This window comes from Pelecanus crispus, chromosome 3, assembly GCF_030463565.1.
Source record: "Pelecanus crispus isolate bPelCri1 chromosome 3, bPelCri1.pri, whole genome shotgun sequence".
Lineage (NCBI taxonomy): Eukaryota > Metazoa > Chordata > Aves > Pelecaniformes > Pelecanidae > Pelecanus > Pelecanus crispus.
The window spans coordinates 47,150,999-47,364,733 of NC_134645.1; the positions used below are offsets into that span (position 1 = coordinate 47,150,999).

At 48.2% G+C, this 213,735-nt stretch overlaps 9 protein-coding genes across 14 annotated transcripts; 5 read left to right on the forward strand and 4 right to left on the reverse strand.

The window, feature by feature from the left end:
* Positions 1–56,857: 56,857 nt before the first annotated feature.
* MRPS18A (mitochondrial ribosomal protein S18A) lies at positions 56,858–80,748 on the forward strand. The gene is made up of 6 exons (XM_075707779.1): positions 56,858–56,957; positions 57,122–57,153; positions 61,215–61,319; positions 68,311–68,434; positions 69,251–69,317; positions 80,014–80,748. The coding sequence occupies exons 1-6, from the start codon at positions 56,858–56,860 to the stop codon at positions 80,156–80,158; spliced, it is 573 nt and encodes a 190-aa protein (XP_075563894.1). The 3' UTR covers positions 80,159–80,748.
* A 1,372-nt stretch (positions 80,749–82,120) lies between these two features.
* On the reverse strand, positions 82,121–101,095 carry RSPH9 (radial spoke head component 9). Of its 3 annotated transcripts, none has more exons than XM_075707778.1 (5): positions 100,869–101,095; positions 100,455–100,617; positions 99,752–99,836; positions 99,043–99,189; positions 82,121–82,281 (listed from the first exon to the last, which is right to left on the reverse strand). In XM_075707778.1, the coding sequence occupies exons 1-5, from the start codon at positions 101,093–101,095 to the stop codon at positions 82,121–82,123; spliced, it is 783 nt and encodes a 260-aa protein (XP_075563893.1). The 3 variants fall into 3 exon arrangements, with proteins under 3 accessions (XP_075563893.1, XP_075563892.1, XP_075563891.1); XM_075707777.1 differs by having other exon boundaries at positions 99,752–99,881; XM_075707776.1 differs by having other exon boundaries at positions 99,037–99,189; positions 99,752–99,881.
* A 26,725-nt stretch (positions 101,096–127,820) lies between these two features.
* LOC104024981 (epoxide hydrolase 1) lies at positions 127,821–138,575 on the forward strand. Its single transcript, XM_075708096.1, has 10 exons — positions 127,821–127,849; positions 129,191–129,214; positions 130,123–130,336; positions 131,143–131,323; positions 132,144–132,374; positions 132,751–132,880; positions 133,849–134,063; positions 136,833–136,941; positions 137,273–137,398; positions 138,374–138,575. The coding sequence occupies exons 1-10, from the start codon at positions 127,821–127,823 to the stop codon at positions 138,573–138,575; spliced, it is 1,461 nt and encodes a 486-aa protein (XP_075564211.1).
* A 2,055-nt stretch (positions 138,576–140,630) lies between these two features.
* On the reverse strand, positions 140,631–142,126 carry MAD2L1BP (MAD2L1 binding protein). Its single transcript, XM_075708291.1, has 2 exons — positions 141,779–142,126; positions 140,631–141,161 (listed from the first exon to the last, which is right to left on the reverse strand). The coding sequence occupies exons 1-2, from the start codon at positions 142,124–142,126 to the stop codon at positions 140,631–140,633; spliced, it is 879 nt and encodes a 292-aa protein (XP_075564406.1).
* Positions 142,127–143,621: 1,495 nt separating this feature from the next.
* Positions 143,622–152,490, forward strand: GTPBP2 (GTP binding protein 2). 2 transcript variants are annotated; one of them, XM_075708507.1, is made up of 12 exons: positions 143,622–143,807; positions 146,083–146,109; positions 146,754–146,938; positions 147,264–147,372; positions 147,927–148,124; positions 148,402–148,576; positions 149,217–149,436; positions 149,871–150,006; positions 150,410–150,468; positions 151,222–151,393; positions 151,672–151,836; positions 152,278–152,490. In XM_075708507.1, the coding sequence occupies exons 1-12, from the start codon at positions 143,622–143,624 to the stop codon at positions 152,473–152,475; spliced, it is 1,830 nt and encodes a 609-aa protein (XP_075564622.1). In that variant the 3' UTR covers positions 152,476–152,490. The 2 variants fall into 2 exon arrangements, with proteins under 2 accessions (XP_075564622.1, XP_075564623.1); XM_075708508.1 differs by lacking the exon at positions 143,622–143,807 and adding an exon at positions 145,628–145,678.
* Positions 152,491–156,818: 4,328 nt separating this feature from the next.
* On the reverse strand, positions 156,819–166,713 carry POLH (DNA polymerase eta). Its single transcript, XM_075708506.1, has 10 exons — positions 166,577–166,713; positions 166,337–166,471; positions 166,025–166,248; positions 165,435–165,604; positions 162,054–162,157; positions 160,891–161,010; positions 160,150–160,273; positions 159,418–159,483; positions 158,562–158,725; positions 156,819–157,683 (listed from the first exon to the last, which is right to left on the reverse strand). Exons 1-10 carry the CDS (start codon positions 166,711–166,713, stop codon positions 156,825–156,827), a joined length of 2,103 nt encoding a protein of 700 aa, XP_075564621.1. The 3' UTR covers positions 156,819–156,824.
* A 299-nt stretch (positions 166,714–167,012) lies between these two features.
* XPO5 (exportin 5) lies at positions 167,013–198,839 on the forward strand. 2 transcript variants are annotated; one of them, XM_075707372.1, is made up of 33 exons: positions 167,013–167,117; positions 167,479–167,600; positions 168,240–168,312; positions 168,730–168,867; positions 169,181–169,363; positions 171,271–171,297; positions 171,632–171,817; positions 172,480–172,556; positions 173,000–173,099; positions 174,553–174,636; positions 175,051–175,176; positions 175,407–175,497; positions 178,981–179,109; positions 180,000–180,003; positions 180,037–180,175; positions 181,124–181,279; positions 181,704–181,745; positions 182,367–182,456; positions 183,759–183,958; positions 184,557–184,656; positions 185,589–185,770; positions 190,651–190,751; positions 191,860–191,956; positions 192,488–192,624; positions 193,255–193,352; positions 193,851–193,897; positions 194,087–194,181; positions 195,041–195,103; positions 195,616–195,698; positions 196,403–196,510; positions 196,691–196,828; positions 196,989–197,153; positions 197,713–198,839. In XM_075707372.1, exons 1-33 carry the CDS (start codon positions 167,013–167,015, stop codon positions 197,851–197,853), a joined length of 3,627 nt encoding a protein of 1,208 aa, XP_075563487.1. In that variant the 3' UTR covers positions 197,854–198,839. The 2 variants fall into 2 exon arrangements, with proteins under 2 accessions (XP_075563487.1, XP_075563486.1); XM_075707371.1 differs by lacking the exon at positions 180,000–180,003 and having other exon boundaries at positions 180,060–180,175; positions 182,349–182,456.
* Positions 198,840–201,367: 2,528 nt separating this feature from the next.
* On the reverse strand, positions 201,368–204,735 carry POLR1C (RNA polymerase I and III subunit C). Of its 2 annotated transcripts, XM_075707484.1 has the most exons (9): positions 204,667–204,735; positions 204,509–204,580; positions 204,283–204,390; positions 203,615–203,747; positions 203,376–203,495; positions 203,017–203,169; positions 202,689–202,838; positions 202,016–202,132; positions 201,368–201,672 (listed from the first exon to the last, which is right to left on the reverse strand). In XM_075707484.1, the coding sequence occupies exons 1-9, from the start codon at positions 204,733–204,735 to the stop codon at positions 201,554–201,556; spliced, it is 1,041 nt and encodes a 346-aa protein (XP_075563599.1). In that variant the 3' UTR covers positions 201,368–201,553. The 2 variants fall into 2 exon arrangements, with proteins under 2 accessions (XP_075563599.1, XP_075563601.1); XM_075707486.1 differs by lacking the exon at positions 203,376–203,495.
* A 377-nt stretch (positions 204,736–205,112) lies between these two features.
* Positions 205,113–210,495, forward strand: YIPF3 (Yip1 domain family member 3). The gene is made up of 9 exons (XM_075707483.1): positions 205,113–205,190; positions 205,275–205,484; positions 205,568–205,674; positions 206,314–206,359; positions 206,745–206,837; positions 207,324–207,455; positions 207,983–208,096; positions 208,566–208,689; positions 210,006–210,495. The coding sequence occupies exons 1-9, from the start codon at positions 205,113–205,115 to the stop codon at positions 210,125–210,127; spliced, it is 1,026 nt and encodes a 341-aa protein (XP_075563598.1). The 3' UTR covers positions 210,128–210,495.
* The last annotated feature ends 3,240 nt before the right edge of the window (positions 210,496–213,735 follow it).

A 213,735-nucleotide genomic window follows, 5' to 3' on the forward strand; every position in this document is an offset into this window, starting at 1 on the left:
CTTGTGTCCATTATTCACAGGGTACTTTTTGTCATTAGCCAGCATCCCCCTCTGGCTGATAGTTTTTGCTTAGTCAAACCTAGGCAAACGATACCTGTCTTTGTTCACGGCAACCGGGTAACCACCACAGAATGGAAAGACCCCTCTTTCCTCCTTGCTGGCACCACATGCTCCCTCAGTAACCCCAGAGAGCATTCCAGGTCCTGCACATGTAGTCGCCCTGTCCCTACACAGGCTGTCCCACCGATGGGTCCTCACCAGCACAGTGGAATTAAATACGTTTCTCCTTCAAGCAAAGCTTTCTCTCGTGAAAGTTTTCAGTTCCAATATTCTCCTGAAAGACTTTCACCCCAAAGGGCTGACTGTCCTCCAAAGGGGGAACAATAAAATTTTTGTTTCAGGCTGTTTGATGCTGTTGCAACTCCCTATCTTCTAGAGTAGCTGTATCCTTTGACACAGCAGTTCCTAGAGCACGTTTTAAGGGCAAATCACCCTCAGTTAATAACCGTTTTTGTATTGCTTCATTTTACATACCACACACTAACCGCTCCCTTGACACAGCATTTAAACTCTCTCCAAACTGGCAATACACTAGTAATTTCCTTAACCCCCCCCAAACATATTTAGAAAATGTTTCATTTTCCTTTTTTTTTGCCCTTGCATTTCTCAGGAGCTCAAATGCATTACTATCGCAAGTGTCTTTATGGAGAGAGAATTTGGGAAAACTTCCACCATGTCGGCAAGCATTTCACCCCCTGGTTTAACTGAAGCCACTAGTCTGTGGTCTCCTCTTTAGTTTTTTAGCAGTCACTGTATTCCTGGATTATAATCCCACTCTGGTCACCATCTCTTGTTTTTCTTTCCTTCTTAGACATAACACAAAGACCCACACAGTCACGGATGAACGCTTACTGATTATACACAGCAGCCTCTCCCCCTACAACTTGGCCATGAGCGTGGAGCAAATACTGCTTTCTCCTTCAGCACTCCAGCCTGTCTTCTTAACCATTTATTTGCTCCCTGGAGGCTGTTTAGCTTAGGGATGTAAAGAGCTGGTTTGATTATAGATCCTCCCAGAATATCTGTGAACTGATCTCAGGCACCTGGTGATCTCCACATCAGGTGCTGCTCTCATGCCAGTGAATCCTCACGGGGTAGAGTTCAGACACCCAGGTTGTTGTATGTACATGGTTGGTGGTGTCAAGGCCTCACCGCAGCACACAAATAGCTCACACCACTGCCGGCACGCGTCTCTGCTCGCAGCTCTGGGCCTTCGACCTCCTTTCTTCTCTCTTCTCCATGAGGAACAATGGAGAAGAGAGAAGAAGAGAAGGCCTTTGCTTCCCGGTTCAGGGTCCTGTGCGGCACAGGCTGGCTCACACCTCCCCTGCCCTGTTCCAGGAGCATCTGTCCTAGCCCTGGCCCACCTCGGCTCGGGGTCAGCCCCCACCTTCCTCCAGCGCAGCATCAGTGCAGTGACCACCTGGTGAAACTGGATACTGTCTCCCAGCTTCAACCATTGCATTATTTCCTTGCTCTTCCCTCGCTACCACTCCCCTAAATATCCCTAGTGCCAAAACCACTGGAGCCCTGCTTGCAGCCCACCTTGCTGCCACCATCTTCTGGTGCATCTCACATCAGGCTGCACCATCTCCCCGGACCACCACCATGCTCACTGCCCCTGCCACTGCCTCTGGCAGGGCACCGGCCACAGAGCCCACCGGCTCCATCTGAGGCAGCTCGGCTGCAGGGGTGCAGTGTGACCCCTGCCCAGAGCCTGCAATGATGGGTACCTCTCTCCCCACATCCCCACTTTGCTGATAGGGAAACCAGAGTGAGGAGACGGGCACCACACAGCAGTCGGGGGGGACTCAGCCTTCTTGTGGGCCACTGCAAATGCAGCAGCCAGCTGCCAGGGCAGGTATGAGTGAGTGCCCTATAATCCCTGTGCCATGGGGGATCTCTCCTGGCACCACAGGAGAGCCACAGAGGTGCCTCATGATGCTTGCTTACTCTGCGGGCACTGTCTCTGCTCATGGTCAAGCAAGAAAATGTCTTATGTGCATCACTTCTGGAGGGCACGATAGGGAGCAGAGAAAGAGGGCCCGTGTATCTTAGTGGAGGGAGGGAGAGAGATGGAGGGATAGTCCATCCATATGCAGGTACAATCCAAGCACCCGAGTGGGGAAAGGCATTTTTCACATCTCCCTTCTGGCACCGCAGTATATTCTGGCAGAGCTGTGGAAATTCACCTGCAGTGTTACATCATTGGGGCCTGGCATAAGAAGCTGAAAAGGAAGAGGCTTCACCGGGCACCCAAGTGCTGGCTGCAGGCACAACAGCATGTTTGGAAAGGTACTGAGACAGCAGTGAGTCACAGGTACAGAGTCACGTCAGAAAGAGGATACCAGCTTGTCCCCTCCCAGTCGGGTTTCAGAAGGAGTTGCTGCCTGGCTCCTGCTAGTGGCATTTTCCATGCAAACTTGGCAGCGCTGGTGATGCCCAGGATTAGCTTCCCCTGAGGGGGGAAGGGAAAGCCAGGTGATACCTGGGGTCCTGCCAGCCTGATCCTCACGCAAAAAGAAGGCCTTGCTCTTTTGGAGAGCAGAGAGAGAGACAGAAAAGCCCGAGGAAGCTACTGCTTTTGGCAGATATGCTACCTAGACTGGCCCGATGCTACAGTAGTGAGGGGCATTGCAGGATCCCCCCGCTGCAGAGACAGAAGTGGGCACCGTGACCGGTTATTTTCTGGGGCTCGACCTTCCTCCCTGACATGCTCCTGCTCCCCCTGCCTTCCTTGGGCACCGTGCACATGCCAAACCTCACAACAGCTGCAAACTTTCACTGCTTGTATGGAAAACAACAGGCCAGCAACCCCGCTCTGTTTTCTTTTAGCTTAAATATGATAAATGTCAAATAAAAGATGAGGAATTACTTTGGCCTGAAGTTCAGGATGGACAACAGTGAAAGTCAGGCCATGGGCAGTTTTAAGGCAATTATCTTACATTTTTACTGTCTTGCAGAGCATCGGTGTCCTGCCCCAGGAAAGGGGTATTGCCACCTTTCCAAAGGCACCAGGCTAAGCATCAGCTCTACAGAGTCCAAGGCAGCCTGTCTAACACAGCATGGAGCTCAAAGTCATGTTTTCACATGAAAGGAGGAAGCTATTCAGGAGCATTTTGGGGAGAGGGGCTGCAAATGAGGACTGAGCTATCACAGGCATCGAGGAGATGCAGGACAGGGGCAGAGCTGGGGCTCAGGGCTGGGCCAGCCGGGGCTGAGGGGCAGGAGTGCAGAAAGAAGCTTTGGGCTGGATGAACTGCAGGTAGGAATGAAGGGCACGAGCTGAGCTGCACGGATGACATTTCCACAGTCACCGTCTGCAATACACCTGGCTCTTGCCTCTGCCCTTGGTCTATTCACCCTTAACGAGCCATAGTTGGTTGGCTGTTTGCAGCAATTTCAAACCTAAGAGTAAATCTGGAGTTGCCTGGAGCAGTGCTACTGTCCACACACTGGCTGACCTCACACATGTATACACCGGGGAGGTATATACACCACACAGTAATGACCTGGGACCTGCAGCTTTAAACTCCAGCTATAGGTGTTGCGTCAGGTTATGTAAAGTTCAGTTGCATCATGCACTGTTGCACAATGCAGCTTGTGCCTGACGGCAGCATGCCAAACCCCACTTCATTCATCGATCAGGTCTCGTCAGCCGCAGCAAGCTGGTCAGGAGAGAGGTGTCTGCTCCTCGGGGTACCCCAGTGTGGGAACAACCTCTCCCAGCTTGCCACACCCTCCCGAAACGTGCAGGAGGAGCTGCCACCCAAGTCTCTGTTGTATTTGGCACAACAGCAGCACAAGAGCCTAGCGACTGAACAAGGTGCGAGCCACCCAAGTGGCCACCTCTTGACCAGAGCTGAGCCCATGTCTCCTTGGAGAGACCCTCTGCTGGCACCACTCCACAGGGAGCTCTGCCAGGCAAAATGTGCCATTTCAGAGCCTGGCACCCACCTCACTGATGGCATCCCCGTGCAGCACCTCTTGCAGGTGGTCTTGGCCAGCTCAGCCCAGCACTGAACCCAGCTGATGTAGCCCCCGCACTGCACATATCCCCCCAGGACCTGCAGAAGGCATCTGCAGATCAGTCAGGGATAGGGCACTGCACCCTGCTCGAGCAATTCAAGCCATGGGCTAATAGAAAAGACAGCGAGTGGCCCTCCAAGGGCCAAAAGTGATGAGATCGGCCTGTCCAAAGCAGTTGGAAATCAGAGACCATCAGAAGCACACCTGAAGCCCAAAGGGGGTTCGCATCCCTCTCCAGAGACCCCCTGGCTCCCACCCCTGCCAGGCTCCTGTGCAACACCCCTCTCTGGACACACTGGGCCACCCATGGTGGCCAGCTCAGCAGCATTCAGTGGATTTGCCACTACTGTGTGAAATGCTGCCTTCTTGCCAAACGGCTCCCCTCCTCTGCTAAAAGCGCAATCCCACGATGACCCACTCCAGGGCGCGGCATTGCAAGCAGTGGCCCATCCACCAGGCTGAACTGGGTGAAAGCCCTACGGCATGGGAGGGTCTCCTCTGGGAGGGGTGTGGGGGACCTACCTGTGCAGCAAGGTGCTCTGTCCCCCTCCAGTGGCAGAGACCTTCAGGAACCAGCTACCAGGCTTCACGTGCCCAGCTCACGCAGCCACAGACATCTCACACTTTCCACAGCAGAGTGTGGGCATTTCGGGGCCACCAGGCAGTGCCACATGTCATAGCCATGGTGGGCTCCAAAGCCACCAAGTCATGGTGCCAAGAAAGTCCTCGCAAAGGAAGGTGCCCTGGCAAAAGGTCCAGTAGCCTGTGGGAGACCTCAGCCAACCACAGCCTGATCCTGTGCAGACCTTGCCTTCAGCACAGGCATACAGAGCTTCATGGCTCCTATATTCACTTGAGAAAAATAGAGTTTTTGACTTCCATTTCTTCCTGCCCAAGATGCCATTGCTAGAAATGGAGGAAGAAAATCCCCAGTATCTCTGTATACAGAACTACAAATTTGGTGTTGCATTTGCTATGCCTGCAATTTCCTCATGGAGCTGTAGTTGAGCAGGGACATGGACTGGTTGACTGCAAGCCTGCCTGCCTCTACAGTACATGCCCCTTCACAGGGAAACATCCCAGCTCTTGTGGAAGACCCTAAGAGAGCCCAGGACAACAGGGATCCACCCAGATTATGGCATGGAGATGCTCAGGTGGTTTTCCTAGAGCGGTTGCTGGTATGGGGATGCAGCACAAGCATGAACTCAAGTTGCCTACAGACCCGATCACCTTCAGGCAGCAGGAACGTCCTCCAGGCTGGGCATAAACTTGGCACGGGGAGGATGAAGGTGAGAGGTCTAGGAAGATAAGAGAGCCCAACAGGCTGGCACGTCTAGTGTTTTCCCTCTGTGCAATGACAGGAAGAAAACACGTCCACACCCTCATGATTGATTTTACCACCAAGATATTGTACATTAGCTGCAGCAGGAGCACACGCTAGGGAAGAGAGTTGCAACCAAGCTACGGCCCAACTCTCCAGCAGCTAATTGGTCCCTCCAGCAAGGCACCTAGCAGCCACAAGCTGGCTTTGTTGGGCTTGCTCAGGCTGTTGAATAGGAGGAGGGTTTAATACCAGTCAGTCAGTGGTGATCTGTTTAAGATGTGAGGGCAGGCTGGGCTGGACGAGGGCATGGGGAGTTTGTTGGACCTACTGTGACCTCTACTGGCTTCGTCTGAAATTGGTGTGCTAGTTGGCCTGACCTCGCCAGAGCGTGGTGGGAGCTGGTCCCCCCTTGCTGCAGGGCTCCCAGGAGCTCCCACACTGCAGTCCCTGGGGATTACTGCCTCCAGTACACTCACACCTGTACCTGTGCCATATTGATGACAATTTTTCCTCAGCAGCAAAGCTGGTTATGAAGCTTCCACCCCAGCCTCGTGTTCCTGACCCTGCACAGGAGTTTGTCCTTCCTCCTGCCCCTCACCCCCAGTGGTGCCACTACATCACCACATACATGACCACAGAGAGAGCTCACTCACTGAAATGGTTTGGGTTAAAAAAAAAATCCTTCTAAAATTAAGGCAAGTCTTGCACCCCTTTGTAACCCACTCTGTGGTCCAGCTTGTAGAGGACAGCAGTAGCAAAACTGAAGGCACAGTAAACCTCAGTGCAGGGGCGGGAGCAAATGTTTTGGGACAGAAGCCTCTGCCCATCTTTGCTGCCAGGTGAACTGAAGCACTGAACCGCGCCCTTGGGGTTTTGGGACCCCAGAAGAACCTGTTGCATCACTTCTCTTTAGCTCAGGGTTTTGATCTTTTCTATGCAGGCAGAGAGCAGGAAGCTTTCTTTTTTAAAGGAAATCTGAGCTTTCAGTTTAATCCTGTGTTTTTAGGAATGCCCGGATCTTAATCCAAGCCTGGAGTTTGGACTGTTTTAAATAGATGTTGTGTGACATTTCAGAGCTAGTTGCATTTAATTGGTGACCTAGAGTCTGTTCCCACTGTTTTGTATGAAGTTTTAGGTTATAGTTTGATGAAAAACACTAAAACACACTCACCCACATACCACTCCCCAGCCTCTACATATAAATAGAAATACGGAGGGGGAGAGAGAGAGGCAAAATCATTAGCAAACCAGTAGGGTGCTGAACTTCACTTTGAAAATCAAAACCAGAGACTCATTGGTGGTGACACATTAAAGTGTCACAAACTGCTCCTATAAAAGACACTGCAGAACTAGTTTTGATCAAGTGTTTGTGCTTTTTCCTATGCAAGCTACTACCTCTACAGCAACACAAATGTTTCTTGTAGCAAAAGAACTTTTCCAGTAGTTTCATGTTTTAAACACAATTCTTCCTGCAGCACTGAACAAGACTGAATGCTCATACAGCTTCAACGGGGTTTGCACTCATCTGACCTCTCTTGTAATCCAAATACTCTTCATCACAGCGAGCACACCTTCTTCTGGGCTGTTTGTTCCTGCTAAACATAGGACAGATTCTCACCAATGCTGCAATATGTACTGAACAAACATTGTGTCGTGATTTAAAAATAAAATCTGGTGAAATGAAAAACTGAGACATTTCAAACCTCCTAGAAGACATTCCTCAGTTATGGGAATGTCTTTGGGAAAGCCAAGACACACAGACAAATGACACAACACATCCTTATCAGCCAACCTTTGTCCCAACCCATCAGACTCCTTCTCTCCCATATGATGTATAGTATGGACTTGTGGACTTGACCTTATGATGCTTTAGTAAGAGCCTAGCCTTTCTTTAGCAAAGGGGATTGTCCGCATAGACAAGGGGAAGTGGTTGGTACACCTCCAGATAGCTGACAGTGCCACAGCAGAAAGTATTGACAGCAGTGAATAAATGGTGGTGAAAACCACAACGCAGGAGGCTATGTTATTACCCTTACTATTGCATTTTTATTGCAAAAACACCTAGAAGAGTCAAACTCCCATTTTTAGGCCTACTGTGCAATGCTGACATATGTATGTCAAAAGCTGAAGTCTGCCCCAAGCAGCGCATGAACTGAGGCAGGCAGACAAATGAAGACCAGAGAGAGGGGCAAGAAAATTATTGATAGAGTTCCCAAATATGCGCTGTGCCCCATCCCAGGGGCAGCTGAATTCTTTGAGTTAAGCCAATGTTGGTCTGAAAGAAAACTTGTACAGTCAAGAGTTATGATGATTGTGACTGTGAGAAAAAATATCCTACGATATTGGTCTTGACCTCTCTGAAGCAAAACCCTCTGAGTCCATGAGGCAGGGTGGAGTGAAGCAAGATAACTTAAGGAAAAAGAGACTCAAACACTCCCAAAACAAGAGACTCAGTAACAAGTGAAGAGTGACTGCACAGGAAGGCAGTTGTGGGCTCTGCCGTGGGCTGTAGGCTGAATCCCCAAAGCTGGAAAGTTCCTTTCCGTGTCCATATAAATATTTCTGTAAGTTATTTTTAAGTGTGTGTTTTGAAACTGAAATATATTTAGACTAGTTAAATGAAAATGTGGTTTACAGAAGGCTGCTTCTTCAGAAATTTCCCACGCTGGGGAGTCTGCTCAGCCATGCTCGGTCTGTGCCAGGGCTGCCCGGTCCTGTGGGCAGCTTCACAGGCTGGCATCATGCAGGCAGCAGCAGCAGCACAGGGCAGAAGCAGGGGCACCTCTCTCACCAGGGAAGACAAGACAGCCGCGCACCATCCCTGGTTTTGGCATAGGAAGGCTGGCAGCCCGTGTGGTGTTTCCACGCTGCTTTCCGATCCTGGCATGTGAGAGCAGGGTAAGATGTGGTGCAGCACATGAGAGAGGGGAAGGGCCGAGGAGGAAATCCTGGATCTGGAGAAAGTGAGCTTTCTCCTTCCTGTGAGCCGCGGCTGAGTGACTTTCCCAGGGCGCAGCAGGGGTCACGACAATAGTCTCTTCCCGATGCAACACGAAGCTGGGGTACTCATCACATGTGGTCTGATCCCAGAGCACTTGCCACAGAATCAGGATGTTGTTTTGGCCAGGCTCCAGCCTGGCTTGAGCAGCCAGCACCCTTTTGCAGAAGCTAGGGATCAAAAAAGTTCATGAGATGGACAGCATAGTCCCTCTGCCTGGTCAGTGGAGACTGCTGCCTAGGACCACAGCATGCCATGTTCTGCCTCTCTGTTTCCTTGAAGGAGTTTCAAAGGGGTGCAGACTTGTTCTTCCTTGCACATTCTGAGCCATTCTGCAATCCTGGCTGTGTACACATGGACAGTTTTCTGTCCCATCCCAGAGAGAACTGCTTTGCAGTGTATGGTAAAGTCCTTTTACCTGTGTTTAAGGCTGAAGGAGAAGCATAATTATTTACGCACTGGTTCACAGAAAATAATGCTGGGAGTGACACCACATAGAAAAATGCTTTTTCTTCCATTTTGCTTGCTTGCATTATCTGTCCATCTCATGAGCAAAATTCTCATAAGCTTTCCCGTGGATTTCAGCCGGCTGGGTTGATTTAGGAAAAACTTTTTGAAGCTTCTGCACTCCAGCCTGCACAGTTGGACTGCTTTTCGGGGGAGTTCTGGGAAGTGCACATCCAACAAAACCTCCTTCCAGACTCTGATTTTCTTTTCCAGCTTTTATAGACACTCCAGCTGGAACAGCAGCATCATGTATGCTATAGTTTAGAAATCTGACCTAGTTCCTTTAATCCGCACTAGCCATGGGAGCTCTCAGAGGGCTCAGAAACAGTGCACAGCCTCGCCAGGTCACTTGCAACACAGGCTTTAAAGGAACAGTTTCATCCAAGGGTAAAAACATCCTTTGATGGATATTAAATTAATCAAAAATAGGGGCCGGGGGTGACTTCAAGCTTAAGCAACAGTAAACTTCAAATGAGTCTAGTTTCTTCTGCAGATGAATGAAAGCTGAATTCTCTGTGATGCAGCCTGCATCACCCATCAGAGCTCTTTGCAGGGGAATTCCAGAAAACAGAGCGAGATGTGTCTGGTAAATACAAATATAGTATTAACAGCAACTGACCCAATGGCAGGACCCCAATCAAGCTGCTGAAATGAAATATAAACCTTACAGTAAGTCCCAGATTCCCTGTTTGCTGCACTGCATATCCCCAGCGCTTGAGGGGCAACGTTCCCCAGTTGGTAGGCTGCCATCTGCAGAAAGGCTGCCGAGGGGGACGGCAAGACCACCAAAGTGTTATTAAATCCCAAACAAAAGCAATGTTGCTGCCTTCTGCCCCTCCCCCAGTGCTATCCTTCGAGGTCCAGAAGTCACCTCTCTGAACACCATTTCTCCTCCCAAAGTCATCAGCCAAGCATTTTGATGTTCCTTTTATTTTTCCCTAACACACACAAAGGCTTAATTTTTTTTCTTTTTTTTCCCAAGTGAGGGGTTACTCTTCATAATAAAGGAAGGCTGAGAAACGCACTTCTAGGCATCCTTTTCTCAGTATAAGCAGAGGGGTTTTATAAACCATATTCACGATCTGTTTGGAGTCTGGTCTCTTCCTACGACGATAGGTGCCGTTTAAAAAGTCAGAGGAGGAGCAGACCTGCTCTCCTTCTAGTCAAAGCCAATGACAACATTTCTTATCCTAAATCACCCTCATCTTTTCCCTCTCTCATTATAGAAGTGCTTTTCCCAGGCTCCCAGCCATTCTCAATAGCAGCGCCCCAGCCCCCTCTGTTTCTTTTTTACCAGAGCTGGAGACTGTATTCCCTTCCCATGAGAAAATGCCATTATAATATTTGCTGCTTTTTCTTTTTTTCCCCTTCCATCCCACTCCCATTTTTGTTTTCCTTTGACCCCAGTGGCACACTGGGAAGAGCTTTCCACCCAGCCATGCCCACTGATACCAAGCCTCCTGGCCAAGCAGCTACAGCTCATTTAAAACACGGTCCTGTGAATGAATGGTTTGACCGGTCCCTTGCCAGGCAGCTTCCCCCAGCTTGGTTTGCTTCTCTGGACCTCACAGTCCAGATGTTCCCACCGCCTTCCTCACGCCTCCTTCAGAGCAGAGATAACAGTGTCCCAGGGAGGAAACCTCTGGGCCTCGTTAGCAATGTTGAAAATGCATTTTGGATGCAGTCTTCATCTTGCAAAGTATCCTGACAGCAGCAACGTACTTGTCTCATTGCTTTGATCAGGCCAGTCAAGGAGAATATCGAGCTTACAAAAAGGACATTTGCTAAGATCAGCTATAAAAATTTAAGAGGTGGCCACTGCCTGCCCTGTGCCAAAATTCCTCTTCCTACTCTGTGCCGGGAAACATTTGCAGGATCACTGGAGTTTTGTTTTGCTTGTTTTTAGGCAATGGGAATTTCACTTTTGTTTCCCAGGATTCACATGCAGCTGAAGGGGTTTTTCCGAAACAAAACCCATCCTCCATTACAACCTGCAAAAAGATGGGCCCAAAGGGCATTCTGACTGCACAGAAGCAGAAATAGTATAATAATAGTAATAATTTGAATAACAAGAACATTCAGGGTGAGACAGGTAAACAGAAAGAAATAAAGGTGAGTTTTGGAAAGGCGTACAGACCCTGCTGCTGCAGAGCTGATTCTGCCTTTGGATCCCCAGTGTCAGGAGAAAACCACCCCTGGATACAAGTCACCACACGGCCTCACTGTAGGGGTTCATACACATGTACCTGAGGAACATCACCATTTGGCTGCAGTGAAGGGGAACCCCAAGACCCCTATGCACGGCCAGACCCCACAGAGGCGGTGAGCCTGTGGGGCCAGCCAGACGCCCAGCACGCAATTTTCCCCACCTCCCTCTTTTTCAAAGGGTCCTTTCTTATCATTCCCCTCCTGCCCCACCTCCCCATTTCCACACGTTGCTGGCATTCAAGGCAAATATTTCTCCCAGCCCCTTCGGTCTGGTCCTCCCCCCCTGCTTTTAGGAGGCCCCTTTATCAGGCAAGATCATGGCGAGCCGGGCAAACATTACCTCAGGGGCGCTGTGAATCGGGGCTGGGGGTGTGAATAGGCCCCACACATTCTCTCCAGCCTCTTCCCTTTCCTATAGCAACCAAGTTGAGAGCAGGCAGGTCACACAGCCCCTCCGTTGTGTGGAGAGCCCTGCTGGGGCCGGGGGGGCGGCCATTTGGCCGCCCCGTCTGGGAGCGGGTCGCAGGGGGACGGGGTTGGGAGCAAGGGGCCCGGGGGGCAGCACTCAGCCCTGTGCAAATATGGCGGGGGGTGCCCCGGCTCCCCGCTCAGGGCCTGGCCGGTGGCTGTGTCCCGCCAGCGCCTGGCTCTCTCTTCCCAATTAACCGAAGCCATCTTTTCTGGTGTGAAAGGGGTGCTGCTCGGCTCCATCCCCATCTTTTCTGCAAGTATCAGAGAGGGGAAAGGAAAGCAGCGTAACAGAAAAAACCCCTCTGTGTCAGCCACAGATCCCAAAGGAGAGCACCAGGCAGAGGGGGAGGAAGCAGCAGGAAGAGCCTGGCAGATCTTTCCACCAACAGAGGCTCCTTCAGGAGTCTTGGAAAGGGGTCCTCTGCCAGCCCACCCAAGCCCCCACACGCTGTGTGCAGGGCAGGAGCCACTGCTCGGGAGGGTCCCTCCAAGGCGGCATCACAAACCAAGGCGTTGCACCTGCCTCTCCTCGCCAAGCCCCTGCTCTCCCTGACGGACTCGTCTGGGGAAGCTCCTCATGAAGCCCTCAGCCTTGATGCACACAGCAGCACCAAGGTGGGAGATGCCTTCCCGTGACACCGGGATTTGACATGGCAGCACCTGGGGGCTGGCGTCAGCTGTGCCTCTCACCAAATCTCAGAGCATAATGTGGACCTTGTTTCAGTATTCCCCTCATCTTTCACCAGGCATGAATACCAGCTCCCTCACAGTACCCACAAGGCTTTCTGCAGCCCTGTGCATGGACTCTCCTGCTCCTTTCCCCATCACAGGGCTCTGTGCAGTTTCTTCCCAGGGGAATTTGCAGTGCACAAATCATGCAGTGTTTAGCTAAAGATGCCAAAAGGCCATCTGACCTCTCACTCTTGACCTCCCACAGGTCACCTCCCTCTTGGCACACTTCCGTCTGTGAGTGCAGATGTAGGGTTTAAACATGGTTGCACAAAAGAACCAGCTCTCACCTGGCCCCATGGGCCTCCAGGTCTGGGTGCCTGCAGGGACAGCAGACAAGGCGCACACCCTGGCACCAGCAGCATGAGCAGGGACAGCGCCTATCGACAGCCTGGGAATGGGAGGCGATCTGTGTTTTCACAGGGGAAAGGGGAGAGGATGCCATTTTGTCCCTGTGAAGCTTTCCCTTGCAAAATATTTATGATCCACTCTGACAGGGCTAGTCACGGGCAAGACTCTATGTGCAACAGCAGCCTCCCTGTGGCTCCACACGTAAGGAACAAGCAAAGCTGTGCTGGGTCAAAGCAAGCATCCATCTAGCCAAGCACTCTGTCTCCAATGCTGACTGATAGCAGATGCCTGAGGGAGAAGAGCAGCAGGCCAACAGTGATATTGCCTCTGCATACTCTCCCAGGCTGATTTGGGCTCAGGACTTCCTGGGCCAGAGATGGTCTTCATATCAAACAGTCCTTGAGGGACTTTTTCCTCCATGAGTCTGACTAGTCATCTTCAGAAGTCACAGATTTCTAGCACCCACCACATCCTGATGCTTACCCAAGTGTTGTGTGAAGGACTAACCTCCTTTGGTTTTGTACTCGACATGATACTGCCTACCCCTGGCATCTTAAATAAACCAAAAATAACATTCATTGGGTAATTTTCCTTCTTGAAAGCATGATGGTATCTGGGATGCCAGAGCAGATCCTTTGCCTCCAGGCTTCTGGTAAGACACTGGACACTCCCACCCAGGCATAGGCTGCACAGGCAGGTGAGCTCAGTCCAGTGTCCTTCCTGTCATGGCCAGGTGTGGTGAGGCTTGCTGCCTTTCCATGCCAGAGCTGCGGCTCCTGGGGTTGATATTGTGCTGATCTGTATGGGACAGCTCACACCTCTGCCAGGGAGCCCTTCCAGGAACTCCTGCAGCATACTACTGGCATCACAACTTCAGCCACATTTTTGTCACTTTTACTCTCCTCTTCTATTCTGCCTTCTGCAGCCCTCCCCCAGGAGCCATTTCAGTCATTGACATGGCAGACCTCTCGCAGAGGATGGCCATGGATGGGTGCAGTCCCTTCCATGGGCTCAGCTTAGCCCATCAGAGAGCTCCCAAGTCTAGAAACAGAGACATTGAACAGGACTTTGTTTTCCAGGATAGAAAGTAGGATGGATCATAGAGGTGTAGACATGAAAGGGACTCTGCTCAGGCATCACCAGCACTATCTGGGAGATATTAGTCTAAGCCCGTCTGCAAACACCACAGGAAGGATCTCCCATTGTGCTCTTAGGTTTCTTGCTCCAGCATTAACTAGCCTGACAGTTAGAAAGTTTTTCCTAATATCATACCTCAAATATTCATGGACACTTACGCGTGCTAAGCCTCATACCAGCTGGTACTTTTTCAGGACCTGTGGCTTTACTCCTAAGTATAGAGGGAAACTGTCAATTTGAATTCTCATCTGTTTCCAAAATGAGTGTGTTGTGGTTATTTTACTAACATTTTTTTAAGTCACAGTAGCAGCCACGAGGCACTATGAATTGTACAGATAGCGAGGGAAGCGTGGTCTTCCCAAAATCCTATGTGATTCATGGAGAATTAGGACTCTGACAAAAGGTGGGTAGCAGTGAGCAGCATGCCAGGAAAGCGATAGTGACAGTGACTAATATCCTGAAAGCCAGGAGCCGTTTTGGCTCTCCTACCCACGCCTGAGACCCTCCGTCACTCTTGTGGTTTCACAGTCATATATTCCACTTTCTAAAAAAGCTTTCGCTCTCCCCCAAAGGCTTGTGCAAGCCCACCCAAACAACGGAAGAAACTCATTGACCAGACGAAAATTGATTGCACCCAAAGTGCTGACACACTCACCGCACAACCCAGCCAGGAGCCAAGCATGAGTGTTTTCCTCCACTCTTGGGCTCTTGGAAATTTCACAGCTCAGCAACAGGATGGAAGTAACTATGCAACAGAAGTGCATTTTTAAGTGGATAGCGCCCCTTCAACAAGTTGCTATGTCGTCTGCTGACAGATAAGTGGGTCTATCCCAGGATCTTTTGGGATGAAGATAAAACATCTGCCGCCACCTGATGGTTCAGGGGTAAGGAAATCCCTCCTTGCCCTGGCCTCTCTCTTGCTCTGTGACAAGAAGTCAGCCTCCATCCCAACACCCATGGCCATTCCCACCACACAGCGAGGCTTGCACTCGCCAGGCAATGGAGAAAACCAGCCCTCTGGTCATGCACCAAAGACACTGTTGGCCATGTCACAAGGAAGAGGCTGGGGCACAGCAAAGAGCAGGCTGTCAGATGCAGGAACACTTTGCAGAGCCCACGACCTGCTCCTCACAGGCCTCCGAGGGCTTCAGGAAAGAGGGAACATAAGAAGGAGCAGGTCCTGTGCCAGACAATGTGGACTGCCAGACCCTGGGCTGGGGACCATCATCCCAGCTCCACAGGATGACATGATGGGGTACAGCAGCCCCACGTGCACAGTAAGCTACCAGATGTTACACCAAGTGAGACACAAGTTAGCACAGTAATACCCTCCAGCGTCACCTCGACCCATCCAGAGCTGGGCACTAGCCCAATCTGGGGTCATTGCCCCGTGCATCCAAGCCAGGACCACATGGCACCCCACAGAAGGGTTTGTGCTGGTTCCCAACCCCCAGCAAGGATGGCAATCAGTGCCTAGAGGGGCTGACCACCACCATGGCATCAATAGCCCCAGCACGCAGAGCCACCCACATTCCTTCCCCCTGGCTCCAGGGCAGAAATCCAGGCACTGCCTGGCAACTGGCTCTGTTATTTGGGGTTAGGATCCTGGCCAAGTTGGCGGGTTTGGTGTGTTGGCCATGCTGCAGGCAGGGCTGGCTGTGTTCGCAGCACAGCAGGGAGAATGTGCTGCTAACAGGTCCCCAGCCTCAGCCCCGGAGGGCTCTTGCCACTCTCTTTCCACCAAAAAAACCTATCCTTGAGAAAGGAGCCTGGTGGAGAAGGCATCTCCTGGCACTCGCCAAGAGGATCTGGTGGCGGGCTCTTTGCCTTCACAAAGCTCAAAGGCTTGGCGAGGGAAATTATAAGGAGTCCTGAATTGTCAGATGATGCTCCATCCTAACACAGAGGTGGTAGCAGTCACAACTTTTGCCCTGAGCCCCACAGAAACTTTGCACATCCCTGCATCATTCTCAGTCTTTGCCTCTTCACCAGGTATTGCCATGGAGGAGAAAACACGGACTTGTGATTAAAGCACTGGCCTCAAGACTCCCTCCTCTGCTCGCAGCAGGCAAGTCCCTCCTTGTCTCAGTCCCCCCCTGGGAGCCAAGGCTGACAGGTCACTGCCCCCTTCTTCCGGGGTGGTGGGAAAAGAAAGCTGCTGAAGGCTGTGTAGGCATCAGCCCCCATGCTTCCTGATGGGGAGCAGGTTAACACGTAGCTTATGCGTCATATTTGCAGTTTAATTAAAATCAAAGACAGGAAGGAGAATAGCAGGGATGTGTTCACTAAGGGCCACTTATCCTGCCACCCCCATGCATGCAAAGCCTCCATTTGAGGCATCTGTGCCTCTCCAGGGACACATCCTCTGCTCCTGGACTGTGGGCAGAGCCCTTGCATTCCAGCTACCTCCTGCCCCCAGCCCTGCAATTGCCTGTGAATTAAAACGAGCTATTCTTGCTACTTCTTTTGAAATCCAGAAGTTCCCACAAAAGGCACTTCTACAAACAAAAACAAAACAAAACAAAAAATCTATGCTAACAGGAGCCTTCGGCAAGGCACCCACCTTTGTCTTCCTGCCTCATTGCCACCCACTCAAATCAGCAAGAGCAGTGGGTGTCATTTACAGAATATCTCCCTGCTGAGAAGCAAAAGTACTAGGAAGGTGGCCCAGCTACCAGAGTGGGAAATGCAGTGGTCTGCAAGCACTTGGCCTCAAATCGAAGTGGTTTATTTCTGGTAACTCAGCCACAGCAGCTTCCAGTAACGCTCATAAAGCTCCTTTCCGCTCGGGAGACGGTGGCTTCCAAGGGCCATGGCAGCTAGCGTTCCAGTTTGGCTTCCTTTAAAGCATGCTGGTGGTAGGCTGAAGTCAATGAAGGAGCTGAAGCTGCCCAAGATCCCACACGGGGGACACCAGAGATTTCCTAATAGAATCCGCGAGGCACTTTTACACTATGAGTAGTGACGAGCCAACCTCATATGGTCTGGCCAGTATCCATGTGTTTGGAGAACAAGGGGACAGGATGGCTTATGAAGACTGCCTGTTCCTGTCATCCCTAAGATCTGCCTTATCCAGGCAGGGATTCCCAAAGACCTGCTCTGAACAGGTTGTTCACATCACCTCACTCCCACCAAGCCCAAGATGGGGCAGTCTTAGCTGGGAACAGCTGTGCCTTTGCCTTACGTCTGCTCTAGACCTAATGATGTCTTGCATCTGCACTGTCCCATGAGGAAGCTGGGATGTTGCCTGAAAGACATCTCATGGGGGAGTTGCAGGAACAAAACCACAGCACATCAAAGCCCAGCCTCGCCCAGAGCTGTTCTACAACCAGATCCAGTGACTCTATCCTGTTAAAATGCCACCAGAGCTGCACCAAGGTGGAGTGAAGTGAAGCTGAAGAGGGCATGGTCCAGCCACCTACCACAAACCCTTCTCTTGCTCTGCCAGACCCAATCACTGATTGCTAGCCTGCTTCTTGTCAAACAGAAGCAAGAGGTCTCATCTATCATGTTGTCCTGCCTCCCTGCCACACTGGAAAACTGTAGCAGGGTCACAATCAGAGCACCAGCTCCAGCAAGGCAGCTCTGTGCAAAGTGTCACCTCTGCTCCCCATGGCACCCCTTGCTCTGTGTGGGGTTTCTCCTGACTGAATGCATCCAGCTCTTCACCATTGCCACAGCTGGGCACTCAGCCCTGAGAACTTGACCCTGACCAAAGTCCCTGAAGATCCTGGCTCCAGTGGCTAAAGAGCACCACCTGGGGCACTGTACGAAGCAATTGGCTAACGCTGCTTGTTGGTCATTAAAAATACTGCGTGTGTTCTGCACTTTATTGTTCGGCTGGGTTTGAGGGTTGCACAACCACCCCTTTCATCTGCCTGGAGTTTGGCCCCTTTGCATTTCAGCCTGTGCTGAAACTGAAAGCTGCGACACACTGAAGCCTCTCTGGGTTCCTCTACACCATTCATTCCACTGCCACGTTGCCCCTATTTCCTCTTTGAGCTACCAACAAGGCCACAGTGCACCCTTGCTTGAGGCCATGCACTTTTCAAATTGCTCCTTGTTTTGCCTCCTGTCCTGTCATTTTGAGGCTCAGAGCTGGTCATAAGGCTCTGAACAGGGATGCAGCACCAAGATGGGGAAGGATGAAGCAGCAAAGAAAGACAAAACCTCTACCCATGGAGACCATACCTGATGGATACATGTTACTCTGCCTGAGCAGCACCCCTCTGTGTTAACAGGCATGCATATGCGTACCCAAGCACCACTGTTTAACACCAGCATGCTGGTTCCAGAGCCCAGGTTAAGGGCTCTGCCCCTGAACCTCCAGACACTGCTTCCTATTTATCACCCCTCCCAGGGACTCCCCAAAGCACTTGCTACCACCCATCTTCCAACACAAAAGTCATGGTGGGAGCATCAGGCAGGTTGTCCCAGCAGATCCCAACTCCCACTCGGGTAGGCAAGCGCTCCCAGTTTGCTGAGGCCAGCCATGGGCCGTCGCTAGCAAGGGGAGAAAGGATCTCATTCCCAGCTGATGTGGAAATGATGGGGATCAGCTGAGAGCCCATCCCCACGCCCTCTGCTGCTTCAGGCTGTGCTCTGGCCTTTCCTTGGGGTAGTCATTTTAATGACTGAGCATGTCTCTGCTTTTCCTGCCAAGTTTCAGTCACAGGGATGGAGAGAGAGAGATGCAATGAAGTGGAAAGGGGAGCGAGGCAAAGGGAGGGAGAGATATGTTATCTTCAGCATGTCAGCTGGGGAGAGAAGGCCCTGAGCAAATGAAGGCAAGCAAAGTAACATGTACTAGCAATGGGTGGCTTCTCCCCGAAGCCAGCCACAGGCCAAAGCTGGGCAGGTAGGTGAGGTCCTGCAGCAAGGGGGAAACACAGCCGAAGAGCAAAAAACCCCAATGGGGAAGGCAGAGGAAGAGAGGGAAAAGGTGAATAAGGGTGTCAGCATCTCTTTCCTCCCCACAGAATCCTAGTAAGCAGGAGTATCTAGGAGCCTTCAGGCTCTAGACATGAGAATTAGTGACAAACCCAAAGCCTCTTCTACTCATGCCTCTCCACCTCTCCAATTCACTCACGCCGCTGCCCCCACTCCACCTCGGTTTGGACTCTGGGCAAATGAGCCTTGAACTCATCCTGTCCTCCTGCAGAGACCAAATTCCCCCAGCATATGCTGGAAGTGCCTCCCCAGGTCAGCTATGTTTGTCACTGTGGCATTTTGCCAAGCCAGGACCCGAGCAGAACCCAGCATGGGCTCCTGCAACCCACCTGCCTCCCTGTGGGACTCCACATCGCTGGCCTCCAGCAGCCCCAGCACACCAAGGAGGGCAGGAGAAGCTTTTTCTTGGTTCTGGAGAGGGGGAAAAATGGAGAAGCTGATAAAAAGAGAAGAGCTGAGGGCATCTGCAGTGTTACCTCTCTATGCAGTCTTGGGTTCCTTCTGCCCTCAGTTCTGCAAATAGCAACAGATACAATGCATTGATAAAAATGCCAATGTTTTAATCATTGTTACTAATAACATAATTGATATTGATAAACAGTGCTATCTGAGGACTGGAGAAATGCTTCACAGCGGATCCAGAGGAGAATGAAGTCAAGGAGAAGAGAAACTCTCCCCCTCCCCATATTACATACAAGGATATTTATGCTTCCCCCTGTTCCCCTGGTTTTATTTAACCCACAGTGCAAGACACCTCTCAAAAAACTGCTGAAGCCCCTGAGTCTTAACTCACTGGGCCAAGGCTGCTCACACCCAGCTCTTGTGATGGACATCTTCCCCCTCCTGAGCACTGTGAGCTCTGCTTCACGGGTGGATACCCCATGCCTGCACTCCCTGCAGCACGCTCAGCCCCCACGCCACTGCTCCCCACCACCCTGCAGCCCCTCTGGCATATCTCAAGGAGACAGAGCTGGTGTCCTGGGCTTCCTCTCACCCTGCTGGGAGCTGCTGCGCTGAGTCCCCCCTCGCAGCAGTGCTGAGCTGGCCTGGAAACCACTGTGAGTGGCCAAGGAAAGAAAATTAATTCCCAGGCCCCTCCGCCACGAAGCCTGAGAAGCTTATCGTGGAACTTTATTAAAAAATAATAACGGTGATAAAAAGGCAGAAAAGCAAGCCGCCTTGGAAGCTGTTCAACCACGAGTACTGGGAGCACGGGAGTCCCTTTCAAATGCAAACGCGAGCGAGCCTCCTCCTCCGGGCCAAGCAGTTATCAGCTGTGCCGAGGTCCAGCACCAGATCACTTCTGATCAAAACCAGCCCCCGCTGGCTCTGCTGGGAATGAAACACATCCCCTCGCTGTCTTTTGCCAGGATCAGTTCCCGCCTGGACAGCAATGAATGAAAGCGTTTCACAGAAGCTGGCAGTGCCTCTTCCCAGCAGTTTTCCTCTCTGCAGCTGGGGATTCCCCAGCAGCATGCCTGAGGCTTACCCAGGTCCTGCTCTGCAGGCAGCCCAGATCTCTCCCAGCACCTGGCATTGGGGCAGGGCCAAGATCATCTCAAAAGCCTTTTTTTAAATGTTTTTTTTAATAGTGTTTACAAACAAAGCATCACTCAGAGGCTCAGGGTGCACACCTGGGGCTCCCCCAACATCACAGAAACCAGGTGGGGCAGGGTCTGATGTCCCTGGAGGTACTTGTACCTTGTAATTGTATTTACTAACCTCTCACTCCCCAGTAATCCCCTCACGACCACTGCTAGGAAGGGTGAGGAGATGGGAAATTCCCATTGATTTCCCTCTAGCGCATTCTCCAGCTGGGGAGCTGGAGTGTGACTGAGACCCATGAACAGTCTCATCAACTTCCACCCATGCAAACAGTGAGAAGCCAGCCCCTTCCTGGGGATAGGGTCTCATGAACTCAGAAATGCTCCCTGAAGTCCAGCCTGTTCATTTGTGCAGCACCTCCCCTCCCTGCAGCAGTCCTGCTTCACCGCTGGACATTATGGCTCTCCTGCACTACTTGCTAGCCTCCACCTGTCTCTGACTTGGGCTGCTCTCTGGCAGTTTCCTATCATCTTTTTGGCATCCTTCTGCTCAGGTGACCTTACTCAGTTTGAGGGAAGGGCTCCCCTGATTTGTCCTTCCGACTCCAGCAGGTACGCCCTGAGTCGCCATGGAAGGAGCGCTCCAGCACATCCCTTGCTTCTCTTCACACCGCAGTCCTTCATCCTTCCAATGCTCGCAGTTTGCAGCTATCACAGGAGATGCATTGTCTCAGCAAGTGTGATGCTCTGTTTTCCATCATACCTGACGTATATCACCCCATCAATGAAGTCCTCCAGGCAGCAAAAGGCAATTCAGCATTCCCCAGTGTTGGGACAGTACCTTTGGCATCAGCCCCTGGGATGATCCTGTCCTCATATGGACTCACCCTGCCCGTTTCCTCACTAGCAGCTAATGGACAAAATGGGCATTTCATGCAGGCAAAGCCCCTATGGCAGAAGAACATCTCCAGGCAGGATGATGTGCTCCTCCAAGGAGGATTTTTCTCATTCCAGGAATGAGGGAGACCCAGGCAAGAGGCAGGAGCTGAAGGGGGAGCTCAGGGACAGAAGAGGCAAAGTCACCACAGGGAGCAGAGCTACTCGAGAAAGGGACACCACCATGGGTGGCTGGGGCCTCCAGGGCTCAGCCTGCCACATGTCAGAGCCACGGCCACGGTTGGGCCATCACCATTGCACTGGGTTTGGCTGGGACATCCCAGATGAGGTGACACTGTGGCCACGGGAGATGGAAACCACTTTCCTGTGTTCAGTTATTGCACGTTGCCCTTCATGTTGATCCTGCCCATCCAGCCCCTTTCCTCTGCTCTTCTGCACACAGCTGTCCCCCCACTGTGCTCACCAGCAGCAGGGCCAGCCCAGCTCCCGGGAGCCAAAGGCACCTTCCAGAGAGGTCCTCCTGTGCCTGGCCGGGAGTGGGTTCGTCAGCCTGAGTCACTCCTGAGACAAACAGCCAGCAGCCCACCTCCCTGCAAACACAGCTGGTGCCAGGGCAGAGCGTGCTGGCTCAGCACTTCGGGTGTCTCACGTATGAACCCACCTGCAAGTAGAAAGAGGCAGGGAAACCATTAGATTAAAGAAACCACAAAGCCTGTCTCTGCATTTCCCCATCCCCACCACCTCTGGACGGGATTGATAGGAAACCAAACATCCTGTACACACACAGCGTACCACGCCGTGGGGACGGGAGCTTATCGCCCGCTTCCTCTGTGAGCCTGCCTGTACCTCCCAGGGCTCAGCCCCGCTCCCAACTCCACATAACAAGGAGAGCTGCAAACAAACTGCCAGCTCATGCCGACCTCTTCACTCCCCAGGCAGCCTCTGGAAAGCAGCTCTCCTCCCCTTCCCCTCCCCAGGGCACAGTGAAAGCAGGAGAAAATGCTGCTCCTCCACTCCAAGAAGGAAGGAAAGCTGCAGCCTGCACCGCTGCAAACCCAGGTGCCTTCCCGGGGGTTTGTTCCCCTCCAGGCAGCACCCGCCAGCCTCAGACCCCAGTGCCTTGCTTGTATGGCAAGGAATTGCTCCAGCCTCTGGGCTCACCCTTCTTCCCAGCTGCAGGGGTGTCCTGGAGCAGCCCATGGAGTTACACCAGAAGGAGACGGTGGCAAGCATTTAGGGCAAGGGGGTTAACAGCCACCAAAAGCCACAGACAAACACCTCAGCTAGGAGAAATTGGCACTGGGGTCTGTTCTGCATGTCTTGGCCAGTATCTATGAGGTTTTCCCTTGCAGTTTCTGTTTTCCTTTGGGCCAACCCTCGTATTTTTAAAGTCATAATCCCAGCAGAAATCCATTGCTACTTCTGTTATTTCCACTGTGCGGTCCATTACACAGCTGGATGTCTTGGAGGTAAAAAGCAGCTCTTGTGGCTGTGGCTAAATTGACCATATTGCTGCATGCTTCATCAGGGCTGGGAGTTTTCATCTTGAGGGAGAAGTGAAGTGACAGAGGTCACTGCGCTGCCTCTGTTAGGTTAAATGTGAATTTGTCTGGGGCTCCCCGGGAAAATCAGTCACCTGGGAGCTGTGAAGTGCCTCCAGGGAGGCATGGACAAGGTGGAGGAAGGCTGAGAGGGGAGCAGACTGCTCACCCACAGACTTGGAGTGCATCTTAAGCACTGAGATTGAATAAACCCCCTGAGCAAGTCCTCCTTTTGCCCAAGGACACCCTCCCAAGGGGCAACACATGCATCGCTATGTCCTGGAGGAGACGCTGCACCAAAAGCCACAGGCTAATCCTTTGCCTTCACCTGCAGGCAGAGGAGATATTTACACCTTTCACTGAAAGCCTCCCAGGTTTCCCCTTCCCTCTGCAGCCCACTCCGCCTGGAAGAAGGGGCCAAGGTAGGGATGCTGAAGTGGCTGCGCTGGTCCCCTCGGGCTCTTTGCGCCCCTCCACCCTGCTCCTGGGCTCCTGGAGATCATTATCAGCCACAGGTGACCCCCGGATTAGCTCTCACCACCCGCCAGGCTCCTGCCACCCCTCATCCATTACAAGCCTTCTCCCTCCTCAGGGGCAACCTGGCTTTCCGGACCCCCCTGCCAGTTTGTCACGGATGCCGGGACACACAAGGGGTGGTGGCAGCCCTAACCGATAGCCCGTGACACGCTAATCCTGGGATTAGTCGGAGTTCAGAGGTTAATTACAAAGGTGTGGAGAGGAAGAGGGAGAGAACAGGGACCACGAGAAAACCCAAAATTTCTCCTCTGCCTAAGCAGCAAGCCTGGACCCAGGCTGGCTGCAGTTTCTGCATGAAGGAGGCAATATTCTGGGAGGACATGATCCCCCACTTGGGGTTGGAGGGGCTGATCCCCCCCAATTCCTGACCCATCTCTGAGCCACCCAGCATCCCCCAGACCCCCCAGCACAGCCCTTCCCACAGAGGGGTGAGGAAACTAAACCCACTGGAGACTGTGCACAACTCTAATACAACCCAGGCCATGCAGGAACATAAAATGGGGATGTGCAGTGTACATATTTCAGGGGGAGGCAGCAGAATTTACAAATCTTCCCACCCAGACGGATTTCTCAGACATCTCTGCAGCAGAGAGAGGCACCACACAGGGAGACCTGAATGGGCTCCCAAGCAGGAAGCAGTGTAAACGCTTCAACCTCAGTTCATTATCAGAAAACATCACTAATTTGCTCCAGCACAACCCTACTAAGTGCGGTTTTCTGGCTTCCAGGCCATAAAGTAGCTATCTCTGCAGGACACCACTCTTGGAGTAAGTAGCTTTACCCACCCGCAGAGAGGTGCCTGGGTGCCCAGAGTGGCAGAGGCAGCCCTGTGCCATCCGCCAAGTCCTGCTGATCACAAGGGGAAGAGAGGGACTGCGCAGGGTCCCTCCCCAGCCAGGGTCTCCAGGCAGCAGCCCCCAGGGAGTCAGTGCTGTCAGCCCACCAACAGGTTCCTGGCATGCCCCTCGCCCGCCCCATCACTGCTGCATCCCCAGGGCTTTCCTTGGGGATGTCATTAGTCAGAAACTGCAGCATATGACTGCACATCTGGAAGTTGTTAGATGACGAGAGCCTCTGCCAGCTGTCTTCGTTTAGGTTTGTTCATACTTGGAAGCGCTCTGCAGCGTGATCTGTAAAATAAAAAGTTGCGCTGATTGACACTAGCCAAGGGTTTCCTCCAAGGCGCTCCCTGCCCCCATCGAGGCCTGCTGCTGCTTACGGGTGGAGGAGACTGTGTAAGAATAATGACGGCACAGCAGTTAACCATCACCTTTCTTCCTGCCAGCGCATGGCCAGCAATGTCCCCCCCGGCTGACACTGGGACAGCCCCAGTGACACCACCAAGCCTCATCACCCAAGGGTGACCCAGCGGGGCTTCGGCGCGACCCTGCTGGGAAGCCAGGGCCCGTCCCTCGGGGAGTCCACCCCATGCAGAGTGCTGCAGCGCAGGGGGGTCCCATGGGCTATGGGGCTGCCAGTTCTTCCCCCACCCCCATTTCTGTATGTGAGGCTCCTCCAGTCCCCTTCCCACGGCCCAGCAACCTCCTCAGCTCATGCATTTTGTTCTGATGGTGGAGGGAGAGGGAGGAGAGCCCCCCGCCACAGGGGTGAGGCAGGGTCTGGCCTCCCTCCAGCCCTTCCTTCAGACCTCCACATGCCAGAGACTGGGGTGGCTGGGCAGGTAGCCCTGCGCCCGCTCTAAGGAATGAGATGGGAAGAGGGACACCGGTGCTTCATGGCACAGGCTAACACTGCAGCAAGCATGCTGGCAGCAGTGTATCAGTGGGGATGTGCACCCTCTGTGACCACAGCTCAGGTCCCTGGTACCTGCAACACCACCGAGCTCAGGAAGGGCTACAGAGCTCACTGGAGAAGCAGATGGGAAGCTCAGGGACATCCCATTTCCACACCTCGCACCAGTTTCCCATCTGAAGCTGCTTCTTCAGCTTTGCCTCTGGGTACAGCAGAGATTAACAAGTCTGGAGTCAACCAAAGGAGACTATCACGAGAGCGGTGTCTAAGCTGCACCAAATCTTCATGGATTTGTCAACAGACTTAGGATCAGCTGTTCTCAATCTGATAATCCAAGTCCCACACACACAGCCAGGGACTGCTGGGAAAGCAGCTGATCTGTTTTAGGATCCCCCAGAGTTGGATCCTTCCCACAAAAGATGAAGCAGGACAGGAGTGGCCAACTGCTGAGAGAGTCCTTCCCAAGAAAAAGGATGCTGCTATGCAGGGAGGTGGGGAGGTGTGATGCTGGGAGAGTATGTACCCCTGCAAGAGTACCATGCATTCGCACAGCCATGCACAGCCTCCCTCATCTTCCACAGGGCACGTGTGACCTGCCCAAAAGCAGCACAGAAGGCTCGCAACAGATCCTGGGCAATTGTCTTGTCTGTGATACACAATCTCCCAGTGAGGCTGCCAATGCTGGGCCCCAGCCAAGGGATCGCATTCCTAAGGACATGTCTTCAATTAATGTCTTTTTTTCCCCATTTTGTTTACAATTGGGGTTGAGCTGCTTCTAAACAGATGTGTTAGGGCAAGCAAAATATTTGCCTTTCTGCTGGCTGCTTGTTTGGCATCCGTGCCTGGCCGATGCTAAAATATTCTTTCCTCCCACTCACAGCAAGCGAGAAGCAGCTCGGGAGGTGGGGCGGGCACCTCCATTCAAATACCCAGAGCGCCAAATTCAGTAAGTTCTCTCCTGCCCCCAAGTCTCATCCGCAACCCCAGCATCTCCCACATCGGTTACATGTTCTGTATGCAGTGCCTGGGTGGAAGTACGGGAAAAACGAAGGGAGTTTCTCCCCTGGGCAATGCATCTCCCGGGAAGGGTCCAACGCTGGGTGGAACAGACAGGAGGCTGAGAAAGGAGCAGTCATGGTGGGGACAGGGCAGCAAGCACAGCCCTCAGGCGGCACCATGCTGCTGCACACAGCAAGCACCGCTCACTCTGCTCATCCTGCAGCTCCTGCACCCAGCCCACACCGACAGCACCCAGAGAAGCAAATCATTCATCAGAGGGGTTGCAGTGGTCCCTGTGGGGTGTCACAGCCCCACACAGCCCCAGTCACCCAGGGGTTTTTTGTGCACGTGCTCAGCAGAGAAGCAGCACCAGGGCTTGTCCACCCCGTGGAGGGAGATGGCTTCAGAGACACCCTGAACTGCAGGAAGAAGTAAGGATGTACTTGGGTGAAATGCACCACACCAGGGGGTGCAGGAGAGCCAGCACCCTCTGACCCTGCGCTCACTGCGGGGACGGACCCCACAAAACACAGCAAGGCCCCTCAGGGACTTCCACCTGCTCAGGAACATTCTCAGCCCTGGCTTGTCCAGAAACATGCCCTTGGAGACAATTTCTAGCTGCTTGCAAAGAAGCTTCTCTGCATGCAAACCCTTGCGCTCAGTGCTGGGAAATCCCCCTGCTCGCAGCCAGGACCTGACCCTCTGTGATTCAGAGGCTGGGTGGCCAGAGGGACAGTTTACGTGCAAGTGCTGATGAAGGCATGCAGGCGCACTGCTAGATCTGCTGCGTGCCTTGGGAAGGAGCCGGGCTGCGCAGCGTGCAGACGCCCGCTGACTCAGAGCAGCCTCGCCAGTCCGGCGTCAGGCTTGGGCTACAGCTCGGGAGCACGCCAGCATCATGGACGTGGGGAAAACCTCTGCCTGTCTCGTCCTTTCCTTAAGAGGCGGAAGTAATAGCATCACACTGTCCTCTCCTTCCTCCCCATGCAGACACAGACCCATTCATGCTGGCAGAAAACCACAGTCAGTTTTGGGGTTGGAAATGGGGCTGTCTCCACAGATTTCAGCCTTGCAGCATGCTCTTGCCACCTGCAGGGTTAAACACAGCCTCCTGCCCTCACAAGTGCTCTCACCAAAGCTCCTAGAGCCTGACATGCCAGCTTGACTCTGCAACAAGCTAATAACCAGTGGAGAGAGCATTAAACCAACTGCTCCAGCTCAGCAGCCAGATTCACCCCTACTCAGTCATGCACCTGGACACCCATCCATGATGCAGACAACCATTTATGCCAAGGTTTTCAGGCTACAAACAGCCCTAACACATCCTCTGGCCCTGAGCCTGAGAGGCCACGGTGGGAGGAAGACATTTCAGCACTGCAAGCTCCTGTTGCTTTTGCTAAGTAATAACTCAGTGGGGAGAAATGCTGCTATCGGTTCACCCCAACCCCAGGCTGAGCCACCCCTGCCTCCTTCCACCTTTTTTTTCCCTCTCCCTTTCCCAGGCTCCTCTTTCCTCACTCATCACTGCCTGGGTCCAGATGCTTAGGATAGACCTGGATACCAAAGGACAAAACACACCAGACAGGTCAATCCCTGCATCCCATCAGCCGTTATTTGGGTCGCACTCAGGGGCTTATTCTTGCTGGAGGCTTATACAGCCACCAAACCCTCAGCCCTGTGACTGCAGCCCCACAAGATGAGATGTCATGATCCTGAGGAAGAGAGAGATTCTTACACTGGCCATGTGACAAATTGTTTGAGACTAAAGTAAAATTCACCTCTGAGCCAGCAGCCCACAGCTCAGCACCTCAGTGATGTGGCAAGCCATAGAAAGCCCTTACCCAAAACAGAAGGGTCAGGAGCTGACCTGGGAACATGTCTCTTGCTATGCTCTCACATAGTTTTTTTGAGTTTGGGTGTCAACATTTTGGACCCAGGTGTTTCTAAGCTTCCCTTGATCTCTGTAGGCTTCACTGTCTCTGCTACACTATTTTGTCTGCCACCATTTCCCTGAAACAGTACCCAGTCTCAGCTGGTCTTGTCCTCCAGCAGCATGGCTGAGCAGACCAGACACCCCGGTGCTCCACCTCAGAGACAAGTGAGTTAGTTTCAATAGCAGTTTAGATGCCAAACTCCCCTGTGGGTCTGGCTTGCAGTGCCCCCCAAGCTGGAGGTCTGCTTTAGACCTGATATTCAGGCTCTCAGCCACCCTGGTGTTTCTTGCAGCTCCCAAAGACTCAGCATATGGGGACCTGCCTCTGGCAGCAGATGAATCCAAACAATAAGAGATGGGAGTCAGAGGCAAGGAAGAAGCAGTGGGTGGTGGGACATGCTGGCTGAAGACAAACAATTGGCACCTGTTGTCAAGCTGGTCAGAAGTGCAGAGCCAGAGGGTTAGCGTGGTCCATCTCAGATGGGCACAGTGCAGCACCGAACTCCTCCTCACTGGTCCGACCACATGGCAGCCCAGTACCAACAAGGGTTTGAAATTCAGGTAGGCTGGTAGGCGAACATAAAGCAAAGCCTGGCAGCTGTATTGCAGATGTCTATGGTAGCTCTGGCTGCATAAACCCCACAGCAGATCAGGCTGGGGGTTTGTGCAAATAGTAGGGGGCACATTCACACAGCAGAGAGGAGATGTTGGTAACCTGGGATCACTTATGGACAGAAGCCCTTATGTGACAGCAAACATAGAATCATAGAATCCTAGAATCATTTAGGTTGGAAAAGACCTTTAAGATCATCCAGTCCAACCATTAACCTACACTACCAAGTCCACACTAAACCAATCAAGGGTAGACTAGGCTAAACCATGTCCCAAAAGTGCCACATCTACATGTTTTTTGAACACTTCCAGGGATGGTGACTCCACCACCTCTCTGGGCAGCCTGTTCCAATGCTTGACTACCCTGTCCGTGAAGAAATTTCTCCTAATTTCCAACCTAAACCTCCCCTGGCGCAGCTTGAGCCCATTTCCTCTTGTCCTATCGCTAGCTACGTGGGAGAAGAGACCAACACCCACCTCACTACAACCTCCTTTCAGGTAGCTGTAGAGAGCAACAAGGTCTCCCCTCAGCCTCCTCTTCTCTAGGCTAAACAACCCCAGTTCCCTCAGCCGCTCCTCATAAGGCCTGTGCTCCAGACCCTTCACCAGCTTCCTTGCCCTTCTCTGGACATGCTCCAGCACCTCAGTGTCTTTCTTGTATTGAGGGGCCCAAAACTGGACACAGGATTCCAGGTGCGGCCTCACCAGCGCCGAGTGCAGGGGGACAATCACCTCCCTGATGCTGCTGGCCACAGCATTCCTGATACAAGCCAGGATGCTGTTGGCCTTCTTGGCCACCTGGGCACACTGCTGGCTCATGTTCAGCCGGCTATCTACCAACACCCCCAGGTCCTTTTCGGCCAGGCAGCTTTCCAGCCACTCCTCCCCAAGCCTGTAGCGTTGCATGGGGTTGTTGTGACCCAAGTGCAGGACCCAGCGCTTGGCCTTGTTGAACCCCATACAGTTGGCCTCGGCCCATCGGTCCAGCCTGTCCAGGTCCCTCTGCAGGGCCATCCTACACTCCAGCAGATCGACACTCCCACCCAACTTGGTGTCATCTGCAAACTTACTGAGGGTGCACTCAATCCCCACATCCAGATCATTGATAAAGATATTAAACAAGGCTGGCCCCAAAACAGAGCCCTGGGGAACACCACTCGTGACCGGCTGCCAACTGGACTTAACTCCATTTACCACAACTCTCTGGGCTCAGCCACCCAACCAGTTTTTTACCCAGCGAAGACTGGGTAAAGCTCGTCCAAGCCATGAGCTGCCAGCTTCCCAAGGAGAATATTATGGGAGACGGTGTCAAAAGCTTTGCTAAAGTCCAGGTAAATGACATCCACAGCCCTTCCATCATCTACCAGGCAGGTCACCAGGTCATAAAAGGAGATCAGGTTGGTCAAGCAGGACCTGCCTTTCATGAACACGCCAGGCCCCAACACCATGAAGGAGAGGAGTCAGCACGGGGTTCATCCCTGTGTCACGATGCTGACATAGCTCCCTGCCCCTTCCCTTCACCAAGGTCTTGCCTCCACTCCTCTGCCCATGAAAGGCCAAGAGGAGAGGACAACGGTGTAGCAGCTTCAGTCACAGTACTATACCCCAGCAACACCCTGCAGCCTCCTAACTACTCCATCTAAACACCTCAGCCTATAAAACGTGTTTCCACCAGTGCCTGAGGGATTGTGACTGGGATCTACCCCTTCACCAATTAGAGGGTCTGCCTCTCCCAGTCCGACACATCAGGACCAGACATCTCCCCCTTGCTGTCCAGCCCTTAAGCCCTTCGGTGTGCAAGTGCCAAGGGGTGAGGTGTAAAGGCATAAAGGACACCCCTGCTGATGCCATGGCTGAGCCAGCACTGGCTCCTTTAATGGATGGACCTTTGAAGAAAGGGCCACAGAGCCCAGGAATATCCAGTTTCTTGCCTGTGCTTCGGATCATTGTGGGCTCTCTCCAGAACCCACCAGCAAAGACACAGGCATGTTGTGAGTGTGCCCCACAGCAGCACATCTGTGACCCAGCTGTGCACAGCTGGCAGCACTGGCAGCATCCAGAGCCTCCCAAAGGGAGAGGAATTGCCAGCACATGTGTGCAGCATGGGCTACCCTCTGACTCTGAGCGAGGACTGGGTGCCGCCCTCCCAGCCTTTGAGGTGGGAGCTGGCTGGTCCCCTGTGGAGGATCCCCCTCAGCAGGGCTTTCTGTCTTGATGCCACCACACAGGACTATCCAGTGAGGAGGGAGCATGGTTCCCCAGTCACCACCAGGTCACTCACTGCCTTGTCATGGTGCTCCAGTGAGTGCTCCCCCCAAAACACCCACCAGGATGAATTCCTTCCCTCTTAGCAGAAATGTCTCACGATGCAACAAATTTCCCTTGTTTCCTCAGTACCTGAGATTTAGGGCTTTGATTGCCCAACAGTCGTCTGATGGGCTTGAAGGGAGGGGGAGGGAGGTCTAGCCGGTATCCTCAGAACTGATAAATATCATTCCAAAACAGCCTTGAGCATGTCATGAAGGTCTGCCCCAAGTCATTCCCTGTTGAACTCAACATAGTCATGCAGTAAACATCCCAATCTTCAACCCCGCAAAGTCAGACACCGAATGTCCCGATTGGCTGCTCATGTATGCTACTCATGTACTACTAGAGAGCACTTACATCTTCATCACAGCATCAGAGTGGGATTGTATTTTTCCAGTCTGTTGTGAGTCAGTGGTGAGCAAGTGGGGACATGTGGACTGTGTCTGGTGATGGTGTGCCATGCGTACGCACATCTGGGGGAGTAATGATATGCATGGCCACACTCTAACCTCAGCCTTCCTCTGTGGTCCCACACGCAACCTGGAAGCCAGAAACCCAGGGCACAGTCTGGCCTCACTGACCCCAGGTGGGGGAGAGCTCTAGTTTGAGGACATCACTGGGCTGAGAGATACTCCAATGTTCACTTCAGCCCTCGCTGCCCACTGCCTTATAGGCAGGGCAAATGGCAGTGAGATGATGAGAGGGGAAGGATGCTGGCAAGGCTCTCAGTTCCCAAGGCCCAGCACCACACCCTGCAGTGTGTGTCCCCAGGGTGCTCCGTTCCCAGCCCCGACCGCCCCCGTCACTCCCCCCGGACCCTCAGCTCAGCGGCGTGTCAGGCAGGGCATCTCCCAGCGGGTGCAACCAGCGGGAAGCACAGGCATGCTCAGCTATGGGAAATGGGGCCCCATTCCGCAGGAGTTCCATGCCAGACAGGCAGAGATGACATCCACAAAAATTTGCTCTTTATTTGTAAAAGACCCTTTCTCTCTCCTTTACCTTTCCATAACCCCCATCTCTCTCTTGCCACCTCTGACAGCCTCCCTACCTGTACTCCCAAGGAGGAGGCTATGATAACAGCAGATCTGGATAATATCACTTCTCTGATGCCCAGAAAGCCTTTGGTATGTTTGCTAAGAGCTGTCTTGAGGTAGTCACAGCCCGGGCTCACGCAGGCTGAGACACGGGGGAGGTTTTCCGCTGCCCGGAGCTCCAAATGGGAGGACAGGGGTTCTCTAGACTGAGTGAAGTGTGAGCATTGCTACCCCAGGTCCCTGCAGACAAACTCCAGGGGTGAGACGGGGTGGAGCTGCTGGGAAGCAGGGGCACGGATGCCCAGCTTGGCAGGGGAGTCCTCCCAGACGAAGAATGGCCGTAGCTTAAGAAACACAAAGTTTTCCCATATTTCCCTACCAGTCCATTTTCTACACCACCTCACTTAACATCAGACCTCGGGGAACACGCAAGGAGCAGGACCACTGCAGGCAGCAGCAGGGTGAACCCACACACCCTCTAGCAGGGCCACCATCACCCTCTGGTTCACACCAGTGAATGCACCTCCCCAGGTGCCCCCAGTTTTCTGCAGGGAGGGCTGCTGCAGGGCCATGGGATGGATGCTGCCTCCTCCCCAGTTATGCCAACAGGAAGGCCAGGCAAACCCAAATCTGTAAACAGCCCACATCCATCTTGAAAAATCCCTTCATCAGCATAACAAATCCTTCCTAAGAACATATAGCAAGGATATCTGTGTTCCCATGCTCCGTATCAAAGCTAAGGCTTCTTGGCAAAGCCAGGCTGCACTGTCAAAACCTGCTTAGCTATTATGGCCTGGCACAGCCAGGGACCTTCAGTTTGGGGGTTTCACAGTATTGTCTTTCAGCGTCTCTTTAACATACAAAACATAAAAGCAGAGAGCTGCTCAACCTCTGCTCTCTGCAGAGGAAGTAGGAGTCGGTGTTTGCAGGCTGCTTTCAGAGAAGATGAGACTACTCCAGCCCAGCCCTCAGCCCTCCCCTTCACTCATTGCCAGGGAAAGGGCTCACCGGCCCCAGCTGTCTCCCCGCCCCAGCTACCTCACCAGATGTTGGCCATTAACAGGGACCAGCATGAAGCAGGGCTGGCCTCTGGGAGCAGCTTCCATGTGCTGGCAGTGGTACGTGTGTGTGAGCAAGAGCGTGCGTGTGCAAGCCAGCACGTGTGTTTGCAAGTGTGTCTCCAAGGGCTGCAGTAATGTAGCCGCTCCTTTGGCCCGCTGCCAGAGGTGAAACATCTTTCTCGCACACACATGCTCTTGGCTTTTTGCTCACCCTTGCCCCCTCGCTGTTTTGCAAAGCCCCAGACCCAGCTGACTCAACAGCTGAACTATCCAGAGGCCCGGAACTGGAAGTCTCCCTCCTCCTCAGCCACATTCACATCCAGCACACTCCGCTTTCCCGGTGCGTGGAGATACCAGCTTCTGATGCAGCTTCCGTCATCCCCATTCAGCTCACTTGCTCTTGTCAGCCCAGCTCAGCCTCACACACATGAAAAGTCCAGCTTTCTGATTCATCTCCCATGGTTCTGAGGAAAATGAATCCTCAGCTTTCATTTTCTGAGGATGGAGTGGGATCTGTTTATTCAGGGAGGCAATGAAGTCATTTTTTTCTCGTTTATGCCAATAGCGGAAAACCATTTCAAAGGGAAAGGAGTGGGTCCGGATCTGGCCTCAGACAAAAGTCGAATGAACACAGACCAGAATCAAAGGCAAACAAAGCTTCTGGGTGGCTTGTCCGTAATACTGATAAGCCCTGACCCACGTTCGCCGCCACCATGATCAGAAAAAGACTTTCCATTATGGATAGGGCTACAGCCTATGAATCCTGGCTCCTTGTCCCCTCTCCTGGCCACCCATCCTCACCCCCTCCCACTGCTGGGACATGATTTCAGCAGTCCTGCCTCCCAGAGGCCTGCTTCATCCATTAGGTCAATTCCTCTCCTAGAGCTGGAAGGGAAGCTCTGGAGTCCTGATCCAGTCATTTGGCACCAGTGTTTGAAAGAACTCTTGTTCCACCCACTGAACCCAGCAGGGGCTGTGGAGGTGCCTAGGGATAAAGCAAAAAGCAGGGCTGGCTTCATCCATACACACTGCCCCTTCAAAACATGGATGCAGGATCCTCAGCTCATGCCCAGCTCAATGCCAGGTGGATCTGAGGTCAGGTACATCTCAGAAGGATGGAGGAAAAGCCTTTGACCCAAACTGAATCTACAGTAACATTGTCTCTAATGTAAGGTTTTTTGTCCTCAAAGCTTTGGTCTGGTCCTAAAGTCTTCACCATTTGGCATTTACATGTTGCAGCACAGCTCCCCAGCAGATGCAGCCAGAGTGCATCAGATACTGGGTACTGCTTAGGAAGATGAGCAGAGGCTTGTTTGCCTTCCTTGCTGCAGGACTGACAGCTACCACTGCTCCCACTGTTCAGTTGTGAGGAGCAGCACCTGGGAGGTGGCTGGTAGAGCCCAGTGGCTGATAGCTTCAGCATTTCCACAATTTTCTTGGCCACAGTGAGTCAGTGGTCCTAGGGGTGGCCCCAGCTCCTACACAGGCCTCTACATGCAGAAAAAAAAACAGCAGAGAGCACAGAGTTATGGACAGTGTATTTATGAAAACCTGTGTTGCTAAGCAGACATGCAGCTGGGATTCACGCCAGTTGAAGTCTCCTTCATTCCCCCTTGGCTCAGTTCCCAGATATAATGAGTTGTACTCAAGGAACTGAAGGGTCCTGCTGCCAGATCTGCGTCCAACAGAATAGGCGTGGGGGCAATCCATGGTCGTGTAACCCCCCAGGACTGGAAATGTCATCACTGCCTTCACTGGGTGCATTTCACTGCTCTCCAGAACCCCACAGAGCAACTCACTGACATCATTCCTACGGCTGGGCTTGGCAGAGGTGGTGGGGATGAGGCCCGCAACAGCCAGCAGGCCAGGGATGGTCTGCATGGTTTCCATATGTTAGTTCTTTCTCGGGACTCTATCTTTGCTGCTCAAAAGCCTCAAGTGCCCTCTTTAGCTCACCGGTGCAACAACCATGACTGCTGCTGTGTATGTAATTTCAACAGATGCGCAGCAAGACACCCTGGCTAATGGGGCAACTGACTGGAAATCCTTTAGCTGCTTCTGCTATAGGCAAAGGGAAATTAAATGAGTCATCCACGCAGAGCCCTTCCTTTTTGTTGAGTTGGCTATGAAATGTAAGATTTTCCCCGCTGCTAGAACACTTTCAACAGGACACAGCAGGATTTTGGACTGTAGACACATTTGTGCTTCCCCAAAAGTACCTGGACAGTGGGAAAGTGGGACATACAGGCACATGCCAAGGGATGGGCAGAGGAGAAGGGGAGAGGAGATGGGACAGCTGGAGAAGCACAATAGCAGAGCACTGCTCCAAAGATGATCAGCAGAGAAAGAATAATGGTTGCCACAATTAATTAACAGGATTGCATCCCAACAGTTGAGGTCCACAGCATCCATAATGCAGACTGGGGGTCATAAGAAGCTTCCTCCCAGCAACACTTCTTTCCAAAAGGAAGTTAGAAGAGCACAGATTTGACTTCATCTGGAGCAAAATACACATACCAAACAATGGTGTTGTCCACAAATAGCCAATGAGAGTGGCTCTGCATCTCAGCACTTCAAAGACAGAGAAAAATAAAGGCTGTAAGTAACATAACAAAAAGGATAAACGTAACTTGCCCTAATGAGCGAGAGAAGTAGCTCCTCAAATAGACTGACAAATTAACGTATGTGCACACAATCACAGACCAAGACATGTTTGAAATGAGGAGAGATTTCACTGCAGTTTGGAAACTGAGATGGTGAAGACTTCCACGCACAGTCTTGGTCGGGATACTATGAACAGGGCTTTACTGTCTCATGAAAAATACCACTGGACTCCTCATTGATGAAGAGGAAGATCACAGGTCTGTTATCTATCTACAGCTGAGTTTCTCCTGGCACTAAGATATGCCATTGGGTTCAGCAAGGGAAAGTGCCAAATCTTGAATCATCAGGACTTCCTGCTCACTCCACAATGACTCAGAAGATATCTTTCTAACATCTATCCACTTCTTGTCTCCCTTTTCACTGTGCTGTTCATATTAGACGTGGGTAGTCAGGCAGACAATATTATACAGCCTGATTTCTGTTACCTGGTGTGTCAAACAAGCTCCTTTCTGGTTTTTTCACTTCAATAGACTAGTAGGCAAAAGGCTTACTGACAACTTTCCAGTGCATTTTTTTCTCTATGAGATTCAGCTATGGACCCTGGTTCATTACACTGCTGTGGTTCCTCTGAGAGGCTGAGGACTGTGCTCAAATCCCTCGCCTAATGGATACTGAATCTCTTACACAACATGAAACAGCTCTCTTGGGAAGAGGGAGAGCAACTCCACACAGACACTCACAGGATGGGGAAAATGTCTGGGATGCCAAAGACTGAGACCTCAGTCCCTGCTTCAAGCCAAGCAAATATTTACGCAGCTCTCACTTACAGCATCTCCAAAATACTGTGTGCCACATTGCCTACAGTGCTCTGGGTAGCCACTATGCTCACTGTTACCGCAGCGAGCCTCGCCTGGCAGATCTGACCTGAAGCACTGCTCATGTGTCCTTTCACTCAAGGGGGTCATCGAGGACAGCTGAGCTGCTCCCAAAGCACACACCCAGTCATTAAAAAGTTGAAGCAAAGCACTGAACCCCTGCAGAGATCAGCCAGGTCCCCACTACACAGGTAGTCAAAGGTGATCACAGGAGATGCTAACTGTTGGGGCAGCCAGTTGATGAGGCACCTCATTGCTGAGAGAAGAGTGGGACCTAAATCTCCTACAGAGCCAAAGTTTCTGCTGGCACCCCCAAAAAGCAGCTGGAATTTCAGGTGCTCCAGGCTGCCTGGCTGGAGACCCTTCTCCTCACAGGCCCTGGACAGTCCCTGTAGGCAGCACCCAAGCTGTGTCACCCAGTGGCCCCAGGCAAGTATTTTGCCTCATCCTTGCCCCAGACCCCATTGCCTAAGCAGGTCCCTAAGCTGGTAAGAAGCCGGCATCTCCAGGAAGACTGGAAAACAAGACAGACTGGAACAAATAAAAGCCACGCTGCACAACCACTCCTCTCCAGCAGAAAGCACACGGTATTGGTCCACAAGCCACATCCTGGTCGTTCAGCCCTCAGTGTCTCAGCCCTCCTTATCAGGAGCACAGCCCCCACCACAAACCATGCTCCACCACCACCAACAGCCAATAACCCTGATTCCCTGCCAGCCACAACAGACTGATGGGCCAAGAACTAAATAATAATCCCCTGGGTTTTCCCAAAGCACAAACCTTGTGTCCTTTTTCTCTACCAGCCAACACCTCACGGTGTAAGAGGCCACCTCTGGAGCTGGACACCAGCTGTGGGTTTGTTTTGCACAGGGAGACCTCACTCTCCTAGCTGCAGAACCCCAGAGCCTCTGCCTGCTTGCAGCAGCCCTGCGGTTGGGCACGCGTTTGCCATCCTGTGGGAAACTTGGCTATCAGGAGAGCTTTTCAGTCTAATCCCAGCTGCTCCTTGGCAAAACTACTTTCTGGAGGAAGGGATTCCCTACCACTAGCTGGTTGCCACAGGCTAAGGAAGGCTGTAACTTCCCAGTGCTCCTCCTCCTCTTCCTCCCTACTCCCGGGTGCTAGCCCTCACCCAGGCGGGGAGCAAGCCCTCACTGCCCTGCTTCGGGGGCAGTGGCTCCCGGGCTGCAGTACCAGCCCTCCAGCCTGCAGAAAGGCTCTGTGCAAGGCAGCTACCCCCAGCTCTGCCCTCCCCAGCCAGTCCCATCCCATTCCAAAAGCCCTGTTGGCAGAGTGCCTCCTGGCTCCTGAGAAAGCATCCCCTCAGGGGCTGCTCCTAATTGGTGGTTTCCTCCTCTTTCTCTTATGTCGCTGCATTTTGCTTGCTAGCTCATATTTTATAAGGTTGGTTTTTAATAGGCCATGCAGGCTGCCAGACCTGAGTCTACCTTCAAACTTCTTCTACTGGGAGAAAACATCCTGTCTGCAAACCAGATCTGCAAAAGCTGTGGCTTTGTGTCTGGATGCAGGCAGGGCCAGTGGGCCCATCCAGAGGCCAGTAAGAGCTCTAAGCTTTGAAGCTTCAGGCCTTCAACAATTTGGGTACTGTATCACAGTGATGGGCGCTGTACCCCAAAGAAGACAACTGGGGGGTGGTTTCCAACACGCACTCCTAAGATCTGCTAACCCACGGCATAGTGTATGTGATGGGCACGTGAGATCTTCATGGACTGTAAACAGCCTGAATATTACCTTCCCATCATTGCTACATCCTCCTTCTCCAGGGGATCACCAGCTAAGACAGGGAATAGATGAACCCCAAAACAGCACTGCCTGAAACACAGACAGATTTTATTGCTATATACCCCAACTGCTGAGGACAGAGTGACTGGACACAGATAATTTGCCAGGACATGACAAACAAACAGGAAGAACCTTCTTCCTACAGTGGGCCAGGCATAGAAGACAGAGGCTGGCAGATGCCACCCTCCCACTGCTTTAGTCATTTGTGTCCCCATCCTGCCCCTGAGAACCTGCCTGGCCTCCCCTGAAAGCCAGGACACTGTTGTCTCCAGGGCTCCTTTGGGCTCCCTTTCTTCCCATGCGGGGACTTGTGGGGTGGTCTGGGCAGCAGAGGTGATGTACTGAAGCTGAACACCCATTGCACAGCAGAGACAGTTGGGCCTGGCAGCATCTTTCTCCAGTTCTGCCTCTGGCAGGGCTGTCACAGCAGCACGACTTCTGTTCACCCCCCGGTGAGCCTCCACTTGTCTGAACAGATGAACTCCACACCCAGGGAGCAGGCAGGGATAGAGGCACATGCCTACGGTTGATCAAAGCCACAAGCTATTATCCAAGAGGAAGCCCAGGCTGAACTTTGTGGTGGCAGCTGCAGTCTCAGTCCCTGGAGGCAGACTGCGGTGAGGAGGAAGCCAAAAAAGCCCCACACAAGCACAGACAAAATCTCCCTCCCTCCTTCCAGCAGACCGGCTCCCTTGTCAGCTGCTCAGCTCCTCACCTCCAAATCCCCACCAGCTCCTGGACATGAGCAAATCCGCACGTTATCAAACCTCACCTGCCTCTGCTCAGAACCAAACTACGGAGCTGTCACCCCTCCCCGCTCCCACTTCTCACCCTCACCACAGTCCCATTGCTGCTTGGAAGGTTTCTCCTCCCTGAGGAGCCCACACACGGTGTGACTACTGAACCCCACACGTGGCTGGCAAGTCATGAGGGGCTGTTTGTGCTCCTGCTCCAATTTGCAGAACTGGCCAACATACCGTGAATTACGGGTGTCAGATATCACAGGCACATCTCCAGCTGGATTTTCCATTCAGAGGAGAGGTATTGATTCAACAAACGGCAGCAAGTGCCTCCCGAGTGTAAGAAAGAGGGGTGACTGTCAGAGAAGGGTCAGGGCTTGATCCCCAGCGTCCATCCCTCCTCCTCACTCACTCGTGAGCTGAGGATGGGTTGCTCTGAAGTGCATGGCCTGACACTGCCTGACACTGAATATTCAGGCAGTCTATCTCGCATCTCCGAGCCTTTGATCCTATTTGCATACAAATGTCCTCAGAGATAAGGGGCAAAGGAGGGAGAGAGAGGCAGGATTGTTTCTAGAGAGAATGGTGTGCCCTCTGCTTTCCCATGGAGAATCGGGAGTGCTGAGTCCCTTCCAAGCTGGTGCTCTGGAGATGAGTCCCACCACCAAGCCTGGGCGCCAGGGCACCAAGAAGGAGCTCTCAACTCAATCCAGTGAATGGCACAGCAGGGTTTATTTAAGCGTGAATAACTACTAATTGCTGCACGCATTACAGCAGAGCATAGGTTCCAGCTGAAATCACGGTTTGCAGGCACAAACATACATACACAGAAGCTCATCTCTGCCACAGAGCTTAAAGAAGAGCAGATGCTGATGCAAAAGGTCACAGCAGGGAACAGACCAGAGGCTGGCTCAGTCCAAGCTGAGTGCCTCAGCTATCAGGTAACACATGTAGGGAGGGAAAAATGCTGAGGGGAAGCGGGGTCTGTAAAAGAAAGCATGTAATGTACATGGGAGACTCGAGCAAAGAGATTCAGTGGCACAAATGCCCAGCGCCATGCATTCTTGCAACCAGAAGACATCCTGATGAAAGCATACAAAATACTCACAAAAAGAAAGACAACTGGGTGTTGCTGTTGTCCTTGGACACACAAGGGTGAACAGAGATTCAGTAAGATGAAGAAACAACCAGTCCAAACTTCATCAAAGTAAATAATTTCCTTCACAACATCTGTCATTGGACTAAGCCATCCCTAACCCAAGAAGATGGGGAGGTCAAGAATTTAGCAAACCTTACAAAAAGATTGGACAATGATGTGGATGAGAAGGGGAAAAAAAAGCATAATAATGCTACCTAACAATGCTTTTGGAAAAGATGCTAAAATTTGTACTCCTGGTCCCAATCCCATCTGTAATGGGTAGGAACCAGAAAGTGATGTTAAGGGTGGAACTGATTACGTTACATCTGCCTACTGCAAAGTTCTTGCACCTTCCCCTGGAGCATCTGGCAAAGGCATCAGAGAAAGCATCAGAGCATGAGAGAGAGGATCCTGGAATAAATGGATTTTGGGGCTCACCCAGTTTGGCCATTTCAAGGCTCCAGGTTTCCAGGGTCAAGATTGCAATCTCCATATTTGCGTTTACAAAGTCCTTGCAGACATCAGTGAAGTGAAGCTATTTGAAGTAGCACTGCCAGTGCTTGTGATGGGTTGTGGATCTCATTATACTGTTCCTGTTTTTCCTTAAAGCTCCAGATCCTGATGACAGATGATTAGGTGAGAAACACGTTTTCTACATAAGGCAAGTTTCTAGTCCTCTTGATTGTGGGGAGAACTGAAAATTGTGACCCCAATGCAACATGTTTTACACATGAGAAAAGTTTCTAGTCCTCTTCACTGCGGGGAAAACTACAAAATCCAATTCGAAGGCAACTCTAAGGCTCAGAAACCAAGAGGCAAAGAGAGAAATGCAGCATTTATTCTTTTACAAAAGCTCATTATTTTAAAGTTATCACAAATTTTTGTGGTCCAGCTTGAGATGACTGAAACCTTGGGGCTTAGATACTGAATTGAAGGCAATATGAACTGCTTTAAGCTCCCTCACATCTCAGTTCTTGATAGCTTCTCTCAGTCTCAGGGCTTCTGCTCGGCAGCTCTTCAGAAGCCCTCCTCTGCGGGGTCTGTCTCCCCCTGTGGTGCTGGCTTTCTAGATTTCACCAGACATCCCATTCAAGTCACTGTTTTTCTTAAAGCTCCAGCTCTCAGACTCGCTTGATTATGTAAAAACATACATCTTATAAGGGAAAGTTCCTACCCTTCATAGCTGCCAGGAAAAGTGAGCAATGGAGCCTGAATGTAACCTGAAAGCCCAATATTGCAGGCCTGAGAAAAACACCAGTATCTTCTTACACTACTGAGACATTCATGATTTGAGAGATTTGGGTCTTGGATCATGTATCCAAACTTCTTCTGCTGGCAGCGTTGCTCTCTCACCCCCCGATTTTGAATGGGTCTCTCTTGTCTCCAGCTTGCTGCTATGCCCTCCCAAATTTACACCACCACTTCCTAAAAAGACTAAAAGGCTAAAAAGGAATCCACAGTAGTATGGATTCTGGATGAAAAACGAGTTTGATGTTCGGTTCCTTCCCTCGAACACCAGAGCTGTGGCAGAGTTCAGTCCAGCTCAGGCACTAGTGGTATGTCCTTAGCATGGTCCTGGGCTTTCACCCAGCAAATGTCACCGTTGTGCCTGCCTCCCACCCTCCAGCTGAGCTCTGTGCCCTTCTCCGCCCTTGTCTCAAGGCACAGCATCCCCCGGTGCCAGGGAAAGAAAGCAGCTCTCCTCTTCTCTGTTCCATTCCTGGCTCCTCAGCCAGGTGAGTAGAGCTAACTAGGAGCTGGCAAAAGTTACGACCAGTTTCCCAGTGCTGTTGTAATTTGGCTCTTGTTTCTACAGCACAGCACCTGTCGAGCTGGGCTTTCAGAGCCCCAAAGGCTTTCCGACTGAAGTTGGAAGGACTTGGACCTGAGAGTTAGGGCGTTCACAATTTGCATGGGAAGCAGGTTAGTGCTCAAAACCAGGCTCTGACCCAGGCTTAGCATACAATGTGAACATACCGACGTACTACAGTCTTGTCCTGGGGCCAACGTCTTATGGTAGCATCTTGAAGGTGAATGTATGCATCTCGAAGGTGAATGTACGCATCTCCTAGCTTTGTGTAACCTGCTCAGTGAGGGGTTTCCAGTGTGTCCCTCACCCCGGCATGCAGGTGTGTGAGATATGCATCTGTGGCTGCTGCACACAGGCAGACCTTTCCAGGGAAGGTGTGTTTTCCAGCTCTTTTCTGTGCCAGTATTGCTGCCACCTGGAGATGAGAGGAATGAAGGGCTCCCAGACATTTCCCTACCTTCATCCCTCTGCCCTTTTTCAGCCACAAAGCACCCTCCTCTACTTCAGCTGGAGGGAGAGCTGGCAGCCTCCCAGCTCCTGTGGTTACGACGTCCCATGTGCACAGCCTGCTGCGAGCCCTGCTCTGAGAAGGACTGGGCCCTTATGCTCTTGGTAAAAACACAGCTCCTGGGCACTAGGGGAGGCTTTGGTGAAAGTAAGCAACCCCCCACTCAGCACACTCTCAGTACTGCACCTTCTGGGAGGAGGCAACTTGCCCTGGGCTTTCCTGTTCTTCTTAGTTCAGAATTTAAGTTGCAGATCTGCGCGAATGAATACACACTTGTGTGTTCGGCAGAGCTGTGCACGTAAAGGAGAAGGGGTTTTCTGCACGTATTTTATGGCACTGTTTGGGTACGGAGATGGGAAGGAGCTTATACATTGCATGTGCACGTGCACAGTTTCATGTCGTCTGCACGTGTGTGCATGCGTATGTGCATTTCCATATTGTGTCTAATAGGCTCTTTGTTTCTCCAGAGAAGAAGGAAAAGGAAATCCGCATGTAATGAATCCATTTATTTTATGGAGCTCCCCTGGAGATGGGCAGGGGAGCACGATTTATGCAAAAAAACCAGGCAGCTGCTGTTGGGAGGGGGACACCAATCTGGTTTTGATTTTCATTCATAAGTGGAGGTGGCCACACAAGCCAAGGCCTCATAAACTCCCTGTAGAGGAGAGTGGCCCATTGGTGTGAGGCTGTCAGAGCCTATCTGGCCATTAGTATCAAGCCACTCTCCTCTGCATCTGACTAATTCCCGCCCTGTTGTTCTGCCTTCCTAGGACGGTGTTTCCCTGTGCTGAGGCCTCCCGTTAGAAGACAGAGGCAGAGCTGTACTGAGGCACAGACTGAAATCTTTATATTGAAGGGCAAAAAGCCCTTACTGGACGAAGTTAATAAATTTTGTATTTTAGTTACTGTGTGTAACTCAGGTCCCTACAGAGGACACAGATTCTCTAGTTCTCAACACAGAATGATCTTTTTAGCTCCCTCAGATAAATGTTGTCCTAACAGACAACAGACAGCACTTGCCTGCTGACACTGAATTTTAAAAGATTTTTCCTTGGCAGAATTAAGGCCCAGTGGTGGGTCAGTGAGAAGAATTTGGAAGAAGAGGTGTGGTTCACTTACCACTCCCTAAAATGCCCAAACCACCTTGCAGGAGAAGGATTCATTTTGAGAGCTGCAAAAAGGAAGGTGGCTCATTCACATGTAACATCTTTGTTGATGTTCCAGGTAGTCTTTTCATGGCTTTCTAAGAACTTCCTTTGCTACCAGCTTATAAGACAAGCATGTTTATGCTATGCTGCCAGCAATAACACACTCTGGCATCACATTGCTCTTGCATTACCAGGCATTCTGAACCTCTCATTCCCTAGTATCTGAAAGGGGAAAAAAAAAGCTGCTTTGAAAGTATATAGGCCAAGTATGCACTCATGTGAAAAGCCGACTTTAGAGAAGCAGCCATAAGGAATGTTTGTTTCTGAAACCAGTGGGATCAGGGTGCCTTCCTGAAGCCAAAAGTGGTAGATCAACTGGGCCATCAGTCTTCAGGCCAAGAGAAGGAGCTACTTTTACAGGCCACGCTGGAAAAAGCTCCTATAACAGAGTATGATCTGTGGAGGAGTGGATCAGGTCACAGAGCTTCCACCAGCAAAAGCTTTCAAGGACAGAGTTGGATCCATTTCACAATTTTGTTTTGAAAGAGACCTAATTGCGCACTAAGTCTCAGAACTACTGGCCCTGTAGCAAAGACTAACAAAGATCAGCTGAAAGGCCTCAAATTTACAGTAAAGTGCCATTATCCACACTTGTCCCTTGAGAATCCCCAATTCAATTATTTTACTCTGTTTGAGAGACAAGACTGAGAACCAACAACCAAAACACTGTGCAGGCCAGGTGAGTAGCTAAAAGTAAACAGATCACCTTAATGGTCTCCTGTTTTATATTTTCCTTCCTTGTATATAAACATGGGTATCTTTAGTAGCATTGCAAAGGATATTTAGAATTAGGGAAATGTTGAACTGATCTACCTCTCCAGCTCATCCATGTTTTCACTTCCACTTATCAAATGCACATGTTTCAAGTCATCTTATGAACTGAACATCTTATAAAATCTTGGCTGATTGATACTGTATCTATCAAAGATTTTCAATGCTCCCTTCAGCTATAGCTTATGCAACTCTTAATTTTAATGTGTCCATCCAGAACTACAGGCAAGAGAGGCACAATTATGTCTCAGTTATGGTTATGTCCCTGAGGAACTCAAAAACTAAGGCTTGTCCCACACTGCAAAGCTCATCCAGCCAAAGAGGGCTGCTGATGTAATTGGGCCAACAAAAACCCTCACGGAGATGCATTTAAACTGATGCAACCCTATACTGTCCTCATTTTTGTCACTGGGTAAATAAGGGAATGGCCCTAGGCTGGGAAGAGAGGAGGCAGTAAACGATGCCCAGTCCAGCAGAAAGACTTCTAGACGTACAGACCATATTCCCACTAGGTGGCTCTGCCAATGTAGCTATGCTCTTGATCATTCAGTAATTACTCTAAGCTATTATTTCTCAAGCACAACCACATACACCACATGTAGGTACTCTGTACTTCGTGAATGGCCAGCATACAAAAGCTTATTCTTGTTTTTCTTGCTTATTCTTGCTATTCTCTTGGAGTTTGACTTTTGCTTCTAAAAATGAGTCATTTGATTGGTCACAAAAAAAAGGTGTTGGAAAAATCACTTCATGACTTGCCAAGGTCATACAGAAAGTCTGTGGCAAAGCACAGAATTGAACCCAGGTGGCCTGCATCCTCAGCTAGTCACCTAAGAACACAGATCAGATGCTGCATTAGAAGCAGGATAGCCTGGAAGCATCCCAAGAAAATTTATGCCATCATCAGGATGTAACAACCCAGAAAACAGGAAGCAAAATACTCCTGGGATAAAGGGTGAGCTGCCTTGACAGACAGACATATGGGTGTGCTCACATATGCTACTGCATGGCTAGAGACATGGCATGCCAAATATCCCGCAACATAGCACTACATACATTCGCATGTCATGCTATGATATGACACCTCTTCTCCAAATAGAGGGTGCTGAGGACAAGGAGAGGAAATAGTTTCCTGCAGCATCTCTGAAGATCAAGAGAAGCCTCCATACAACTGGGGTGAGGACTACACAGTGGAATTAGACAGCAGCTGTGAACAGAGAAGGTTCCAGCCTGGCCTCAGGGCACCCAGGAAGGGCATAGTAAATTCTGCTACTCCTTACGCAAAAGCTATAGGTCCATTGCTGCCTCTTTGGAAAGAGTCTTAGTATACAACAAGGAAAGTTGGGAAAAACTTAAAAGAGTCTAGTCTAATTCAGCTGGATGAGAACAAAGTCCCTTCTAGCAGCAAATAACTCAGCGTGGCCCTGACTTGTTCACCCAGGAGGTGACTTCCATCCAAGAGCTCCTCACCAGGAATTACACCTTTTCAGCCAGCTCTCCGCAGTTCCTACTGACTTGGCCTAATGCAAGTGACTCCTAATCAAGACTGGTTTAGTAAAGCTCCTACCAGATCAAAATGGACCTCAGCTGGCTCCTGTCATTTCCAAAAAGCTCATGCTGATTTGGCTGACTGTCCAAGATCCAGGAAAATTGCATGTAGGCCCTGCATTTGCAGAGGGTAAATTCTCCCTTTCTGGAACACAAAGGAGACAGGAGCAAAGCCAACAGGAACAAACAGAGTCAATTTGTCTGGATGGATATGTTTGCAGCAACCCCTGCTCTATGGCTTCTGACCCTGAGCAGCACACCAAGACATCCTAGGCAGACTGGCATCTCGGGCCTCAGTGACACAAGTTTCCCCAGCCCCCTCAGTCACTTTCTTCCAGCTTTTTTTGACTGCTCCAGGCCTGGACACCAGCACAACTTCACGCTGCAGCCACTTGCAGAGGGAACTATCCTTACAAAGAGTTATTTCATTTTGCAAGGGGCCAATAATTTAGCCCCAAAGAGGACACTCAGAGGCACCCTGTACTTTGGAGATGAGCCCAGCTTTCATGCACTTTCCTTACCCCTCTCAAGCCCTTGGCAGAACCAGGATTCAAAATGATCGCTTTGATTAGAGGCTTATGGCCACTTAAGCATCTGACTTCCATGCATGGCCCACCTGGCAAGGCAGGCACACCTCCCCCAAACCCACGCTGGGCCCATAACATTTGCAGGCTGTGTGGGCTGCTCTGCTTCAGGGCCGAGCAGCTTGCCGCGTTCTCCTCCAGCTGCGTCGTCAGCAGCGTCATGCTGACAGGTTCAAGCCGTGCAGAGAGGGTTGTTTTTATAACTCGCTCTCTTTTAACAAAACTTTCCCAAGCTTATTCCTCTACATTATAGTCAAGATCACCTGCTGCTCAGGGGGATTCAGATTCTTAAAGGAAAATTGCAAAAAAACAGGAAAGATTGACACATAGTGGCATCCAAGGAAGAAGAAAGCACCTTAGCACTAACCAGTTATTCCAAATACTGAGCTCTGCCAACATCCCTTGTTCCTGACTGGCAACTCCCCTTCTTTCTCTGTTGTTCCCTGGTGTCACCACAATAAACTCTGCAGATGCTCCTCATACTGACCTGCAGCTCTCCTACTATTCCAGCCCTGGGACCATAACATATTGCCCAGTAGTTGTCTTTGAGCCTTGATCAATACCTCCAATGCCACAGTGACATGCTGGTCTACTCACAGGTTAATCACAACTCAGCTCTGTGATCCCATAACCCATTTCTGCTGGCATGCCTTGGCCTTCGCTTATGACACCCCAACTATTCTTGTCACAGATTCACAGCACAGCTCTTTCCGTGCACCTCAGTCCTGACTTGCCACCTCCTTTAGCCCATAGAGGCAGAAACCAGCAGATGTGGAAGTCGCTCTGCTGTATCAGTCCCAAGGTCTCTATAGCTCAGTATTTCACCTCTAGAAAAAGCTACCAGACAAGTCAGGGGAGGATGTAAAATCCACTTAGTAACCTGTCCACCATCCAAATTGAACTGATATTAGTTTACAAGCCTGAAACATGATGTTTATTCTGGCTTTCAGTTATGCTATTAATAACTACAGTGACTCTCCACATACTTGCCATTCACACACTGCCCAATTACATATATTCTCAGTCATATTGATGAGCATACTGAGTAGTGTTGCTCAGGTCTTTTCCTAAACTAAAAGAATTAAATTAGAGCACTTCAAGATGTCTGAGAAAATGAGTTTTCTCCCAGTCATGCATTATTTTCTGTCATTCTACAGGGTACGTAATTGGCCATTGAGCTGCCTTTTCAGTAAGCTTAGCTGGGTCTCTCTGAACCTCCTCACAGTCCCTCTCTAGTCTTGACCAATCTAAATTTGGCTAGGGCTCACATACTAATATTTAAAGCTCCCGCAGTGCAAATGAAAAAAACATGCTATAACAGGATTCTAAACAATGCCATTTGTTTTTTGTTTTAAAATTTTTGTATTGAATTTCATGCTCTTGAATCCACAGCCCTGGAGACCAAAGGCCCCTTCTTAGCCGAAAGGAGCTGCACAGGCAAGACAAGAACATGTTTCTTCACAGTGTGCTGGAGGATCAACTTCTAAGTTCCCCCGTGAGTTTAGACTCTGAGGAATATTTAGTCCACAACTTCTTTGATTAAACTATCAATGAGCGCAATGAAAGTCCAATGCCTTTTTGAGACAGGGATATTCTCGCCCACTAGGAACTGGACTACAAAAAAACTTATTTCACACATGTGCTGCCAAAGAGCTGTCAAATGGAAACAGCTTATTGTGAAATGTTTTTGTCATGAGAACGAATATTCACTCAAGAACAAAACAAAACCTATTCAACCTCTCTGACTTTAAAAACAAAAAGCCCTCTGGCCAAGAGTTTCAAAGTTGTTCACCACCCTTAGTTGGCTTGAGATCCAGGATCCAACAAAGTTCAAGAGCTGCTGCCCAGTAGGGCAGGGAATGAGATCCCAAACAGGTGTGGACCAGGTGTGAAAAAGTAGAAGGTTAACACACCCCATCCATCACTGGACAGCACATCTGTAAAAACGGAAATAAATATTAACTCAAGTCAAAATCTTGTCTGGAGATGAGCAGAATTCTCCCCAGTGGCAACTAAAGAATATCATGTGGTGAGGACTGCAGCTGAGCTGATTTACTGCTAAACTGTGCTTGTATGGCTGCAAGAGGCTCTCATTCCCTCACTGCTGAAATGCTTCTTCTCAATATACGAGACAAAGAGTCTTAGTGTTCTTCTGAATATCTCTCTGGTTCATTTTTCCAATTGCAAAGCAAATGGTTTGCAGTTTCATTGTCTTGCCAGACTCATAAAAAGAAACTATCAAGCGCTAGCCAAATTGTGAAGCATGTTTTATGAAAACTCAATTAAATTCTGGCCATCAGTATCTCACTTTCATCTCTGCTGAGCACTGTCTCAGCTTTCTTGTTGCATGCCAAGCTCATATTCTTCTCTGATTCACTCAGTGAGATTACAGTTAACATTTTTGTTTTGTTGTTGTGGGGCAGAGTCCTTCTTGTTTATATACTAGATCTGCAGGGTACCAGAAACAAGTATCTTTGGGGTCAGGAGGGGAGTTTATTTCCATGTCTCAGATATCAAAATGGGAATTGCATGTCACTATCACTCACACAAACAGACACTGAATGCCCTTCCCAGAAAGAACTGACAGAAATTAAATGAAAAGAGAAGCAGCACTGCACTGCAATACACTGGAAAGTCTCATCAGTGGAATAGCTCTTTGAGCTGCACAACATGGCAGAGGTCCATGTAGCCCCTACAGTCCAGCATACCAGGAGAATTGGAAAGTGTCATAAAAGTACTCCTATGCCTTTCTTTCCCCAAGGGAAATTCCCTTTTCCCTTTTCTGTCTCGAAACAGATATGGTATCCAGCCAGCTGTGACATATTAGGAAGCCATAAGAAATGCAAGAGCATATTGTGTTTTCACCTGACTGGCAAGGAGGCCTACACTATTATTTTCCAGCAGCCTTCAAGTCTCTTCCAGGCCACTGATGAATGAAAGTAAAGAATTCACTAAAAAATGTGATGCAACAGATTGCAAAGCAGAAAGGAGACTCAGTTAGGGATGAAGTAAAACTGATTTTAATAGACCAACAACCATCACTCCAGCCCATCTGATCTTTTTTGCAACATGCCAGCCCAGGAAGAAAGCTTGATGATGACTGAAACAAAACAAAACAGAGACATCCTACTGTCTTGTACTGTTATCACTCTTCTGCTGTCCTCTAGGTCTTCTATTTAGAAGACTGTCTAATAAGACTGTCTCCTATTGTCTACTACTCAGCGTAATTTTGGTGCTAAGTGATAAAAATGCAGTGAGAAGGGCAGTCCCTGCTTTTATTTGTCCTCATATTTGAGGCTTTTCATGCTGAACAATATCAGCAAATGCAAAAAAATAACCTAGAGAGCAAATACATTCTTTCCAGATTTGCAAAACGTAAAGATAAATCAAGGTTCAGATAACTGTGCTCTGATTAGACAAATCTTCTAGGACTCAGGGTGTCAGCAAACATAGGTGTGTACAAGAAGTGCCACGTTCTAAACTTCTAACCAGCTGGAAAACAGCAGCATCACAAAGAAATACCACTCTGGGAGCTACATCAACAGTACAGTTGCCTAAGTGAGCACTCTTCTCAGAAATACTCGGAGGAGTTACATGACTGAAAGCCTCCAGAAGTGAAGGGCTTTGAGGTGAATCCAGCTGATATATTTGTTATATGGTGCCAGCATAATTTCCCCGAATGGCTAGAGAAAAGGGGAAGCATGAAAAGGGTCAGTTGCGAATGTATGTGCATGTGGGGGAGGGGGGCAAAGAAAAGGCAAAACTAGCTGAGAACAGGCTCCATTTAAATTGCATACAGACCTCACACAAAGCACAGAGAATTGGTCAGTAGATTGAAGCCATCTGGCTGGAGGAGCCATAAGAGGAAAACCCTGCTGGAGATCTCTCCATCACATCCCATCATGGTCCAACATCAGAGCACAGCACGGGCTTCCCCCACTCCAATCTCATGGAGCTAAATATGGGAAGAAGAGCAAGAAGACTGCAAAGTTCATTGTTCTGACAGAGCCTTCTCACAAAGTATAAACCTAGCTGGCGCTCTCTCCTGCAAACGATTTCAGTTTTGACTCTATGCCTTGTTACAAAAATCCCACTTCACTTAAAGTCTAGGTGTTTGACTGCTGGCTGGAACAGGCTGCAGAGCCTGCTCTGCACTCAGACAGCCTCATGTAAATCTTGACTGGAATGATCAGAGGCTGAGCTTGTGGATCCTCCTGCACTCAGAGACACGGATGTGAAGCTTACAGATGTCCACACTAAATACTCAGTGAAGCAGTTTCTACAGCGATGCATCAGTTTGCCAGAAAGAAGGACTGGGCAACACTGGTTTTGCCTACGCTGTCCCAAGGCCTCTCTGGTAAACCTCAGGCTTCGGTGGCCACAAGAGAGAAACTGAGTCGAGGCTGTACGTGCTGCAGCCAACAGCACAAAACACTGATGCAGACAGCTGGCTTCAGGCTTTCGTGACTCTCCAGTGAAAGACCACCCCAGGGCTCTCCTCATGTGAATGAACCAGAGGATTCCAGGTCTCCTGCTCATCCTCACCATTTACAATCACGTCTGTTGTTGAAGGCAAACTCAGCATTCATTACAATCCAGCCTGGAAACTTCTAAAGACACAACATTTTTATTATAAAAACATATAAACATATTTTAAAATGTATAAAACATATTTTATTTTTATGGCTCAGATAAACCGTCTGACTTCAGTTAACAAATTAACACTGCTTGTGTTTCAGCACACTGGTATCTGAACATTCAACGATGTGGTGGTCTTTATGTCAACTCCCTTACAAATTCAATGTTTTTCATTGTCTGTTTTTCTGAAGTCCCTCCTTCACCTGGGTTGGAAAAAAAAAGGCACTTAACATCTGGAAAAATTAAAGCTTTGGAAGTTTGCTGGTCTGATTGCCACAGTGTTGTTACAGAGTTTTTGTTCCGTATGATTCTCCCATGCAGCCCAAATATTAATTGCCAGAGATCAAATCTCAGTGTAAGTGGTTCAGTTGTTTTCCATCATTTTGACTTGCCCATATGGAACGTTCCCAAAATGTCAAAAGTCATTAATATTTTTTAAACACTGAAAATCTCAGAACTTATCATTTCTGTATCAGAAGTGACTTTCAGTGATCCTAAAGGTTTCTCCAACAAATGCCAACACTGAGGTATTTCAGCTGGTGTCAGCAATGCCACAGATACTCGGTATAAGAACAGTAGCAGTGAAAATATATAAGGAGAGCGGTAGGGGGAGAAATAGAACTGAAGTGCTCTTGAAATAGGAAGTTGGATTAATTTTCCCACTGGATTTTTCTTGTTTACACTTAGCTTGAAATCTTGGAAGGAAACATAATGAAATTATTGCTTGGTTATTTTACTTTGAAAAATAACCATATCCACTGGGAAAATAAGGAAACCTTAAAAATATAAACAAATTATTTTCAAGTGAGTCACTCATTCTCCTACCAGAGTGCCATCCCTCCCTGCTCTCTTTGCAGCATTCCCTTCTTACCATCTCCAGCCACCTTTTCATCCCCCTCCACACTTCGAATTACTAATTTCTGTCCCGATGTAATTCGCCTCCACCCTCTAAAGTCTGTTTCAGAAGCTGGTTGTCACTTCTTCATGGACACAGGCATTCAGGGTAAGCTGTTGTTGTGTGGGCAGGCCTTTCCTGCTGATGAGCTTGTGGCCACTCTTGACCAGGACACCTGATTCACATAGGTGAGATGAACCCCACAGGAGCCTCTGCACCTAACAGACTGGTGACACTGGACAATCTTCAGGAAGGTTTCTGTATTGCAGTGGTTGAGTAGGATGAACTACATTTTTGGTGCAACAGGATTGTTAGTTACTCCCTTCTCTTATTCAGACTTAAGTGGTTTTTGTCATAGAATCATAGAACCATTTAGGTTGGAAAAGACCTTTAAGATCATCAAGTCCAACTGTTAACCTAACACTGCCAAGTCCACTGCTAAACCATGTCCCTAAGCACCACATCTACACATCTTTTAAATACCTCCAGGGACGGGGACTCAACCACTTCCCTGGGCAGCCTGTTCCAATGCTTGACTACCCTTTCCATGAAGAAATTTTTCCTAAACCTCCCCTGGCAGAACTTGAGGCCATTTCCTCTTGTCCTATTGCTTGTTATCTGGGAGAAGAGACCAACACCCACCTCACTACAACCTCCTTTCAGGTAGTTGTAGAGAGCGATAAGGTCTCCCCTGAGCCTCTTTTCTCCAGACTAAATAACCCCAGTTCCCTCAGCTTCTCCTCAGAAGACTTGTACTCCAGACCCTTCACCAGCTTCATTGGTCTTCTTTGGACATGCACCTCAATGTTTTTCTTGTAGTGAAAGGCCCAAAACTGAACACAGTATTCTAGTTATTCTGTGGATGTACTATTGCTTGTCCAGGAAAATGGAAATAATTCCATAGTAGAAAATAGTTGGAAAACACGAAAGAGGACATGAAAATATAAAGGAAACAGAAACATAGCACAAAGCCATGCTATGCGGATTTCACCTGACTTTGGGACTGAATCTAGTCCAACAAGCCACCAACATCTAAGGACTAACTGGATCTAGTCTGCTGCTTCCAGGACTTGTGTTAGTACTTATGGCAGTGCTAAATCACATCACAGAGACATCCAAGCTTGTTTTAAACACAGCGATCTCTACACAGCACAGCTCTGCATGGTGTGGACTTGCGGGGGCAGATCAGGATACCCCATTATACCTGACTGACAGCATTCATGATTGTGTTGCTGTTCCCATATTCCTCAATGATATCCTCTAAGCTTTAGGAGCAGAAATCAGAAAACTGCACACAATCCTACACACAATTCTACAGCACAAATCTAACCCTTGCAGAAAAGAGCTGAAAAATGTGAACAGAGTCCATCCTGGAATATTTTCCTAGAATGCCCATGACTGCTTAGTTATAGAGCTATCCTTTGCCATATTTATTTATAGAGCTGTACTATGCCATATTTAGGTCAGTCTCAGCTTTTGGATAGCTTGGAAATGCCAAAATTGTACAGAATTAATAAAAACATCCATTCATAGAGGGTCAAATCCTACCTTCCCGTCCAGGAAAATGATTTTTGGCTGTACGGGAAGCTGCTTCTCCATTTCTCCATCTGAGGGCTGCACCTGAACAGAGATGTTATAGACAAGCATGTTCCTGGGTGTTGTCTGCTTCCATTTCTTTCACATGCAAAGGAATGTTAAAAAAAAAAGAATCAGAAAATTAATGCTATGAAACCACCCAATGCTAGTCCCAGAGGTAATTCACATCTTGCCTGTGTCTAGGAATGACATGTTACTTTCTGTTCACAGGATTTTAGAATCATAGAATCACTTTTGTCACTTTTGTTTTTTTACAATCAGAAATTTGAATTATCCAGACATTTTTTATGTAACTATAAAATATTACTGTAACATGGTCTTTCTCAGTATGGATTACCCAACAGGATAAACCTGTGAATCTGTGCCTTTCTCACTACAACCGAGCATCCCCAGAACAGTTCTCAGGATCTGTAGCATTTAATATATGTACATAGCCAACAAGTCATTTTGATGAGCTCACTAAATTTCCTCATTTAAATTCGCGGATGATCAATTGTTGGACTTGAACACATTTCTTCTGCTTCTGATCATCCAACATCAAATTACAAGCTATAATAAAACTTCTAGAGATTTTGCAACCTACTCGTCACCAGATTCAGAAGGTTTCCTAATTTTTCAAGGGGGAAGGGAGGAAGGATGTTGGATGCAAAGTGAACACTGACCTGCACTGACCCCTTCTGGAAAGCACCAAAAATGTACTATTGGAAACTAAACCTGTACTGGTCTTGGGGGCACGTGTGGGAACTACGTGACCTAATAGCTTCTTCCATCTCAATTTCTATGAGTTTTAAACATGCTTGGTTGGAACGGCCTCAGCCTTCATAAGCTATTTGCATAGGTAAGGCTCTGGAGTAGACATACGTGTCATCCATTAGCACCCAACAGACCGGAAAAGGCCCAAAGGACCAGAAAAGTTTCTTTGTAGAAGCAGAAAATAGTTATATGTTATAGGAAATAAGAAAAATAGCAAAACATATTCCATTTTTCAGACAAGAAGTTAGTATGAAAAGAATGCAAGTTAGTATGAAAAGAAAAACGGAGCCTTACAGAACATTTACAATGTCTAATCTCAAAGCAGTTTAAATGAGGGAATACTATTTCTTTGAGAACAGTACCATAAAATCTCTAGAGGCCATAAGCAATTAGGACATAAGTTTCTCATCTAAAATACGATACTCCTTTGCTCCTCACCAGACCCACACTTGGGAGTGCAAGTTTAATTTTAATTCAAAAGGAAAAGGAGTCATTCTTCAATGGCCGGTGACATCCTGTTCCATTTCTTGGAAATGTCCAGTTCTATCTAAACTGGATGACCCTCCGCAGTGCTGACAAGTCACAGACCATGGCTGAACCAACTTACAGAAAGAAAATCACTTTCTTTTCTCTCTTGTGTACACTGACATAGTATTCAGGGCTATTCTTCCTTTCCCCTGAATATGAGAGCTTGATGAAATAAACACATTCAAAAATTATCTGCAAGATATCAGAAATATGTCAAATTTCCAAACTTGGAAAGAGATGATGGGCTTCAACTCAAATTGGCACATGCTTTGTTTGCCTCTTCGGGACTCGGTGGTCTGCATTGCTAACAGTTGTACAAAATACTCAGAAGACAAAGAAAACATCTCGGGAGAAGAGACAATTCGCTCAACCAAGGGACTCCAGGGTTTTCAGAAAGCAACTACTTTCCTTCTTTGCATTAAATTATGTGTCACTTAAATTCCTTTAGAGACAGCATTTGTTTGAAGTTGAGGCGAGCAAGTGGAGTACTTACTGTATCTGAACTATCACCATGTTGCTGGCCTCTATCTGTCTGACCAAAAACCATAGTGCTGCTTAAGTATCTTCATCAAAAGTCCCACGGCTTGGGGAAACTCTTGAACAGCCCCTAACCCTCTGTCTACATATCTTTACCATGGTGAGCCAGCACTGTGCTTACCAACTGTTGATTTCTATCCCTTGAAGAGAGTCACCCCTTTAGGTTTTCCCCATCACAAGAGGCAAGAAAGCCAGCAGAAGAAATTACATTTAATTTAAGCCATTGAATAAACTCTCCTGTCAGGTTGTTGTAGAAAAACTCCTCCCACTAGGAAAAAATTATCTATATAAAGAAAAAAAGAAAACAAAAACCTCATAAAAATGTGACATCACTACGCCACTGTGCCTAGCAATGCTCCTTCTCCTCATAAGGAAGTTATCCCTAGACTGGATGGCAGTACCTATTTTGTTTGGCTCTTATGTTTAAGCTTTTGGACAAGCTAAAGATCACCCTGCTTCTAGAGATCATTATATAGCATAATGCTGCAAGAGAGGAAGAGGTCTCTTCTGGAAATATTCTTACTCAATTTGTTCTCTGAATAACTGGGATTCAATTTGTTCTCTGAATAGCTGGGATGGCCCTGTTTTCATTGTTTAGCATAGAGCACAAGAGTCTGGACAGAAGCCCTGCCTTCATTCTCACTTCTTTGGAAAGTCCCAGAGTTGAGTGCTTAGATCTGCCATGGAGATTTGCAGACTGGACTATAACAAGAAGAAAGTGTAAAACCCAAGAGGAAGGAGGTAGAGGACCTCCCGAGACAGGAAGATCAAATTTTTTATTAAATTTTACCTTTATGTCACAATTTATATTTTACATTTTAGCCAGAAACTCAGAAGAGCATAGAGAACACCTTGCATGAGCACTGTTGACCAACTGCTGGAATAGAACAGCATGAACGTCTACCAATCCACACGCCTTCCAAGGGATTTTATCTCACTCCGTTAGTTTTGCTTCCTGGATTTTTTTAAGCTAAACTACCCCCTGCTCTTCCTCTCACTGGAGAGCCAGCAGAGATTCAGGAGCTGTGGCAGGAGTGTAGCTCAGGCCTCCATAACACAAAGCCAGCACTACCTCTAGATTCACCTCCACCCCGAGCTGATACAAGCTCAAAAAGTACCCAAACGCCAAACCCCAAAACAAAACTTAAACAGACAAACAAACGAAAAATTAAAGAAAACCATCCCAGGGGGAACATGCTGGGCAGCGGAAGAACAGCCTCCCGCCCCCTTCTTCCCCTCAGAGGACAGGGGCGGGGAAAGACGCGCATCAAAATGGCGCCGGCAGAGCCCGCCTTCCCGCCGGCGGAAGCGGGAGTGACGACAGCGCTGGCGACGGCAAGATGGCGGCGCCCAGCCTGCTGCGCGGGGGGCTGAGGCGGTTGTTCACCGGCCTCTTCGGGAACGGTTGGGCCTCGCCGCCGGTCCGAGCCCTCCGGGAGGGTGAGTGCGGGGGCTCCCCCGCTCCCCGTTAGCTCACCGCGATCGGGAGAAGCGGTTGCGTTCACTGTATTTCAGCCTCTCCCCCCGAAAATACTGTTTCTTCTAGGCTGAATGAGTCTCATTTTGTCCTCCCATCTCTTTTTTTTTTTTTCTTTTTTTTGTAGTCGTGGAGGTGACTGAAGGCAACACGACCACAGTAAGTCCCTGCGCCCCTTTTCCTCAGTAGCTACCTTGCCGCCGTCGCTTCTCCTTCCTTTAGCGTCCCGTATGTGTGTGTCCGCTCCCCGCCTCCCCCCACAAAGAAAAGAAAAAAAAAAAAAAAAAGGCAAAAGGGTCGCTTTTCTGCGTGAAAGATATCCCAGGGTGCGAAGGCAAAACTAAGGCAGGAGTGCGTTGCAAGTGTGGGTAAGCCAGATGGAGGGTTTGGCTGCTGAAGGTCAGGATCGTCACCCTGTTGCTGGTGACGGGTGCCTCCAGTCAGAGCCACCCATGAGCGCCAAACCCCTTGCTGCACCCCTGGTAAGGTAAAGTTGGAAGCTCTGACCAGAGGCATTCAGGACCCAAAACGCAAGAGGCAGTTCTTCAGGTGGGTTTGTTTCTTAAAGTAGTGATACTTGGTGTCGTCTTGAGTGTGGGCAGGCATGAAGGAGGTTTGCCTAGTGGCTTTGTCACTTCACGCTGGGCCGGCCACGTGATGTGGCATCGCAGGAGGGCTCTCTGCCAGCTGCATGTCATGCACATCACTTGCCTTTGATCTGTGTTCTGTTTGTTAATCACTGTGTGTGCCATAGTGACTGCAGGTGATACTAAGCTTGCATCTTATAATGCATTTGGTAAGAAAAAATTTTCAGTGAAATGGTATCATCAAAGGAAGACCTTAAATGCTAAAGGAAAACTGCTCCTGAAAATAAAACAGAAGTTCTGAAACACTGATAAAGAAGAACACTTTCTCAGCTATGGTTTAAGGCAGGAAGGAAAAGACCAAAGCAGTAGAATTAGAATTTTACTTAACTAACACCATCTGATCTGTTGCACTTTACCAAGAGAACTGTCATTTTTTTAGAAGAAGCACTGAAATTACTGGGGTGGGGGAAGGAGGTTGCATTATTCTGTTCACATTACATATGTCAGTAGCAATCTATGCCTTGGCTGGAGACAGGTAGTGCAGATATTGCGAAATGTGTAAATACAGTGAAGAGAGTGGAGCAGGAATTATTTGGGAATAGCTAGAAGACAGTACACTAAATGCTAATCTATATATACATAAATAATAAGGAGAGGACAGACTTTTTTGCTTGTTAAGGAGACAGACAAATCCTGGTTGTTCACGCCTTTGAAAGTCTGAGTTCCCTTCTTGTCGTATTTGTATTAGTGGTCATTGTCATGTCTGAAACATGAATGGAGCTGGTTGGTTATATTCTAGATATATAATATCAGATAGAATATGGCGGTGTCCTGGTTTCTGCTGGGATAGAGTTAATTTTCTTCCTAGTAGCTGCATAGTGCTGTATTCTGGATTTAGTACGAGAATAATGCTGACAACACACTGATGTTTTAGTTGTTGCTAAGTACTGCTTATGCTAGTCAAGGACTTTTCAGCTTCCCATGCTCTGCCAGGTGCACAAGAAACTGGGAGGGGGCACAGCCAGGATAGTCCATCCAAACTGTCCAAAGGGGTATTCCATACCATATGATATCATGCTCGGTATATAAGCTGCGGGGAGTTGGCCGATTGCTGCTTGGCAACTGTCTGGGTATTGGTCTGTGGGTGGTGAGCAATTGCATTGTGCATCACTTACTTTGTATATTATTGTTACTACTACTATTTTACTTTATTTTATTTCAATTATTAAACTGTTCTTATCTCAACCCAGGAGTTTTCTCACTCTTTCAATTCTCTCCGCCATCCCACCGGGGCAGGGGGAGTGAGTGAGCAGCTGCATGGTGCTTAGTTGCTGGCTGGGGTTAAACCACGACAGGCAGTTAGCAAGATGTCTAAGACTGTCAATAAAAGTTTTAAATTTGAGGTGTGACAGTAGGTGTGATGGAAAGTCTCTTTTTCTTCTCCTCAAGTACCAGACTAATCTTTGCCCAGAGACCCAAAGAGAAGAGGTTGCAAGCATGCTCTGAAATTGTTTTAACCAAAACAAGGGGGGAGTGTGCACACCAACACAACACACAGTGGATTGCTGTACCTTGCACTCGGTCAGTTTCAAAGGGGTTGTAAATTGTATTTGCAAAGTCCCAATACATTAGCTGAGGCTTGAAGTAAAAAAGGTATGCATTGCAGTAGCAGAGCCCTTTAGAAAAATAATTCTTCCTGGCCCATTGTAGAAGCATAAGGGAGATCTGGATATTTCTACTGTATAATATCCTAGCATCAATCTAGGATCTGTCAGTGCCCCTAGATGAGAAAAATATGTAGCAAATGGTGTAAACTGACCAACTAAAGGGCTGGTGCATTTTTCAGCATATCCTGGTCACTCCATTTATCCTGCCAATGCGATGTCAGTCTTTTCTGAATCTGTCTTTCCATGCTCATCTTTCTATGTGTTCTTGCTTTTATCAATATTGAAGGAAGTGTTTGACATGAACAAGATGAATTAATCCCGGAGAAATCTGGATTTCATCATCATACTAAGAGTGTAGAACCCCTATATTTCCTCTTAATTCTCTAGCTGAAGAATAATAACTGAGTGGGTTAACAATATGAAATCCTCAGTAGTTGGGGAATAATTGCCAAAAACCGTACACTGAAATTTATCTTGAGAAAAACTGATATTGACAATTCTCTGTTAATTTCCAAGGTGGAATAACAGTCAAAGTACAGTCTGAAGCCAGACTGGCAAGAATCAAGACCAGGTACACCGGCTTCTGAGAGAACAGCTTTACCAATGAACAGAAAATTAGATACTGGCCTATATTTTATATTCATAGTTAACATTTTTGTTTTTGTAAAACTGGCTGTTCTACTTGTGGTTGGAGGAATCTTAGTCAAAATTTGACAAAATTCTCTCTTTTTGAGGTACTGACATGCATGCTTGAACTACAAATAACTTGCCTGTTTCCATTTTGCCGTCACTAGACAAGACAGACACAAATCCCTAGTATAAAATAGTTCTGACAGTTCAGCTGGGTGCCAGTGTCCCGTGCACACTTGCAGAAAATGTCATGCTTTTCTCTTCCCAGGTTTTCAGGCACAGAACTTGACAGTTCAGCCTAAATCAGTCAGCTTTTTTCTTAAAAGTAGCATTGCATTCCACCCAGGGCTTCTTTTTAAACTCTCTGGTGCTTGCGCTATTTGAGACTGTCACTTGGTGTTCAAAAGCTGGTTTTTAATCTTAATTTGACCAGAGGAAACTTCGAAAATATTTTGGAGAAAAAATGGCTTTGTTTTATTGTCTTTTTTGTCCATTCAGCTGCAGTTTGAGATAGCTCTTGCTTCTATTCGTAAGTCCTCAAAAAAAGACAAGTGCACATGTAGATAGACTTCATATTCCTAACATATCTACATTTAGAAAACAAATTTCTCAAGTTCTTCCCACACACACCTTCTACATCTCTTCGCATGTTACTTTTGAGAAAACTTTGAGTGTTCGATGTCACCACTTTGTAGTGTTATAGAAGAGATTATAAAATGATCTCTTAAAGGAATTGTTCAGGGAATTAAACTGGATAAAACATTGGCATGGGGGGGGGGGGGGGGGAGAAAACCACAAACCACAGACATCTCCTAACAGTCTGACAAATGACTAATATTTTTTTTTCTCAGCATTTTCCCTGTTGGTGACTGATAATCTACCAAGTCCCTGCATGTTTTGGTCCACAATGTGCATCTGCTGTTCTGTGACATTGTCGTATTCCAAGAAAAAACGTGTTTTAAAGCTTTTGGCTAAAGGGCCACTACAATTTCAAGGCCTAAAGGTTCAAAGGAGTACTGCAATAAATGGAATTCAGGCGAATATGAGAACTTCACACTGACTTTGAACTAGTTTACATTTAGTAAAACATATACAAGATTTTACCACATGGTTCTCTGTGCTCCTTGGATTTGTTCTTTTTCCCATAGTCTGCGTATATCCAAAGTGCTTGGTATCTATATATAAGCGGGTTGAATAATGCAGATACTGTTCCCCTTACATCTCTGCAATACTGGTCAACATGTTGTAGACTTGAGGAAAAGTATTTGTCAAGTCACAGGTGCAGGCAGAGGTCTAAACTATGCCTGATCATTATATCCTTTGAATTGTCTTCTAGATTGAAGGGAGAATTATAGAGGATGCTGAAACACCAACTCCTCCAAACCCCTCTGGCCAGTGTCCCATCTGTCGCTGGAACCTGAAGCATAAGTACAATTATGTGGTAAGTTTAACGAAGGAGAGTTCCCCTATCCTCATAGCTAGATAAATATTGCTCTCAGATCTGCATGCCGCACAACCTGCCCTTCTCATCTTTTGCTGAGTGTAGTAAAGATAGTTAACTCTATCTCTGCTTGTCTTGGGTGTAGCAAGAGCTTCCTACATAGTAATTGTTTGCCTTGGCTGATGGTGTTCCTGGGGAAAAAGAAGGATGAGCTCATATCAAATAGGAGGTTTTGAATTATACATGTGGCCATCTGATCTAAGGCCATATATCTCTTTTGTGCCCAACTGCCTTTCAGCATTGCACTTCCAGGAGAATCAAACAGTCAACTGATTCAGGCCTGTTCTAACTCCAGAGAGGCCAAAAGACTTGACTAGATCAATTATATATCTTCAAGCACTAAAATTTCTCATTGGATCATTGTCCACTGAGGTAATAACTGGTCTATATAACTTTTAAAACTTTTGATGGGTATGAAGGCGAGCATACATGTTTACATCCCTTGCAACACAAAAGATAGGTTTGATTCAATCTTTTTGCTGGAAATGCTAATGAGAAGTTTATTAGCTAATGAGAGGATTAATAACGCTAAATGTGGAAGATGGGAGGGAAGTCCTGTAATGTTTTAAAACAGAAGCACAACAGTCAAGAACACTTTAGGATAAGAAGCGTGAGATGGAAAATGCAGAATGTAACTTTACAAAAGTTCAAACACAGAGTTTACAAAAGGACTAAGTGCCCCCTTGCAAGCTAAAAAGCCAGTACTGGAGTTAGAAAAGAAGAAAACCAGACAGGAACATGCTGTTACTAAGATAAGGCAACAGAAAACTCGGGATAAGTTAATGTCAATAGCATTAGGGTGAGATACAAATGGATCTGGAGGAAAAGAAATCTTTGTGACAAAGAAAGTCCATTAATGAGGGGAGAAGGGGACTGAAAGCCACGTTGGCTGCAGAATGACTAAGCTGCTCGCATGCAATCCTAGCACACACACACAAAAGAAAAATTATGTTTTAATATCTAGGTAGTAATGGCAATCGTGTAAATGTAAAACAACAGGAAAAAACAAGTACAGAAATAACTTAAGCACTGAATTAGGTACAGACCAGCAGGCCTGGATTGCATGTAGACCCCAGTTCTTAAGGGAATTAGCTAACAAATATATTACTTCACATGCAGGATTTTTTTAAAGGGTGAAAAAAATCCTAAGAAATCACCAAATGGTTGGAAAATAGCAAGTGAAATACTAAGTAGTTGAGAGAGGAAGGAGAATGATGCTGATGATTACCACTTGGTAAATCAAACATTGCAAATTCCAAGTAAAATGGTATCAACTAGGAGTAAAAACAACCAACCTGTTGGATAGGACTAATTATGACTCATGAATTATGAAGAACATGAGTACAGAAATAGTGCCAGACAAAATACTTGCAGTTAAGCCAGGCAGGTGAAACAGATGTGAGATGTAAATGAAATACCAGAGTTTAGTATCTTTCAAAGCCTGTGTTGCAGAAATTAGTTGTCTAGGATCTGAGTGTTGTCAGTGATTCTGACTCAGGCTGGATGCAATATTAAACAGTGAAATAAGTTGGGGGAGGGAAGTATTTAGTGTTCTCTGGTCTGGTTTCCCAGCAATCTGGGAAAGCTAAAAATACAATGAGTTTGCGAATGATAATAAATTAGGAGAACTGGCAAATACTATTAATGTGTGGAAAGTACTACAAAAACAGATCATGTTTGTTTTGTGCTGCCCAAGTTTGAATGCAGCGATTTCTTGCAACTCTTTCTTTCTTCATGGTTGCTGAATTGTGATCAAAATAGACCAATCACTTATACTGGAAAATGTCTTCTTAAGGTTAATATAGTTTTATGTGACTTTTAAATGTGAGGAGTCAACAGCATCACTAAACTGGGTAGGTCTACGGATTTCTAGAAAGCATTCTGTGAGTCATGCATTAACAGCTCCAGAGAAACCATAAACCGATGCTCAGGGATGAAATGAGCCATGGGAGTGGATTAAATCTTGGAAATTAATATGTAGACTCACTTTCTACTGTTGTCTGTGGTCGAAGACTGTTGCACATGGAGATAACAGTGCTATCAAGAACCAAAGAAGCAGTTTTGGACAATGTGATGCTGTAGAGCCTGAGTTCCAGGATTAGAAGTAGGCTGTTGGTCCCAACAGACAATGTAAAGTGTGAGTCATAGGCATGTTTGTAGAGTGAACTAAGATTACAAGTTTTCTTCCACACTTCAGTTCAGTTTGATTCTTAAATGCTGATTTCTACTGTTTGGTATGGAGGCAAGAGAAAACCAAATGTGAGGAGAGATCCTGTAGCCAGAGTCTTGAGAATCATTGCTGAGATCATTCCCAAGAAATTGTGGTCCCAAGAGACAAACTAGAAACATGTCCATCCTTGCTGTCATGTAGTTTTTGAATGCATATGCATCTGGCATGTATATATATCCAGTACTCCTGCTGTAGAGCAGAGGAGAACCTGGACAAAAAGCTAAAGAGGGCAGCGTGAACTGGTATTTCAGAATTGTAGAAGGTTCTTACCTTGGTATTTAGAAGCATTCCTCTGTGGGGCTGATGAGAAACTAGGAGAAATTGCAGTTCTGGAGTAGACCACCTCTTATGCTTGAATAAGTCCCTTATATGTTTGAATGCTTTGTACCAGTCATGGATTTTCAGGCTTTTAAATGTTACGGTGAATGAAATCTCCCTTTGCCGCACAAAGCGTTCTCTGCTGTTTTTCTTTGCTGCAGCAGTGATGAGTAGCAGAATCTCGAAATGCTTAAATAATAAAGTGCAGGCATTTAGCTGAGTAATTAAATAGTGGCGCAATTTACTCATTGGTGGTTAATTGTCCTAAAAGTCTGTAAATTGAGAACAGCTATTTTTGTTAAAGATATAGCCTAGTTCATACAGCATAACCTGTAATCTGTGCTTGATAAGAGATCAGAATAGATGGATCACAGTGGTTCCTTTGAGATTGATAAGCTGAGATCAGTCAGTTGCACAGAAGGGAGAGTGTGAGCTTTTTTGCTTGGGATGCTTGTAATTGGACTGAATGAGGCACTATGAAAAGGGAAGTGTTGAATTAGCCCCTGAGGGAGCTGAGTAATATGACCTCATAGGACTTTCCTTTTGTCATGTGCAACTAGCACAGTCTAAAGTAGTGGCATAATGAGTTACTTTGGCTGTCAGAGAACTGGGGAACCAATGTCTCCAAAGTTATTAATCAACTGAACAAGCATTGTGAGCACTAGTAGGTCATGATTCCAACCTGCCTCAGCTGTGGTGTGGAGGGCTGTAGTTGTCTTTGCCAGTTCAGTCCTTAGTCTCTGCTGAGGCTCAGAATAACAGAGCCTAAGGTATAAATTCCCACAGTTTGTGGTCTGCGTGTGTCTGTCCATTGAAACTGAGACCTCAGTTGATTTTTTTTCATATCCATTGGAGATAAAAAATTATTTTGGTCACTGTCAGGATGCAACTGGATTGAAACCTGCAATCCTGTTACGAAATGCCTGGAGAGTGGTGTACAGCTCCCAGAAGTAAGGGAGAAAGGAAAAACTAGACTCTTGTATAACTGGAAATAATGACTGGCAGACTTGCCTGATACAGCCCAATAGTAATCTGACTACACAGACAGAACTCTTCTTGCAGTAAATGAAAGTTTTAATGAATCGCATGTAACTAGTCAAGCATCCTGCTTTTCAAAGTGTCTGCAGATATTAAAATGCAGAGATGCCTCTGCATTTTGGTTGCCATCCATTCACAAGAATGTGCTGTACTTAGGGTTTCGTTTAGCAAGCTTATCCAGCCCTTTTAGAGGTGAAGGCTAAACTTGTTTTCCATTTTCCCCCTTATCCATTTCAAACATCGTTAGTCTGAGTAGGCAGTAAATATGTCATCTTGCTTTGGCAGCAATTAGGGGAAACCAAACTGCAAGCTTTGCGTATTAGCCCTAGATTAATTCAATCCCAGTTGTTTTCATCAAATGCTGCATATTACAGGGGTGGGAGTCTGGGTCCAGCCTCGTGGGAGCTGTCCAGTGATTAAAGCAAATCCGTGGTTACAGGCTTGGCTGTGCACTAGCACAAAATGTGAATTTCATGGAACATGACGGCACCATGAGAACTTGCCAGACATGTTTTTTTCTTTGACCGCTCCACATGCTTGTTCGCTTCCCTCCACAGCTGCCCCATAAAGTTGGCTGTACCTGTCTGCTTTCTCCCTGTGGTAAGATCCATCTGTGCAAGTACTCTGGGAGAGGCTCCTGGCCTGTTAACTATGGGGATCTTCAGAAATGGACAAACCTTCTGTTGAGTGTGCAGCATTTGAAGCCAAATGGCCTGAGTGTAATTTGGAGCTGCAGCAGCTCGGACATACACGATTTCAGTTAAGAAATGACTGCCACACAAGGGTGTTGGTCACTTGGTGACACTGTTGGTCAGAGATAGTAACAGAGGATGGATTTTCCTGATTTTTTTTTTTTCCACAGGGAGAAAAAGAAAGACAATCACCCTTTGCTTCCCACTTCCCCGCTTTGCATGGAAGCACTTGACAACAAGCCTGTGACTCCATGAGGCGTGGTGGTAATATGAGAAATCACTTGGACCACACACAGCCTTCACAAGAACCTGTGGCCCTACTTAGGCTTTCACGGCTGCAAAGACTGGAACAGCCTCAAACTTGCCATCAGCTTGCTTTTTCCTCTTCCACACAGGTTAATGCAGCAGGCTAGTAGAAAAGTCTAGAAAGTTTTTATCATTCTAGGCACTTGGAGCTGAATAGCCCTTTTTCACTTAGGGAAGTGTTATGTTTGTGCTAAATGGCAAATTGAGCTGTTGGTGATTTGGAGAACTGGATGGCTAAAGAAGAGGTAAAAAGTGGGGTGGAGTCTTGCTCTGGTTTCCTGAATCCAATCCAGTGCATTTCAGGAGTGGCCAAAAGTCAGTGCCCTTGGACTGTTTGGCTGGCTTCCGTCCAGTTTCCGCCAACGCAGCTGGCACCAACTGGTCCCCTGGTTACTGTTCTCATTGGCAAGGCCATGTGTTAGCTGGGCTGAGGACACTTTGCTTCTGTTCTAACCATAGATGGCCTCTCAGGAGCTTGCTGCTAGTTGCTCAGCTGTGCTTTTTGTGTTCTTCGGATACAATGTCACTCTGTATGGGGGTTGATAAGTCATTTTCTACCAGTGAGAAGTTGCCTAACCTGCCATGTTTGCAAAGGAGCTGGATCTGAAAATCAGTCTGAACACATTCATTGTAGACAGATGGAGGTAAAAAGGAAGCCAGATAAGGGAAGAGGGAAATTGTGTGTCATGATGATATTAGCGAGGTTGGGATTGAAGGTGGGGAGGGGGAAGGACAAAAACAAACTACGAAAACCCAAAACAAACCAAAAACCTCTAAATTTTGTCTGCAACACTTGTATGACAGCATCTGTCAGAATTGGTCATTACCAGAAAGCCATACTGAATTCCAGCAGCCCCCTTCAGAGCTGAGCTGGTCTTGTGCAGTGGGGGTGGATGTATAATGCCTAGATAGCTAGGTTTTATGAATATTCATTTTATATCCACTTCTGATTGTTTGCTTTTGCAAGGGCAGTAAATGAAGCTAGGAATGCTCCAGGGAGCGGGGCGCTCTTTGTAAAAGAGCAAAGATAGGGGGATGGGAGCAGGTCTGTGAATCTGTGAACAGGCAGAGTCAGGGTCACCCAACGTGCAAAGCAGCAAGCACTCTTTGTTCTCACCTGTTGCCCTAGACAGGGTGGGTGTAAATTGCTGACGTACCTGGTTTGAATTCTCATTTTGTTGGGGTGCTCGCTGGCAGGTCCCTTCTAGCCTGCAGGCAGCCTCTGCATGGTCCAGCTACCTCAACTATGAACAACATCTTTACAGCAGCGGTGGAGAAGTAAACTCTCAACCAGCAACAAGTCTATCAACAGCTGGGGAAGAAACAAGCACAGAGTCTCCAGAGGCCCTTTGGGCCAACTTATGCCAAGATCAGCCTATCAAGGAGACCTGTCTATATTGGCCTGAGGGGTACACTTGCAGTGGTGCTCTGTGTGGAAATGGGGACCATGTATCTAAATACAGCTCTTGTACTGTGTACAGTTAATGGAACACTCATGCAACAGCTGTTGCTGCTGTGTTTAAAAATTTGTTTTTATTAAGAGTGCTTTACATTTCTAGAGCTCTTAATTGGAAAGGTCAACAGCAGTGTAATCTAAATTATTCTTTAATCACAGACAAGCCCTCAGCATGCTCCGAGTGCTCCTTCCATCCAGCATGGTTGTAACAGCCCCACCTCATAACACGCACAGTAGAAGGACTGAAGGCAGCAATTTATCCTATTAGGTCTTTCTCATCAGCACACGTTCTTTTCTTACAAGAAGCCTCTTCATGCAAGATCTTGGACCATTTCCCGGCGCTCCACCCCTCCAGAGAGACATGTGGGAAGTTCCACCATGGGAAACTGCATAAAAGTTTGAGGAGTAGATAGCAGAGAACAGTCCTGCTCTGAGGGAACAAAGGAGGGGGCTAGAGGTGATCTAACATATCTGTGACCTTTAGGATAGCAGCTGTGATGGCATTTCAAGTTGCGTAAACACTGTCCATCTGTAGGTCTTGTGTAACTGTGCCTGAGTACCTAGGATACATTATCTTAGCTAGAATCTTGGAGCAAGTGACAGTGAAGTAGCAGGAATTGCAGCTGACATCATGTGTTTACACTGGTGAAGTCAGGGGAAGACTCAGACCATCTGAGTGACCTGACTGAGCTAAGCTGGCAAGGCAGAGTGACAGCAAGCAAAAGCCACTTGTTGTCAGGCTGCAGCCAAAATGTGTAGGAAGGAATCATTGTTTTGTTTTGCTTTGTTTTGAGTTCTGTACACAGCACAAGGGTCAGCACAACACCTAAGAACCACAGCAGTTAAAATATCTGTAGGACTGATGGGTTTGCCCTTCTCTTGCTCTCTCAGGATGTCCTGCTGCTGAGTCAGTTTATCCGTTCTGATGGAGGGATGCTGCCACGAAGGATCACAGGCCTCTGTTTGGAGGAGCACAAGAAGATTGCTGTCTGTGTGCAGATGGCTCACCGTGCAGGTACCTAGCTGACTCCTGAGACAACCCCTTACTGTGGGGTACCCATAGAACCCCTTGAAAGGGGTCTCCTGACCAATTAGTATAGCTCAGTGAGATGTCATTGTCCAGTCACCCAGCAAACTCGTTATGGTCCAGGTGCTGGGACAGGATGATGGACCAGAGACTACTTGTTCCACTTTCTATGTGTCTTGGTTCCTGCCTTGGCAGCAGACATTTATCCCTGTAGATGAGTCTACTGTTGCAGAAAGATCCAGGAAGTGGCTCAGTCTCTAGTAACTAATGACTAAATACCAGCTTCTGAAATCACTTGATTTAATGTAAGCTTGAGCTACGCCGTTAATAACAGGCACCTGTCTACCATCTGCCATATGAAGGCTTTTTTGCTTTACCCTGCGAGCTGGACCCAGGTTGACACAGTTGGAGTATTGTGCTGATCTTTATGCCTGGTACCCAAGTCTATCCAAGTTAAATGGACTGAGAATTTTAATAGTAATTTTCATCCTGGAGATGGAATCTGATTGGACACCAGTGCTCTAAGTCCTCTCAAAAAGCCTCTTCAATGAGCCCAAGTGGCTCTGTCTTTGCTGTTTATTTCCTCTCTATACCCAGCAGAACCTCCTAGCTTCTCTTTGGCTGGGGTGCAGGTTCAGCAATGACTAAAGATAAAATAACCTTTCTACAGTACTTGAGTTTTTGCAGTGCTGTCCCAGTAGGGATCTGGGTTGCCTGGCTTATGAGGTGTAATGTAACTTCTGGATGCTATAGAGGCAAGGAGGCACTGTAAAATATTCTCACGCCTTTCTTTTCCTGTTTCAGGTTTGTTGCCAAACCACAGGCCTCCACTTCCTGAAGGGCATATTCCCAAGAAACCCAAGCTCAACAGGTGAACAGTCTTGTCTTTCCACATCTCTTTCTTTTCAGGAATAGATTGGAAGAGGAAAAGGATTTCCTGGGTAAAACATGCCTCAGGCAACAGGGTTCATAAAGAGTACTCATAGCATTTCAGAGAAGGAAGGTCTGTCATGATATTCTCTTGTCAGTCTTCTAAGGACAAACCACCTCTCATTCAAACTATTTATCCACACAGGATTGAAACTGCCACATGTTAGAGTCTGCCTTCCCTTCCTCAGCTGCACTCACCTCCTCATCACTAACACTCAGTAGGGCAGTCACAGGAGGATGCCAGAGACAGGGTCACAGCATCACAGAGTAGTTGAGGTTGGAAGGGGCCTCTGGAGATCATTAGTCCAAGCCCCCTGCTCAAGCAGGGTCACCTAGAGCAGGTTACCCAGGACTATGTCCAGTCAGGTTTTGAATATCTCCAAGGATGGACCTTCCACGATTTCTCTGGGCAGCTTGCTCCAGAGAACCACCCTCACAGTGAGACAGTGTTTTCTTATGTTCAGACAGAATTCCTTGCGTTTCAATTTGTGCCCATTGCCTCTTGTCCTGTTACTGGGCACCACTGGGAAGAACCTGGCTCCATATTCTTTGCTCCCTCCCTTCAGGTATTTATAAACATCAGTAAGACTCCCCCTGAGTCTTCTTTTCTCCAGGCTGAGCAGTCCCCTCTCTCTTAGCCTTTTTGTGCCTGGCTCCCAACAGCAGGAGGGTGCCCAGGAGGGGTACTAGCAGTGGGTGGGGGGCTGAGCAGCCAGCAAGGGCCTGTCACAAGCCTGTTCCCCTCTGCCCCATCCCCATTTTCCCTAGTCAGTGATTTGCCCTCCGCCTGCCCTTCCTGTGCAGCAGGCTCTCTTCCCCCTCCCTGGCCTGAATGGCCCCTGGCCTTTGGTGGGCAAAGGGAAAGCCTGCAGCCGCCTCCTGCACTGTGCTGGGTGCTTGGAGGTGCTAATCCCCTGTTTATGACCTCACACTCTGTTTCCATGGGGATGTCAGAGCAGTTTATGAACCTCGCATTAGCAAGCTGTGGGGTTACCAGAGGCCATGGGGCTGTTGCTGGGAGAGCTTAGGCTGCGGGACTGGGGGCAGCTGGAGACTCCTGCATTTCAGGTCTGGCTCTCTGCAGTGGAGATTTGGGACAAGCTCTTGGAAATGTCCTGTGGATACTGGCAGGCTGCACACTGGGTATCAGTAAGGATCAAATTACAGGACTTAACATTTGATGCAGCCCTGTAGCCATCACATACTTCAACTCTGAAAACTTCTGCTTCCCTGTGTCTTACAAGTCTTTGGGATTCTTCAGTAGCTGTGTCTATCTAGCAGCTGTGAGGTGGAGCACATTACCTAGTTAGCATTCACATAGCAATCCTGCATAGCAGGTTGCTACAGGAAGTGGTAAATCCTGTATCTTGCTGAAATCACACCAGGACTCCAGATCTAATGCCTCGACTCTTATAAGTTGTTCCATAGACTTTTAGCGAGAACAAAGAACGGATACCTTCGGATATGTTCTACATGCAAGTAGTTATGGTACACCTCTAAAATTAAGAGATTTAAATTGGACATCGGTATCCAAGCCCTCCCTATCACATTGCTAGTCCCTCCCTACACCACCCTTGTTTTTCTCCTCCCAGCAAGGGAACGTAGCAAGCAGGGTGGAAGCAGAGTTTAGAAAAAGAGAGCAGAGCTGTTGCTGAGGCGATGAAATAGCATTGAAATAGGCAAGGGTGTGGTGTCTGGGTGGAGACAACAGAATGGGATCAAGAAATCGGATTGAAAGTTTTGGTGGTGGGTCTGGAACTAAACAAGTGAGTCCCAGAGCCAGGATAAACTGCAGGGGTACTTCAGGAGTGTTCCTTTGGTCCCTCACAATATTGTCTTCTCAGCCTGCTGGAAGGGGAAAGCTCTGCTTGTTGGAGCCTTGTAAAATCTTGGCCATTGTGGTTCTGTGAGGGTTTTGACTGTGAGTACCCCCACCTGTTCTTCCCATATTGCTCTCTGGAACAGTAGCGGGCACCGCATAAGGCAGGAGATATAAATTGCTTCCTTCCTCTAGCCTGAAGGGAGGACTGAAGGGTACCCATGTCTGAAGACATTCAACCAGTACTTATTTTGGTAAGAGCTCTGGCTTCATCCAAGCTTACCTTGTCTTTGCCTCTGTTGTACTTGTTTCTAAAGCTTTCTGTAAGTCCATAGTAATTTGGGAAGCACTCAACCAGTGGTGCTGCCAAATGCAAGTGAGCTGGCAGGGGAGGACAGGGGCAGAATTGGGCTGGGACTTCTGAGTGGAACAAGCTGCCTTGTTCGGTGCCATGAGAACATGACCAGGTCATCCTGTAATCCTGTCTGGTGTAGTATCAGGGCTGTGCACCTAACTTAGCCTGTCCTTTCACTGCGTTTGTGTCTGCTGGGTTTTCAAGTGTCAGTCTGTGAAGGGATGAACAGGATGTACAGAGAGCCTATCATAGCAGGCAGTGCATTGCACAGTTAAGTGATTTGTGTTCCAAATCCTTGAGCTTCAGCTCTTCTTGAGATGACTTGGCTGGTCTAGTTGTCTTCATCTCTCTGCTTAAATGAGAGATAACAGTGCCTTTTTGCACTGCTGCTGTAGTCCTGCGAATGCCAATGGGGAGAAACTGAGGTGCCCCGTAATACGCTTGGGCCCCTTGTTAAAGCTCTTCCAAGGCAGGAACACAGGTAATGTGCATTCATAGAATCATAGAATGCTTTGGGTTGGAAGGGACCTTTAGAGGTCATCTAGCCCAACTCCCCTGCAGTGAGCAGGGACAGCTTTAATTAGATCAGTTTGCTCAGAGCCCTGTCCAACCTGACCTTGAATGTTTCCAGGGATGAGGCCTCCACTACCTCTCTGGGCAACCTGTTCCAGTGCTTGACCACCCTCATTGAAAAAAATTTATTTCTTATGTCTAATCTAAATCTATTCTTCTTTAGTTTAAATCCATTATTCCTTGTTCTGTCACAACAGGCCTTGCTAAAAAGATTCTCCCCATCCTTCCTGTAGGCCCCCTTTAAGTACTGGAAGGCCGCAATAAGGTCTCCTCGCAGCCTTCTCTTCTCCAGGCTGAACAACCCCAACTCTCTCAGCCTGTCCTCATAGGAGAGGTGCTCCAGCCCTCGGATCATTTTGGTGGCCCTCTTCTGGACCCACTCCAACAGGTCCATGTCCTTCTTGTGCTGAGGGCCCCAGAGCTGGACGCAGTGCTCCAGATGAGGTCTCACCAGAGCAGAGCAGAGAGGCAGAATCACCTCCCTCGACCTGCTGGCTACACTGCTTTTGATGCAGCCCAGGATTCGGTTGGCTTTCTGGGCTGCAAACGCACATGGCCGGCTCATGTCCAGCTTTTCATCCACCAGTACCCCCAAGTCCTTCTCCGCAGGGCTGCTTCATCCCCCACCCTGTACTGATATGGGGGGTTGCCCCGTCCCAGGTGCAGGACCTTGCACTTGGCTTTGTTGAACCTCATGAGGTTCACACAGGCCCACCTCTCCAGCTTGTCCAGGTCCCTCTGGATGACATCTCGTCCTCCTGGTGTGTCAACCGCACCACTCAGCTTGTTGTCATCTGGAAATTTGCTGAGGGTGCACTCGATCCCACTGTCTATGTCATTGATGAAGATGTTAAATAGCACCGGTCCCAGTACGGACCCCTGAGGGACTCCACTTGTCACCGGTCTCCATGTGGACATCGAGCCATTGACCACGACCCTCTGGATGTGACCATCCAACCAATTCCTTATCCACTGAACAGTCCACCCATCAAACCCATATCTCTCCAATTTAGAGAGAAGGATGTTGTGGGGGACTGTGTCGAACACTTTACAGAAGCCCAGGTAGATGATTCCTTAACATCAGTTTAACCAGCCCTTGTGCTCTCTAGTTCTGCCTGCAGTGATGGCTTTTTCTGTGCTCCACCAGTGGGTCTACTCTGAGTGTGGTGTTGAAATACGCTCTTCTGCACCCCATCTCCTCCAAAATAACCCTCACCAGCTGCACTTCAGGAGCAGGCTGGAGGGCCCATGTTGTAGATGCTGAAGCTGTTGAACTGCCACCAGCTGCTTGAGGGACCTTTAAGCTGATCTGTGAAGGAACCAGGGATCCTGGCACAGCAGCTTGCCCATTTCTGTGCACTGATGAAAGGTGCACAGGTGAAAGAGGCATCACTTGCTTGGCTCTGCAGCAGTCTGGTCCTCCTTGGTCAAAAGAAAGTAGTCATGCGGAAACAAGCCAGCAAACAGAGACAAATTTGTGTTGGGGCTGCAAACCTAGACGGATAGTTCTCACAGGTGGGCTAGCAGTATCCAGTATACTGAGAATTTAGTCCATTCCCAGTGACGTCCTCTGTTCCTGCTGTCTCTCCCCCTTGCTCATCTGCACTTACTCTCTTGCTATCAGGAGCTTGCATTGCACATGGAAGAAAGCTTCTGCATACAGAAGACGCAGTTCCTGCTATACTGTTCTAAAATAGGAAGGTGCAAGATGAAAAGAATAGGCAGAGCACCATAGAGGTGTATAATCTGTCTCAAGACTGTGACAATAAGTTTTGCCCTGCTGAAGGACAGCATTTCTCTGAGTCTTATCTGTACTTCTGTGCACTCACCCCTTCTGCCCCAAAATTCCTCTCATTGCCCCCCTGTAAGCAGTCTGTTGTCTAACTCTTCACTCTGAACCAAGAAATCTTTCACTTTTTTAAAGGAGGGTCTTCTGAGAAGTCACTGTCTACTCCAGATCTTACCCCACATACTTCTCTGAGAATTCCTACCACCTGGGGACACAAAGTCTTACACTGAGCTGAAGAGTGTTTTGTTGATGGTAGAGCTCTTGACATTAGACTACATCATCAGCTGCTAGAGTGACAGAACCAAGATGAAAGGCTAAGATAACCTTAGGGACTGATTCCACTCACACCATCTGAGATTGAAGGAGATTCATTGTGCCTCTACCATAATACAGACCTGAGCATTCACTTACTGCATGTAGACTCTGTGGATGTTCTGTAGACTCAGAGCAGCAAGCACAGCCTGGCAGAAGTCTGGCGGATTACTTCATTTGGATGAGCAATCCCTTTCATTTCTTTACATTAAAGTTCTGGTTGATGCTCCCTTTGGCAAGGCTTCTTCCAAGGTTGGGTCAGTATTTTTGTGAGCAGCTTTATCTGCTGCCAAAAGAGGGACAGACCAGCCTGATGAAAAACTGCTTTGTCTCTGCTCTTTGCCCCTGAGATGATGTACAGGCCAGCTGCATAGGAAGAGCTCTGTGGCTCCTGGGCAAAGGTGCTAAGGAAGTACATGAAGAAGGGCTGAGGAGCTGTGTTAATGTATACTTTTGAGAGCACCAGAAAAGCTGTTCCTCAGCTTTTCCTTGGCTGCACTTGTGGCTGCACTTGTGGCCAGAATGTTTGGCCTATGTCACAGTCACCCTGTGTTAAAGTGAGCCTGCTTCAAATACAAAGTGTTTGGCATGCACTGGCTGTCACCTAGCTGAGATTAAAACGTAACATGCCACTGTATGGAACTATCAACAAACTGTCTTGTTTTAACAAAGGTCAGGGGTACTGCCCTGCAGTTGATCTAGTGATGTGAAGTGTGGATTTATCATCCAGAACCCCTCTGCCTGCTCTGCCCCTCCAGAAGGTGCTCTTCTGGTGCTTACTCAATGATGTTTTCCAAAGAGCAGAATGCCTGCTCTGTTTTCTGAAGTGGTTTTATTGTCTCCATTGTATGAACGTTGGACATTCCCTCCTACATGCCTCAGATTTCTCTGCAGAGAGGTAAGAATTTCCCTGCTTTGCACTGGGTCTCTTGGCAGCTGGCCTCCCCCTACCCCCCCCCATCTCCTGATCCTGTTTCTACTACTGGAATGCAAGAGGAAGAGCAGAATGCTTTGGGAAGTAGCGGCCCACAGATCCCACCTTATTCTTGGTCATCTGAGTATCTAGCACAGTATGAGATCACCCACCCAAGATGTAATGTAACATAGAGGAGGAGATTGAGAACTGCAGAAGAAGGTATAATGTGAAAGTGAAATGCTAGTTTAAGCCAAGCTGTGTGGTCCTGGAGGTGGTAGGAGGTGTGTGAGAACACCTTGTGGTCAGAATTCAAATGGGGAGCGCTCCACAGCTCTCTCTTCTACCCCCTGCAAGTTGGGACACTGTCCAGGTGAGACTTACCATGATATTTCTCATTTCTTGGACTTTAGTTCTTTGCCTTTTTGTGTTCTGCCTGATTTGGTTTTGACAGCAATATCTCATAAATGTTATCACTTAACTACTTTACTAGCTATGGGTGCTTTTGAAGAAATATGGCCATTGGAGTACCCACATCATCCATAAACTCGAGTCTACTGTCCTCTCCCCCTCTTCCATATCATTTGCCTGCAGAACTTGGACATGGAAAACCACTGGAGTTCACCCCCCATCAATGCAGAATTACTCCCTGCAGTTCATTTTCTCATGTTTGGCCCAGTCTGGGGCTTTCACTGTTTCCATGGGATGATTCCACAAGCAAATTTGTCTTGCAGCCAAGGATTGTTCCCTCATCCTCAGCCTGAATTCTCCCTTTCATAACTTCCTGCTGTTATTTCTGCATCCGTTTGTGCTCCAGCCTGGCATGTTCCAGTTAAGTGCTGCAGAAACAAAATATTTTCACTAGCCCATGAAGCTGAGGAAGTTCTCAGGGATTTCACCAGCACTGTGCAGAGTGACAGACTGTTCTCATATTCCAGATTCATGTGTGTGCAGGCTACCACACACCAGAACCATTTGGGAAACAGTCAAGCACAGCTGCAGGTCAGACTTCTATCCTTGCTTTCAGGAATGGAAACCTGAATAGCTCAGCAGTTTTCTCTCCAGCATGGAAGTTGTCACATGGATAGTGTGGACTAACACTATCCAGAACAGTCACTGAGTTCAGGCCAGCGTCTAGATGCTCTCTTAATGTGAATATAGCACTCATTTTCTTCTGGCAGGTCCAAAATATTGGTTGAAGCTGTGAAGTTGTTCCCTTTCTAAAAGGACTAAGGGATGTGACAGGTTCCCTGAGTCTGGGCTCTGTCAGCAAGAGGTGCTGTAGATTATGGACTACTTAATTTTTGAGTTCTCAGCTGCCACTCCATTTTCAGCTTCCTACTAGAAGAACAGAACTTGGCACGGATAATATCCAAGTCAATCCCTCCTCCATCACCTGAACTGAAGAAGTTGCTATGTGTTAGGAAAGAGGCAAGTTCCTTATGAACTCTTCGTGAATTACAAAGTTCTCAGGCTCTGTGGACATAGCTTGTACCTGGGAGCAGAATCTGGTGTCACTGCTATCAGCATTTCACTCCAGCAGCATGTGGTTTCTCTCATCTGCATGGAAACTGCTGTGCATAGCATGTGAATTGAAAAGCAAAGAGCTAGAGTGGCTGCAGGTGAGCAAAGCCAAGAGGTGTCATGGGAAGGGATGTGGCAGGGAGGAGGCAGTCTTGCCAGCACTTTGATCAAGTGCTTCCTGCAGTCTGTAGCCCTCTGCCTTCTGCTCTTAATCCAAACAAAAGCCAGATTGAAAAAGTTCGGTGAGCGTTCAGAAATTCAGCCTTGAACTGCACCAACGTGGCCTTTGCTTGGGCTACATGCAGGACTGCAGTTGCCCCATGGGTAGGTCATTTCCCCTACCCAGCACGTGGAAGCCCTGTGCCTACTCCTAGGTCTTAAGTGGCAGCCTCTGAGTGGGAAGGCTTTGGGGCCCTCCTGCTCACTGAATAAAATCCATGGAAACAGACTTCCACGTGCCACAGGGATTGTAGGTGATTGCAGTGACTGCAGGTGACTAACCACAGTTGTTTCCATCCTGTTTGTATCTTGCCTTTTCCCATCAGGAAGATCCCACCAGGATTCCCATCACACTTTATCCAAACTACTCATTTGTGCAGCTGGAGTCTAGGGATTCTGGTTATTGACCAGGATCCTACCATACTTAAGGGAGCAAGGAGAGCCCCAAGGTGAGGTGCCAGTTGCTGAGATTGACAGTTCTGTTCCCTTTGTCCAGAGTGAGAGCACTGCACACTGAGATAACTGGTTAGGAGACTGTGGACCAGCTGCATTTGGCATCCACATGGAGTCTCTGTCCCGACAAGCCTCAGCTGGTTGAGAAAATTCAGACCATCTGCCATTGTGTGTTTGTAGGTTATTGTAAAAACTCCCCAAGACAAACCGTGTGGTTGGATGCAATGGACAGTTGGGTGACTTGGCTAGAAAAGGGAGTACACTACCTTGCATGGACAGCAGAGTTTGCAGGAAAGTCCTGTGCTGGGCTTTGAAGCTGTCACATGTGAGTTTTGTGGTTTGTTTTTACTCGCAGGAAAAAAAAAAAATCTGTCTGTGAAACAGTGAGAACCAGGGTTAGTCAAAGAGGAAAAGGAACTTTGTAGACTGACTGCTCCCAGGCATCAGGCTTTTGCCACTGCTGAATCAAGGTTAAAAAAAAAAAAAAAAAAAAAAAGGCAGCAAACAAAATAGGACAAGTTTGAGTTTGGGACAAAGCAAGTATTAAAAGCACTAAGAGCAAATGTGCTCCAGGAAGGGAAAGCGTCCAAATGTCTGTTTCAGCTAACAATGAAAAGCCCCAGCCTGCAGTCCCCAAAGGAAGCCAAAAGCCTGGACCAGAGGGCTGGATTAGACCTGCTCAAAAGAGAAATAACAAAAGCTTTAAAATCAGGCCATTACTAAATCCTCCTTCCTATGCAGAATTGGGGTGTGCGCTTCCAGCCCCCACACAGAAACGGAGGGATTTCTTAAAAAGCCACTGTCTGTCTAAACCTGCACACAACATTGATGTGTATCTCACATTCACACATTCACTTCTCTCCCAGTGAGATCATTTATTATCACGGGAGCACTTTCCTGTAAGCATGTGGACACGTGACCAGAACGGCACTTGGCACACTGATGCATTAAAACTATTTGGGATTTTTTTCCGCCTTTGCTGTAAGTGAAGTCTTGCAATATCAAAACTTGTGCTACAGACCTCCCCCTGCAACAAGGGGAATGTGAAAAGAGGGACCTAGCCCCATGTGCCTGTCAAATACCCCTACAGCTTCTCCCAAAGGAGCTGCCTTGCCATTGTTCTTTGCCAGATTCCAAACTCGGGACCTGCGTTTGGACTCTCTGAACTCCCCTTGCATGTGAAATTAGAGACATGAGAGTCTCTCCTACTTCCTGTCCTGATGTTGTTATGTAAGGGATTCCACTAATGCACTAGCATAACATTAAAGGTCAAAAGGGACTAATTTAATGCATGCTTAGGAGAGTAAGTGGCTGGGTCTTGCTCTACACCATCTCTGAAATCACTCCTGCTGTTGCTTCTAGGTGTTTTAACTATCATAAACTCCTCAAAGCAAAAGTAAAGCATTTTGGAAGTGGCTTCATTTCAGTGGCAGGAACTTCCAAATGTGATTCATTTTTCAATCTGTGCTGTTTGGGACTGCTGAGGAAGAAAAGCGCTAGGAAAATGGGCTGCTGTTACACAGTCTGTAGCTGCCTGGCATAGCAAGCTTTCTTTGTAGTTCTCAGAAATGCGCCAAATGCCTTCAGACAAATGCATTACATGGTCTCTGTCCAAAGTTCTTAATATCTCAAATTTGCACGATCCAAATAAAAGGTACCAAAGCTGTTTGGGGAGAGGATGACTGATTGAGGTTACATTAAGACCATGGGATTACTCAACAGAGGCATGCAAACATCGCTGGACAAAGTTTATCAGTCTGTTCCAAATTCTAATTTGTTGGAGCATTGTTTGTGCAGATTATGCTAGGGTTTTACTTTGAATCTTCATTGTCTGAAAAGACTCCTCTTTCTCTAAGGACTTCTATTCCCCTCTCTACTGGTAGCAAAAGATTTAAAGCCTAACAAAACTCCAGGCCACCCAGCCACAGGGTAAGATTTCCAGTAACTGATTCTAGATCTGAAATCCCGCGCCTGTTTGCAAAGCAAAATCTAAAACTTCAAATGGTGAAAAGCAGAGGATTTTTGCCAGACATTGCTCTTCTCAGAGGTTTGTCATTGTGATGATAATCCATTCTGGTACCTCTCATATTGTAGGTTCTGACTTCCTGCACCAGCGAGCTGCAGTAGTATTGAACAGAGAATACTAAAGCAAATTTGAACATATGAAAATACAAGACTAGGCCAGAAACCCATCCCATGCAGAAGAAATAACTGATTATCCTCTGAAAGTAAACAAATCCCTTTTTAGAGACTTTTATTTCTCACAGAGTTTAGCCTTTGTAATTAATTTACCTTATTGAGGCCAACTGTTGAAATAATACCTCCCATACAGGCTGGATGCATTCAGTCTTGGACTTAGTTGCAATGAAGGAATTTGGCTCTCCAGTTTAGCTACAGGTGGACAACTTGCCAGCAGCCTGGAGACTATACCTGATTTCTTTTGTGAGACTGGAACTCAAGCAGGTGCCAGTAGGTTCAGTACAGAGGTGCAGCTTAGAAGTCCCACAACAAACAAAAATTCCTTTCTGATGGTCCCTTCTGAATTGAGGGAGCTCTGCTCACAGTTGTTGCTTTTAGAAAGAGTGGGGAGGCAAAGGCTACAGTCCCTGCTCCTGCTTCAGTTGGAACCTTTTCTCAGTGATCAGTCTCAAACTGAAATGCATTTGTGTTGTTTTGACAGGTACCTGACCCGCTGGTCTGTCAGATCTGCAAAGCCCATCTGGAGGAGGGGCCCTAAGTGGTGCAAAAAACCCATGCCAGTTGGACACCCTTTGCTGAAGGATAATGTCAAATATACACACAAGCCTCTCTGTTTAAATCACTAGTTTAGTGGCATAAACCACTAGAACTGGCATAGTCAGTAAACACAGCTGTTTTCCACGGTTCTGCTTTTTTTTGCAAGTTTGTCAGTATCTCCAATTTTCTTATTCCAAAACTGTCATTAGTACTCTGTATTGTCTCCAGTGAATGAGCTGTGATCTGCTCCTCTAGGACAATACAAGATTCAGCAAAGCAGAGTTCAATGTGCAGAATGATTTGGAGAAAGCAGGGGGCACAGACTTTTACCTCAAAGCCAGAAAGGATCTGAAGGCTTTTGTTTCATTATGGTCCATGACTGGGTTTGGAAAAGGATGTTTCCTTCTTTTTCCAGCAGTGAATGATGATTCCCCATTAATGTGTGTTTCAACTCAGGTTTGCCTCATTTGGGCTTTTGTACCTGTGGTACTGATGGAAGGAAATGACTCCTGCAGCACTATGTTTCATTGGCAGTAATAGAAATTGTTAATGATTACTGAAATGAATTTTTTTTGTAATTTGTACTATGCATAATTTGCAGCAGAACACCTGTGGCAGTGGCAGACAGGCATGTGTGCGTCTTATGTGTCCCCTTAAGGATTCCTGGCTTGTGCTTCACTCCTGGGTCTGGCAAATACAGAATGTTGACATCCTTGATGACTTGGCCTGGTTTTTTTTTCCCCTTGCAAATACATTTGCCATAAGTCTTTTGTGTTAGTGATATGGCTGCTTCTTGGCATAGTTTGGGGCTAATAGATGTGCATAATTTTCGATCCTCTAACTAAAAGGTGGCACCATTTCTCTTCCTGTACAGTACGTGTATGCACCTTCCACCTACTGACCACTGCTACTTGAGAAGCGCTACTTACGGGCCTGGTATGAAAGGCTCATTAAATTTATCAGGGTCATTATTGCTTTGGTTCCATTTCTTTGATATTTATCTGGGGGCTACAAATCAACACAGATTTTTATGTACTACTATGCCACTTAACCTTGTATTGCTTTCAGCAGAATCATCTGCTAATACCTATCAGCATGGACAGGAACAAAGGGTAAGGATAAACCTATATTACCCAGGAAATCATATTAGATGATAATGGTTCTTTTTAGCCTTACTTTGTGAAATGGAAGCCCTACATTCAGCTCCTTGAGCTGCCCAAGATCTTTTTGCTTTGGGGGACAGCGCCAAGACTTCATTAACTATACCGAGATAAAATCTCTGGCTGACCGTCTCTGTTTTATGCAGCTTTGAAACCTACAGCCCTTCAGAAAGGAAAAGATTTTTCTTTCTTCTCCTACATACAGAAGTTACTATGTTTTCTAGCCCAGGGAGCTCTGCTCAGTGAGCATTACTCATGGAAAAGTCACTGGACTACACCATTGCCTTGAGATGGACCTGAATGAGCACATTTTGCAAAAGACAAGGTGATGCCCACAGCTAATTTTTTTTATACAGTTCAGTGCCATGAGCTGGAAAGACCCCTCTAATTTTGGTGAAGCCTAACATCTGGAAAACAAAATACTCTCTTCAATGTGCCTTTCTAGAGTTCATGGTTCAGTACTGATCCCTTACAGTTTGCATCAGCTTTGTACTGTGACTCTAGCTCTGGGTTTGTTTGTCATTCATGGGTGACAGCAGGCATGCATTCATGTTGTCTCCAAATTAGTTTTTGTGTAAGCATGGTGTCTTTGTAATCAGACAGATGGCCTAGGTTTGATTTCTGACCTAGGGCTTCACCCGTCATGGAAGAAAATGCCATTTGTTAGTATTTAAAGGATCTACAGTGATACATTACAGGGAATTCAATCTGGAGTTGAGGGAGGATTGCACACAGTGAAGTCCTAGGAAAAGAATCGGGGCCAGAGTCCAGGCACAAAAGAATCCTGCTCAAAGTGCAGAGGTTTCACACATTTATTAGAACAAGCAGTAAACAAAAATCTCCTAAGTATAAAATCTAAATGTTCTTAAATCCTCGACCCAGACAGGGGAGTCACAGCATGAAGGGCAGATCTAAGTTCTTCTCGCCAGTGCCAAAGTAGATGTAGCCATATTGCTTGGTCATTGGGACATGGTAGAACGTCAGTCCCAGCCACAGCAGGCTCCGCAGCACCACCACAGTGCCTCCCTTCTCTAGCTGGACAGCCCAGGAGCCTGCAAGAGAACATGTGCTCATGAGTCACTGCAAAGGAGAAAGAGGGAGCATTCCTGGCACAAGCTCTCCCTAAGCTGGGAGAAGGCCTGCGGTGCGTTCTGCCTGACCAGTTAACAGTGCCCAAGGCTGTATTCGACTTTATGACACCTGAAAAGAAGGAAGTCAGGGAGACCAGAAACCTTAATGCCCTTTCTTCCTTTGTCAGTTCAGCATTACAGGCTGCCCTCCTTTCCAGATGTTTGTGTCTGGTTTCACACAGTAGCATATTCCCATGGCTACGATGGAAATGTCACATGCGTCACAGGAAGGGACCCTTGGAGCTCCAGACTTGTATACTTGATCCCTAGGAGAGGCTACAGCTATTCTTGGCTGCTTCTGAGTGGGCAGCAGTTACTCTAACAAGCTCTGCCACCTACTTGGTCTAGCTATAGAGAGCCAAGACTAGCTATAGCAATCCTGCATAGGTATGAAATTTCTGCTTAAAATAAACTCATAGCATTAGTAGTGCGAAGAGAAAGAAGGCGCTTTCCTGCTCCAGGGAAGACTGGTTTCCCTGATGCAGCAACTGGGAAAGAGGAAGAAGAGAAAGTGAAAAGCAGGGTGTTTCCTATCTCAGAGACGTTTACAGAAAAGGTTAATTCTCTTCAGTCTTTCTTGGCTCCACCATTGAAGAGGATGTGCGTGGTATGGGCAAAGGGATTAGTTTCCGCATTAATTTTGCTTTGGCTCTGCAGAGGAGGTTCAGAGCCAGTGTGAAAGTGCAATTTCTCTTGGATGCAAGGAGCTCTGAGCCACTGAGTATTTGTTTTGCATCTGACACGACATCCTGGGAACAATGCCGGAGGGGAGGGGGCTGGAGCATCAGCTTGGATTCAATGCCAGAGGGCAAGGAGCTGCCAGAAGAAGAAAATACCAGCTTCAGCACCAAATCAGTAATGCCTAGAGGCTACAATGTAGGGAAGAAGGTTCCTGCTGAATGACAATCCAAAAGCAGCAGGCCCAAATACAAAAAGTGCTGTTGGAGGTGTCAAGCTACTATTGGCCTAGAGTCAAGCGGTCAGCCTGTCTGTACCCAAAGCCAAAATCTGCCAATTCCAGAGTAAGTGGAAAGCCCATAATGCCAGTTAGACGGTTTTCATGCTTGTAGATAATTTTAGGCTTATCAATTTATGGTATGACTCACGCTTACTCATGTCATGGTTAGCCTGGGGAAGGGCTTCTGTGATTGCTGTCAGCTGCCAGTCCTCCCCCTCCCACTAACTTTTGAGTCTTGGCCAATTTTAGTCGCATCCAACAAAGCACTGAAGGGCTTTAACACCACAAGTTCCTACAACAGGTCACCAGAGGACATGGCCTGGGTGTTGACTGCGACTCCTGAAGCTATTTGTTTGGCCTGCCAGCAGCTGCAAGGAAGCGCAGGCTATTTGGCTTGCCCGGCAGCGAAGAGGCAGCAGCTAGCTGGGCAATCGGTGTTTGCCTAGCTTTGGGCTCTTGCATGTTCGCTTGCAGTACATGTAGTGTCTTATGCGGTTCATGGCAAACTACGGTAGTTGAGGGCTTGAGGGAGGAGGGAAGTTGAGGGGAAATGTATGTATGGCATCTGCAGAATCAGAAAGGAACAACACAATTCAAAGCCCTGTAAAACCAGGTGTCACGAGTTGTGCTGCTCACCTCTTGCCTATCTCTTCTCTTTGTATTTCTGTATTTCTCAAAAGTTTCTTGGACACCACTGTTTCCCCTGTCTACTTCAGCACAAAGTTCCACAGGTTTGTTATACCATAATATGCACAGCCTAAGTCCTGTGGCATCTTTGATCTGTTACCTTTCAAAGTACCCTCTTGAGTTATGTGTGCACATGGAACTAAATGAACAGCAAGAACCCCTACCTTCTGTGACAGTCACTGAACTTTCTGACAGACGGACTCTAGCTGCAGGATAGAAGTACAAAGGAGACATTCACAGTCTTTAAAGACTCGGGAGATTTCTGCACTGGAGAGCTTACTTCTGACTCACTCAGCTCCATGTTTCCACTACAGATGAACAGCTGGAATCCCAGTAAAGCAAAGCACTTAATATAGGGCAGGATCAGTAGAGGTGTGTGCCATCTTTTCACCTTTCTCACACTGTGACATATTTTGCACAGGTCCTAGTTAAAACATGAGCTAGTGCCTTCACAAGCAGAGGTTTCACATACAAGGCAACCCCAATCTCCTATGCAGTCTCTCCAGTGCCACTCATATGGACACAAACTGGACTGGATCTTTGTCATACCCAGAGTAAAAACACATATGGTTCAGCCACTGGGATTACAAATTCTGACTGACTGAGTGGGTCTCCGACAAAATCTGCATGTTCTCAAGAAACCTCACTACTTGGATAGCATGGAAACCCAGATGAAGAACGCTTCACTACAAGGCAGATCATCTAGTGGCTGAAGCACTACAGCCATCTGCTGTCAAAGGACAAACTTTCAAAAAGTTTCTTGAACTTTGCCACTACAAGTTTTCAGCATTTGCTAGTGGCAGTAGCTACACTATGCATAGGGGTGTTGACCAACAAGTGGCAACCAAATAGGTCTTAATGTAATTGTGACAAATACCTTTTTCCATTTCTCCTTTGAACACTGAACTGACTTCGCTTTCAGTGCAGGGTTCTTGCAGCTTGAACTTGCAGAAATTATCTGCAAGCCCTTCATCCAAATACTGGTGGTTCTTGCTGCAGCTTTAGAAATTGGTTTGCAGGGGGGACTGTAAACTTTTGGAAGAGCCTCTCTGACAAAAAGATAATGGAATGAGGAACTCGCATTGTCTTTGATTTAGGACCAGTCCTCTGAGAAGCAAGTCTGTCAAGGATAGGACTGTGCCTTGCCTTGCTGGGTGGTGAAAGCCTTTAGGGATTATCTAGTTTGCTAATGCCTCCCAACATACTGGAAGCATCCAGCAGCCTGGGTACATGTGATAGCTTGTATATATATGTTCATGTACACAGATGAACCCTCTGCCCCAAACTATTTACAAACAACAAAAAGAAGTGCCTGGAGCATGACAAGGAGGAAAGGTGAGAGGGAAAACAGGGATATTAATGCTCTCAGGAACTATATCTGGATTCAGACTTCTTTTTATTGGACAAATTTGCAGAGAAGGTAGAGTTTTCAACTTGGTTAAATCCCCAATCTATGCTCTGGGGCAATACAGTACATGGATCCATGATCTCAGAACATATACCCAGTGTCACACAGGCTTATCAATCTCTGCAGAGTATTCACCAGCAGTTAACTGCTGCTCAAAGGAACTTCCATACATGTTCACACCTGGCAGAAATGGACAGATGTAATTGAAGACAGTTCCATTCACTTTTATGCTAGATCTCTGAAGGCTGTGATGTGCAGCTACTTCATTTCTCTACCATCTGGCCAAGCTGCAAACTCTCAAAGGGCTCAGGTTTGTCATTTCACAAACGAGAGACCTTTGGGGAATAGTAAGTTGTTATACTTCCCAGCTCTTCTCAGATCCTTGATTCTGCATCTAGTTCTATGCAAATATGGACAATAAAGTTTTACTGATGCTGCATAAGTCATCTTGTGAAACGAGGACCTGAACAAAACGAGCAGGTTACTTAAGGGCAATCCCAACTGGGCTGACGCAACATAGGTTGAAGACAGGAAAAATTAGAAGAAACTGCCTGAAACTGTAATTTTCATTCAGATCCTGTTTTCAGCCAGAATGATGATTAGTCATAGAGCTGCTCTTCATTCTGCAGAGCCAAACAGCAGCAGCAGTAGTGCCATCTTCCACCTTTTACTAACGAGATCACTGGGGACATTCTTCTAACCCAGCCAGCCATCAAAGGTGATTTATTCAGTACACTTTTCCAGACTGGACTTTTGCAACACACAAAACCCATTCAGAAACTGCATTTGATACACAATGCTGGTGTCTGCCTTCTAAGAAGACATCACATTAAAGTACTGGAACCTATCTGCTTATTTTGGTCCTTTACTTTAAAGGAGGAAGTTAGGGCCCATTATCTGAGTACTTAGTTTTTTCCATACCTCACCACATTAGCAGCATCTGAGGAAATGGTCCAGAAAACCAAATTAATATTTGAACTCGTGAGACACGGAGAAAGTTGTTCTCCTTGAAAAATCCAAGATAATTGTATTCTCTTCCATCACAGCTCAAATCTCACAGTCTTCAAACAACAAGATGCTTTTTCAGGCCCACCTTTCTTGTAGGAGTTTGAAATAACAATGTCATAAATCACTCTAAAAGTACTTTAATCAGTAGGTAATGAACAGTATGAAATAATAGCTTAAAATAAATATGCCTTCTTTCCTCCTTCAAGAGAAAGCCTTAGAAATGCATTTAATAATACAATATAAAAAGGGATTAGGAGAATTATGAAAATTAAATGCTGCTTTTATCCTTTTTTTTTTTTTTAAACTTCCCTGCTATTACAAATGGTTCTTGGAGTAAAATCATTGCATAGGTAGGTGTAGGTCTGTATTACTATAAAAATGCAGAAGCAGGATGCTGGGTCCAAATCCTTGCTAACATTGGCTCAGAATATCCCACAGCAGTCCCTCTGCTCGTCATTGTCCCTGTGCCAGACAACATGTCTCTTACTGGGAGGCTGGGAAGCTCAGAGCATCAGTCTGTAAGGTACACCAAGACTCCCAGAAAAAAGTTGTCAGGAAAAAGATTTTTAAATTTTCTAAAGTTAAATACTGATTTTAACTTGCATCTACATGTGAGATGTAGCCTGTATTGTCCCTAAATCAGGCAGCAGAGTTAATCTCACTAAATATCACACAATTTGCACTCATCATGCAAAGCTCGTTGAGGTGCAGGGAACTGGAGGTCATTGCTCTCACGCTAGAGATTTCTCAGAGTAACACTGCTCTACTGAGGTTTCCATTCTTCAAAATACATTTTTTTTAAAGAGCAAGTTAATTCTTAAGCTGCACCCAGCAAACCTAAGGAAGCCAAGCACTGTCTGTGCTGAAACTATTGCCTGTTGCTGCTCCAGAAGGGAAGGGAGGGAGCTGCTGTGTGGGAGGAAAGAGCATGGGAAAAATATCTGCTGGATGAAGATCTGGAGCTTCCAATTCCCTCTTTGGATCAGGCTGCAGCCTCCACCCCTCCAAACACAGGCAGGAATTCTGAGGAGTTCCTTACATCTTTCCCAAACAAGAAAGTGCTTTGAAGATCCTGATGCTCACCCAGTGTTAAACCACTGCCTTTTTTATGGCCCTTCAACAGCTGCCAGGACACCAGGGCTGAATTTCAAAAGTCAACCTCCTTCTCAGCTTCTCCTTCCTTTCCAGTCGCCAATAGAAATCCCTGTCTCATCCCCCATGTCTGTCTCAGCTACAGGCCGAATCTTGTAATTCACAGAGGCAATAGGGTGGTGAGACATTAGCTTTTAAACAAAAGCCTTTTAAGAGGGCTGTTTCCAGAAGAACTTTCCTGCCATAACTGGTCCACTTTCAGTATGACCTCTCGTAACATTGCCACTTTGGAGGTGATTCAGCACTGCCTCATTTCAGTGCAGGCTTGAGAAGGAACAGCTTTAAAAGCTAGACAGCCTGATACAGAGGCTCCATGTTGCAAAAGCTCACAGAGGGTCATAAAAGTGACATTATCAATTCCTCTTCAAAGGAGAAAATGTCTCAAGGGAAAAGCAGCTAAAGCATGGCCGCACTTACCATTAACACAATATGCTACCACAAGAGCAGGTTATAACATCTTGCTGCAGTCAGTCCTGAGTGAGAGTGAAGTACTGAGTTATAGGACAAATATTAACACCCAGAGAGGGGCAACAAAACCATTTCCCTTTGCAAAAGCAGCCGCTGCTTGGCTGCATGACCCCAAGCACTTAGCTCTGACAAAGCTACACTACACCCGTGGGATTTACCTTCCATTTCCCTCCAACAGAAAATCCTACACTGGGAAGAGCTTCCTACTCCTAATTTGCTGTCTGTAGGGAACAAAGACAAATTGCAAAGCAAAGCAGCTGTAAGGAAAGGTCACTGTGCTCTGGCTCTCAACAAATTTTGCCACACGGACATTTCACACACAGCCTACTGGCCATAAGGACACATCCAAATGCTCTTATGTGGGGCTCAGACTCCTTCATGGCACTTACTGGCTGCAAAATAAATCTCTTTCATTTGCTTGACACACCACCTGCACCCCATATGTTAACACTGCTGTCAATATTTCCAATTCCCCATATAACTATTTAATAATAATTAAATAAAAACACAGACTGGTTGCAGGTTCAGTACTATTTTAAAAAGTCACCAGAGCCAGGAAAGCACAGCTTACAAACAGTCAGATGCTGCCAAGCGGCTCTTGCATGGTCCTAATGCCTGCCACGTCTACGACACACAAATACAACCATGCCCAAACCTCAAAGTAAAATCATCTTACTTCAGAGGCCTTTTCTCTCCATTATCCTCTCCCACTGGGGACGCCTCTGCAGCATAAAGGATTAAGACAGGCCTGGGCCTTCCGTTTACAAGGTACCTGTTTCCTGCTCACCAGGAGGACTCAGGGATCCCAGATGCACAGTATTCAGGTGCCTCCGAGTACTGGGTGAAATTCAGGCCAAACTTAGACATCTGACAACAGTGCTGCTTAATCCAGTTGAAGTAGCCTCTGCCCTCAAACCCTTATCCACCACCCCCCCTGCCCCCCATCACTCTTCCATCATAGAGACCACAAAAGTGTTTATTTACTGCTCAGTGAACCAGGTCAGAGAAACAATCTGGCTGAAAAATAGTCTAGCCAAAAATAAAGTTATTTTTCTAGCTGGAATCTGGCTGCACAGCCAGCAATGCCAACACAAAAGAAGGGACAATACACAGACATAAATGAGCAGCAGAGGATGGGAAGAACTGAAAAAGCTAGCACAGAAGTAATATTCATCAAATTACAGCCTCCCTTATAGCCCAGTTAGTTTACCCTTTAGTCTTAAATCAACCTGATAATTAGAATAGAGGTAGAATCCTTTTTACTATTTTTTGTTGTTGTTGTTAAGAAAAAGATGCAGACTTTGCACAGAAAGCATCCAGAAAACAGATTTGGAATGGGTCTGCATACTAGAGGAAATAGCAAGACAATATGCAATCAAAACTTATAAGGAGTAGGAACAACTGATTAAAATCCCTGCTATTTGGATTCTGACAACTACAATATAGATCATTGTATCTTGGGTCTTCTGTAGTAAATTTAGAAATCTCTCAGAGTGGCAAAGCACAGGTTTACGCTGGATCCCGTCACACTCCATATTTCTTGTTCAGCTGGTCGCTGTGGAAACGTTTTTGGAGCGTGCCAGGAGTCACGTAGCATCTACCTGGGGAGCCCCTGCATTAATCCGTCACCTTCGTGGGCTTCTGTGAGCCCATTGGTTGGTAGGAAGAAAAAGAAGGAGTCTCTCGCCCTTCCCTGCTCTGAATGAAAGACACTTCCTCTAAATCTTGCTACAGGATTTCAGGCTCAATTCAGCTTCTTTGGGGCTTTTGTCACCCGGCAAATGTGATGTCTTTGAAAGAAAGATTAACAGTTTGATGAAAGGATGCAATGGACAGCTTTGTTCTAGCCTGCTTCCCCCTAGAGCTTTCGGTCACTGTCACTTTCTTACCCAGGGGAGAATATCTGTCTGACTCTCAGAGGAGATTATGGCCACCTTGTAAGATTTTGCCTCTCCTGATAACAAAGCATCGGCCACTTTGAGGAGGTGATAATGATGAACAGGGGCTGGATTAGGGGCAAAGAACCTCACATTGATCTCTGAATTCTGAGAGAACACAAAGCAGTCGATGCTGGGATTCAAAACCCACCGAATGCTTAGAGCACATCCAATTCACTCTCCTGCAGGAGGGGCAAGGCTACAAGCCCTGTCAGTCCCCCAGTTGCACTTCTTACCTCATCATCAAATTAGCAGGACTAGTTAAAAGGGCTTAGGACAAGGAACAGATGGCACGGATTATAAACTGTCAATGTTTTCATACTAAAATAGATACGAATTGTGGCCCAAATTACCTGAAGAGTTTACCAGTTTCTGAGAAGACTGTCACACTGAGCATATCCACACAGCACAGTGCAGTTGTGTTGACAGTCAAGCTAATTCTGAACGCTAAAGGTGGCTAAGCATGTTCTAGTACCTACGATAGCCTAGCTATATCTGCACAGCACAACTACTCTACAGATATACCCATAGATGAACCGTCCTTTGTCTTTTTCCCTCTACACAAAGCCACACGCTCCTTCACCATGCAAAATTTCAGTCCATATATTTGTGTACAGAGAAATAAGACAATGCCCGTTGACTTCCTCCCTGCAAAAGTTCTATGGCCAATGGGGCAGCAAACAGCAAAGCAAAGCTATATGCAGGGCTGGCACTAACGTCAACTGCTGCGTGGGCAGGAGCTGCCATTCCTTATGTGGAGCCCCTTCAGAAACGGATCGCTCCTAGCAAAAGCTGACCTCGTTCTGACTTCGGTGACACACACACTGCCCTAGGCTTTCCCCTGCAAGTAATTTTTCATCATTCCCTAGAGAAAGGGTTAGGCCAAGGCTGACTGATGCGGTGATAAAACTACAACTTCTGGTTCTAAGAGGCTTTGCCAGCATTTCCCATCAGTTCAGCAAGAAGTTCATCTCCTTTTCATGTCCAATGAACCAGGAGCTGAAATGGAGATAGGGTAGGCAATGATTTCTTTTACTGTGGAGGAAAAAACTTTAAATACAATCCCTGGAAAGTTGCTATGAAGACTCTGCTTCTGTCCTCATTCTTTCACTGCAGCAGTCAGGAGGGCAAAAGACTCCACCACAGCTCTCAGTTGATGGGCAGCCCTGCTCCAGTATAAACTCATCCAAGACCTCTGACTAAACAAGACACCCGAGGTGATACAGACCTAGGACCCAAAAGCAGTGAATGCACTGTTTTATTACCCACAGACACAAAGCCCAATGAAAACAGACTCCTTTCCAGAAATCAAGGCAGGCCATGGACAGCCAGTCAAAAGCTATAATACTGGCTGACTCTGGAGTCCTCCTGCTGTGCAGCCACATGAGAGGGTCCAGTCTGATCTTGAACTCCTGAGCTGGCAGTGCCCCAGCTGTAGGAGGACAACATCTTGTATTGCTCCCAGGCAACTCTCTCGGGTCACCGTAGGAGTGGCCTTAACAGCCTCTAAAGGCTCCCCAAGTCCACACATCACTAGCAAAAATGAAGTGTCTCTAGTTTTGAATGATGTAGGAGATATGCTTATGTATTTGTGTATGTCCATTACATGCCTGTGATCGCTAAGGATGCTAAGAAAGTTATTGAAAAGTCCAGTGACCATTCCAGAGATTGCCTAAGCTTGGAAGGGACAGTCTCTTCTCCTACAGTTCAGGAGGTCAGTATACCACACCCAGGCTGGGAACTCAGGCCTTACCTTCTCCTCAACTTGATGCTCTTCTTGGTGCTTTTCTTTCTCATTCTACTTTTCTGTGGTTTCCTTTTCTGTGCTCAGCATTGACAATGCTGGCACCATAGTGCACCCTGCTGGAAGGCAGCAGTTACGGCCATCCTAGAATTATTTCTGGGGATGGCTGACTTCAGTTTTAACAGAGAAATTCAGGTACCAATGCTTTAACTAATAACCCACTGACCCAGCTATTCGATTCAATTCCCACATCTGAAAGCCAGCTGTTCTAATGCACAGTAATCTGTTTTACTCCTTCGGTACCACTGTGTTATAAAGCTTGTTTGTCAAAAACACTTGTATAAATGTCAGGTAGCTCCATGGGATACTGTAGCTCAGTTTCACACATTCACCAAGCCTAAGGATCACCTCTCCTAACCACGAATGAGGATAGCTGTGAGCCACACTAGGTGTTTCAGTCTACATTTTGGCTACCTCTTTTTATCCTTGCTAACATGAAGCAGTGCCCTCTCATTCATTATGGGTCTTTTAGTTTGGATTTCAGCAAGACAGCTTGAAAAGCCTTGTCCCCGTGTGGCTCTTGGCAGGCTAAGAAGTAAAGTGCTCTTGCTCTCAGCTTTCACAGAGCTGGGGAGGTGCTGCTTATTGTTAAACAATGAAAGGGGAGGGCTCAGGTCACATCTGTGAAATGTTAGTGGAGAAGGGAGGCTGGGCGAAAGTAGGTGGCCAGCACAGCATAGCACTTTGCTGGATTTTGCAAGGCCACTGGGGAGATAGGCAGCCATTTGTCTTAGAGCCCTGATAACGGAGCAACTTGCTCTCTGCTGGCTAGCTGTGGGTTGTAAATACCTCTGCAGACACAGACTCTTCAAATGGCTGGAGACTGATACGGGATTAATTGGCTGGGGCGGGGGGGCAAAAGGGAGTTAATTAGCTGTGTTAATATATGGAGATAAAGCAGGTTTGTGTCTCCTGCCCTTCTTCCTTCCAGCACCTGGGCATTTGGGGCAGCCAAGATGGGTCTACCAAAATGGCCCTTTAGAGTGGTCAAAGGAAAGTATCTCCCACTTAGAAATACAACCTCTCCATCTGCAAGGGCCCATTAAGCCCCAGCTTTTGCTAAACTGATAAAGAGCGTGCTAATGAAGCTCAGAGAACAGGAGGTTAGTGTTCTAACCTAGGCTACTGTTAAGCAAGTTTACAGAAAGGCTAGTGCCCAAAGTATTCAGCCAGGGAAATAGCCATAAATCGTTTTGCCTCTAATGCTGTATAAGGAATGCTCCAAAACCACTGCACGTTTGGGTGAAGAAATAGAGCTACAGCCTGAGTGGCTGTCATCTCCTCCACAGTCAGAATGGTAAAGGAGCTGAAATGATCTTCTGTCTAGGCACTTCTCCCCTTCCTCTAGCTGAACCTCAAAACAGCAAGTGGACAAGACTCACCATGATCCGCCCTGCCACTGTATACCCATTTAGAATGATGCTATAAAATCTCTCCCAGAGTTACAGAGGCATCTGAGTTACAGAGTCATACTGAGTTACAGAGTTACATCTGAGGGGTCTTGGCTCCTCCACAATGGACAGCGGTAAGTCAGGAATCTCCTCAGTCCTCTTTTGAGCCCTCATGCATCATAGTTCGGGAAGCAAAGCCAGTGGTACTGCGAGTCCTGCGCTTAGAGTCACTGCCTCAGGAACACATTGTCACCTTTGTGTCATTGTCACTGACAATGAAGAAGCCCAAGGTAAATATCACCCTCCACAGCTGTCATCAAGTTTACAGCCAGGCGTACCAGGAAATCATCTGTTCTGGACTCCTGCATATCACCACCCATTAAATTGAACTCAGTTACTCATGTCTGGGGCTAGCAACTTATATTTGCATTTGGCTAAAACACAGTTCCCAGGAAGACACCCAGCATGATGCCAAGATAGCAAGAGTCACAGACTCATCCATTGCCCTTGCTAGCTGGTAATTATTTCACTGTTAAAATTTGTACCTAATTTTTCATTTTATTTTTTCTGGCTATAATTTTCAGCTGCTGGTTCCTGGTATGCTTTTCTCTGCTATACTAAATAGATCTTCAGTACCCAATACTTAAACTCCATGAAGTATTTACACAGTGTAATACAGTCATTCTCATGTTCTTTTCCATAAGATAAACAGATTGAACTGTTTATGTCTCTCTCCAGCCCTTGAATCATTTTGTGGCTCTTCTGCAACTCTCCAGTTTTGCAATGTGCAGTAATCCAGTTCTGATTCCATTAACAGTATATGCAAAAGTAAAGTCACCCCCCTGTTCCTATTTGCTATGGCCTTGTTTATACACCTACAGATCAAATTAGCCTTTTAAGTCTCAGGATCAGACTGGGAGCTGATGTTCAATGGGTTGTGCCTGGATTTCCTTTCAGAGCCACAGCTTCCAGAATACAAGTCTGGCTTCCAGTCCCTGCTCTTAGATACATGATTTTGCAGGTAGCTACATCAAAACGTACTTTATTTAAGTAAGCCCAGTTTGCCAGATCTCTGAGCAGTCTTGCCCTTGTCATTATTTGTCCCTCCACCAATCCTTTACTTCTAGATAATTTATAAATAAGTTGAAGAATATCAGTACTGACACTGGTCCCAGCTGAAGCCTGTACTGACCCTTTCCAGAAATACACCCATTCAGTGATTTCTGAATCACAGCTACTAATCAAGATCAGTTTAGGGGAATATCTCTGCAATGCTGAGATTTATTAAAGGTTTGCATTGTAAGTACACCACAACTCTCCCAAGATAATGATTTCAGGAGCAACTTATCTGGCTCTGCCATTTTCATTTTCTGATAAACAGAAAAGGTTGCCTAACTCTACCCTCCCTTTGCAAATAGTCTGAAAACTGTCTGAAAGAGTATTTTATTGTCTTCATTTGACATGAGTCCATATTCTTTCCAAAAACAATCCAGAAAAAAATTGTTCAGCATATCTGCCCTTCCACATTCTTATCAGCATTTTTACCATCACCATCTAGTGACAGTTTCCAGGAAAAAGTCCTCCTTACACTTGTCATGGATTACTCCAGGTTACCCTGGCTTCCTTTGTCATTTTCTACTCATTATCAACTCCAATTTATATCATTCATTAATTGTTCACAACTTTCTGCATTTCCTTTATATTGGGTTTTTTTGTTTGTTTGGTTTTTTTTTTATTCTAATTCCTACTTTTACTCCACCAGTGAAATGTGGTAGGCTTTCAGCCAAAAGCAGATATTTCTTGATGGAGTCATGTCTTTTGAATAAACTCTTCTCATGGAAATCTTGCTTCCATTCATATCTTTTCCTGTCTACATTTTTCTTTCCCTTTGCCTCTGACATACCTCCCATCCTGCATCAGTTTTTCACAGTGCCTAGTTGGTGTGCCTTATCTCCATATCAAAGTGATGTGAGTCAGTAATCTGTAACAAACTTTCAGAGTCAAGTTATTGCTTTTCTAAACTGTAGTTTGAAAGTGCCAAAGAACTGAATTCTTCATCCCCTATCTTACTTCCTCCCAAGCTTTCCATTCTACACTAGTACCTTAGGCTTTCTCCCATCCCCTTACTTTATCCTTGCAAAATGTAGCATTGCCTGATCTGATACCATGGTCACAGTAAAATGATCCTTCCCCCTTCACTTTCACTTTCCCCATCATGTCAATGCCTGAAAAGTGACTATTATTTCATATCCTCACAACATTGGGTCATCAAGTGAAAATGTTGTAGGCACGCTAGGAATTATTGCTATTTGCTTTGCCATTCCATTATCTACAAGCACATATAAAATTGCCACAACCCTAGTTCCTGAAATGCTATCGCCCAGGGTGCCAAACTCCATGCAGCAGAAAGGACCAGTCTGGCAATCTGCCAGCAGCTGAAAGGCTACATCTAATTGTGCATAAAGTTGAGCAGATTGTCTGCTTAGACTAGAGCAAACAAGCTTATCTTTAATGCAGACATATGGCCAGCAAAACCTACAGATCCCAGCATGCAACATTCTAGCCAGCTGGCCATTTGGATCAGAATGAAGCATTACATGATCCGATACTGCGGTGACAGAAGATCAGTATCGCAACCCCTCCGTGTTCAAAAATCATGAGTCAGGCCCCTCAAATTCATGAGCTTGGCTCAGAGAGCTGGAGATTTTAAAGGGGATAAACCAACTGAATTTTCTTTTGAGACAAGGTTCACATTCTCCCACTTTTCTCTACAATCATTTTAAAAAATGTATTTTTTTTAATAAAAGCTAAGTTGCACAGACACTTGTCTCTGGGAGCTGAGACACCAAGAAAAAACAGAGAGACTCACAGTATGATTAGGGGAGGAGCAGCAACATATCCTGAACTCTTAAAGTGCACAGATAACCTGATAGACAGACACACAGACAGAATCTGGAACCTGCAATCACCACGGATATCACTGGTAAAGATAAGGGTGGCAGACAGTTTGTTACAAAACTCCAAAGTTTTCCAATCTTGCACTAAACTCTCTGCTTTTACCATTGTTTCCTTTATTCAACCCGGTTTTAACTTCCTTTCTTCCCACCTCTCAGCTGTCATATAAAATGTTCTCTCTGCCTCCAACTTTCCATTCTGTAAGACACCTCTGCTCTCCTATAATGACACACCATACGTTTTATGACAGTTACCCCCTTGACAGCCGTCATAGATGCTCAGTCTCCAAGTAATAAAGAAAACTATTCCAACTGAGTTGTTACTTTCAGACAGGTTAAAATCAGCCCTTAATCTCTCAGTCCTGTTCTTTGGATCTTTTAGGACACTAGGAAAATTCTAGCCTATGCAGACTGGGAGGGGAGCATCACTCAGATGTCACTCACTTTCAGTCCACTTTTTGTGTATTTGTTGAGGGCAGAGATAATTCTGGCTTCAGTCCTAATTCTAGATGCCATAGATTTGGGAATTCCTACTTCTGCTCTGACAATAACTGTTCAAGAGAGGATCTAGTCAGGAAAGGTAAGAAAAGCTTCAGGTCAAAATGAGGGGATTTGCCAGAGCTATGAACAACATGTCAGGGAATAGAAAAAGCACTGTCTGCTCTGGTTCAAGGACTATCGTGTACTGGCAGAGTTGAAGGAAGGTAATCCAAGAACCAAAGCTTGAGTGCCTTCCAGCCAGGAGTGAGTGACTTTGGCAGAGCCATGCTGATAAAATCAGCAGAAAGCCTGTGTCTGCCCTCTGTTCTTTTTTTCCCCACACATTTTCACAAGCAACCAGTACTTTAGGCAATCCAAATGCTGGTTAAAGGGGGTTGGGTTGATCTTTCTTTAATGTCAGAGCTCCTATCTGCATGTGATAGAGTGCAATTAGAGAGGCTACATGCCTTGCTGATCCTGTAACCAGTTCCTGTCTTACTTCCTTCGCCTGACAAGCTCGTTCCATCAATCCCCAGGTTCAGTCCAAAAAAAGAGCAGGACAATACAGCCAGAGCTGCACAGGCACCGTGATGAATCTTCTCCTCTTCCATTAAGAAGCACTCAGCTGCACTTGAGCTCAGGTAGTCTTTGAGAGGAGAGTCTTTGAGGAGACCAAAATCTGCACTAACAGCAACAACCTCCTGGGAAGGGGGCAAAGGTTCACGCTTACACAGACCCCAGGTTGCCACAGGAAGACAAACATGACAGTGGCACGGCTGAGCCCCAATTTCTGTCTGCCACTGGGTAAAATACAGCTACAGGTCAAATTTGGTTTAAAGACTTCAACAAAACCACCATCTTGATGTCTAACATACAGCATGACCTGCCAGTTGCCTGGTCCCTTGAACTAGATACGGAACACTGAAGAATGACATTCGTAATTTTTCAAAGGTGCCATTCTCCATCACAGCTGAAGGTGGCTAAAACCAACTCTGTGATGCAAATTAGCCTTCAGGCTCTTAGCCCTTGGTGCCTATTTTCTAGTGGAAACATAGAAAGTGTGGCAGATTTATGTCCTGCTTCAGTGGCTCTGTGGTTTCAGGCCTCACAAAATTAAAAAGTCTCCCTACCACAAACCCTAGAAGAAAAGAGGGGAAAAAAATGCAAACAGTAGCAATGCCTGAACTACCATACAAAACTTCAGCTAAAATTTTCTTAGGAGGTATCTAGGACCTAACCCCCCTTGCAGTACTCCCTTTTGAGTCAAAAGGGCCAACTCAATGAGCCAGTGTATGTAAAAGTGTGCAGTCTCTTCAGACTGCACCTCTGGAAAAATGACTGCAGCAAGGACACTCCCAGTAAGTTGAACAATGGTTTAGATTTTAGCACTGGTTATGCTCTGAACAGTCAAAAATGTTCAGAATTCAGGCAAGAGCTCACTAGGTTCATTCTCATTTCTTTTTTTCCAAAGGAAAGATTGGGAGAGAGATATATATATATATGTATGAAACCAAGTCTGAAAAGCTATTTACAGCACTGGCAATTCACTATCCTTCCAGTCCACTCCATCTGGCACAGGACACCTAGTATCCTATCCTGCTACTCCAGGATAGGAATAAAATAGCAAACCTAATTTCTGGCTGTGTCCCAAGAATCTTTCTAGACATCAGGATGTGGAAACACTTGCCCCAATCCGAAAAATGCAGCAAATCAGCAAAAAGCAGTTAGAAACAAATAACAAGTCATTCCCTCTCTTTAGAGAAATATCCTGCCAGAGGAATCCCTGGAAGAGGTTTTAAATATATTTAACAGTGTCCAGCGGAACCATAGAGATGTGAACTGAAGATACATTCCAGTATGCACATCTTCCTTTCTCCTTCCACAGAGTGTAATCCCGGTAGAGTACAGATTATTTATTCCACGCTACAGCATTTCTAACACAGTTTATCAAAGGAAAGTTTGAATTCAGCCCCTTGGAGATATCAGCTTAGTGTTAATGAGAGTCCATTTAGATAAAAAGCAATATTGGGTGGGACAAGAGGTGTGAAATACTTCAAACCACATAAATTCCCTCTATCAGTGGTGGCGTTATCTCTCCTGGTAGGGACACCCAGCTGTCACAGGCTTTACAAAAGTCAGGAGGGAATATGGCACTCAGGCAGAGGGGGTAACTGCTGATGTGAGGCCAGACCTGTTGTGAGGATGTGACAGCCCTGGTACGCTTACATCTTAGCACTGTAAGCATTTATAATTGCTTTAAAAGGGCATTAAGTACAACATTTACAACCTTAAAGGATAAAGTTCCTTTACAGATTCGCAGGAGCTTCTCCTGAGCATACCAACTCCACAGTAACCCACACCTTGTCACCTTGGCATTCACCAGGCTACTTGGACTTCCTTCCCTTTCTTGGCATCTCTTGATTCTACTACCTTTACCTTGTGGGATATCATGCTCCAGAGAGTCTAGAAAGTCAGTGGATGGGTCCAGGTCAGCCTTTTCCAGCAGGGTTTTCTTCTTCAGATTAACAGGCTTGGTAAAATGGAAATAGGAACTTAACTTTTTTGCCTCTGTCAGAGAAAGACCTGCAAACAGCCATTGATGACCATTAATACAGTGAGCTGGTTTAACATATATTGTACCATCGAATGTCATATTGTTTCTTTAACGCCCACAGCATAGGACAGAATCACAATCTGTCTCCAATGGACTCCACAGAAGACCAAAGACTTGCCAAAAATGGGTGGCAGTACTCCCTGATGCTGTGCATTACAGACCATGCTAACTGCAGTCCCAGGTGAGCAATAGGCATGCGTTGAGATCAACTCTCTGTGCCCATTTGGTTACATCCTATCTCTAGATGGAGAAGTCACTGCAGCTATAATTGCTAAACACTGACATAAACTATACACAGACAAATGAAACTACGGGTTTAATGACTCAGAGCCATTACTGACTCTCCTCCCACCTTCCAGAGTTGAATCATGCAGCTGAACATTAGTGGCATTGGATTCTCTCCTCCCTGTTCATCTTACCCAAGATAAAAATAAACCTGAAATCAAAACATCAGCTAGACAAAGTCATCTTAATTTTACAGCCTTTATGACCAAAGTACAGTTGATCCTGATAAAGACAATGAGAATTTACCTTCAAAGTGTCTGTTTTCACGCACAGACCCAAGAGGAGTCTTCACAAATGCCCCCCGGGGGATGATACCAACTGCTCTGTCTATCTGTTCTATCGTAGCTACAAGGCGGGACTCCTCCTTGATCATGGGCTTTAAAGAAGAATAGGCAAATTTTAAAGGCAGGGCTTGCTTTGTTGTCATTTCTGAAAACAAACTCGAGGTGACAATAGAAACCACAACAGACTCATCAGCTTGGAGCCCAGTGGCACTAAGAGGAGGACCACAAATTGGACATTCTTCTCGTAAGAAGAGAAGCAGGAGCAGAGTCTAGATTCTCCAGAGAATTAACTGTCCCTCCCTTCAACCACCTTTTCCTCCCTCTCAATTAAGCTACTTGTGACTTGTCTGTTCAGTTGTAAAGAATGATACCTGCAGTTCCTATGTAAACCTTCGGACACTGCAGTGAGGATCTGTACCCATTTTGCAGAATAAAATATAAAGGAGAAAGAATATTTCTGAGCTGTGTCTAACTCCACGAGTAACTGAAGTAAGAGTTCAATCAAAAAGCCGTTGCTACACAATGACAGCAAAGAGCAAATTGTATCTATTCTGCCTGAGCACAGGCTCAGGCTGCTTATTACAAACAAGGAGGATCCACCACCTGTGCAGTGTGAGGGGTACCACTGTAGCGAAGAGAGTTTGAAAGTGTTTTGCTGTATTTACCTTCTTACCATCTTCAAACAATCTTTCAGCATCTTCTGCATTTATCTCAGTGTACGTGTACTCAAAAGAAGGATCCCCCTGGAAACGGCCCTTCAGCTGCTCAGCCTGCGCAACCATCTCGTCGGTCGCTGGTGGCAGGAGGCTCCATTCCACACAGTTCAAGCTGCCAGCGACAAGCACGACACAGGCCCAAGCCCGCTGAAGCACAGGGCTCGATGGAGCCTTGTCAGGCCCCGCAGGGGCACAGCGAGGCTCCCTCCAGGAGAGCTGGGCAGCCTCACTTGACACCCCCCCCCCTTCTCCCCGCCAGCCACCAAACCGGCCTCCCGAGGCCGTTTAGGCCTCCCCGGTCCCACCTCCCCAGGGAGGTGCCCGTCCCCTGCACGGAGCGGCGGTGAGGCCCGGCCTCCGCACCTGTAGAGGCGGCTGCGGGGCGCGGCGCGGTCTGGGCCCAGCCCCTCTGCGATGTAGTAGGCGCCGCGTACGCCCTGGATGCAGCCCCAGAACCAGACCCGCTCGAAGCGGTAGTCGCGCTGCAGGAGCAGCAGCGAGGCCCCCAGCACCGCCCGCTTCTCCGGGCTCAGCCCCGCGCCGCCGCCGGCCACCAGCTCCAGCGCGGCGGGCAGCGACGCCGCCTCCATGGCCGCTCCGCGTCGTCGTTGCCAGGCAACTGTTGCTCGGGCGGGCGGTGCTGGGGTCAAAGGTGACGGCATGCTTCCGCCGGAGGGGACGGCCCAAAACGTCAATCAAAGCCAGAGCCCTGGCAACGGCGGGTCCCGCCTCTCCGCTGCCATGGAAACGGCGCCGCTGGGTGCAGGCGGACAATAGCGGCAGCTCGGCGCCGCCGGCGTCCCCGCTGGGCGGCCGGGCCGGGCCGGGCCGGGCCGGGCCCCCAGCCGGCTCGGGCTGAGGGCCCGGCGGGTGAGGCGGGAGGGGAGCCGCCGGGGCGGGCGCCTCACGGGTGCCTCAGTAGCTCAGCGCCTGAGCAGACGCGGTGCGACGGCACCTCCCGTGCGGTTCAGCCGCCGCCTTGGCCTGGGCCTTCCCGCCGCGGGGAGCTGAGGAGAGCAGGGCAGCCACGGCGGGGAGGCTGTGCGCCGTCTGTGGGCCAGCCGCGGGCTTCCTCTAGGGCAACGAAGGAGAAAGCAGGGCCTTGGAGAGCCTGCAGCCAGTTGCCTGTGCAGGCAGACCTGGCTGTGCCAGTCCTGTGTAAAGCTAACCCTGTCCCAGGATGCAGAGACACTGACAAACAGCAACCCATTAAGAATGCAGCTAGGGGTGGCCATCCCGCACAGGTGTTCCTCAAATTCAAGAGGCCTAAATCCAAAGGTAAGTCCAAAAAGCAGGAGGGCTTGCAATTGTGTTGCGCCTTAGCTGGGATACCGCAAAGGACTCCATTTTCCTCATTTCTTACATGAACAGCAGCAAAAAAAACCCCTCTGAATCTCACTGCTTGCAGTGTCATTTTTAGCTATCTTATCTAGCTCATGTACATCTACAAATAAATGGCTTATTTATAAATGACAGCATTTGGATCACTTTTTGGGGTCTCATTTTACTGAATCACGTACAGACAGACATCCACAAAACAGCTCCTGCCCTAAAACTCTTGCAATCTGGCTTAATACAAAATGCAATATGTAATGAGATTGTGCAGCTGCTTAGACAAATAGAATTTCTGTTTGACGTCTTTAGGAAGTTCAAGCTTTTATATGTGTACATTATATAAATTAATACATGTGTGTGCACTTACATTTCAATCTATTGTCACATCATAAACTCCTGGATTTCTTTTCATCCGTTTCCTGTTCACTTCTAAGGAAAATACTGATCCTGGGAGCACTGCCTCTAACAATCATCACCTGCTTGTCTGTCAAGTGAGATGTTTAATGAGCTGTACAGCACACAATCTGACCCATTAGTTTTACTTATGCCGCACAAAAAGCGACTCAGATTCCTGAAGGTTAACCGCCTCTCTTTGATGTGAATCATGAAGAACATGCAGGAGTGACCACAAACTTTTTGTCCATGCTGTCACCTACCACTGTTCCATAGTCTGATTTTCTCTATGGGAATAGGGATTTTCAGACTTTGTAAATTCATTTAATCACCAGTGTCTCTAGAACCATGTGTAATATTTTATCTTATGGCTATTATCCCGCCAGTAAACAGTAGAACTGCAAGACAGACTCATTTCATATGAGTCAGAGGCAACCTGAGACCATAATGAATTTCTGTCACTGTCAACCACAGCTGGATTCAAACCAGATGCTAACAGCTGAGAGGCTCTTTAGCCTGTTATGGATCTTCTGAGCCACCCGGTTTCCAGTCTTTGCCTGTCTTGCCTGAAGATTATCAAAAAGGAAATCTACAGCTTAAGGAAATTCTTCCTGGTTCAGTAAAGTCTGGTGGGTAACTGTACTCTGCTTTGCTTTGTCTTGACCCCAATTACTAAACACTGATAAGGATCGGGAAGTAAGTGGTTGTATTATTTAACAAATGAAAGGTCAAAAGCACCACTATTCAGCAAGGTCAAAGGTTACCATCACTGTTATTAAACAGTTTGAAGGCAGTTTCTCCCATCCGTTGCCATCCCAGGCTCAAACAAGGAGCTGCTCAGCAGCCGGGCAGCCAGGAGGGAAGAGAGGCACCAGGCACCATTTAACCCCGGCGCTGGCTAGGCAGCTTTTCTCTGAGACCTGCTTCAGGGAGGGAAGGTGCCATGCTCCAGCAGTGCACAGCAGCTCCGATTGGAGCACTGAGCTCTCCTGTCTTTGCCCAGAACACGCACGTACATGTGTGCCAAACAGCTTCAGCTCCTCCCAGCTCCACCCTGTTAGAGCTGGCATCTTTTTTGATGAGAAACCAAACTCAGGTTCCCTTCCACTCATCTTCAAGGTACTGAAGCTCACAGAACTATTTGCAGCATCAGAGTTAAACATCTTGAAATACATGTAAGTTACTACTGAGTGCACAGTGGCTCCTGTATGCTTGCACAGCTTTTTAAAACATTTGAAAATACTTTTAGTGATGTAGGAAGTGAGCTCATCTTCCTTCGTGTTCTTTAGTATACCCCATCTCAAGAGTAAGAAAAATAGTTATTAATCCATGTTACCATTTCTGCTGGTACAGATTAAGAAGGCTGCCCTCAAAATACTCTTGCAGAACAACTGTAGCACTGTCCTTAACATCCATTAGGCTGACACTGCTTGCAAGTTACACTGCTAACCATCATCCAGGTCACTTCTTCATGTGGTGGGGACAGTCTGCAGTTGGTTCTGATGCAGCAAGAAATAGATAGGGGTTATTCCTCCCAGGTGCGTTGAATATAAAGTCTGAATTTCCTCCCAATTATCTCAAAAGTCCAGACTGTCTCTGGTTTCAGAAACACTGTGGCTTTGAATCATTTTCCTGCATGTAAGTCATTACTGTATAAGGCAAATAGGATAGTAAAAGACAGTAAACAAGAAAGGAAAGTACACAGTTTTTCTCAATAAGGAAGGCATGATAGATGGCTACTTGACAGAAGGGAAGGAGATTGTGAATGACAAACTGTTGAACAAACTTCAAGAACTGCAAAGAGAAGCCTTGAGCTATGCTGACCATAAAGTAAGGAACTGGAGCCAAGTAACAGTTCAACAGAAGGGACCAGGGATGTCCCTACCTGGTATAATACAGGCACTTTCCTCTGTCTTGGAGATTGTACTAAATATGGCAAAACTCTGGGAATACTTTGACTGCAAACTGTTCAAAGAAAAAGGATGTGGGTCTTTTGACTTGTCTGGGACCAATGCCATTTTCTCCATTAGTGAGACATGAGCTAGCTGTGTGCAGTCATGGGGAGACTCGGAGAGGAAGGGGTGAAGGTGCAACGTGTGCCGTGGGCAGGGCTCGTCCACATCTGGAATCCCTGCATTCTCAGTAACAGGTCAGCAAGAAATCAGGCTAGTAGGTCAGGATGGGAACAGCTGAACTGAGATGAAGTGGAAACCTGCAGGATGACTGTGACAAGCCTTCCCTGGAGATTCTCTTTGGCATAATCCTGGGCAGGCAGTATGCCAAAAAAAGTGTTTATCCTGCCCTACTCGGGAAAAGACAGGCATGAAAGCCAAAGAGCTTTGTGATTTTTGTGACACAAAGTGTTCTATGTCTTTAAGGTTAATTTCATGCTTTTCATCGCTCCCCTAATAGCATCTACCTGACTGCTCTTGGCCCAGGGGACAGGTAAAGAGTTTAGTGGGGTAAGAAGTACCAATGTGCTGATTTTATCATCTTGCCTGGGCATCACATGAGTAGCTGTGATTCTTCCAGCTGGCAACTGAACATACATATCTGTCTTTGTGTTTTTCAGGTACCCAGAGGGGTGAGATGCAGCTCTCTGACCTTGCACCCACCATGCTGCCAGTCAAAGTGCTGACAGTCTGAGTGGGGGGATGCTGTTGAGGAACCATGGGAAGGGAAAATCAGCATGGTAAGAAACTGCTATGTAAGTGTAGTCCTGACTATGGTTAGGCTTCAGGAGGATTCAATGCATTGGTATAGGTATTATTCACGTCTCAGGCTGCCCACCATCCTAGTGTCTCGGCACTAGGAGTTAATATATTCACAAATAACTAATACAGCTTTTTTTAGACATCCTAAGCAAAGATAGGCACTGCATGAAAGATTACTGAATTGTTTTGGTGATTCCTGGAAACAGCTTGCTGACGATGATCTCTGGTCTTTACAAGTTCAATTTTTAGGACTGACAATCGTCTCATCTCTACAAGTAGCAGTTGCTACAGTGAAATGGTGGAAAAGCATGTCTTATAGTGGCAGGGACCAGAATGATTTAGGCTTTTCAGAGGCATGACCAAGACTACGTATCACAGAGAGGAATGAATCAGCAGCCATCAGTAAGCACAGTCTTGGTATAAAAAGGTTTAATCAACTTGTCCTTGGAAGAAAGGTCAACAAGTCTACAGCTTGCAGGTGGCTCCAGGCAGAACCTCTCTAACCATTAAGGACAGGAGTGACAAACCTGGGTGATGCATGAGAAAAGCACGTGGCAAGCTGATGATGGGATGAGTGTTTCTGGCCTACTGCCTGAGAGCTCAGAGCAGAAGTGCAGAAGTGGATCCAGGGGGACTCTGGGATCAGAACAATTGACAAGGCAGATCTCATTAACTACAGATGATGTTTTCAGCAAACATCCCTCTTCTAATAAGCTGTGCTTTTATCTAGGCAGAGCTTATTCCTGTTGGAGACATTGGGAATAAGATATCCCTTTGCTAGACAGTCAGAGACCACTGACCTTTTCTCATGTCACTTCCTACAGTGATTGCCATTTCCAATGCCTTTTTTTTTTTTCTCAGGGAAATACTTCCCAATTTGAAATGTCTGCTCAGTCTCAGCCACCTGCTTAGAACTATTAACCTTTAAAAATGTGCAGGAGCCAGGGACCAACTCAGGTGGGCTGGGTGGCTTCAGGTGACTGCACCCTCCAAGCATCAAACACCCGGAGAGGTGTTTCCATCCCTGTCTCTGGGGCACTGACTCTTGTCAGCATAGTTCAACCATCCCCTCAGCAAGCTTTTGGCCTTTGTGTGGATTCACTCTTCCCACCTGCTGCTGAATTGCTTTGTCTGAACAACCCAGCTGTGTCATGCTGACACTTTTGTGTGGTTTCTTTTCCCAGTAATAGAGTCAAGCCAGGTAAATTATATCTGAAAAGGAGAGAAAAAGACGGCTCCCTGCACAGCATCTGCTGCAGAGTCTGTCCCTCCACATGTAGCATGTGGTCCTTGCCCAGCCAGCCTTGCAATTGCACTAACAAAGGGTTTTCCTTGTTTTTACTGCAAGACTGAAAAATATGATCTTTCTAGTTCTGAATAAAATGTTACTCCTCTGAAATTTCCAGCCTTTCTTTCCTGCCTGTGCTCAGTTCTGGGCAGAGATTGAGGAAATCCGAGATGACCCAGGAGAGAGAACAGCGGAGACCTCTGCCTAAACTGTTTGAATAGCTAATACCCTTTCCAAATACTGGCACCTGGGAATCCTTTAATGACGTGGATGGTGCTTTGGGTAGACTGAATACCTCCTTTCAGAAACAAAGACTTATTATTATTATTTATTTATCTGCCTTAAATCTTACAAGCAGTTAGAAGGTAACCCTATCTTGTATTATATTCCTGCCCCTGTGCTGGATATCATGAGGCCAAGCTTACACCTGTAAACTGCAAAGGTGGAGGGTCACTCTAGGTTTGCTCAGCACCTAGCAGAATTAAAGCTCCCCCTAGTCTCACTTGTGGTCTTTAGTCTGTACAGGAATACAAGTCGTGTCACATATAATAATGATAACAATGACTACCAGCTTGTTTTCCTGCAGTAATTGTTATATTTGTCTTTGCTTCTACCAGCCTCTACCTCAGAATTTCCCACAGCACAGTGACCTTGTCTTTGTCCAGCAAGGTCTGGAGGTCATTCCAGATCTGAGCCAGGGAAGTTTCCTCAACGACAATCAGAGAAACCACATGCCCAAGCTCCCACTGTGAGTTTGTCAATGCAGCAGCACAGCACTATGCCAATGGAAAATGGGGTGGGTCTCACATAGTTGGTTGTTTGGGCTTTATAACCAGCCACAGGGCAATTTCATGCTCACAACAACCTTTGAAGCATAGAGGTGCACCTGAACTGCAAGGCCTGGGACTGTTTTCCAGCTCGGAGGCCCAGATGTGCACTGCAGTTACATCCTGCTTGCTTGTCAGGATGCAGGCTGGGTGTGAACTGTCTGCCCTCTCTTCCCTCTCCTCCCTGCCATGCTTCCTGGTTTCTGTTGGAAAGAAAACTGGGATTGAGGGCAGGGGAGTGGGTGCTGTGTGGACTCCTGGTTTAGACAGCCATACTGTCTCTCATGGTTCACCTCAGACTAATAACAACACATTGTAAATCTCAACCTGGCACAGTAGAATCACTGTGGGATGGGCTGTTGCCAACTTCTGAGCACCTGAGACATGCAGACTACAGCAGTGCTTTTGAACCAAATTTCCTTTCCCAGAGAACCACCATGAGGCAGCCTCAAGCACTGTTTGTTTTACAGCTACCACTACCAGCAGGGATGAGTTAAAGGTGTACTTGTTTTGAGAGAGAGTTGTTGGGTCAGTACTGACTGATCTGGATGCCTAGTTCTAGGACTTCAGTGGGTCTCTGTGCGTAAATGCTTAATAATTTTCAAAATACCAAAGAACTTAATGTTTCCTTTTTATTTGACCACAGCTTTGTTTTTGCCCTGTTAAGCCCGAATCACATCTTGGCAGCTTGAGATCATTTATCTTTGAAATGATGGGCCACAGCTGTATGAACTTGGCTAAGGGTAGGCGAAAGCCACAGCCTATTTCAAAACATCCACTTGATGTAAGCAGAAATAGGAGCTCAGGTAGGCTGATAAGATGTGTGTATTGCTGAGTGGTTGGAAGAGTTGTGCTGTGAAAAAAACTGAAATCAGAAACTGTATCTGGGTTAAAATACAGGTTTAGTGATAGCCAGAGGCTACTGGTTTAAGTCTAGGTCTGGCAGAAGTTGGTGGCAAAGCTTTAATTGATTTTGCTGGATCAGGATCTCATCTGTAGAGTGTAAATGAGGAGCCAATGCAACAGCAGGAGCAGAAACAGCAGTAAAACAGTTGTGGTAAGGTGGGATATGATGCTCAATGTTTTGCATGGAGAAACAAAATTATAAACCTACAACATGTACTTGAGAAAGTTAAAGTCGTTGTGAGGTGGCTACATGCTCTGAAGAAAAGCTGTGAGATAACATCATGGGAGATGATTAGAGCATGACCTGGGCTCTGGTCATTTGAAGTACCTCTCTCCCCAAGAAAGCTCACAGCTGCTCCACATTACTGGCTAATGTGGACTCCTAAGGGGACAGATGCCTTATAAATTACTTGTTGTGAGAGCACAACAGCATGGTTCAAACTCCCAGGGGACTTCTGGTTACAATTATATAACAATACTAAAGTCCATTGAACTGATTGCTCAAGCCACAAGTAACCTTGGCTGATGACTAGCTCCCTTGTATGCTATAGAAATTCTACCTTGTAAACATTCATAGACTTTGTACCCACTAGAGCAGCCCCCCTGCTCCCTCAGTCTGTAGTAAGAGCATCAAGGCACTCATTCCTACCCTGTAAGAACTCGTTTGGGAGAGGGCAGCATGCAAGAAATCTCTTTTCTGTTTAGTTTAAACAGCACCTCCTTGGCTGCTATGAACAACTAATGAATAGTAACATTATCATTCCTCCTCTCTTTCACTGCTTTTAAACTGAGATATTTAATGCTAATAGAACCTGAAGGTAGCCAGGGAGGCTTTTGTTTATGCATTTAGTAAGTACTTCTCTTTTTTAAATCATATTTTATAAAGAATCTTTCTTTGCAGGGTTATAACTCTAGAAGAGACCTGGGGTGGATGAAGAAACCTCTGTCTCTTAGGTGCTGTGTTCCAGAAACGAATGTGAATTGTGTTCTCTGGGCAACTCATGTCGATTTTTTTTATTGTTACAGCAGTTGGGTCAAAAAATAACAGGTCTAGTGAAGGCAGTCGAGACAGCAGACAAGCAGCGAATGTCGATTTCACTGAACTGATTTTGTACAGCAAAAGCTTGGTAGACAGTGCCCTCTTTGTTCCACAAAGAAGAATGCATCCCTCTGAACCTTTCTGTTGCAAGTAAGCAAAACTCTGGCTAAGAAGTATGTTGAAGAGATGCCAGTGTTTAGCCTGGCCTGCTTAATCCTGTGTGTTTGGAAATCCTGTGCAAGTCAGGGCTCCTCCAGCCCGAAGAGGAGACCGCAACAAATATTTGAGCGTAGACTTTTGTGTCCCTACAGGGAGATCTAGCAGACATGGACACGCAAGCCTTTGCCAGCAGAAATAAAGAAGGGGCTTTGCCCTCTGTAGGAGCACCAGAACTATATCCACTTCAAATGTTGTTTCTATTGAAAGGCTCTTGGAATTTGGAGCCTTTGCAGGACCCAAGCATAGGGATCCAGTGATATCCTCACTTGTTATATTCCCTGTGCCTCTACTAGGGTTCAGCCAGGCTTGTCACAGACTGGAACCATCTCTCCTCTCCTCATTTTGGTAGCAACAAGAAGATGCGTCTTTTCAGGGAGCCCTCCTATTTGAAAGAAACACAAAACACAGAGGTGCCAGGGTCTCACAGAGAAAACACAGAGTTTTCATGCTGCAGGAAAACACAAAATTTCTGGCCTTAGAAACAAATCTGCATGGGAAGGATCTGGAAGTAGCCTTATTGCCCAGTGGTGTGGAAATGTGTGTGGCAGGCAGGCTGCGCTTGGCATTGGGGGATGCAGCTGCTGCTGTGCCTGGCGCACGCACACAGGTGCTATAGAGGCCCTCAGCTCCTCGCAGTTCCAGGAACTGGAGGAAGAGGCAGCCAAGAGGAGCAAAGAAAACACGAACTGAATAATCAGGAAAAGAAGATAAACTGTGCTGAGTGGCAGCTGGTCTTTAGAGAATGGGCTGTGTAAATAGCCCGAGGGCCTTGTGCATCATCCCTGGGAAGCTAGTCCCCGGAGAGGGACTCAGCTGGATCACCATGCCACTCCACACTGGAGGTATGTTTACTTCTGTGCAGCCTTCAGTGTTTCCTGTGAGAACATTCCCCTGCTCATAACCAATATATGGTGACCTTTCAACAAGCAATGTTTCCTTTCTGTGTCTATACACATCTGTCTGTGCCAGAAAAAACCTCCAAATAAATTATTTACTGCTCATCCTCTTCTAGGCACAGAAGGCAGAGGTGCAGTCCAGGCCCACTTTTCCTAGTGTTGAGGGAGGAGACCAGCCACCAAATAACAGGATTCCTCATTTTGCCTTCCATGCATAGGTGACATACATTGTGGTTTCTCTACCTGTATGTTTTTATACTGGAAGCAGTTGGTAGGAAAAACTTGGCTGGCATAATTTTCAGCATCATATATACTGACAGCTCTACACTGATACTGTTGCAGTGGTTGGGATGGGTGACTTCTGGAAAAGGAATGCAGCTTGCCAGCACGGTGAAGTTTCAGTGCCTGCTGTTAATGTTGCATCTGGCTGTAATTGTGCAAACCATCATTCAGTGAATGTTTAACAAAAGGTATGACCAGTTTGCCGTTCTAATTTACCCTTAGGTCCATTTTGTGTCTGTTATGTCCCTTCCTTTTTCTTTTTGTCCTTTGCTGTGTTTCCCTCTTCTTTCTCTGTCTCTGTCCCTCCCCTGGATCTCCAGCAATGTGCCTTGTTACGTTTGTTCCCTGCAATTCAGTTGTACTGGTAGACTTGCCAGTGCTGGAGGCACGCAGCAGTTTTGGCACCAGCTTTGACGTGATCTCCAGTGATCTTGGCAAAAGAACTGACCCCAGCCTGGAGCTGTGGGTTTCCTTACGGGGCTCTGCAGAGGCCCCATGGAGCAGGCATGGCTGAAGGAGAGGAACAGCTGAAATTATTTACTGTCAAACAGTTGCTTTGTAGAAGCTGAGGTTTGGATCAGAAGACCAGTGCAGTTGAAGCAGCGCTTAGGTGCCTTCCGGCCCTGCTCAGAGCTTGGGCTGTAGCTGTTGTGGCAGTGAGATGTTTGGTCTTGCACCAGCCAAATCCTTGGGCTCTCTTCTACTGTCCCTAGGCTGCAGTTTCCACCCTCCTCTTGCACGCTTTTGGTACCTGTCATTACCCAACACCTGGTTCAGCAAAGGAGCTGTCTGACAGAAAACTTTCAGTGACTGATTTACTCTAGGAAATTAATAAATAAGAAGCTCTTCCTAGTACATTCTACACCAACGGCCTGTCAAGCGTACTGCAGTGCTGTAGGCACACTGTGCTTGCTCCCTGACACAGACAACATCCCTGCTCTAAGAAACTGTCAGTCTGATTTAGAAATGAAAAATGGCAAGAGACAGCAACGAATGAGAAAGAATATATGCTCTGTGGCAGGGATCAGCCCTCTCCCCAAAGCATGCACATTACTTAGAATGTTTATTTCATGCAGGGGAAAGGAACTGGGGATTAACTGTTGTCTTTACACTGCAAGTGAGAGGCAGAATGGAAACATTCTGAGTGTTTGGGAATGGAAAACAAATGTAAAGAAAGAACTTGGACGTTCAGAAAAGGAGGTGAAAGGACTAATCGCATGCTGACTCCTGGGATCTACTTCTGAACTTACTGTCCCACTCCTTAGTTCTCTAAGATCCATACAGTGCCAGTTAAGGATTTGAGTCATCCTCTTGTTTATTGGCTGTTGATGGTGCCCACAGGCTCTAAATGAGAACAGATAATTATTTGCATTTACTGCAGTACAGGGAGCTTCTGCTGTGGATCAGAATCTAATTGTTCTAGGAATGCAAACAAACAGAAAACACAGAAGCACAGAACAAAGCAAAGTCGCTTTCAGTCTAAGTAGGTAAAAGAAAGAGCTGGAGAGAGAAAGCATTATCACCTCCTTTTCATGGATGGGAACTAGAGCATTAAGAGATCAAATAACTTGCCCAAAATCATAGAGAGGGTGGGCCAGGAAGTGAACCCAATCCATCACGACCCCGTGCTTGCAATCCCATCTCTTCTTTGCATAAGGACTCTGCTCCACCTGTGCAGGGAATGTGGTCATTTAGCTACCAGGCAGTAGTCTGAAAGGGACCATAAAACTCTGGTTTTAGGATGTAAGACAAGTTGTAGTTTTTATAAGGTATTAGAACTAAACTTCGGGATTTCTGTAAGAACTGATGCTGCTAATGACTGGTTATTCAGTTCCATGGATCCACGAGAAGGACTCAGATTATTTCTACGTTTATACTTGCTTGCACCTGTGACTTGCCTAAATCTGACAACTTACAGGAGGTGCAATAACCACCTAAACACTGAAGGCAATGTTTTAGGACAGGAAATCAGGGGAACTAAAGACTTGGACCAAATCTCTGTTTTGTGCTATCTGTTTTTAATGGAGACTGTCTTGAATATCCCTTTGAAGAAAGTCTGTCTGGAAGATGCTGAGGAATGGAAAGACAGCTTGTTTTTCCAGAGGCTGAAGTGGTTGCAGCCACTTGTTGTATTGCAGGTGGGCAGTGGGCATGCAGCTGGTGGCTCCTGTGAGCCCATCTATTTGCTACTGTCATCACAGCTGCTGGAGATCCATTCCTGCATCCTGCCCTCTGTAAACAGCAGCTCATAACCACAAAGCACCAAGCGTCTCTGGTCCAGCATCAGCTCAGGGAGCCAGAGAGCTGCTTGCTGAAAGCTGCCTTCTGTTTGCTTGCAGACGTGTCAATATTTACTGAGTGAGGCTCCACTTTTGCCCAGCTGGAGCATGACAGCTTTGCCACTTTTGCACTCAGTGTCCCTATCTTCCAGCATTAACATCAGGAGGTGATGAGTGACCAGGCTGGCCTGATAAATGAGAAGAGATCTGCAAACAGAGAACAGCAAACACTTCCTGGGGGGCTCAGGACACCTGCTGAGAAAGATGTTCTTTTTTGCAAGGATCAGGTAGCATATGATGCTGTATCAGGAGGGACACAGGGAAGGTGCTGTTGGTGGCACTGGGTGCTGGGGAAGGCCCTGGGGCAGACAGCAGCTGCACCGGGCTGCCTCCCAGGAGCAGGGTGGACAGATCAGCCAACATCTGTTCCCCTTTAATCTCTTGTTCCTTTATGTTTTGGTGTAGCGCTTTTGTGCGTAATGAGTTGCATGCTCTGGCACATCCCCAGCCACTCTCCTGGATGGCGGTTCCTCAGGCAGACAGTGCTGCTGGGACCGAAGAGCTCTCCAAGGCTGGGATGTGTCGGCAGGCAGTGCAGGCTACAGACTCAAGTGTGTTTCTTGATGACCCAGCTCCTCCTGCCCCACCAGACTTGGCAGGATTCCCAGGGTCCACCAGACTCCATCAGGAAAAGCCTGAACTGGGCAAGTTGGTTCCCCTTCATGTCACTGCTTCCAGTTGTTTTGATTACAAGGGGTTTGTGTCAGGACAACCTCCAGGGCTTCCTTTCACTCAGACCCCATTACGCAGTTAGTGTCTGCACCTGCAGGGTCTGCTTGCCTGGAGCCACTGATGCTTTTAACCTCTTGCGTACGCCACTGAACATACTTACTTGTGTTAGGAAACATGGGAAGAGGGGAATAATGTACTAACAGTCTCCCACAAAGGCCTTGTGCTTCCACAAAGGTCTCAGCTTCCACTGCTGCCTCCAGAAGTTCACTGCAATCCCTGGAAGGGAGCCAAAGACAGTCTCCTGCTGAGAGAAGCGGTCACAGATACTCTGTGGCATCTTTCTCCATTTAACTCCCTGATGAAGGAACTGACAAAGCAGCACCCAGAGCAGCAGCCTGGAGGGTGAAGGCTACTTGTGATACAAAGGGTTTAGACAGACTTCAGCAGGGGAGGCGCTTTTCTCTCCAAACAATGTATGAAATTCTAGATAACTTCCTTCTGCCTTGGTGTTTGATGGCACCCCTGCAACTCCTCCAGGTCAGGAAGCACAGGAGGATAATATTATTTGCCTTCTACCTCTGAGCCTTTTGAAACAGGAGGGCCTTGATCCATGCAAATGTTTGTTATCCAGGAAATCACCAGCACGTACACAGGACTGAACTTAGCTGAAGTAGTGAGGCACCAGCTTCTGCAAGAAAGTACACTGCCGTCAGGAGCAGTAATAATGGCAGTATCACACATGAAAGAGCAGTTAGATGGAAAAGGGATGTCAGGAATATGCAATGGGACAGATGTTGGAGGCCAGCAAACCCAGAGCAGCTCCAAAGGATTGTGAAATGACCCTTCTCCATGTCCAGCTGTAAGGCAAAGCTGGCTGGATCCATATTCCCAAAACTCAGAGCAAGGGAGGATAAAGTGTGAGGCCCTAAGCAGAGGGGGCTGCTGGCTTCCAGATTTCCCAGACCAACATCATTTCACACTGGCCAGTGTGTCTCTGCTTTGGTGGATGCGTTCTCCTCCTCTTGAAGTCAAAAAGGGAAAGGGTGGGATAATGGCACCCTGCAGCTAAAGTAAAAGAGCAAGAGAACACCTGGAAAGCTGAGCTGCTGCCCTGCTCACGCATCCAAGAGGCAGGAGCCAGTGATGGCTGTCACCTGTTGGTGAGGCACCAGCAGATATTTGGACACCTTTTCCTGTCCCTATCTCTGTGCTAGAGGGAGGACACTGGACTTTCTTGCACCTCCTCCCTCGGGGTCTGTGCAGCAGGGATGGGCTGTCATGGCTGGGGAGCACATATAGCTGTGGAAGCTATTGCTGTTCCACAGGTCACTGTTCAAGGACTCAACCCTTTTTTTCTTTCATGTTCACAACAGCTTTATTTTCCAGAAGCCAGTGAACACAGGATATGATTAAATCAAATGAACATCTCTGACTGCTTCTCCCAGGAAAACAGCCTATGGGCAAGGACCCCATAAAGCCAGGAAGGAACTGCCAGGAAAAACAAAACAGTCTCCTAGCAGTGACTTCCCCTCCAGCTAGGGGGACCTCTGCCATGTCTTTCGTAACAAAACAGTTTGTATCTCTCTCTTCACGTCACTGCACAGGTCAGGTACTTGAATGCATTGCCAGATACCCTTTGTATGTCGCTTTGCAACAGTGGAACCTAAGGGTAGGACATATTAGAAACCAACACAGAGCAATAAGCACTTCAGTACTGGTCTCCTTCTTTCCCCTTCTCATCCTTGGCTCAGAGATACCCAGTTTGGGAACCTGCAGAGGATGCTGGTAAAGAACAGATAGGGCTTTATGTTGCTAGAAAAGCCATGGGTTAGTGCCCTCTATTGGAAAATCACTTTGTCTTTTTTTTCCTAACAATTTCTTCTAAGTTTGCAGGATAGGGACCTGTCTTACAGGCTTACGTGCTCTGGGTCCCAGCTGATGTGCTATGGAGGCATGAAAGCCTTTTTGGCACAGAGCTGCGCACACCAACTGTCCAGAAGATAGAAAGAGAAATTTGTCCTCTTCCCTGGGAACCAGTGGTTCTCAAAATGCTCGCTTGGTTTGCTTTTGGGTAAACAGAGATCCAGGCTTCAATCAGTATTAGAGTGAAAACAAAAGCTGTTTGCTCTTGGATTATTAATCTTTAACAGGAACCTGAAAACAGTGGGATAATGCTCTAGCAGAGAGGGTGCATTAGTCTGCCTCCAGGATCTGAGATAGGCTGATGTATTTGAGTGCTGACTCCTCGATCTCAGGGAAAAAAATATTGCTGCAGACTGTAGGAAAGGGATCTGGTTAGCCATATTTGCAAATAAGCCCTCTGAGAGGAGACAGTAGATTTGCCCCCCCCCCCCCCTTTTTTTTTTTTGACCTGTCATCACTGGTATAGTTCAGTCCTATAACGGGATGTCCTGGTTTCTGCTGGGATAGAGTTAATTTTCTTCCTAGTAGCAGGCATAGTGCTGTGTTTTGGATTTAGTAGGAGAAGAATGTTGATAACACACTAATGTTTTTAGTTGTTGCTAAGTACTGCTTATGCTAGTCAAGGACTTTTCAGCTTCCCATGCTCTGCCAGGTACACAAGAAACTGGGAGGGGGCACAGCCAGAACAGTTGATCCAAACTGACCAAAGGGCTATTCTATACCATATGACGTCATGCTCAGTATATAAACTAGGGGGCGTTGGCCAGGGAGCAGCGATTGCTGCTCAGGAACTGTCTGGGTATCGGTCGGTGGGTGGTGAGCAATTGCATTGTGCATCACTTGCTTTGTATATTATTATTATTATCATTATTATATTATTATTATCATTACTATTTTACTTTATTTCAATTATTAAACTGTTCTTATCTCAACCCAGGAGTGTTTCTCACTCTTACTCCTCCAATTCTCTCCCCCGTCCCATCGGGGTAGGGGGAGTGAGCGAGCGGCTGCGTGGTGCTTAGTTGCTGGCTGGGGCTAAACCACGACACGGGACTGTTAGAAGAATTAGGAATTAGGATTTTCTTTCTTAAATAGGGGATCTCAGAAGGGAAAGGGGGGTTGCTGTCTTTTATTGCTTTCTGTTTGGAGTCAGTCAGTCTGCTTCCTAAATTTTCAGGGTCCGTCACACTTAGGGCATTCCTACCACAGCATCAGGGCTTAATTGCAGCATAGCAACTGTATATAAACTCTAACAAGGATGAAGTGAGAGCAAGACAGACTTTCAGGAAGGACAGTCAAGTCTGGTCAGGGGCTTGAGCAAGCTTGTTAGACTGCGCTGCTGTGGCTTCACTGCTGCTAACATCCCGACTACTTGAAGCTAGATGAGTCTGCCTGTGCAGCATTCCCTTCTCCAATTTTAAATAAAGAACATATTGTGGATCCTTCTGCAAAGTCCTGGTGTAATGGGGCATGCCACACGTTGGACAGGTCCAGAATCACTCCTTTTCCAGGGCTCTCCAGTGGCCCCAGATCACCCTGAAGCTTTCGGCTCTGCACTTTTTAAGAAAATGAATCCCAAATCCCACGCCACTGAGATGCAAGTCTACAGCTGCTAATCATTTCCCTCCAGGATTAGCTGAGCCCGCTCCACTTCTGCCTAGGGGCCAGACATGTATGAAAAAGCTGGACAGCTTTCCGTGGTTGCAGGGAACTCTGTGCAAGGAGCTGATTTTCATGCTGGCATGTTCCAAGGGGTGGTGTGGCCCCATCAGCGGCTAGCAGAGGAACAGAAAGGGAAGAAAAGGATAGCCTAGCATGGGGAGGTTTGAGCTGGGGTGCCAGGTAGATGACTAACAGCTGGCTGAGGGAGAAGTGGGGAAGGAGATGGCTCTCAGGTAGACCAGACTTCACCAGCAAGGGATACTGAGGGGAATGGGGCAGGAGAGCTGGGGGTGGTGAGGTTTAGTAACTCCAAGACCTGCACAAAAACACCCAGTCAGTGCCACAAGGGAGCTGGATATGGCAGAAGTACAGACTGGGCTTAGATGAGCAGACAGGAGATGCCACGCCTGTACCATCCTGGTTTGTAACGCTTTATTGAGCACTGCTAACCCTGGCAGGCTGGCAGCTCCTACCAAATGATGGGCCATGCCTCTGTCTTAGCATCATTTTCTTGTGTTGTGCCTACAGGGGCACACAGAGCCTCCTGTGATCACTGTGTAAGCTTTTCCCTTCCTGAGCAGAGGACAGCTGCTAACCTACCCCTGCATACCACAACTTTAGCTCTGCAGCTTAGCTCTGCCTTCAGCACTGGCACAGTGTGATCCTGCCAACTGTGTAGGTTCCCAGGTTGCTAAATCCAGGCTTGCAGCACCACAGCTCTGCTAGGTTGCCCAGTACATCCAGCTCACCCTGTCCTATCCTCCTCAACACCTTACTGGAAGACTCCTTGCACCTCTCTCCTGCCTTGTCAGGCAGCTGGGGAGAGCTGCCTGCCCCTGAGGAGGCACCAGGCTGGACCAATTCCAATATCCTGTGGGCCATTAGAGGTGCTCAGTTGTGCCCACTCTACACAGTGCCCGGTTCTCAGCCCCCTTGGGTCCTTCCAGCACCGCCCTCCCAGCCCACGGCTCACTACTGGTTCATCAGCATGGCAAACACCTTATTGCCCACTGCCATGAGGCTCTGCCAAAGTCGTGCTACAGCAGAGAAAGCCATGCAGTGAGGAAGCCAAACCTGGACTGCAGGACAGGCAGGACTTCTGTGTCCCCTCTCTAGACCTGTCTGCACAGGTAGGCGGCACTTCACATCAATACCATAAATTCAGCACTCCCTTCCACACCTTGTTCTAGGCACCAGCTCAGTGTTTGCACAGAGCAGGATGCCTCCACTCCCCTCCCCACCAGAAAAATAATTCTCCAGAATCAGGGCAAATGGTGATGTGTCCCATGGACTGCCTCCAACCACTGTCATGCCTGACCAAGGGCCCAAACATGTGTTTCCTTGGAAAGGCATGGGAAGGTGGAGAAGTAGCCCTGGCCTGAAATCAGTATTGCTCTAGAACACCCCCCAAAATATGTCATAGGCTGGTAAAGAAGAAAGATCTTTCTTGGGGCCATAGGTATTTTGAAAGTTGTGGATGGGGGAGAACAGCTTGGATTTCCCAGGACTTCTGACACTTTTCTTGGAGGAATGACTTCTCTTTTTCAAAGAATTTCTTACTTCATGGTACCCTGTCTTTCTGCCCCTGCAATACTCGTGTGCTTTACCCACTAGTCATCTCCTGACTGTCACGTAGAATATGAACTGCTCTTCTTGACCAAAGGTCTCTATTCCTGGCCCTTACTATGCTTACCCTGACAGAGCCTTGATCTTTCATTAGAGAATCAGAATATGAATACCTCCAATTCACAGCCCAGTATCTCACAGGTAGGAAAAATACAACATGAAGACCAGGCACATTTTCCTTGCCTCATTTCCACCAATTAGTCATAGTTCTATCTTCCTTTATTATGCTGAATAATTTCTCTTCACTCTTCAAATATTTGGAGGCCAGGATCCTGCTCCTAATCAATCATCCCTTAGGCAAACTAGATTTTGCTTTTGTAATGTTTTTCTGCATCATAGCTCCAGCCTCCTAATCACCTTTGTTGCTGTTCTTTGAGCTGCTTATCGTTTGTCACGATTTTTCTGGTAATGCGGTTCCTGGAAGCAAGCTCAATATTCCAGGCACAGGAGCCCTGCATGTCCCACTGCGTGTGTGATGTTGCCCTCAGGTGGTTACTCCAGAGAGAAGATACAGCTTTAAAAAAAACCTCTGATGCCTTCCAGATGGAGATTTGTAACTGCATGGGAGCCGCAGAAAGGATAACTCTGCGCTCTCTTAAGTGATGCCTTTGCGACAGAAACCAGGATCATACTGCCTGTTTCTGGCTGTCCGTCCTCAGCTCTAGCTCTCTGCATTTTAAGGGTATTTCCCCATGTGGACACTGCTGTGCTTAAAGAGCAGCAGGAAGAATCTCAGCTTTAATGAGCTATGCAAAGCTGAATAGGAATCCTAAGCCAAGAGGCACAAGAACTGACAGACTCTCACCATCAGCAACTTTATTAATACTAATTTTATTACTCCAGCTACTTGTCTTGGTTACATTTTTCAGCAATTCTTTTTGTCTCAAAATTATATACAGCATAAAATTAAGATTCACTTTCTTTATTACACCAGGTGTTCTGTAACTCCTACGTTATAATTCACATAAAGTCATGGAAGGTGCTCAGAAAGTGACAAGAGTCTTTTTTAAAGGTCAGATTAGAAATTTATCGTGTTTATCTCTCCTCTAACTCAACTCTTAACTAAGCTAAGCCATCCTGCTCACTCATTCCCTTCTCCAGTCACAGCCTCCACTGTCCCAGTGATTATGGTGCTGGTTTATTTTCTGTCTTTTCTTCTCTGCCCCTTTGTTATGGGAGTGATCACACCTAACACTGATTTCAAGGTGGAGATACACAGCTGATTTATTTAGGAATTAGTATGGTAATATATACATTCCTGATCTATTTAATACATGACATCTTATTTTGTTTTTGCTTTGCTCTGCATTGAGCTTCCTCTCTCAACACTGCACTATCCACAGAGGTGCCCAGAGCATTTCCCTGAGATCAGCTGTAATTCAGAATTTTCCATCTAAATATTAGGTAAATGAAATATTTTTTTTCCAGCTTCCCTTAACTTATACTGGCACACAGAGAACTCCATCTGCCATCACTTCGTCCCACTTACCACTTACTTGGTTCATTCCTGCTCCTACCAAATGCAAATGCCAAAACATGCATTGGGTTTAAAAGGCCAGCCTTTGCTAGGGCCTTCTGAAGCTTTTCCTAATCATTCTGTATCTTACATAGATTTGGCCACCTCACTGAACACTACATCCTCTGGATGTGGTGCAAAAGTAAGCTGTGGTCTCACTAATGGCACTGAAGATTTTGCCATTGTAATCAAAGGAGCTGGACTGGATCATTCTTGGCTACGGTATGTCTGAGGGCTGATCATGGAGGATGATGCCCTGCAACTCCTGTCAATGCAACACTGCTAAGAAATGGATGCTTTCTCCTATGTTTCCTTTCACAACTTCACTTCACTTCCTTGCTTCCTGCAGAACCAGTGCTTGGTGTGTCCATAGGTGCATCCTCCCAGTAACTTTTTGATCTGTTTGCTGATTTCAACAACTTCAGCAAGCAGAGATTTCAAAAACAGTTCTGAAAGGTGTTTCTACATGTTTCATGAAAACTGATTGCTTTGGGAAGTGCACGGGGCATTTTATAAACATACCTGGAGAAAACAAAGTATTAGAACAATTTAGTCAGAACGTGTTTGTGTTTGTACTTGCAAAATACAAATTCTTTGTATTTGCAAATAGTATTTGTATTTTGCAAATACGTGTAGGAAATGAGGCTTCATTAGTTCCACTGCTTGTGGAACTGCCTATTAATCTTTGCAAGGATTCATCCTGCAAGCTGTTGTTGCCAATTTTTCTTAAAAGCCACTTGCAAAGGGCTTTATTCTTGTACCTTGGGAAGGGCCAGTCAGTAACATATGCTGGCATTTTCCTTAGATAAGTCTCTCCAAGAATGATGAAAAGCTGGAGGTGAGAAAAAAATTTACACTTACAGACTTGTTGCTAGAGTCTTGTTTACCATATTCAGACCAATATCTTAAAATACAATACCTAATTATTTTCCCAGTTGTATTTGTGGGTCCTCGTATAAGGCTCAAGGTCCATAGTGCTATTTTCTTTAGATGAGATGTCTGCAGTGCTGGTATTACATTATACACAAACATCCCTGGTTTTCCAGACTAGCTGTTTTTAATGAAAAATGAAAATCATATCCTTATGTTAGAAGTTCAGCTGATTCAGTCTTCATTTTCTTAATGCCTCTGGACCTAAGGAGTTTCTTCATATTACTGTTGTTGTTGTTATACAATGTAGGCATAACAACTAATAATGGACAGTAGGAAAAACCATGAAGAGAATAAATAATTATCCAGAAAGGAGGCCACAGAAATATTTCCAAATAGCTAGCGCAGTTCCCAAAAAGGGAGGAAATACTGCACAGGATCAAAGCAGAAAACTTTCCAAAATTTCCAGTGAACTGAACACGTCACAAGACAGACTTCTCAAAAAACACGTTTCCTCTTGCATGTTTCTTTGGGCCTGCAAAGGGGAGTTTACATGCCCCAGCAGCCCCTCGGCTGCCTCCCATACCAATCGTGGGAGCTCTGCGGGTGCCCAATGCTCATCTGATGTCTCTGCAAAACCCATGCTTAGATTTGGGCTTCTCCTTTTCCCTCTAAAGCCCTTCTTTGTAAGGGCTAGTTTGGGGAAGTTGGCTGTGCAGAGCTGTGGCAGAGCAACAGGACAGAGACAATTTGCCCCTCTCCTGCAATGCACCTACCCTGCCCTCACAGCCACTGAGCACTGATGCCCACCGAAAGCAAGTCCAGGAGTTTGCCTAGATAAGGTTGGAGAAAAGGAACTTGGGATCTGGCCTGTGATAATGGTTACTATTACAGAATCCTCAGCAGCGGTCATTGTTATTGAGAAGGATGAAGATCATTCTCTGACCTTTCTTTTTGCATCAGCCAGATACGATAATTGCTTTTTTAGAGATTTCTTTGTTAAACTAAATAAATTATTGAGTATAGACCCCCTATGCATAGTGATTTAACTGCAACCCTTTGTTGAAGACAAGGCCTTTGCTTCTGCCACCAATGCTTCTGTCACTACAGTAATGACAAATCACCCAGGATATTCTTTTCCATAAGACATTTATATCTATATTATTCTATAGATCTTAAGACTAGTCCCTCCCTGAAGTGCCTTTGGTCAGTTACATCCTTTTTTTTAATGATTCTTGCTTCCTTTGCAAGATGATAATTTTACATGTCTTGGAGCAGTGGTTGCAGGAGATATACAACGCACTCCTAAGATTGTAAGACAACAAAAATGGCATAACTGACCAGGGTTTAAAGTTGTATCTGTACCGATTGTATGGAGTTTCCTTCTGTACAAGAAATTCCTCAAGTCCAGGCTGCTGGGCACCTGGATTAGCCGAGCCAAGCCTGCAAGCCTCCACCACACTCATTTACCAAAACGCCAGCAATGTGTCCAAGCTCAAGAGGGCTCTGTCTCACATTATGCTCCAGGATTAACACTCCTAGTGCACAGAATAGCAGGACCCATATCCCAGAGTACAGAAAGGACCTGTACACCTGGCTTTCAGTGCATGGCTGGATGAGCATGCAGGGACCATCGGATTTTGCGCATCCAGGCTCCGAGCACAAGCTCCCAGCGCCTGCTGCCTGCCTCCCATCACTGATATCCCCAAGATTATCCCCAGGGTATCAGTGACCTAAATACACTGTTTTGGACTTGAAAGTTGCTTTTGTTTTTAATGTTGCTCAGTCTCTAAAACCAGCACATGTAACAAACTGCCTGTTTCCAAGCAGCTGTTGTGTAACTTAGCTCCCCAACCCCAGAGATGTTGCCTGCCATTCATTTAATGGGCTTGGTTTCACTGGGAAGTGCCTGGGGGAACCTCTTAGCTCCCTAATTAGCAACAGAAGGGGCCAGTCCTTGCTGGAGGTAGCAGTGAAACATTTGTGAGGTCTCCTGAGAATAAGGGAGGCAGAGAAGGGGCCATTTCCAGCTGGGAAAACACTAACTTTTTATTCAACTACAGTGCAGAGCAGAGGACTAAAGAGAAGGTGTTGGGGGGAAGGTACTTGCAGAAATGATGATGGGTTTTCTAGGCAAGAAAGGAGCATTTGTGAAGGGGGGGAGGGGATAGGAGAGATTGTCCCTGACCCTCCCAAATTGTTTATCGCTCCCACAATCTGAGTTTTATACAAGATAACCATGGAGCAGCACAGAGGCCTCGTGGGCTGGCTGCCGGTGGAGGCGGGAGCAAAGTGTTGCTGCAATCTGCTCTCAGACGTTTGATCTGGGTCTTGTTAATAAGATTCAGGAATTAACAGCTTGGAAGCGCTTAGGAGCTCAGTGTTTCCTCCGGGGATGTGATCACTGAGGCTGAGCACAGAGCCTGGCATTCAGGGCTGGAGTAGATTTTGGTGCAAAACAAATCTCCCACCAAGCAGCTGCATGTCCCGAGACCTCACTGGGAAGGTGAAAACTTTGCCATTGCGAGTAGGGTGATGTGCTTGGGCATATTCCTTAACACCCAGGGCACAGCCACATGTCATAAGCTTTCCAATTTTTCCCATGCAATCCCATTTCTGGGCAGTGCTTTTTTCATACAATACCTGTTGAGAAGAGCTGCGTGTGTATGGACAGTCCCAGCTTGGACCTGTTGGACTGTGGGGACCATTCCCCTTCAGAAGTCATGCAGGGAAATACAGCATTTGGTATCTTTGGCCTGTGGGAGCAAAGATCCAGTGAAGCAAAGGAAAGCCTCATTAGCCTTAAGGAACTTCCTTAAGGAAGAAGGTGAAGTTCAGACAGAGTAATACCATGGGGTGTGCAGGGTTGTGGGAGCCTGGAGGAGAAGAGAGGAGATCTGAAGCTTCCAGGTATTGCCTTGCCCTGCAACATCACCAGCCAGCAGCTCGCCAGTAGTGGCCGCTGACCAAATAAAAAGGAGAGAGCTGGTCCCTGGTATAAGTGAGGAGACCGTATTCATAAAGATCCACTGTTACTGAGCAACGTTTGCTCTCTGGTAATATTCTTCACACAGGGAACTTGATTTTGTCCATACAAAAGGAAAATTATGCAGCAAAACATTCATGCTGTAAGATGAAGGGCAGAGCGTTACAGCCAGGGCCATAAATCCCGGCAAGGGGCTTGCAATGGCTCTAAAGATCAGAATAATCATTTCCAAGTTGCCACAGCATCTCAAGCTATGAAAGAGCTGTGTTCAAAGCTTCTGCGTTCCACCCTTACCTCTGTTAACTAGCTCATTTCATAACCAGAAATCACCAGCTTTCCTCCCCATGTCTCAGGCTTCGGTATTAATGGTATTTATGAGGCTTGGATTATGATTACATGCAATGGGCAATGAGAAAAACCAGAAAGTCCAAAACAGAAAAAAAGGCCAAATAGGAGGAAAAAAAAAAAAAAAAAAAAAAAAAAGTGGTATTATGTGTACTGCGAGCTCCTCTTTCCCACTAGAGGGCACCCAGTATTTGCAGACCTGCTGCTTGGCCTTCGGGTGCTTTCTCCAGCAGCAGGTCACACTACTCCAGCGTTACAAGGGGCAGGTTATGTTGTGTGTGGCTCCTCCTGCTCGTATCCAGATGCTAAACCAGCTAAAAAAAATACATTACGGTAACATTTCCATGTAAGCATTTTCTATCATTGCTGCAGGGGTGATCCTGCAGATGAGTGACAAAAGCAAAAGAAAAACATAGGAAACAAGCTCTCTGTTAGCATGTGATTCGTGCAATGAAAATGTATGAAATCCCTTTATAAAATGATGCCAGTTGTAAGGGGACTGCGGGATGGCAGTAATTGGAAGTTTAGATGGAGATGCAATAGTGAGATACAGTATATCAAATATTATTCTCTCTCTTCCTCCCCCTATGCCAGAGTAGCAGCTGAACCAGCAAAAGCACAGCACTGGAACAGAAGCAGAAAACTTTCTAATGGTGCCCCAAGGAGGCTTTTTAAAAACGGGTGTGCTAAGACACCTGTCATTAAGGATAAGGGATCCTGCCCCAGTGCAGGGAGATGCTCTGAGACCCTTTTGCAGGTCCTTTCCTGTGGGATTCCCCTTTCCGTTTATGGGACGTGCATCAAAATCTCATGGGAAGCAGCCTTGTTGACTCCAGCAAGAAGTTTCTGCCTGGAATTGTGCATTTTGGCCACTAGAGGTTGTAAGAGAGAAGGGGAAAACCTTGTTTTCCACAGACAAGCTCCTGCAGCATCCCAGGGCAGGAGCTTTCCTCTGGGACCCTTTGATCTCTGTCCGCCAGCACTCACACAAAACTCCTGCACGTACCATGTATTTCAGTAGATGGGATCTTGACATCTTAGCTGTTTCAGATTTATCAGTGGGGGTTTGTTGCCTTTTAGCCCCAGGGTATTAATGGCCTTGGTGTGTTCCTTTATATCTTAAGCAAAAGCTGCTCTGATTCTCCCAAATCTTTTAGACAGACAGCAGCAACTTGTACCTTTTCTCTGCAGCTTTAACTAGCTCTTCCTAGATTTAACTAGAATCTTCCTACATTCCTGGTATAGATAATTTCACTCTCAGATATTTAAGTCAAACCTTCTTCCACCAGCTTCTGTGCTTTTTCAAAGTGCTAGGCAAGAAATAGCAATTTCCGATGTCTCTTTTGTCTCCTGGAGGCATCACAGCCTGTTGTACCTCAACCTGGCACCTTATGGGGTCGTCAAATACCTTCCACACGGGTTGTAATTCTTTCTTCTTCTTGCTAATAATTCTCTAGTCTTCTGACTATAGTCCCTTCTGCAGTCAGGGATACCAGCTTCCAAAAGGCCTCCAGAGACCTGGTTTTGCTTTGGAAATAGGACCTTAAAGCAAAGTAATGCCAGATGGACATAACCAGAAATAGCTATGGTGTAACAATGAATCGAACTTCGACCATATGAAGGATTTACAAGTTTTTCTTCCTGATGGCTCTTTTTGATGGCACAGTGGCTACATATGAACTCACAGCAGCATGAGATTAATCACCATAGATCTCACTGGTGATGGTTCTTCATTTTGAGCATTGCATGGAGATAGGAATCATTTCCTCTGATGGTAAAATGTAGCTATTCCTGGAGTGAAGCACAGCAAGGACACTGTGCAACAATTTAGGAAGGAGAAGCCTTTACCCAGTAAGATCTTGCTGACCACGAGGGAAATGAAATCTAGTTCCCTGAGCTAAAAAAAAGCATTGATTTCTGTGGAAAATTAAAAACTTAACTTTTCCTTTTTGTTTTGGTTGCTGCAAATCACAGATGCACATGGAATAGAGACACGTCATACAGAGATTGGAAGGGACACCTGAAGGTCAGCTCATCTCACCTCCTGCTCAGAGCAGGTCCAGGTAGGCCAGGTTGCTCAGTGCTTTGTTCCTGTCAAATTTTGAATGCCTCCGAGGACTGAGATCCCACATCCTGTCTGGGCCCTTGTCCCAGTGTCTGAATACCTCCATGGTGAACGTTTCTCCTAATATCTAACCAGAATTTCCCTTGCTGCAATTTGCATCCATTGCCTTTTGTCCTTTAACTGTTGCTCCTCCAAGATGAGTCTGGGTCCATTTTTCCTGTGCTTTCCACCAGGTAGCTGTAGACAGCAATCAGATCCCCCCTTTGCCTTCTCTTCTCCAGGCTGAGTAAGCCCAGATCTCTCTGTCTCTTCTTGTACGCCATGTGCTCCAGACCCCTGGCAGCTTGGTGGCTCTACACCACCAAGGGTGGGTTCACTCTGATCTTTCCTCTACCAGCAAGGCCAGAACTGGACGTGGCACTCGCGATGTGGTCTCACAAGTGCTGAAGAGAGTTGTTGTGGTTTAACCCCAGCGGGCAACTAAGCACCACGCAGCTGCTCGCTCATCCTCCCCTCCCGGTGGGATGGGGGAGAGAATTGGAAGGGTAATAGGAAGAAAACTTGTGGGTTGAGATAAGAACAGTTTAATAATGGAAATATAATAATAATGATGTGATGATGATGATGATAATATGGTGAAAAGGAAAACAACAAGAAGAGGAACAAAACCCAGGGGGAAAAAACAAGTGATGCAACCGCTCACCACCCACTAACCAATGCACAGCCCGTCCCCGAGCAGCGATTGCTGCCCCCCAGCCAACTCCCCCAGTTTACATACTGAGCATGACGTCATATGGTATGGAACAGCCCTTTGGCCAGTTTGGGTCAGCTGTCCTGGCTGTGCCCCCTCCCAGCTTCTTGTGCACCTGGCAGAGCATGGGAAGCTGAAAAAGTCCTTGACTAGTGTAAGCATGACTTAGCAACAACTAAAACATCAGTGTGTTATCAACATTATTCTCATACTAAATCCAAAACACAGCACTATGTCAGCTACTAGGAAGAAAATTAGCTCTACCCCAGCTGAAATCAGGGCAAGAGTGAAGGATCACTTCACTCAGCCTGCTGGCTAACATGCTTGCCATGTAGCCCTGTACGCAGCTGGTCTTTGCTGCAAGGACACCTTGTTGACTCAGGCTCAGCTGAGGACCTCAGGGCAGTCTCTGCAGAATTCCTTTCTATGCATTTGGCACCCAGCCTGTGCTGCTGCACAGAGCTGTTCCCTCCCCATGCAGGACTTTGCATTTGCCTCTGTTGAACTTAATTTGCAACTGCACACTTATGCAATAGGTGGCACTAATGGATGATGTAGCTTGCATTGTCACTGAGAGAGCGTCACTGCCCAAAAGAAAGCTAGCAGAGGAGACACCTGTGTTGCTACACTTGGAGCAGCAGCCAGGCAAGAAGGAGCAGACATGTGGCAGGAGATCCTTCCAAATGCCTGGTGAGATCGGGGAGGAGGGACCCCGAACGGGGCTCCCCGGGGCTGGGGCAGGAGAAAGCCCCTGCGGGGTCACGAGGCCATAGGAGGGTGGGAGCATGTGGCTGAGTTCTCCTGAATGTGAGTGGGGAGGAGGTTTTATTAGACTGAGCCTTGTTTTGTGTTGCTTAAAGAGCTGCTTCTGAGACATGCTTGCTTTGTTAGCAGTGCCGAGTTTGTGCTAACACCATGATAACTGGTTCCATGCCTCTGACTCGCTAAACTCCGGGGTGTAAGTGCAGGGGGATATTATTACCTGTTGCATAAGCTTCTCAGCCTCCAGGGAGGTGGAGGCTGACACTGTTTGCTCTTAGGAGCCCTGTTCTTCCTTGTCTAGGAGTGGTTTAAGGAGATACCTCCTTAAAAAATCACACATAGGCTGTCTCAGAGATCATTACCAAATTGCCTCGGGGACTGTTGGGGTCTCCATCACAGGCAGCAGTGGGAAATGATACTAGGTAAAAAGAAACAGCCAGCGGACTTGGTTTTTCACGGAATTTCATGTCCCTCTTTTTTTTTTTTTTTGTCTCAAGATATAATTATGACACCAACGGCTCCCTAATCTAGCTGCCTTCCACAATGCAGAGTAACAAGACTTTCTCTTGTTGCTTCTAATTTTGCTAGATTTTAGACTGTGCTTTTCTTGCAAGAGAATCTACCAGGCTGAAAGAGAACCAAGGAGGATGTTTTCTTTTTCTTGCAGGCAGATGAGACCTAAAAGCTTGGTATCCAGTCAGGAGTAGTTAGAAGTAGCAAAGGTATAGCAACTCATTGAAATCTGAACAGGGAAAGGTCCCACAAGCCTCTCCTCGTGCCAGCCCTGCAGCACAATGAGTACCACGTGGCTGGCAGCAGAATAACCCTTGAGCTTGAAAGTCCCCTGCCAAGGCTGTGCACCTGTAGCTACACAGCAGTCAAAATAAACTATTTTCTTGGCTGAAGTAACACAGCCGCTCGTAGGATGAGCCACCATAAGGACAGCTATCCAGTTGTTTAGTGCCTTTTATCTAAATGGTGCTGAAGGAGGGAATATTACGGCAACAAACTATCTAGCTAAAACACAGCCCAGAAACACTCTCTCTTTGTGCAGAGGCAGTGCTCTGAGCCCCTCTCTTTCTGTCCCATCCAAAAAGTAGGAAAAATAATGGCAGATGTTGCCAGGTGGCTAAACAGCTTGTGATCCCATGGCTGGACAGTAAATGGTGCTGGCAGGTGATCTTCTTCGCACCATCCCCAAGGGTTTGTACTGTTCAGACAACACTATCAGACTATAAGGATATTCTTTTATTTTTTTCCCTTTTGTAGGGAGAGCGTCTTGTCCCGGATCAGGTGAGTAAAATAGTTGCTCTGTGCTGAGGCCTCCACTTTTTGTTAGCACCCTGGTTGGGGCACAGCATAGTCCCTTCCCTACCCTGTATGACAACAACAACAAAATCTCCATTCACAGTCCCCCTGCAGTCCCCTGCCATAGCCCCAGGCACCTCTGCTAATCCCCAAGGGAAGCTGGAGAGCTTGAGGCTCAGGTCAGAGGGACGAGAAGGTACGCTACATTTAGGACTGGTTGATCAAGCATTTGAACAGTTTTAAAACATGCTGAAAGTTTTGAACTCTCGTAACTTGGCTCCCACACCTCAAGAAAGTCTGAAACCTTGCTATCTAGAACAGAAACAGGGGCACCAGACAGACAAACTGAGACCCTTACCCATGGAAAGCTATGGTGGAGGGCCAGCATTGCCCTAAAAGATGATTGAATCTATGTATAAAGCACTGCCAAGGGGCGCATCCAGCACATCCAGCTCTCTCCAGCAACCCAAGACCCCTGTCTCTGCTCCTGCTCCTCAGCCCATTCTGTCTGTGCAGTTTTTATTCCTGGAGGAGGCCAGCTGATACTATCCCATTCACTCCAGTACCTGCCTTAAAATAGACTGGCCCATATCCTATTGACCCTTGTCCCCCAGGGCACCCTGCTTCACAAGGAGAGGGACAAGGAAGACTTGTGATCAGCAAGTCCTGATCAGCAAGGACTTGAGGTCCCTAAGAAGCACTGGTAGATGTAACCCTGCCCCAAATCTTGCCTGTGATCTTCAGAAATAACAGAAATCCCCAGACCCTGCTGACTCCATGGGATTTGTAGGCATTTGTTACTGCTGAGGCCCAACTGATGTGAATACAAGCCTCAGCATAGTCCCTTTACCCTTGGCACTTCTGTTGTTGAACATAATTTTATGCCTCCCCAGGTCTTTTGAATATTCTCAGAAGAATGCAGTCCTGGTCCCTGCGGCTGCCCTGGGGGTTGGAGGGATGCTGGTTTACTGGCTGAGGTCTAGACACAAGATCAAGACTATTGAAATGGGCGATGGATGGTGGGGCTCAGGTGAAAGACCCCTAACAGGGAAAGAAGATGAAAGCATCCGTCCCTTCAAGATTGAAACATCTGATGAAGAAATTGAGGTACCAGTAGCTGGGACATAGGGAGGGGCAGAAAGCTGTGAGGTGGACCCAGTCCATCACCCATTTTACTGCTTTGAGGTGATGTCTTGGGGTGGCAGCAGTGCACTTACATATGCCAGTGCAGCTACCCAGCACCATTAGATGATAGTCTTGCTCACCGCCCTTTATGAACAGGATCTGAGCTCAGATTCATTGCAATGCCCCATAGAGACTTTCTGAGAGCGCAGACCCTCCACGCAACCTGGAGCTGCTCCTGTGGAAAGGACATGCTTTAAGCGGCAGACTGACAGTGGGTCTGTGGATGGTGGAGCAGGGTGGGAGGGCATCGGGACAGCAGTTGCACCAGTGGGGCAGGACTGAGGGGCTTCCGCAGAGGGAAGGGCTGGAAGGGTGAAGAGGGATGGGGTCTTGACTGAGCTGCAGCACCTCTGTCCCTACATGCCTGTCCCTAATTATCTGGCCAACTAGCAGTCAGCAGCTCAGGCTGATCTTCTTATTCTTCTCCCCGCCGGCAGTGCCAGCAAGCTCCTAGTGCCAAAAAACCTAAAGCAAGTTAGCAGCAAGGCAAGAGTAGGACCCAGTACTCCTGGCTGCCCTAGGGGAACTGGTAACCTGTAGAAAAATATATTCCCCATATAAACTATTTGGGAGGTCATGCAGAGTATGCCACTGCTTCAGGAGGGCTCACGGTGTCCCAGATAGTGATAGAAAAGCCGGCAGAGCCAGGAGAGCCCGACCACGCCTGCCCTGGCGCAGGGCACGCGTGGGCAGCTGGCCAGCCTCGCAAGCAGGGCTCCCCTCCGCAGGAGCTGCATCGCCGCCTGGAGCAGGCCCGCTACGCGCCGCCGCTGGAAGGGGCCGCCTTCCACTACGGCTTCAACTCCAGCTACCTGCGGAAGGTGGTGGCCTACTGGAGGAATCAGTTTGACTGGCGCAAGCAAGTGGAAGTCCTGAACAAATACCCCCATTTCCAAACCACCATTGAAGGTGAGGGGGTCTCTTGTGGCTTGAGCAGGTCTTGCTCTGAAATGCATGGAGTCGGGGGGGGGGGGGGGGGGGGAGGGCAGCGTTAAGAGGTTGCAGTACAATATTTAAGACAACAGTATGCATAACAGCTTAGTGATATGAGTGAAATCTCACTAGTGGAGGCTATATTATTAATAACCTTCTATAGATTAAGGCCATTACACAGTGGCAGTAAGATTAGGTCTGCTTCAAGATGGGCTTCATCTGGCTCTGAACCTGTGATAACTAATGATGAGGTTTTCTTCTGCTATTGCCTTGAAGGCACTTTGAAGATTGCAAAATTTACCCAGACTCTGAGGCTAGAATTTCCCCCACCACCCACCCCCCAGTTTAGCCAGGTGAGGTTAGCCAGACTTTAGGTAAGTGATCTTGCAGGTTAAACGTCTGTCTTGCACTTACTTGTTCATGTTTCTCTTTTTATCACCCACATATTTTGTAAATCTTTCATGTTTCTGCATGTGTCTTACCTGCATTAGGCCATTCATTTAAGTGCAGCTCTACTTATATATTGTGAGACCAGTTTCTCAGGAGATGGATGCTCAGTCTCCTGTGACCCCAATATCTGGGGCTAGGATCAATACCGCTGCCTGTATGTAAAAGATGAAACATAGGTACAATACCGGGCATCCCCTTTCAGCTAAGCATCTTCTTGCAATGGGTTGATTGTGTAACTTCTGCTACAAATGCTAATTACAGTTTTGCCACCCTCCTTCTTCAGAGTCCAGAGCAGAAACTGTGATGGAACTACAGCTTTAATTTATCTGTCTTGGATGTGTGGCAGGGATCGATATCCATTTCATCCATGTGAAGCCCTCCTACGTCCCTCACAGTCGAGCTGTTCAACCTTTGCTGATGGTCCATGGCTGGCCCGGCTCCTTCTACGAGTTCTACAAGATCATCCCTCTGCTCACGGAGCCTGGCAGACACAGCCTGAATGAGGGTGACGTGGTGTTTGAGGTCATCTGCCCATCCATTCCAGGCTATGGCTTCTCGGAGGCACCGCACCAGAAAGGTAAGCGATGAAAAGGCTCTGTTGGAATCGCAAGGTTTTTGGAGTAACACCTCAGCCATCCCTGGGCCCCCTAGGCACTGCAGTTTCTGAATGCAGATGCTTTGTTCTGCACTAACACCTGCATGGCTGAGGCTCTGGGGCTGGCTATGGAGATTTGGAAGGCAATAGTAGCTGTAAACCAGGCCTGCTTTCCACTTTCTCCACTCTCCACTGAATTTCTATCACCTTGTGTTCACTTTATTGCCAAGGAGTGAGGCAGAGCCGCATAGCACGCTGTGCCTTCACACAGCAGCATACTCGCATGCCTCTGTCAGGCCATGATCTTTGGCCAGGGCCAAAGGACAAACAGGTCTCCTGCATTTCTCTTTACCTACAGGCTTTGACACCATAGCAACTGCTCGGATATTTCATAAGCTGATGAACAGATTGGGCTTCAAGGAATACTACCTACAGGGAGGAGACTGGGGATCTCGTATTACCACAAACATGGCCCAGATGCTGCCACAGTGAGTAGCAAAGGGAATCAGTGCAGAAAAGCTGCCTCCAGTTCTTATCCTGCCTTCTGGCTCCATGGTCCTTGTCCTGCCTTCCGTTTGCCCTGCCCCTCATCCCCTTCTGCTTTGTCTCCTCCAGGGACATCCCCACCCGTGTGCATTCAGTTGTATTCATATGCTTTGCACTGACACTGGCACAGTTCTTATGCTTTCTAAATTTCAGTGCTGTTTGGCTTCTCTTTCACTAGCTGTAGAAGTGAACTCTGCTGCATTTTGATTTGAGACCTCAAGGAGACAGATCATCATTCTAAACAAGGAAGGAGATAAATTTAAAATCAGCAGGGGGAAAAGGAAGGAAGGAGCTCAGCCTTTCAGCAGCTGAACAGTACCACTAAGTATAGGACTTTCCTATCTAAAATGCAGAGTTGAGGCTGATCAGAAAAGAAACACAACACCTTCCTCAGAAGATGGCATCACAGCTCATTGTTTAGCATTTAATGAAAAGCAGGCACCATAGCCACACTTAGGTCAGAGAACAGATAAAGTGGGAAAGCTCTTAAAGCAGTTAGATTGCAGGCTGAGCAGCTCACTGTTCCTGATTGCCGTTGTGCTTCACAGCACCCAGAGCACTTTGGCCACATGTACTCAAGCTTTTCAGAAAATACCCAACACAGCCTGTTTCCTACAACACAGAACAACACAAGATCAACAGCCAGAGTTACCAGCATGGATATGCCACATCCAGAAACTGAGTGCCTAAAGTTAACATCATACCAGTGGCACAGCTGGATGGAGATGGCACCAGCTGTACTATTTCTAACTCCCATAAATTTTTTTTTTAATCACGATGAACCTGAAGGGCTTTATGTATTTGGCTCAGTGAAATGCTTGCATCACAGCTCCAGTCAGACTTATTTTCTAGAAAATTTGGAGACAGAAAATAATTTCATTTAACCTTCTATTCATTAACTTAATTTTAGATCTGTGAAAGGGCTTCATCTGAATTTCATCTTCGCCGGCAGACAAGGTTTGAGAAGGATGATTTCTGTGATGCTTGGGGCTTATGTACCATGGCTCGTAGGCCTCACTAGGGAAGATGTTCAACGTATGTACCCTTTCTTCCAGAAGAATGTATATGAACTTCTGCGAGAGTCTGGATACTTACACATCCAAGCCACCAAACCAGACACTGCAGGTAATGAACCTTCTCTATATTGCTATGAACATTGTATACTAACTGCTTATGGTATATAAAAACTTATAGTTGAACAAAGGACAACTGTGTTTGAGAAGCAGTGAGTTCTGGTGACTGAATGCAAGACATGGGGACAAGAACTGTGTAAAAGGAAGTTAAAAGGAATAGCTTAGAAAAAGATGGAGACTACAAATATCACTTTTCAAAGTCTTTTAAATGGCATGCCACTTCTCTTGGGGAAAGAACCCATTTGCAATAAGCCTCTTAAAGTCAAGCACAGGGTCCTGACAGTGAAGCTTCTAGAAACGAATGTGGGTGAAAACAAGAAAAATGTCATAAGCAAGTGCAAGGTGAAACTTGCAGAAAGGTAGACACAGCCCTAACACCTGAAAAGCCAGAAGCCTGACATAGTTAGTGGGGCCAGTAGATAAGGAGTCTGAAGATAGATATAGCCATCTCAGAAAAGTTAAATGAATTATTGACATCAGTCCCCACTTGCAAGGATTATGGGGTATTCCTTTATTGAAATAATCCCTCATCAGGAAAGACAGCAGAGCTGTGTCAGACTGGTGTCAGATGTAGAGACCATAGAATGAATAGCACCCCATCCTGGCATTCACTGAAAAAGAAGAAACTCAAACTGAAACATCAACTAATGCCTAGTCTGTTGCTCGAACTGATTGCAATACCAAAGAAATAAAAGGAGACAAACAAGATACCAGGTTGGGGGGAGGGGGGTGGTTGTTTTTTTAAGAGTCAAACAGTGACGGAAGCCCCCAGAAAAGTGAAGACCAGTATGTCTAGTCTCTGATCAGAAAACTAGCAGAACTATTTTAGAGAGGAGAATTGGTTTACAGGTGATAGTATCACAGGGAAATCATGCTTCAAAAATCAGAGCTCTGGCAGAATCAAAGAGCTGTGGATCCAGTAACGGAACATATTTCATTTCCAAAAAAGTTTTGTTGCGGTTCCTCCCCCAGTGTTCTTGAAGAAATTAAACTGCCTTAAGAAAAGGATTAAGTTCATGGATTAATAATTAGTTAACATGAGAATCCAAGCATAGGAATAAGTAAGCAAGTTCCAGGGGAGGGAGAGTATCACAAAAATCTGTGCTGGCATCTGTACATTTCAACACAATCCTAATTTCTCTACAGACAAAAAGTTAATGGTTAAGTGAAAATTTGACAGCTATCCAATGTTTGGTTTAATCTAAAGATAACTGCAGAGAGTTGCAAAAACATTTAAGTGACTGGTTGATTAAACTGGCCAATAAAAACTTATGTCAACAAAGTCCAGTGCAATTTAAGTAGAGGAAGAAAATAACAACGGGCTCTAGTTTGACTGCTGCCATATGGAAGAATCCATAAGTCATGGATAGTGCTTTGAAACATTGGCCATCTCAGAGTTTAAGAGAATCTTACAAACTCTTAAAGAAAGCAAAAAGAGACTAAGACAAAACACTAAGTCTGTTATATTCAGAATCTGTTGTACCCCTGTTCGCCCTGTTTCATAAATATATTTTAGAATCAGAATAATACAGGAAGGGGAGAAAAGGAAGACTGAAGTGACCAAGCAGCTTCCATGCAAGTACTGTACACAGTCTAGGACTCTTCAACCTGGAAAAAGAAGAGCAGGTATTTTTAGCACACTAAAATTGTGAAATGTAGAAAATGAAGGGTGGAGGGGAAATGTATTCCCTACTCAGTCTCAAGAAATATCTACATTATCAGTTTAGTTCTCAGTAGGTAGGTTTAAACCAAAGTTAAAGTATTTTCACTCATCACAAGTTGTGGTACTTAAGAAGTGGTACAGGTTGAATGACTAATAAGCTGCAAACAAGACTGGTATTTGAGCATTTAATCCATGGATGTTGAATACAGTGGTTCAGAGGCAGCTTTCAGCCCCAAAAATGTTCATCTCCAGACTAATCACGTGCTAGCTGACACATTTTAGCCTACCCTACCATTACTGGTCAAAGCACTTACATGACTTCGATCTGTAGCAAATCACTCTAGGCCTGCCAGTGCAGGAAAACTGTTGTGCCAATGGACAAACTTACTTTGCATCAGCTATGTCCACTATTAAATTGAGACCATGTTGTGCATCATCTTCTACAAAGTCACTCAGTGCTAAAGTCATACTAAAATACAATTGAGAGTAGGCAATACTGAGTATACGGTAAAAAAACAGCCTGGGGTATGGTACAGGAATTTTCCCAAGGCAAGCCTCTATCACTACTGAAGTAATCCCTATCCCTGTTTTACAGGTAAGGACACAGATATAATCTGCTGTGTACCTGCTGTGTTTATAATGTTTGTTAGTGTTCCCCAAAGGCAGGAACAGATAACAGATACACAACAATCCACTGTTTAAATTAGATAAAAAGTGATGAACAGCACACAGGGTCCTTGGTTATCCATCCTAAGCAGGACAGTGCTCCAAAATAGTTTATCTGAAATTTCTTTTCAGAGTGTAACCCCTTACATCTGAATTTGCTCCTTCTGTCACACATTACCAAGAAGCCAACAGGACTTTCTTAGCTCCTAGCTTCTTTTGTGTAGGAATTACCAGAGTTTGTAGCGCTGTCAGTTGCAGCTGGAATTCCATTGGGGTGAATTTGTCAAGAATAAATTACTACCAGGGCTAGTAAAATACATATTCTCTACTGAGTTCTCATAGAAAGCTCTGAAGAATTCATGAAAGTCCAGATTAACTTCCACTGAAGTATTGCAATGCCAGGCAACTGCAATTGCTCTTCTTCTGAATTAGGTTGTGGACTGAATGACTCCCCTGTGGGGCTTGCTGCATATATTTTGGAGAAATTCTCTACCTGGACAGACAAATCATTTCTGCATAAAGATGATGGAGGCTTAGAAAGGTAAGAAAACAGATGCTCTTCCATGAGAAGACTCATTAAAAGAATGAGTGATGATAACTAATGAGGAGATAGGTAAAAGACTGGCCAGTCAAAGCTGAATTTTAAGGATGAAAGATTACACATGACAAGTGGTAGTTTAAACTTACAGCAGACTGTCTGCAAACTACTGCTTCAGCACCAGGCAGTTTTGCTCTGGGCACATGGGTGCAAATTAATTTGCTGCTTGAAAACAAGTGGAGAACAATAGGAACAACTGTTCTTCAGGGCATGAGCCCAATATAGCATATTGAGAAACAGCTTCCAATGAAATTTCTTGTTTCTCTCTCAACAGCAAATACTCTCTTGATGAGCTTTTGACCAATGTGATGATTTATTGGGTGACATCCTCCATCGTGTCCTCAATGCGATTCTACAAGGAGAACATCTCCAAGGACCCTGGTCTAATTGCTGATGCCAGGTAATGAAATGGCAGGTGCAAGACAGATTTGCAAATGAGATTGAACCATATTTGCCTGTATAAACATTTAGATCACTTACAACAGAAAATTTGACTAGTTAAAAAAAAAATCCAAGTTCTTATTTTCTTTTGATAAGTATACTTGAAGGTCACTTTTCTTTTGAACCTGTAATTCACCAAAGGTAGCTTGTGGCCAAGACGATGCAGAAGACTTATCAAAGTCTATTCAGTCTTGTTTGTGTTCAAAATACAGGTCTATATACTTATTCACCAAACAAATGTAATCTGTGGCTCAATTCAGTAAAAACAAAACAGAAAATCATGAGCATCTCTAAGAGAGATGTTTAAACCTAATTAGGAAAAATATGGCTTACTGGTGGATAAACTAAGAACTACAACTGTTAAGCACAAACTTGGAGGCAATTTGGAGAGCAGTACTTGAAACCAAGCGCCTTCTAACAGCCACTGGCTTTAAGATGACTATAGGAGAGGCTGACCAGGAAAATGCTGCTGAGCAGAATTCTCCAAGTGATTGATCATACAAACAAATAGGAAAGTCTTTTTCTTTGTAGACTGAACCAGTTTACCTTTCCTCTCGAGAGAGTCACTTGTTATGCTGGTACCATAAATCCTAAAGTAAACATGAGCTAGCTCATTTCTGACTTTCACAAAGAGAGGTGCGGCATCTTGCCACATATCACAAAACTACAAAACAAGGTCAGCTTAAAAATCTGAAACATTTCAAGATTGAACTGTGTGCAAAGTTGGCTCCACTTTACACATCTTTGGGTATAACATTCTTAAACTCAAGGAGATCCAAATACAAGTGAAGCTGTTCAGCACAGTACAGGCCACAAAATGGGTTGCTGTGGTGAAACTTCCCCAGCTGACTGTGGCAGTTACCAGAGTCAGAAGGGGTTTTATAGATTTTCCCCAGGATTTCTTTCAAAAATGCTGTTAACTAATATCTTCTAGGGTTGGAGTATACGTTCCCACAGGGATTGCAGCTTTTCCTCAGGAACTAGTACATACACCACATGCCTGGGCAAAGAAGATCTTCAAGAACATCGTCACTTACTCTTACATGCCACATGGAGGGCATTTTGCTGCCTTTGAGGAACCAAAGCTTCTGGCACAAGACATCATGCACTTTGTCAGAAAGGTGGAACAGCTATGAACCTGCAGTTTAGATACATACATAGAATGGAAGCAAGTTGTTTGCCACCAGCAGAACCTTTACTTTGAGGGATTAAATAAATCCAATGTAATCACATACAGAAGCCAGCATTTTATCTTTATAATGATTATAATACTAAACTTGTTAATCAAGCTCTTAAGGGCGGGGCAGGGGGGGAGCATCTTGTCTTCTTTCATTCCCGGCACCATATCATTGCTGCAGTCATAATTCAAGTATAACAGAATATGTAAACAGTTTAATGCAGTAACATTGCACTCATTTGGGGAAGAGAGTAGAAAGGAACTGGCCCCTTGCTCCTCAGAACTAAGGCTTCTGTTCAAAAGCTTCTTTAAACACTTGAGAGCTAGCATTCTTAAATACGCATTACAAGCAGTTTTGGTGGAAGTGTAAAGGGTTTTGCTCTCCTGAGCACAAACACTCCTATGTTCAAGTTATATTTCATTCAAGAAACCTGCAATTACATATTCAAGTGGGCAGCTGCACGTAAGGCAGCTTTCTTCATTCTAGCAGTTTTTCCCTTGGAGCTGGCTTTAGCAGTTACTACACATTGTAAACAGTTGTTAATAGATAAGGCAGTTTTCTTCATTCTAGCAGTTTTTCCCTTGGAGCTGGCTTTAGCAGTTACTACACATTGTAAACAGTTGTTAATGGATAAGGCAGAGACAGCACTCCTACTGTTCTCCAAGCTCGAAAATATCAACTTAATCTCCTCCTAGTTCTACAATCTCATTTCATTCCAAAAGGCCAAAGTTAAAATATGCACCAAGTATAGAGGGTTACTTCAACCTTTACCCTCCTTTCAAAGGATTTTTACCACCCCATCATGCAATTTTTGCTAGCAAGAAACTGCAAGCAACCTCACTACCAGTAGGCTCAAGTTTCTCTTCAAATGGGATAGAGCTATTAAGCTCATTACATTACAGATACATACCCAGCTGACTGAAGAGAAGTCCAGCAGATATCTAGTTCTGACACACTGTGCTCTAAGGGTTTCTCTTCCTCCCTGTCCCATTCTGCACTAGACACCAGAACAGAAGAAAGGGCTCAAGTTCTGCTTCCAAGTAATACATTCTAACTAGAACAGGAATTTGACAGGTAAAGATAGTGCTGAACTTGATCACACTCCCCTCACCTCTTCTTCACATTTCAGAAACATTTAGAGTCTAAGACTCTAAGACTTATAAGAGGTAAAAGTAAGCAAGAAACTAACTTTTTCATTGTTAAGTGAGAATAAGCTAGCATATTGGAGCAGGAGTCCTAACTTCCTCTGAAGAGGGTTAGAGCAGAAACTGCTTTTAATTTTAACTGTATATCTAACTGATTGTCAGGGCTGTTGGACTAAAGATTAGGAAAAAATCCTAAAAAATAGGAAGATGTGCTTCCCTGCCTCCACAGGACTGCTCACCCTCTTTTCATCACCAATACAAGAGTGCTAGGTACAAGACCTCCCAATTGCTGAGAAATCCCAATCTTTGGATTATTAAGTAACTGAAACTGAGTTATGGGGAAGTCTAATTTTATCAAATACATGAGCAAACACTTGAATACTCAAGCCTGATCAGACTGCAGGGAAAGGTCTCCTTTTACAGGAATAGGGTAGGTAAGAATGGTTATGGCCTATATAGTAAAGGCCAAGTATATCCCAATCAATCAGCTAATGTAGTAATTATTACCAGAGAAACAGCCGCATTAAAACTCGTGAGAGAGAACACTGTATCCAGTATTTGCCAGTTCAGTAAGTATGCGTCAGGAAAGTTTTACTCCCAACACACTAATTCACTTCCTGTGCCACAACTCGGGTCCCTAAAGAATCACTGTATCTGTGTGCAACTGTGCCTTAAAAGGTATTTGCTTTCAACAACAATTCAGGAGATGAAGACAGATGAACACAGCTAAGCTACAAGAAGGCAGCAGATGCCCTGGAGAAGAGATCCAGACAGACAAGAATATGCGGTTACATTTGATAAAGTTGTTATCACTTAAAGCAGCACCAAAGGTTATTCAATATTCCATTAAAGTTCTACAGAGCACAGGTCATTCATGAAAGCCTTTCAGCGTCACTGGTGCTTGAAACCAGACATAGTCCTCCCAAGTAGAAGTCACATGCTGAGAAGGCGAGGCACTTATGTTGATGTCTCCATCACAGGACAAGTTAACAGTTAATTTCCTCCCTCGGGTCGGCACTTTATAGTTGAGCTTGGGCCGGAACCAATCAACACCACAATCGCGGTGTCCTTGGAGCATAACAACAGTGCCCATGACAGGGAGAGCCTTAAGTTCACTGAAGACATCCGCAACAAAGAGTGAGTGAAAGAGCTTGCGAACACAGGATGCAGTTTTCAGGCTCTCCTCAGCACTGCCCTCAGAGATACCCTCCAAGTTGAGCTCATAGAGCTCCTTGGGGCTCATGACATTGCCTCCGAGTAGAATAAGAACCCGAGGAACAGGTGTCAAACTAAACATTACTTCTAAGTGCTGGAGCACTCCCTCCAGCTCCATCAGCACCTGCTGGCACTTCTTGCTTGCCAGGTCCACAGAGGGTGGTTTCTTAATCATGTCTCCATCCTGGAAAACAAAACAAAAAAGATTAGCACATTTAATTATTAGGACATATTAGTCATAATACATGCTTCAGAAAGCATGGCCCATGCCATCCTTCCAAGTCAAGGAAGGTTCAAAGGGGTTTATGCTCCTTTTAAAAGGTATAGATACCCACATACAGAATCAGGAGATCCAAGAGGAACACAAAAGGCCACTCTATAGCTAGTCAATTTGAATCTGAATCACACTACTGATGAATTCCCACAAGAATTAGAAGCCTGATCTCTTAAAGATCAGCTATCACTCCAAAACTACTTAACATTTTTTTTTCTTAGAGTTGTTTGAGTAACAAACAAAACAGTGACATGCTTTGAGCATAAAGTAGGGCAAGAGATAATTACTAACTTGTTGAGACTTTTAGCCACCTAACCTAAAGCTTTTTTTTTTTTTTAAATGAAGTTGTGGTAACATTTAAGGATACAGCTACAATAAGCGCTTTACTTCAGAAACGGTTGACACATTAAAATACGAGTTACAGAGCTAGAACAGTTAGCTACAGGCAACACCCAAAGGCCGCAGCCTGCGCGGCACGGCCACCCCCGGGCCCGGGGGTCTCTCCCGGCCGCCCCGGCCCCCCTCACCTGAGCCGCCCGCCGGCAGAAGTAGGCCAGCTGCTCGTAGGGCAGCGGGAGCTGGTGCCGCTGGTGCAGGACGTGCTTGAGGAGCTCGCAGGCGAAGCGGCAGCAGCTCTCCCGGCTCACGGCGCCCGGGAACACCACGGACACCGAGGGGCAGGCCACCACCGGCCCGCTCCGTCGGCGCCTCATCCTGCCACCACGGTCCAGGGTCGGCGGCGCCTCAGCTATGAGGAGCGGAGACGAGGGAGAAGTCGTCCGTGCAGGAGCCACGGTAACGTCAGAAGCCGCCATTTTCTGGCCAGCGGAAGGCGGCCGGCTGGGATTTGAATGGCCGCCGCCGCAGGGCATCATGGGAGTGGCGGAGCACCCGCCTCGCGCCACTTCCGGCGGTGCGGGCGCCATGCTTGGTGGGGAGGAGTGGGGTTTCCGGCCGGCGGCCCGGCCCGGCCCGGCAGGAGGAGGGTCCGTGGGCAGCCCAGCCCCGGGGAGCGGGGCTGGGCTGGACTGACCTGACTGACTGACTGACTCGGCTGAGCCCCTTCTCCTGCCCTGGGCTTGGCAGCTGCGTGGAGAGCAAGTGCAGGGGCCGTTGCCAGGGTGCTCGGTGGAACTAATGATCGCCGCGCTGAGGAGGCACGGCTGCGGCAGGCCCGGGTGCCCCAGCCCGGCCACGGGCGCCGTGAGCTGCGGCTGCCTCCTTTCAGGGCTGCCCAGGGGACTCCGGAAAACGGGTCAACTGGTTTTCTCCCTGCCCTGTGCTGGGGCCCACCCAGAGCACATCTGCAAGGTGCGGGGCAGCGAGGGGGGCAAAGCCCCGCCGGCCGCCCCCGGGCCGCTGAACTCCTTCCGCCTCCGCCCGGCAGCCCCGCTGGCTCCGGTCCCTTGCAGACGAACTCCCTTCGCCGCGGGGCGGGCTCTCCTCCTCCCGCAGCTGGGAGGCGGAGGCAGGGAGCGTGCGGTGAGTGGGAGGTGCCGTGTTTGGAAACAACGTGGCCGCAGCCCCATTGGGTGCTGCCTCCGAAACACAGCGAGGGGAGGGCGGTCGCTGCCCGAGGGTGGCGGGAGGAGCCGCTCCCCGGCGGGCGAGGTTACTTTACAGCCACCTTAGCTGCTTGTTAAAAGCGTCAAAGAGCGTGGAAGTTTTACAAACAGTAATCAAGCGTCGCCCTCCCCAGGGGATGCGGCGGAGAAAAATGAGCCTTGGTGGCGGTGCTGTTGGAGACTGGCAAAACACTTTTTTTGAGGGGATGCGGCGCGCGGCAGGAGGGTCTTTCGCTGTTCCCCCCCCCCCCCCCCCCCCCGCCTTTCGGCAGGAGCTTAAGGCGTCCTTTGGGATAGCTCTGCCCTGGGCTGCTGCCTCTGTGTAGTTATGAGGCACCTCCAACGCCAAACACCTTCAAAACCGTTCCAGCTCCCTGATGTCAGTCAGAACGGGTGCTGATAGTTCGCTGTCACTGAACAGGGGACCCGGGGGGCTGTGCCCCGCCTCGAAGCCGGTGCGCTGCCAAAGGGGAAACCCGCGGGCACCGGCAGACCCCGGAGGGCGGGGCCGGGGGAGCAGCGGCGCACTGTGTGGTGGCCGCCAGGCGGCGCCCCCTCCCTCGGACTCCAACTCCCATCGGCCCCCGCGGAGGGAGCCCATAAGGGAGCGAGCGGGGCGCGCCGCGGGGCGTGTCGGGAGCCGTAGTTTTGCGCGGGCGGGGCGCGGGGCGTGCTGGGAGCTGCAGGCGGGCGGGACTCGGTTTCCCGTGGCGCCGCGCGGCGGTGGTTAACGGCGGGGCCGGGGCGGCGGGGCCGGGGCGGGGAGCGGGCGCCGCACCGGGGCGGCGGGGCCGCGCCGGCCGCCATGGACTCACGGGTGACGGAGCTGTTCGGGGGCTGTTGCCGGCCGGCGGGCGGCGGGGCGGGCGGGGCGCTGCGCGGGCGCGGGGGGGCCGCGCCCGGCGGCGGCGGCGGCTCGAAGACGACGAAGAAGAAGAACGGGCGGAGCCGGGGGGGCAAGGCCAACAACCCACCGTACCTGCCGCCCGAGGTGAGCTCCCCCGGCCGGGCCGACGGCTGCCGCGTCACCTCAGCCGCGGAGGGGGCGCCCCCCGCCCGGGGCCGGGCGCCGCGGGGGGCCCGCGTCGCTCCTGTCAGGGCCGGGCCGGGCCCGGGGCGGGGGGCGCCGCCGCTGCAGAGCTGGAGGGGGCGGAGGGATGGTCGCCCCCCGAGCGGCTCGCTGCGACAGCCCCGGACCCTGGCAGGTTTGGTCGCGGGTCATGGTGCAGGGCAGCCTCTGGAGAGGCTCGGCCCAGGGTCCTGGCGGTGTTGGTGCGGGGTCGTGCCGGGGTTGGGCTGGCAGCCCTGCGGGCGATCCCGCAGCCCCGGCCCCGAGAGCGGTGTGCCCTCCTGCCCCGGTCTCTCCTCCGGGGTTTGACATGGCAGCGTGCAGTGCTTGTGCCCCCAGTGCCAGCGAGCTCCCAGCGTGGTCCACCAAACCCTGCCCGTTAGTAGTATCTCGCTGCCTGGCGTCTGTCTGTGGGTGCTTTGCCGTCTGGGAACTAAATAGCTTCGGAAATAAAGCTTTGCTCAACTGGTAGTCCCGAGCATCCTGTTTGCATCTCTCCCCGAGAGCCGATCTGGTGGGCGTAAGTCCCTTTCCAGCTGCCAAACTCATAGACATTGCTCAGCAGGTTCTAGTGACTCCCTTCCCACCTAATTTGGCAACTGCTTTCTTACATGGAGATCCAGACGGTGCTGACAAGAGTGTGAGGCACTTGCCTCTTGCAGAAGGTAAAAATGGCATTGGTAGTAAGTGGGTGTGTTGGTTAGTTCAGGCAGTTGGCACTGCACTAATAGGGCTGCCACTGTGGGGAGTATTACATTGCCCCAGAGTTGATTGCTTGGCCCCACTAAGTGAGCTTTCTGTAAAATACATATGAGCCTGCGCTGGGAGGGAGCAATTCCTCCACAAGCCAGGGCTGTGACTCTTGGCAAGAAGGAAAAACAGCGCTTTGCTACTGTTAGATCTTCTCCATGGGCAGGACTGTCCCCTGCAGCCGCAGTTTAGTTTTTGTTCCTTTCAGCTGGAGGCTGGACAGGCCCCTGTGGTTTCAGCACAGCTTCCTGTCCCTGGCTACCCTGTGCAGTATGTGGCCCAGCAAGTCTAGGCTTGTTGCTTTTCTAGTCTCAGCTGCCTTGAAAGAGACCCACCCCCTTATTTAGGCGACAGCACAGTATGTGAATGTGTTTTTCTTAGAGCTGGAAAGCTGGTAGATGGTAAGAGAGGAAAATCTTCCACAAGTACCCTTTTCTTACTGCATAGCTCCGCTGCCTGAGAGCTGAGCTGACAATTCAGAACTTCCCTCTGTTGGCCTTTTGCCACCAAAAGCACCGCTGTGGTTAGGAGCTGAGCTAGAAGGCAAGGAGAGGGCTATTGCCTCTCCTGACATGCAAATAGGTGTCCAGAGGAAAAGGAAGTGCTTAGTGTTGGCAGCCCCATTTAGTCTGCCATAGTACTTGGGCTTCCTGCAGGGTCCAGCCCTTTCTCAGCGGTCCTTAGACCGAATCAGTGGGAAAATTACTTCAATATTGGCTATACGTTCTCTTTGGAAAGCTGGAGCCTGTGTACAGACAGTCTCAATCAGGTCTGGTTCTCCAGAACTGCTGGGCCAGTAACCAGCTTGCTGTACTACAAAGAAGTTAGTAGCTTGCTTCCTTATGTCTGTAGTCCTTCTCTCTTGCAGAGAGAAGATACACAAGGATATGGAAAGGAGTCAATGAAAAACTAATTGAGTGAGGCAGGGTATCAGTGTGCAGGAGAGGATGTGGCGACTTCTGTTCCCAGTCCCCTGTTTCTGTGCGCATTGCGTGGATGGAAGCTGCTGGATAGAGTGGGAGTGGGATGCCATGGGTGGCATTGTGAGTCATGGATGGGTGAGAGGGGAGACTTGTAATCATCTGCTGTCCTGTGCCTTTTTGAAACTGGAACTCTCTCTCTCTGTGACTGTTAGACTGGCCCTATTCTTTACTGGCAGTAAAAAATTCCCCCCAAAACAGTATTACCCCCTGTGTCCCTCTCTAGTTTTGTCCTCTGGTTTTCATGATGTGGGATGCAAACAGCAGAAACAAACCTAAAGTAAGTTCTAGTTGAGTGTAAGAATGAATGGCAGAAGAGGCTGTGACCTAACACAGTATATTTCTGCCACTTTCTCTCTCTCTGAAACCATCAGCACGAGCTGCAGAGTATCTGGGCAGCTGATGCCTATAGAAGTCCCTGCTGGCACAGCATTTAACCTTTCTATCTTGTTTCATTCTCTGACCAGGCAGAAGATGGGAACATCGAGTACAAGGTGAGCCTTTTGAGGTTGCAGAAGGAGGTCTTCCTCCCAGAGGGTTATTTTGCCGTGAGTAACTTCACCAAAGACAGCATATGGGGAACACGCCCAAGGAAGGGACAGAAAAGTAGCCACTGTACCAAGGAACTATATCAGTCATCTTCTGTGTCTCTGTGCCTAGCAATACTCAGTATGCTGAGCTGGAAGAGTTTGATCTCAGTATTCATTTTTAGGAATCTGTTTTAGGAGATGAGACCCACTGTGTTTTTCCAGAAATAATCTTCCTTTTGAGAGAGAGCTGCAGGTGTCCCTGATAATCATTTGTCACCTTGTTGTGGCTGTTCTGCCATTTGCACCTACTTGGCTCCTGTGTCACAGATAGGTCCCACAGTGCTATTTTTGCTCCCACAGCAGGCAGGGTACAGATCCCTTTGGCAAGATGCAGAAAAGTTCTTCTACCATACGTATGCACCTTTGTGAAACCCTTTCTCACCTGTCCTATGGCTTCTGTGTAGGCACTAACACGGGCTGTGTTTTCTAGAGGTGAATCAGTGTTGGGGGCATTGCTTCATGGTGTTGGATGGGGGAGTTGCTGGCTTGGGCAATGGGATTCCCTCTGCATCCAGGCTGTGACTCTAACTACCCCCTCCATTAAACAGCTAAAGCTAGTGAATCCCTCGCAATACCGCTTTGAGCACCTGGTGACACAGATGAAGTGGCGACTACAGGAAGGCCGAGGTGAGGCCGTCTATCAGATCGGCGTGGAGGACAACGGGCTGCTGGTGGGCCTGTCAGAGGAGGAGATGCGTGCCTCGCTCAAGACACTGCGCCGTATGGCAGAGAAGTACGTGTTCCCTTTCATCTGCAGGACCCGCAGGCATAAACAGCCTCCAGTAGAGAGGCTCAGCCGCAGGAGTCCCCTGAAGAGCTGGTGGCTCCATTCTACAAAGCCCCTGTATGATTGAAATTCCCTCGTCATGAGGCTCTGGAAATATGAAGGCTATAGGTATAACCCTATAAGGTTATAGGGCTTTTGGCTAGAAGCTTGAGGCTCCTTCCCTGCTATCCCCAGCTTTCATGCTATTCACTTTGCCAGCTGTAATTCTAGAGGCGCAAGAGCTGCTGAGTACAAGTGTGTGTCTCACTCCTTCCTTTCCTGTTTGTGGCAGGGTTGGGGCTGACATTACGGTGCTGCGGGAGAGGGAGGTCGATTATGACAGTGACGTTCCGAGGAAGATAACAGAGGTGCTTGTCCGAAAGGTGCCTGACAACCAGCAGGTAGGGACCTGCGACTTGGCTGTCCTCTCCTGCTGGAGACTTTGCAGCTTCATACAAAGAGCTTCCTTTTGGGACGGGAGCCCAAACCCTAGAGGCACTTTGTCATAGACTTGCCCATAGCAGATGCTTTAAAGGACTGCCAGAGGGAGGCTTGATGATAATGCTTTTCATCTCCAAGATTGTAGTTGAGGCAGATGCCAGTAGGGGAGATTGCCTGGATCAGAGGTGAGAAATTATTTCACTTTCGCTTCTACGGCAACAGTTCTGATGCAGGCCAGTGTGCAAACAAGGAAGGATTTAGAGGTGCTGCTGCAGCGAATGGCCTTTTTTGTGATATCAAAGCCTGATCTGTCACATCACAGCTCTAGAGAGTGTATCACAACAACTGGGCAGTGGTTTGCTGGGAGCAAGAGCAGAATCTGAGCAAGATTACACTGCAGTGTCCATCACGGAGGGAAGCTCTCTGAGGCACATCTCCATTGCCATGTCGCGTTCATGCACACCCAGCACAGCAGCAGTTAAGTTTCATGATTTCTCTGTTCTTCTTCCTGTAGTTCTTAGACCTGCGAGTAGCTGTGCTGGGGAATGTGGACTCAGGGAAGTCAACCCTGTTGGGTGTCCTAACACAAGGAGAGCTGGACAACGGGCGGGGCAGAGCACGCCTCAACCTCTTCAGGCATCTCCATGAAATCCAGTCAGGAAGAACGTCGAGCATCAGCTTTGAGATCCTGGGCTTCAACAGCAAAGGAGAGGTGAGGGAGTGGGCTGCTGAACTCAGAAGGCTGGAGAATAGGACTACCCTCCTGTTACAACTGTAAGAGGACATGAGGGAAGAGAGGTAGCACAGCTCTGTGTCCCTTTAGCTGAACCTGAGTGCTACTTGTCCATTTGCAACAGACATAATTTCTTGCGCCCACGGTGAATGAGCTCTCCTCACTAATACTGAGGTCAAAGTGGATAGATAAGAGTTGGGTTTTCTTCACTTGCCTGCTGGGGCTCCTTCTCTCACTGAATCCTTATGTTTCTCAGGTGGTAAATTACAGCGACTCCCGAACAGCAGAAGAGATCTGTGAGAGTTCTTCCAAAATGATCACTTTCATTGACCTGGCTGGCCACCACAAGTACCTGAAAACAACCATCTTCGGCCTCACCAGCTACTGCCCGGACTTTGCTATGCTGGTGGTCAGTGCCAACACTGGCATTGGTGAGTGTTGCCCTGCCTGCATGGATTGACTGCAACGTGTGAAGAGAAATGGAGAATGGGAGGAGTGGGTCCTTGTTAGCTGGGAACAGTTGTCAAAAAAAAAAAATTAGTCTGGAAGCCTCTACTGATTTCTTGTAAGCCAGTGTCTATGAATGCCTGGGAGGGGAGCAGAGCTGGAATCCTCTTACCAGCTGTAGACCGCATTAAACTGTACCCTGGACAGAGAGGCTTTGTTTAGAATTTGAGGCTGTGTTTGTCAGAGAAAAAAACAACTTTGACATATTCTTAGGGGTGCTGAATCCTGAAGCCTTGTAAAAAGGCAGCTGGAGTTCTCCTACATCTTTCCTTGACATTTTTGTGGCTGTTTTCTGGCAAACTCTAGCCCAAGAATGAAAACTACTGCATCTTTCTGAAGCAAACAGATCAGTCACAAAAATTCTTCGTGGTTTTTATTTTTCTGGACTGATGTTTGGTTTTGTTTAAAAGAATAATTTTTCTTTTTCATTGTGTGATGAACTAAGCAGTTAGGGTGAAATCTCTATAGAGTGGGCCTGTGGGAGAGCCAGGAGACATAGCTGTCGCATAAACAGGCAACGGTGATGACTGCTAGTGCACCTACACTCTCACTTGTCTCCTGCAGCAGGCACAACGAGAGAGCACTTGGGCTTGGCCATGGCCCTCAAGGTCCCCTTCTTCATTGTCATCAGCAAAGTTGACTTGTGTTCGAAAGCCACCGTGGAACGGACAGTGAAGCAGCTGGAGCGAATCCTGAAGCAGCCAGGCTGCAACAAGCTCCCCCTGCTTGTGAATTCAGATGATGATGCTGTTACAGCAGCACAGCAGTTTGCACAGTCTCCCAAGTAAGGGACCATTCCTTTCTTCTACTGGGAGCAGGCAATTCAGACTGGGCTGCTGTGCAGAGCTGGGAAAGGGTGACCACAGGGGAGGTGACCACATCTTGTCTCCTCATCAAGTTTCCTACCTGTGCATTCTCCAAGAAGGCATTTTCCCCTCCCAGGCCTTTTTCTGAGCTCTGGGAGCAGAAGGTGCCTGAGGCTGCACTGGAGTTACTTCTCCATGACAGAAGTGTGGGTTGCCTGGGGATTGGTGCCTTGACCAACCATTGAGGCAGGGGTTACTGTAGAGTTGTACCTAGCCTGTGTGCCCTCCTGCTCTAGCCATTTATTGCTGTAATCTCTGTCCTCTTCCTGGACTCAGTAGATTCAGAATCCCAGCCGCCTTCTGCAGCTGTGCTCTGGCCTTCTGCTTATTCCTGTCTATTTGTGTCTGACAGCATCACCCCAATCTTCACACTGTCCAGTGTTTCTGGGGAGAACCTGGATCTCTTAAAAGTCTTCCTCAACATTCTCCCTCCACTGACCAACAGTAAAGAGCAGGAAGAACTAATGCAGCAACTCACAGAGTTTCAGGTGTGTAAGGGTAGTTTGTTTCCAGTTCTGGTACTGCGCTCATTGGTGTGACGTGACAAACATCTGGGGTATCTGGACACCATGGGGAGAGACATGGTGAACTCCTGGACTATTGGGAGACATTAAAGAAAGGACTTGGTCCTTGAAAAAAGCCTGTTAGACTGGGCTCTGTCCTAACCAAGGGATGCCCATCTTAGGGATAAGATTGTTTCTCTGGTTGCCACTTAAAAGGCGGAGGTTCGTCTAATGGGAAGGTAGTGAGAGCTGGTGAAGGCTCTGAGATGGTGTCCCATGACCAGCAGAGAGGTCACCTCCCTCCACACAAGGGGTGGGCACCTTGCCCTCATTCTGCAGTGCTATTTTACACCTGTCTGAGCAGCTTATTCTTGTTGCCTTGCTGCAGGTCGATGAAATTTATACTGTGCCAGAGGTGGGGACTGTTGTGGGAGGAACTCTGTCAAGGTAAGTGAGGCCAGGCAGACAAGTGTGGGTGTGAATGGTTGCTGCAGTTCCTACAAGGTTAGAGTCACCCACTGCAGATGTGGAAGCAGTGCAAGGCTCAGTCCTGACTGCTGCCAGATGACTGAACCAAGTAAGGGTGAAGCCCTGCAGGCTGTTGGGAGATGCCACGAGCAGACCATAGGTCATGTGGTGGCAAGCAGAGAGTCTGCTCTAAAGCTGCTGGATTAGGAATGTGACCTGTAGCGTTCTGAAGGAAGGCATACTGGGACCCAGAGTTGGCAGAGGTTAGCCATGATCCCAAGGCATTGCTTTCCTCCTTCCTCAAGCGGGGGGGGGGAATGTAGAGGGCAAGTACTCCGATCCCAGCAGAGGTTAACTGCATGCTACCCCATGAGAAGGCTGCTGTCCCTCAGTGTTCGGGAGTCATCAGAGCAGTTTGGCTACCAGCGCATCCACACAGAACAGAGGTGTCAACTGCCCTCCCTCCAGCAGAAACAATGCAGTGTGGCAGAGCACTGGGGACAGAATGGCCCCTGTCTGTACCTGGTATTCTTAGGAGTGATAGTGTGGCTTTCGCTCCTACTGTAGGAAATCCCTGTTCCCACCAGCTTTGCATCCCTGTTATTGGTCCCGGCTAAGAGTCCAAGGACACTCACCTCCTTGGCCCTGCGGAGTTTGTGCAGGTTGATCCTGGAGGTGAAATTTCTTCCTTGTCTCCTGATGAACTCTGTCCTGCTTTTCTGCCCTGGGCAGTGGGATCTGCCGAGAAGGGGAGAACCTGGTGGTTGGTCCCACTGATGATGGGAAGTTCCTCCGGCTGAAAGTGTGCAGTATCCAACGCAACCGCTCTGCCTGCCGCGTCCTGCGGGCTGGGCAGGCAGCCACACTGGCCCTCGGACCCTTTGACCGCTCCCTGCTGCGCAAGGTGAGTCCTGCTGTTGCCAGGTTGCTCACTGGATCAGTGAGCAGGACTGGAGGCTTCCCTGGAGATCCCCCATTGGTAGGGTGGGAATGAAGTAGAGATGTTTGCAGGAAACTTGCTGGAAAGGGAGGAAATGGCCAGGCTACGAGGCAGAATGAGTACAAGGCTGAGAACAGGATGCAAGCCCAAGTCGCAGAGTGCACATGTGTTTGTGGGTTTGGGGGCTGTTCAGAAGCAAGGAGACTGTCCCTAACTGGTCTGAGCTTTGGGTTGTTGTGCAGGGCATGGTCATGGTGAGCCCAGAAATGAACCCCACCATCTGCTCAGTATTTGAAGCCGAGATCGTGCTGCTGTTCCATGCCACAACTTTCCGGAAGGGGTTTCAGGTGACGGTGCACGTGGGGAATGTGCGACAGACTGCTATCGTAGAGAAGATCCATGGAAAGGTAGGCATGGGAGGAAAGGGGATGAAGATGGACCTCCCTGTGGGGTTTGTTGAGATTCCACCATGCCCTCTAGTAGAGCTAGGGGCTAGTGGTATCTTGAGTAGCTGTGTCCCTTTCTAGGAGCACACTCCATCCCTTTATCCTGCCCATTCAGTTGTGTTTCCTCCCAACATGTTAAAGAATTCCCTCCTCACAAAACAAGCAGCATGATGGACTGCAGCAAGACTGTGCAGGGAGGTGAACTCTCCATTCTCCAGAGCTTGTGTCTTTCTGTCTCCCCTTATGCATACAATAATGGGAAGGGCTCAAGCCATGCAGTCTGAGGGAGTTGCCTCATCATCTTGCCTGCTTGTTTGCCTCATCTTCTTAGCATCCACATGCTCCTCTCCTGCATGCATTGGTATGGTAGATGGGTCTAAGCTCTCCCCTTTTTCTTTTCAGGACAAGTTGCGGACAGGAGAGAAGGCAGTCGTCCGTTTCAGGTTCATCAAGCATCCTGAATACTTGAAGATTGGAGCCAAGCTGCTTTTCCGTGAAGGAGTCACCAAAGGCATTGGGCATGTCACTGACCTCCAAGCCATCACCACCAAAGAAAATGGCCTGGAGGAGTCCCTGGGGCCTGGACAGCTGAGCTTCTGACTACCACTAGGTCAGAGAGATCTCCACTCACCAGCAACCGGGGAGAAGGATGGAAGATCCCGTGGCTCTCTGAGTGATGCCTGGAGCTGCTGCTGTCCCATTCTAGCGTGGGTGTCCTCCTCCGCACTGTGTGATGGAGCCTGGGAGAGTTTCTCACATTCAGTGCCATACATGGGGCAAGTTAAGCATGTTCTCCACATCGCCTGCAGCTTTTGTTACCCTGCCCTCCTTCAGAATAGATCAGAGGCACCTGCAGACCTGGGCAGGCAAGTTCTGGCTTTGTTTATTGTTTGAAAATTACTGGTTGGGAGGAGCAGAACCCTTGAAGACTAGCAGTGAAGGGATGTTTTTCTCTCTCGGACACAAGATCTGGTCCCATTTCTGCCCTCTGAGCACTGGGTTGATAACAATCCTCTCTTGAGTCAACCTGCAGCACGTCCTTCTGCGTAGAGGATGGAAGAAACCCTGCTACCCACAGCAGGGTCTTGGTTGAACCTCTCGGAACACATTCAGGACAATTTTTACTGTTTTAATCTTGGTTGGCTTTAATCCGCTGCGTGTCTATTTGTGTGTTGGTTTTGCATTACTTCAATCTGGGTGTCTTACTGTTGGACAAATGTCCTGTTCCCTACTCACATGTACACACTCCTTCAGCATCCTGCTGACTCCTGGGACGCTGTGGCTGCTCCGAGTGGCGCAGCCTCCTGATGTAACGTCGTGAAGGCAAAGGTTGCACTTGCATCTGTTCCTTGCAGCAGCTGGGCAGGAGGCCGTTCTGTGGAGCAGAGCGGGGCCTGGGCCTGTGCTGGCATGTGCAGGTTGTTTCCATGGATGTTCGGCTGACGGTGTCATCTGCACGTTGGCAGCAGTGGTTTGCAGTGGGCTCCCTGGTGTGGCCATTCCAGGTCCCAGTCCAGCTTGCTCCTCACATGCCTGCCTTAATGTGTGAGGAGGACAGGCTATGTTACTAACACAAAACCAGGTGACTTCTATTGTTTAGATGTCATTTGACAGTGGCGCAATTTTATTTCTGTTTCTCCTGGAGGGAGAATTCTTTTCTTTCCCTTGCCACTGGGGTTTGTTGTCAGAGGAAAGCTGATGTTGCCAGCAAGGACTCTGTACACAAAGAGTGGAGCACATTTGTCTCCTACTCTCTGTCATGCAGCTCCCCTGTGTAGCCTGGAGGGTGCAGCAGGGGCTGTGTAGCTGTTGGTTTTATTGTTGACTGTAGCTTTTGGTTTTATTGGTTGGGTTTATTGGTTTTATTGTTGACTGTTAGACCAAATGTGTCTGCTGTGAGCAACAGGCCTTCAGCCAGCCCTGTCGCATGGCATGGAGGCCTGCCAGCCCTGACCGAAGAGAAGGACAAGGGCCTGTGATAGCACTTGAACACCCAAACAGCCCTTCTACCATCCTGAGAGCGAGTTCTGCTTCTGGGCTGCTGGCACGGGCAGTGCCTGTGGGGCTGAGCGGCCCGTGCTGATCTGTGGATGTCGCAAAGCGTCACTCTCTGCTGGGCTGGGCTCTAGCAGGTGGGGAGGTGGTGGCTGCACCCTGCGAAGAGCATGCTGAGGTGTGGGGAAGCTGGTGAAATGGTGATATCCATGAAGGGGTTCAGAGGCAGCTCAGTAGTGACAGGAATGACCTGTCCCTTGGCGGAGCACTGACCCAGTTGAAAATCTGCTTCTTCCCCATCAGCCCAGCAGCAACAGCAGCTGCTAGCTCAGGGTTGCTGCTGAAGCAGGATCCCTCTTTCTTCCCATCCTGGCAGTAGTTTGGGTGTTAACGGTGACGTGGTCTTTCACCCATGCTTGCAAGGAGGACAGACCCAGCTGCCAGCAGGCTCTTCCCTTTGGTGCTAGTGGGTCGCAAAGAAAGCTGCCTGGGGGGCTCCAGCTGTTTGCAGCAGCCCTGGTGTTTTCTGCCCCAAAGTGGGCATGGGGTGCTGTGACCTTCTCTGAAATAGCTGATGGCTGGTCTCACCTCATCCCTGCCATCTGTGTGGCATGACTGTTCTTGGTGCCATGCTCTTCATAATTGCTGTTTTGTTGTCTTGAAATTTTCTAATGCTGGGGATTGTCCCTGTTCCCCAAGCATCTATATAAAATGTACAGAATAAAGATGTTTTATTGAGCTTGCTGGCTGAGTTGTACAATGAGCAAGGGTGGAGCTGGGCTCTTGCCCTGCTGCCCTTGGAGCTGGGTCACGGTTGGAGATGGCTGCTCTTCACCTCTTCCTAAGCTTCCTGCATTCAGCCCTATAAATACCATCCTGTGGCGTGGAAGGAATGCACGCGCGCTGCTGTTTACAACCGTGCTCTCCTTGCTTATCTGAGCAAGCCTGGGTGTGCAGCCTGCGGTGACAGGCAGCCACGTCACCCTGAGCACAGCACTTCAGGCTGTTGTGGGTGGAACAGGCTGCGGCGGGTGCTTCCTCGCAGCCACAAATTCCCCCAGAGCCTAATTAAAGGGATGTTTTCTAGGGCACGCATCTAACCAGTGGTTTGTTTTTAAAAATAGCTGCAACCTGCTCAAGGGCTTTGCCACTGCCTTCTCTCCATGAGAACAGGTAGCTCCCTTGGGACAAGCAGAGACAGAAGGGCTTCCCTGTGGAGGTGACTTGTGTCACTGAAGGGATTTGCCTGGTCTCAACTTGGTTGTGTCAGGTAGTGGTATCTGCTGAGTCTGGTCCGTCCAGACACTTGGGAAATGAGATGTGCTGCTGTCACAGGAGTGTGAGGTAACCCGGCCAGACTGGTTGCTACTTCTCTTTACATGAGAACTTTGGGAAACTTGTCACTTTGCAATGTGAGGGCCGTCATTAATGGGAGTGACTCTGTAATTGCTTCCTCTGCTGATGACCAGCAGAGCTGCATGTACCAGAATGAGCTTCTCATGCTTCCTGAAATCTCACAACTGTGTTGTGAAGTAGTAGACCCTCACTGACAGCAACGTAGCAGCTTCCCAGCGCAGGCTGTCTGCTGGAAGGAGAGCAGCTCAACAGCTGCAAGTTGGATAGTGCAGTTCAGAAATGAAGGGGAAATATCACATGCAAATACAGCTGCACTTTGCATCATTATCAGCTGCCTGAAAGGCTCTCTCCCCCCCTGCCTGCAGCTGATGAAACTCTCTGCAGTGTGTGTTTCCAAACTCCACCCAGTGCTGCCTTGACGTGGCACATTCCTTCCTCCTGCCTTAGGAGCTGAGTTCAAATTATTGGCAGCAGCACTTCTGGAAGAGGCCAGCAGGCTCCAGGCAGCTAGCGGCGTAGCATAGAGCTGAGCCTTGCCAGGCAGCTGAGGGCAAGCACATCTTTGCCCTGGAGCTGGTCTTGCCCCCTCCCTGATATTCTGCTTTGTTGCCTGTTGTAATTTGTGGAGCACTGGGACAGCCACTCTGTTGTGAACTGTGGCCCAGAGAGCTGAACAAGTCATTTGGCAGAACACAATCAAAACAGATACCTGTCATCAATGTGCATGTACTATCACCCAGAGTCTGGGAAAGAGGAAAAGTATGGTTATATATTCTTTCTGCAATGGAGGAAAGCTTTTACAGAGCACTGTGTGACTCTGGTTTGTTTCCCATCCCTTCCATGAGGACTCTAGCAGTAGACTATTTATGTGTCAACAGCAATTATCAGGAACTGGTACTGAGATTTCAAAAAGCCCAACAGAAAGTATGCCTGTGCAGCTCCAGCTTCCTCAAATCTTACTTGACAGAAGCAGTCTTTCTTGTGCACTCCAGAGCTAGTGATACGCATCATGCAATGGACTGCTACACAGAGGGAATTGCCAAACTGTCTATAACAAAAAATCCCAGTGGGGGAATAAAAATTAGTGTCTCCCAGATGGAGTGGGGAGAAGGAACCACAGGGCTAAACTACCATATATGTCTTATACAGTAGGGGCAACGCCTGCAACTGCAGCCAGAGGAGAACCGCCATGAGGTGAAGGCTTCATACTACGTGACTGGATAGGGGTTCAAGCCTAGGCTTGGCTGGAGATTCCCTGGGATAAGCCACTGTGCTTACATTGCCTGCTTTTACAGTAGGAGCAGAATTACTGAGCAGTGATGCTATGGAAATACCCACGGCAGGAGGTGACAGTACGATGCAACTTCTGGTAGCACCAAGGAAGCAGAGGCAAGCTAGCTGCCACCAGCTAAACTGGGTATGTCCAGCATCATATACAATTCATGAGTTGCAGTTCCTCTTAGACTTAGGTTAGAGATAATTTATTAGACTTTTCTGCATTAAAACCTGAGAGACAGTATAAAAACTTTTAACTGTATTTAAAAACACTGATTCTTTAAAAACACTGATTATCTAAAAACTCCCAGCCACGCTGGGAGTTAAGGAGGTAAGCGCTTAAAGAAAAAATCTAAAGTTCTTGTCACACCTTCCCTGGGTCGTTTTGTACTAGATCCTGCTGGAGTCTTAGACTTGTTCTTTGCCTTGGCAGGAGACCTGGAAGCTGCAGCCTTTACACTAGGAGCTGCTGCTGGAGCCACAGGAGCGCTGGGCTCCAGGAAGGAGCTTTGCAGCTCCAGAGCAAAGTGGTAGTCCATGTGCTCTGGGAACTCCCACATCAGCACAAGCTGGTCGCACTTCTCACAGCGCTGCTGGTCCTCTGGCGAGGCAGGAGGGAGTAGGGCGAGCTCAGGAGAGGGTGGCAAATTCTGCTCGTTTCCCTCTATATCTGGCTCTAATTTCAGAGGGGTCCTGGAGCTGGGTGGAGTTGAGGGTGTTTGTGTAGGATCACACAGCAACTTCTCACAGGGAAGCCTCTTGTAAGGAGAAGTAGGGCTCCCATCTCCAGGAGTCTGCTTCACAGGGGACTCCAGGTCACACTGCACCGATGCAAGTCCAACGCCTTCTCTCTCTTGGTGCTCTGGGGAGCCAGGCACAGGCGACTCTGCAGTGGTAGCAGCGGGCAGGCTGGTTGCCGCCACCATCTGTGACTGCTGCTTTTCTGCTGCCTTTTGGAAGAATGACTCGATAGCATTAGCTGGCTTCTGCCTAAGCTCTTTGCTTGGGCTCCTGAAGAACTTGACCCTGGGCCTGCTAGAAGATGTGGTGTTTTGGCTGGTGGTGGCAGTGCCATCAGGCTGGCTATGACTCGTCAGGAAGGTGGCGATGCCTGCAGAGAGGAGTGTGGCAGGCTCTGAGAACCTGTTTGCCGAGAGAAGTACCGATATGAGCGGTGGAGACCTGCAAAGGACAGACCAACATCAGCTCAGACACCAGCCCAGGAAGCAAGAAGTCTTTTAAGGTAAGACTTTAAGCAACATAAAATGTTCACAGGCAGGGGACAGGGGGACTTCAGTCCGGGTATCTGGCAAGGGGTGGGAGAAGTGTTTTTTCTGACAAAATTTTTGTAGTAGTAATACTGCTACCTCCAAAACAGAGTCTCACCAACATATCAGGCTGAGTTGGGCAGAGGAGAAAGCCACTTCCCAGAACAGCATTTCCCAAAGGAAAGGGCACGGGAGCAGGGGCAGCTGGCTGCCAGCCTGGACTTTCAGTCCACCACAGGCCAGAGCTGCTGTGAGACTCCCAGGCAAGGTGAGAGGGCCGTAAGGGAGCAGCAGCCTTGTCGGAGCCTAACAGACAGGACCTTCTTGTCCTAACTATGCCTCAGCCTTCACTGCAGAGCAGGAGGAAGGAAGGAAGTAACATTGAATACGGGAGCTGTGCACCTTAGTTTTCCTTCCTGTCTCAAACGCCCCCTCCCAAAAAGCACCTTTGTTCTTAGGGGAGGAGAGCAAGGCCTAGCTAGCTTCTCCAGCCCAGCAGGGCAAGGACTACCTCGATCTAGCTGGACACCCCCTGCCAGCAGCAATCAATCATCAGCTCCAAGTACAGAAGTGTCTCTCCAGATGTGGGGCTAGGAAGAGGCCAGGCTCTCACAGCCATCCCACCGCTAAACAAGGGGAGTTTGCGGCGCTCCGCTGTGCATGTGCTGGGGATCACTTTTCCTGCCAGTCAACATAATGCTCTTCCTTTCTGTCAGGTCGCTGTCTCATCCTGCACCTCCCACAGCAGAACAACCCCTGACAGGGACGTGAACCACTTCCTCCCACACTCACCAAGCCGCCTGCTGAGCCCCAGCCATGTTGCAGTTTTGGATGAGGGCAAAGGCATCGCTGCACATCTTCTGGGCATCGTAGCGGGACAGAGCGCAAAAGCGGGACACCCGGGTGTCTCCCTCCATGCGGATGACCACCATCAGCTGCTTGGCCACTCGGTGGTTCTGCAGAGAGAAGAGGGAGCTGTGTCTCACGCGACACCTGCAGGAAAGAGCAGGAATGGCCGAGGAGACCATCTCGCTGCCCAGAACCCTCTACTATCAGCTACCACTTTGCTATGATGCTGTGTGACAGATGGCAGCTTGTCCTGCCTGGTCTGATCTCCAAGGGAGGAGATACAGGACAGCAAGTGCTTATACAGCTGTGCCACACAGGATGGGAAGCAGTTAGTCCTTGCTTTCCTTCAAAGGCAGCTGCGTGCCTTTTCTTGGTCCCCCTACAGCGATGAAGCTAGCAGATTAATCTCACCCTGGCCCGCAGTCTACGATGCAGATTTGAAACATCGCTTCCTTTCGCAGCCCACAGCACAGGCAGAGCTGCATCAGCAAAGGGCTTGCAAGGGAGCAGCAGTGCAGCAGGATGAAGGTGCAGCGCCTTTCAGATCGCTGCATCCTAAAGCACTGGACAAGGACCGTCCTTAGCACTGCAGTGTTCTGGCAAAACCATCATTCCTGGCTGGGCTCCTCTACACCTCTTTGCCTGGGGCACCTCAGCACACATCTGAGGGCAAGCAGATTTCCTCCCCTACCTCCCCTACACCACCCTCAGCCTCCTGCAAACAGTTCATGGTGCAAACACCACGTGGCTTCCTGAAGGCCAGCAGGGAGAACGCTGTCTCCGTGCCTCCCCTCCTTACCTGGCTTCTGTCCTTGATCAGTCGGGATTCCAGCTCCAAGGCCAGCTGCAGAAGCCAGTGTTGCACCTGGACAAAATAGCGGTAATGGACAGGTTGGGCCTCTGCTCACAGCACTGCCACCAGGCCAGAGCAATGCTCTGCACACCAGGGAATGCTGGAGGGGGATCAGAATGGAATGGACACAGACTATCATGAGGCCCCGTGTCTAGAGCACTCCTGGAGAAATTGGCGCAGGTGAGGACCAGGGGCAAGGCATTGTAAATACCATACAAGTCCTGCAGCATTACTACTAGACTTTGACAAGTAATCTGGGTCCCCTGCCCTGGATCCTCTTTGCGTCTCCTTACAGCTCTGTGGAAACCTCTCTGCAGCTTACAGGTAAGGTGCCACCTCCCTTTTTCTTTGGGCTACTGACCTTCTTTCTAGCAACCAAGCCCTTGAAGCTTGGCACCGTGAATACCTTTTGAATAGCACAGGCCCACAGTTTTGCTTGTGGAAATTACAACAAGGTTGGACCTCTTTGTGCAGGAGTTTGTCAATGCATTTCTGTCAAATAGGAATTTCCATAATTCCTGGGGCCCAAACCACCTCCTCCCACCAAGCCCCTAGGCTGAGTTTCAGGGCACTGTGACACAGAAGAGCAGTAGTTCTGCAAGCTGGTCTCAGCCTTTAGGGTTCTCATCTTCTCCAGTGCAAAGGCCAAGCCTTGTGCTAGATGTAGGCTTCTCCTACCTCCTTCTGCGTGGCCAGGGCTGTCCTCCCAGGGAAGTTCTTGCTACAGCCAATGGACTGGGGCAGGTACCGGTTTTTGACAGGTTCCTCTTCAATTCCTCTGCACAGGTCATAGAGCCAGGACCTGAAAGCCACAGAGGAAGCATTAGGTAAAAGGCAGCCACAGACAGGCAGGCATCACTGGGCAGCAAGTCAGCCTTCTGCTGAGCCCTGCTTTCAGCTCTGTGCAAGCTGTGACTGCGTCTCATCCCCAGCTCTGCAGTTGCAGCCGCAGCTGAACAGACAGGCTTCCTTCAGGCTACAGCTGCCTGTCAGTGCAACTCCTCTGCCTCTTCTGAAGTGGCAACAGTTCACCAGTCTGCAGGGCACCCCAGTCGCTGCTCTGGGCCCAGAAGTGGTGTTTCAAACTTCAGTCCAGCCTTGTAATTGCCTCTGTAATGAGACTGTCAAGCCTGCCTGCTTCCCAGCCTGCAGGGAGCCTTTCCACAAGTTGGCCCCATCCTTAGACACCGTGGAGGAAGGCAGAGGAGCTGGCTAACAGACAAAACATTATCCTGGGGAGGGTGACTGGGAGCAGGCGAGACTGGAAGCCTGTTTGTGGGCCTACTAAACCAATCCTTCTCAAAGATGTCACTGAAGTTTTACCTTCCAACCTTCCTAATCACAGCAGAACAACCTGTGACTGAAAGGAAGTCTCAGTTCCTGCCAAGAGCCAAGTTGTGGTTAGTGGTTTATCATTACCCAGTTTTGTCTCCAAAGTGAGTCTGGAGTTCTGTCTCACTGAACTGTGTGAGCTGCCCAATGTACTCTACTCCCAGGATGTCTGTGATGGCAGTGCCAAGCTTGCCTCCCAGGTTACGGCTACAGCACAGAAAAAAAAGAGAAAGAGAAAACACAAATGAAGCATCATGTGGAGACTATGCCAAGTCTTGCAGCAGCTGTCCCTAGGTCAGGACAGCTAGAAGCAGTCAGGAACTAGCAGGACAAAAGGGAACACTTAAAACATAACAGCTCTTCTGCTCGTAATAGAAGGACACATAGGAGTTGAAGTGGGAACTGCTCCTTGGCTCACCCAGTTTCAGTGCTTCTCCCTCAGCTCCATCTTCAAAACGTGATCCCAAACCATGCTGTGAAGAATGCCTCACACAATCCCTGCTTCCTCCTACACAGACAGGACCCTTCCCCACACACCCCCCTCTCCATCCCTAGTGAGACACTGAAGGCAGAGAGCAGCAGTGCAGGTCTGGAGAGCAGGACCAAGGATCCATTCCTCTGGAGCAGCGGTGCTGGTAACTCTTCCCTACACCAGGAAAAGTACTTGTGCACGGTGTGGATGCTCAAAACCAAACCTGCTCTCTGGGAGCACAGATCTGTCACTCACACTGGGGCACAGCTATGGCCTCCTTGCCCACAGTTGCTCCTGGCTTACACCTATGCACCCCAGCAGTCATCCTAAGCACAGCCCTACCCAGGGAAAAGCTGCCCACAGGATGCTCGTGGGCTCTTTGAGTGTGGTCCCTTCACTGGCAGGGCTGCAGCTCCTCCTCAACTGTCACTCACAGCTGTGAGGAATTAGTGGCAGGATTTCCTCTGTTTCTTACAAGCATTGATGAGCAGTTACTGTGGAGTTGAAAGCCTTTGCTGGCTGCTATCAATTAGCATCAAATTGTTCTCTGTTGAGGTGGCCAGGAACAGTTTCCTACCCCCAAGTCACTTTAGTTCTGCTCACACAAGCAACGATAACTGACAGGAGCAAGTACCGCAACAACAAACAGGGCTCTCTTCCTGATAAAAGCCTAGATTGTGGAAGCATAGCACCAGCATTTCAAATACATGCTCTTGCCACAGAGCAGCTCAACCTGACCCCCAGGCTGCACAAAAGCAGGCAGCTTCCCAGTACTTACATATTGCCAACAGGTAGTCGGCTGAAGAGCTGTGGGACAAACCGCGAAGATACTAGCGTCTGGCGGTTGGGCTTGTTTAACCCACAGCCCAGTTTTGCCAGTGTCTGTAATACAGAAGAGGGTGGAAACCCTGTTATTACAAACTTTGCACTGACTTTATTGTGACTCTATCTAACAGCTTGTGCTCTATCACCTCTAAGAGCTGCCTTTAGAATAGCTGCTTGGAAGGACGTGCAGGTTGCACCATTGCTTGCTCCCAGGTAGTACCCACCTTGGGACTTGGCACGCACTGGCTGGGTACTCTGAAAGCACTGCTGCTTCCAGACTCCTAGCTCTGCAAAGGGCTGGACTCCTGCTCCAGCCAGTTTAGGGGATCTGGGTCTATCACCACTTCTGGTTGGCTTAGTTTTCCATCAGGCAAGCATGTTAGAGCTTCCAGAGCATCCCCATAATCCTCCCCAAGCTATTTCTCTCACTATGTTTTGCTCCTTCATCTTCTGTGCTTGCTTTCCTTTTTCTCAATGTCACTATTTTAATCTTCTCTCTGCGAGGTCCACAGCAGCATAATGCTGCAAAAGGAAATCTGCAAAATACAGAATTGCTAGCCTGGAAAGGATGTTCTCTAGCCTATCTGCTATACAGCCTCCCCTCCCACTCTAATCTACCACAGGATCAAGAATACACAGACCAGCCTGAAATACGTTTAGCTGGGTGTTTGGGGGTTTTTTTGAACAAGTCGAATAATTTCCTCTTTCACTGCTTTACCACGCATCCTATAACTAAGCAAAATTTCTTTCCTGCCTATTGAGCTATGATCTTTATTAACAACCTGTTTTACAGGCTTACATACTTTCTCACTCTTTTCTAGACAGAGTAGATCCCCTTCCTTCAACTTTTCATATCCAGTCATTTTCCAGATGTCCAATTATTGTTATTCTTGTTTCACTGGAGACTCTTCCAAGTTTACCCACACTCTTCATAAAGTGAAGTGCTACAAGCTAAACCAATCACTGAGACTTCATGGGGAGAAATAATTTACTTTTTCTGACACCTTCTCTAATCTGCACATGCTGAAACAGGATTTGCCATTTCTACAACAGCTCTCATATTACTGACTCATCCTGCGGCTTGTCCACAATAACTCCAGGCTACTTCCTGATTTACTGTGACTTAGCCAAAAGCCTACTGGTTGCTTTTTTCCTTTAAACCACACAGTCAGTGAGGAGCATAAGAAGCACTGCTTGGTGATTTCAGACTGTTTCTGGGCTTTTCCAAGCCCAGAATTTTCAGCTCTGATTTCATCTCCCAGAATTCTCACAGCCCAGGCCCTGAGCCCCATCTGTGCTTAGCATCACCCGAATTCCTACAGCTGTTCCCTCTCTATAGGCTTCAGTGAAAATATTGGCTCTTAGCCAACCTCAGAGGATTTCCCCCCCCCCCCAGGATCCCACTCTAAACATCCCAATCTGAGTGCAACTCACTGATCAAAATCATTATGGAAAACAGTAAGATATTCTTCAGCTAAGTGCATGCCTTTCAGATAACCTCAGTCATGTTGTGTTTTGCTAAGGCATCATCGTCAGCTTATGTGACTCAGAGTGAGGTGCATTAGAAACCTTAAGGTGAACACCTCACATCTGCAGTTTCCCCTGTACATTAGGCTACTTATGCTGTCAAAGAGGGCACATAAATGAGTTTGGCACAAGTGGTTCTTGATAAAACTATGCTGTTGTCCTCCAGCTGCTTCCAAATAGCTCATTCAATTATTTGGTCTCATTTATCAGCTGGGTTCCTGGTGTACCCTAATGAGTTAGCTCACTAGGAAGAAAAGTCCCTCAGGAGAGTTTTCTTTAGAAAAAAAGATGACCTTAAAGCAGGTAACCTCCACCTTGAGTTTTAGCCAGGGAATGGTTTTTACTGACACAAATTCCCAGTGACTTGGAGAAAGAATACCAGTTTGGGGCACTGAGGTGAGTTGGGTTGCTTCTCCTCTTTCTGGTCCATCGGTCTCTACCCCTGCTGGCCGCGCTTTGGGTGATGCTCAGCCAGCTGCTGAGAGCAGCCGCAGGAGCACTTCGTGCATGACAGCAGCTGCAGAAACAAACGGACTTTGATGCTGCAGCTACAAAGGGTTTCCTGCTGGGTGGTCTACTGAGAGCACCTAGCACTTGTTTCATTCTTTGCAGAAAAGGTTTGTACCTACAGAGGTAAGCTGGCTGTGGGAGCACTGTAGCGTGTTCTGCACAGCCACATATAGGCTCTGGTAATCTCTGCACTGTGCTTGCTGGTACAGATATACAGTTCTTCAGGGGTAGTACAGTACATTAGAATTTCCTTTTTTTTTTTTTTTTTAAAGAAAAAAGTGTTGGCATGCAAAATGGAAGCTGGGACAAGCTGCTAGGGATAGCAGGGATGTTCTCTGTTATTCTTGATTAAAGAGAGCAAAAAGGCAAATTGGAAATTTCTACACCAGTGATCTTCCTCAGCTAGCTCATTTCTGCCTCACAGTCTGCTCTAGTTTCAAGGTGAGCTGGTGTAGAACCAGCTCAGTACCTGTGTACAGCTGGCAATAGTTCCAGTTGGTTCTGCAGCAGTCTAAGATAAAATTTATCTACCTTAGGTTCCAAAGTATCCATTTAGTCTTTATCTTTTTTCTATTCAGAGCCTACATTATTAAAGTCATAATTGTACACATAAGCCCCTTTTGCAAAGAATGAAACTAGTGCTAGGTGCTCTCGGTAAACCACCCTGCATTTCACCCAGCAGGAAACCCTTTATAGCTGCAGCATCAAAGTCCGTTTGTTTCTGCAGCTGCTGTCATGCACGAAGTGCTCCTGTGGCTGCTCTCAGCAGCTGGCTGAGCATCACCCAAAGCGCGGCCAGCAGAGGTAGAGACTGATGGACCAGAAAGAGGAGAAGCAACCCAACTCACCTCAGTGCCCCAAACTGATATGCTTCTTCCTCCAAGTCACTGGGAATCTGTGTCAGTGAAAATCATTCCCTGGCTACAGCACTGTTGCCTAAAACTCAAGGTGGAGGTTACCTGCTTTAAGCTCACGTTTCTTCCTGAAGAAAACTCTCCTGAGGGACTTAAAACCCTTTTCTTCCTAGTGAGCTAACTCATTAGGGTACAGCAGGAATCCAGGCAGTAAATTAATTGAGTGCTGACTGCATAGGCCACATCTCGGGGGGGGAAAAAAAACCCACCTCCTCCCCTTCCCCAGATGTCCTGTAATTTCCCTGAAGGTATGCTCATACAAGACTGCATTCCCCACTCAGCTCATCTTCTATGGGAGACTGGGAAGCGTGCATAGGAGAGTGTCTACAGCAATTCTGACTCTGCTACTCAGAAGAAACCAGGCTGATGTGTTATACACATACCTTGTTGTGCGAAATCCCAGCTGAACACCTGAATCCAGTGGCTGCTTCTACAGCCACCCTAATTTCTTCCACAATTACTGCACCCATGGTCAGCAGCACGTCAGGACAATCAGGGTTATCAAAAGACAGCGACGCCAGCCACTCCTGCAAGCCACGCTGCCGCAGCTCCTCTAGAAAAGGGACACAAAGGGGATCGACATGGGCATTTCTTGCTGAGCCCAGCAAAGGGACCGGCAGCATCAGCCAGCCCCAGCCAACAGCCCCATGCTGCCGCAGCTGCGTGCCAAGAGCAAGGACGAGAAGCAGGCACCGTAAAAGCCATTCACTGGGGAAAACGCAGATCCCATCTACCACGCTCTTGCTTCGGGGGAGAGAAAGCAGCCCACCTCTGCTGATGTACAGGGAGCGTTACCGATGGGGCAGAGAGAGACAGCACAGGAGCCCCGGGGGCGGCGGCACTCGCCTGCCTTTCTCGCTGCGCTGCACGGCCGCAAAGCAAAGCCAAGCCGCCGGAGCCGCCCCGCCGCGGTACGCCAAGCGCCGGCACCGGCGGCCGAAGCCCCGCGGCGCCGGGCCGGGCCGGTGCGTACCCTTCCCGCCGGGCTGGGGGCCGGGGCCGGGGCCGGGGTCGTCGGGCAGCCCCTGCACGAAGGTGGTGGGCAGCAGCGCGTCCGCCAGGGGGCGCCCCCGCAGGGCCCGCAGCCGCTCCCGCGCGCTGCCCGTCAGGTCCAGGTACGCCTCGTCGATGCTGGCCCGCTCGATGGCGGCGAAGCGCGACAGCACCTGCATCACCTCCACGCTGGCCTCCCGGTACCTGCCGGGCGGCGGGCACAGCCTCAGGCGCCGCTCCCCGCCAGGCGGCCGCCACCGCCGCCCCCGGCCCGATCCCCGGCCCCGCTCACCGGGTGAGGTCGGCCTTGCCCCGCGCCTGGGGCACCCGCGCCAGCGCCAGCTCCGGGCACAGCGCCCGCGCCTCCGTCGCCCACATCCCGCGGGACACGCCGAAGGCGCGCGCCTCGTAGCTCACCGCGATGACCCTGCGAGAGACGGAAGGCAGTGCAGGGCGAGCGCGGCCCGCCGCGGGGAGGGCTGCGAGGAGCCGGGGCCGCGGCCGGCTCACCGCCGGCGACGGCGGCACCTACCCGCCGCCCTGCCACTCTGTGTACTGCACCACGGCGCAGGGGCGGCCGCGCAGCTCCGGGTTGAGGCGCTGCTCCACCTGCATGAAGAAGCAGTCCATGTCTACCAGAGCCACCACACGCTCCCGGCCCCGCGACATCGCCACAGCGGCACCGCCACCCGACTGACTGACCGCCCGCCCGCCCGGCGGGGTGGAGCGCCGCGCCCCGCCCCGCCCCGCCGCCTCCCGGGAGCCGTAGTCCCCACGCGGGGCACGCCGGGAGTTGTAGTTCGGGGGCGCCGCCATGGTGCTCGGCGCATGCGCGTTCCCCGCCGGCACCCCCCCTCCCCCCCCCCGCACATGCGCAGAGTCGCTGCGGTGCCGCGCGTGCGCCGCGTGCCGGCCGCCCCCTCCTCTCGCCCGTCGGTGGCCGGTGGCGCGGGCCTGCCGCCGCCGCCATGTCCGCCGAGCAGGTGAGCAGCCTCTGCGAGCAGCTGGTGAAGGCGGTGACGGTGATCATGGACCCGGCCTCCACGCAGCGCTACCGCCTGGAGGCGCTCAAGGTACCTGGCCGGGGAGGGGAGGCGAGGCGCCGGGCTCCGGCCACGCGGGGTGCCCCGTCCGCACGGGCCCCGGGGCCCGCTTGGGCCCGGTGGGCGAGAGGCGGGGCGGCCCGGCCCCGGCCAGCCCCCGGCCCGCCCCCGAGGCGCTGGGAGTCGTCAGTAGACGGGGGAAGGCCGTGGGGGCTGCGCCTGCGCTGTGCCGAGGGGGTCGGGCGGCTCTCCCCCCTCACCGTGCTCCCTGAGGGGTTGAGGCTGTCCCCCTCCGCCCCCCCCCCCCCCCCCCGTTACCGGCCGCCCCTTGGCCGCCCCGTGCCCTCTCCTGTGTTTTAACTGCATGTGCCTGTCCCTGGTCCTTTCCCAGTTCTGCGAGGAGTTCAAGGAGAAGTGTCCCATCTGCGTGCCCTGCGGGCTGAAGCTGGCAGAGAAGACGCAGACGGCCATCGTCCGGCACTTCGGCCTGCAGATCCTGGAGCATGTGGTCAAGTAAGGCAGCTCATCCTGCTGCTCGTTCGCCTGTGCTGGGGAAGGGTGCCAGCCCGCTGCCATGCAACCGCTGGCATGGGATCTGCTCCTGTCCCGGCGCCTCCCGCTTCAGGACGCAGAGAGTCTGCTCTACAGCAGAGGACAGTTGCTGTCCTGCTCTGTTTCTTTCCTCCTCTGTAAAAGAAGGAGAGGAAGAAGAGGCAGGTTGGGAAGGTTAATTCACTGAGCTCTAAGACATATTGACATGCAAGATGTAAATAAACACGCAGGGTTATCAGTAGGTCTTTGCAGCATTCTCTGTCATTAGCCTCGTGCTAACAAAGAGGCTTTGTATTCAGTTCTGAGATTCCCCTCTCTGCCGCCTCTGCAGACCTGATGCTTTGTGCTTTTGCTGCTGCTTCTCATCTGTGTTGACCTCAGTAGTGCACACCCATTTGCCAGCAGCAGTTTTAACTCAGCCTTTTTATTAAGAGATTGGGCACTGGCAGAGTCACTAAGCTGTAGTGCCTCTCTCTAGTGTAGGTAAAGAAGTGATGGTTCATTAAGAATCAAGTCAGAGATCTTTATAAATGTTTTGACTTGGTGTCCTTTTTGTTTCTCTCCTTTTTTTTTTTTTTCCCCCTAAATTCTTTTGAACAGGTTCCGCTGGAACAATATGCCTCGCCTAGAAAAGGTTTATCTAAAGAACAATGTCATGGGCCTCATATCCAGTGTAAGTACCTTCTACCCCAGACTGTTCTCTGAAACATGATTCTCTCACTTGGAGATAGAAAGTGGGAGTGAAAGGAAAAAAGACTCCAGTTAATTAGCACAGAGGACCTGAATTCAATTCTTCATTTTGTTACTTTCTTGCTGTACATCCCTGGTTGTTCCAGTGCTTTTCTCTGTCTCGTAGTCAGGTCAATGACCATGTCATCTCACATGGCATGAAATTGTGAGGCTTGTATAACATATATAAGGTACTTTTTGTAGGAGGAAATTCAGTAAATATAGACATTCTTATCCTTTACAGGAATGCTAAGTTATTTTGTGTGGTTTAGAATATTTACAACCACTGTGCTTCCAAGGTCAGAATTATAAATGTCTGATGTTTGCTGTTTTGTATAACTCTGCCGCTCTTCTATTGCAGGGAACTCAAAGTATTCTGGAGGAGGAAAGTCACATTAAGGATGTTCTGTCTCGCATTGTGGTGGAGATGATCAAGCGCGAATGGCCTCAGCACTGGCCTGACATGCTAAAGGAGCTGGATACCCTCTCCAAGCAAGGGGTATGAAACACACCTGTCTGTTCTCTTCTGCTTGCTCATAGTATGGGTTTCAGTCTTCCATCATCCTGAGGAATCCCTAACTCACTCATGGTCAGGTGAGACAGGCTAATGATGGACTCAAAAATCCCTGTAGGATTAAGTTATTCTAAGAGATGATTTTAGCAGAGAGAGGGCCATCTTCCGGTTTTGTTTTCCCAAGGTGTGACTTGTATCTTTATGCATGCTCAGTTTCTCTCTACATCTCTGAGCTAGTTTCTAGAGATTTTACTGTTTGAAGTGTACTGATGGAGTGTATTTCATTTCGGGACATCAGGAAACTCAGACGGAACTGGTGATGTTCATCCTCCTACGTTTGGCAGAGGATGTGGTGACTTTTCAAACTCTGCCTACCCAGCGGCGACGCGATATCCAGCAAACCCTCACCCAGAACATGGAGAAGATCTTCAGCTTCCTACTAACTACCCTACAGCAGAATGTCAACAAGTACAGGCGCATGGTAAGAGTTGCCTTTCCTTGGGTTCAGTCAGTGCTGGAGGCATTTAGGAATTGGGATGCAACTCGCAAGTTGTTGGGGAAGCAAGTGCAGAAACTGTCTGAAATCCGTTGCTGTCGCTGTGAGGTAGGGATCTGCTGTGGTCTGGGAAGCTGGTGCTGATAGAGGGACTGAACACACAAGGTTGACGGGGGTTAGTGTTGATGGATTTGCTAGTGTAAATGGCTTGAGTGGATGCGTGTCTCATCTGTACTGTTGGGATGCTCTGCTGACACTAGGCGTGCGGCTTAGCAAAACGAAGGTGTGATTGTGGCAGAAACGGGTAGATTTGGGTTAGTTTATGTAACACAGTGGTAAAGAGATGCCATCCTGGGCTCGCATTTGCTCTTATGCTGCAGTGGTGTCTTTGTGGTGATGCACCAAAATGCATGAGTTTTTGACGTCTCAGCATTGCAACTGGGCCTCTCTGGTCCTTTTCTTCAAGAGCTCAGGTCAGGAAGCCCTTTTTTTGTCAAGTTGTGGTGAGGAATGCTCTTCCTTTTTGTGTAAAGAGACTTCTTTCCTGAATTCTTACGTAGAGTCAGAGATGCACAGGTTGGTCAAGACGGATGGTGAAGGCAAGTCTCTACCCCAGTCTGTTCCTGTGAGAAGAAAGTGGATTTGAGAGTGAAGCACAACTGAGAAACCAGTCTAGAAATAAGTTGCTTTTAAAATCCCGACTTACACTAAATGTGAAACTGGGAGGGAATGAAAAATCCTCTCCTACCTGACTTCTGCTCATTTTCCTGATGCACTGACAAGCTGAACAAACCCACCTGTAGAGCAGACAGTTCTTTGCATAGTTCTTGGTGGTGGGTGGGAGACCCTGGTGCATTTTGTAGTCTGGTTGAAATGCATTTCCAGGTAAGGTTTGAATTGCAATGCTTGAGGCTCTGAAGTGTGGCTGCTTCTGCTAACGGTGGAATCTTTCTGATTGGCAAGGTTGGAGCACCCCAGGAACAAGAAGCCCTCACCGCTCCACAGGTTAGCAGATCTTTGGGATGTTTGTGCACAGGGTAAATTCTGAGGGTTGGGTGTTCAGTTACCTGTCTGCACACTGAGAGTGGGGGAGATGGTGGACAGTTCCCCAAGACCATAATAATCTGCAGTGCTTATAAGTACGCAGTTCTGGTATGGTGGCTCCATTGTTAAATGTTTGGGACACAACCAGAGTAACTTAAAATCACTGCACTGAATATATTGATGGACAGAGTTTCCAAACCAAAACCTTGCAGCAGAAAGAAATGCTTGTGGTGTCTTTGCATCTGAAAAACAAATCAAAACTTAGTGTCTGAGGGACTCATTTGCATTAGTCAAAAAGATGGTGCAGGCAGTGCATTGCTGCTGTTAAGTGTTTGGAACTGGGGGTCAGGGTGTAAGCTCTTGCCCCAGCTCTCTCTCCAGCTGCCTTTCTGACCATGGACAAGTCACTTACCCTTTTCAGACATCAATCTCAGTACATAAAAGCCACCAGCATCCTTCAGAGTCTGGCTTTTGGATGTAAGGTGCTCTAAAAGGTCAAAAGTTTCTTCCCTGGAAGAAAGGGAAGCACCGAAATGCCTTTCCTTCTTGTCCCCTGTGTCTCCCTGGTGCCTGCTGACTGTGGAGTGTCATCTTTTGGATGAGAAGGAAATTGTGGCTTAACTTGCAATTCAGAGTCCTGCTGTCTTACCTGCCAGGGGGCTGTGGAGGTGGTTATGATGGCTGCAGCAATGTCCTGAGCGGGAGACTGTGTTGCAGCCTCTGTCACTAGGGAGCTGTTCTGTGAAGCTGCTTCTGGCTGCATTCTCGAGAATAAGCCTGTCCAGCAGTGGCTGGGTGGAAGTGTGTGCTGTAGCTGCTCACTTACCATCTCTTGTTTTCTTTTTCAGAAAGCTGATCTGGCTCAGGAGCCAAAGGTGAGTGGAACTATGTGGGAATTAGTGCATTGGTCATTCTTAAGACAGAGATTGCTTAGAACCAGGCTTTTTGCAGGCTTTGGAATCTATTACCTGCAATTCTCATTTACAGATGGGTTTGTTCACCCATACTACAAATTCCTGGAGAAGTGAGGCACAAGTGGAGAAATGCCCAGGCCTTAACTGACATCCTTAGTGAGGGGACCTGGACCCTTCTGCTGCCACCTCACTCTCAGGGTGGTTCCTGATACTGTTCTTCCAGGGAGTGGACAGCTTTATGTGGGAATTGGTGTTTCTCTCTGACTCTGACCTGTCGCCTCCTCTCTGTTCACAGGCCCAGGCAAACTGCCGCGTGGGGATAGCAGCACTCAACACCTTGGCTGGCTACATTGACTGGGTGGCCCTGAGCCACATCACAGCAGACAACTGCAAGCTCTTGGAGATGTTGTGTCTGCTCCTAAACGAACCTGAGCTCCAAATAGGAGCAGCAGAGTGTCTCCTGATTGCTGTCAGCAGGAAAGTGAGTTCTTCCTCCTCAGCTCCTCTGGCTCCCCTTTGTTTTCTTCCTGTTCCCCTATATAATCCTTCAGATTGCCCTTTTATTTAAGAAACAAAATTCAAATTTGGCTGCTTATGTTAGTGATACTTAGCGTGAATGTCATGCCAGCACTATACATACAGCAACTGTTGGAACCCTTTCCAACTTCTGTGCTTCCCTCTCCTCGCAGTTTTGAAGTTGGTGATCCCCATTAACTTCTTTTTGCCCCACTTTCTACAACTGTGAAGTGGGAAATACTGTCACCAGCTGTGTCATCTGGCAGCTCAGAACAATGACAGCAGGATCTGAACAGGTGATTTGACCTGTATGTTCACAAGCAGCTTAGCGTCAAGGCTGGGTGTTTATCAGCTGCCCTTACATAACTAGCCAGTCTGCAGTGGAGAAGAGTTAATGTCTCAGGATCAGTTTTTCAATTTAAAGTTCCTGTGGTGGGGTTGCTTGGGGAGATTTTTTGAGATCAGGAATACCTTAGATTTTTTGGCAAGTTTTTACTGAATCATTTGTGGACTGTAAGCCCCTCCCTAGACAGGATGGAAGGACAACTGAGGATCTCCTAATTTCACTTGCAGATGGGAATAAATAGTTATGTTCTAACTGAGGCATTTGGTTTATTCTACACACAGGGTAAGCTGGAGGATCGGAAGCCTCTGATGGTCTTGTTTGGAGACGTTGCCATGCACTACATTCTCTCTGCTGCCCAGTGAGTACCATCCTGCTGCTGTAATTTCACACAAAACTGCATACAAATGGCTTTATAGATGTGATTCACAAAAGATATTGCTGCTCAACTGCAGGAAGCTGGGACTAGGCCAGGAGAGAAGAAAACTACCATTTCTTTTGCAAAACCTGAAAAGTTGCAAGTTTTTTCAAATCCCACAATTGAAAGACAAAGTGGTATAAGTATCACACCTTCCCCAGCTTTCTCTGTTAGCCTGAAACTGATCAGGAGGGACTCTTTCAGAGGCAATTTCAGAGGTTTTAGATGCCCATAAAGCAGTGCTTCTTGATAGTAGCAAAAAAAATCCCACTGCAATAAAATCAAATTGCTCTAGTCCTCTTTTTATCTACAAGATAGATAGCAGTGTGCCTGTTACCTACAGCATGAGTAACTGATCCTGTTTTTCCCCCTCCCCTCTTTCCCAGGACAGCAGATGGAGAAGGCCTGGTGGAGAAGCACTACGTTTTCTTGAAGAGACTTTGCCAAGTTTTGTGTGCATTGGGCAGCCAGCTGTGTGCTTTGCTAGTAAGTCTCTACTGATACCAGCAGCAACCCTGGCAAGGCTAGTTTTTAGGGCTGGGGGTGAGGCAACACTGAGCTAAGGTAGGACCAGGGTTCTCTCTGCACATTTGGTAGCTGTAGGGTTTTCTCCATGCATTTGGTAGAGGCAGAAATGGCTGTGCTGATGAGTGGGATAACTGCATCCTCCCAAGCCATAGGAATGTAGAATGGAGGGACCCTGACTGATTCCAGGCCTCTGCTGTCAGCAAAAGTCATCTCCTATAACCTCTGTAAAATGATGAAGCTTTATTGAAAATTGGTCAAGTTCCTTGCTATCTACTGCTACAGAAAAACTACTCCAGGAAATCACTCCTATTTTGGAAGCCTTTTAATTTTCCCTATTAAAAATAACTCAGAGAGTATACTTGTTTGTTTTTCTACCAAGATTCTCTCAAGATGAAGGAAGAAACAGGTTTTGTTCCTGCTGTTCATCTTTCTCATGCTTTGTGTCAATGGTGAGATGAAGATGCACACTGATCCTTTGCATACCATGCTGGCTGCTGAATTCCTGCTCCCTCCATTCAGCACAGTCCTTCTACAGTAAGGAAGGCAGGCATCTTGAGAGAGGTTGTTCATGGGGAGACTGAGGCAGCCAGCCTGTGCAAGTGATAGAGCAGAGTAAATTCTCACAGGGAGGGAAAGAAAACAAAAAAAAAACCCCACCTTTGAGAATTTATCCCTGAAAAGAATAGACAGCAAACAAAGAGTGTGTTATTACTTTCAGTGACTTCACTTGCTGTTAGATAGTGGGAGCTGTTAGTCCGTAATGAAGTAATGAGGTGGGGATTTGAGTCCTCTCATCCAGATTGACTCGGGAGAGGCAGCACTGAGCTGTGCAGTTCCAGAACAGGGATGTCGAGGGCACCAGGTCAAGTGAGGAGCTTGCTGAGTGAGGAGGAGCAGCAAAACCTTGAATTTTTGGCTCCAGGTAAACCTTACTTTCCTGACAAACTTCCCAGAAATTTATTGAGAAGAGATGTCCATACGTTAAATGCAGGAAACATTTGGAGGAATGGGAGTGAAATCATCTGGGTGTATTTGCTTGTGAAATTCTGTAGTTGAGAATTGTTCCACCTCAGTACTGCTGAGTGGGCTTGACCCAATAAGGGTAAAATTGTGACTCATGGCAACAGCACCAGCGGTCATGAATTTGCTTTTAATAGAATTCCAGTATCTTGAGAAGTCACCTTTTCCTCTTGAATGAGGGTGGTGCTGTCTCCAGCACCCCCAGGCTGGTCAGCTGAACTTGCTACTCCTCAGGCCTTACTGCTTTCACAAAAAATCACAGTTGTTCAGTGTTTTTCTCTGCTCCTTTACAGTCTGTGGCCTTGGATGTAGTGCTCCTACTTTACCCAGTTGTGAGCCCAGCATGACATATAGTTAGTATTTTGTCTGAAATTGTTTTTTTTCCCAATAGGGCTCAGATTCTGATGTGGAAATGCCAACCAACTTTGGAAAATACCTTGACTCGTTTTTAGCCTTCACAACCCATCCCAGCCAGGTATGTAAAGGGCTGAAGGTCTCATGTATGTCTATGTAAGAATGTGTGAATGCATAATTGAACTAACCTATAGAAAACTGCAGAACTTCAGCTGCCAAATATCGCTTTCCAGGCTCTCCATTTCAGCTGAAGACCTGGAAGGCAGAGTGGTTTCTCCTCCATTACCACTCCATTAGGAACAGTGCCTGACACAGAGGTGCTGACTAGAAAGTGCAGAATTTGCAATGAGCCCTATTAATGACTTAGAGATTTTCAGCATTCTGGAAGTTTGGGTTGAGCTTGCAAGGTGCCTTGGACTCAACCAAATAGTGTAATTTGCTCTTGCCTTCTGATAGCAACGCTTCAAGTTAGCAGTGGACATTTCAGCACTGAAATCCTTCTCTGTTCCCCTCTTTTCCCTCTTCTTCCCCCCAGTTTCTGCGCTCTTCCACCCAGATCACATGGGGAGCCCTCTTTCGGCATGAAGTTCTGTCTCGTGACCCCTTGTTGCTGGCTATGATTCCCAAGTATCTCCGTGCGTCTATGACCAACCTAGTGAAGGTATGTGGGAACTGTGGCCAGATAGGTGTCTAGGTGAACATGGCCTGTGGATCATGGGGGAGAAACTACATTTTTATTGTGTCTGCCACAGACATGATCTCCAGCCTGCTGAGCAAACAGCTCTATCTCAACATTCTACTGTCTGCTCCTTGCCTTCAGTATTCATCTCCTGGTGTTAGCTGTGATGGGTGACTTCTCTTCCTTCCTGACCTTGTCCACTCTGTCTCCAGGTGGGCTTTCCCTCTAAAACAGACAGCACCAGCTGTGAGTACTCCCGCTTTGATTTTGACAGTGATGAGGACTTCAATGCCTTCTTCAACTGTAAGTTGCCATCACCCTGTGTGGAAGCTGTTGTCTGTGCTTTTCCTCTTACTTTCAGTTGCTGGCTGAGCTCGGAGCCTACCATGTTGGCTTGGCAACTTCTGTTTGTGTCTTGACTCTTTCAGCCTGGATCTTGGAGTAAAATTAATTTAGGATTTTCCTGTGGCAGCTCAAGTGTTTGATTTTACTTACTCTTTGATATTTTGCTTGCTGGCCAGATAGGTGGCCTAGTAGCATTTGCTACCTAGTGTCAAAGAAAATGTGCCTCTTGGTCACCTGGAGGAGGAAATCATAGAATCATAGAATCATTTAGGTTGGAAAAGACCTTTAAGATCATCCAGTCCAACCATAAACGTAACACTGCCAAGTCCACCACTGTGTCCCTAAGTGCCACGTCTACATGTCTTTTAAATACCTCCAGGGATGGTGACTCAACCACTTCCCCAGGCAGCCTGTTCCAATGCGTGACAACCCCTTCCGTGAAGAAATTTTTCCTAATATCCAATCTAACCCTTCCCTGGCACAACTTGAAGTTGTTTGCTCTTGTCCTATCACTTCATTACTCAGGAAAAGAGAGTGACACCCACCTCACTACAACCTCCTTTCAGGCAGTTGTAGGGAGCGATAAGGTCTCCCCTCAGCCACCTCTTCTCCAGACTAAACAACCCCAGTTCCTTCAGCTGCTCCTCATAAAACCTGTGCTCAAGACCCTTCACCAGCTCCGTTGTTCTCTGGACACGATGTTTCTTTTCTGTTCCTTCTACCCCTTTTGCAACATCCTTTCAACAGCCACGAGCTGGGCAGAGCTCCCCACCATGTGTGGAGAGGAGGACATGAGTCTTACAGAAGGTTTGCATCAGCCATTTAAATGAAACAGCCTGGAGTCCTGCTCAGGTTAGGAGAGGAAGGCAGCTTACAAAAGACTTCAAATGTCATTTCAGAAAGAAAATCTGTCTTGGCCCTGCTAAGAAGCTTCTAGTTCAGTACCAATAGCTGGAGTTGAGCAATTAAAATAGCCAAATTTAATCGTGATCATAAACCAGCCCACAGGGAACCCTGGGTATTAATAATCTTTTTTTTTCTTTCTGTTTGTATTTTACTTCCCAAAATCAAGGTTGGTTCTCACTGGCTGGTATAGTTTGGTACTCACTTGGTGGCTGGGAGGATATACTTAATAAATTACTTTAAATTCTTACTTTTCACATTTATGTTTGAAGATTAAGTGTTGCATTTTTTTCTGCTTATTAGATAGATTTATTAAAATAAGTAAAAAAAAAACCAAACCTATTTGCGTGGAACTCAGAAAGTAGCTAAATGCATAAAGCCAGAATTTGAAGTAGTTTTAGGGAGTTCAATTATATTGAATTATATTATATCTACAAGAAGGGCGGGAAGGAGGACCCAGGGAACTACAGGCCTGTCAGCCTGACCTCGGTGCCGGGAAAGATTATGGAGCGGTTCATATTGAGTGAACTCAACAGGCAAGTGCAGATCAACCCAGGGATCAGGCCCAGCCAGCATGGGTTCATGAAAGGCAGGTCCTGCTTGACCAACCTGATCTCCTTTTATGACCTGGTGACCCGCCTGGTGGATGAAGGAAAGGCTGTGGACGTCATTTACCTGGACTTTAGCAAAGCCTTTGACACAGTGTCCCATAGCATTCTCCTTGGGAAGCTGGCAGCTCATGGCTTGGACGGGTGTACTCTTTGCTGGGTAAAAAACTGGTTGGGTGGCCGAGCCCAGAGAGTAGTGGTGAATGGAGTTAAGTCCAGCTGGCGGCTGGCCGATCACGAGCAGTGTTCCCCAGGGCTCTGTTTTGGGGCCAGCCTTGTTTAATATCTTTATCGATGATCTGGATGTGGGGATTGAGTGCACCCTCAGTAAGTTTGCAGATGACACCAAGCTGGGTGGGAGTGTCGATCTGCTCAAGGGTAGGATGGCCCTGCAGAGGGACCTGGACAGGCTGGACCCATGGGCTGAGGCCAACTGTATGAGGTTTAACAAGGCCAAGTGTCGGGTCCTGCACTTCGGTTGCAACAACCCCATGCAACGCTACAGGCTTGGGGAAGAGTGGCTGGAAAGCTGCCTGGCCAAAAAGGACCTGGGGGTGTTGGTAGACAGCCGGCTGAACATGAGCCAGCAGTGTGCCCAGGTGGCCAAGAAGGCCAACAGCATCCTGGCTTGTATGAGGAATAGTGTGGCCAGCAGGAGCAGGGAGGTGATTGTCCCCCTGTACTCGGCGCTGGTGAGGCCACACCTGGAATCCTGTGTCCAGTTTTGGGCCCCTCACTACAAGAAAGACATTGAGGTGCTGGAGCGTGTCCAGAGAAGGGCAAGGAAGCTGGTGAAGGGTCTGGAGCACAGGCCTTATGAGGAGCGGCTGAGGGAACTGGGATTGTTTAGCCTGGAGAAGAGGAGGCTGAGGGGAGACCTTGTTGCTCTCTACAACTACCTGAAAGGAGGTTGTAGTGAGGTGGGGGTTGGTCTCTTCTCCCAAGTAGCTAGCGATAGGACAAGAGGAAATGGGCTCAAGCTGCGCCAGGGGAGGTTTAGGTTGGATGTTAGCAAAAATTTCTTTACGGAAAGAGTGGTCAAGCATTGGAACAGGCTGCCCAGAGAGGTGGTAGAGTCACCATCCCTGGAAGCGTTCAAAAAACGGGTAGATGTGGCACTTTCGGGACATGGTTTAGTCTAGTCTACCCTTGATTGGTTTAGTGTGGACTTGGTAGTGTAGGTTAATGGTTGGACTGGATGATCTTAAAGGTCTTTTCCAACCTAAACGATTCTATGATTCTATTGAAGGTATTACATATATAAGAAAATAAACCCAATTTGAAGCACAAAATAAAATTACTTGCTAGAATAACTTTTTTAAACAATGCAAGTTGCATCTGTAGTCAGCAGAGCTGATTCTTTTGTGCGGTCATCTACTGGAATATTTGGAACAAAGGAAATTCCTGTACTTTGCTTTTCATATCTTTGAAGTTAAAAACAAGACTTCTTTGGGTTTTTTGAGTTTGCATTAGCTTATCAGCCTAGAATCTGAACTGGGTTAAGTTGAATAAACTAGAAAAAGTGTGTTTAGCTGAAGGAAGTGGTAGTTACCTAATGCTATTTTTCTATCTCAGTATCTCAAGGTGCTTTGTAAGCAGTAAACATGTATAGTTTGAAGACTTTTTTAATGAAGAGGAAGTTTAATTGTAGTAAATCTGGGTTTAGCATAGATCTTCATATTTCATATTACATTTTAATTGCACTTCCTTTTATGTTAATTCATCATTTTTTAGTCCATTTAAATCACTTCAAAAAATTGCACATCCTGTTAGACCTAGTTTACTGACTGTATATCTGAGCTTACTACACAGCTGTTGCCAGAGCAACAGTCCATAATGTTCCCAGGTCTGCAAAGCTGCAGGTGATCTTTGGGGAAGGGAGCATTTGTAGCATCAGCTTGTTGCATGGTGTCTGATTTTTTCACTGCAGCTTTCCGAGCCCAGCAAGGAGAGGTGATGAGGATGGCTTGTCGTCTGGACCCTCGAACTGGCTTCCAAATGGCTGGTGAATGGCTGAAGTACCAGCTCACAGCTCCTGTTGATACTGGACCCATGAACTGTAAGTTACCTGAAAAAAAAAAAATAGGAATATGGGATTTGGTTTTTAATTCAAGCCAAGAAGACATTTCTTTGCCTTTATTTTTTTTTTCTTTTTTTTTAAGGGGAAGCTAAGACTCAACACTAGGCTTTCAGGCTTTTAAGGTCCTTGCAAGTTAAAAGCAAAATCAAATCAAACCCACCCCACCCCAAATTTAACCCTTTGCAGTCTACCTATGGAATAGCTAATGTAAAGCCCCTGGCTCTTCCTTTCCCTCCCCAAAATCTCTCTGCAAAACAGATGCAGCTGTCCCTCTGATACAATTTTACAACTACTTGGGCCTTGTTATCTCCATAATGTATGCTTTTTGTCCAGGGAGGTTCTGCCTGTCTGGCAAATCCCTCTGTCGGTCACCTTGCTTTCCTCCTGTGAAGGAAGGCCACTTGGTGCTCTGCAAAGTCACACCTAGGGCAGTCTTGCCTGCAGTGAGTCTGGGCATGTGGTCTCCCTCCTTTCCTTTTCCCTTCTGTGATTTGTTGGTGTTGCTCCCTATAGTATCTCAAAGGTCAGACTTATGTCTCGGGAGCCTTCACTTGAATGAGGCAAAACACACGGGAGTACCTTAATTGCTCCCAGTGCATCCCTGCCAGGCATCTGCAGGGAGAGCTGTGACCAAGATACCTGTGAGTGCCAAGATCATAGAATCATAGAATCATTTAGGTTGGAAAAGACCTTTAAGATCATCCAGTCCAACCATTAACCTACACTACCAAGTCCACACTAAACCAATTAAGGGTAGACTAGACTAAACCATGTCCTGAAGTGCCACATCTACCCATTTTTTGAACACTTCCAGGGATGGTGACTCCACCACCTCTCTGGGCAGCTGCTGCAGCGTGGGAGCTTATCAGCCTGGTGGTGTGCATGCAGGGAGGAGCATGGTGAGAGCTCCAGTGTTCTCTTCCTTTCAGCTAAGACAGGCGAAGGTCTCTGCTCCATCTTCTCTCCATCCTTTGTGCAGTGGGATGCCATGACCTTCTTCTCAGAGAGCGTCATCAGCCAGATGTTTCGAACCCTGGATAAAGACGTATGTGTACCAGATGCTCTTGTCTGCTCTCCTGGCTTGTTCTGGGTTGACACGAGAGGGTTTTTTTCAGCTACATTGTCCTTGACAAGTTTGTAGTAACCAGTTAACCTCCATGCAAAAACCCAGATTTTGATGAGGAGTAGTGACACTTCTTTAGCTGGCACCAAATTCATACTGGCTTAGTCTGTCAGGCATGTCTTGGTTCTGGATGCTATGCCATGAGAAGTCACAGGAGAGCGCTCAGGTGGCATGCTTTGACATAGTGCCTTGCTAGAGGAGAAGAGGACTGCTTAAGTGGAAATTTCCTAAGTTTATTCTTTTAATCATCTCCCCGATTAGATTTTTTTAAATTTTATTTTATTTTTAACTTTCAACTGAATGAGAGAAACTCATGCTTAGGGAGTAGATCAGAAGCAATTTCCCTCTGCTTTTTGTTCAACAGCAGGCAAATTAGATGGAAAGCATTTTTTTCTCAGTCTGATGTAGACTGGCAATTTTTTTTTATTAGATTAGGTGCTCATTCACTTAGTTCATCATTCTAATCACAGTAAAATAATTGTGGTTGATATAGTTGGTTAAGCATGGAATCTCTTGGACAGAGTTAAGAGAAGAATTGGGAGCCAAACTGAGAGAGAGGAAAATTGCCTTTCCCAGAGGTGCAAGCAATAGTATGGGGACTTAAGATTGGCACCTCAAGACTACCCGGTCGACAATGGCAATGCTGCTGTTCTTCTTCCCTCAGCAGGTGCACACAGCACACAGTTAACCTGAGGTTTCTACTGCTTTTCTTTCTGTTTGAGAACAGCTGTGTTTAGCTGAGAGACCTGATATGATAGCAGCAGTTCTGTGGTCGAGCTCTAGGAGTTGTAGGATGTGTGCTACAGGCTGAAGTACTGAGTGTTGCCTCCTTTTTTCTTTCCTTCTGCTTTCTCTTTCCTGCCTCTGTAGGAAATCCCAGTGAATGATGGCATAGATCTGCTGCAGCTTGTCCTTAATTTTGAAACAAAGGATCCTCTCATCCTGTCCTGTGTGCTCACCAATGTCTCTGCTCTCTTCCCATTTGTCACTTACCGACCAGAATACCTACCACAAGTACTTTCCAAGGTAGGTACTTGCAGACCATGCTAAAATACAGTAGGCTTTTTGTGGTGCAAGGCCCTTGTACTGAACTGCAGGAGTTAATCCATTTGGCGTTACTGTCACGGAACGACTATCCTTCATGTTAAAGATGGGAAAAAACGAGATTGAGTCTTGTTCAAGAAGAGACAATGTCAAATAACACAAATTTTGCGGTTCCTAGTCTTAAACCTTAACATTAAATGCACGCTCTGGCCAGTAAACACCATGTTTTATTTCAAGGCCTCACTGTCCTGATGATTAATCTGTCAACTTAGTCAAGGGTTCTTCACTGACTTTAATAAAATTGCACCAAAGTCTTATGATTTATTCCTTGAGCTCAAAACACACACGAGTGCTAAATATTAACAAATGACATGAGGTTTTGGATTTTTCCTCTCTTTTCTCACAGCTGTTTGCTTCAGTTACCTTTGAAGTTATAGAAGAAAGTAAGGTATGTCTGAATTATTTTCTACTAATAAACTATAACAATTGGATCAAATCATACTCTGTTTGAGAGCATGCTGAGTCTGAAGACTCTGCTGTAGTAGGCTTCTCAAGTATAGTCCTGCTCCTGGAAAGGGCTGGGAAGTCTAGATATAACTGATCTGTTCTTGGCTGACAGAGCCTAATAAGCTTTGGCTCACAAACTTAGAAAGCCACAGGTGTGTTCTAAGGCCAGTGTACTTAGTCCCAAAGTCTATGTTGGCCCTCCTGAGAGTGAAATCCCCTCATTAGCTGTGGGTACTCTTCAGTGGTTGGTATATGTGGCTGTGAAGGATGGCTGGAAAGCTGCCAGCTACCTAGGGAGTGCTTGGAGTCTCGCAATACTAAGATCCATGGCATCCTCTCTCCTTGAGCACAGCTTGTTTGAACATGGGCTGCTTGGGTTGGCTGCTGCTCCAGAGGAAATCTGGTTGTTGCGTGATTGTTTGGGGTGGAGGGTGTGGAAATGCTTTTTTGATCTGTACTCAACAGTGCAGAAAACTGTATGTAATGCATTTGTCTCTTGAAGATACCCTGCATTTGTCTGAACTTTTCTTTTGTTGCATTGAAGTTTGTTATGTCTGTCCAGGCTCCTAGAACTCGAGCAGTGAAGAATGTGAGAAGGCATGCATGCTCCTCAATCATAAAGATGTGTCGGGATTACCCTCAGCTTGTTCTGGTATGTAAATTCAACTCTATCATGAAGACTCTTGCCTCAGTTTCAGCTGGATTTTGTGGGATCTTCAGCTTCCTTGGCTACAGCCTCTTGTTTTCCTTCCAAGAAACATTCCTGCGCAAATGGCAAACTGCTTTATTCCCTGCACATCCCTTCTTCCCTTCCTCCGCCCCCAAAACGTTTTCTTCCTGAAGACTTGGGATTATAAAGTGATGAGTTAAGTGCAAAAGGGATGAGGATACAAGCAGCATTAGATTTGTTTTATGGGAGTGTTTGCTGAATTTCCATTTTGTCACTTGTGGTGGTCTCAATTGATTCCTTAGCTGAAGGTGCTAGCAATGACTAATCTCCAGACTTTCTTCTGTTACTTAACAGAATGTAGGAGCAAGAGGAGAGTATTTGTTTTCTGGACTAACTTGAGGAGACTAGGAAACTCAGATACATTTAAAATCCATGAGCCAGTGTTTTGTATGGTTTTGCTGAACTAAACAGCCTGCATTCAACATGTGTAGCTCTGAACTCCTTTCTTTAGCAGTGTTTGTGTGGAGTGGCTCTAGGATTATGGGAGCACCACAGGACATTGCTAGTTTAAACAAAGACATTTTTTGAGGATGCTAATGAAGGTAATTTAGGGGTTCTAGTCTGCATTCTGCAATAGCTGCTAAGAACGAGCGCGTTTGTCCCACTCTACTGGTCCTTGAACTGCAGCACGCTCTTTCCCATGGCCAGCCAAACATCCTCACCCAAAATATGTTCAGATGACTTTGCTGAAGGGAATGATTGCTCGTGTTTATATGAAGTTAGAGGAAGACATGGTTGCGACTAGAGTGGGTAGGGAAGAAATTCAGCCATTCCTGTGGAGATAGTGATAACTGTATGAATCGTTATTAACCGGTTGTGAGCAAAGAGATGGAAGAGTCCCAAGTCTGGTACTTGAGAGCCAAAGGAGCGAGGTACTTTCTGTCAGCAAATAAAAGTACCAGAACTATTTTGAGGTGTGGTACTGCTCTAAGGGATATGACTGCCTAGAAGAGAGAGGTTTCCTCTGCTTATTTCAGTCATTCCAGAGACTAAAGTAAACTGGATGCAGGATGATGATACAGGGTAGGGAAGAAAAGAGCTTCTTTTAGACTGAACATTCAGAGAAACTTGAGACTGAGAAGGAGATGGCTATATAGATAAAAGGTGACTTAGACATCTCTTCCAGCTGTTCTGCATAGTACAGTACACCCCGCCTCTGCCCCTCCTAGTGGCCCTCCTCCACACCAAATGCATGACGCTCTTCCACTTGGATGTGTTTTCCAGCCAAACTTTGAGATGTTGTACAACCATGTGAAGCAGCTGCTCTCCAATGAGCTACTTCTGACACAGATGGAGAAGTGTGCTCTTATGGAGGCCCTCGTCCTCATCAGCAACCAGTTCAAGGACTATGAGCGGCAGAAAGCTTTTCTGGAGGAGCTCATGGCTCCTGTTGCTGGCTTATGGCTCTCTCCAGAGATGCAGAGGTATGGGTCATTTTTCTGAGCTTTGAGCTGGAGGTGTTGCAGAGGTAATGTGCCCAATAAGGGAATGCACAAACCAAATGAGGGTGGTGGGGTGCCTCGTGACCTGTGCTCTGGGCAGTCGTGGTAATAGCTCTTCTGCAGTTCAGAAACTGCCAACTGAGCCTAAATGCTGTTTGTTGAAAATTGCTAGGTAAGCATTGTTTAAGGTGATAGAGGAACACTTCCCAGCATGCTCAAAGCATTTGCAGAAAATGAGAAATAAAAGATTTCTGTGCTCATCTCCAGGAGAAGCTAAGAAGCTGAGCTCTCCTTACTAAAGCTGCAGCCCTGGGCAGCTGGGCATACACAAGAGTTTTCCCAGGAGGGCTGTCTTCATAAGAGATTCAAAGGTTTTAGGTCCCCATGGCCCAAGAGAACTGGAGACGTTTGGAGAGTGCACACGTGTCTGGTGCTTTTTATCATGTTCCCACGTACAGTGTGGAGCACTAGCTAGTCTGTCTAGCCTGCTCTGTATTTGTTGTTTATTGCCAGTGCAAAGCTCTTCTCAAATTCCCTGGTACCAACAATAATCCTCGTTGCTGTCTTTTGCTGCTGCCAGAGTCCTCTCAGATCCTGAAGCCTTTATCTCCTATGTGGGTGCAGACAACAAAATTGCTGATCCAGTCTTGGAAGATCCTAGTGGCCTGAACCGCTCTAGAGTGAGTATCATTACCAGGAGAGGTGTAGTCTTTAGCAAGACGGGACTTGCCTCCTTCCATCCCCCATTTCTGTTGTGGTTACACACATGATCTCTTCTGATTATCTACTTATTTAGAGTGTGGATCGGCAGGTTTTTCAGATTGCAGAATAGCAGGCTGGCTTTTGCCTCTTTAAGCTACAGAAATGAGCATGTAGGCCATGCAAAACCAGATTATTCAGCAGTGAAGCACACTATTCCCTACTCTTTGTGTAGCAGAGTTTGGTTTTGGAGAAGGAATTGGTTTACACAATTTTTGGAAATACAGTGCAGTGAATTGTGCTTTTTGAGCCAGGCAGTATGGAAAGCATCATGCTGGGACTGCAGGACGGAATATAATTCATACAAGGAGATTCGTGTTGTTCAAGTTATTAGTGAAATGTCTTCACTTCTCAGACAGGCTGCAAATGGAGTTGCTGTCTTTAGGTCTGTAGAAGACACTGAAATGCAGCCCACAGAGCTGTGCTTTTGATTTGGGGCTAATGCAGTTTGACCACTGTGTCATCACAGATCTCTGCATCTGTCCCAGCACACGAAGGCAATGAGGAACTGATGGTGTAGACCCTTCCTTTCAGAGGGCAACCTACCTGGTTGCTTGCATACTCATGAGACTGTATGCATTGATGCTTTGTCTAATAGCGAGTTCCTAGGCCATCCTGCCACGGCCAAGGGTCACTGAAGATGGTGGAACATAGCATGGTCATTTGCTGCATTTTCTTGGCAGCAAATGCACCAGAGTTTGTTCCTGTCGCCAGATTAGGCTCACTGTAGAGTGTTTCCTTTTGAGATGGGGTGATGATGGATTTCTCTGAAATTTTCAGGAATTCTCTGAAAACCTGTTTATTCAGGTTGTGCTCTGGCTAAGCCACAGTCTCTCCACATCTCTTGCTGCAGATAAGCTTTTGCGTGTACACCATTCTGGGAGTTGTAAAACGAGCTCGTTGGCCTACTGTTCCTGAAGAGGCAAAAGCTGGAGGATTCTTGGTGGGGTACATGCCCAGTGGAAGTCCAGTCTACCGTAATCCCTGCACTGAGCAGGTCCTGAAGCTTCTTGACAATTTACTTGCTCTTATAAGGTGGGTCAAGTTGACTTGCAATCATTTGTGTTGACTTAAAAATCTCTGAAAGCCAAACTGTGATAAATACATGGAATGCTCAGAGCATGTTCTCCCAGTGAAGCCAGCAGGAACACAGGCTGGTGCAGGTGCCCAAGTACTGTTCCTGACTGTTCACAGTGGGGAATGGCACTGGGGAAACTGGAGCCTTCTGAATGTTCATTGGCCTGGCCTACAAGAGTCCATCAAAGCCAATGGGAGCTTGGGCTGGGGTTGCCTCCCCCACCTCCACTGCTATAAATCTGCCACCCAGTTAATGGTTTCTCGACTAACGTCTCTGCTCTGCCCTCAGCCCCTACAAGGCCACCTCTCCAGTCACCACCAGGGCAGTCCCAGCTCTCTTCGCATCCTGTTTGTGTTGTTCTCTCTTCAGTGTTAAATTAAGCTGGTTTTGCTGAACATGAACACCAGCCTCCTGAAGCGCTGTCTGCTATTGAAATCAGTGGATGCATACTCTCAGGCTGTTGCTACCTTGCAGTGCCTCTCCGCACGTCACTGGTGTTGTGTACATCTGGGGCAGCCAGAGGAGGGAGCAAGAGAAGGCAGAAAAGGGGAGTCCTGAATAACACAGTTCCCAGAATTATAAAGGAGGAATCTGTCTCAGGGTAACTGCTGACACTGGGATTTTGCCAGGCTTATGGGCCAGTTTTGTGAGATAACACTACATGTTATGTACTTGAAAACTTGAGGCTCTGTCCTTGGCAGGAGCCTGTTGGCAAAGAGCATTGTCACATCCACTTAGATTTTCCAGCTCCCAGGTCTGTGAGGAACAGGGCCATATTACTCAAGCTCTGGCTAATCAAGTATGTTTGGTAGTGACTGAGCTCAGGACTGTGCTGCTTCCAGTAAGAAGCAACATGCTGGACTGGTAGGACAAGCACGTGCTGTCTTGGTCCACACCAGCAGTGCTTCTCATCGCAAAGCTCTGTGTAGCACAGCAGGTGGTACTTCAGCCAGTGAGCAGGGTTGAACCATCTTGTTATGGCTGTGGAGCTGTGCTTGAAGTGGTTTTGCCTTTTATCCCGGAAGGCTGAAGATCCTATTGATGAGCTTTTGAGAGAGGTTGGGTAGAGTAGAGTTGCCTGAGTAGAGGTAGCCTCATGCCATTTCTTCCAGAGCCTGGAGCATGCTCCGTATTGTGGGAGATGAACTAAACCAGTGCCCAAGGTCTGAACAGGCTGCAACGGACAGACTTTTTGCTTGTGCGATCGCTGTTCTTGCCTGAACTTATGCAAGATTAAAAACACTTGAGATCTCTGTTACAACAAACTTCAGAAACTATTGTCAAACTCTTATCACTACCTGTAAAGAAGCAGAAATTCTTTGCCTGCTTGTTTACCACCTCCAGGAAAACACATGAGCATGTTCTATTGCCAGTGTTTCCCCATCTACATAAAGGAGGAGCCTCCCTGGCTGTTTTCTGAGACAGTGTGTCTGTCTGTGTTGTTCAAGCATCTCCCCTGCAGACCAAAATTTTTTCTGAGCGCATGGTAGTAACATACATGGAGTGGTCTGTACTTCACTCAGAGATATCCGGGCTTTTCTTAAGGCTGGATGATCCATCAAGAACCAATGAATGATGTATTAAGAGCAGTAGATCCTCCGCTTCATACCTTTCCTGGCTGCTGCTGGAGGTCAAGGCCTCTTTGTGTGACAACTGCTAGCTCATAGTTGTTTAGTGCAAACGTTGATGATGCTTATGTCTTTCTGGAGAAGATGGAGTTTGTGCTATAGAGCTTCTGGTGTGGTTTTTGCTGCCTTTGAGTGCATTTTCCATGAACTGCTTCCTCAGGCCCTCTTTAATATGGATTACACAAGAGAATATGGAATCTGTAGCAGCCTGTCAGCAGGCAGGCAGTACAAGGATGGGAGGAAGGCTGTGTTGAGGATGCCTGCAGGAACATAGTTGCATTACTGCTTGGGGATGGATGCTTCTCTTAGCTCTGTGCCATTAGGCAGCTTTCTGTGGGGATAAGCAAGGTCCAGCATTGCTCATGTGCTTATGCAGGAGGCAGATGTGGAAGTCCTCGCAGATTGTGTTGGTTACTGTGTGAGCAGATCTGCAAGTAGCAGCAGCACGGATCCTACTGAGTGGCTGAATTGAATGCCAAGTCCGGTACCAGTATGCAAAAAAGAGTGTTTTGCAGGCTGAGCAGGTGGGCCTGCTGCTCTCTGGATGTTGTGTGGCATTCCTCTGCTGTGTTTGCAGGCAGAAGCAGTGAAAGTTGCTAAGCCATTGGGTCTTTGCTGGGGTAAGTAGCTTGAAGCTAAGTTATGGATGAGACCAAAGAGCTGAGAGCAAGGAGAGGGAGTCCAGGTAACAAGGAAAAATAAGGTAGTTTTGAGTGGCATAAGACAGTGTGGTGTTTTCCCTGCCAGCCTATCTTTTTGTGCCTACCCATATTTGTCTCTGTCTTGGTAGCTGTATTTACTGAATGATTTTGAGGTTGCTTTGTTAATCACTGCTTGCAGCTTTTTGAGTGATGATTCTCTTTCTAGCTTCTGGCTTAAATTGTTCTCCTGAATTTAAACCCAAATAACAATCTCCAGCCATCTTTAGATAAAGGCACATTTCTGGAGTCAGTAGCTGCATGAACTGATTGGTGCAGCACCTTTATTGTGCTGGGATTCACTTGTATTTTGTTGTAAATGGACTGGTCAGGCGCAGCAAGTGCTTTGCATGGACAAAGGCTTTTTTGGAACTCCTCTTGATGAGATGCTGACATTACCAAGGCATTAATGCTGGTGAAAGAATTGTTGGACAGACATGGATGCTGTAGGCATTTTCAGTGTAGATGGCTCCAGCTTTAGATCAAGATTCTTCAATCATGGGCTGTCCTAAAGGACTCATCTTCTGGCCTTCAAGCCCGTCTCTCTAGGCATCAAACACTCTTTCCAGCAGAGCTGTGACCATCGCTGAAAATACACTTCCCCAAGTCCTGCCATTTCCTTTGCTTGTCTTCTGTAAAGCATAAATGTCTCTTGGATTTTGTTTTTCCATGTTCTCCTGTGGGGGATACCCAGGAGTGCTGAGAGTCTCAGCTGGAACATGCCTAGGGGCTACATCCTCATCATGTATGAGTGCTGTTGGATGCTTTTATAACTTCCCTGGAGAGCAGCTGATTAGCCATTTTCTCTCCATTACCACTGCGACCTCGCTAAAGTATTAATTAAGGGAGATTGGCCTGTGAGTGAACATCTGCCCTCCCAACTGTCAAACTTGAGAAGGTGCTTCAAGGACTCTGAAACAACAAAGGACCATGACCACAGCTTCAGGATATGACCGTCTGACCCATCCTGCTGGGGTTAGAGCAGTGGGATTTCAAGATTCACCCCCACAATTCCACAGTCCTTGGGTTTGCCCCACTGCCCTTCTGCCCAGCATGAGGCAAAGCCAACATTGGCATGGAGCAGGCAGGAGACATACGGGATGATTTGAGTAGCTAGGTTTCAGGATACCCTCAAGCAGAAATGCAGAGTTTTTTGAGTCAGTGGAACAGCATTATCCAAACTTTTGTGGAGGCTGGGCTGCTCCCTAGCCCCTCTTGGGAAAGTAAAACCAGCTTGTGCCCCCTTTGAGGCCTGTTGTATGGTGTTAGATCCAGCCCAGAATGAGAGTATGAGTCATTAAGAAGTCATTTGTGTAGCTCTTTCTTATGAAACTTACATACTTGCCTTCCTCACACACAGTGAGCAGGGAAGTATTTTAACACTTGCAGAGAGAAATGGGATAGTTGCTGTTTTGGAGCTAACTCAGGCTCTCTGCAAACTCAGGCAGACGTCACTGCATCAGGGTTACCAGGATTGTGAACAGAGACCTTCCAAAAAAAAATTTAAAAATTCATTAAGACATGAGTGAAAGCTGAGACTCTGGAGACAATACTGAGGTCTGTCCGTGCTCCCTTCCCCCAGCCATTCCCATGTACCCCCCTGCTTTGGGAAACGCTGCTCTAGGGGGAGATACTGAGTTGCCCTTGATCACCTCTAGCAGCAGGTACAATGGCATTGCAGTTTTGGAGGAGGCTGCAGGATTTGTGCTGTGTGCAGCTGGCGACACCCAGAGTGGAGGTCTGAGGTCTCAAAGGAGAGAGGTAGGTGAGAGAGACACCCCCTGCCGAGTCCAGCTCTGAGTGTCGGTACCCTGGCTAAGAGGGGACCCATTTTGGCCTGGATGGCAAGAACCAGCCACCCGTGGCTGAATTGGTGTCCCTCACGGAGAGCTGACTGTGGCCGCCTCCTGATGATGCGGAATTGTTCCCAGCTGGATGTGTTGTCCAGGGGGCACATGTGTCTGCCACGAGTAACATCTGATCGGACTGATGTTCTCCCTAGAGTCCCTCCAATGCCACCTGCCATTCTGGGGACTGTGACCCATCCCTGGGGGGCAGTGTGTGTATTTTGGAGCTGAAATAGCCCCTCCCTCTGCAGGGGCCTTAGGTGCAGAAGATCTTTTGAGATTACAGAATCCGTGTCTTGTCAGTTTTTAAAATACATTCTCTGATCCCTTTGGCCAAGCTAATAAGCTGTTGCCAGCATCGACTGGAGAATTGCTGGGAGTTTTTACTGCCAGTGCTTGCAAGGGGTGGGGTGAACTGAAATAAGTGGAAGGGGCAGCCAGGAGATTCAGGACATGAGGTGGAGTCACTCCATGTCTCTGTCGGGTCAGCTTCCCCAATATTTTTGCAGGTGGGGAAGGGGGATCCCATGCACACGTGCTTGGTCTCACCTTCCTCATCATCTGCCTCAGAGGAGCTGTTCACAAGCTGAAGGAGAGGATCCCACTGTCAAGGGCAAAAGGGGTTGACCCACACGAGTATAAACCAAGTGCTCTTCTGTTTCAGGACTCACAACAATCTCTACATGCCAGAGATGGTGGCTAGGCTGGGGGAGACATTTGCAAAGGCCTTAGACATGCTGGAGGTGGAGAAGAATGCCATCCTAGGTAAGGGGCTTCTCTTCAGGAGGAATGTGTGGGCAGATTCTCAGAGGCGTTTGAGGTAGTAGTCGATCAATAGCAGTGGAAGTGAAGAGGGGCTGAAGAACTAGCTTCTTCGCAGTATTCGCAGCTCAGCTATGATTTGAACCTGCTGAAATGAAGAAGCTAAAAAAGTTATTGGTCTCAGACAAATTGGTTTCTTCTGCGTGAAATGAAGGGTACCCTACCAAACTGCTTATCCCAGCTGGGTGGTGGTCTCTGCAACACGACATTTCAGGCTGGAGAGACTGGGGGTGCTGTAATTGTCTGCCTTTGAGCAGAATTAGTGCTCACCAGGATCCCTGAGTGCTGGTGCAGAGACCTGTCCTGGAGGACAAGAGCCAAGTCCTGCAGTATGGCCCTGTCATTTGTTTCCAGGCGGTATATTAGAAGGAGGCTTTTCGAACCATCTTAAAACAGGTTTGAGCTTGTGAACACAGAAGCCTTCCAACCAAGCAGAAGTGGGTGGCCTTGTGGATAAAGTGTGGACCATGACTCTGGAAATTGGGGGTTAATTTCAGGTTCTGACAGACAGTGAAATGTTTTAGGGAAGTTGCTTTGTCTTTCTTATCTCCATTTCCTGTCTGCAAAAATGAGGAGATGCTTCCTTTACCTGTTTTCTGTGACCTATAAACTCTCTGTCTCTGAACCACTGCACATAAAGCAGCAGAGCCTTGATGCCTGCTCTAAACTTTTTAATATCCTAGTTCAGCAGTAGCTTGTGTCCCAACAGAGATGAATACAAACCTGAAGGGATGGGCTATGAGAGGGGCTGCACAACTGTCAGCTTTGCTTCTGACTGCGTTCCGATAGCTGCAGTAAGTTTTGCTTTGGAGAAGTGAGGGGGCTCTAACCGCCTTAGTGGGAACACCTCTGCTCTGGGTACAACCGACCTGAACTTGGCTGACCTCTGAGGGGAGGTTCTGCCCCAGGGTTGCTGCACCTCTTCCCATTTGGCTGCATGTTGATCTTGCCAAGCACTTCCCTCGCTGCTGTCAGGCTGGCTGGGGCCTGCCCAGCACATTCTGAAGGTGCGCTGTGCTCTCTCATAGCTGAAGCTTATTCTTTCCCACAGGTCTCCCTCAGCCTCTGCTGGAGCTTTATGACTCTCCTGTTTACAAAACGGTCCTAGAAAGGATGCAGGGCTTCTTTTGTACCCTCTACGACAACTGGTAAGAGCACCAGATATCCCACACACAATCAAACAGTGCACAGCTGGAGCAGTAGGCTGTTGCTGGGTGCTGACTTCTAGAATTAGATTTTTCATGTGAGCTGTATCTTACAATATCCAAGTACGAGTTGCAGTGGTGAACTATACTCAGTGGTTGTAACCTACCACATACACACAGTTGCTGGAAAAAGTACCTCAAAATATGGTCTGCTTTTTAGCTCTTCTGCAGTTAGGTAGTCGGATTGGAGCACTTATCTGATATCCTGACCGAGTTTGTGTCTCTGCCATTTTTAATTGTGTGTTAGGATACATCAGCACTTGAAAGTGCATTTTAGTGCTTAAATGCTTAATTCATTGTCCCTCTGCAGGTATCCCAGAAAAAAAGTGATACCATGCTAAAATTCCTCTGTAGTATTTGTTTAAGAACATGGTAGCTATCTTGTCTCAAGATTATAGTACTTGCAGCCTTTGCAGGCCAGAGACATGGTACCTGTTATCTAACAGAGTTGCAACTAACTTGTTTTTGTTGAAGTTTCCACATCCTGGGAAATGCAGGTCCCTCCATGCAACAGGATTTCTACACCGTTGAAGGTCTCGCCACCCAGCTCCTTAGCTCAGCTTTCATCAACCTCAACAACATTCCTGATTACAGACTGCGTCCTATGCTCCATATCCTTCTGTCACTGTCTCAGGCCAGCTAGGGAGGCTTTGAGCATGTACATTGAAAACCTGGTGGCTTCCTAGCATTGTTTTCAGTATGGCCAAGCCAAAGAAGGGTGATTGAGGAGGTAAACAAACATCCACTTGCTGTGGATGAGGTGTGAGCCTAGGAGAGCATGAGCAGAAACAGCAGTGCATGGGGTCAGAGAGAATAAATGCAAAGGATTTGTGTGGTCCTGGAGGCACCATGAGAGGTGGGTAGTGCCTTCGGGGGAGCAAGGGGGCTTGGACGGTGTAGGAGCTTGGCACTAGGGTGTCTGACTAGACTTTGTGCTTGTGTGAGAGACCATCTGGGGTTCCCAGCCCACTTCCCAGGGCTGGACATTCAGTCTCACAGCTAGGAAATGGGCGCTAAGCACCCTCAGCTTTCTCAGCTGAGTTATTAGGGGAAGAGGCTGAATACCTCATGCTCTTGCTCTGTAGAGATGCCACTTGTTAATTCAGGGCTGTGATAAGATGGGCTTTGAGGTGTCTTGTCTCTTGGCTTCCCAGTGGAATGGGCTGGTTTGGGCAGTGTGCTGCAGTCTCCCTAGCAGCTGGCTATATGTGCTGGGTCTCTTCCTTAACTGGTCCGTGCAGGTGTGTTTGTGAAGCCCTTGGTACTCTCCTGCCCTTCAGAAAACTACGAAACCCTTGTCTGCCCCATGCTGGGACCACTCTTTACCTATCTGCACATGGTAAGAAAACAGCTTGTTTGACACCTGTTCCTTGGCAGCCCAGACTTTTTGTAGCAGCTGGCAGCAACATGTGAGAATGTCTGTCTTTCCAAAGCCAGCAGAGACAAGGGCAGAGCTTCAATGCTTAATGATTTTGATGCTGTTTAGGGGGGGGTTTGAGGTGCGTTGAACCCTGACTGTTGCACAGCACCCTTGCTGTGAATTCAAACCTGTGGATACCAGCTCCTCAACCTTCAGGTCTGAGAATTTTTGTGGGGTTTTTTTTGCCTGTGTCCCCTCATTTTCCTGACATCTCACTCAGATTCCTACAGTCAGCACAGCCACAGCATCTTCAGTGCAGTTGGTAGCAGTTCTTGTCCCATTCAAAATCGGGCTTGGCATGAGAGCTGTGCTTAAAGCTCTTGTGCTTCTATCAGCAGCTGTCAGTTGGGCCTCTTTGCATTGTGTCCAGCATGGCTCCTTAGGAAGGTACTGAATCTTCCTTTTTGTCTTGAACAGAGGTTGTCTCAGAAATGGCAGGTGATCAGCCAGCGAAGCATGCTCTGGTAAGCTTTCACCCCTTGATATGAGTACTGAAAGGGGGAAATGGGAAGCGGAGCTTTGGCCCTTTGCCCTGCCAGTAGAGGGCTGGAAAACACTGTGTTTACCCTGATGGTGACTCACTCCCTGTGCTTGGGCAGAGGGGATACTTTTAAGATACTGGGTCTCTTCACACTAAAACCTGTTCTCCTCAGTGAGGATGATGCTGCAGATGACAACCCTGAGTCTCAGGAGATGCTTGAGGAACAGCTGGTCAGGCTGCTGACCCGAGAAGTCATGGATCTCATCAGTAAGTGAAATCAAGCTAGGTCCCCTTGGATATTTGGGAAGTTTGCCCTGGAAAGGACAATAGCAATTTCCAATGTGCAATAAAACTTAATTATAATGGGCAGTAGTATTTAACATAATCCTTAGAAGCTAGGTGTGAGACAGTTAACCCTGCCAAAATTTTAGCTAAAAGCTAGTAAGAGATCAATTAAAAACCTTCAGAAGAGCTTGCTTGCTTGCTTTCATTTAGGGCTCCATGGTTTTGGCACTGTCCCTGTAGGAGTCCAGTCCTCCTTTGGAATCTGGGTTCTCCCTTTCTGTGCCCTGGAGCCCGATGTGGGACACTGATTTGTGGACAACCCGAGTGTAGAGCAGTTTTGCTGCTGGCAATTGCCACATCTCTAGCCAGACAGAAGGGAAGAGTCCCTCCCCCCAGGCAATCTCCTTTGTGTTCCCTTTCTCCAACAGTGTGTTTTTGCCAGTGTGGCTTTGAGCACAGAGGCTGGGAAAATTGACTGTGCCTAGAAATTACAGGTCCTCAACCTTGCATCTCCTTGATCTGCCTTGTTGCCTTAAGATGCTGCTGCTCAGGTTACAGGCTTCAACTGGTTTTGCATATTCCTGATTCTCAGTGGTTGGAAGCAGCCACCGTGCAGCAGGTTCCACTGTGGGAGAGTGCTGTGAGTGGGGTGTTTCAGCCTTCCAGTATTTGGCACAGTATTTGGCTTTTATACTGGGCTTTCAGATTCTTCAGGTACTGTGTAAGAGCTGGGGGAGCCTGAAGCAGCTGTGAGCCTGTCAGAGTCTGTAGGATAATCTCTGCGTGTTCTGAAGTAGCATCTTCCCTTTTCTGCTCCTCTGACCTGCAACTGTCTTTGCAGCTGTTTGCTGTGTGTCTAAGAAAGGTGTTGAGCATAACACTACTGCTGCTGTAGACGGAGACGGTGAGTAAATGCCCACCTTTGCCTTTCCTCCCCTTGGTGTGTGCAAGCGCTTTTCCCATTGCTTCATGCGTTTCTTGAGGGAGAGGCTGGCCTGTTGCTGGAAGTTCTGTGGGAGGGGTATAGGTTTGGTAAGGAGCCTTCAGCTCTGTCCTGCCCAGTGTGCCTGGGGGCCACAGGAAAAGCCCAGTCTAGCCTAGGAACAAATGCGCTGTAGGGTTCACAGGTAGCATGTTAGAGCAGTTGATTCTCAAGGTACCAAGAAGAGGCCTGAGGAGAAGAGAGGGGTGTGCATGGTCCTCCCAAGAGCTGGAGGTAGCTAGCTGGGTGCCATTCCTGCCCCACAAAGGGTGGGTGCTTTCTGCTTGGAGAGAGATGTTCCGGCAGGCTGTGCCGGCATATTGATTCTGTGTGCTGTCCCCTGGTTCCCAGCTTAGTTCTCACTGTGCCTCCCTGTGTCTCCTTCAGTGCTGGGGAGGCCATGTTCACGGTGCTTCCTTTGCTCTGCTCTACAGATGATGAGGCGATGGCCACGGAGGTGACTCCCCCTGCCAGTGCAGAGCTCACCGAGCTCGGCAAGTGTCTGATGAAGCAGGAGGTAAGAGCACATGCTCTGACTTCCACCATCCTTTCCCTCTACTCTGTGTCACGCTTGTGCAGCCAGGTGCTGCTACAGAGATCTAGGCTGCCGGAGCATTCCCCAGTGTGAGAATCTTCTCTCGGGAACATAGGTGTTCTGTAAGGGCCTCGTTAATGGTTGCAGAAGCCACCAAAGCAAATGGGAATTGGGATCCAGTATAACATGCAGCTACAGAGTTTCAGCCCTTCTGTGGGCAAGGCCCTGGGCATTCAGCCCCCAGGGTGTTCTCTGGTTCTGCCTCCATCCTGGACTTCAGCCTTCACGAGGAAGAACTTCACTCAGCAGCTCTTTTTTTTCTGTAAAATCTGCCAGAGGTGGCACAGGAGCCGAAGTGCTAACACAACCCACTGTGCAGAGTACCTCCATCCTGATACGCCTCCTCTCCTGTGGACACAGGAGCGCAGATGGGTGCTCCAGGGCCTTTCCAGGGGACATGAAGGGAGCAGGTTTGCTTGACATTGGTTCCTCATGGCTATGATGGTGCGCACTGGGTGCCTTTGAGCACCTTCAGTTGGAGCAGCAGCAGCACACAGGATTCTCAGAAGATAGCCTCAAGGAGCTCTTGCAGAGTCCCTGGATTGCTTCTTGGCTCCCCTCAGGTTTGAACCCTGGAGGTGGGAAATTGTTTCTCTGACTGGTTTCCCTCTCTGACTCCTTTTCAGGATGTTTGCACTGCACTGCTGATCACTGCCTATGCATCCCTCTCCTGGAAGGACACCTTGTCGTGCCAAAGAACCACAACACAGCTTTGCTGGCCGCTGCTCAAACAGGTACCTCTGGGAGGAAGAAGGGATTAGTTCTGGCAGGGTTGGGAGAGGAAGCTCTGAATGTAGTGAGAAAGTGTGGCTCCTTCACCCTGAGCACCTTCTCCCTCGGGAGGAGCAAGCTGCTGCAGAAAGGCAGTCATGTATCAGTGTCCTGCTTCCATGCTGACAGTGCCTCTTCCCCAGGTGCTTCCAGGAAACCTCCTGCCTGACGCTGTGTCCTGGTTTTTCACAAGTGTGCTGAAGGGCTTACAGACACACGGGCAGCACGATGGCTGCATGGCAGCTCTTGTTCACCTGGCTTTCCAGATCTACGAGGCCTTGGTGAGAAATTCTGCTCTTCGTCCAGATCCCAGGTTGGCTGAGGAGTGGTGGAAAACTAATCCCGTGCCCGCTTGAGGAGGGGCAGAGGAGCTAATGGCCGTCCAAGGAGGGCAGGGCCGCTCCTCTAGCAGAGCTGCGTTAACCATACTTCTCCCTGCAGCGCCCTCGCTACGTTGAGCTGAAGGCAGTGATGGAGCAGATCCCGGACATCCAGCGGGATTCTTTGGAGCAGTTTGATTCAAAGCTTCTCAACCCAACACTGCAGAAGGTGGCAGACAAGCGCCGGAAGGATCATTTCAAGCGCCTCATCACAGGTTGCATTGGGGTAGGTGATATCCTGGAGGAAAATGAACCTGTTTCGTTTCATGCCTGTACCCTGCAGAAGTGATGGGGCAGCCAGTCTACCTGCCTCTCCGCAGCCACCCCCCTTCCCAGCCAGGAAGTTGTTGCAGCATATTCTCAGTGTTCTGTCTCTCTTCAACCTGGAGGTACGGTGGGGATGGGAGCACACACTGAGCAGCCCCTCCAGCAATGACTTCTCACTGAGAGGCAGGGGGTACCTCGCACAAGGGTGTCCGGGCAAACAGGGTGTTAAAATGTTTGAATGAAGGTGCTAGATGGGTGCTGGGCTTTCATGAGGATGGTGGCGTTCGAGTCTGGTACATTGAGTTAAAAGCCGGGGAGCTGGTGCACTGGTGGTTACCTTGGTGCCCTGGCACTTGGGAAGCACCAGGCCTGAGATTCCCCAAAATGCAAGCACGAGTCCAGGCCTGGGGATTGCTCAGAATCTGGGGTCTGCCTCTGATCTGCAAGCAGGCAGCCCCTGAGTTGAGTGGGGCTATGAAGGCAGTAATGACTGATGCCTGCCTGTCTGTCCTCTGCAGAAGCCCCTCGGGGAGCAGTTCCGCAAGGAGGTTCATATCCGGAACCTCCCATCTCTCTTCAAAAAGGTGAAGCCATCACTGGAGACGGATGTGCTAGAAAATGAGGATGGAGAGGGCCTCACTGCACTCTTTGAGCCCTGAGCCTTGGATGCTGCAACTGTCTCCTCCCCTACCTTCTGTTTTGTCTCTCCTCATAGTAAGCACATTAGATTCTCCTTGTCATCGCCTCCACAAGCGTTCGTCTGAATAAAGCCCCTTACGGGTCCTGTCCCATTCTCCTCCCTACGCTGGGACGGGGCCTGCGGTGGCACTTGAACCAGTCTATTAAGCTTTCCCTGATTCCTTCCCCTCCCCTCCATTGGATGAGCATCTTTAGACCTCTGCTTCTCTGCAGGGTGGGAGCTGAGCCCATAGACTCTGTTAGGTAAAGCCTGGTCATCCTGTAGCCCTGGGTCACTCTTGCTCCACTTCTTCATCCCTTGGGGTTTAGGTCTAATGCAAAAGGCAAGAGTAGCATGCCACGTGACAAGGGGCTACCCTCACGTTCCTCTGGGTGCTAGCAGCCAAGCTTTGTACGGAACACATCAGACACTCCTGTTGCGCCTGTCAGCACTTGTCCCTAGCGGACTGGTATTCTGATGAATCCATTTCCCTCCAGGATGCTGAGCCTTGGGCTGAGGGCTGCGTGCCAGGAAGCCTAGCAGTGCTCTAGGATCTCCCTCGAGGTCAGCCTTTCTAAGGTGCAGCTGCTCTCTAGAAAGAGGCAGACACTGTCATACATATATATACATACATATGTGTATATATATCATCATACAGCTTGTTCTACCCAGAGCCAAATGGAAGGCTTTTACTTTGTGCCAGCCTTTCTTGGACATCTCTCAGGGGGAGCAGGGCAGGGTCTTTCTTTTTTTTTTATTACTATTTTTTCTTTTTACCATGCCCTGTAGACTAGAACATGGCCAGTGTAGGGTACACAAAATCTGGACCAATCTGAAGCACCTGCAAACCAAAAGGGATCTCCTCACCCTGTTGCTGTAGAGGTGGCAGTAGCCCTTGTTTTTACCCAGTCTGGTACTTCTCGGAGAATTGCGTGGTGGGGCAGGAGGGGTGGGGTTTATACTGCAGTTTACACGGGGGGAGCCAGGTCAGAAACTGGGTTTTAGCTGAGGTGGAACTCACTCTATCAAACCACTCCAGTCTGGAAAGCTGGTTCTTACGTGACAAATGGTTCGCTCTATCTATCCTAGTGTTAGCACAGGAGCTGGGAGGGTCTGTCCAGAGCTAGCCAGCAGTTTTGCCATCCAGGAGACAGAACAAGTAACAAACTGTGGCAGGCAGAGGAGGTGATGTCTCCACTTGAACAGACTGGACAGAAAAGCTGGGGTCGGGAGGGGTGGGAGCACAGAAGGGACGAGCAGGCCGTGGGAATCTACTCACCCTCCTGCCCCTGCTGTTCCACCAGCATCTTCCACTTTCCTCCTGGCCTCAAACTTTTTTAACCTCTGAGCTAACGTGGCTCCTGGCTCTGGCAAAGGCTGGGTGTATTTATTGTGTTGTGATATTTTTAACATTCTGTGACTTCATGCTAGACACAAGGGGTTTTGGTTTTTTTAAATGGTTTTTTAGAACCTTTTTTGTAGGAATGTTTAAATCCGAAGCTGTCTCTGAACTGTTGTGTTACACCTCTGAATGTCAGTAAAGCTATTCCAGTTTCATACACATAGTGTCATGGTTTCATTTTTATTCTTTTATCTGTTTCAGTAAGATCTGAGGCCTCTGCTCTGCCCAGACTGCCTCCCTAAGGATTGTTCAGCACTCCTTATTCCAGCTACCAAAAAGCACCTTTGCTGCTAGTCAACATATATTATCAGGGAGGGGATGAACCATTCCAGAGTATGTAATTAAACTAGAAGGCAAGGGGAAAAATTGCATTTTAAAGTATTTATGTCACTCACAGCTGGTTTATATTAATTCCACAACAGCCGCTAGGTCCCAGTTTAGAGCTTGAAGGGTACCCGTTGCCAAAGCGAAACCCTTTGGCATGGCTATTCCAGGGTATGTCCCATAAGCGATACAGGAAATACGTGAAGCAATAGCACAGAAAGGTATGTGTGCTACTAAAGTAGCCTCCAAGCCCAACCCTAGCTACTGCGGGGAAGAGCACTGTCTTGTGCTAGTACTGTAGTTCAGCCATAACTCTCTCGGCTGACCTTTTCAGTAACACAGGAAGGTGATGTAGCTGTTGCCGTTGGTCTGTCCCCTCACCTGATGAAAGTTGCATGAAAGGTCTCTCTTACAACAAAAGCAGAAGCCCTGAAAGAGGCGGGCCTGGGCAACATCAATGTTAAGTTTTTGTTACAAAACCTTTTTCCAAGGCCCCAGCTGTAATCCAGTGCGGCATGGAACCTGCTTCAGCTTGTTTAAACTGAGAAGATCCAGCTAGAAATTGCAATGTTTCAAATAGGAGTAACACCTAAAGGATGTTTACAGTATACATAACTACAGCCCAGTGAAACAGATAGAGAAAAACTATGCTTTGCTACGCTAAATTCTAGCATTGTAGTGAGGATTGACTTTAGTAACTGGGACGGACCAGTGCTCCCAGCCGTTCTCTGAAGTTCCAGTTCCTTCATCAGCTTGTCAAGAGAGACTTTCACAAGCTGACCTACCCGGTGTGGACTAACAGCAGTGCTCACCCTGAGACTAACTTGCAAGTGCTCCCAGGCTTCCCTGGCTGGAGACAGGCCTTTGAGTGTCACTTGCCCTCCACCATCCAGTTCTGCTTCCAGGTCAGCCCAAAGTATGTTCAGTCACTGTAAGGGAGAACAGAGTAGTCAAATCTAACATCTGGGAAGAAATGCCTTACCTTGAGCTATTTAAGAAGGGACAGTCGGTCCTTAACAGAGTATGTTTTCACACCTCACCTTTGCACAGAGAAGAAGCCCAGTACTGTACCATAGAATCATAGAATGATTTGGGCTGGAACGGACTGTCAGAAACCATCTAGTCCATACCCCCCCACACCATGGGCAGGGACATCTTTCACTAGATCAGGTTGCTGAAAGCCCCATCCAACCTGACCTTCAACACCTCCAGGGATGGTGCACCCACAATTTCTCTGGGCAACCTGTTCCAGCATCTCACCACCACCCTCGTCATAAAAAAAAGGCTCATGTCCAGTCTAAGTCTACCCTCTTTCAGTTTAAAACTGTTGCTCCTTGTCCTGTCACTACAGGCCCTGATGAAAAGTCTTTCTCCGTGCCCTTTTAATATATTGAAAGGTGGCAATAAGGTCTCCCTGGAGCCTTCCCTTCTCCAGGCTGAACAACCCCAACTCTCTCAGCCTTTCTTCATAGGAGAGGTGTTCCAGCCCTGGGACATTACAGCCTTTTTATCTACCACGTTAACTACCCTGGAGCTGGTTTGAGACACCTGCAAAACAGTTCTGCACTGATACTGACTTATTAAATCTCACTGACCTGCTGCGAAGTGCTTTACTACACTGCCATATCAGTCCTTTTCACATACTGCGTGCAATCTAAAATAAATGCTAATATTCATCTTTAAACCCGTTACAACTTTCTTCTCTGTGTATTACGGTCTTACAAATGTGAACAGCACAGAAGGAGACAGCTGTAAAGAAAAGCCTTTATTTTAGTGCATCTCCTCACTAAGGCTCATTACCAATGGCAAACAAATTCAAAGAGATGGTCCTAGGACCTAGGACTTAACAAGCCCATCTCAAACCTCGTTGCCACAGAAGACGAATCGCCCCTGCAGGCAGGTGCAGGAAGCCCAGACCAGCAGTGCAGGGATATGCTTCCCAGCTACAGCCTGGTCACTCCATAGGCACAGAGTCCAGCTCATTCAGGAAGCGCTGACACTTTCCCATCAGGATCTTGATGGCTTCGCTCACCAGCACATCTGGAGGCAAGATACCCGTCGACTCCACTGAAACTGCACAGAGACACAAGTCAGCACAGCCACTACACAGCTTCAGCCTACACCTGGCTCCAGCATTCCTGGCCCTTATCTTCCCTTACGCTGCACTTCTGACAAGCCGGATCTTCACAGCCAGGGGAGAAGAGGTTACATTTGCCGGCAGGACGCACAAACACATTCGATCCCAAAGCAACACCAAACCACAACATCAGTAGTTACCCACTGGAATATGAATGTATGATGGCTGATGATGGTGGGGGAGGAGGAGGCAGAGACCCAGTTATACATGCTGGCCAGTCTTTGCTTGTTTGTACAAACCAGGCAGGGCTCTGTGTTCTGCGGAAAATGGGGCACTTACAGATGTAATGATTTCGCACTCTTGCCAGGCGCACAAGGTTTTTCAGGCCCTCGTGACGGAAAACTTCTCTGCTGAACGTGTCCAACCGTGCATTGGCTACTCTTGCCACCTTTTTTCCTAAAGGGGAAAAGATGAAACAAGATGGGTGCCTGTAGCAGAGGGGTGCCTTGTGGTCACGGCAGGTGCTTACCCCTCAAAACATGCATTCCCCCATCAGCAAAGGCAGCAAAGCCATAAATATGAAGAATTAGCACATCCCCAACATGAAACTCCAACCTGACAGAACTGGTCTTCTTGAACAGTTCCAACCCAAACACAAAGCTTGTATGTACCCCTGGGCAGGACACAAGAAGTCTTCTCCACGCTCAGCTGCTGGAAAGAGCAAGCCCACTACCCAGTCTTACAAACAGTTGAACAGTACTGGAAGCTGCCATCAGCAGGCGCAGGGCTCTGCAGACAGGCAGGCACCCAATGCCTCAACATTTCAGGGAGATCCCAGTTCATCACCCAACACATCTGCATGTGACAGCCACTCATCCGTAAAACCAGGCTCAGAATACCATGAATGGTTTCTGATCGGCAAGACAGCACAACATGGGTTTGGCTCTAGTCTCTGATCAGTCGCTGCTAAGGCTTGTAAGGAAAAAAGCACTTCAGAGCAGGAAAAAAGTACCCTTGATATTCTGGATCTCAATGACTCCAGGGGAAAAGCATTTCTGCAACAGCTCAGCTGCCTCATCCTCAATAGGCTGCAGGAGAGTAATGTCAGGAAGCAGTCGGTAACTAGCCGTGGCCACAGGAGAAAACTTGGCATGGTCTTTACCTGCATGAAGAGTAAAGAGTTAAGGATAAGGGCAGGCCTCAAGGAATGAGAGTGCAAGGATGCCGGGACCTAAAGTTCCAGGGGGAAAGCCAGTTCTCCACCCTTCCCCTTCACACAGCTGTGCCCTAGTCCAAGCACTCACACTCCTCCTCCTGCTGCCCCAGGACCCACGACTCACCTATACCCTTGACACAGTGCATAAGCACATCTATTTCCTGGCCAGGCCGCAACAGTGCAATGAGGATGTCATCGTGAACAGGTCGGAAGTCAGCATCTGGAAAGAGGTCTGTCTGATTCCCCAAGGGCACCCACGTCATGTGTTTACTGTACACTGCGAAGAGAAGCCACAAGCATCAGCCAGCTGCTGTCTCAAAACAGGTTGCTGACATGTACAGGACTGGAGATGGCAAAAAGTAAGTTTAGCAGAACGAGGGAATCGTCTCTCTCTGCTCACAGGGCTGAGAGAATAGACCAAATCCTGTCTCCTAAGACCAAAAAAGAAAAGAAAACAGTACCTATTTTTAGGAGAGATCTTACCTTTGTGATTGAAATATAATTCATTAGGATCAGATGATTCCTTGGCTGCCTGAGGGTTTCGGCTGCATTTTATTTTCAGCTGGAACTGCAGAGTATCAATCTCTGTGCCTTCTTCATCTCCTGGTAAGGGGAGAACAGCGTGAGCCTCTACAGAATCACACTTCTGCTCAGTTTACGTGACCCCGATTTCCTGCTTTGGGGGAAATCTTCAACATTTCTATTTGATCCAAGACTCTCACCTTGGTTTCTGTATTCGAAGAGTCGAGGGTCAGCTCGGATAGGGATGAGGCCCAAGCGGTGAGCTAGAATTTCATCCTGCACAATGGATGTGTTGTTGTACACAAAGACTTTCTCTACAGCCATCGTTGGCACCTCAGGGAGACGAGACATCAAGTCAGCGTAAGATGACAGTTGAACTACACACTGACAGAATATCCAGCTAGTGTTCCTTCTCTCCCATAAATAATTGCCCTACAGACTCTTTTCAGCGGTATTGCTGCCAAACCAGGCTCCCCAATATACCCTTACACCCGATATACGCCCTTCCCCGTTTGTTTTTGGTTTGGTTTTTTTTTTTTTTTTTAAAGACAAATGATCACAAGAGGTGAGAGGCAGGCTGATCCACAGACATTACGAAGAGCACCCTTAAGAGCAACAGGCGCTATTGCTCGTGCTGCGAAGGCCCTAATTCTCTTCGGGCTCCTGGCACGCGTGCAGAACAAATCTGCGCTTCTCTTCCAAAGCCAGAAGCTGTCTGCAGGGGCTGACATAAGGCAGGACCCTCCTCGCTCCCCGTCACTCGAGTCCCCCCGCTCCCAGGCCGGCAGCCCCAGGCCTTCAGCTCCCCGCACCGCCCCGGCGAGCCTCGGTCCCGGACCCCCGCGCCCCCGCCCGCCCGCGGCGGTACCTCGGCGAGCAGGATGCGGCGGAAGGCGTTGGCGATAGCGGCGTCGATGCCCACCATGTCGAACTCCAGCTCGCCCTCCTCCTCGCGGATTATGTCCACGCGGAACGCCTGCACGAGCCACGCGCGCCGCCGGTCACCGCGTGCGAGACGGGACAGGACCGGACCCGACCCGACCCGACACCCCCACACCCCGCCCCGGCCCCCACGGCCGGCGGCGCTCGCCCACCTCCTCGAAGCGCCGCTGGTCCCAGGCGTCCTCGTAGCCGGGGTAGTTGCCGGGGAAGTCGGTGGTGTGGACCTGCGAGGGGGCAGACAGCAGGGGCCGTGAGGGGGGCCGGGGCCGTGACGGGGGCCGGGGCGGGCGCCCCCCGCCGCCCCACTCACGTTGCGGACGCCGAACTCGCCCAGCACCACACGGTCCCGCATCTCGTCAGTGTTCCGCTTGCCCGCCATGGCCGCCGCCGCCGCCAGCGGGGGGCGGTGCTCCCCAGCACGTGACGCGCCTCCGCCCGCCCACGCGTGGCCTGGCCTGGCCTGGCCTGGCCTGGCCTCGCCGCCGCCCGGCCGGCCCGGGGTCCCCGCAGCGGCACATTCCTCCCGGCCGCCCCGCCACCCCCGCTGCTATCCCCCTTGGCTGTCTTGCCGTTCCCCCGCCCCGCCGCGCCCTTCCCCGCCCTGCGCCACACACAAGATGGCGGCGGCGCCCGCCCGCCCTCGCACGACCTCGCAAGCCTGTGGGTGCCCCTCCACCGCCAACGTCACATCCGGGTGCTCCGCTGCCGGTGCGCGGCCGGAGCCAGCGCGGCGCGGGCCGGGCCGGGCCGAGCACCATGTCCGCGCCGGGGGGGGCGGCGGGCGGCGGCAGGAGCGGCGCCGCTGACTGGGGCGGCTTCGAGGACAACGTGCAGGTGGGGCCGGGCCGGGCCGGGGGTGGCGGCGGGGCCGAGCCGAGCCGAGCCGAGCGGGCGCTGACGCTGTCTGCCCCGGCGCAGGGTGGCGGCTCCGCCGTCATCGACATGGAGAACATGGACGACACGTCGGGCTCCAGCTTCGAGGACATGGGGGAGATGCACCAGCGCATGAAGGAGGAAGAGGAGGAGGAGGCGGCGGAGGGCGAGGCGGGGGCCGCCGAGGAGGAGGACGGGGAGTTTCTGGGCATGAAGGGGCTGCGGGGGCAGCTGGGCCGGCAGGTAGCTGACCAGGTGAGCGCGGCCCCCCGCTGCCCCCGGCCCCGGGGGGGCCCCGCCTGCCCGCCCAGCCGCTGCCAGCTCCCTTCTCTCCGCAGATGTGGCAGGTGGGGAAGCGGCAAGCCTCCAGGGCCTTCAGCCTCTACGCCAACATCGACATCCTCCGGCCCTACTTCGACGTGGAGCCCGTCCAAGTGCGTGCCAGGTGGGCAGGGCCCGGCCTGGCCGTCTCCACCGGGGGGCATGGGGGAACGGGGGGACCGGCGAGAGGCTGGCTGCCCCCCCCTCCCCCCAAAGTGAGCAAGTGGGAGTGGGCTGCCAGCCTGACAGCAAGGCTCGGATATGGGGAAACGCGCTATGCTTTTGTCCCAGTGTCCCAAATAAGGTCCCCCAGGTGGGCTGGTAGCCCCGTCGCCCAGCATCACTGCTCAGGGCAGAAGAAAGGGCTTTGAGGCATCTTCAGTCTTCTGCCATTCGGGTGCATTATGTGGCTTCTGTTGGGTTTGCAACATAGCTGTGTCCAAAAAGGCAAAGTTTGTGGGGCTGGATGGAGAAATGTGCCTTTCCTTCCTGCTGTTCTGTCAATGATCTCTCATGCCTGAGTGGATCCCTAAATGTTTTCACTGAATCCCCCCCAGAAACATTAGCCCACTGACAGTAAGATTTTTCTCCTTTAGTTACCTTATGTGACCCTTTAGAAGGAATTTCTGTCCCCCAAGGCCTGTGACCACAGCAGAAGATACTAGTAATGGGTGGATGGGATCTTTTACTTTTGAAGCATTTTGTTAACCGTCCTGTTGTCCTCCCTACTCCTGATGTCATTCCCTGCTTGGCTGTGATGCAGACTGCTGGAGTCCATGATTCCTGTGAAGATGATTAATTTCCCACAGGTGAGTTCCCTTTTGCTGAATCAGACTCTGTGGCCAAGTGAATGTCCCACAGACACCTTCTAAAACTAAAGTAGTCCATGTTATTAAGGACCCGAGCCTGTTAGGTTTTCATCTCCCTGAAAATATTGGTAAACCCTTTCCTGTGGTAGTCCAAACCCCAATCTGCTGCCTTTAGTGCTAGTTCTAGACCTCTAGACTTCACACATCCCTGACTCCTCATCACACAACCTATTCTGCCTGGCTCCTGTCAGCAGTGGCCTTGCTGTTACTTCTCAGGTAGATAGGTGATAAACTTCATCCAAGGCACTTCTCGCATCACTCGGGGTGGGGAGCCTGGTATTCAGGAGCACTAACCAAACCTTCCCTGATCTGTCTCCTTCTGTAGAAGATTGCAGGCGAGCTTTATGGACCCCTCATGCTGGTTTTCACACTGGTGGCCATCCTCTTGCATGGGATGAAGACCTCGGACACGATCATTGTATGTCAAGTCTCAGTGATAAGCTGTGGTTTGACTGGGCTCTGGATTACTGTAATGACACTAGAAAGGGAGAGGAAACCTCTTCCATGACTGAGTAGCATCTTGCTGAAAAGAAGATTGATTTGAAGAAGAGCCTGTTGGTTTGGGGATGGGAGGAACCATGCATGATAAAGTCTTGATGCTCTGCTGCTGGGAGCGCTGGGGTGTCGGTCACATGGCACCCTGGGTGCTGCTAGTCAGCTATTCGATAATGCCTAGAAAGACTCTGGGAATTCTCTGTGGTGGGATTTGGGTGCTGGCAGGTCACTTAGAATCATAGAATAGAACACAAGATGTCTCGAGTTGGAAGGGACCCATAAGGGTCATCGAGTCCAACTCCCTGCTCCTTGCAGGAATAACTAAAACTAAACCATACGACTAAGAGCGTTGTCCAGACGCTCCTCCTCGTTTCTTCAAGTCCTCCTCATCCTGATGCTGTCTCCACAGAGGGAAGGCACACTGATGGGCACAGCCATTGGCACCTGCTTCGGTTACTGGTTGGGCGTCTCCTCTTTCATCTATTTCCTGGCCTATCTGTGCAATGCCCAAATCACAATGGTGCAGATGCTGTCACTGTTGGTATGTACAACTGGGGATGCCCCAAGGTGCGGGTTGGCTGCACAGTGTTCCAGCACGAGGGTGGCCTGTGAGGTCTTCCCAGAGAATGGGAAAAGTCCTTGTAAATCAGTGGTTCCAGGTGACTGCACTGGGACAACCTGGAATTCCAGGATGCCCTTCTGACCTGCCCCATCCCAGGCACAGTTACAGCACAAAGAGGCAGTTCCTTCGTGCAGGTCTCCTGCTTTGCACTTCCTGATCTGAGAGCCTGGTGGTAAAAAACGAGGAGATTCCAATTTCTTCAGGAATCAGAAACTCTGTTTCCCAAGTTGTTGCAATATCTGACATCCCTATGCATCCTTCAGACACATTATCTGGGCATGAGCTGCTGTTAAAATTGTTGTGCTGGTTGACTCTTTGGCATTGAATGAGTGGTTTGTGAAGCTTTGCCTTGGTGAAGCGTTGCAGGAATAGGCTGCTCATGCTCTTGATTAACAGCCCTTTGTGTAGGACTGACGCTTGTAACATGGACATTTTTGTTTTGTCAGGGCTATGGCCTTTTTGGACACTGCATCACCCTCTTTGTCACCTATAACATCCACTTCCACTCCCTCTTCTATGTCTTCTGGTTGGGTGTTGGTGGACTCTCTACACTACGAATGGTAAGGGACAGGCAGCTTGGGGCCCTCCTCTTCCGGGGACAAAAAAAGGGAGGGGAGTGTTGTTTGCTTTCTGTTCCTTGGGCCAGGCAGTTCATTTCACAGCCAGTCAGGCTGCTGTGAAGAACAGCCTGATGCTTCTGGGTCATTTGGCCACTGGTGTATGGAGGTGACACTTGTCTTAATATCCTCACACGTTGTAACAGCTGCAGGAGGTTTGCTCCCTTACAGCCCCTGCTGCTGTGGCGAGCCATGCCTGAGCATCCTGAACTCTTGACAAGACTGAGCAAGGTTCACCTACACAAAACAAAGTCTGATTACTCTGAATTTGGTGACACAAACTGCAGAAAAGGCTCTGAGCAGTGTTTCCACTGGCTCTTGCTACTTGGAACATCCTCCTGTGTACTCCTGACTGCAGTGCCAGAGGCTCGGGTAGCAGCTACCTTGTCTCTAATCTCCACCTCTCTCCTAGGTTGCTGTGTTGGTGTCGCGCACTGTGGGGCATACCCAGCGGCTCATCCTGTGTGGGACCCTTGCTGCTCTGCATATGCTTTTCCTCCTCTATCTGCACTTTGCTTATCACAAGGTGGTAGAAGGTAAGCAAGGGAGATATGAAGACATATCCTGTTAGATCTGGGGGAAGAGGAGCTGCTTTTTGTTCTCTCTGAGAGAAAGGAATGGACAGTTTGGATCTGACCTGAGGGCATCTGTGCTAGTTTGCAATCCAAGAGTGACCAGCACTAGCTTTATTAGAGGAAACTCTCAAAGCAGGGCAGCAGGCAGATGTGGGGTAGTCTCTGTGCACTGAATTTTAGTACTTACAGTACTTAGGTCCTAAGTTGTGAGGCAGGATGCTTATCCTTTCCCCACAAGCAAAGTGTTACAGCACTGACTGTTCTTGCATGCAGATGTCTAGTCCCTTCCTGAATCTTGCTGAAGTCACGTTGCTTTTCTCTGATCAGGAAATGTGTCATAAGTCTTTTTCCTTCTTTGTGTAACACCTTTTTTTATCTTATGTTGTACAATGCTGATAGCAGAAGCTGCACCTTCCCCAGTCAGTGCTGTTTACCAGGCTCTTTACCATTCAAGTCCCCTTAAAAAAAAAAAAAAAAAAAAAAGCAAGCCCCTTTCTGAGTTTAGGCAGCCAGATCTGATCATGGTATTGCAGCTAAATCTGCATAATTTGGGGTTACAGCACAGCATTACAAGTCCTTTGGATATAAATACTGTTCTTTCCTGGATCCATTCTTACGGTGAAAGTTCTGAGCCCTGATCTGCAACTTTTCAGCAGATGAAATAGAAAGTTGCTTGGAGTATATTTTATCCTTCAAGGTTCTCCAAGACTGATGATCAGTCTTGAGAAGGTCGTTGACAGGAACTGGAGGACACTTGCATCAGTACGCATGTGTACTGCCAAGCAGGGGCTATGTTCACATTGCAGTGACAAAAATTACGCATTGCACCCCCAGCTGCAGCTTGTGATGTGAGTCTGCAAGTGTGTCTCAGGATGAAAGCAAAGAATTGATCTAACAGCAGGGTCTGTGCTGGGATGAGGTGGGGAAAGGATTATATCAAGCTGCCTCAGCAGAGCAGTAGCCCTGGCAATGTCTGCTTTTGGGTCAAATGACAGGTACCCTCAAAGTGAAAGGATATGTGTTCCTCTTCGGAGCATGCAGTTTCCCTGCCCCAAGGACAAGCTCTGATCTGTACCCTGTGGTCTCTGGATGGGGGTGTTTACTGCTGTTCATTTTTGGGGGCTAGATGTCTCCTCCCATCGCCTCTAAGTGCTTCACATGTCTCGGGCCCTGCCACTATCAGCCACTGCCTGGCCAGAAAGAAAAGCAAGAAGAATCATGCCATCTGCATCTGAACTAACTCTTGCCACTCTCCCCTTTTTTCCTGTTCCCTGCAGGTATCCTGGACACACTGGAAGGACCCAACATGCCGCCCTTTCAGAGAGTTGCCAGAGACATTCCAGTTGTTTCCAACGCTGTATTGAACACAACAGCCAAAGCTGTTGCATTGACCCTGTAGTTTCACAGACTTGGACTTGCTTCCTTCACTACTTTTGGGGCTGCTTAGGGCCATAATAACCTGCTGCCTCTTAGGAACTGGACAGAACAGCAGGAAGAAGACTTGGTTTTGTTTTCCTGGACCTGTGCTTTGGGTTGCAGTTTTGGGCAGCTGACTGGACTGCACCTCAGTGACTCAGAAGAACTACACTCTTCCCCCACCCAGGTCTGGGCTGTCTTGAGTAGAGCGGTTCTGTTGCCTGCATGTTTAGCTGGGATTTCCCAGCGCAGTTGTCCCTTACTCCTCTTTCCGCTTGCTGATGTAACTCCAGGGCTATTTGCCCTGTTCCTGTCCTGAAGAGAGAAGAATTAAATTGACGTTGGTGCTGAGTGATGTCTTCATGTTTGAGCGTACTTCTGTAACAGGAGAGTGGTGCTGGGTCTCTACACCTTTATCTGTCCTGTCCTAGACTCAGCAGGATTCTTTGCAATTTTCTGCTGTCCTACTTCAAATATTCTGTGATACATGGCCTGTCTTGGGCACCTTTTCCGTAGCCCAAAAGGTACAGGAACTTCAGTTTCTCTGGAGATTTTCAGGAACAGCACAATGTTTTACCACATTCTCTTCCTTGTCATGTTCCAGATTGATCCCGCTCTTTTCACTTGGCCCAAGCTGCTATCTCACCTCACCGCCCCTTCTCCTGTGTATGCCAGAAATGTATGCGTCCCCGTGCCTCCACAGCACCTATTGTAGGACAGCAGTTCTGACTGCAGGAGCAGCATGTTTGTGTATGGTCTTCTGTGGATATTTCTATTGAGGAGGCCAGTTCACCTCAGCTCACACAGCGTGCTCTCATGTCTCCCAGCTGTGGGACTGTCACCCCATTGCTCTGAGCAGGAGTGGCATCCTGCTCCCCCAGACACAGTCTGCTGTGTCCCATCTGGCTTTTCAAGCTGAGTCTAGGTCTGGAGCCTTGAGAGTCTCTGGCAAACTTTTCTCCAGTGTTTCCATTAAACAAGGGTAGAAATGGGGGAGCGTACAATGGGAATAGAGTTGGCACATTTATCTCCTGCAGAAAAGCTCCAGTAAGGATGGGGAGGCAGAACGGCCCAGCCTAGGCTTACTTGCACTGCACTAACTCACAATTGTGTAGTTCAGATGTAGCCTTTCCTCACTGTTCTAATTTGTACTGGTCCAAGAATGGAAAGCTGTTAGCTGCTAGCTAGCTTTCACCTTCTCTCTCTTCTCCCTGTAGCTCTGGATGACTGGGGGAGAGGAGCCACCCCTCAGAGAAGTTCACCCTTATGCTCAGGCTGGAAAAAAAATCAAGATGTTTCCCTGTCTTGGTGTACCTACAAGTCAGCTGTGTGCAAGGCAGATAGCATGTCAGAACTGCACTCTTGGGCCCCTTGCTTATATTCATGGGAGAGGATGCAGCTGTGGTGGCATTCGGACTAGTGCCAAGGTGCAATGAAAGAGAGAAAGATAGCACCAGCTACTGTTGTCAGGCTGGTCATCTGCTTCAGTCAAAACAAAAATGTCACTGGATAGGACTTGGGCATTTTCAGTCAGACCTACTTTCCACTGTTTGCTTATTCCCAAGTTCATAATTTGTTCCCCTTCCAAGAGCAAGAAGCTTGTCTGCTGACAAACACATACATAATAGACATGTTGTCTGTCTTCTCCTGCCCCCCCACCTTGGGAAACTTATTTTGGCTGAAGAACACCACTCAGAGCAAGTTGTTTGGTGGAATCAAATAAATTATTTGGACAAGTAGTCTCCGTGGTTTTTTAGACCAATTGAACCACTTTAAGCTCCTAGAATTCCCATTACTTTCAAACTTGACAAAATGGAAGTGTTAGTTTGTAATGCTGCATGACTCTGGTATTTCCCTCTTTATAACTCCACAGGAGGTTGGTTTCTAATTTGCACTTCTTGCCCTGGCAGCCTAGAACAGGTCTGTTTCTCCTGGTGCAAACTCTCCAAGCACACGCAGAGGGGAAGGAAAGGAGAAAGAGACAATTGTCACTAGAGTTAAGTCCAGCCAAGAAGAAAAATCATTCTGTGCCAAACGCTGTCACTGGTGATCTACACTGTCAGAGAAGAGCTGTGCTCCCCTCCCACACCCAGCTACTTAGCTAAATCAGGGGGATGAAGCTATGCCCTGTGTTTTCACCCAAAGCACAGGAGAGAGCAGTGAGCAAACTCTTCATGCTTCCCCTGTGCAGCTTGTGTGTCATGTCAGCTGGGGACAGGTGGCCAGGGTGACAACCAACCACCCCCTCAGAAGCTGTAGGGCTTGCTCTGCTCCAGTTCTTCAGCCCTGATTAATTCTCTGTGCAGCAGCAGCTGGAAGCTGAATTGCTCTGTACTGCCAGAAATTCAGCACTCGGCTGAGAGCTTCAGCATCTCCTTTTGCTGACAGAGGGATGCACTTTTGCAGGGAAATGCATGCATGCTGCAGTTCCAGGGAGCATGCTGAGCACGCAGCCTGAGTAAAGTCCTTGTGGGAGAGCATCTCTCAGTACTTACTCAAGTGCACTAGTTATCAGGACAAGCCTTACAGGCCTACCATACCAGACTGTCTCTGCTTTTGTTTCCTGCCATGGCTCTTGCAGCAAATCTAAAATAATTTTTGCCTTCCTTCCTTGCAGCAAAGCTGAAATAATTCCACCCCATCACCTTCCCCTTTTGAGGAAGGGTAGTTCTGTGAGACATGTGTAACCCCCTTTTTATTAAAGCTGAAATAAACATATAAAGCTGTCAGATTAGAAAGAGGAAGACAAAATGTATATTAAAGCATCTATGACATGACTCCCCTCCCCTCCCCTCCCCTCCCCTCCCCTCCCCTCCCCTCCCCTCCCCTCTCCTCTCCTCTCCTCTCCAGTACCTGGGAGTCCAACCCTTCTTACAGTCCATCCTTGTTGCACTGTCACCTTAGTTGTGTTTGGGTTACAGGTAGCCTGTTTCTTCTCCCATTTGTTTTCCTTCCTGCATCTAGTCTCACTCCAGCTGCTCCTCATCCACTGGTTTTCTCCATTTATTCATTAGCTCTTAATGGCATCAGTCTAGAGAGCCAACTCCCATTCCTTGTGCCTCCAATAGGTAAACAATAAACTACCTTCCTCATACCTGCTGGGTAACTGCACATGACAAGGAAGCAGTAGCTAGTTCTTCACAAAATATTGCTGCCAAATTCCCCTCTGCATAGACCTTAACTAGGTTTAGTGAGCCAAAGCTTTGAACCATTAGCTCCTGTGCCACTTTTCCCAATGTATTTGAGCATAAAGCAAGGTAGGACGCTTGTCTCCTTGATGTGCTCTTAACAACAGGCAGTGAAGATGCCAGCACTAGGGCATCTTCATCAATGCTGCAGGGCTGCCGCTGTCAACTGAAGTAGGACGTGTCCCAGGGGCTCTCCTCTACGTACCTCGCTAATAATAGCCTGTTTGAGGAAGCATGGGTTAATTAGTGCCTGGAGGTAATTGTGAGGTGAGACTGAGTGCAGTCTTCCAGTCGACCTGTATGGATCAGCAGCTGGTATTTCTTTGGTCACCCTCCTGCCCACCACTCTGACATCCAGATTCTGCCCCTCACAGCCCTGCAGTACATAGGATCCTGTTTCTCA

Coding starts and splice junctions, on each gene's coding strand:
- RSPH9 (XM_075707776.1), bottom strand. CDS start 101,095: ATGGAGGCGGCGTCGCTGCCCGCCGCGCTGGAGCTGGTGGCCGGCGGC. Junction 99,882..100,454: donor TGTTTGAAGATGGTAAGAAG/GTAAATACAGCA, acceptor TCTTCTTTAAAG/CCCATGATCAAGGAGGAGTC. Junction 82,282..99,036: donor TGATATCCCACAAGGTAAAG/GTAGTAGAATCA, acceptor GTTCTCTTGCAG/GCTCCTGGGCTGTCCAGCTA.
- MRPS18A (XM_075707779.1), top strand. CDS start 56,858: ATGGCGGCGCCCAGCCTGCTGCGCGGGGGGCTGAGGCGGTTGTTCACC. Junction 56,958..57,121: donor GGTCCGAGCCCTCCGGGAGG/GTGAGTGCGGGG, acceptor TTTTTTTTGTAG/TCGTGGAGGTGACTGAAGGC. Junction 68,435..69,250: donor GCAGATGGCTCACCGTGCAG/GTACCTAGCTGA, acceptor TTCCTGTTTCAG/GTTTGTTGCCAAACCACAGG.
- MAD2L1BP (XM_075708291.1), bottom strand. CDS start 142,126: ATGATGCCCTGCGGCGGCGGCCATTCAAATCCCAGCCGGCCGCCTTCC. Junction 141,162..141,778: donor TCTGCCGGCGGGCGGCTCAG/GTGAGGGGGGCC, acceptor TTTGTTTTCCAG/GATGGAGACATGATTAAGAA.
- GTPBP2 (XM_075708507.1), top strand. CDS start 143,622: ATGGACTCACGGGTGACGGAGCTGTTCGGGGGCTGTTGCCGGCCGGCG. Junction 146,939..147,263: donor CTGCGCCGTATGGCAGAGAA/GTACGTGTTCCC, acceptor TGTTTGTGGCAG/GGTTGGGGCTGACATTACGG. Junction 147,373..147,926: donor AGGTGCCTGACAACCAGCAG/GTAGGGACCTGC, acceptor TTCTTCCTGTAG/TTCTTAGACCTGCGAGTAGC.
- XPO5 (XM_075707372.1), top strand. CDS start 167,013: ATGTCCGCCGAGCAGGTGAGCAGCCTCTGCGAGCAGCTGGTGAAGGCG. Junction 171,818..172,479: donor TGATTGCTGTCAGCAGGAAA/GTGAGTTCTTCC, acceptor TTCTACACACAG/GGTAAGCTGGAGGATCGGAA. Junction 183,959..184,556: donor CTCTCTCCAGAGATGCAGAG/GTATGGGTCATT, acceptor TGCTGCTGCCAG/AGTCCTCTCAGATCCTGAAG.
- POLH (XM_075708506.1), bottom strand. CDS start 166,713: ATGTCGCGGGGCCGGGAGCGTGTGGTGGCTCTGGTAGACATGGACTGC. Junction 165,605..166,024: donor CCCCCAGCCCGGCGGGAAGG/GTACGCACCGGC, acceptor TCCCTTTTCTAG/AGGAGCTGCGGCAGCGTGGC. Junction 162,158..165,434: donor CTGGGATTTCGCACAACAAG/GTATGTGTATAA, acceptor TCTGTATTACAG/ACACTGGCAAAACTGGGCTG.
- YIPF3 (XM_075707483.1), top strand. CDS start 205,113: ATGTCCGCGCCGGGGGGGGCGGCGGGCGGCGGCAGGAGCGGCGCCGCT. Junction 206,360..206,744: donor AGATGATTAATTTCCCACAG/GTGAGTTCCCTT, acceptor CTCCTTCTGTAG/AAGATTGCAGGCGAGCTTTA. Junction 206,838..207,323: donor AGACCTCGGACACGATCATT/GTATGTCAAGTC, acceptor CTGTCTCCACAG/AGGGAAGGCACACTGATGGG.
- LOC104024981 (XM_075708096.1), top strand. CDS start 127,821: ATGTGGCAGGAGATCCTTCCAAATGCCTG. Junction 131,324..132,143: donor TTTCCAAACCACCATTGAAG/GTGAGGGGGTCT, acceptor GATGTGTGGCAG/GGATCGATATCCATTTCATC. Junction 134,064..136,832: donor CACCAAACCAGACACTGCAG/GTAATGAACCTT, acceptor CTTCTGAATTAG/GTTGTGGACTGAATGACTCC.
- POLR1C (XM_075707484.1), bottom strand. CDS start 204,735: ATGGCGGGCAAGCGGAACACTGACGAGATGCGGGACCGTGTGGTGCTG. Junction 203,748..204,282: donor GCCGCATCCTGCTCGCCGAG/GTACCGCCGCGG, acceptor CGTCTCCCTGAG/GTGCCAACGATGGCTGTAGA. Junction 202,133..202,688: donor TGAGATCCAGAATATCAAGG/GTACTTTTTTCC, acceptor TTTCCCCTTTAG/GAAAAAAGGTGGCAAGAGTA.